This window comes from Salmo salar, chromosome 25 (assembly GCF_965601325.2).
Source record: "Salmo salar chromosome 25, fSalSal1, whole genome shotgun sequence".
In the NCBI taxonomy this organism is placed as follows: domain Eukaryota; kingdom Metazoa; phylum Chordata; class Actinopteri; order Salmoniformes; family Salmonidae; genus Salmo; species Salmo salar.
This window is the reverse complement of record NC_138315.1, coordinates 32,685,826-32,965,651: the sequence shown is the minus strand read 5'-3', so window position 1 is coordinate 32,965,651 and position 279,826 is coordinate 32,685,826. Positions and strand designations below refer to the sequence as shown.

The following is a 279,826-nucleotide window of genomic DNA, read 5'->3' as shown; positions in this document are numbered from 1 at the left end:
AAATCACACACAGGCAAGCTCCGAGTATGCCTCGACCCAAGAGACTTGAACAAGGCTATCAAACGGCTCCATTACCCTTTACCGACGCTAGATGGTATCACGCACAAGCTAGCGGGAGCACACTACTTCAGTGTCATGGACGCTAGATCAGGCTACTGGGCTATCAAGCTCACAGAAGAGTCATCTAAGCTCACAACATTCAACACACCGTTTGGACGCTACAGGTTCCGTCGCCTGCCTTTTGGGATTATCTCAGCCCAAGACGAGTTTCAGCGAAAGATCGACGAAGTGTACGAAGGCCTCGACAGAGTTGTGGCAATTGTGGATGACATCCTTGTCTATGGTCGAACCAAAGAGGAGCACGACCGAAACCTCCGCGCGATGCTGCAAAGATCCTGCGAGAGAGGAGTCCGGCTCAACCCAGAGAAGAGCACAGTCGGCGCTACAGAGGTCAGCTACTATGGACATCTTCTCACAGCGAATGGAATCAAGCCAGATCCACAGAAGATCTCAGCCATAAAAGAAATGGAGCCACCAAAAGACCGTGCAGAGCTGGAAACAGTGCTTGGCATGGTCAACTACTTATCCAAGTTCGCAACCAGCCTCTCCAATGCTAATGCACCCCTGCGTCAACTGCTAAAGCAGTCCAGTGAGTTTCTCTGGGACAAGCAACACGACATTGCTTTCCAGAATGTGAAAGACTTGATCACGAGAGAACCAGGACCAATCCTTGCCTACTACGACCCCAACAAAGAGCTCAGACTCCAAGTGGACGCGTCGAAGTATGGACTAGGTGCAGTGCTACTGCAAGAAGGAAAGCCCATCGGCTACGCTTCCAAATCTCTCACAGACTGTGAAATCAACTACGCTCAAATCGAAAAGGAGCTCTATGCCATTCTGTTCGGATGTAAACGTTTCCATCAGTACGTATATGGACGACAAGTCATTGTGGAATCCGACCACAAGCCCCTTGAGTCAATCATGAGGAAACCACTAGCTGCAGCCCCGCCAAGGCTACAGAGAATGATCCTTCAACTACAAAAATACGACTTCACAATCACTCACCGTCCAGGCAAAGACATCCCTGTTGCAGACACACTCTCCAGGAAGTTTCTTACCTACAAGGACAGCAGCCTCAGTGAGGGCATGGACATGCAAGTGCACACTGTGTACAGCAACTTACCAGTTAGTGACACGAAACTGAAGGAGATCCAAGCAGAAACAGACAAGGACTCACAACTCACACAGCTGAGGAAAGTCATACAGGATGGATGGCCTGAGGAGAGGAGAAAATGCCCTCAGAGCGTCTCAGAATTCTGGAACCATCGTGATGAACTATCACAGATCAACGGAATCATTTTCAAAGGAGAGAAAATCATTATTCCTACCAGTCTCAGAGAAGAGATTTTGACAAAGATCCATGCTGGACACATGGGCATGGAAAAGTGCAAACAGAGAGCACGGGACATTTTGTTTTGGCCTGGAATGTGCAAACAAATAGAGGACATTGTTGGTAGATGCACCATCTGTCTTGAAAGATGCCCCTCAAACACCAAAGAGCCCATGTTACCTCACTGTATCCCAGACCGACTCTGGCAGGTCGTGGCAACCGATCTGTTCACCTGGAACAACGAGGACTACATCGTAACAGTGGACTACTACAGCAGATACTTCGAACTCGACAAGCTTCACAGCACCACATCTGCAGCTGTGATACACAAGCTGAAAGCAGCCTTTGCCAGGCATGGCATTGTAGAGACTTTAATATCTGACAATGGGCCCTGTTACAAATCAAATGAGTTTGAATCCTTCACAAAAGCATGGGAGTTCACACATGTCACCACAAGCCCACATTACCCTCAAAGTAATGGCCTTGCTGAAAAATCTGTGCAGATTGTTAAATCACTCATGGACAAAGCAAAAGCAGACAAGAGAGACCCCTACCTCAGTCTCCTTGAATACCGCAACACTCCAGTTGACAACTTCAAATCACCAGCCCAGCTGTTGATGAGCCGCAGACTTCGCTCAACCCTTCCCAGCACCAACCAGCAGCTGCAACCTGAGGTCGTCAGCTACAAGGAAATGCATGAAAAACGTGCACAGAGACAACAACAACAAAAGCGATACTACGGCAGGTCAGCTAGACCACTGCCACCACTGATCGACGGAGAGTCAGTTAGAATCCAGGAGCATGGCCTCTGGAAACCAGCAGTCGTCATCCACCCAGCTGACACTGAACGTTCATATCACGTCCGCACAGCAGAAGGAGCAGTGTACCGCCGCAATCGTCGTCACTTACTGAACACAAAAGAACAACACACTGATGAGATGAACTGTTCCCCTGAAAGAGAATGTGATGGACTAAACACACACACAGCACAACATACACCACACTTACCTGCAACACCACAAGAGCTGTTGACTGACACAGAAGCATGCTCAACATCATATCGCACAAGGTCAGGAAGAGAGGTCAAGCCCAGAGCTGTCCTCGACCTGTGAAATGTCAAAGGGTGTAGGCGGATCGCTGCCCTAAAAGAGTTCCAGACTGTAAACTTGTTATTGAAAGTTCACTTGACATGCTTTGGTATTGTATTTGTTTGAAATGTTAAGATGTCATTTCTACAGTGAAAGCTGAGTTGCTGAGAATCCCTTGTTTGAAAAGTAACAGTATGTTGGATCATTGTTTCAGAGTCTATGTTGATTCAGTTGGTGTATTATGCAATATAAATGGTTACTTACCTTTTGTTCAAACTACAGAGCATGTATTCAAAAGAAAAGCTTAGAATATGTAAAACATTTGTATTTTGTTTTAAAAGAAGGGGGATGTAATATTCATATGTGAATACATACCGAATTATAATTGGATGCATTTTACCGCCGTATCCTACTGTGCGGTGATTGGTTAAGACCACCCAGACGGTTAGGCCATGGTCAGTTGATCGTGGTTGGAGATAGGCGAACATGCAGTTGTAGCTAGTTAATTAATAAAGAGTTATGTTAAGAAACATCCTGTAGTTCTGCGTTTTATTATTTTGTACAAAGCGTACAAAACAAGACAAGTTGGAGGAGTATTTGAGGTGGGCCCGTTTCTTTCACAAGACGTCCTATGTGTTCACGCGCTTGCACGCATTTAGGCGGCTCATGAGTTTCAAGTTTGGGGAAGCTTACAATTTATCCTGCCATTTCTACCGATATTTATATATGCACATTTTCGTGGAAGTTTAATTTCAATAATAACGTTTTCGTTTCTCTAAATCATTGTCCTGTGGTTAATCATAAAAATCTGAAGTAAAATGATACAAATCTAAAAGTTCAAATTCAACTATGGCAGAGCACTAGCCCCTCGCGCTAGCTTGCGACTCAACGTCTTGTAATGAAACAGCAGGGAGCAGGTCTCGAACCCTTGACCTTCTAGCCCGAAGTCCAGCGCGCTATCGTCTGTGCCGCAAAAGCATGCTGGAGCGGCAGAGTCGATATCCACGCTTATAAACCCAGGGTCGTTACACTAGACACCAGTGTAATGAAACTGGCAGAGAGCAGGTCTCGAACCCTCAACCTTCTAGCCCGAAGTCCAGCGCGCTATCGACTGTGCCGCTCCAGCATGCTGGAGCGGCAGAGTCGATATCCACGCTTATAAACCCAAGGTCGTTACAGTCTTATAGGAACATGCTCACCGGCCAAGCATACGCACTGTCGTGGATGCAAGGTCCGATCCCACTTCTGACACCAATGTAATGAAACAGGGAGGGAGCAGGTCTCGAACCCTTGACCTTCTAGCCCGAAGTCCAGCGCGCTATCGACTGTGCCGCAAAAGCATGCTCAAGCGGCAGAGTCGATATCCGCGCTTATAAACCCAGGGTCGTTACAAACATTTGAAATTATACTCGAGACACATTATCTTCAAACATATTTTAGACACTTTTCACTGACAGCTGCCACACAATCAGCTAGACCTAAAAAAAAATAAAAAAAAATAAGCTAATGATTCTCTGTGGCTAAGTCATACTCCCTGGTGATGTATTTTGAAATATTTTATTTAGACAGGAACATCTATTTACTTTAGGGCAATCCACCTGCATCCTAACAGTTCACTGCGTTTCAAACTCATAAAAAAACACCCTCCTCCACTTACCCTCGCCTTATGCCTTTGGGGGAATCCAGCCATTTTTGTCGTCTGTCCAAATGATTAGCCAAGCAAGGGAAGTCGGCAACGTATGCACCTCAGCCCTGGTTTTTGAACGAGTTTGCGAGAGTACAATTATGTTAACTCCCCAGAAAGTGTGCTACTAATGTACATGACGGCTCAAACACTTATCATAAAAGTAATTCTGCTGTTGTTTGGTTAACTTTAGGAAATGTTCGCTTGCACATACTATCCCTTACATCACTCTTATACTTCGTACATTTCGATTTACCTGATATAGTCGGATGGCTAACATTCGATGTCTGCGGATTCGTTGTCTTCTAGCCAAGATATGAAATGCGATCAGAATTGACTGTAGCGCATATAAGACACATGCAACAGCTACCAGTTGTTCCATGAAGAATGAAGGACACATTTTCGGGTGAGAGCGTCCATTTCAAATTAATTCATCCTTCAACTCATCAGTGGTCATGATACGTCACCAGAAGAGTCCACTAAATGTGAGGGTTCAGTGGAGAGGGTGTGTCTTAAGTGTTTGGAATGCAGGCATTCCTTAACAATTCGTAAGAAGCTGAAACCAGATATCAGTAGGCTATTTAATGACGAGATGCCTTTGCCCTAACAATGGGAGTCTGTCCCAAAGGCGAGAAGGCAGGCTGCGACAAGTTTAGGTCTGAATATTATTCCAATAGAAACTCATTGGGCTTATAATGGACAGATTTTGGCGATAGTGAGCCTTCTCGCTTCGCCTCTTCCTCTCTGATGAAACTACTATATATTACAAGAGAAAGCACCCGAGCTAAGTTATTTTTCTTGCGCAAAATGATAATTATCTGGCTAATACCGGGGCCCAAAGAAAAAAATTGGACCGGTGAGGGGGTCTCAAGTTTTTTTTTTTAAATGGGACGGTGTGTTAGAAATGCCAAGTCCAATTTCTGGTCCCGGTCCGCCGCTGTTTACCATTCAGATAATTCTGTGCCAAAATAAATGAAACACAACCAAAACGAACTGCAAATGCATCCAACAAGTTTCTAGAGTCACACGCTTGATATAGTCATTGCGTGCTAAGAATATGGGATCAAATACTACACTTTTGACTACTTTCTAAATACACATTGATAAGAACTAATAATAATATCACATTGACCATTTCCTTCCTTCGAAATGGTATGATTGTGAAACAATCTTCTTTTCTAGCCGTTTTTTTAACTAGGCAAGTCAGTTATGAACAAATTCTTATTTTCAATGATGGCCTAGTCAGTTATGAACAAATTCTTATTTTCAATGACAGCCTAGGAACAGTGGGTTAACTGCCTTGTTCAGGGGCAGAACAACAGATTTTTACCTTGTCAGCTTGGGGATTTGATCTTGCAACCTTTTAGTTACTAGTCCAACGCTCTAACCACTAGGCTACCTGCCATTGTCTGGTGAGTGGTGGATTGAGTCAGAAATGCTGTGAATGTCTGCTTGAGAGAAATGCCAGCCTCCAGAGTGTTGTTCTGATACTTTTAATCTGAAACTTTATATAAAAAGCGCATTCAATGTAAATTGTCCAGTGGCGATTTTTATTAAATGTTCAGCAGTCTAATGGCTTGGGGTTAGAAGCTGTTGAGGAGCCTTTTGGTCCTAGACTTGGCGCTCCGGTACCGCTTGCCGTGCAGTAGCAGAGAAAACAGTCTATAACTTGGGTGATTGGAGTCTGTGACAATTTTATGGTCTTTCCTCTGACACACATTTTTATTAAATGTTCAGCAGTCTAATGGCTTGGGGTAAGAAGCTGTTGAGGAGCCTTTTGGTCCTAGACTTGGCGCTCCGGTACCGCTTGCCGTGCAGTAGCAGAGAAAACAGTCTATAACTTGGGTGACTGGAGTCTCTGACAATTTTATGGGCTTTCCTCTGACACAGCCTATTATTTAGGTCCTGGATATCAGGAAGCTTGGCCCCCCAGTGATGTACTGGGCCGTTCGCTCTACTCTCTATAGCGCCTTAAGGTCAGATGCCGAGCAGTTGCCATACCAGGCAGTGATTCAACCGGTCAGGATGCTCTCAATGGTGCAGCTGTAGAACCTTTTGAGGATATGGGGACCCATGCCAAATCTTTTCAGTATCTTGAAGGGGAAAAGGTTTTGTCGTGCCCTCTTCACGACTGTCTTGGTATGTTTGGAGCATGATAGTTCGTTGGCGATGTGGACACCAAGGGTCTTGAAAGTCTCAACCTACTCCACTACAGCTCCACTACAGTTCCATAGCAGATATTAAAACATTATGAAATCCAACATTTATTGCCGCTACAATTGAAGAAATAAACCGTAGCTTTGCTCTCAAAGTCCCAATGCTACGGCCCTTGATTTCTCAAAGTTTCACCTCCAAGTAGCCTAATGCCTAAAAGGCACCCTGCCTGAAACTGGTACTACTACAGTTACTGTCTCTGTAGTCCTGGCAAACTGCACTTTTTACCGGTAATATGCATAGCGCTTCATAATTATCTGAACTGGAATAAACTGTGCCTTATACAGATTTCAATGCCTTGCTCTAAACCTCAACAGGGGGCTTGAAATTATATTGATTTGGATGTTTCAGGAAACAATTTACACGAGCTATGACATGAGAAATGCGTGTGTTCCATGTGGACCAACAAGCACATCACAAGAGAACAACTGTGTTACTATGCCTGGTGTTAGCTTTACATCTGGTTGAATGCACAGTAGGCATGTCAGTGGTGAATCACTGCAAGTACACATGATGATCAAAAACTTCTACTTTGATCAGTGCTTATAACCTCTCCCAGCATGTCTACCTTATCATGTTCTGTCAGCTGTACAAAGGTGAGATCCTTGTTTGGATACATTAATGTGAAGACACTATACAGATCATTCCTTTCTTTCCTTGCTATGACAAACATCTGTTTAGGGGGCAGGCAAATGATGTCTGAGCTCACTGCAAATTCAACACTGGTCAAATCCTTATTCTCACTCTGATCAATGGCATGTAAGTACTTGGTAGCATCAGGACCTACAGTTGAAGTCGGAAGTTTACATACACTTAAGTTGGAGTCATTAAAACTCGTTTTTCAACCACTGCACAAATTTATTGTTAACAAACTATAGTTTTGGCAAGTCGGTTAGGACATCTACTTTGTGCATGACACAAGTCATTGTTCTAACAATTGTTTACAGACAGATTATTTCACAAATAATTCACTATCACAATTCCAGTGGGTCAGAAGTTTACATACACTAAGTTGACTGTGCCATTAAACAGCTTGGAAAATTCCCGAAAATTATGTCATGGCTTTAGAAGCTTCTGATAGGCTAGTTGACATAATTTGAGTCAATTGGAGGTGTACCTGTGGATGTATTTCAAGGCCTACCTTCAAACTCAGTGCCTCTTTGCTTGACATCATGGGAAAATCAAAAGAAATCAGCCAAGACCTCAGAAAAAAATTGTAGACCTCCACAAGTCTGGTTCATCCTTGGGAGCAATTTCCAAACGCCTGAAGGTACCACGTTCATCTGTACAAACAACAGTACGCAAGTATAAACACCATGGGACCACGCAGCCGTCATACCGCTCAGGAAGGAGACGCATTCTGTGTCCAAGACATGAACGTACTTTGGTGCGAAAAATGCAAATCAATCCCAGAACAACAGCAAAGGACCTTGTGAAGATACTGGAGGAAACAGGTACAAAAGTATCTATATCCACAGTAAAACAAGTCCTATATTGGCATAACCTGAAAGGCCACTCAGCAAGGAAGAAGCCACTGCTCCAAAACTGCCATAAAAAAAAGACAGACTTTGCAACTGCACATGGGGACAAAGATTGTACTTTTTGGAGAAATGTCCTCTGGTCTGATGAAACAAAAATAGAACTGTTTGGCCATGATGACCATCGTTATGTTTGGAGGAAAAAGGGGGAGGCTTGCAAGCCGAAGCACACCATCCCAACCGTGAAGCACGGGGGTGGCAGCATCATGTTGTGGGGGTGCTTTGCTGCAGGAGGGACTGGTGCATTTCACAAAATAGATGGCATCATGAGGGAGGGAAATTATGTGGATATATTGAAGCAACATCTCAAGACATCAGTCAGGAAGTTAAACTTGGTCACAAATGGGTCTTCCAAATGGACAATGACCCCAATCATACTTCCAAAGTTGTGGCAAAATGGCTTAAGGACAACAAAGTCAAGGTATTGGAGTGGCCATCACAAAGCCTTGACCTCAAGCCTATGGAAAATCTGTGGGCAGAACTTAAAAAGTGTGTGTGAGCAAGGAGGCCTACAAACCTGACTCAGTTACACCAGCTCTGTCAGAAGGAATGGGCCAAAATTCACCCAACTTATTGTGGAAGGCTACCCAAAACGTTTGACCCAAGTTAAACAATTTAAAGGCAATGCTACCAAAATGTAAATTATTGTATGTAAACTTCTGACCCACTGGGAATGTGATGAAAGAAATAAAAGCTGAAATAAATCCTTCTCTCTACTATAATTCTGACATTTCATATTCTTAAAATAAAGTGGTGATCCTAACTGACCTAAGACAGGGAATCTTTACTAGGATTAAATGTCAGGAATTGTGAAAACTGAGTTTAAATGTATTTGGCTATGGTGTATGTAAACTGTACATGTATGTCATCTCTCATGACCGCCTGGCCAGCATGCTCTCAACTTCTTGCGCACTGAGACTGAGATGCTGTGATTGTTGGTCTTCTGTTTACCTATGAAACCATTTTCTCGCTCTAATGGAAAGCACCAAAAACTATATACTGGACCATAGTTCAAGACACATTTCTTCAAGTGGCTATGGATATGCATATTTGGTGTGCAATACTGTTTTCCATAGAACATTGCAAAGCTCTCACAGAATTGTTGCGAATGGCGATGAGCCTCTCCAACTAGCTCCATTGTGATACATCTTGTACATAAGATGTGACAGGTTTTGACAAAATGGGTCCAGCAATCATAATAGTCCCTTAAGAGTGAATAAGGACTAAACGCATGTCAAATTGTTCCATTCTTGTGCATTGAAATTAGAAAAACATGATGAGATTTTAGCGGGTAGTTGGCCTATGTCTGTACGTGCTTTCAGTGCATCAACTTTAAGCTGAATATTTCATCATCCACCGCAGCAATAGTCTTCCAGATGGTAGAAAGGTGTTTTGCTGTCACAGTAAAAGATTGTGCATAGGGCCCACCAAAGCCATGACTATGGGCATGAAATATGGCTATTTAAATAGCTTAGAGAATCTGGCCTCAGTTTGTCTCTGTTCTCCTCTGTCTTGGTCTTCACCTGTGTCCACATACTCCCTTGCATTTTTTAACTTCATTCTGACGTTGTCCATCCAGTCCATGATGGAGTAATCTGCTTTTTCACCCCATTTCCAGGGAAATGTCTGTAAGCATTTGTTGCAGCTTGACCTGGATCTGTGTTGTTTAACATATAAATAGATGGTGGTGAAATCCCAAGTAGGCAACATGAAAGTTAAAAACATCACACTAACAAAAAAGTTTTCAAAAAAAGTTAAGAAATGAATGACATTGAAAATGAACAGGGGCCTGAAAAGCACACCAATAAAATAGAAAACTTTATAAATTGTTATAATATATCCCTATTACACTTGTAGTTGGACAATAGGCTGCTGGGGGATGAGATTATGAATGCTTTTAAAGAGACACGTGACTCTGTAATATTAAACACACACATACTATGTTCATCCTGCCAAAAATAACTCCTGGGTCTGTTCTTGCTGCAATGGCAATTCCTCTGGAAAAGTGGCTGTGTCTTGCTGTTCAACTCTCCATTGATGAGTGAATTTATCATAGAACTTAGCTCAGAGTTTATAGTTCACGGTCTTTCCCAAAAGTCTATGGCAGTGGCCACACTTTCATGGGCCAAATCCTGGGTTTGAGATAATTTGCCTTGCGCTTAGACATGATAGTGACACTAAATATATTCTTACAGCCAATAGTCAATAAATAATATGTGAGGCAGAGATTCTATAGAATGACCGATATAGTGTTCCACCCGTGTGGATTCTGGTGCATATAACCATTACTAATACACCACACTGACTCCTCAGATGCAAGTGCAAATCGGTATTGAACTGAGAGAGAGGCATAAGTCGTCGGACGCCCCAGACAGAGAGCAAAGGAACGGGACATAAAAAAGCAAAGGCGTCTCCAGAGACATATTATTTTATAAATGTAAACCAATCCATACATTTTTCAATACAGTACTGACTTTTGAAAAGTTGAGACTTGTTCCACAGATTTTAGTGTGTGCTTTCTTAGCTTTGCGATTCCAGTGTTGTTTACTGGCCAGAATAACATAAGTGCCAAGTACGTTTATGTAGGGAAAAAGCGCTGTCAGAATGAAAAACGAAGCAACCGTCCACTTCCACCACAGCCCTACCCAGTATATCTGCAATACACCACGGACACTCACCTAGACTATTTTCACTGACTCTTCACACCTGCTTCCCAAGATTATTTTTGCACCGACTCCCACTCACTCACCCACCACACACACAATTACCCTCTTCTTTGTACTACTTTTTATTATTGTTTTGATAAATGTCTTGATAGTGTATTTGTTTTATAAATGTGTATTGGACTGTTGTGGAGACGTTGCAATTTTTTTGTTATTTCATTACTTATTTGGCAATACATGTTTTACTTGTGTCTTATGTTGTACATTATTCTTATATATATATATATATATAAACATTTTCATTAGAGATATTGGATTTTATAATTTGTTTGACTTTTGAACATTCTTTTTTGGTGGCGTGGGGGGGCAACACAGTGCAATTGTATTTTTGGGGGTAGCCTATTTAATGTAACTTATGTCATTACTTCTTTTTGGAAGGGGGTTTGGGATTAGAGATGTTGTATTTTATAATTAGACGTTTTGAACAATTGTGCTTCTTTTTGACAAATAAAAGCATGTTTATATAGTAAGCACTTGGCCTTTCCTTGATTTGGTGACAGAATTAGCACCCATGTTACTTGGGCAGGTGGGACGCTACCATCCCACCCACGGTTCACACTATTCAACAGCCAGTGAAAAATCAGAGCGCCAAATTCAAAATGTCATAATTCAAAGTTCTAAAACATACAACTATTTTACACCATTTTAAAGGTACACTTCTCCTTAATGTAACCACAATGTCCGACTTCAAAAAGGCTTTACGACGAAAGCATAAAGTTAAATTATGTTAGGACAGGTACAACACAAGAAAAACCACACAGCCATTTTCCAAGCAGGAGAGGGGTCACAAATACCAGAAATTCAGCTAAAATTAAGCACTAACCTTTGACGATCTTCATCAGATGACACTCCCAGGACTCAATGTTAGACAATACATGTATGTTTTGTTCGATAAAGTTCATATTTATATCCAAAAACAGCATTTTACATTGGCGCGTGATGTTCAGAAAATATTTTGCTTCCAATACTGCCAGTGAATCAGCACAACAATTTACAAAATACTCATCATAAACGTTGATAAAATATTAAATTGTTATTCAAAGAATTATAGATAACCATCTCCTTTATGCAACCGCTGTGACAGATTTCAAAAAAGCTTCACGGGGAAAGCCCACTTTGCAATAATCTGAGTACGGCGCTCAGAAACATACACCAGGCAATACAGATACCCGCCATTTTGGAGTCATCTAAAGTCATAAATAGCATTATAAATATTCACTTACCTTTGATGATCTTCATCAGAAGGCACTTCCAGGAATCCCAGGTCCACAATAAATATTGTTTTGTTCGATAAAGTCCATAATTTATGTCCAAATACCTCCTTGTTGTTTGCACGTTCAGTAAGCTACTCCAAATGTAGGAACCACGCCCAAAATTTCACGACAAAGTTTAAAAAAAGTTATATTTACGTTCATTGAAACATGTCAAACGTTGTATAGTATCAATCTTTAGGGCCTTTTTAACATAAAACTTCAATAATTGTCCAACCGGACGATTCCAATGTCTTGAAAAACGTTTTGGAACACAGCTACCTCATCACGTGAACGTGCGCCAGAAAACTCATGTCATTTTCTGAGTCACCAACTTCCCGGCCTTCTTGTTCGCTCTCTGTTCACTGCAAAAGCCTGAAACTAGGTTCTAAAGACTGTTGACATCTAGTGGAAGCCTTAGGAAGTGCAAAATGAACCCTAAGTCACTGTGTGTTAGATAGGCAATGACTTGAAAAGACGACAAGCACCAGATTTCCCACTTCCTGGTTGGATTTTTCTCAGGTTTATGCCTGCCATATGAGTTCTGTTATCTGCCACCTCCCTCATGACCTGGTAAAATAGACTGACACTCGATATGTTATTGGCAGAAAAGGGCGGTGTAGGAAAATGATTGGGTTTCATTGCTGCACGTACATTCCTGATGAGTACCAGTGTTATAGATACAAGAATTGCACCGAGAACTTAGATGATTTTAAGGGTTGAAAGGTAATCGTTAATGTGACTGACTTAGGTTTAGAAGTACAGGAGAAAATTCAACCTCACAGCACCTATAACTGATGTAGGGTGGGCTAGTACCAGCAAAGGACGCATACGACAGAAATTACCAAAAAGGGTGGTTAGGAACTTGCTTTACCACTACATTATTTTGGTGGTTGACAATAAATACAAATTTGGATTGGATTAAAAGACAAACACCTGGCTCTGCCCATGTGTCAATATTACCGCATATCTAAACACTGTCTTTGGTAAGATTAGTCAATTATCCTTATGTCAGACCTTATCTTGTAGGATTGCCCCTTTCATTTTCCACATGTCCAATTCTTCCTGGGGCGTTCGTTCTTGGCTATCCTGTAATAATTCTCTGTCAAGTGTCTTATCTTCTTTAAGATGTATCTGTGCTGCTTTGTATGGTTATAAATGCCTATGTGCTTGTCTGTGTAAATAGTAATCTTTCTCTCCTTTCTTATTTCGCAGGCTCTAGTCAATGCTACTATTTCAGCCTGCTGTGCCGAATAATTTCTGGGCAATGGTTCAGTGTCTAACACCTTAGTTCCTGAAACCAACTAAGCTTTCATTCCCCTTTTAGTTAGGATAACAACTACTTTCAACAAAATCATCATATCTCTTTCTAGCGAATTTACTAAACATAAACTTTAAATAAAAACTAAAATACCTGCCTCTCCTCCTAACTTTTCATATTTTAATTTAAACCAATAGAGCCGATAGTCTCTCCATGAATTAATATCCTAAAGCTAAGCGAACCAAATTCTCTTCCCCTTTTATTCTTATTCTGTATTTTCTGCCTGTCAAGGTATTATTTCTGTCCCCCATTTCTCGGGAGAGCCTTACACTCTGCCATCTAATCCTGTTTATAATTTAACTACCGTAATTTCCGGACTATTGAGCGCACCTGAATATAAACCGCACCCACTGAATTTAAAAAAATAAAAATAAATAAGCCGCACATGTCTATAAGCCGCAGGTGCCTAACGGTACATTGAAACAAATTAACTTTACACAGGCTTTAACGAAACACGGCTTGTAACAAAAATAAATAGGCTTTAACGAAACACGGCTTGTAACAAAAATAAATAGGCTTTAACGAAACACGGCTTGTAACAAAAATAAATAGGCTTTAACGAAACACGGCTTGTAACAAAAAATAAATAGGCTTTAACGAAACACGGCTTGTAACAAAAAATAAATAGGCTTTAACGAAACACGGCTTGTCATCGACTCATTAAGACCAAGCTCCCGTGCAGCAGCTCTATTTCCTTTTCCAACAGCCAGATCAATCGCCTTCAACTTGAAGGCTGCATCATATGCATTTCTCCGTGTCTTTGCCATGATGAGGGTGACAAAATGACTACCGTAATCAGAATGGTGGGAAGTTTGAGAGCGCTCGATTTAATCTAAACAGTAAACAAAAAAGTTGTTTGACCTTAACCCGTTCAGCAATTTCATTGGTCTAATGAAAGCTTCATGCCGCCAAAAAACTGAGCACGTCACAGAATGTGTTTTTTTGGAGCAAAAAAATTTCAAAGCGGGAAAAATCCATATATTAGCCGCGTCATTGTTTAAGCCGCGAAGTTCAAAGCCTGGGAAAAAAGTTGCGGCTTATAGTCCGGAAATTACGGTATGCTGGTCTCCACTCAGTAACTGTTACCTAACCCTTCTGTGTCACTTCTATCTTTTCTTCCTGGTCCCCCTCCTCTCTTCCTACTACTCCCAAACCATCAAGGTCCCAGCAGTGCGGGGGAGGACTTCTCCGTCTGCCCTTCCTGCTATCTGTCTGTCGCTCTTTCTCATAACAGTCAGTGTCAAATATTGGTTCTGTTTCCACCTATTGACCAGCTGTCTCACTGTCTCCCTGTTGGCACTCCTGGATTTTAGAAAAATCAACATGTCTATGGTAGTAATTTCAAGATTAATGCATAGTTAAGTAAGTTTATCTGATACTCTCAATAATCCTGAATCACCACAGATGTCATATATACCTGTCCTGTTGGCTTAGAATATGTCCTAAATACTTAACCTAAGTCTTAACATTATTAAACTTATTCTTGCTACCTCTATAACCTTATTCAACTACAAAATATAATAATACTATTATGTCCATTTCACAGTCTTGTGTTAAATTTCTTACACTGCATACAACAACAGCTGACTACCTAAGGGAAAATAAACTTAGGTAGACAGTGTATAAAAATACCACTACTGGTCAAAAAATATTCAAATAACATAATCAGATCAAAATCACTAATCTGAACAACTCCACAAAGAAACATTATTGTACCCTTATGGCCACAGGAAGAGAGACTTAAGGACGTCTACACTTAGTCGGAAGGTTGTGGCCTATCTTACTTCTTATTTGTTAAAATTACAAATATGTCAAAACTATAAACTCCATCATAATTATCAATTGCACAAATTACTTTAAAATCACTATTACAAATTACCTTTAATTCATTATCCAAATGGCTTTTCAATGAGGCTGATCAGACCACAAAGGAAAGCCATGATAGAGGTCAAAAGTCATACCACCCTTTCAAAAAAAAAATTCTTACTACATTAGACAAATGAAGGAAAAACCATCACACATTTTCTACATGTTGGATCCCAGGTTCCCAGAACATTTCCCTTATCAAAAGAATTAACGTGTTTAATTAAAACTCAGAAAACAAAACTTCAACGATTCCATGTGTGTGTAACTTCTAAGATTCCATATGTGTGTATACCCCTTTAAGAAATTGTGGCTCTGGGAAACATTCCAAAGAGAGACAATGAAGCACTCCTTTTCCCCCAAAAAACAACCACTTGGTCAGCATTTCATTATACTACACCGATTCAGAAAACCAAACGTTGACTACCATCAAAACCTAATAATACTTATAATTCCATTGTACTCCTTTCAATCATTAGTTTTAAACTTCCTCAATGGTTATTTGTATTTAATTGAACATGCGCTACCCTTGGATACAATACTGTACTTCAAATCTATGAAACTCCCATACTTAATATACTACTTGACTAATTTGGGCCAAGCTTGCTTTACAACATTAAAACCCCTTCAGTCTGTCTGCAAACAGGCTCTCAAAGTGTTTGATAGGAATACCCTGCCATTAGACACACACAACTGTGATTAATGTGCACTGTCTCTGTAAAATAAAACTAACTCAACCTGCAATCCACTTTACTGACCTGACATTGTTCCACGTAATGGAAACAGATTATAATGTTAGAATACACTCACTTCCTAGTCAATTCACTGGTATTACTAAACAATCAAACCAAGAATCAATAACCAGAAACTATCACAAAACTTTTACGATTCAACTATCCAAACCTGAATCACTTAGTCAAATATAGCCCAGCGCACACATCGAAATCGCCTCGCTATTATTTTTAATGAATTAGTCTTTCAATTTAACCTAAACAAGCTATTAAAATGTTCAGTTTATATCTTAAACAAACACTAACGACCGTATCTTTCCAGGCAAAACATACCAATAGTTGAATTACAATCAGTAACTCAAATTTTAATCCACTGGTACATAGGCTGGGAAACAAACCCGGGTCAACTGCTTGGAAGGCAGCTATGCACACCACTATACCACCAAGGCTATTGAAATGACCGAGATTCCTCTCAAATAACCCTATTTATAATTGTCTGTAGTCGTAAAATCAGGCACGTACTACCGATACAATTTCCAGAAAATAGCCCTAATTTAAAGGTCCAAGCCTTTTTCCGGCGAAAACTCTCATTAATCTCGCTCTCGTTGTCTCTGCCTCTCTCTTTCTCTCCCGATTGTCGCGCCTGTCCCTCTCCTTATGTTTGCAATCTCGGTGATTATGTCCTACTCGGTCACAATGTTTACAGGGAACCTTACACTCCCTGGTGAAATGTCCTGTCTTATCGCAATTGAAACACTTTCTATCGTCTGGTTCTATGCATTTTCTTTTTCCTTCTCTCTTGAACACCATTAGCCCGATAGTTACTGCTAAATGCTCTGACTCCACCTTTTCTCTCTTTTTACAGTCTCGGTGATTATGGCCTGCTTTATTGCAGTGTTTACAAGGTGCCTCACAATCTCTAGCAAAATGACCCGGTTTGTGACAGTTAAAGCATCTATCTCCCCCTTTCTTTTGACTGTCTCTATCCACTTTCTCGACTTTCTCCCTTTCTCTACCTCTATCCACTTTCTCAATAAGGTTGCTAAATCCTGTCCTCCTTTCTGTGTCTCTTCCTCCCTCCCTCCCTCGGCTCCCCGAGGACCAGCATATGGTGGAGGGGGTAACGGGACGGGCGGCACCTGATTTGGCAGCCTCCGTTTCATTACCACCACCACGTCGTCTGGATTTTCCCTCCACCCCTGGTCTGCCAGGGAAGGGTATAATTTGGGTTTAGGTGGTGTCTCTGTCGGAGCCGTGGGAGTCCTCTCCATCTGAGAGGATTTACTACTCATGTTCATTCAATTACTGTCGTTGTTATTATGCTTCTTCTCACAATCTATGTGTACGTGCTATTAATCTCTATGTGTGTGCTTTCTACCGTTATTATCCTTAACCTATGTAGAAAAATACCTACCGTTAATCTTTCCTAGAATTTCAGAATAATTATTTGTATTAATCCTGATATATTATTTAGATCTCACATGTATACGACCATAAATTATACTTATTTTTATGTCGTTCCTTGCGACTTTTGACTGATCAATATATCTATCTCACACACAAATAATGATCTTCTTATTCTATGTGTGTGCTTTTAAAACTCTGATTCAATTACTTCTATGTGCATCTCTTACCTACTGTTAATTTCATCTAGGATCTTAGAATAATAATTTTTATGACTTTTGATAGATTATTAGGTCTCACATGGATACAACAATAAGCTATTTCCCAGAGGTTGTAAGGCCCTGGTTAACAGCCCATTTTTCCGTTGTTACTTATGGCTTTTGACTGATCAATATATCTATCTCACACGCAATTATCTTCTTACCCCCGTAGAAATTTCCCAATGTGTATTATCACAATCTATGTGTTGCTTTTTACCTTCTATGTGTATGTGCTTCTACTCTCTTACTCAATTGCTACCGTCTTTTTCTAATGTATATTCACAATCTGTGTGTGTGTTCTACTGTTATCATACTTAATCTCACTTGCTCCCGTTAGTCCTGGACTAACGTAACTTAATTGACTTTATTTCGCCATCTATATTACGTTTTCCGGCTACTGTACTTCAACCAGTTTTACTGTTAGGTCTTACTGTTAGATACTGTACTTCAACCAGTTTTACTTTTAGGTCTTACTGCAACCAGTTTTACTTTTAGGTCTTACTGTTAGATACTTCGAAATTTGTTACTTAGATCTGTGACCCAGTGCCGCCAACACTAACATAGATACTTTTGTATTAAACTTTCTCTACATTAGATTATATGGACGGTATACCCGATACAAATCTTACTTACTGTTAGTTTTACAGTTAAAATCCTCCCTCACATTTATCTTAACCAATGCTTTATAGGAATTTAATCCAGTCCATTCTAAGTACATTTTTTGTAAGTTTAGAATTTAACCCCAAACTAATGAATAAAGATTACTGACCTTATCTTGCAGCTGAGAATTCAATGTAGGTTGGATCTCGTCACCGTTTCTGTCACATACCAGTTCGCCACCGGCCTGTAAAGAACCCTCAGAAAGGGGCCAGGTCTTTAGTCTACGGATATTTCATCCTCCCGTGCACAGTTTCGGTGTCTCCCTGGACCGACCGAAGCAGGTATTGAGTTCCGGCTGTCGAAGGACCAAGCTGTCAGAGGAATTTTCTATCCCAATGATAATAATTAACAATCAATAAGCTTTGACTAATCCCCAAGGTTTGTAAGACACTGGGTTAAGAATAATTAGGCAAGGACTCAGCTTTCTGCAAAAGGTCTGTACGGTTTATTCAGAGAACGTTCTGAAGTCCATTATACAAAGACATTCATTTTATGCTCACTCCCTACTTACAAACATACTTCCACACAAACAGTAGATGTCCTACACACATACATACACACGAACAGTAGGTGAGTTGTATCCCTCCCCGGAGTTCTATCCCTCCCCGTTGTTCTCACCACTGTTAATCACTACCCAGCACTGTCTGTTCCTTTCCCCCGAGATTAGAGGAACCTTGAGAGTTACTCCCTTTCTTCTCTAAGTTTCTCAAAGTTCCTCGCTAGGTCGGGTCAATCACAGTCTAATTGTTCTCGCTATTTTCTTAGGCCCACTAATACACACACACACACATTTCTCTTCCTCCCGGACCTCTACTAGACCTTATGGGTCTCACGTTTAGTACTTTAATTATTCATTATACATGCTACATAACTACTAATTAGTTACATTTCAGGGTTGGATTCTTTAATCATTTATCTTTAAACATATTATTCCCTTATCAGGTCCCCTGTCAGAAATGATGTCAATAGGGATGCCATGTAGCCGCAACACATGGGATACCAGCAGGTCCGCAGACTCCCTGGAGGGAGGAAGCTTGGAGAGTGGAATGAAGTGAGCTGCTTTGGACAATCAGTCAATAATAGTAAGGATGACTGAGTTACCGTTAGATGGGGGAAGGCCAGTGACGAAGTCCAGAGCTATCTGTGACCAGGGGCGACTACTTTGGGAAGAGGGCGAAGTAGACCGGACCTAGGTTTGGTGGATGTTTTGTTCTGGGCACAGACCGAGCAGGCTGAGATGAATTCCCGAGCATCTTTCTCCATGGTGGGCCACCAAAATCACTGACGCAGGAAGGCGACAGTCCAGTTCATGCCAGGGTGCCAGGTGAGGTGAGTAGAATTGGCCCACTGAAGAACTTCAGAGCGAACTGAATCTGGCACAAACAGAGCCTTACTTGGACCGTTACCTGGGTCAGGTTGGTTCTGCTGGAAGCGTCCACCTCGAGGACAACTGGAGTTCTGGGTCTGGCTGGGTAAGGATTGGAGCGGCAGTGAAGCGGTGCTTGAGTTCCAGGAATGCTGCCTCTGCCTCGGGGGACCAGTGGAACGGAGTGGAGGTGGTGGTGAGAGGAGCTGACAAACAACTGTAGTCACAGATGAAACGGCACAGGCCACTCTGACTGCTCTAACCTTGGCAGGGTCCATTCGTAGCTGTCCTTGTGCAATAATGTAACCCAAAAAGGACACAGAGGAAACATGAAACTCACATTTCTCAGCCTTAACAAATAGCTGATTCTCCAACAGCCGTTGGAGGACTTGGTGAACGTGTTGCTTGTGAGCCTCCGGGTCCTTTGAAAAAAAAGAATGTTATCCACATAGACAAAAACAAAGCATCCAATAACATCCCTCAAAACATCATTAACCAGGCTCTGAAAAACAGCAGGGGCGTTAGTGAGACCAAACGGCATGACCAAATACTCAGTGTCCAAGTGGTGTGTTGAACGTCGTTTTCCACTCGTCCCCCTCTCTGATGCGAACAAGGTGGTAGGCATTCCGGAGGTCGAGTTTAGTGAACACCGTGGCACCATGGAGGGGGCCAAATGCATAACTGATGAGTGGCAAGGGATACTTGTTCCTGTAGGAATAGGCAATCACTTGAAAAAACTACAACCCTCAGATTTCCCACTTCCTGGTTGGAATTTTCTCAGGTTTTTGCCTGCCATATGAGTTCTGTTATACTCACAGACATCATTCAAACAGTTTTAGGAACTTCAGAGTGTTTTCTATCCAAATCTACTAATAATATGCATATCCTACCTTCTGAGCCTGAGTAGCAGGCAGTTTAATTTGGGCATGCCTTTCATCCGGACGTAAAAATACTGCCCCCTACCCTAGAGAAGTTAACGAGAGAATCACTGACAAGATGTCAGCTGGTCCTTTTGTGGCAGGGCTGAAATGCAGTGGAAATGTTTTTGGGGGATTCAGTTTATTTGCATGGCAAAGAGGGACTTTGCAATTAATTGCAATTCATCTGATCACTCTTCATAACATTCTTGAATATATGCAAATTGCCATCATACAAACTGAGGCAGCAGACTTCGTGAAAATGTATATTTGTGTCATTGTCCAAACTTTTGGCCACGACTGTATTCCTCCATAGCCTCTTACTCGGGGCGAGAGATGTTATACAACCTGCTACTGGGGAGAGGAGCTCCAGACTGAAGCTCACTAGCACAGTCGTATGGCCGATGAGGCGGCAGAGATGGGGTGTGGTGCTTACTGAACATAGGAGCAGATCTGGGGGATCTGGAATGGACTGGGATACAGACAAGAGGTGGAAGGGCAGAATGTAGACAATTGGAATGACAAAAGGTGCCCCAAGTAGTTACTCTCCCGGTAGTCCAGTCAATCTGTGGGTTGTGTAGTTTTAACCATGGATGGCCCAGAACCAGGGGAGAGTTGGGACTGTTGATTATGTGGAAACTGATCTTTTCCTGGTGATTAGCGCTCTGCACGTGAATCTACACCTTTTTCTCCATGAGTATTCATTACAACCTGCTTGCGCTGCCCCTTTAGTACTGTTTACACCATATTTACTTGAACAATAAAATTGTTGCTTGAGAGTCAATACTTTTAAACATACATCTTACTTCACAAGGGTGAAAATTCTACAGTTCAATGAATATCAAGTTTTGCCTTGCCATTGTCAACATGAAAAGTTTACGTGAGGTATAATATAAATAGCACAACGTTAATATCATTAGTAAATTTGATTTGTCACGCCCAATCTGAATATTTAAACCACAAGTTATGTTATTAATGATATACCCTTATTGTACCCATAGCGACCTGTGATGGAGACATTGTCCTTAAGATTACACAGTCATTCTTCTCCTAAAATAACACTGGTGTTCAAGAAACAGGTTAGAATTAGTAGTGTGCAACTAGGTTTCCGTGAATATGGTTTCTAACATAAGAGTGACAGAACTTCACTGAAGAGCAAATAAATTTGTTTTGTAATTATATTTACAGAATACATAATTGGCCATATGACTATGTAACACCTGCTTCCTACAGGGTACCTAAAATGGCAGAAATACCAGACTATGGCAGTTCCTATTTACTGAGGGTGAACAAAGATTGTTAGCGGAACTAATTACAGTGTATGTGTAGAGAGAACTTAAATTAAAGAATGCATCTAATAATCCAATCGTCTCACTTCGTCATTATGTCTGTCATTCTCGCTCTCACCATAAGGTCATATTAAAATGTTGATACTTTTGGTAACCTATTGCACATGCAAAAGTGGGATTTTATGTTATTCACTAAAGACTACAATTTTTGTTAAACATTTTTGACACCCTATTTTACTAATTTCTCTGCTTAAATCTCTATTTTAATGTATATACAAGAACCATGCCTCGAACAAAAGAGATCTCAGAAGACTTGCATAACGCTGGAAAGTGTTACAAAAGTATCTCTAAAAGTCTTGATGTCCATCGGTCCACGGTAAGACAAATTGCCTATAAATGGAGAAAGTTCAGCACTGTTGTTACTCTACCTAGGAGTGGCCGTCCTGCAAAGATGACTGCAAGAGCACAGCACAGATTGTTCAATGAGGTTAAGAAGAATCCTAGAGTGTCAGCTAAAGACTTACAGAAATCTCTGGAACATGCTAACATCTCTGTCTACGATAGGTAAAACACCAAATAAGAATAGTGTTCATGGGAGGACACCACTGAAGAAGCCCTTGCTGTCCAAAGAAACATATTGCTGCACATCTGAAGTTCGCAAAAGAGCACCTGGATGTTTCACAACACTACTGGAAAAATATTCTGTGGACAGATGAAACAAAAGTTGAGTTGTTTGGAAGGAACACAACACTGTGTGGAGAAAAAAGACAGACATTTTATGAGCAATTTATGCAAAAATCCATTTAATTCCAAAGGGTTCATTTACTTTTTCTTTCCACTGTAAGTGCATCGACTTATTACAGTGACCGTACGTACATATCACAACCAAAAGCCAAGGATTACAGGCAACATCTGCTAGAGCTGACGATTTCAAGGAGTGGTACACTAAGCCTTTCGACGAACCATCAAACAGGCAAAGAGTCAATACAGGACTAAGATCGAATCTTACTACACCGGCTCAGACGCTCGTTGGATGTGGCAGGGCTTGCAAACTATCATGGATCACAAAAGGAAATCCAGACGAGAGTTGCCCATTTACGCAAGCCTACCAGACAAGCTAAATGCCTTCTATGCTCGCTTCGAGGCAAGCAACACTGAACTATGCGTGAGAGCACCAGCTGTATAATCATGCTCTCCATAGCCTATGTGAGTAAGAGCTTTAAACAAGTTAACTTCTTTGGGATAGGGGGCAGTATTTTCACGGCTGGATAAAAAACGTACCCGATTTAATCTGGTTACTACTCCTGCCCAGTAACTAGAATATGCATATAATTATTGGCTTTGGATAGAAAACACTCCAAAGTTTCTAAAACTGTTTGAATGGTGTCTGTGAGTATAACAGAACTCAAATGGCAGGTCAAAACCTGAGAGATTCCTTTACAGGAAGTGGCCTGTCTGACCATTTCTTGAACTTCTTTGCCATCTCTATCTATTACAAAGGATCTCTGCTCTAACGTGACACTAACCACGTCTTCCATAGGCTCTCAGAGCCCGGGAAAAACCTGAATGTCGTCATTCCAGCCCCAGGCTGAAACACATTATCGCCTTTCTCAAGTGGCCGATCAAGGGACTGTGGGCTTAGGCGCGTGCACTGGCCGCCCCCGTCTTTGTGATTTTTCCTCTGTTTGCCGAAAAGGAGATTCCCGGTCGGAATATTATCGCTTTTTTACGAGATAAATTGCATAAAAATTGATTTTAAACAGTGGTTGACATGCTTCGAAGTACGGTAATGGAATATTTAGACATTTTTTGTCACGAATTGCGCCATTGCCCTGATTTACCATTTCGGATAGTTTCTGGAACGCATGAACAAAACGCCGCTATTCGGATATAACGATGGATTATTTGGGACCAAACCAACATTTGTTATTGAAGTAGCAGTCCTGGGAGTGCATTCTGACGAAGACAACAAAGGTAATAACATTTTTGTTATAGTAAATCTGATTTTGGTGAAGGCTAAACTTGCCGGGTGTCTAAATAGCTAGCCCGTGATGGCTGGGCTATGTACTTAGAATATTGCAAAATGTGCTTTCACCAAAAAGCTATTTTAAAATCGGACATATCGAGTGCATAGAGGAGTTCTGTATCTATAATTCTTAAAATAATTGTTATGCTTTTTGTGAACGTTTATCGTGAGTAATTTAGTAAATTGTTAGTAAATTCCCCGGAAGTTTGCGGGGGGTATGCTAGTTCTGAACGTCACATGCTAATGTAAAAAGCTGTTTTTTGATATAAATATGAACTTGATTGAACAAAACATGCATGTACTGTATAACATAATGTCCTAGGTGTGACATTATATGCTAGCTTGAAAAATGGGTGTCTGATTATTTCTGGCTGGGTACTCTGCTGACATAATCTAATGTTTTGCTTTCGCTGTAAAGCCTTTTTGAAATCGGACAGTGTGGTTAGATAAAGGAGAGTCTTGTCTTTAAAATGCTGTGAAATAGTCATATGTTTGAAAAATTGAAGTTTTTGTATTTTTGAGGAATTTGTAATTCGCGCCACGCCTATCATTGGATATTGGAGCAGGTGTTCCGCTAGCGGAACGTCTAGATGTAAGAGGTTAAAAGTTTATTTGTGGAATTTCTTTCCTTCTTAATGCGTTTGAGCCAATCAGTTGTGTTGTGACAAGGTAGGAGGGGTATACAGAAGATAGCCCTATTTGGTAAAAGACCAAGTCCATATTATGGCAAGAACAGCTCAAATAAGCAAAGAGAAACGACAGTCCTTCATTACTTTATGACATGAAGGTCAGTCAATATGGAACATTTCAAGAACTTTGAAAGTTTCTTCAAGTGCAGTCGCAAGAACCATCAAGCTCTATGATGAAATTGGCTCTCATGAGGACTGCCACAGAAATGGAAGACCAAGAGTTACCTCTGCTGCAGAGGATAAGTTCATTAGAGTTACCAGCCTCAGAAATTGCAGCCCAAATAAATGCTTCACAGAGTTCAAGTAACAGACACATCTCAACATCAACTGTTCAGACGAGACTGTGTGAATCAGGCCTTCATGGTCGAATTGCTGCGAAGAAGCCACTACTAAAGGACACCAATAAGAAGAAGAGACTTGCTTGACCCAAGAAACACGAGCAATGAATATTAGACGGGTGTAAATCTGTCCTTTGGTCTGGAGTCCAAATTTGAGATGTTTGGTTCCAACCGCCGTGTCTATTGTGAGACACGGTGTGGGTGAACGGATGATCTCTGCATGTGTATTTCCCACCGTAAAGCATGGAGGAAGAGGTGTTATGGTGTGGGGGTGCTTTGCTGGTGACACTGTCTGTGATTTATTTAGAATTCAAGGCACACTACCACAACATTCTGCAGCGATAGGCCATCCCATCTGGTTTGGGCTTAGTGGGACTATCATTTGTTTTTCAACAGGACAATGACCCAACATACCTCCAGGCTGTGTAAAGGCTATTCAACCAAGAAGGAGAGTGATGGAGTGCTGCATCAGATGAACTGGCCTCCACAATCCCCCGACCTCAACCAAATTGAGATGGTTTGGGATGAGTCGGACCGCAGAGTGAAGGAAAAGCAGCCAACAAGTGCTCAGCATATGTGGGAACTCCTTCAAGACTGTTGGAAAAGCATTCCAGGTGAAGCTGGTTGAGAGAATGCCAAGAAGGGTGGTTGATTAAGATGTGCTGTAATTTACAGCTGCTGCTATTGGAGAAGCTGAGCTGCAGCAGCCTATCACAGTAAGTGGGTGTGTTCATTGAGCTGTTCTGGGCAGAGGCCCTTGGTTGTCTGGACAACATCCTCAAGGTTCCATTGAACAGCCTCAGTCTCAACAATGTAAGTGAGATGTGGTTGGCTTTCACTGTTCATAATGCATTATATATTAACCTGTCTGTCTGTCTGTCTGTCTGTCTGTCTGTCTGTCTGTCTGTCTGTCTGTCTGTCTGTCTGTCTGTCTGTCTGTCTGTCTGTCTGTCTGTCTGTCTGTCTGTCTGTCTGTCTGTCTGTCTGTCTGTCTGTCTGTCTGTCTGTCTGTCTGTCTGTCGATATCTGAGTATTTGTGTTCACTAAAGCTGTGTTGTTGTTGTGTGTAGGTGAGCAGGGCTCAGAGGCTGCTGCTACAGGTCCAGAGGAGGCTGAGACAGTGAGAGGGGCCAGACACTGAGGTGGTCTCTCTGCCCCACAAAACTGATCTGTCCCAGCTCCCCGTCAACACCTAAACTTATCTCATCGCAGCTGGACCTCTGCCAGGTAACACAAACACACACACACCATGTTATTTTTTTGCAGAATGAACACTGCATAGGGTAGTGCTGCACTCTACCAACCAATTATTTACTTTCTGCCCTATATAAATATACCCTATATAAATAAACCCCTACCTATTTATTCTAAACTGTTTAAATAAATAAAGAGAAAAATGTGAGGAGGACATCTCTCTGTTCTCATTTTTGTTAAAGAAGAAGATGAAAATGAGTGAACACTGCGTGTTTAACATGAGTCTCTTTTGTAGTTAATCAGAGATGTGTTGAATGTGAGTGAGGTCAAGCTGAGAAGCCCTGCCCCTTCCTGTCTTGGGAAGTACTGCGCCCTGAGGTGCAGCATTGAAAGAGTTCCCCCTGGTCCTGAGTTTCTGTTGGTCACCGAACTGCTACAGGAAAGCTCAACGGAATAGAGTTGGGTCTCAGTTTTTATTACACATTGTCACGCCCTGACCTTAGAGAGCCTTTTTTATTCTCTATTTTTTTATGAACTAGATCTTTATATTTACCACTTGGGTTCTGGCTCAGTAATAATTAAATCAGACCTTCTTGTTGAGTATCTGATAATCTACCATTTTTATAGGAGTGGTTAAAACATGCTTATAACGGTCCTCTGAGTACGTCAAAAAGTTTTGGTATACCTCAACTGGTATCCCATCCAGCCCTGGAGTTTTCCTGGACAAAAAGGCTTTAATTGCATCAAGAAGTTCCTCCTCTGTAATTTTGCCTTGACATGAGTCTTTCTGTACAGCTGTTAATTTGACATTATTAATAGAAAAAAAATCCTACAATTAACTTCAGTTCGTGGAGATGGAGGAGACAAACAAAAACATATGCTTAAAGTACTTTGCTTCCTCTTTCAAAATATTGTTTGGTGAATCATTGGTCATTTGTAACAAGTTTCAGTAAAAAAAAATTGGTAGCATTTCTGTGTTAGATATTACTTGGTAGATATTGCTGCACTGTCGAAACTAGAAGCACAAGCATTTCGCTACACCCGCAATAACATCTGCTAAGCACGTGTATGTGACAAATAGAATTTGATTTAATGTTGAAGATTAAGAAATTATTTGGTGCATTTTCCCCACAATCCTTCCAGTTCGCTTTATTTTAAAATATATTACACTTGATCTTTCTTGAATAAGTTCCTCTATTTCTTTTTGTTTTTCCTCTGACTTATTCTGAGCCTCTTTGGTACAGTTTTTATTGCTTTCTATCTGTACTCTTAGTCCTTCTATTTCCTTTGTTAACAGGAACTCTTTTGACCTAAATTGCTTTTGTTTTAAAGATGTGCTAAAGGCACATTTAAAAGTGTCCCATACAATAAGGGGATCTGATGTACTCATGTTATGTCAGAAAAAGTAAGTTATAAATTATTCTGTCCTAGTTAAAAACAAGTTATCATCCAATAGGCTTTGATAAAAATGTCTAATATCCTCGCCCACGTGGAAATTCTGTAAGAGTAATGTATATGCCAATTATTTGATGGTCCGACCGCATTCTGTCCCGTATCAACACTTTTTTTTAAACTTTTGGTGCCTGCAAGAATGACATAAGCAAATAGTGAAGACAACTATCCACTAGTTCCAATATATCCATGATATTCATGATTTCCTTAAGTGAATGTGTGATATTTTGTAGTGTCATTTCCTTTATGGTCCATTGAGGTATTTAAAACCGTATTATAATCTCCCACCATAATAATAGAGTATTGTATTGCTTGTAGGCAAGATACAATTATAATCTACATTTTCAAAGAAGCGTGGATCATCATTATTTGGAACGTTGTGGATGATATTATAAAATAAATATCTGCTGGAATCCAAATCAAACCAAGATTCTTTATTTCTGAGTTCAGAGAGAATAACAGAGTTACACAAAGCAGTGTAGACTGTCGGAATTCTGAAGCATTGGGTGATAAGCATATATCTTTATAATTTTCTGTTCTTGGGCGGGACCCTCAGGGAACTGAGAGTCCCGCCCCAGAAACAAGAGCAAACTTGTTTGCAACAGAATTATACTCAGAAGAACAGGAGATTATAATAAAATCAAAATCAAATCAAATGTTATTTGTCACATACACATGGTTAGCAGGTGTTAATGCAAGTGTAGCGAAATGCTTGTGCTTCTAGTTCCGACCATGCAGTAATATCTAACAAGTAATATAACCTAACAATTTCACAACAACTACCTTATACACATAAGTGTAAAGGAATGAATACGAATATGTACATAAAAATATATAAATGAGTGATGGCCGAACGGCATAGGCAAGATGCAGTAGATAGTATAGAGTACAGTATATACATATGAGATGAGTAATGCAGGGTATGAAAACATTATATGAAGTAATAGGACAGTTTCACAAAGTTAGTCACAAACTCAGTTATGTGGACACATACAATTCAACATTTTCCATTACACTCCTCCCTATTGTTAATCACTTAACAATTATTTAATACATTTTAAATGTAGCAAGCTTCTAAAATGGACAATATCCTGTAATCCACCAACTCTTCCACGTAAATCTCATCCATTGTGAGACTGAGTTTAAAACCTTCGAACCTTCACACATCATATACAGTTCTAACTTGCCAGCTTCTGCTAATTAGATACAATTTTAATACAATAGTTTAAAGAAATTATTTTTCTTCAAGAGCAGAAGGATGAGTTGTTGGAGTCCAATTGGGCACTGGGTAAAGGTCCGGCCAGACATCACTGGATAGCTCAGCTAATCCTTCACAACTTGCATTTAACATTACATTTGGTCTTGCATTTATTACCAGTTTTAAACACATATTGCAGCAAAACTTCAACATGAGAACAAGCAACAGAATCAGTCCAATGACTAAAACAACGGTCAGACACAGTTGCATGATCCACCTTCCAAGCTGGTATTATCTGGCCTAGCAATCGACGGTGGGCCTGTGTGGTTGTATAATACAGAGAACATCATGGGGTCAGGGTTACATGGCATCTCCACTAAGAATTGTAAGTCCATTTGCATTGTCAGATTTACCCCTGAAGAATTGCTCCCACAAGCTGTAAACCTGCTCCTTCCTTAACTGGCCCCAACCCACACACCCAACACTCTTTTTGTCCAGATGTAACATTAGCAACCATTTCTGCTCTAGATAACAACAAATCGTCTTCATTGTTGTGAAGGCCCAGCAGGGCTCTCTTTCATACATAATGATGACCATCTACTTCTGGGCCTCTACTCCAGACCGGCATCTGTCCCTTTCGCTCAGGACTCCTTCTACGATGACCATCTACTTCTGGGCCACTACTCCGTGCCAGCATCAATCCCTTTGGCTCTGGACCTTCCTTCGTCACTAGCATCTTTAGGCCCAGGCAGAGTCTTTCTCAATTTATCAACATCAGTCTGTGGAGTGTGTCCTTCTTTTTTATTTAACTAGACAAGTCAGTTAAGAACAAATTCTTATTTTCAATGACGGCCTAAAAACAGTGGGTTGTTCAGGGGCAGAACAACAGATTTTGTACCTTGTCAGCTCGGGGATTCGATCTTGCAACCTTTCAGTTACTAGTCCAATGCTCTAACCACTAGGCTACGCTGCCACCCTATTGGCAGCTTACCAATAAGGAAACTGATAGTCACTGCTGAAAAGACACAGAAAATAAAACAGTGCTACACAGTGGCTTCCTCTTCTGGGTTTGAAACTCCAGGTATCTCTTATGGTGGCAAAAACTGATCTAGTGTATCTATGCATTTAACTAAAGTCTGCTATAATGTCTATCCAGTGTTTCGGTGCATTTAACTAAAGTCTGCTATAATGTCTATCCAGTGTTTCGGTGCATTTAACTAAAGTCATATAATCTACTAATGAGACTTGCTCCCTCTGCTTGAACACTTCCTCTTTGTCTACGTGACCGACTCATGGTTTTAGACTTACAGACAAAATGCTGTTATTCCACATCCTGTTATTTAGCAGTAGACTGAACTAAGCTGTGAGAGACGAGCAAGACAAATGGTTTCAGTTTCTTTTTAGAAACCCGAAACAATGATCATTGCCGAGACAATGATCATTGAGAAATGGCATGACATTTCTCAACAAGACCTCACCACAGGCCAACTGGAGTTTCTCAGTTCCATAGTCCTTTGACTGTACATTAGGGTCACCAACCAGTCCTTCCTCACGGCTATTGTTCTGTCTGTTTCACCACCCAAAGGGGGGTTGTACTTTTTCTTATAAAAACTGAGACCCAACTCTATTTCGTTGGGTTCTTAACTATCCACATTTTGAGTGATTGTTAACCGCTCCAGATTTGCAAATCTTGTTTTGAAGAATCTGCAGTCTCTCTTCCTTTCTGGTTAGAATTTCCACCACACGCTTTCTGATACTTTCACCGCAATCAAGGTAGTCAGCAACACCTGGTACGGGCCTCTCTACCCAGGGTATTTCCAGCTCTTTCTTCTGTATCGCCACACATTCTCCAGGGCGCAGACAATGCTCAGATTGTCCTGCTAGGTTGAGCATAGAAGCCTTCACCCGTGGGAAGAGAGTCTTAAGAACATTGTTAAGTGAGACACAGAATGCTACTGTGCATGTCAGGTATGCGTAAATGGCTGTAAGGGAGTCAGGTCAGGTGCAGAAGAGCAGATATTGGGTAGCCAACGGAGCCTTTTATTTAGGCGAACCAAAAGCACACGGCTATGTCAACACGAAATAACAATACGGGTTAACATAACCCAGCGCAACAGACTAACGTCCGCTTAACCTGTTGGGGATAGGGGGCAGTATTTGCACGGCCGGATAAAAAACGTACCCGATTTAATCTGGTTACTACTCCTGTCCAGTAACTAGAATATGCATATAATTATTGGCTTTGGATAGAAAACACCCTAAAGTTTCTAAAACTGTTTGAATGGTGTCTGTGAGTATAACAGAACTCATATGGCAGGCAAAAACCTGAGAAGATTCCTTACAGGAAGTACCCTCTCTGACCATACCTTGAGCTTCTTGACTCTGTTTATTGAAGACTGAGGATCTTTGCTGTAACGTGACACTTCCTACGGCTCCCATAGGCTCTCAGAAGGCGGGAAAAAGCTGAATGATGTAATTCCAGCCCCAGGCTGAAACACATTAGCGCTTTTGGCAAGTGCTCTATCAGAGGACAATGGGCTGAGGCGCGTGCACGAGTCGACCCCATGTTTTTATTTTCTATCGTCTTTGAACCTAAACACAGATTCCCGGTCGGAATATTATCGTTCTTTTACAAGAAAAATTGCATAAAAATTGATTTTAAACAGCGGTTGACATCCTTCGAAGTACGGTAATGGAATATTTAGACATTTTTTGTCACGAAATGCGTCGTGCGCGTCACCCTTCTTTACCATTCGGATAGTGTCTTGAACGCACGAACAAAACAGAGGATATTTGAACATAACTATGGATTATTTTGAACCAAACCAACATTTGTTATTGAAGTAGAAGTCCTGGGAGTGCATTCTGACGAAGATAGCAAAGGTAATAACATTTTTCTTATAGTAAATCTGATTTTGGTGAGTGCTAAACTTGGTGGGTGTCTAAATAGCTAGCCCTGTGATGCCGGGCTATCTACTGAGAACATTGCAAAATGTGCTTTCACCGAAAAGCTATTTTAAAATCGGACATAGCGAGTGCATAGAGGAGTTCTGTATCTATAATTCTTAAAATAATTGTTATGTTTTTTGTGAACGTTTATCGTGAGTAATTTAGTAAATTCACCGGAAGTTTGCGGGGGGTATGCTAGTTCTGAACGTCACATGCTAATATTAAAAGCTGGTTTTTGATATAAATATGAACTTGATTGAACAAAACATGCATGTATTGTATAACATAATGTCCTAGGGTTGTCATCTGATGAAGATCATCAAAGGTTAGTGCTGCATTTAGCTGTGGTTTGGGTTTATGTGACATTATATGCTAGCTTGAAAAATGGGTGTCTGATTATTTCTGGCTGGGTACTCTGCTGACATAATCTAATGTTTTGCTTTCGTTGTAAAGCCTTTTTGAAATCGGACAGTGTGGTTAGATTAACGAGAGTCTTGTCTTTAAAATGGTGTAAAATAGTCATATGTTTGAGAAATTGAAGTAATAGCATTTCTAAGGTATTTGAATAACACGCCACGGGATTCAACTGGCTGTTGAGTAGGTGGGACGATTTCGTCCCGCCGACGCTAGAGAGGTTAACATGAAACAGAATAAACAATACCACACAAAGACATTAGGGAAACAGAGGGTTAAATACACAACACGTAATGAGGGAAATGAGAACCAGGTATGTGGGAAAACAAGACAAGACAAATGGAAAATGAAAAATTGATCGGAGAGGCATGTCACGTCCTGACCATGGTAAGCTGTTATTTTCTATGGTAGAGTAGGTCAGGGCGTGACAGGGGGGTTTATTCTATGTGTTCTATTTCTATGTTCTCGGGTTCTAGTTTTTGTATTTCTATGTTGGTTTGTTTGGGATGATCTCCAATTAAAGGCAGCTGGTCCTCGTTGTCTCTAATTGGAGATCATACTTAAGTAGGGGTTTTTCTTCCTGGGTTTTGTGGGTGATTCTTTTTGAGTAGTGTTTGTTTCTCCTCTGCGTCACGGTTTGTTGTTTTGTCTATTCAGTTATTTGATGTATTGCATAGTTTCACAGAGTAAATAAAATGTGGAACTACACACATGCTGCACCTTGGTCCCCTCCTTTTGACAGCCGTGACAGAATCACCCACCAACAAAGGACCAAGCAGCGTGCCTGGGAGGAGATGGCATCCTGGTCGCTGGAGGAGTTGGAGGAAAGGATAGACTGGACTTGGGAGCAGGTATTGGAGAGATACAACAGCCTGCCGGGGAAGCAGGTGGAGGCAGCGAGGGAGTCACAGCAACGACGGAAGCCCGAGAGACAGCCCCCTAAGAATTTTTTTGGGGGGGGCACACGGGGAGTTTGGCAGAGTCAGGGTGGAGACCTGAGCCAACTCCCTGTGCTTACCATGGGGAGCGAGTGAAGAAGCAAGCACCGTGTTATGCGGTGATGCGCACTGTGTCGCCAGTGCGCATTCACAGCCCGGTGCGGTCTGTGCCCGCGCCCCGCATTTGCCGTGCTAGGTTGAGCATTCAGCCAGGAAGGGTGGTGCCAGCTCAGCGCTCCTGGTCTCCAGTTTGGCTTCTCGGTCCAGGATATCCTGCGACGGGTTGTGCCAGCTCTACGCTCGAGACCTCCAGTGTGCTTCCACGGTCTAGTATATCCTGTGCCTGCCCCACGTACCCGGCCTCCAGTGAGTCTATCCAGCCTGGTACGCCCTGTTCCTGCTCCCCGCACTTGCCATGAGGTGCATGTTACCAGTCTGGCGCCACCTAGGCCAGCCCCACGCATCAGGCCTCCACTGCGCCTGCCAAGTCCGGGGTGTTCTGTTCCTGCTCCCCGCACTCACCCTGAGGTGCGTGTTACCAGTCTGGCGCCACCTATGCCAGCCCCATGCATCAGGCCTTCAGAGTGCCTGCCCAGTCCGGGGTGTCCCATTCCTGCTCCCCACACTCGCCCTGAGGTGCGTGTTACTAGTCTGGCATCACCTGTGCCAGCCCCATGCATCAGGCCTCCGGCAACAGTTCCCAGTCCGGAGCTTCCGGCGACAGTTCCCAGTCCGGAGCTTCCGGCGACAGTTCCCAGTCCGGAGCTTCTGGCGACAGTTCCCAGCCGGAACCTCCTCAGATGGCCTGCAGCCCGGAACCTCCGGCGATGATCTACGGTCTGGTGGCACAGAAGCAGAGGGATCAATGGGCGGAGCAGGGGTTACGCCCCAAACCAGAGCCGCCTCCTCTACTGGAGGATGCGCTGGATGAGAAGGTTCTGGGTACTGCACCAGAGCCGCCATAGACACTGGTTACCCTCCCTTTTGTTTCTTTTGTTTTTAGTTGCATTCGGAGTCTGCACCTTTGGGGGGGGGGGATACTGTCACGTCCTGACCATGGTAAGCTGTTATTTTCTATGGTAGAGTAGGTCAGGGTGTGACAGGGGGGTTTATTCTATGTGTTCTATTTCTATGTTCTCAGGTTCTAGTTTTTGGATTTCTATGTTGGTTTGTTTGGGATGATCTCCAATTAGAGGCAGCTGGTCCTCGTTGTCTCTAATTGGAGATCATACTTAAGTAGGGGTTTTTCTTCCTGGGTTTTGTGGGTGATTATTTTTGAGTAGTGTTTGTTTCTCCTCTGCGTCACGGTTTGTTGTTTTGTCTATTCAGTTATTTGATGTATTGCATAGTTTCACAGAGTAAATAAAATGTGGAACTACACACACGCCGCACCTTGGTCCTCTCCTTTTGACAGCCGTGACAAGGCATCGACTTCGGCAGAAGTCGTGACAGTGCCATGTCTTCTTATCATTCAGGAGAAGCCTTGAGATTAGGCAGTGCACATTCTTGCAGCCTGCCGCAGTCCACTAGTTTCAGAGACAGGCCCCCTTTGTACTTTGTCTCTGGCCACAAGTACATTTGCACATAAAACAGTCCTTCTAACCCATAACACATGAATTACTACTGCTAGGGCCCTTATATAGTTGTAAACATACTAAAACGTGCTCAAGTCAATTAGTCCGTTTCCAACAGTCCTTCATCTGGAACAATGATCACTCACATGTTTCAAACGAACTAGAAACCATATTGATTTTCACAGGGAAGAGAGAAAACATGTTATAACTGTTTCACACCAACCTTTATAAGAACAAGATTGGGGAAAAGACCACAAAGCCCCTACTATCAATGACACCAATTATGGATAGCCCAAGCTACAATGCAGCAGGTTTACTGATAACTTCCCTCTCGAAAGACACGAAAAGATAAGGTTTCCCTGGGAGGAACCCTCCCTAGACTCACTGGATACTTACAAATATTGAATTAGTTTCAGAAACCACCCGCAGGATGAGCAGTGCACACTCCCCTCACTTTGTGCTCTCCTCAGAGTTTAGGGGCAGCTCTCTGTCTGACCTTCTCGCCTTTCCGAATCATAATTAGGCCTATTGATAAATTATCCAACCCAAATTTAGAATCACAGTCCTTAGTGCTTGATGTTGGTTCTCTCACTTGAATATGAAGACCCTCAACTTAGCACACACCAGTACTGGTAGAATATACATTTACATTGACACAGTATATTCATCTTCTTGACTCAATGCTCGCTTCACCTGGAAGCCAGCCGCACCACCAATGTGTCGGAGGAAACATCGTACACCTGGCGACCATGTCAGTGCGCATCCGCCCAGCCCACCACCGGAGTCACTAGAGCGCAATGGGACAAGGACCCTCACCCAGACGACGCTGGGCCAATTGTGCGCCGCCTCATGGGTCTCCCGGTTGCGGCTGGCTGCAACACAACCTGAGTTCGAACCAGGATCTGTAGTGACGTAGATGGCGCTGCAATGCGGCCTTATATTGCTGCACCACTCGAGAGGCTTCATCTTATATTTCTAGCATTAACTTTACTCATCATGGCCCCCATTTGTGGTAATGACAGATTGATATCTCAATGCATTCTTAGTCTAAATTACTATACATTTCACAGTGTGCAGACCTCCACAAGGAGATTGAGATTGAGGCAGCGAAGGCAGAACGGCGTTTCTGGGAGGATCGGCTGGCACAGCAAGTGGAGGCTGAGAGGCAGCCCCAAAAACATTTTGGGGGGGCACACGGGGAGATTGTCGAAGTCAGGCGTTAGACCTGAGCCAACTCCCCGTGCTTACCGGAAGCGGCGTGGTACTGGTCAGGCACCGTGTTATGCGGTAGAGCGCACGGTGTCTCCAGTGCGCGCTCATAGCCCGGTGCGCTACATCCCAGCCCCCCACAAGTGCCGTGCTAGAGTGGGCATCCAGCCAGGAAGGAGTATGCCTGCGCAGCACATCTGGCCACCAGTGCGTCTCCTAGGCCCAGGCTACCCTGCGCCTGCTCTACACACAGCAGCCATCAGTCCTCTGCACAGCCCAGTTCGCCCTGTGCCAGCACTCCGCCCGTGCAGGGCTACTGTTACAACCCAGCCAGGACGGGTTGTGCAGGCTGTGCGCTCCAGACCTCCAGTACGTCTTCGAGACCCGGTGAATCCGGTGCCTGCTCCCAGAGCCAGGCCTCCTGCATGTCTCCCCAGCCTGGTGAGTCCTGTGCCTGCGCCCAGAGCCAGGCCTACTGCAAGTCCCGCCAGTCCGGAGCCGCCAGAGCCGCCCGCCAGTCCGGAGCCGTCAGAGCCACTCGCCAGTCCAGAGCCGCCAGAGCCACCTGCCTGTCCGGCGCAGCCAGAGTCGCCCGCCTGTCCGGCGCAGCCAGAGTCGCCCGCCTGTCCGGCGCAGCCAGAGTCGCCCGCCTGTCCGGCGCAGCCAGAGTCGCCCGCCTGTCCGGCGTCGGAGGCGAGGGACCCCGCTCTAGAGGTGCCACCAAAGTGGGGTGAGCCAGTGGTGTAGCGGGGTCTGCGTCCCGCTCCTGAGCCACCTCCGTAGGGGGGAGGATTGGGAAGGGGGGGTGTAGCAGAAGAACCGTCGTTGACGGTGGCCACCCTCCCTTCCCTCCCTTTAGTTTGGGGTTATTATTTTGTGAGTTTTTGTTTCATGGTGCATTCGGGGTCTGCACCTTTGGGGGTGGGGGGGGTACTGTCACGTCCTGACCAGTAAAAGGGGTTATTTGTTATAGTAGTTTGGTCAGGGCATGGCAGGGGGTGTTTGTTTTGTGTGTTTTGGGGTTTTGATGTATGTTCTATATTTTATATTTCTATGTTCATTCTATGTTCCCTATCCTTGTTTTGTATTTCTGTGTTTTGGCCTGGTATGGCTCTCAATCAGGGACAGTTGTACTTCGTTGTCGCTGATTGGGAGCCATACTTAAGTAGCCTTTTTTCCACCTGTCTTTTGTGGGAAGTTGATTTTGCATAGATGTGAGTAGCCTGCAATACTGTTCGTTCGTTGTGTTTTGTTTATTGTTTTGCTGGTTCACATTAATTAAAATATGATGAACCCAACCCACGCTGCGCCTTGGTCTACTCCTTCAGACGGACGTTACATGGTGAAGGACAGGGCCATAGTGAACGCTATTTTCATTAGAGGGGGTGAGCTTCACACTGTTCCCGGACGAATTATCCCTTCCATGCATCTAGATACAATTTGTGGTCACCTTCACCATAACCTTGAGAGAGGACAGACCAGCACAACAGTTTAGTTTAGGGTATTTCTGATTCAATAAATCCAGACAAATGATTTACTGTATGACAAATGGCACATTATTCACTGTATGACAAATTATTACTACTACCAATATTCTCAATACAGATTTCTCAAGACAAATGTCAAACAGAATAACAATTTGCATATTTACCAAAGGGCCCCATAGGATTGGAAACTGCCCTTGGGACACATGACTCACATCGTGATTCATACGTCCAAAAAACAACGACAACACTGCCTGTTAAATCAAAATAACAAATACAATTTGAATTACAAACCTTGATAACTCCATCTCCATAATTGTATACCGTAAGGTAATTCAATTCAAGGAATGGTAAAATAGACTAGAGACAGGTGTTCCTCATTTAGGGGCAGCGCTCTCTCTCTGTCCTTCTCGTGGTCCTAATCACACAAAGGGCTATTGATACATTATAAACCTCTTCCTAATCATCAGTGTTTACATATTACATTTAAATCTCACCCAATGTCTATAGGCTCTCTAGTGAGGGTGATCAGGTCTAGTAAGAATGTGACCCAAATAGCTTTTTATACCTAAGGAATATTGCCAAGATGCGGACGTTTGTACCTCAGGCTAATACAGTGAGACTCATCCATGATTTTATTACAAGCAGGCTTGCCTACTGTCTGGTCTACCCCAAGACAGCAATTGGTCAACTGCCAAACATACAGAATGCTGCAGTACGGGTACTGACCAAGACCAGACGGAGAGCGCACATTACCACCGGTTTTAAGGTTTCTGCACTGGCTGCCTGTGAATTTTAGAATTCATTTAAAGATTCTTCTATTGGTTTTTAAATCAATCCAAGATTGTGCACCCCAATACATTTCAGAGATGCTTCTGAGTCATTTACCCAGTAGGTCCCTCAGGTCCTCTGGCACTGGCCTTTTAACTATCCCAAAACCTAGGACCAAGAGACATGAAGAGGCAGCCTTTAGTTACTATACCCCCAGACTCTGGAATAGCCTGCCAGAGAACCTGAGGGGAACCAAGAGGCATGAAGAGGCAGCCTTTAGTTACTATACCCCCAGACTCTGGAATAGCCTGCCAGAGAACCTGAGGGGAACCAAGAGGCATGAAGAGGCAGCCTTTAGTTACTATACCCCCAGACTCTGGAATAGCCTGCCAGAGAACCTGAGGGGGGCTGAAACTGTGGACATGCTGATTTTGAAGGAGATATTAAAACACACCTTTTTAGCTTTGCTTTTCCTTAGGGTACTTTTATTCATTCAGTTTTGATTGTTATTCTTTGGTTTTCTATCCTCTTATGTTCTGTAGTAAATATTTTTTGTTTGTTTGTTTTTTTCATAGTTTTTTATTTTAAAAAATCCTGTGAGGCACATTGTGTTGCATTCCATGTCTGAAATGTGCTGTATTAATAAAGCTGGATTGGATTTTATGTCAGTGACAGTGTTGTATCAAAAGAGGCCCAAGTTCAAAACTCACCGTGGGCGTGTTTATCCAACTGATTGATTCTTTGACGGTCTTTGAGTGATAGTTATGTTGATTCCTTGAATGTCTGTGAAAGAGTGTTGTAGTCCTGCAGATGGTCTGAACTGTGAGATGGAATTGCAGGAGTTTCCAAGGTTCAAAGGAGAAAATGTCTTGATCTCTTCTTGGTTGATGTGTTCAATTGTTGAGGCTCTCTTAAACGGTCAGATCTTGTCCAAGATCTGTGTAGTGACAAATCTGACTCAAGGAGCAGTGTCCATCCCTTTCCAGAATGTTCATCCCTTTTCATGACATACATACAGAACTGTGGTTGTGGGTTTACAATCGAGTTCATAGCTGCTGTAAATGACAAATGATGTATGTGGACTAAAATAACCCTGATGTAAAGACTTATCTATAACCCTAATGTAAAGACTTATCTATAACCCTGATGCAAACACTTACCTATCACCCTGATGTAAAGACTTACCTATAACCCTGATGTAAAGACTTACCTATAACCTTGATGTAAATACTTACCTAAACTCAGCAAAGAAATGTACGTCTTCTCACTGTCAACTGCGTTTATTTTCAGCAAACTTAACATGTGTAAATATTTGTATGAACAAAACAAGATTCAACAACTGATACATAAACTGAACAGTTCCACAGACATGTGACTAACAGAAATGGAATAATGTGTCCCTGAATAAAGGGGGGGGGGGTCAAGATTAAAAGTAACAGTCAGTATCTGGTGTGGCCACCAGCTGCATTAAGTACTGCAGTGCATCTCCTCCTCATGGACTGCACCAGATTTGCCCGTTCTTGCTGTGAAATGTTACCCCACTCTTCCACCAAGGCACCTGCAAGTTCCTGGACATTTCTGGGGGGAATGGCCCTAGCCCTCACCCCTTACTTTCTTGTGTGTTTTTGTTCTACCGTATGTTATTTTTAGAATTATGTTGTTATTAATTACTGCATTTATCAGGTATCAAAGTAAGACCCAGATGCAGACTGTCGAAGTAACAATATTTAATGTTCCAACAAGGACAAGCAGAAGACAGGTCAAGGCTGGCAGAGGTCGGTAATCCAGAGGAAGGCAGAGGTACAGGTCGGCGGGCAGGCTCAGGGTCGGGGGCAGGCAGTGTGGTCAGGCAGGCGGGCACAGAGTCCAGAAAACAGGCAAAGGTCAAAACTGGGAGGACTAGCAAAAGAGAAATAGAAAGCAGGAGCAAGGGAAAAACCCGCTGAAAACATACAAGACGAACAGGCACAGAGAGACAGGAAACACAGGGATAAATACACAGGGGAAACAAGCAACACCTGGAGGGGGTGGAGACAATCACAAGACAGGTGAAACAGATCAGGGCGTGACAGTACCCCCCATCTAGGGACGGGGGGCAATTCAAGCCCCCAGGAAGACGTCCCGGGGCAGGCAGAGCAGACTTCAGACAATGAGTGTGGCAGGACGGGCTCCAGCCCACGATGACACCAGTAGCCCAGTCAATGGAGGGATTGTATTGCTGGACCCAAGATAATCCCAATACCATGGGAACCTGCGGAGACTCAACCAGCAGGAAATGGATCGTCTCGCTGTCGTTCCCCAACAATCGTATGTTGACAGGTGTGGTCTGGTGGGTGACCCGACCTATAGAGCGCTCGTCTAGCCCTCTAACACCCATGGAAATGGGGAGGAGTTGAGTGGGGATGCCCAGCTCGGACGCCAGGGTAACGTCCATGAGACTCACATTGGCCCCCGAGTCGATGAGTACCTGGAGAGAGTTGGACTGGTCACCCCACAGCAGGGTGGCATGGAGAATGGGGCCAGTAAGGGGAGAAGAACCATTATCTTTAAGACCCACCAGATTACTCACTCCAACGAATGAGCTGGGTATCTTGAAGGGACAGGTAGACACATAATGACCGACAGTACCGCAATACAGACAACTCTGGGTGTTACGTCTGCGTGCGCATTCGGCTGAAGACAGCCTAGCCCTGCCCAGCTGCATCGGCTCGGGAAGAGGTGAATCGGCAATCTCCGGAGACCCTTGGAGGGACTCGGTTAGCTCGGATCCTCTCGGGGACGTAGACGCCGGACACTTCCGGAGTTCATCAGCTGCAAGGTGGGATCCCTGAGTGAGCGATTGGGACTGCAATCAGACCTCTTCTCCCTCCTACGTTACCGTAGCTGACCATCGATCCGGATGGTGAAAGAGATGAGTGAGTCGAGATCCGTCGGTAGTCCTCGGGATGCCAGCTCATCCTTTACCTGCTCTGATAATCCATGCAGGAACGTGTCGAACAGCGCTTCCGGGTTCCAGGTACCCTCCACTGCTGGCGTGCGGAACTCCACCGCATAGTCTGCCACACTGAGGGTGTCCTGCCGAAGCTGGAATAACTTCCGGGCATCCTCTCTCCCGGACACCGGAGCCTCGAACACCTTTCTCACCTCCGCCACGAATACCTCCAGACTGAGGCAGATGCCAGATTGTTGCTCCCACACTGCCGTGGCCCAGGCGAGTGCCCTCCTGGACATCAGCGTAATAATGTACGTTATCCTCGAGCGGTCCAAGGGGAACGAAGAAGGCTACAGCTCAAAAACAAGGGAGCACTAGGAGAGAAAATCCTGGCATGTTCTGGAATCTCCATCATAGCGCTCCGGGGGAGGTAAGCGGGGTTCTCAGGGAGCCGGAGTCGGCTGTACAAACTCACCACTAATAGGGGAAAAGTTACTGGGTGGTTGGGGGTTTTCGTGGTGTTGCATCAGGGAACGAAGCCCTTCCAAAAGGTCCCGGAGTAGCTCCTCATGCCTCCCAATGGTGGCTCCCTGTAGGGAGACAACGTGGCGGAGCTGGTCCAAGTCTGCTGGGTCTGTCATGGCCAGTTCGTACTATCAGATATCAAAGTAAGACCCAGATGCAGACTGTCGAAGTAACAATATTTAATGTTCCAACAGGGACAAACAGAAGACAGGTCAAGGCAGAGGTCGGTAATCCAGAGGAAGGCAGAGGTACAGGTCGGCGGGCAGGCTCAGGGTCGGGGGCAGGCAGAGTGGTCAGGCATGTGGGCACAGAGTCCAGAAAACAGGCAAAGATCAAAACCGGGAGGACTAGCAAAAGAGAAATAGAAAGCAGGAGCAAGGAAAAAACCCGCTGAAAACATACAAGACGAACAGGCACAGAGAGACAGGAAACACAGGGATAAATACACAGGGGAAACAAGCAACACCTGGAGGGGGTGGAGACAATCACAAGACAGGTGAAACAGATCAGGGCAAGACAGCATTGTTGGGTTTAGAGCTTGCAAGAAAGGCAGTTCACTGTACTTGTGCACGTGACATTTGAAGGGACCATTTCAGTAATGTGCATGCTGAGGAACTTGAAGCTTTTGACCCACTGCAGCCCCATCGATGTGGATGGGGTGTCACGGATAAGTAGGGCAGGAGGAAGGAGCAGAGTCAAATGCAGGATATGATTGTTCGGTAGGCCGAAGTTTATTGACACCCAACACACTAGGTGTATCAAAAGCACAGGGATCGCACAAAACCCCAAAAGGGAAACAGGTAATCCAATGAAGAGGAAAAAATACGCACGGGGCGCAGCCCGGCTAGAATCAATACTCCAATATAAAAACGCTGGAGAAAAAACACAACGTACAACCCCACTGCCCGCTGACAAACAAATAATCCCGCACAACACACAACCCCAAAGGAACAAACTAAATACCCCCCCACTAATGACAGAAAAGGAAACAGGTGAGGACCTAGACAGACAAAACACATCGAACACAGAAACATAGATCGGTGGCAGCTAGTAGACCGGCGACGACGACCGCCGAGCGCCGCCTGGCCGAGGAGGGGCACCATTTTCTGTGGATACTGTGACAGTACCCCTCCCCTGACGCGCGGCTCCCACAGCGCACCGACACCGGCCTCGGGGACGGCCCGGAGGGTCGAGGCGCCAGCCTGTCCGGACAGAGACGATGGAACTCCTGGAGCATAGTGTGATCCAAAATGTCCCCCACCGAAACCCAGCACCTCTCCTCCGGGCCTTACCCCTCCCAGTCCACGAGGTACTGCAGGCCCCCTACCCGACGTCGGGAGTCAAGGATGGCCCGGACTGTGTACGCCGGGGCCCCCCCGATGTCCAGGGGGGGCGGAGGGACCTCCCGCACCTCAGCGTCCTGCAGTGGACCAGCTACCACCGGCCTGAGGAGAGACACATGAAACGAGGGGTTAATACGGTAATATGAAGTGAGTTGTAACCTATAACACACCTCGTTTATTCTCCTCAGGACTTTGAACGGCCCCACAAATCGCGGACCCAGCTTCCGGCAGGGCAGGCGGAGGGGCAGGTTCCGGGTCGAGAGCCAGGCGGATTATACACGGGGGCCTCACTGCGGCGGCAGTCAGCGCTCTCCTTCTGTCGCCTGATAGCCCGCTTCAGGCACTCCTGGACAGCACTCCAGGTCTCCTGAGAGCGCTGTACCCATTCCTCCACCGCAGGAGTCTCCGTCTGGCTCTGCTGCCAGGGCACCAGGACCGGCTGATAACCTAATACAACCTGAAAAGGTGACAGGTTAGTAGAGGAGTGGCGTTGAGAGTTTTGGGCCATCTCGGCCCATGGCACGAACCTCGCCCACTCCCCTGGCCGGTCCTGGCAATACGACCGCAGAAACCTGCCCACATCCTGGTTGATGCGTTCTACCTGCCCATTACTTTCGGGGTGGAAACCCGAGGTCAGGCTGACCGAGACCCCCAGCCTCTCCATAAACGACCTCCACACTCTGGAAGTGAACTGGGGACCCCGATCAGATACGATGTCCTCGGGCACCCCGTAGTGCCGGAAGACATGGGTGAAAAGGGCCTCCGCGGTCTGTAGGGCCGTAGGAAGACCGGGCAATGGGAGCAGACGGCAGGACTTCGAGAACCGATCCACAACAACCAGGATCGTCGTGTTCCCCTGAGATGGCGGGAGATCCGTGAGGAAATCCACCGAGAGGTGAGACCAAGGTCGCTGTGGAACGGGGAGGGGCTGTAGTTTCCCTCGAGGCAGGTGCCTAGGAGCCTTGCACTGGGCGCACACCGAACAGGAAGAGACATAGTGTCTTACATCCTCAGCCAAGGTGGGCCACCAGTACTTCCCTTTCAGGCCTCGCACTGTCCGTTCCACCCCAGGATGACCCGAGGAGGGTAAAGTGTGGGCCCATCGGATCAGGCGATCACGAACACCAAGCGGAACGAACTTCAGACCCGCGGGACATTGAGGCGGAGTGGGTTCTGACTGCGTTACGTAGTAGTACCGCCCGCTCGATGCCCGCATCCACCTCCCATACCACCGGCGCCACTAGACAGGACGCAGGGAGTATGGGAGTGGGATCGATGGTCCTCTCCTCAGTGTCATAGAGACGCGACAGTGCGTCGGCCTTCCGGTTCCGAGTACCCGGAATGTATGAAAGGGTAAACTGGAACCTAGTAAAGAACATAGCCCACCTGGCTTGATGAAGATTCAGTCTCCTCGCTGCCCGGATGTACTCCAGGTTACGGTGGTCGGTCCAGATGAGAAAAGGGTGACGTGCCCCCTCAAGCCAATGTCTCCACACTGTCAAAGCCTTGACCACGGCTAACAACTCCCTGTCCCCCACATCGTAGTTGCGCTCCGCCGGGCTCAGCTTCCTAGAAAAGAAAGCGCAGGGGCGGAGCTTCGGAGGAGTGCCCGAACGCTGTGACAGAACTGCTCCTACCCCAGCCTCGGACACGTCCACCTCCACTACGAATGGCAAAGAGGGATCCGGATGCGCCAGCACCGGAGCGTCAGTAAACAGAACCTTCAGATGACGGAAGGCCCTGTCTGCCTCCGCCGACCACCGCAGCCGCACCAGACCCCCCTTCAGCAGTGAGGTAATGGGAGCTGCCACCTGACCAAAACCCCGGATAAACCTCCGGTAATAATTGGCGAACCCCAAAAACCGCTGCACCTCCTTCACCGTGGTAGGGGTCGGCCAATTACGCACAGCCGTAACGCGGTCACATTCCATCACCACACCTGTGGTGGAAATGCGATATCCTAGGAAAGAGACTGCTCGTTTGGAGAACTCACATTTCTCAGCCTTGACGTATAGGTTATGCTCCAGCAGCCGCCCAAGCACTCTGCGCACCAGAGCCACATGCGCGGCGCGTGTGGCGGAGTAGATCAGGATGTCATCGATGTACACCACCACACCCTGTCCGAGCATGTCTCGGAGAACCTCGTCCACAAAGGATTGGAAGACAGCGGGAGCATTTTTTAACCCATACGGCATGACGAGGTACTCATAATGGCCAGATGTGGTACTAAATGCGGTTTTCCACTCCTCTCCCCCTCGGATACGCACCAGATTATACACGCTCCTGAGATCTAGTTTGGTGAAGAAGCGCGCCCCGTGGAATGACTCCACTGCTGTAGCAATGAGAGGTAGTGGGTAACTGAACCCCACTGTGATAGAATTTAGACCTCTATAGTCAATGCACGGGCGCAGGCCTCCCTCCTTCTTCTTCACAAAAAAGAAGCTTGAGGAGACGAGTGATTTAGATGGCCGAATGTATCCCTGTCTCAAGGACTCAGTGACGTATGTCTCCATAGCCACTGTCTCCTCCTGAGACAGAGGATACACGTGACTCTTAGGAAGGACCGCGTTAGCGTGGAGGTTTATCGCACAATCTCCCTGTCGATGGGGTGGTAATTGAGTCGCCTTCGTTTTACTGAAGGCGATAGCCAAATCGGCATATTCAGAAGGAATGTGCACGGTAGAGACTTGGTCTGGACTCTCCACCGTAGTTGCACCGATGGAAACTCCTATACACCTACCTGAGCACTCCCTCGACCACCCCTTAAGAGCCCTCTGTCTCCACGAAATCTGAGGGTTGTGAGTGGCTAGCCAGGGGATTCCCAGTACCACCGGAAATGCCAGGGAGTCGATGAGGTATAGGCTGATACGTTCCACATGACCCCCCCACGTCGCCATAACCAGTGGCACAGTAACCTCCCCCACTTGGCCGGACCCTAGCGGTCGACTATCTAGGGTGTGCACAGGGAAGGGGTGGTCCAGCTGAACCAGGGGAATCCCTAACCTATTAGCGACCCCACGGTCCATAAAACTCCCAGCTGCACCTGAATCGACTAGTGCCTTATGCTGGGAGTGAGGGGGAAAATCGGAAAAACAAACGGAAGTGTACATGTGGTCGACAGGGGGCTCTGGGTGTGTCTGGTGCTGACTCACCTGGGGGGTCGATGTAGTGCTCTGCCTGCCCTCTGGACTCCCGGGTGGACCCCTCCAGCACCGGTCCGCAGTGTGTCCTCTGCGTCCACAGTGGGTGCAGGAGAGCCCCCCCCCCTCCGGTCTTCCTCGAAGCAGCTCCTCCTATCTCAATGGGCAGTGGAGCAGGAGGGCTGGGAGGTGGAATGAACAGACCCCGACTAGAACGTCCCCGGGTAGCCAGCAGGTGGTCCAGCCTGATGGACAAATCCACCAGCTGGTCGAGGGTGATGGCGTGGTCCCTACAAGCCAGCTCCCAGCGGACATCCTCATTGAGATTGCAGTGATAGTGATCCATCAGGGCCCGCTCACTCCACCCCGATCCCGCGGCGAGAGTCCGGAACTCCAGGGCGAAGTCCTGAGCGCTCCTCGTCCCCTGTCTCAAATGAAACAGCCGCTCACCCGCCGCCTTGCCCTCTGGGGGATGATCGAATACCGCCCGGAAGCGACAGCGTTGGCCCATTCCAGGGCTCTACCCGTAAGACAGGAGACGAGGACGCTCACATTCTCCTCGTCGGAGGGAGAGGGGCGGACGGTCGCCAGGTACAGTTCTATCTGGAGGAAAAACCCCTTACACCCAGCGGCCGTCCCATCAAATTCCCTCGGTGGCGTAATCCGGATCCCGCTCGAGCCCACTTCAGGGGGTGTCGGTAGGGGCGCCGGCTGAGCAACTGGAGCTGGTCTGGTGGGGGAGGTACCTCTCTCCCAGCTCTCCAGTCGGGCCAGCACTTGGTCCATCGCCGAACCCAGGCGGTGGAGGAGGCTGGCGTGCTGCGGCACCTGCTCAGCTACTGAAGGCGCTTCGGCTCCTGCTGACTCCATAATAGTTTTGTTGCGGGATTCTGTCACGGATATGTAGGGCAGGAGGAAGGAGCAGAGTCAAATGCAGGATACGATTGTTCGGTAGGCCGAAGTTTATTGACACCCAACACACTAGGTGTATCAAAAGCACAGGGATCGCACAAAACCCCAAAAGGGAAACAGGTAATCCAATGAAGAGGAAAAAATACGCACGGGGCGCAGCCCGGCTAGAATCAATACTCCAATATAAAAACGCTGGAGAAAAAGCACAACGTACAACCCCACTGCCCGCTGACAAACAAATAATCCCGCACAACACACAACCCCAAAGGAACAAACTAAATACCCCCCCCCCCCCCCCCTACTAATGACAGAAAAGGAAACAGGTGCAGACCTAGACAGACAAAACACAACGAACACAGAAACATAGATCGGTGGCAGCTAGTAGACCGGTGACGACGACCGCCGAGCGCCACCTGGCCGAGGAGGGGCACCATTTTCTGTGGATACTGTGACATGGGGATATGCGCTCTCTGCTGTCTCCTGCAATCCGCGATTAGCACCTTCGATTTGTTGACGTTGGGGGAGAGGTTATTTTCCTTGCACCCCTTTGCAAGGCACTCACCTTTGCCTTGTAGGCTGTCTCATCGTTGTTTGTAATCAGGCCTACCACTGTTGAGTCATCAGCAAACTTCATGATTGAGTTGGAGACATGCGTGGCCACGCAGTCCTGGGTGAACAGGGAGTACAGGAGGGGGCTGAGCACTCACCCCTGTTAGGCCCCTGTGTTGAGGATCAGTCAATGGCCTTAAGTCAAGTGAGTCTGATTATATTCCTGTTTCCTCCCTCTGGTCATAAATGTTCATGTAAAGTCAGTAAGCAGTGCACACATACACCTAAGTGACAATATTTACTCAAGGAGAGTCCCTCCCTTTCCTGAGTTCAGGGTTTGATATTGCATGAATGACATAAGTGGGTGTGGACAAGGCGAGACCCAAATGCGGACACAGGAGGCAGATGGTTGGAGTTTAAGATGTTTAATAAATCCAAAGGGAGGAGGCAAGAGAATGGGTGACGTATGGGTCCAGGACATACCAAAGGGCAGGCAGGCTCGAGGTCAGGGCAGGCAGAATGGTCAGGCAGGCGGGCATGGAGTCCAGAAAACAGGCAAGGGTCAGAACCGGGAGGACTAGCAAAAGGAGAATAGAAAAAGGAGTACTGGAAAAAACACGCTGGTTGACTTGATTAACAAATCGAGCAGTCAGGTGTCAATCACCTGGATGAAGGAGGTGCTAAGTGAGGTGGTGTACAAGTACGATAAAGGACCAGATATCACAGTCATAGTGTCACGCTGGTATAAAGGATTTGGAGACAGGCGCAGGAATACATCATCTGGGCTTCTAATACACCCAAAACAAACACATATACAAATCACTGGGATGTACCCAAACAAAAGAGCGATGGTAAACCTCGTAGAACGACACGGAACGAGACTTTTAATACACAATGCACAAAACACGCAGCACAGGCTGAGACAACGCATAGGTACTCATACGACCAACGGACATGTGTCACGACTTCCGCCAAATTTGGTCCCTCTCCTTGTTCGGGCGACGTTTGGTGGTCGATGTCACCGGATTTCTAGCCATCGCCGATCCATTTTTTATTTTCCATTTGTTTTGTCTTTGTTTTCTACACACCTGGTTTCTATTCCCCAATTACATGTTAATTGTTTAACCCTCTGTTTCCCCCATGTTTGTGTGCGTGTTTGTTTATAATGTTCAGGTCATTACTTGTTGGCTGGTATTGTTTGCCGGGTTCATTATTAAGCCCGTTATTTACGAGTGACCGGTAATTTCACGCACTTTTAGGATTTGTTTTATACTGGTGCTGTTCGTGGAATAAATTACCTTGTACACTCATCTCTGCTCTCCTGCGCCTGATTCCATGCACCAGTTACCCACAGCCTGACAGAAACACGCACCTCAAAAGGAGTCAGCAGGAGCAGTTACCCCGGTACCAGGGGTTGAGGAGCGCGTCCAGCAGCATGAGTCGATGCTACAACATCTCGGCACCGCCATGGATCGCGTCCTACAGACGATGGAGCGCTGGGAGAGAAGAGGAGTTCCTCCAGCGCCTCCACCAGCACCACCAAGGACACCACTGATCACCCCTCCTTCACCCGATTCCAGTGGGATTTGGCTCTCCCTTCCGAGGGAGTACGATGGGAAGGCAGCGGGATGTCAGGGTTTCCTACTCCAACTGGAGCTACCTGGCGACCGTGCACCCGGCTCCTTCGGGCCGCGAGAGCGTATCCGCCCTCGTCTCCTGTCTCTCAGGGAAAGCCTTGGATTGGGCCAACGCCGTATGGGAGGAAGGAGGAGCGGTGCTGGACAAATTTGAGGATTTCACCCACCACTTCAGGGCAGTCTTCGACCACCCGCCTGAGGGTAGAGCGGCGGGTGAACGTCTCATGCACCTGTGGCAGGGTACGAGGAGCGCACAGGAGTTCTCATTGGACTTCCGGACCCTGGCCGCAGGCGTGGGGTGGAACAACAGGGCCCTGATCGATCACTACTGTTGTAGTTTACGTGAGGACGTCCGTCAGGAGTTGGCCTGTAGGGACACAACTCTGACCTTCGACCAGCTGGTGGACATGTCCATAAGGTTGGATAACCTGCTGGCTACTCGCGGACTTCCAGATTGGGGTCTGTCGATTCCATCCCCCAGCACCATCGCTCCGACGCCCATGGAGCTGGGAGGTGCTGCAATTAGGGCGACTGGAGGAGGGGCCGATCCATGTGCCATCTGTGGCCGCAGAGGGCACACTGCCGGTCGGTGCTGGGGAGGTTCCTCTAGAAGTCGAGGCAGCAGGCAGGGCACTCTCGTGTCACCCCAGGTGAGACGGTACCAGGCTCACCCTGAGCCCCCTGTTGCTCACATGTTTTTCTTTATTAATTTTCCTGAGTTTTCCCCGCATTCCCAGCATAAGGCGCTTGTAGATTCAGGCGCAGCTGGGAATTTTATTGACAGATCATTTGCCCATAGTTTAGGGATCCCCATTGTTCCTGTGGATATGCCTTTCCCTGTGCACGCCCTAGATAGTCGACCATTAGGGTCAGGTCTAATTAGGGAGGCCACCGCTCCACTGGGCATGGTTAAGCAGGAGGGTCACAAGGAGAAAATCAGTCGCTTCCTTATTGATTCTCCTGCATTTCCCGTGGTACTGGGCCTACGCTGGTTAGCCTGTCATGACCCCACTATTTCGTGGCAACAGAGGGCTCTCACAGGGTGGTCACGAAAGTGCTCGGGGAGGTGTTTAGGGGTTTCCGTCGGTGCTACTATGGTGGAAAGTCCAGACCAGGTCTCCACTGTGCGCATCCACTCTGAATATGCAGATTTGGCTCTCACCTTCTGTAAAAAGAAGGTGGCTCAATTACTACCCCATCGACGGGGGAATTGTGCGATAAATCTCCTGGTAGACGCAGCACTTCCCAGGAGTCACGTGTATCCCCTGTCGCAAGAGGAGACGGCGGCTATGGAAACATATGTCTCCGAATCTCTGGGGCAGGGGTACATTTGGCCCTCCACTTCACCTGCCTCCTCGAGTTTCTTTTTTGTGAAAAAGAAGGATGGAGGTCTGCGCCCGTGTATTGACTATCGAGGCATCAACCAAATCACTGTGAGGTACAGTTACCCGCTGCCTCTCATCGCCAGTGCAATCGAGGCAATGCACAGGGTGTGCTTCTTCACAAAATTGGATCTCAGGAGCGCTTACAACCTGATGCGTATGCGGGAGGGGGACGAGTGGAAGACGGCATTCAGTACCACCTCAGGGCACTATGAGTACCTCGTCATGCCGTACGGGTTGATGAATGCTCCATCAGTCTTCCAGGCCTTTGTGGACAAGATATTCCGGGACCTGCATGGGCAGGGTGTAGTGGTGTATATTGACGACATTCTGATATACTCCGCTGATATACTCCGCCGAGTATGTGTCCCTGGTGCGCAAGGTGCTTGGTTGACTGTTGGAGCGTGACCTGTACGTCAAGGCTGAGAAATGCCAGTTTTTTCAACAGTCCGTCTCCTTCCTAGGGTACCGCATTTCCACATCAGGGGTGGAGATGGAGAGTGACCGCATTTCAGCCGTGCGTAATTGGCCGACTCCCACCACGGTAAAGGAGGTGCAGCAGTTTTTAGGGTTTGCCAACTACTACCGGAGGTTTATCCGGGGTTTTGGTCAGGTAGTGGCTCCCATTACCTCACTGCTGAAGGGGGGACAGGTGCGTTTGCAGTGGTTGGCTGAGGCGGACAGGGCTTTTGGTCACCTGAAGGCTCTGTTTACCTCGGCTCCGGTGATGGCTCATCCGGATCCCTCTTTGGTGTTCATAGTGGAGGTGGACACGTCCGAGGCTGGGATAGGAGCCGTGCTCTCTCAGCGCTCGGGTACGCCACCAAAGCTCCACCCCTGTGCCGTCTTTTCGAAGAAGCGAAACTATGACGTGGGGGACCGGGAGCGTTGGCTGTCGTCAAGGCTTTGAAGGCGTGGAGACATTGGCTTGAGGGGGCTAAACACCCTTTTCTCATCTGGACCGACCATCGCAATCTGGAGTACATCCGGGTGGCGAGGAGACTGAACCCTTGCCAGGCAAGGCGGGCCATGTTCATTACCTGTTTTGTCTTCACCCTGTCCTACAGACCAGGTTCCCAGAACGCTAAGGCAGACGCACTGTCCAGAATGTATGACACGGAGGAGCGGCCCATGGATCCCACTCCCATACTCCCGGCCTCTTGCCTGGTGGCACCGGTAGCGTGGGAGTTGGACGCGGACATCGAGCGGGCGTTACGTACAGAGCCCACTCCCCCCCCAGTGTTCAGCTGGGCGTCTGTACGTTCCGTCTGCTGTCCGCGACCGTTTGATCTACTGGGCCCATACGTCACCCTCCTCTGGTCATCCGGGCATCGGTCAGACAGTGCGCTGTCTTAGTGGGAAGTACTGGTGGTGTCACGCCCTGGCCATAGAGAGGGTTTTGTTCTCTGTTTTGGTTAGGCCAGGGTGTGACTAGGGTGGGCGTTCTATGTTCCTTTTTCTATGTTTTTGTATTTATTTGTTTTGGGCCGAGTATGGTTCCTAATCAGAGGCAGCTGTCTATCGTTGTCTCTGATTAGGAATCATACTTAGGCAGCCTTTTCCCACCTGTGCTTTGTGGGATCTTGTGTTTGTGTAGCTGCCTGTGAGCAGCCCAGAACGTCACGCTTCGTTTTCGTGTGTATTGTTTTGGTGAGTTTCAGATTTATTAAACATGTGGAACTCTAAGTACGCTGCGCCTTGGTCTACTCCTTTAGACGAACGTGACAGGTGGTCCACTTTAGCTAAGGACGTGAGGGTTTATGTCTCCTCCTGCTCGGTGTGCGCCCAGTGCAAGGCCACTAGGTACTTGCCCGTAGGGAAGTTACAACCCTTACCCGTTCCACAACGGCCGTGGTCGCACCTGTCGGTGGATTTCCTAACGGATCTTCCTCCATCACAGGGTAACACCACGATCCTGGTCATTGTGGATCGGTTTTCTAAGTCCTGTCGTCTCCTCCCTTTGCCCGGTCTCCCTACGGCCCTACAGACTGCGGAAGCCCTGTTTACGCACGTCTTCCGGCACTACGGGGTGCCTGAGGATATAGTGTCTGATCGGGCTCCCCAGTTCACGTCGAGGGTCTGGAGGGCGTTCATGAAACGTCTGGGGGTCTCGGTCAGCCTTACCTCGGATTTTCACCCTGAGAGTAACGGGCAGGTGGAGAGAGTGAACCAGGATGTGGGTGGGTTTCTGCGGTCGTATTGCCAGGACCGGCCGAGTGAGTGGGCGGCGTTCATACCCTGGGCAGAGATGGCCCAGAACTCGGCCCGCCACTCCTCCACTAACCTCTCCCCCTTCCAGTGTGTACTGGGGTACCAGCCGGTTCTGGCGCCGTGGCATCAGAGTCAGATCGAGGTTCCTGCGGTGGACTACTGGTTTAAGCGTTCGGAGGAGACATGGGACGCCGCTCATGTGCACCTTCAGCGGGCCGTGAGGCGTCAGAAAGTGAGCATAGACCGCCACCGCAGTGAGGCCCCGGTGTGCGTACTGGGGGACCGGGTCTGGCTCTCGACCCAAAACCTGCCCCTCCGCCTGCCCTGCCGGAAGCTGGGCCCGCGGTTTGTGGGGCCTTTCAAAGTCCTGAGGAGACTGAACGAGGTTTGCTACAGGTTACAGCTTCCCCCAGATTACCGTATTAATCCCTCGTTCCATGTGCCACTCCTCAAGCTGGTGGTGGCTGATCCACTCCAGGAGTCTGAGGTGCGGGAGGTTCCTCCGCCCCCTCTGGACATCGAGGGGGCCCCGGCGTATGCAGTTCGAGCCATACTGGACTCGAGTCGTCGGGCAAGGGGCCTTCAATACCTCGTGGAGTGGGAGGGGTAAGGTCCGGAGGAGAGATGCTGGGTGCCGGTGGAGGACGTATTGGACCCTTCGATGCTGCGGGATTTCCACCGTCTCCATCCGGATCGCCCTGCGCCTCGTCCTCCGGGTCGTCCCCGAGGTCGGTGTCGGCGTGCTGCTGGAGCCGCGCATCAAGGGGGGGGGGGGTACTGTCACGACTTCCGCCGAAGTCGGTCCCTCTCCTTGTTCGGGTGGCATTCAGTGGTCGACGTCACCGGCTTTCTAGCCATTGCCGATCCATTTTTCATTTTCTATTTGTTTTGTCTTTGTTTTCTACACACCTGGTTTCTATTCCCCAATTACATGTTCATTATTTAACCCTCTGTTTCCCCCATGTTAGTGTGCGTGGAGTATAGTGAAAGATGGGTTTCATAACCAATTAGTACTATCAGGCAAGGTGAAAGCGGATGGTCCAAACTCAGGAAGAGCCAGTCGACTGAAAGTGGGACATGACTGCTCTCTACATATCAGGCCATTACTTGTTGGCTGGTATTGTTTGCCCGGTTCGTTATTACGCCCGTTATTTATGAGTGACCGGTAATTTCACGAACTTTTAGTATTTGTTTTATACTGGTGCTATTCGTGGAATAAATTACCTTGTACACTCATCTCTGCTCTCCTGCGCCTGATTCCATGCACCAGTTACCCACAGCATGACAACATGGGAGCAATAATCAACAGCCCAATGGGGAAACAAAGGGCAAAATTATCCAAACCCAATCAGTGAAAAATTGGAACAAGGTGTGTGTAATGATACAGTTCAGTGCAGCCTAGATGGCCGGGGATGTCGATATTTTTATAACCGTTACTGAAAATATTATAGTGGAAGTATTCTGTTAGTTGTGTCAGGAAATGTTGAATATGATTAACGCCAGTCCTGAAGCTTTTGAAAAGACGAACATAAATGCGAATGATAGATAGTAGTAATAATAAATAATCCATATCTTCATAATGCACCATTATCTTATTGTAATTGGAAATACAACTTTTGAGCCTGACAATTCTTTCTTCATTAACATTTAAAAGGAAAAACTATGTATGGTTGAAATTGGCTATAGAAAAATCACCAACAAATACGTATTTTCAACGTCTGTAGAAGACGTCCTTTCAGCTTTTATTTAGAAATTGAAAATGAACTTGATTTCACATACTTTATGTAAAAGACATATTGTCAACAGCCATGAAATATGCATTTTTAATGTCTGGAAAACATGTATTTTCAACTTTCATTCAGAACCGAAAATGTACATAATTTCAACATCCAGAAAATACATATTTTCTACATCTTTTTAATATCATAATGGTCACTGGGCTAAGTCTTCAGGAACGTGTTGAATAAGATCAGACTGTTCTGTGAACAGTGACTCCTGATATTCATTTGACAAAAATAAATCAGAGTCTGAAATATCTTGCCATGAATTCCCAGGATCCCCTCTCCGGATGAACTGAAGGGGCCGAAGACAGATCCTCTCGGCCCTCTCTTTCGCAATTTCCTGCAGTTCATTCTTCAAATGATTGTTTACCTCCTCTGAAAGAATTTCTTCATACAACCTTTCATAATATGGTTGATCAAGATGGCAACTGTTGTTTGTTCTTTTGCGACAGGTGAAGAAGCATTCACACAAATGCCAGAAAACAAGGCCCCCTGTAACCAGAAGCAAGCCAATGACCTGGGAAAGAAAGTAGACATCATATAATTGTCAGTAGCAAGGTTTGCTTGCAATTGGCACATATTTCCCAGTGAATATTGTTACAGAGGTTAGATGGCTAGTTAGCTATAGTAGTTAGCTACTGCCATCAGCTGTGTTATCATACTTTGCCTATTACACCGTTTGTAGAATACATTCTGGCATTTGAATATAGCACTGGAATAGGGAATCCGGACACACTGTGGACATGGTAGTCACATTTAAATGTAGGTCTAGATGCATGACGCGTTCGGAATTCCATGACCAGAGCTCAATGATCAGAATACTAAAGCCTATCGTTCAAGGAACTTGATTTTATTTCACGGGCACCTGTTTATTTAAGCAATAAGGTCTGAGGCGGTGTGGTATATGGCCAATATACCGTGGCGAAGAGCTGTTCTTAGGCATGACATCTAAGAGTACCTGGATACAGCCCTTAGCCGTGGTATATTGACCATATACCACAAACCTTTCTGACTCCCGTCGTATTCGTTACAAGTAGGTTATAGGATGAGGGGTATGGATAATATAAATATAATTTTATTTGATAATTGGTAGCCAAGCATTCATCATGTCACCAGCTTTCAAATAAAACTCTAGGTACTTATTGTAAATTTGCATCAAGCTCATCACCGTCCATCACTTAGAGGTAGACTCAGCGATATGACATACTGTAGATGCGGAAGTAAACAGAATAGTGGGTCAATTTCTTCAACAACTATGCTGTTTTGGTACTGTGAACTGCGCGAAGCAAACCCGTGCACATGCGCGGATACTGCAGTGCTTCTTGTTGCAATGTCATTTTGCAGAGTCTACCTTTTAAAGCTGGAATCCTTAATAGTGAAACAGCCACGTTCATTTGCAATATTACAACAACAACAATTACTGCAAACAACAAACAAATTGTTTCTCCCTCGGACATCATTGCACGTGCGATAGAAGAGCACAATATGTAGCCTAGGTCAAATCAAATCAAATGTATTTATATAGCCCTTCTTACATCAGCTGATATCTCAAAGTGCTGTACAGAAACCCAGCCTAAAACCCCAACAGCAAGCAATGCAGGTGTAGAAGCATTTTTCCCCCTTTGCTGCACAATGCTCCTCAGCTTGACAATATAAACGGTGTTGAGGGCAACCAGTGGCCCTACTGCGGATTCCAACTTTAACCACCATGAAGTTAATCAAAACTAATTTAATCTGCCTATAAACTCTTAAAGTGACACTACAGTCTCCTTTTCACCTCATTTAACGCCTGCTTTTAGTGGTAGTACAATGTAGAATATCATCATGTGACTCCAAGTTTACTTAGAGATTGTTTATTATATCAATATTTGCTGCACATAAAGGACTTTCCACTGCAATTGTCACATAATTTATTATACAGACAAAATATTTCCCACCATGTCGAACGAAAAAACGAATTGTCTGACATGACATTTTTATAGACACTTTATGCTTCCATCACACCTGTCGTGATATTTGTTTTAGAATGCAAACATGACAATATAAACTGTGGATGAAAATGTGGTTATTGAAAAGATCTGATCCAAATCCCATATATTTTAAAATGACAGTTGGTTATATAGACACATCCATCCCTGGGCAGTCTAAATATTTACATTATCAAATTTTAGACCTTTAGAACACACATTCACATGCCTAATTAATGACAGGGTTATTTATTAGTATTAAATATATAATTTATCGCATCTATTTTGTGACGCATTTGTCAGTAACATTTTTACATTTGCTCAGCATTTAGCCCTTTTTGCATGATAAAAAAGTATAATTCTGAACATAATATAAACCATTACTTACAACTGAGTCAGTCTTGTAGTCAGTGATGACAAGTCTCTCGTCATAGGTCAGGTTTGTTCTACAGGGAAGTCCAACTTGTTTTGGATGGTTGTTGGTCTGATAGCACACATACCATTCTCCATCTATCAAAACAGCAGCTATCCAGTAGAGTCCTACAGACAGAAATGTGATCCCAAGTTTGGTAGATGAACAGAAGCAATTGCAGGGGCAGTCATTGCATATCTTGCGGCAAAACGTCTTCTGGTACATCTTATCAACTAGCATGATACCACAAGTTATTATCATGGGTGGACACAGCATGTAGATTATGCCATGATAGCCTATATGTAGTGGGCTCTCCCAAGCAGGCTTACAGAAGCACGGAAAGTTCAAGTTCAATATGTACTCCAGAATGAAGACAGCCAGGAAAACAAAAACACCTGTAGCTTTGGTCAGCAGGACGAGAAGTTTCTGAGGAACTTCAAAATTGTGAAGATTCGTCATGGTGTCTGAAAATTTAAAATAGCAGTTTTGGATTCTCTGAAGGTCTGATGGATAGTTATGTTGATTGCTTGACTGTCTGAGTATTGTTGTCCTGCAGATGTTCTGAGAAATAATTACTGGTTGCTGAGGTTCAAGGAGAAAATGTTCTCTTCAAAAAGAGAAAGTTAAATGGGGATTTCTTGTCCGAGAGCTTTTATGCAGTATAAAATAACCCAAGTTGTGACTTGATAGCACTCAAGTAGTTTGTCTCTACCTACTAAAGCTGTCATGCATTACAGGAAGTGGTGCTGCATCAATGTAGGCATAGACCACAACATCATCCTGTCCTGCGGCATCCGAGCCCCCTGCAGTCTCTGTAACAGCTCTGAACTGGTTCTCCTACTACCTCTACAATGACTATAGCAACGCTCTGTTCAGCCAAATGAACATCATAGGTTTGAACTTATCCAGAATAGTGCTGCCAGAGTCCTTACCAGGACCAAAAATTCAAACCACATCCCCCTATCCTCTCTGACCTCGACTGGCTACCTGTCGAGGTCAACTATAGGAGTGACTTTAAAACCCTCCTCCAACTGTTTAAACCATTGAACGGATTGTGCGGCACCTACATCAGTGACCTAATTTCTATCAACGAACCAGCACTTACCACTGCTTCAAGTCAAGACACGTCTCCATACTATTGAGGACTGAGCCTTAAATGTAGGCCTATAGCACCAAATATCAACATTTGAAGGAGATGTATCTTCTGTTTGGATAGTTCCATTTGTGTCAGTATTTTAGTCTGGCTTTAATTCCACATTGTCTACAAATTAATAATTGATATGGTGGATTTCTATCTCCATCTCAACCAAAAATCTAAGTCAAAGTGTAAGGCTCTGGGCGTAGTGGGTGCGAAGTCAGGCGCAGGAATCAGAGAGTACAGGGTAGTGCTTTAATGTTACACAACGGCAAACACAAGCCACCCCACGGAGATACAGGGAGCACACAAAAACAAAGTGCCCCAAACACTGGGGACTGAAACAGTCCAAGGAAACCCACGTTCAAGCACCTCAAACACGAACGTGCACAGAAGCAAAATACACAAAACAGTCCGCACACAGGGCAGGCGGGCCTACTGGCTAAAATAACCCAGCTAATCAGCCCAACACAAAACAGATGCAAACAATAAACAGAAAGGGGCAAAAAGGGAATCAGTGGCAGCTAGTAGGCCGGTGATGACGACCGCCGAGCACCACCCGAGCAGGAAGGGGAGCTACCTTCGGTAGGAGTTGTGACAGTACCCCCCCCCCGACGCGCGGCTCCCGCAGCGCGCCGACACCGGCCTCGAGGGCGACCTGGAGGGCTAGGCGCAGGGCGATCCAGGTGGAGGCAATGGAAATCCCTCAACAGTGACGGGTCCAAGACGTCCTCCACCGGTACCCAGCACCTCTCCTCCGGGCCGTACCCCTCCCAGTCCACGAGGTACTGCAAGCCCCTCACCCGGCGTCTCGAGTCCAGAATGGCCCATATAGTGTACGCCGGGGACCCCCCGATGTCCAGAGGGGGCGGAGGGACCTCCGGCACCTCACCTTCTTGCAGGGGACCAGCTACCACCGGCCTGAGGAGAGACACATAAAACAAGGGGTTAATATGGTAATAGGAAGGGAGTTGTAACCTATAACACACCTCGTTTATCCTCCTCAGGACTTTGAAGGGCCCCACACACTGCGGCCCCAGCTTCCGGCAGGGCAAGCGGAGGGCCAGGTTTCGGGTCGAGAGCCAGACCCTGTCACCTGGTATGAACACGGGGGCCTCACTGCGGTGGTGGTCAGCACTCCTCTTCTGCCATCCACCGGCTTGCTTGAGGGATTCCTGGACGGCTCTCCAGGTCTCCTTGGAGCGCTGCACCCACTCCTCCACCACAGGAGCCTCGGTCTGACTCTGGTGCCATGGTGCCAGGACCGGCTGGTAACCCAAAACACACTGAAAGGGTGACAGGTTAGTAGAGGAGTGACAGAGTGAGTTCTGGGCCAACTCCGCCCATGGAATGTACCTAGCCACTCCCCTGACCGGTCCTGGCAATACAACCGCAGAAACCTACCCACCTCCTGGTTCACTCTCTCCGCCTGCCCATTACTCTCGGGGTGATAACCGGAGGTCAAGCTGACCGAGACCCCCAGACGCTCCATAAACGCCTTCCATACACGGGATGTGAACTGGGGACCTCGATCAGAGACGATGTCCTCCGGCACCCTGTAGTGCCGGAAGACGTGGGTAAATAGCACCTCCGCAGTCTGTAGGGCTGTAGGGAGACCGGGCAATGGGAGGAGACGGCAGGACTTAGAAAACCGATCCACAACAACCAGGACAGTAGTGTTCCCCTGAGACGGGGGAAGATCGGTCAGGAAGTCCACTGACAGGTGAGACCATGGCCGTTGTGGAACGGGGAGGGGCTGTAGCTTCCCTCTAGGAAGGTGCCTAGGAGCCTTACTCTGGGCGCATACCGAACAGGAAGAGACGTAGAACCTAACGTCCTTAGCCAAGGTGGGCCACCAGTACTTCCCCCTGAGACCCCGCACTGTCCTCGCCACACCAGGATGACCCAAAGAGGGTAGTGTGTGAGCCCACCGAATCAATTGATCACGAACACCAAGCGGCACATACTTGCGACCCGTGGGACACTGTGGAGGCGCAGGTTCCACCCGTAACGCCCGCTCGATGTCCGAGTCCACCTCCCATACCACCGGTGCCACCAGCCTAGAGGCTGGAATAATGGGAGTAGGTCCTCCGTGTCATAGAGACGGGACAGCGCGTCGGCTTTCGTGTTCAGGGAGCCTGGTCTATAGGAAATGTTGAACCTGAATCGGGTGAAGAACATGGCCCACCTTGTCTGACGCGGATTCAGTCTCCCAGCTACCCGGATAGACTCCAGATTCTGGTGGTCGGTCCAGATGAGAAAAGGGTGCTTAGCCCCCTCAAGCCAGTGTCTCCACACCCTCAGGGCTTTTACCACCGCTAACAACTCCCGGTCCCCCACATCATAGTTACGCTCCGCCGGACCGAGCTTCTTCGAAAAGAAAGCGCAGGGGCGGAGTTTCAGTGACGTACCCGAGCGCTGTGATAGCACGGCACCCACCCCAGTCTTGGATGCGTCCACCTCCACTATGAATGCTAGAGAGGGCCCCCCCTTCAGCAGTGAGGCGGGGGGTCTTCAGTACCTCATGGACTGGGAGGGGTATGGTCCGGAGGAGAGATGCTGGGTTCCGGTGGAGGATGTGTTAGAGCCTTCCCTGCTGCGAGAGTTCCATCGTCTCCATCCGGATCGCCCTGCACCTCGTCCTCCAGGTCGTCACCGAGGTCGGTGTCGACGCGCGGCTGGAGGGAGGGGGGATACTGTCACGACTTCTGTCGAAGTCGATGCCCCTCCTTGCTCGGGTGGTGCTCGGCGGTCGACGTCACCGGTCTTCAAGCCATCATTGATCAGTTTTTAATTTTCCATTGGTTTTGTCTTGTCTTCCTACACACCTGTTTCCAATCCCATTAATTACATGTTGTGTATTTAACCCTCTGTTTCCCCTCTTGTCCTTGTCGGTGATTGTTTGTGATGTTGTATTACGTGTGTTTTTTGTAGGGTTATGTTTACCCATGTTATTTTGTACTTTGGTTTTGGAGTTTGTTTTGTCATTAAATACTCCAGTTTAACCAATTTGGTTTCTGCTGCGCCTGACTTCCCTGCCACCTACATACACTATTATGACAATCTAAATATTGCTCCCAGTGATGATCAAAGATCAGAATGCTTATACTCTTAAGTTGATTGAGTTCTAATTGCGCCTGCCTCTTTGTAAACAAGTGGAATCATGAACAGTGGTTTGAGCATTATGTTTGCCTGTGTCCCCCGGATTTTCCTTTTTAGCAGCACATTTACCACTCTCCCAAACAGCAAACTCCACCCTCTCCTTTTGGACTGGGGGCATTTCGGTGCGAGTGGGTGCACCCACTGATCAGAGCACCCACTGATGGGAGCGGCCATTTGTATTAAGTCAGGATTTGAATCAATATTTCTTTGGATATCACCAAACAAAACCTTAGAATGGATAAATTACATTTACTATAATCAACAATGATCCATTAACTATACCAACTCTGCATTGACAGCTTTGGGAGAACAAGTACATGCCACTAGCAAAATGACATGGCAGAACAGGCAGGCTTTGAATTAGCTCTTAGCAGAGAAAGGTGGAGTTTGCATAATGTTCAGAGAAGAATGTTGCACCTTCATTCCCAACAACACGGCCCCAGATGGATCACTTACGGAAGCTATGACCAAACTGAAGGAATTACGTCAAGAAGTAAAGGACAATTCTGGATTTGATACCGATGCTTGGGACTGGTTGGATTGAACTTTGGAAAAATGGGGAGCAATGTTTACAAAAATTGCTATCATGATAGGTGTTGCACTGGTGGTCATGGGAATAGTTTTTTGTTGTGTCTTACCATTGACAAAGTCTCTCCTGGTACAAACTGCAGTAAAACAAATCGCTGTGGGAACGGGTGTTTATGACCCACCTGTTGTAGTGAATCCTGTGCCTGATGCTCCTGGACAAAATAAGGACAGATATGGAAAACCATGCAATGCTAAAGGAGGACCATTGGACTATCCTTTTGGAAACCCAGAATGTCTATATGGAGTAAGACCAGGAGGGAGATGGGCTTTTCATGGCTATCAGGATCAACAAAGGTTGCTGAGCAATGGACTGGACAGAGATCTTCCTGACCTATACCCAGTCCCGGACTATGGTGGGGATGTACCTCCTCATGTACACAAACCATGCCCAAAAAGAGGGTTGTGCAAATGGTGTAAACTAGATGATCAGAGACTTGGTCATTTAATGTCATGTAATGTAAATGTAATGTAATGTCATTTTCATCATGCTGACCCAATTTTCTGTGCTATGTGTCAAAGGCGTGACTGCCTCTTATGTTGGGATAAGGAATGTGTTTAAAGGATACACATAGTATAAAATAATATAATCATGTATTCAGTGTTAAAGGGATACAACCATGTAATCAATGCTAAAAGCATATAACCATGTACTCAATATAACAGTTGCTAAAGGATAAAGGATGTCAGACCTGAATATTTTGTTCGCCTAGACATATGTATATGTTACATAGGGTTTTCCAGTTACAAGTGTTTACGGACCATGCCCTTAAAACTTCTTTGGGGTAGGGGGTAGTATTTTCACGTCCAGATGAAAAGCGTGCCCAGAGTAAACTGCCTGTTACTCAGGCCCAGAAGCTAGGATATGAATATTATTAGTAGATTGAGATAGAAAACACTCTGAAGTTTCTAAAACCGTTTGAATGATGTCTGTGAGTATAACAGAACTCATATGGCAGGCAAAAACCTGAGAAAAATCCAACCAGGAAGTGGGAAATCTGAGGTTTGTAGTTTTTCAAGTGATTGCCTATCCAATATACAGTGTCTGTGGGGTCATATTGCACTTCCTAAGGCTTCCACTAGATGTCAACAGTCTTTAGAATGTTGTTTCAGGCTTCTACTGTGAATGGGGAGAGAATAAGAGCTATTGGAATCAGGTGTCTGCAAAAATGGCATGAGCTCAGTCATGCGCGCGGCCGTGAGAGCGAGCTGAGTTCCTTTTCATTTCTGAAGACTCCCTGTAGCTCAGTTGGTAGAGCATGGTGTTTGCAACGCCAGGGTTGTGGATTCGATTTCCACGGGGGGCCAGCACCAAAAAAAAAATGTATGAAATGTATGCATTCACTACTATAAGTCGCTCTGAATAAGAGCGTCTGCTAAATGACAAAAATGTAAATGAAGATCATCAAAGGTAAGTAAATATTTATAATGCTATTTCTGACTTCTGTTGCCTCCACAACATGGCGGGTATCTGTATGGCTTGTTTTGGTGACTGAGCGATGTACTCAGATTATTGCAAAGTGTGCTTTCGCCGTAAAGCTTTTTTGAACACTATAGTACTAAAGTGTTTTAGTACTATATCTCTTGACACAATGATGAAAATAATCATGGCCTCTAAACTTTCAAGCTGCATACTGGACCCTATTTCAACTAAACTACTGAAAAAGCTGCTTTCTGTGCTTGGCCCTCATATGTTGAACATAATAAATGGCTCTCTATCCACCGGATGTGTACAAACTCACTAAAAGTGAAGACAAAGGAATTGTCCGGTTGGAATATTATTGTAGATTTATGATGAAAACATCCTAAAGATTGATTCTATACATCGTTTGACATGTTTCTACAAACTGTAATGCAACTTTTTGGACTTTTCATCTGGACTTAGTGCATGCGACTTCTGCATTTGGAATAGTGAACTGAACGCGCGAACAAAAAGGAGGTATTTGTACATAAATAAGGACTTTATCAAAACAAAACAAACATTTATTGTGGAACTGGGATTTCTGGGAGTGCATTAAGTCTTTACTGAAGACACATCTCTTCAGTAGGTCCTATGATTAAGTGTAGTCTGGCCCAGGGGTGTGAAGGTGAACGGAAAGGCTGGAGCAACGAACCGCCCTTGCTGTCTCTGCCTGGCCGGTTTCCCCTCTTTCCACTGGGATTCTCTGCCTCTACCCCTATTACGGGGGCTGAGTCACTGGCTTACTGGTGTTCTTCCATGCCGTCCCTGGGAGGGGTGCGTCACTTGAGTGGGTTGAGTCACTGACGTGGTCTTCCTGTCTGGGTTGGCGCCCCCCCCCCCCCCCCCCCTTGGGCTGTGCAGTGGCGGAGATCTTTGTGGGCTATACTCGGCCTTGTCCCGGGATGGTATGTTGGTGGTTGGAGATATCCCTCCAGTGGTGTGGAGGCTGTGCTTTGGCAAAGTGGGTGGGGTTATATCCTACCTGTTTGGCCCTGTCCGGGGGTTTCATCGGATGGGGCCACAGTGTCTCCTGACCCCTCCTGTCTCAGCCTCCAGTATTTATGCTGCAGTAGTTTATGTGTCGGGGGGCTAGGGTCAGTCTGGAGTATTTCTCTTGTCTTTTCCGGTGTCCTGTGTGAATTTAAATATGCTCTCTCTAATTCTCTCTTTCTCTATTTCTTTCTTTCTTTCTCTCGGAGGACCTGAGCCCTAGGACCATGCCTCAGGACTACCTGGCTTGATGACTCCTTGCTGTCCCCAGTTCACCTGGCCGTGCTGCTGCTCCAGTTCCAACTGTTCTGCCTGCAGCTATGGAACCCTGACCTGTTCACCGGGCGTGCTACCTGTCCCAGACCTGCTGTCCCAGACCTGCTGGAACCCTGACCTATGCACCGGACGTGCTACCTGTCCCAGACCTGCTGTTTTCAACTCTCTAGAGACAGCAGGAGCGGTAGAGATACTCTCAAAGATCGGCTATGAAAAAGCCAACTAACTCTTACTCTTGTGTTACTGACTTGTTGCACCCTCGACAACTACTATGATTATTATTATTTGACCATGCTGGTCATCTATGAACATTTGAACATCTAGGCCATGTGCTGTTATAATCTCCACCCGGCACAGCCAGAAGAGGACTGGCCACCCCTCATAGCCTGGTTCCTCTCTAGGTTTCTTCCTAGGTTTTGGCCTTTCTAGGGAGTTTTTCCTAGCCACCGTGCTTCTACACCTGCATTGCTTGCTGTTTGGGGTTTTAGGCTGGGTTTCTGTACAGCACTTTGAGATATCAGCTGATGTAAGAAGGGCTATATAAATAAATTTTATTTTATTTTATTTTATTTGAAATCTGACACAGCGGTTGCATTAAGGAGAAGTTTATCTTTAATTCTCTGCATAACAGTTGTATATTTTATCAACGTTTATGATGAGTATTTCTGTAAATTGATGTGCTCATTCACCGGATGTTTTGGAGGCAAAACATTTCTGAATGTACAATGTGGTTGCTTGTACAATGTGGTTTTTGGATATAAATATGAACTTTATCGAGCAAAACATACATGTATTGTGTAACATGAAGTCCTATGAGTGCCATCTGATGAAGATCATCAAAGGTTATTAATACATTTTAGCTTTATTTCTGGTATTTGTGACGCCTCTCCTTGCTTGGAAAATGGCTGTGTGGTTTTTCTTTTCTAGGTGCTGTCCTAACATAATCTAATGGCATGCTTTCGCCGTAAAGCCTTTTTGAAATCGGACACTGTGGTTGGATTAACGAGAAGTTTATCTTTAAAATGATGTATAATACTTGTATGTGTGAGAATTTGAATTATGAGATTCTTGTTGTTTTGACGCTAGCGTCCCACATACCCCAGAGTTATTATGACAAAACAGTTGTTAGCGAGGCGTCTGTGAGGGAGGGCTAGATGTTTAGGTGTCATATTGAGAATGATCTTATAAGGATTTATAAGGTTCCAGTTTATTGTCTTTCATGATTTTATTATTTTTGTTGTATTCTACATAACTGAGAACCTCGGGCAAGGCAAAGAAATGCATGCACATGCTTTTACACTACGTTAAAGAACAATTGACTTGAGGATGGATCTTTTACTTCTTTCTAGCTATATGTGAAAGGAGATGTTTGGTCCTGACTCCCCAGTATGCACGAGAAAGTAAAGCAAAGGTTGATAAGGTGAAAGGGAGGCAGATTGTCTCCTTAGCATCATAGAAGGTGTTCCCTTCTCACTTGTACTGGAACAAACTTTAAGATTTGGGACTTAGTAAGTCCCAGAGGAGGAATATATTGGGAATTTTCCAGGACATATGCGCACATTATACATCTTAGAGTAGTAAGCAGAATCAATACAAGCCATATGTGTCTGGGCCATTAGACGTGCACTCTGAATCCATTAATCAATAGGTCATTAGGTTAGGGGAAGGCATGTGTGTCTGGGTCATTAGGCTAAGGGAAACCAATAATCAATAGGCCATTAGGATAAGGGGAGCCATTACCTAGTCCCATGAGGTTCATTAGATGTGCATTAGGAGCATAGGTTTGTATTACTAAAAAGGGCCATTCGACATGCACCTACATTAGGAGTGTGAGTGTCTGTTTCTTTTTGCATCATTGCTATGGATACGCCATCAATAGAATCTATGCCCTAAAGTCTGTGCCAAACAAGAAAATGGAAACCAAGCTGAAATAAGTGCAAGGCAAAAAGATAATGGTGGCTGAATGCCCAAGGGGATGAATCATTAACTTAAAGAGGAGTGACAGTGTGTGACGTAAGGATGAAAACTGTATAAAAAGCGTGTGCCGAGGCTGGAAAGGCAGTTGATCCATGGACCAGCCCGGTTTGTTACTTTGTAATAATGTCTATTTGAATTCACAAGTTCCGGTATCTGAGAAATATTATTGAGCAAATATTTCTAAAACAAAATCAAGGCCAGGGTGGACTAACCAAATTTAGACTACTTTTCAATGTCCATAGACGACCGGTGCTCAGTGGGAGAAGAATAAAAGGATTTTATTCAACAAGCTACCTAGTCAGGTTCTTTTGGATAAGCCTTTTGTTGTGGTGCAATAACTATTCTGATTAAAACTAAACAAGTTATGTTTAAATAGCATGAATGAGATCAACTTTAATCAATACATTATTGTAAGAGTAAATACTGCCACCTAGAGGAGATAAATAACTAATGAATTAAGACAGGAAATGTTGGTACGGACAGTGGCGACCAGTCATTCAGGGCAGGTGGGGCAGAGCCCAACCAGTTTTGAGCCCCACATTTTAAGGCAAAAAAATAATACACTTTTTCTTTGGGGGGGGGGGGGGGGGCTTGTCTGTTTTAATTTGGCATTACGTGTCACTTATCAGTTTGCAAACTATGTCATGTTTTTATCTCATTGAGTTAATAAAGCCGCATACAAACATGGTCTCTTTTTTGTTTCCTTGAGTAAGGCAACTCCACAATGCAGGTGTTTCAGCCTTGCTCACTGCTTTCTGTGGTGGTGGGGCAAGCAAGCAGAAAATACGGAGCGTTGCACCGTGATTGGCTCAGTGTTCTGTCACTCATGGGGAAACTACGTCACCTCGAAGTCTAAGGGGAGACCTCAAATTCTAACCCTTTAGGTGCTGAAATAGAGTTATATTAGAAGTGCCCATCTAAGAAGGCTCAAGGTCATTGGCCACAGATAAAATGACGTCAAATCACGTTATATGTACAGTAGCTTTGATTGGACTGATCATGTCAACATACTTTACAAATCTTAGCTAGCAGTCATCATCATGAATTAAATCGACAATCTACTGGCAAATCCTTTGTAATTCTTGTCATATGAAGATAAATAATGAAGAGAAATTATAGATAAAACGTATCGGTGCTCATCAGCCATTGGACATAAACATTACACAACAAGTTGGAAATCGCAAATTCAACAATGAGTGGTTTGGAAGGAGGTGAGCACAGCACACCAATGTGAGTCCAAAAATGTATTGTATGCTGCTGCATAAATTATGTAATATGCCAGGGAGATATGTATACTGTAGCTATGTTGTGTAGTAAGCTGTTAGTAACCCATGTGCCTCACCCTAATAATTTGGTCCCTTTTCTCTTCATAATTTAGCCTACAGTTCTGACTTGTTGGTGCACATGTTGCCTATAGCCTGTTTTACAGAAATGTAATCATCAAATATTGTAAGAGCTTCATTGTCTGCTGATATTCCCCCGTTATTTATCCTATGGTTCTGACTTGGTGTACAGGGAGAATACTGTAAGAACAGCCCATCTTCTGAATTCTGTCACTGTACATTTCAAAAGTGCTGAACAAATAGTTATATTGACGTCCGTCCTAGCTTGTTCATTAATGTCTTAATCGAAATTTATGGACTGCCTGTTACGCTCGTCGTTTGAATGAGGAGACCAAGGTGCAGCGTAGTAAGCGTACATCTTTACTTTATTAGATGAACACCAACAAAACAACAAAATACAAAACCGAACGTAACGTTCTGCAGGGCTAGGGCTAATGCAGGGCTAATGCAAAAACCAGATCCCACAATCTCAGGTGGGAAAAAGGGCTGCCTAAGTATGATTCCCAATCAGAGACAATGATAAACAGCTGCCTCTGATTGGGAACCATACTAGGCCAACAAAGACATTTAAACATAGATTTGCCTGCCCTAGTCACACCCTGACCTAACCAAATAGAGAATAAAACAGACTCTCTAAGGTCAGGGCGTGACACTGCCTTTTATCCGCTTGTCGTTCTCTTATGCCATAGTTTGTACATCTCAATTATCATTAGAAACCACATTTGTTAAAACAAGCCAGCCATATCAGCTGTTTTTTAAAAAGGCAGTAAATGTAAAAAGGCTGAATTAACTGTTTTGCTGCCAGACAAGGCTCAGATGATACCCGAGGTGTACCAGTGTTAAGATGTTGGGACTCTGCTGTTGGGACAGCTTTATATAGGTCCTAACAGTTTGTGTGCACCGTTTGTCACTGTTAAAGTGCAATTATTTATTGTTTTGTTGTTTGCCCTTCCAAGATTGACATGCTAAAATCACCACTGGGTACGGATGTACCAAGTTCCAATTGTTTTTTTGTATATACACTACCGGTCAAAAGTTTTAGAACACCTACTCATTCAAGGGTTTTTCTTTATCTTTACTATTTTCTATATGTAGAATAATAGTGAAGACATCCACACTATGAAATAACACATATGGAATCAGGAAGTAACCAAAAAAGTGTTAAACAAATCAAAATATATTTTATATTTGAGATTCTTCAAATAGCCACCCTTTACCTTGATGACAGCTTTGCACACTTGGTATTCTCTCAACCAGCTTCACCTGGAATGCTTTTCCAACAGTCTTGAAGAAGTTCCCACATATGCTGAGCACTTGTTGGCTGCTTTTCCTTCACTCTGTGCACCGATTCATCCAAAACCATCTAAATTTGGTTGAGGTAGAGGGATTGTGGAGGCCAGGTCATCTGATGCAGCACTCCATCACTCTCCTTCTCTGTAATATTAGCGCTTACACAAGCTGGAGGTGTGTTGGGTCATTGTCCTGTTGAAAAACAAACGATAGTCCCACTAACCCCAACCAGATGGGATAGCGTATCGCTGCAGAATGCTGTGGTAGCCATGCTGGTTAAATGTGCCTTGAATTCTAAATAAATCACAGACAGTGTCACCAGCAAAGCACCCCACACCATAACACCTCCTCTTCCATGCTCCACAGTGGGAACCACACATACAGAGATCATCCATTCACCCACACCGCATCTCACAAAGACACGGCGGTTGGAACCATTTTGGACTCCAGACCAAAGCACAAATTTCCACTGGTCTAATGTCCATTGCTCGTGGTTCTTGACCCAAGCAAGTCTCTTCTTATTATTGGGGTTCTTTAGTAGTGGTTTCTTTGCAGAAATTCGACCACGAAGGCCTGATTCACACAGTCTCGTCTGAACAGTTGATGTTGAGATGTGTCTGTTACTTGAACTCTGTGAAGCATTTATTTGGGCTGCAATTTCTGAGGCTGGTAACTCTAATGAACTTATCCTCTGCAGCAGAGGTAACTCTGGGTCTTCCATTCCTGTGGCAGTCCTCATGAGAGCCAGTTTCATCATAGCGCTTGATAGTTTTTCCGACTGCACTTGAAGAAACGTTCAAAGATCTTGAAATGTTCCATACTGACTGATCTTCATGTCATAAAGTAATGAAGGACTGTCGTTTCTCTTTGAGCTGTTCTTACCATAATATGGACTTGGTCTTTTACCAAATAGGGCTATCTTCTGTGTACACCCCCTACCTTGTCACAACACAACTGATTGGTTCAAACGCATTAACAAGGAAAGAAATTCCACAAATGTACTTTTAATAAGGCACACCTGTTAATTGAAATGCATTCCAGGTAACTACCTCATGAACCTGGCTGAGAGAATGCCAAGAGTGTGCAAAGCTGTCATCAAAGCAAATGGTGGCTACTTTGAAGAATCTCAAATATAAAATATATTTGGATTTATTTAACACTTTTTTGGTAAGTACATGATTCCATATGAGTTATTTCATAGTTTTGATGTCTTCGCTATTATTCTATAATGTAGAAAATAGTACAAATAAAGAAAGAACCTGGAATGAGTAGGTGTTCTAAAACTTTTGACCGGTAGTGTGTGTGTGTATATATACAGTGGGGCAAAAAAGTATTTAGTCAGCCACCAATTGTGCAAGTTCTCCCACTTAAAAAGATGAGAGAGGCCTGTAATTTTCATCACTGGTACACTTCAACTATGACAAAATGACAAAATGAGAAAAAAAAATCCAGAAAATCACATTGTAGGATTTTTTATGAATTTATTTGCAAATTATGGTGGAAAATAAGTATTTGGTCAATAACAAAAGTTTATCTCAATACTTTGTTATATACCCTTTGTTGGCAATGACACAGGTCAAACGTTTTCTGTAAGTCTTCACAAGATCTTCACACACTATTGCTGGTATTTTGGCCCATTCCTCCATGCAGATCTCCTCTAGAGCAGTGATGTTTTGGGGCTGTCGCTGGGCAACACGGACTTTCAACTCCCTCCAAAGATTTTCTATGGGGTTGAGATCTGGAGACTGGCAAGGCCACTCCAGGACCTTGAAATGCTTCTTACGAAGTCACTCCTTCGTAAAATCTCACGATACATGGCCCCATTCATTCTTTCCTTACACGGATCAGTCGTCCTGGTCCCTTTGCAGAAAAACAGCCCCAAAGCATGATGTTTCCACCCCCATGCATCACAGTAGGTATGGTGTTCTTTGGATGCAACTCAGCATTCTTTGTCCTCCAAACACGACGAGTTGAGTTTTTACCAAAAAGTTATATTTTCGTTTCATCTGACCATATGACATTCTCCCAATCCTCTTCTGGATCATCCAAATGCTCTCTAGCAAACTTCAGACGGGCCTGGACATGTACTGGCTTAAGCAGGGGGACACGTCTGGCACTGCAGGATTTGAGTCCCTGGCGGCGTAGTGTGTTACTGATGGTAGGCTTTGTTACTTTGGTCCCAGCTCTCTGCAGGTCATTCACTAGGTCCCCCCGTGTGCTTCTGGGATTTTTGCTCACCGTTGTTGTGATTATTTTGACCCCACGGGGTGAGATCTTGCGTGGAGCCCCAGATCGAGGGAGATTATCAGTGGCCTTGTATGTCTTCCATTTCCTAATAATTGCTCCCACAGTTGATTTCTTCAAACCAAGCTGCTTACCTATTGCAGATTCAGTCTTCCCAGCCTGGTGCAGGTCTACAATTTTGTTTCTGGTGTCCTTTGACAGCTCTTTGGTCTTGGCCATAGTGGAGTTTGGAGTGTGACTGTTTGAGGTTGTGGACAGGTGTCTTTTATACTGATAACAAGTTCAAACAGGTGCCATTAATACAGGTAACGAGTGGAGGACAGAGGAGCCTCTTAACCTCTATGGGCTAGGTAAGACGCTTGCGTCCCACCTACTCAACAGCCAGTTGAATCCTGTGGCGCGTTATTCAAATAGCTTAGATATGCTATTACTTCAATTTTTCAAAAATATGACTATTTTACACCATTTTAAAGATAAGACTCTCGTTAATCTAACCACACTGTCCGATTTCAAAAAGGCTTTACAACGAAAGCAAAACATTAGATTATGTCAGCAGAGTACCCAGCCAGAAATAATCAGACACCCATTTTTCAAGCTAGCATATAATGTCACATAAACCCAAACCACAGCTAAATATAGCACTAACCTTTGATGATCTTCATCAGATGACAACCATAGGACATTATGTTATACAATACATGCATGTTTTGTTCAATCAAGTTCATATTTATATCAAAAACCAGCTTTTTACATTAGCATGTGACTAGCATGTGACTAGCGTGTAAATCAGCTAGAAAGATGTGTCGGCATCGATTAATTGTCTCTGGCCCCCTCCCAGTTAGGGGGAGTGATGAGCTCTACAGCAGAGTCTCACAACTCAATCGCTGGTTGAAAACTGTTTTCTGCCCCTCCCAAAAGATAGAATTTGTAGATAATTGGCCCTCTTTCTGGGACTCACCAACAAACAGGACCAAGCCTGGCCTGTTGAGGAGTGACGGACTCCATCCTAGCTGGAGGGGTGCTCTCATCTTATCTACGAACATAGACAGGGCTCTAACTCCTCTAGCTCCACAATGAAATAGGGTGCAGGCCAGGCAGCAGGCTGTTAGCCAGCCTGCCAGCTTAGTGGAGTCTGCCACTAGCACAGTCAGCGTAGTCAGCTCAGCTTTCCCCATTGAGACCGTGTCTGTGCCTCGATCTAGGTTGGGCAAAATTAAACATGGCGGTGTTCGCTTTAGCAATCTCACTAGTATAAAGACCTCCTCCATTCCTGCCATTATTGAAAGAGATTGTGATACCTCACATCTCAAAATTGGGTTACTTAATGTTAGATCCCTCACTTCCAAGGCAGTTATAGTCAATGAACTAATCACTGATAATAATCTTGATGTGATTGGCCTGACTGAAACATGGCTTAAGCCTGATGAATTTACTGTGTTAAATGAGGCCTCACCCCCTGGTTACACTAGTGACCATACCCCCCGTGCATCCGGCAAAGGCGGAGGTGTTGCTAACATTTACGATAGCAAATTTCAATTTACAAAAAAAAAAACAATGACGTTTTCGTCTTTTGAGCTTCTAGTCATGAAATCTATGCAGCCTACTCACTCACTTTTTATAGCTACTGTTTACAGGCCTCCTGGGCCATATGCAGTGTTCCTCACTGAGTTCCCTGAATTCCTATCGGATCTTGTAGTCATAGCAGATAATATTCTAATTTTTGGTGACTTTAACATTCACATGGAAAAGTCCACAGACCCACTCCAAAAGGCTTTCGGAGCCATCATCGACTCAATGGGTTTTGTCCAACGTCTCTGGACCTACTCACTGCCACAGTCATACTCTGGACCTAGTTTTGTCCCATGGAATAAATGTTGTGGATCTTAATGTTTTTCCTCATAATCCTGGACTATCGGACCACCATTTTATTACGTTTGCAATTGCAACAAATAATCTGCTCAGACCCCAACCAAGGAGCATTAAAAGTCGTGCTATAAATTCTCAGACAACCCAAAGATTCCTTGATGCCCTTCCAGACTGCCTCTGCCTACCCAAGGACGTCAGAGGACAAAAATCAGTTAACCACCTAACCGAGGAACTCAATTTAACCTTGCGCAATACCCAAGATGCAGTTGCACCCCTAAAAACTAAAAACATCTGTCATAAGAAACTAGCTCCCTGGTATACAGAAAATACACGAGCTCTGAAGCAAGCTTCCAGAAAATTGGAACGGAAATGGCGCCACACCAAACTGGAAGTCTTCCGACTAGCTTGGAAAGACAGTACCGCGCAGTATCGAAGAGCCCTCACTGCTGCTCGATCATCCTATTTTTCCAACGTAATTGAGGAAAATAAGAACAATCCGAAATTTCTTTTTGATACTGTCGCAACGCTAACTAAAAAGCAGCCTTCGCAAATGGAGGATGGCTTTCACTTCAGCAGTAATAAATTTATGAAATTCTTTGAGGAAAAGATCATGATCATTAGAAAGCAAATTACAGACTCCTCTTTAAATCTGGGTATTCCTCCAAAGCTCCATTGTCCTGAGTCTACACAACTCTGCCAGGACCTAGGATCAAGGGAGATACTAAAGTGTTTTAGTACTATATCTCTTGACACAATTATGAAAATAATCATGGCCTCCAAACCCTCAAGCTGCATACTGGACCCTATTCCAACTAAACTACTGAAAGAGCTGCTTCCTGTGCTTGGCCCTCCTATGTTGAACATAATAAACGGCTCTCTATCCACCGGATGTGTACCAAGCTCACTAAAAGTGGCAGTAATAAAGCCTCTCTTGAAAAAGCCGAATCTTGATCCAGAAATTATAAAAAACTATCGGCCTATATCAAATCTTCCATTCCTCTCAAAAATGTTTGAAAAAGCTGTTGCACAGCAACTCACTGCCTTCCCGAAGACAAACAATGTATACAAAACGCTTCAGTCTGGTTTTAGACCCCATCATAGCACTGAGACTGCACTTGTGAAGGTGGTAAATGACCTTTTAATGACGTCAGACCGAGGCTCTGCATCTGTCCTCGTGCTCCTAGATCTTAGTGCCGCTTTTGATACCATCGATCACCACATTCTTTTGGAGAGATTGGAAACCCAAATTGGTCTACATGGACAAGTTCTGGCCTGGTTTAGATCTTATCTGTCGGAAAGATATCAGTTTGTCTCTGTGAATGGTTTGTCCTCTGACAAATCAATTGTACATTTCGGTGTTCCTCAAGGTTCCGTTTTAGGACCACTATTGTTTTCACTATATATTTTACCTCTTGGGGATGTCATTCGAAAACATAATGTTAAATTTCACTGCTATGCGGACGACACACAGCTGTACATTTCAATGAAACATGGTGAAGCCCCAAAATTGCCCTCGCTAGAAGCCTGTGTTTCAGACATAAAGAAGTGGATGGCTGCAAACGTTCTACTTTTAAACTCGGACAAAACAGAGATGCTTGTTCTAGGTCCCAAGAAACAAAGAGATCTTCTGTTGAATCTGACAATTCATCTGGATGGTTGTACAGTCATCTCAAATAAAACTGTGAAGGACCTCGGCGTTACTCTGGACCCTGATCTCTCTTTTGAAGGACATATCAAGACTGTTTCAAGGACAGCTTTTTTCCATCTACGTAACATTGCAAAAATCAGAAACTTTCTGTCCAAAAATGACGCAGAAAAATTAATCCATGCTTTTGTTACTTCTAGGCTGGACTACTGCAATGCTCTACTTTCCGGCTACCCGGATAAAGCACTAAATAAACTTCAGTTAGTGCTATATACGGCTGCTAGAATCCTGACTAGAACCAAAAAATTTGATCATATTACTCCAGTGCTAGCCTCCCTACACTGGCTTCCTGTTAAGGCAAGGGCTGATTTCAAGGTTTTACTGCTAACCTACAAAGCATTACATGGGCTTGCTCCTACCTATCTTTCCGATTTGGTCCTGCCGTACATACCTACACGTACGCTACGGTCACAAGACGCAGGGCTCCTAATTGTCCCTAGAATTTCTAAGCAAACTGCTGGAGGTAGGGCTTTCTCCTATAGAGCTCCATTTTTATGGAATGGTCTGCCTACCAATGTGAGAGACGCAGACTCAGTCTCAACCTTTAAGTCTTTACTGAAGACTTATCTCTTCAGTAGGTCCTATGATTAAGTATAGTCTGGCCCAGGAGTGTGAAGGTGAACGGAAAGGCTGGAGCAACGAACCGCCCTTGCTGTCTCTGCCTTGCCGGTTCCCCTCTTTCCACTGGGATTCTCTGCCTCTAACCCTTTTACAGGGGCTGAGTCACTGGCTTACTGGTGTTCTTCCATGCCGTCCATGGGAGGGGTGCGTCACTTGAGTGGGTTGAGTCACTGACGTGGTCTTCCTGTCTGGGTTGGCGCCCCCCCTTGGGTTGTGCCATGGCGGAGATCGTTGTGGGCTATACTCGGCCTTGTCTTAGGACGGTAAGTTGGTGGTTGGAGACATCCCTCTAGTGGTGTGGGGGCTGTGCTTTGGCAAAGTGGGTGGGGTTATATCCTGCCTGTTTGGCCCTGTCCGGGGGTATCATCGGATGGGGCCACAGTGTCTTCTGACCCCTCCTGTCTCAGCCTCCAGTATTTATGATGCAGTAGTTTATGTGTCGGGGGGCTAGGCTCAGTCTGTTACATCTGGAGTATTTCTCTTGTCCTATCCGGTGTCCTGTGTGAATTTAAATATGCTCTCTCTAATTCTCTCTTTCTCTCTTTCTGTCTTTCTCTCGGAGGACCTGAGCCCTAGGACCATGCCTCAGGACTACCTGGTATGATGACTCCTTGCTGTCCCCAGTCCACCTGGCCGTGCTGCTGCTCCAGTTTCAACTGTTCTGCCTGCGGCTATGGAACCCTGACCTGTTCACCGGACGTGCTTGTTGCACCCTCGACAACTACTATGATTATTATTATTTGACCATGCTGGTCATTTATGAACATTTTAACATTTTAACATCTTGACCATGTTCTGTTGTAATATCCACCCTGCACAGCCAGAAGAGGACTGGCCACCCCTCATAGCCTGGTTCCTCTCTAGGTTTCTTCCTAGGTTTTTGGCCTTTCTAGGGAGTTTTTCCTAGGGAGTTTTTCCTAGCCACCGTGCTTCTTTCACATGCTTTGCTTGTTGTTTGGGGTTTTAGGCTGGGTTTCTGTACAGCACTTTGAGATATCAGCTGATGTACGAAGGGCTATATAAAAATAAATTTGATTTGATTTGATTTGACTAGCATTCCCACCGAACACTGCCGGTGAATTTACTAAATTACTCACGATAAACGTTCACAAAAAGCATAACAATTATTTTAAGAATTATAGATACAGAACTCCTCTATGCACTCGATATGTCCGATTTTAAAATAGCTTTTCGGTGAAAGCACATTTTGCAATATTCTCAGTAGATAGCCCGGCATCACAGGGCTAGCTATTTAGACACCCACCAAGTTTAGCACTCATCAAAGTCAGATTTACTATAAGAAAAATGTTATTACCTTTGTTGTCTTCGTCAGAATGCACTCCCAGGACTTCTACTTCAATAACAAATGTTGGTTTGGTCCAAAATAATCCATCGTTATATCCAAACAGCGGCGTTTTGTTCGTGCGTTCCAGACACTATCCTAAAGGGTAAATAAGGGTGGTGAGCATGGCGCAATTCGTGACAAAAAAATTCTAAATATTCCATTACCGTACTTCAAAGCATGTCAATCGCTGTTTAAAATCAATTTTTATGCCATTTTTCTCATAAAAAAGCGATAATATTCCGACCGGGAATCTGCTTTTAGGTAAACAGACAAAGGAAAAGAAAGCATTCGGTCGAAGCGGGCACGCGCCTAAGCCCATAGTACTCTGAGTGGCCACTTGCCAAAAGCGATAAAGTGTTTCAGCCAGAGCCTGCCTCGATATCGTTCAGCTTTTTCCCGGGCTCTGAGACCCTATGGAAGCCGTAGGAAGTGTCACGTTATTGCACAGATCCTGAGTCTTCAATAAAAAGAGCCAAGATGAAACACTACTTCTCAGACAGGCCACTTCCTGCTTGAAATCTTCTCAGGTTTTGGCCTGCCATATGAGTTCTGTTATACTCACAGACACCATTCAAACAGTTTTAGAAACTTTATGGTGTTTTCTATCCAAAGCCAATAATTATATGAATATTCTAGTTACTGGGCAGGAGTAGTAACCAGATTAAATCGGGTACGTTTTTTATCCAGCCGTGTCAATACTGCCCCCTAGCCCTAACAGGTTAAAGAAGAAGTTACAGGTCTGTGAGAGCCAGAAATCTTGCTTGTTTGTAGGTGACCAAATACTTATTTTCCACCATAATTTGCAAATAAATTAATAAAAAGTCCTACAATGTGATTTTCTGGATTTGTTTTCTCATTTTGTCTGTCATAGTTGACGTGTACCTATGATGAAAATTACAGGCCTCTCTCATCTTTTTAAGTGGGAGAACTTGCACAATTGGTGGCTGACTAAATACTTTTTTGCCCCACTGTATATATATATACACTGCTCAAAAAAATAAAGGGAACACTTAAACAACACAATGTAACTCCAAGTCAATCACACTTCTGTGAAATCAAACTGTCCACTTAGGAAGCAACACTGATTGACAATACATTTCACATGCTGTTGTGCAAATGGAATAGACAACAGGTGGAAATTATAGGCAATAAGCAAGACACCCCCAATAAAGGAGTGGTTCTGCAGGTGGAGACCACAGACCACTTCTCAGTTCCTATGCTTCCTGGCTGATGTTTTGGTCACTTTTGAATGCTGGCGGTGCTTTCACTCTAGTGGTAGCATGAGACGGAGTCTACAACCCACACAAGTGTCTCAGGTAGTGCAGCTCATCCAGGATGGCACATCAATGCGAGCTGTGGCAAGAAGGTTTGCTGTGTCTGTCAGGGTAGTGTCCAGAGCATGAAGGCGCTACCAGGAGACAGGCCAATACATCAGGAGACGTGGAGGAGGCCGTAGGAGGGCAACAACCCAGCAGCAGGACCGCTACCTCCGCCTTTGTGCAAGGAGGAGCAGGAGGAGCACTGCCAGAGCCCTGCAAAATGACCCCCAGCAGGCCACAAATGTGCATGTGTCTACTCAAACGGTCAGAAACAGACTCCATGAGGGTGGGATGAGGGTCCGACATCCACAGGTAGGGGTTGTGCTTACAGCCCAACACCGTGCAGGACTTTTGGCATTTGCCAGAGAACACCAAGATTGGCAAATTCGCCACTGGCGCCATGTGCTCTTCACAGATGAAAGCAGGTTCACACTGAGCACGTGAGAGACGTGACAGAGTCTGGAGATGCCGTGGAGAACGTTCTGCTGCCTGCAACATCCTCCAGCATGACCGGTTTGGCGGTGGGTCAGTCATGGTGTGGGGTGGCATTTCTTTGGGGGGCCGCACAGCCCTCCATGTGCTCTCCAGAGGTAGCCTGACTGCCATTAAGTACCGAGATGAGATCCTCAGACCCCTTGTGAGACCATATGCTGGTGCGGTTGGCCCTGGGTTCCTCCTAATGCAAGACAATGCTAGACCTCATGTGGCTGGAATGTGTCAGCAGTTCCTGCAAGAGGAAGGCATTGATGCTATGGACTGGCCCACCCGTTCCCCAGACCTGAATCCAATTGAGCACATCTGGGACATCATGTCTTGCTCCATCCACCAACGCCACGTTGCACCACAGACTGTCCAGGAGTTGGCGGATGCTTTAGTCCAGGTCTGGGAGGAGATCCCTCAGGAGATCATCCGCCACCTCATCAGGAGCATGCCCAGGCGTTGTAGGGAGGTCATACAGGCACGTGGAGGCCACACACACTATTGAGCCTCATTTTGACTTGTTTTAACCTCTCTAGGGCTAGGTGGGACGAAATCATCCCACCTACGTAACAGCCAGTGGAATCCTGTGGCGCGTTATTCAAATACCTTAGAAATGCTATTACTCAATTTCTCAAACATATGACTATTTTACACCATTTTAAAGACAAGACTCTCGTTAATCTAACCACACTGTCCGATTTCAAAAAGGCTTTACAACGAAAGCAAAACATTAGATTATGTCAGCAGAGTACCCAGCCAGAAATAATCAGACACCCATTTTTCAAGCTAGCATATAATGTCACATAAACCCAAAACACAGCTAAATGCAGCACTAACCTTTGATGATCTTCATCAGATGACAACCCTAGGACATTATGTTATACAATACATGCATGTTTTGTTCAATCAAGTTCATATTTATATCAAAAACCAGCTTTTTACATTAGCATGTGACGTTCAGAACTAGCATACCCTCCCGCAAACTTCCGGTGAATTTACTAAATTACTCACGATAAACGTTCACAAAAAACATAACAATTATTTTAAGAATTATAGATACAGACCTCCTCTATGCACTCGCTATGTCCGATTTTAAAATAGCTTTTCGGTGAAAGCACATTTTGCAATATTCTGAGTAGATAGCCCGGCATCACAGGGCTAGCTATTTAGACACCCACCAAGTTTAGCCCTGACCAAAGTCAGATTTACTATAAGAAAAATGTTATTACCTTTGCTGTTCTTCGTCAGAATGCACTCCCAGGACTTCTACTTCAATAACATATGTTGGTTTGGTTCAAAATAATCCATAGTTATGTCCAAATATCCTCTGTTTTGTTCGTGCGTTCAAGACACTATCCGAATGGTAAAGAAGGTTGACGCGCACGACACATTTCGTGACAAAAAAATTCTAAATATTCCATTACCGTACTTCGAAGCATGTCAACCGCTGTTTAAAATCAATTTTTATGCCATTATTCTCGTAAACAAGCGATAATATTCCGACCGGGAAAGCGTGTTTAGGTTCAAAGAGTGAGAAAATAAAAACATGGGGTCGCCTCGTGCACGCGCCTCCGTCCCATTGTCCTCTGATAGAGCACTTACCAAAAGCGCTAATGTTTTTCAGCCAGTGGCTGGAATTACATCATTCAGCTTTTTCCCGCCTTCTTAGAGCCTATGGGAGCCGTAGGAAGTGTCACGTTACAGCAAAGATCCAGTTTTCATTAAAGAGAGCCAAGAAGAACAAGAACTTGTCAGACAGGTCACTTCCTGTAAGGAATCTTCTCAGGTTTTTGCCTGCCATATGAGTTCTGTTATACTCACAGACACCATTCAAACAGTTTTAGAAACTTTAGGGTGTTTTCTATCCAAAGCCAATAATTATATACATATTCTAGTTTCTGGGCAGTAGTAATAACCAGATTAAATCGGGTACGTTTTTTATCCGGCCGTGCAAATACTGCCCCCTACCCCCAACAGGTTTTAAGGACATTACATCAAAGTTGGATCAGCCTGTAGTGTGGTTTTCCACTTTAATTATGTGTAGATTTTTTGTGTGTAGATTTTTTATATATATATATATATATAGAAATACACACACACTGCCGTTCAAAAGTTTGGTGTCACTTAGAAATGTCCTTGTTTTTGAAACAAAAGCTTTTTCTTTGTCCATTTATAATAACATTAAATTGATATACAGTGTAGACATTGTTAATGTTGTAAATGACTATTGTAGCTGGAAACGGCAGATTTTTTATGGAATATCTACATAGGCGTACAGAGGCCCATTATCAGCAACCATCACTCCGGTTTTCCAATGGCACGTTGTGTTAGATAATCCAAGTTTATAATTTTAAAAGTCTAATTTGTCATTAGGAAACCCTTTTGCAATTATGTTAGCAGAGCTGAAACTGTTGTTCTGATTAAAGAAGCAATAAATCTCGTCTTCTTTAGAGTAGTTGAGTATCTGAAGTATTAGAATTCATGGGTTCGATTACAGGCTCAAAATGGCAAGAAACAAAGAATTATCGAAACTCGTCAGTCTATTCTTGATCTGAGAAATGAAGGCTATTCAAATCAAATCAAATCAAATTTATTTATATAGCCCTTCTTACATCAGCTGATATCTCAAAGTGCTGTACAGAAACCCAGCCTAAAACCCCAAACAGCAAGCAATGCAGGTGTAGAAGCACGGTGGCTAGGAAAAACTCCCTAGAAAGGCCAAAACCTAGGAAGAAACCTAGAGAGGAACCAGGCTATGAGGGGTGGCCAGTCCTCTTCTGGCTGTGTCCCGGGTGGAGATTATAACAGCACATGGCCTAGATGTTCAAATGTTCATAAATGACCAGCATTGTCAAATAATAATAATCATAGTAGTTGTCGAGGGTGCAACAAGTCAGTAACACAAGAGTAAGTGTCAGTTGGCTTTTTCATAGCCGATCTTTGAGAGTATCTCTACCGCTCCTGCTGTCTCTAGAGAGTTGAAAACAGCAGGTCTGGGACAGGTAGCACGTCCGGTGAATAGGTCAGGGTTCCAGCAGGTCTGGGACAACAGGTCTGGGACAGGTAGCACGTCCGGTGAACAGGTCAGGGTTCCATAGCTGCAGGCAGAACAGTTGGAACTGGAGCAGCAGCACGGCCAGGTGAACTGGGGACAGCAAGGAGTCATCAAGCCAGGTAGTCCTGAGGCATGGTCCTAGGGCTCAGGTCCTCCGAGAGAGAGAAAGAAAGAAAGAGAAAGAGAGAGAGAATTAGAGAGAGCATATTTAAATTCCCACAGGACACCGGAAAAGACAAGAGAAATACTCCAGATGTGACAGACTGACCCTAGCCCCCCGACACATAAACTACTGCAGCATAAATACTGGAGGCTGAGACAGGAGGGGTCAGGAGACACTGTGGCCCCATCCGATGAAACCCCCGGACAGGGCCAAACAGGTAGGATATAACCCCACCCACTTTGCCAAAGCACAGCCTCCACACCACTGGAGGGATATCTCCAACCACCAACATACCATACCGGGACAAGGCCGAGTATAGCCCACAAAGATCTCTGCCATGGCACAGCCCAAGGGGGGGCACCAACCCAGACAGGAAGACCACGTCAGTGACTCAACCCACTCAAGTGACGCACCCCTCCCAGGGACGGCATGGAAGAACACCAGTAAGCCAGTGACTCAGCCCCCGTAATAGGGGTAGAGGCAGAGAATCCCAGTGGAAAGAGGGGAAACCGGCCAGGCAGAGACAGCAAGGGCGGTTCGTTGCTCCAGCCTTTCCGTTCACCTTCACACCCCTGGGCCAGACTACACTTAATCATAGGACCTACTGAAGAGATGTGTATTCAGTAAAGACTTAAAGGTTGAGACTGAGTCTGCGTCTCTCACATGGGTAGGCAGACTATTCCATAAAAATGGAGCTCTATAGGAGAAAGCCCTGCCTCCAGCTGTTTGCTTAGAAATTCTAGGAACAATTAGGAGGCCCGCGTCTTGTGACCGTAGCGTACGTGTAGGTATGTACGGCAGGACCAAATCGGAAAGATAGGTAGGAGCAAGCCCATGTAATGCTTTGTAGGTTAGCAGTAAAACCTTGAAATCAGCCCTTGCCTTAACAGGAAGCCAGTGTAGGGAGGCTAGCACTGGAGTAATATGATCAAATTTTTTGCTTCTAGTCAGGATTCTAGCAGCCGTATTTAGCACTAACTGAAGTTTATTTAGTGCTTTATCCGGGTAGCCGGAAAGTAGAGCATTGCAGTAGTCCAACCTAGAAGTAACAAAGGCATGGATTAATTTTTCTACGTCATTTTTGGACAGAAAGTTTCTGATTTTTGCAATGTTACGTAGATGGAAAAAAGCTGTCCTTGAAATCGTCTTGATATGTTCTTCAAAAGAGAGATCAGAGTCCAGAGTAACGCCGAGGTCCTTCACAGTTTTATTTGAGACGACTGTACAACCATCCAGATTAATTGTCAGATTCAACAGAAGATCTCTTTGTTTCTTGGGACCTAGAACATGTGAGAAATTGCCAAGAAACGGAAGAGCTCGTACAACGCTGTAGACTATTCCTTTCACAGAACAGCGCAAACTGGATCTAATCAGAATAGAAAGAGGATTCGGAGGCCCCGGTGCACAACTGAGCAAGAGGACAAGTACATTAGAGTGTCTACTTTGAGAAACAGACGCCTCACAAGTCCTCAACTGGTAGCTTCATTAAATAGTACCCGCAAAACACCAGTCTCAAGGTCAACAGTGAAGAGGCGACTGACTCCGGGATGCTGGCCTTCTAGGCAGAGTTGCAAATAAAAAGCCATATCTCAGACTGGCCAATAAAAAGAAAAGATTAAGATGGGCAAAAGAACACAGACACTGGACAGAGGAAGATTGGAAAAAGGTGTTATGGACAGACAAATCTAAGTTTGATGTGTTCGGATCACACAGAAGAACATTCGTGAGACGCAAAACAAATGAAAAGATGCTGGAGGAGTGCTTGACACCATCTGTCAATCATGGTGGAGGCAATGTGATGGTCTGAGGGTGCTTTGGTGGTGGTAAAGTGGATGATTTGTACAGGGTAAAAGGGATCTTGAAGAGGGAAGGCTATTCCTCTATTTTGCAACGCCATGCCATACCCTGTGGACGGCGCTTAATTGGAGCCAATTTCCTCCTACAACTGGACAATGACCCAAAGCACAGCTTCAAACTATGCAACAACTATTTAAGGAAGAAGCAGTCAGCTGGTATTCTGTCTTTAATGGACTGGCCAGCACAGTCACCGGATCTCAACCCTATTGCGTTGTTGTAGGAGCAGCTTGACCGTATGGTGCATAAGAGGTGCCCATCAAGCCAATCCAACTTGTGAGAGGTGCTTCAGGAAGCATGGGGTGAAATCTCTTCAGATTACCTCAACAAATTGACAACTAGAATGCCAAAGGTCTGCCAGGCTGGAATTGCTGCAAGTGGAGGATTCTTTGACAAAAGCAAAGTTTGAAGGACACAATTATTATTTCAATTAAAAATAATTATTTATAACCTTGTCAACGTCTTGACTATATTTCCTATTCATTTTGCAACTAATTTCATGTATGTTTTCATGGAAAACAAGGACATTTCTAAGTGACCGCAAACTTTTGAATGGTAGTGTATATATTTTTTTTATTGCAGAAACACCATACAAGAACAATAAACAGACAATGATAACATATCAAGAAATTACAGATTATACAAAGACCTTGATTGATTTTATTGATCGTTTTAACAGCTTTCTTATTAGAAGAATGTAGAATGGTCTTAATGTAATGTACTGCTCGAATTCCTTATAGAAAACATAGATTGTTTTTTTTGTGAATTTCCGTTTATGAATATGACATTTTTCTATTAGCACAATTAGATTGAGGTAAAATTGTTTTTTTACTTTACACTTATTATAGTTAAGGAAACCGAGCAGCACATTCTCCCATAAAAAAACATAAGTCATCAAGAATATTAACAATTATGAATATCTTGCCATTATTTCGTGTATACAATGCCAAAATAAATGCAAAACTGTTTCTGGATGCTCAACACAAAAAGTACAGTTAATGTTAATGTCTTTTTTCGTTTCTTTCGGTAATGATTCGCAGGGTAATACTTATTATTCTGAAAGAGACCCATTTGACCTTGTTAACAAGCAGGTATATTTTGTGTGGGGAATTTGTTCTTTCAACCTGCATGACCAATAGCATGCTGCACTGTTTATTCTGCTGTTCTGCTTATTCACTGATGATCATTTCAAAGATCTCAATGACATTACATTTAGACAACACTGATATGAAACCTACTTGATATGTACTTTGGAAATGACTTTGTTGTATCATAACCCTACACTTTTATCCAGTAATTACATTCACATGCTTTGACAAACCATAATGTCTTGTTTTTGTATTGCTTTAATACTGCTGAGCCAAAAATACAATTGCAATAAGGGTTTTGTGAAATCTTTCATTACATTACAAAGGGAGGTAAAGAATCTTAATAGACATAAATTACATTTTAGTAAGGCCTTAGAGATGGAAAGAATATTTGTGCCATTATGGCTTCTATGACATCTTAATTTGATGTAGTCAATTTTCTTCTTCTTTTGTGTTTGAAAAAAAGTGTCAAGCTAGTTATTGGTGATTTACCGCCACCTGCAGTGCTGGAGTCCTGAACCAAATTTGGTCAATTTATTGTGGCCACTAGATGGCAATGATATAGCTTTCAAACCATTTACAAACCATAGCAACCTATTTGAAGAAGAAAATGCTCTGATCATTAGCTGATCACTCCCAACCCATAGGAATCCCCACCCAGTTGACTAATGGTGGAAGCCCTCAATTGAAATGTCCATGCTAATACAAGTTATTTCTATGTTGAGTCCTCAACTATCTCTACGAGCAAGGCCATCTCAGTATAATTGAAGGCACACTTACCCAGTATACACACACACCTCCTGTCCAAAGAACATCCCCAAAAATATCATAAATTGAGGAGTATCAATACATTTTTAGAAATTGAGCATTCATATTGTTATTTTCTTTTCAGGTGAACATAAATCAACCCATGAAAAGCACATTTTTCGAATTACAAAACGTATTTGAATACAAATGATGAAGCGAAAAGGTTACCAGTACAGAATAGTACCTAAAGTGCGTAACAAGCAAAAGAGTAAAAGCAATACCTGCAGTTGCATATACTGGTGGTCATACACCTTTCTGACATTGAGGGTGTCATTTGGCCCTCACTCCCCCTGTAGTCCCTAGGAGGATGAGGGAGAGAGGGGGTGTGGGAGGTCAATGCCCAGAAGCTGGCGTGTGGACGACTCCCAGTCCCATCCAAACTCCAGCCTGCTGCACACACACGGGTACTCCCTGTCTGCCCAACACACCCAGTCCACCGCCCTCCTCACCGCCTCCCAGCGCTCACCCCTGGGAGAACACACACATAAACACATTTAGTAAAGTACACACAGAAATACATAGAGAAATGCTACAAAGAAAACTAAGCATAGACACCCTTATCCCAAGAAAAACAGGCACATGAATCATATTAACTTTCTCAAGTTCTAATTTAGACTGTGAACCAGAGAGACCAAGAGCCATCTATATGTGGTGGACCAGAGACCAAGAGCCATCTATATGTGGTGGACCAGAGACCTAGAGTCATCTATATGTGGTGGACCAGAGACCTAGAACCATCTATATGTGGTGGACCAGAGACCTAGAGCCATCTATATGTGGTGGACCAGAGACCTAGAGCCATCTATATGTGGTGGACCAGAGACCTAGAGTCATCTATATGTGGTGGACCAGAGACCTAGAGTCATCTATATGTGGTGGACCAGAGACCTAGAGTCATCTATATGTGGTGGACCAGAGACCTAAAGCCATCTATATGTGGTGGACCAGAGACCTAGAGCCATCTATATGTGGTGGACCAGAGACCTAGAGCCATCTATATGTGGTGGACCAGAGACCTAGAGCCATCTATATGTGGTGGACCAGAGACCTAGAGCCATCTATATGTGGTGGACCAGAGACCTAGAGACATCTATATGTGGTGGACCAGAGACCTATAACCATCTATATGTGGTGGACCAGAGACCTAGAACCATCTATATGTGGTGGACCAGAGACCTAGAACCATCTATATGTGGTGGACCAGAGACCTAGAGCCATCTATATGTGGTGGACCAGAGACCTAGAGCCATCTATATGTGGTGGACCAGAGACCTAGAGCCATCTATATGTGGTGGACCAGAGACCTAGAGCCATCTATATGTGGTGGACCAGAGACCTAGAGCCATCTATATGTGGTGGACCAGAGACCTAGAACCATCTATATGTGGTGGACCAGAGACCTAGAACCATCTATATGTGGTGGACCAGAGACCTAGAACCATCTATATGTGGTGGACCAGAGACCTAGAACCATCTATATGTGGTGGACCAGAGACCTAGAACCATCTATATGTGGTGGACCAGAGACCTAGAGCCATCTATATGTGGTGGACCAGAGACCTAGAGCCATCTATATGTGGTGGACCAGAGACCTAGAGTCATCTATATGTGGTGGACCAGAGACCTAGAGCCATCTATATGTGGTGGACCAGAGACCTAGAGCCATCTATATGTGGTGGAACAGAGACCTAGAGCCATCTATATGTGGTGGACCAGAGACCTAGAGCCATCTATATGTGGTGGACCAGAGACCTAGAGCCATCTATATGTGGTGGACCAGAGACCTAGAACCATCTATATGTGGTGGACCAGAGACCTAGAACCATCTATATGTGGTGGACCAGAGACCTAGAGCCATCTATATGTGGTGGACCAGAGACCTAGAGCCATCTATATGTGGTGGACCAGAGACCTAGAGCCATCTATATGTGGTGGACCAGAGACCTAGAGTCATCTATATGTGGTGGACCAGAGACCTAGAGCCATCTATATGTGGTGGACCAGAGACCTAGAGCCATCTATATGTGGTGGACCAGAGACCTAGAACCATCTATATGTGGTGGACCAGAGACCTAGAACCATCTATATGTGGTGGACCAGAGACCTAGAGCCATCTATATGTGGTGGACCAGAGACCTAGAGCCATCTATATGTGGTGGACCAGAGACCTAGAGCCATCTATATGTGGTGGACCAGAGACCTAGAGTCATCTATATGTGGTGGACCAGAGACCTAGAGCCATCTATATGTGGTGGACCAGAGACCTAGAGTCATCTATATGTGGTGGACCAGAGACCTAGAACCATCTATATGTGGTGGACCAGAGACCTAGAGCCATCTATATGTGGTGGACCAGAGACCTAGTCATCTATATGTGGTGGACCAGAGACCTAGAGCCATCTATATGTGGTGGACCAGAGAGATGTACCTGGGCTAAGGAGGAGCGTGGTCCAGGTCCAGACGGAACAGGCTGAGTAGCAGCTTCCCGTCCTCCAGCCTCCTCACCCTCATCAGCTGCAGCACCAGCAGATTGGCCACCAGCCTCAGGATGTCAGCATGGGCCCTCACACCTGGCACACACACAATATTTTTGAAAATGTTATTACTGCTCAAAAACACCCCAGAGAACCCCAAACATGTGGTCTTTATAAACTGCCAGACAAATAGAACTCTAGTATCAGTCTCTACTGTATCATACCTAGAGCTGATGCAAAGTAGTCCACATCCACACTGAGGAAACCCAGGCTCACAGAACACTCCCAGTAACCTTCCTCGAACAAACAAACAAAACAACAAAATGCACTATTCCCCTCTCTAAGGTTATGCCTTTTTGGCACAAAATGTCTGCCATTGGTGCCACACATTGGAAGTGGATGAAGTGAGTTTCCTTCCCCATATCATGTACAATGCTTAGAGTATGTAGAATGAATTCAGAAAGACATTTTCCAATGTCCTGCACTGTGTTATTAATAAACAATGGAATGGATATACGTAGATATGATTAGCTAACTGTTTTCTATCACTTATAGAGTTATTTTTATACAGATGAGGCAGGCTTTGAGAAAAGGGAATGGTTACTGTACTAGAGGGCAAAAATCTCTGTCCATTTCACTAATACCAAGAATATTCTTCCTCAATTCAAAACCACCCCTCCTGAAATCAAAAACACCTCACGATACCACAAAGATAGACGTAACGACAACAACCTCTCCCTCAACGTGATCAAGACAAAGGAGATGATTGTGGACTACAGGAAAAGGAAGACCAAGCATGCCCCCATTCTCATCGATGAGGCTGTAGTGGAGCAGGTTGAGAGCTTCAGGCTCCTTGGTGTCCACATCACCAACAAATTATCATGGTCCAAACACACTAAGACAATCGTGAAGAGGGCACAACAAAGCCTATTCCCACTCAGGAGACTGAAAAGATTTGGCATGGGTCCTCAGATCCTCAAAAGGTTCTACAGCTGCACCATCGAGAGCATCCTGACTGGTTGCATCACTACCTGGTATGGCAACTGCTTGGCCTCTGACCGCAGAGGGTAGTGCACGGCCCAGTACATCACTGGGGCCAAGCTTCCTGCCATCCAAGACCTCTGTACCAGGCGGTGTCAGAGGAAGGCCCTAAAAATTGTCAGACTCCAGCCACCCCAGTCATAGACTGTTCTCTCTGCTACCACACGGCAAGCGGTAGCGGAGCGCCAAGTCTAGGTCCAAAAGACCTCTACCCCCAAGCCACAAGGCTCCTGAACAGCCAATCAAATGGCCACCCAGACCCCTCTTTTACGCTGCTGGTACTCTCTGTTTTTTATCTATGCATAGTAGCTTTAACTCTACCTAGATGTACATATTACCTCAATTACCTCAACTAACCGGTGGCCCCGCACATTGACACTGTACCGGTACCCCTGTATATAGCTTCACTATTGTTATCTTACTTCTGCTGTTTAATTATTGTTATTTTTCCTTTATTTTTTTCTTAAAACTTCTTAAAGCATTGTTGGTTAAGGGCTTGTAGGTAAGCATTTCACTGTAAGGTCTACACCTGTTGTATTCGGCACATGTGACAAATACAATTTGTTTTGATTTGATTTGAGTTACCGCTGCTGCGGAAGATAAGTTAGAGTTACCAGCCTTCTGCAGCGATACGCCTTCCTATCTAGTTGTCACGTCCTGAACATAGTAAGATGTGATTTTCTATGGTAGAGTAGGTCAGGGCGTGACACGGGGTGTTTTGTGTTTTTCTATGTTTTCTATTTCTATGTTCTTAGGTTCTAGTTTTTGTATTTCTATGTTGGCTTGTTTGGGATGATCTCCAATTGGAGGCAGCTGGTCCTCGTTGTCTCTAATTGGAGATCATATTTAAGTAGGGGTTTTTCTTACTGGGTTTTGTGGGTGATTATATTTTGAGTAGTGTTTGTTTCTCGCTGCGTCACGGTTTGTTGTTTTGTCATATTCAGTTATTTGTGTATTGCAAAGGTTCACGGATTTAATAAAATGTGGAACTACAACCACGCTGCACTTTGGTCCGCTTGTTTCGACAGCCTTGACACTAGTTTGCGCTTAGTGAGACTATCATTTCTTTTTCAATAGTACAATGGCCCAACACCCCTCCAGGCTGTGTAAGGGCTATTTGGCCAAAAAGGAGAGTGATGGAGTGCTGCATCAGATGACCTGGCCTCCACAATCACCCAACCTCAGCCCAATTGAGATGGTTTGGTATGAGTTGGACCGCAGAGTGAAGGAAAAGCAGCCAACAAGTGCTCAACATATGTGGGAACTCCTTCAAGACTGTTCAAAAAGCATTCCAGGTGAAGCTGGTTGAGAGAATACCAAGAGTGTGCAAAGCTGTCATCAAGGCAAAGGATGGCTACTTTGAAGAATCTAAAATATTGGTTACTACATGATTCCATATGTGTTATTTCATAGTTTGATGTCTTTACTATTATTCTACAATGTAGAAATTGTAAAAATAAAGAAAAACCCTTGAATGAGTAAGTCTGTCCAAACCTTTGACTGATACCGTGTATTTCGCCCCCACCAGTCCTTTTCCTCACAATTTCATAAAAGAAATGGATTGAGTTTCCTGTAAACAACAGATATTATACTCCTCTTTTAACTAGCTAAATACTGATAGTCTTTTCTTATCTGCTAAGCCATTACAATTATAACTGGCTGTACTTATTTTACCATAATGAGACACAAGTTTCAATTCTGTTTATCAGAATATGTTTGTAAACATACCATTAAAAAGTACCATAGTGATTGAGTGTCCATACACTGTAGCTGTACCATGACATCTGCACTGCTGCTGAGTAAACCTCCAATTGTTCTCCAATATTCCACCCACTAAAACGTCCCCCATTCCCAAGTTGGGTTGTTGTCCCAGTGACTGGCAGACCACCCCTGTCCCCCTGGATCCTGGAGCCTTTGAGAGATTGGGAACCATCCTTTAAATATAGCACACAGTGCCACACACAGAACAGAAGCAGATCAACCACCAAAATAATTTTTAACGCTCTCACCTCGATTGTATTATATACAGTTATTTCAAAAAGATATATACAGTGCATTCAGAAAATATTCAGACCCCTTGACTTTTTACACATTTTCTTACATTACAGGCTTATTGTAAAATTGATTAAATTGTTTTTCTTCCCTCATCAATCTACACACAATATCCCATTATGACAAAGTAAAAATAGGTTTTTAGACATTTTTTCAAATGTATTGAAAATAAAACACTGAAATATGACATTTACATAAGTATTCAGACACTTTACTCAGTACTTTGTTGAAGCACCATTGGCAGCGATTACAGCCTCGAGTTTTCTTGGGTATGACGCTACAAGCTCGGCACACCTGTATTTGGGGAGTTTCTCCCATTCTTCTCTGCAGATCCTTTCAAGCTCTGTCAGGTTGGATGGGGAGCGTCGCTGTGTGCTTATGGTCGTTGTCCTGTTGGAAGGTGAACCCTCACGCCAGTCTGAGGTCCTGAGCGCTCTGGTGAAAAACGCAGAAAAACATCCTCACAGCATGATGCTGCTTTACAGTAGGGATGGTGCCAGGTTTCATCCAGATGTGACGCTTGGCATTCAGGCCCAAGAGTTCAATCTTGGTTTCATCAGACCAGAGAATATTGTTTCTCATGGTCTGAGTCCTTTTGGTGCCTTTTGGCAAACTCCAAGCGGGCTGTCATTTGCCTTTAACTGAGGAGTGGCTTCTGTTTGGCCACTCTACCAGAAAGGTCTGACTGGTGGAGTGCTGCAGAGATGGTTGTCCTTCTGGAAGGTTCTCCAATCTCCACAGAGGAACTCTGGAGCCAGTACAGAGTAGCAGGACTGACGAGACGTGGCCCCGGAGACAGGGACCAGAGTGGGCAGAACTGTAGCGGAGAGGAAAACAGCGTCAGGCAAGGGAAAACAGGCATAACACAAAAACAGGATCTAAGCAGGAACTAATGGCTAAAAAACACAGACTGACTGAGCAGAGATTATGATCTGGCAGCATGGAAGTGGCAGGGCTGAGTATTTGTAGAGGTCTTGATTATGGAACAGGTTGCTCTGTCACACACACACACACACACACAGGAGAGAGCACTGGGGGAGTGGCGGCAGGTTAGGGAGACACAGGATGAGCAATAGAGGGGGCTGGCAGGCGCAGATGTGACAGTACCCCCCGCCACTTGGCACCCGACCAGGCTTATCTGAGTGTGAGGTATAGAAAGCATGTAAGAGGGAGGGGTCCAGAATATGATGGTGGGAAACCCAGCAGCGCTCCTCAGGCCCGTATCCCTCCCAGTCCACCAGGTACTGCCAGCCACGGTCCCGACGGCGCACGTCCAGAAGCTGCCGGACGGAATAGGGGGTGGAGGAGCTGAGGGGGTGGAGGAGCTGCTGCAGGAGGAGACAGAAACTGACAGGTTTAATCATGGATAAGTGGAAGTTAGGGTGGATTGAGAGAGGCTGGGAGTTTCAGGTGCACAGCAGAGGGGTTAATGATAGGGTCAATTTCAAAGGGACTAATGAATCGGGGGGAAAGTTTCTCGATGAGAGCCATACCTTCTGGCCTGGAGTGTAGACTGGGGCTGAGGCAAGGCGACAGTTAGCTTGGGACTGGGTCCTGGCAGAGGCACAAAGAAGGGTAGCCCGGGCCTTCCTCCAGGTGCGATGACAACGGCGCATATGGTCATGGACTGAGGGAACCGCCACCTCGACCTCTTGGGCGGGGAATAAGGGAGGTTGATAATCCAGAGCACACTCGAAGGGTGACATACCTGATGAGGCGTTGGTGAGGGATTTGTGGTCATATTCCACCCAGGGTAGCTGAACACTCCAGGAGGAAGGGTTAGCAGAAGTCATGCAGCATAGGGCAGTCTCCATCTCCTGGTTGGCCAGTTCAGTCTGGCCATTGGTCTGAGGGTGATATCCAGATGAAAGACTGACATTGATTCCCAGTGCTGAACAGAAGGATCTCCATACTCGGGATGTGATCTGGGGTCCCCTGTCAGAAACGATGTCAGTAGGAAGGCCATGCAGATGAAACACATGGAACACCAGCAGGTCCACAGTCTCCCTGGAGGACGGAAGCTTGGACAGGGGAATGAAGTGAGCCACTTTGGAAAATCTGTCAATTATGGTGAGGATGACTGAGTAACTGTTGGCTGGGGGAAGACCAGTGACGAAGTTCAGAGCTATGTGTGACCAGGGGCGACTGGGTATCGGAAGAGGGCAAAGCAGACGTGGGTTTAGTGGAGGTCTTGTTCCGGGCACAGACCGAGCAGGCTGAGACAAACTCCCAGACATCTCTCTCCAAGGTGGACCACCAAAAGTGCTGCCACAGGAAGACGAGGGTCCGATTCATACCTGGGTGACAGGTGAGGTAAGTAGAATGGGCCCACTGAAGAACATCAGAGTGAACTGAATCTAGAACAAACAGACCATTTCTAGGACCGTTACCAGAGTCAGGCTGGTTTTGCTGAGCCTGGACTCGATCTCCCAGGAGATGGCGGCAACGATGCAGGCACAATGGCTTCTGGCTCGGAACCAGTGTTGTCGACAGTGAACTGGCTGGAGAGGGCGTCAGGCTTGGTATTCCTAGGATCGGGGCGATAAGTGAGTGTGAAGTAGAATCTCCCGAAGAACAATGCCCACCTGGCTTGCCGGGAATTCAGACGCTTGGTGGTCTGGATGTAGGACAGGTTTTTGTAGTCCATCCAAACGATGAAGAGGAGAATAGAACCCTCCAGCCAGTGACGCCATTCTTCAAGAGCTAGCTTCACTGCCAGGAGTTCCCGGTTACCAATGTAAAAATGTCTCTCTGCAGGTGAGCGCTTATGGTAAAAGAATGCACATGGGTGGAGCTTCTGATTAGAGGGGGAACGTTGGGACAGAACAGCACTGACCACGGTGTCGGAGGCATCCATATCCACGATGAACTTGAGTTCTGGGTCTGGCTGAGTGAGGACTGGAGCGGAAGTGAAGCAACGCTTGAGTTCCAGGAACGCTGCCTCTGCTTCAGGGGTGCAGTGGAACGGAGTGGAGGTGGAGGTGAGAGTGGTGCTGCCAGACAGCTGTAGTTGCGGATGAAACATGTGTAAAAATGTGCAAACCCCAGGAAACGCTGTAGCTGCTTCAGGTTTGAGGGCGCAGGCCACTCTGTGACTGCCCTGACCTTGTCGGGATCCATATGTAACTGTCCCTGTGCAATAATATAACCCTGGAAAGACACAGAGGAAGCTTTAACAAAAGGCTTAATCTCCAACAGCCATTGGAGAACTTGGCGAACGTGTTGCTGGTGAGCCTCAGAGTCCTTTGAAAAAAATCTGAATGTCATCCACATAGACAAAAATTAAGTGTCCAATCACATCTCTCAGTACATTGTTGACTAGGCTCTGGAAAACAGCAGGGGCGTTAGTGAGACCAAAAGGCATGATCAAGTACTTAAAGTGTCCAAGTGGTGTGTTGAATGTCGTTTTCCACTCGTCCCCCTCTCTGATGCAGACCAGATGGTAGGCATCCAGAGGTTGAGCTTGGTGAACACTGTGGCACCATGGAGGGTGGCAAAAGCAGAACTGATGAGTGGCAATGGTTACTTGTTCTTCACAGCGATGTTATTCAAATCCTACTGTAACGTGGAGCGGAGTAGGTGAACCCAAGAGCAGACTCAGACGAGGAGACTGGGATGAGGTAACTAAGGTATTTATTGAAGCACAGGGGGAAGATGGGGTGTAGGCCAGGGGAAGCTCGGGCGGGTTGCAGGAAGCCAGGATCGGAGGCTGAGGCTGGAGCGAGGGGAGTTGGGACTAGGTAAGCAGGTCCAGAGAGGAATCCAAGGAAGCAGTGGGTCCAGGACAGAGTAGCAGGACTGACGAGACGTGGCCCTGGAGACAGGGACCAGAGTCAGAGTGGGCAGAACTGTAGCGGAGAGGAAAACAGCGTCAGGCAAGGGAAAACAGACATAACACAAAAACAGGATCTAAGCAGGAACTAATGGCTAAAAAACACAGACTGACTGAGCAGAGATTATGATCTGGCAGCGTGGAAGTGACAGGGCTGAGTATTTGTAGAAGTCTTGATTATAGAACAGGTTCCATGCAGCTGGTGGGGATCTACTCTGCCTCCAGCACACCTGTCTCTACCCACACAATCACACACACCTTGTACTCTTAGATTTAAGTGCTGCATTCTACACCTTTGACCATGATGTCCTTCTGGACAGACTGGAGAGTTGAGTTGGCCTCTCCAGTCCAGTTCTAAATTGGTTTAGGACCAACTGGTCGAGAGTTTTTTGTCACCGTTGGTGAACATAACTCAGAGAAAATGCATATCACGTGTCCGGTATTGTTAAGTTTATATATGTTACTCCTTGGCAGCGTTATCAGAAAGCACAGAATTGATTTTCACTGCTACGCAGACGACACAACTTTGTATTTCGTGTCATCAGAGGATTTTAGCTCAATGTATAAATTATTAAACTGTATTAGTGATTTAAATTCTTGGATGTCTCACAACTTCCTTCAACTAAATCAAGACAAGACGGAGGTACGAATTGTTGGAGCCAAAGCACAGAGAGAATCTGGCCACATGTTTTAATTCACGGCCAATAAAGATAAAACGCCAGGTAAAAAATCAAGGTGTCATTTTAGATTCTGAACTCAATTCCGGATCACACATATTAGGAATGTGACCAAAATAGATTTTTATACCTGAGGAATATTGCCAAGGTGCAGACATTTCTTCCTCAGGCTAATACAGAGAGACTCATCCATGCTTTTATAACAAGCAGGCTTGACTACTGTCTGGTCTACCCAAGAAAGCCATTGGTCAACTGCATTAGAATATATTTTAAGATTCTTCTATTGGTTTTTAAATCAATCCACGATTATGCATCACAATACATTTCAGACCTGCTTTTGAGTTATGTACCCTGTAGGTCCCTCAGGTCTTCTGGCACTGGCCTTCTAACTATCCCAAAACCTAGGACCAAGAGGCATGAAGAGGCAGCCTTTAGTTACGATACCCCCAGACTCTTGAATAGCCTGCCAGAGAACCTGAGGGGAACCAAGAGGCATGAAGAGGCAGCCTTTAGTTACGATACCCCCAGACTCTGGAATAGCCTGCCAGAGAACCTGAGGGGAACCAAGAGGCATGAAGAGGCAGCCTTTAGTTACTATACCCCCAGACTCTGGAATAGCCTGCCAGAGAACCTGAGGGGAACCAAGAGGCATGAAGAGGCAGCCTTTAGTTACTATACCCCCAGACTCTGGAATAGCCTGCCAGAGAACCTGAGGGGGGCTGAAACTGTGGACATGCTGATTTTAAACGAGATATTAAAACACACTTTTCTAGCTTTACTTTCTCTTAGGGTGCTTTTTAGTTGTTCAGTTTTGAGTGTTATTCTTAGTTTTTTTTAATCCTCTTATGTTGTGTAGTAAATATTGAAGTTTTTATTGACTCTTTTCATTCTTTTTTATATGCTTTTCCATGTGAAGCACATTGTGTTAAATACCTAGTCTTAAATGTGCTGTATAAATAAATCTGGATTTGTGTGTCAGTGACAGTGTTGCATCACAAGAGGTCCAAGTTCAAAACTCACCGTGGGCGTGTTTATCCAACTGAATGATTCTTTGAAGGTCTGAGTGATAGTTATGTTGATTCCTTGAATGTTGTAGTTCTGTAGATTGTCTGTGAGAAGGAATTGCAAAGGTTCAAAGGAGAAAATGTCTTCATCTCTTCTTGATTGATGTGTTCATTTGATGAGGCTCTCTTAAAATGGTGATATCTTGTCCAAGAGCTGTGTAAGACAACCCAGTGCACGAACACCTCAGTGACAAATCTGACTCAAGGAGCAGTGTCCATCCCGTTCATGAATGTTCCTCCCTTTTCATGAACTGTGGTTGTGGGTTTACAATCGAGTTCATAGCTGATGTACATGACATATGATGTATGTGCACTAAAAGGAGCAGTTGGACCTATAACCCTGATGTAAAGACTTACCTACAACCCTGACGTAAAGACCAGGAACTGATTTGACGTCATCCTTTACAAAAGAACAGTAACTGTAATCCGTTACGTTACCAGCTAAAATATTGTAATCAGATTACCGATACTTTTGAAAAACTAGATGATTACTTCAAGGATTGCGATTCAATTCAGAAATGTTTGCGAAACAATCTTTGACACTTCTCTGTTTTCTCACTGACATTCAAATCAAAGTTGAAAAAAGGCGCAAGTTTAAGTTTGTTCCACCTGAGCGAGTCTGACCACAAGTCAGAGACCACTATGATGACTCACCAAATGTGTTTGATCGATTGCGGAAAAAGAGCAGGAATAGGCTTTTTGTAGGCTACAGTCCAAGCTATGTCTTCCAATGGTGCGACTGTTGTCGGCATCTAAAGATTATCCAACTTGAATAAACGCTTGGAGGTAAGGATGACAGTAGTGGTGTAGTCTACGGCGATACGGATATCACTTATTATTGATATTGACGTAGCGTATTGATGTGAATCACACTGCTGCTCTCTCATTTAGCTATTTGCAGTTTACAGATTGTGGTTGCTGTGAATGGCTGTTCACAAATCTTAATGTGTATTTGAACCCAATGACAGTTGAACCCAAGAAGTTAAAGCTGCCTATCAATGATTGTTTTTTAAACCAGTGGACAGTCAGTGAAAAATGCGCTCTTGCAACAGCTGCATAGTGCGGATCCAAGCCAATGGAATAAAAGTGGGGCTTTTATTGCTCAATGTAATTCATGCTGAAAAAATAAATAAATCCATAGGCCTAATGGACACAAGCTCAAACTCACACACTTTTGAAAGACTTAAAGGGGCAATCTGTAGTTGCTACATCCATTTTTGGACTTATAAAATATGCAGTTGTAGTCGCAAGTTTACATACACCTAGGTTGGAGTCATTAAAACTAGTTTTTCAACCACTCCACACATTTCTTGTCAACAAACTATAGTTTTGGCAAGTCGGTTAGGACATCAACTTTGTGCATGACACAAGTCATTTTTCCAACATTTGTTTACAGATTATTTCACTGTATCACAATTCCAGTGGGTCAGAAGTTGACATATAATAAGTTGACTGTGCCTTTAAACAGCTTGGAAAATTCCAGAAAATGATGTCATGGCTTTCGAAGCTTCTAATGGGCTAATTGACATCATTTGAGTCAATTGGAGGTGTACCTGTGGATGTATTTCAAGGCCTACCTTCAAACTCAGTGCCTCTTTGCTTGACATCATGGGAAAATCAAAAGTAATCAGCCAAGACCTCAGAAAAAAATTGTAGAACTCCACAAGTCCGGTTCATCCTTGGGAGCAATTTCCAAATGCCTGAAGGTACCACGTTCATCTGTACAAACAATAGTACGTAAGTATAAACACCACGGGACCACGCAACCGTCATACCGCTCAGGAAGGAGACGCGTTCTGTCTCCTGGAGATGAATGTACTTTGTTGCAAAAAGTGCAAATCTATCCCAAAACAACAGCAAAGGACCTTGTGAAGATGCTGGAGGAAAGAGGTACAAAAGTATCTATATCCACAGTAAAACAAGTCCTATATCGACATAACCTGAAAGGCCGCTCAGCAAGGAAGAAGACACTGCTCCAAAACCCGCCATAAAAAAGCCAGACTACGGTTTGCAACTGCACATGGGTACAAAGATCGTACTTTTTAGAGAAATATCCTCTGGTCTGATGAAACAAAAATATAACTTTTTGGCCATGATGACCATCGTTATGTTTGGAGGAAAAAGGGGGAGGCTTGCAAGCCGAAGAACACCATCCCAATCGTGAAGCACGGGGGTGGCAGCATCATGTTGTGGGGGTGCTTTGCTGCAGGAGGGACAGGTGCACTTCACAAAATAGATGGGATCTTGAGGAAGCAAAATTAGGTGGATATATTGAAGCAACATCTCAAGACATCAGTCAGGAAGTTAAAGCTTGGTCGCAAATGGGTCTTCCAAATGGACAATGACCCCAAGCATACTTCCAAAGTTGTGGCAAAATGGCTTAAGGACAGCAAAGTCAAGGTATTGGAGTGGCCATCACAAAGCCCTGACCTCAATCCCATCGAAAATCTGTGGGCAGAACTGAAAAAGCGTGTGCAAGCAAGGAGGCATACAAACCTGACTCAGTTACACCAGCTCTGTCAGGACGAATGGGACAAAATTCACCCAATTTATTGTGGGAAGCTTGTGGAAGGCTATCCGAAACGTTTGACCCAAGTTAAACAATTTGAAGGCAATGCTACCAAATACTAATTGAGTGTATGTGAACTTCTGACCCACTGGGAATGTGATGAAAGAAATAAAAGCTGAAATAAATCATTCTCTCTACTATTATTCTGACATTTCACTTTCTTAAAATAAAGTGGTGATCCTAACTGACCTAAGAATTGTGAAAAACTGAGTTTAAATGTATTTGGTTAAGGTGTATGTAAACGTCCGACTTCAACTGTATATATACTGTAAGTAGTTCCAGCTGACTAGCCGGCAAGACAGGTAGGTCCGGCCGGACAGATAGGTTTTTTGGTGACGTGATTATATTTTATATAGTTTTATCTAAAAATAATGACTTTTTAAATGTTGTAAAATGTTAATGAAAATTAAAAGGGTTTTTTAATGCTGAATCTTTTTTTTATTTTTTTAACAATCCATAGACCTAATGGACATGCTCAAACTCGCACACTTTTGATTGACTTAAAGGGAAAATCTGTAGTTGCTACATCCATTTTTTGACTTAAACACACACATATACACACATATATATATATATATATACACACACACATACAGTGGTGTAAAAAAGTATTTGATCCCCTGCTGATTTTGTACGTTTGCCCACTGACAAAGGAATGATCAGTCTATAATTTTAATGGTAGGTTTATTTGAACAGTGAGAGACAGAATAACAACAAAAATATCAAGAAAACCGCATGTCAGAAATGTTATAAATTGATTTGCATTTTAATGAGGGAAATAAGTATTTGACCCCCTCTCAATCAGAAAGATTTCTGGCTCCCAGGTGTCTTTTATACAGGTAACGAGCTGAGAATAGGAGCACACTCTTAAAGGGAGTGCTCCTAACCGCAGCTTGTTACCTGTAAAAAAGACACCTGTCCACAGAAGCAATCAATCAATCAGATTCCAAACTCTCCACCATGGCCAAGACCAAAGAGCTCTCCAAGGATGTCAGGGACAAGATTGTAGACCTACACAAGGCTGGAATGGGCTACAAGACCATCGCCAAGCAGCTTGGTGAGAAGGTGACAACATTTGGTGCGATTATTCGCAAATGGAAGAAACACAAAAGAACTGTCAATATCCCTTGGCCTGGGGCACCATGCAAGATCTCACCTCGTGGAGTTGCAATGATCATGAGAACGGTGAGGAATCAGCCCAGAACTACACGGGAGGATCTTGTTAATGATCTTAAGGCAGCTGGGACCATAGTCCCCAAGAAAACAATTGGTAACACACTACGCCGTGAAGGACTGAAATCCTGCAGCGCCCGCAAGGTCCCCTGCTCAAGAATACATATACATGCCTGTCTGAAGTTTGCCAATGAACATCTGAATGACTCAGAGGACAACTGGTGAAAGTGTTGTGGTCAGATGAGACCAAAATGGAGCTCTTTGACATCAACTCAACTCGCCGTGTTTGGAGGAGGAGGAATGCTGCCTATGACCCCAAGAACACCATCTCCACCGTCAAACATGGAGGTGGAAACATTATGCTTTGGGGGTGTTTTTCTGCTAAGGGGACAGGACAACTTCACCGCATCAAAGGGACGATGGACGGGGCCATGTACCGTCAAATCTTGGGTGAGAACCTCCATCCCTCAGCCAGGGCATTGAAAATGGGTCGTGGATGGGTATTCCAGCATGACAATGACCCAAAACACATGGCAAAGGCAACAAAGGAGTGGCTCAAGAAGAAGCACATTAAGGTCCTGGAGTGGCCTAGCCAGTCTCCAGACCTTAATCCCATAGAAAATCTGTGGAGGGAGCTGAAGGTTCGAGTTGCCAAACGTCAGCTTCGAAACCTTAATGACTTGGAGAAGATCTGCAAAGAGGAGTGGGACAAAATCCCTCCTGAGATGTGTGCAAACCTTGTGGCCAACTACAAGAAACGTCTGACCTCTGTGATTGCCAACAAGGGTTTTGCCACCAAGTACTAAGTCATGTTTTGCAGAGGGGTCAAATACTTATTTCCCTCATTAAAATGCAAATCATTTTATAACATTTTTGACATGCATTTTTCTGGATTTTTTTGTTTTTATTCTGTCTCTCACTGTTCAAATAAACCTACTATTAAAATTATAGACTGATCATTTCTTTGTAAGTGGGCAAACGTACAAAATCAGCAGGGGATCAAATACTTTTTTCCCCCACTGTACATACATAGATACATACATACCTACATACATACATACATACATACATACATACATACATACATACATACATACATACATACATATCCATTGAAGAATATAACTTATAAATGCCTCATCAGCTTAGTTCAACTGTCACACTCCATGAGAACCCAAAATATAAGCTTGTTTTTCTCCAATGTTTGTAAATGTTGTAAATGTAAACCAACACTGTATAGCCTCATAACATGGTTAAAACAATCATTTTGATATCATGGATGGTCAGTCCTTGCATCCATAGCTCTTTCTATTAATCTGGTTACATTTATTCAGGCCCATCCCTCAGCTTTTTATCAAAACAGAGGCGGGGCGAAGATTTTGTTATTGTTTAATCTGTGGATTTGCACTTTAAACAGCTGCATATTATCAAGATATCAATGTGTCACCAACAAAAAGGTCAACAACAGGCCTATAGCAAATGCAGCATAAGGCATTTAGATTTCACATGTAAATAGCACTTTCAGTAGCTCTCAAAGCATGCCATTCCATGAGCGCAGCATTTATTTTTCAACTCGAATCAATGACCCCAATCAGTCCTCCATGACAATGAAATCATAAACAATAGAGTAGGTCTGACTAATAAAACCTTTGTTTTACCTGAGCATAACCACAAAACTATTTGGCTAATCTATACTTCCATATTTCCAAGTCATATTCTTGAAGATCAAGGGGTATAACATTTGACTGGAATTCTGATAGACTAGTTTTTAATGTAAAGATATAATTTAATTGTATTATTATATATAGTAGAAAGCGATGGGTTCGAAGAAGCCTACATAACCAACCCATAAAGTAACATTTAACATCCATATATGTTCAGCAATGTAAATTTTAACACTGATTTATCCTGCAATAGATGTCATTCAATTGGTAACATACGTTGTTGTCTTCTTCTAATGCCTCTTAAGGGGAAAGTAATCTAAAGGTAACTGAATGTAATCAGATTACATTACTGAGTTTGGGTAATCCAAAATTGTTACTGATTACTATTTTGCACAGGTAACTAGTAACAGAATACATTTAGAAAATAACCTACCCAGCCCTGTCCCTTTGTCTCAGTGATATAATGAAAAACTTCACAAAAACCTTATTGCAATTTTATTTTTGACTAAGCAACCTTAAAATCAATAAAAACACATTATGGTTTGTCAAACATTTGGTATGTATTTACTGGATAAAATTGTAGGATTATGATGACACAAAGTAATTTCCAAAGTACATACAGTGGCAAGAAAAAGTATGTGAACCCTTTGGAATTACCTGGATTTCTGCATAAATTGGTCATAAAATGTATCTGATCTTCATCGAAATCACAACAATAGACAAACACAGTTTTCTTAAACTAATAACACACAAACAATTATACGTTTTCATGTGTTTAATAAAGACGCCATGTAAACATTCATAGTGCAGGGTAGGAAAAGCATGTGATTTAATTGGATTTAATATCAGGTTGACCCTCCTTTGACAGTAATAACTTCAACCAAAAGTTTTCTGTAGTTGCGGAACAGACCTGCACAACGATCAGGAGGAATTTTGGACTGTTTCTCTGTACAATACTGTTTCAGTTCAGCAATATTCTTGGGATGTCTGGTGTGAACCGCTCGAGGTCATGCCACAGCATCTCAATCGGGTTGAGGTCAGGACTCTGACTGGGCCACTCCAGGAGGCGTATTTTCTTCTGTTGAAGCCATTCTGTTGTTGATTTACTTCTGTGTTTTGGGTTGTTGTCCTGTTGCATCACCCAACTTCTGTTGAGTTTCAATTGGCAGACAGATAGCCTTACATTCTCCTACAAAATGTCTTGATAAAAATATATTCCCAAGTTTCCGTTGATGATAGCAATTTAAACAGGCCCTGAGGCAGCAAAGCAGCCCCAGACCATGATGCTCCCTCCACCATACTTTACATAGTGTTGTGTGTTCCTTAAAAACAACTCAACCAGAGTTTCATCTGTCCACAGAATATTTTGCCAGTATCGCTGTGGAACATCCAGGTGCTCTTTTGCGAACTTCAGATGTGCAGCAATGTTTTTTTTGGACAGCAGTGGCTTCTTCCGTGGTGTCCTCCCATGAACACCATTCTTGTTTAGTGTTTTACGTATCATAAACTCGTCAGAGATGTTAGTATGTTCCAGAGATTTCTGTAAGTCTTTAGCTGACACTCTAGGATTCTTCTTAACCTAATTGAGCATTCTGCGCTGTACTCTTGCAGTCATCTTTGCAGGACGGCCACTCCTAGGGAGAGTAGCAACAGTGCTGAACTTCCTCCATTTATAGGCAATTTGTCTTACCCTGCACTGGGCTTTTAGAGATACTTTTGTAACCCTTTCCAGCTTCATGCAAGTCAACAATTCTTAATCTTAGGAGTTCTGAGATCTCTTTTGTGTTCGAGGCATGGTTCACATCAGGCAATGCTTCTTGTGAATAGCAAACTCAAATTTTGTGAGTGTTTTTTTATAGGGCAGGGCATCTCTTACCAACATCTCCAATCTCATTTCATTGATTGGACTCCAGGTTATCTGACTCCTGACTCCAATTAGCTTTTGGAGAAGTCATTAGCCTAGCGGTTAACATACTTTTTCCAACCTACACTGTGAATGTTTAAATTCTGTATTCAATATAGACAAGAAAAATACAATAATTTGTGTGTTAATAGTTTAAGCACACTGTTTTTCTATTGTTGTGACTTAGACAAAGATCAGATCGAATTTTATGACAAATTTATGCAGAAATCCAGGTAATTCCAACTTGTTCACATACTTTTTCTAGCCAGTAGGTTTTACATTAGTGACAGTGTTGTCTAAATTTAATGTCATTGAGATCTTTGAAATAATCCCCAGTGGTTAATAAGCAGAGCAGCAGAATAAGCAGAGTAGCATGCTACAGTATTGGTCATATAACAATTTTCCCACACACCTTGAGAGCCTTTCTAATATTATATAATACTGTTAGTGTGTCACATGAATAAAGACGGATAGCAACACTTGAACTTGGCACTTCTGTTCCTACATTACCTGTTGTAACACATTAGCTATTTATCTCCTCTAAGTGGCAGTATTTACTCTTACAATTATGTATTGATTAAAGTTTCTCTCTTTAATGCTATATAAACATAGTTTGTTAAGCTTGAATCAGAATGGTTACTGCAGCACAAGAAAAGCTAATCCAGAAGAACCTGAGTAAGTATCTTTTTGAATAAAACCCTTACGCTCTTCTCCCACTAAGCACCAACCGATGCCAGACGTCCACGGACGTTGAAAAGTAGTTGGAATTTGGTTGTTCCACCCTGGCCTTGATTTCAACGTTCACAGACATATTTTTGTTCTGGTCAGGACCGGCCTTGATTTGGCCCATTTTCGGTTCAGATTTGGTCTGGTCCAGACTGGCTTTTATTTAGCCAAAACATAGAGGTCTATGATTGGTTCATATTTGGTCCAGTCTGGACCGGCCTTGATTTGTCCCAAACATAGATGTTTATGATTGGTTATGATTTGCTCTAGATCTGAACCATTAATAGACTTCCATTTCACAGGTTTGGACAGCACAGCACAGTACAGCAGAGCACAGTACATAACATTATCAATCATAGACATATGTTTCACAAGTGTGGACAGTGCAGTACATTAAAGTAAAGTAGAGTATAGTTAAGTAGAGTAGTGTACAGTACAGTATGGTAAAGTAGAGCACAGTATAATGTACTGTATTGTGCTATACTGGTCTGTGCTGTCCAAACTTGTGAAACATAGATGTCTATAACCCTTTTTCCATAACGTTACTGAGTGAAGTAAGAAGGAAAGTTTATGTAACTTGTAGCAACGTAAGAAGTAAACACTGGAATAGGCTACTGAGGATGGGGTCGCAATCACAAGTGTTAATTTCTACATTTAGGTAATTCAGCAGACATTCTTATCCAGAGTCAGTGCATTCAACCACATATCAGAATCATAGCAAGCAAAACGTTTTTGTAACTGTTACTGAGAATGTTGTGGTAGTTGATGTTCTGTTGGTTGTGTCAGGAAATGTTGAATATGATTACTTTCAGTCCTGAAGCTTTTGAAAAGACTAACATAAGTGGGAGTGATAAATGTGAATAATAATCTATACTGCAATCTTCATTATGTAATTGAAAATAAAACTTTTGAGCGTGACAATGCTTTCTTCAGTATAATTTAATGGAAAAACCATGTACAGTTGAAATTTGGCTATAGAAAAATTACTCAACAAATATGTATTTTCAACGTCTGTAGAAGACATCCTGTCACAGCTGTTTAAAGGATCGGACCAAAGCACAGAATGGTTGTAGTTCCACATATTTATTATTACCGTGAAACGTTGCAATACACCAAATACTTGAAACAACAAAACCGTGACGCAGAGAGAAATACACACTACTCAAAAATGAACAACCCACAAACACAAGTGGAAAAACCCCCTATTTAAATATGATCTCCAATTAGAGACAACGAGGACCGGCTGCCTCAAATTGGAGATCATCCAACAACCCCACATAGAAATAGAAACCTAGAAAAACCACATAGAAACAGATAAGAAAACCAATCAAAAACACCCCCTGTCACACCCTGACTTACTCTACTATAGAAAATGACATCTTACAAGGGTCAGGACGTGACACGTCCTTTCAAGTTTCATTTAGAACTGAAAATGAATGTTATTCCATGTATGTAAAAGACATTTTCAACATCTGGAAAATGTGCATTTTCAACTTTCATTCAGAACCGAAAAATGTACATAATTTCAACATCCGGAAAATGACATTTTTTCTAAATATCTTTTTAAAATCATAACGCTCACTGGGCTGAGTCTTCAGTAAACGTGTTGAATGAGATCGACTCTTCTGTGCCCACTGACTCCTGATATTGGTCTGACAAAAAGAAATCAGAGTTTGAAATATCTTGCCATGAATTCCCAGGATCCCCTCTCCGGATGAACTGAAGGGGCCGAAGACAGATCCTCTCGGCCCTCTCTTTCGCAATTTCCTGCAGTTCATTCTTCAAATGATTGTTTACCTCCTCTGAAAGAATTTCTTCATACAACCTTTCATAATATGGTTGATCAAGATGGCAACGGTTGTTTGTTCTTTTGAAACAGGTGAAGAAGCATTCACACATGTGCCAGAAAACAAGGCCCAAGGTAACCAGAGGCAAGCCAATGACCTGGGAAAGAAAGAAGACAAAAGTTGAAGAACATACGCACATCCAGGTACTTTCCGCAGGTGCTGGAGTTGTAGGCAAACAGAAAGGAAACGCCACACACTGCTGCTCATGCTCCCAAGTGATATTTATTTACAACGTTTCGACCCTTAGGTCTTCATCAGGCATCCAGGTCCTATATATAGGGGGCAGTACTCAGTGACATCACTTCCTGAAACAGGAGGTAAAAGTGTATAACAATTTCACAATATTAACATTCAATGTATCAAAATATGTGATCAATATTTATAGTTATACATACAATATTCAAATTAGGATTAAAAAATACAATTTAGAATTATTGAAACTAAAAACAGTTTCAAGTCAATGCCTGATGAAGACCAAAGGGTCGAAACATTGTAAATAAATATCACCTGGGAGCATGAGCAGCAGTGAACAGCATTTTCCTTTATGTTTTCAAAGAATGTAGATCACAACTGACAAATTTGACTAGGTTTGCATCCAATTGGCACATATTTCCAAGTGAATATTGCTAGAGGTTAGATGGCTAGTTATCACCGCTGATGGCAGTAGCCATCATATTTAGCCTATTCCACCGTTTGTAGAATGCATACTGGTATTTGAATATAGCGGGGAATAGGGACACGTTAGACACATTTAAATGTAGGTCTAGATGCATGACACATTCGGAATTCCATGATCAGAGTTCGATGATCAGACTACTAAAGCATACCACACAGTTTATAATATAGGATAAACACATGTGGTTTCGCTGCACCAATCAAAGCAAGACTTGGTCAAAACAATTTATCTCAGGGTAACGGTAATATATATTTTTTTATACAGACTAGCCAAAAGTATAAATTGTTAATGTTCTGGTAAAGAAAAAAAGCACAAGTTTGCACCCCTTATTTTAATTTGATCCACGTCTAGGCTAACGCGAAAAACTATTTGACTCAGTCGCAACTCAAGAAGAGGAATAACTTTGCAGATGTTTCTGATCAATAAACAATGGCATGCTGGTGGGTGGTAACATTCCAATAAAACCGAGCCCTGAAAAGAGAGAGTGAAAACTATTAGCACGTCATATCGTTAAGGGAAACAGTCTTGACTTCAACCCAAATATGGCATTCTTTACTTAAACAATGACTCAATCGTTTTTGCAACATCGTGGGTAAGCTCTGGGCATTGTCTTTCAGTTGAAATAAAAATGAATTTCTGCTCATGGTACTTTAGGTTTCCATGTAGGCCTACCGAATAAAAATCAGAAGTTCAAACCGTTTCCATCCAACGGTTTTGACACAAAAACTATTGCAATTAATACAAAACTTGCCCAATCAAGTTGTGGTGCATTTTAAGAAAACAGTTCGCTGATAAACCATTATTAGGTACACCTAGACTTCATCACTACCCCAATTACTCCCCCTTTATTTAGCCCTCAGTTCTTAAGTGTTATTGTTTTCTCTTATGTTTCTGTTCCTTTGCATCAGTTCATTATTAAATTCACATTCTGCACATAATTTCTGACTCCCGGCGTATTCGTTACAGGTAGGTTATAGGATGAGGGGTATGGATAATAGCAATATCATTTTTATTTGATAATTGGCAGCCAAGCATTCATGTCACCAGCTTTCAAATAAAACTAGATATTTATTGGAAATTTGCATCAAGCTCATCACCGTCCATCACTTAAAGGTCGACTCAGCGATATGACATACTGTAGATGCAGAAAGTAAACAGCAACAACTACGCTGTTTTGGTTCCCTGCCGTGGAGGCGGAACCCAAACCGGCTGCGCGCGTGCGCCATCGTGCTACATTTATTTTGTCCCCCCTACACCAAACGCGATCCGACACGCAGCTTAAAATATCAAAACAAACTCTGAACCAATTATATTAATTTGGGGACAGTTCGAAAAGCATTAAACATTTATGCCAATTTAGCAGGTTAGCTTGCACTTGCTAGCTAATTTGTCCTATTTAGCTAGCTAATTTGTCCTGGGATAAAAACATTGAGTTGTTATTTTACCTGAAATGCTACTCCGCCAATTAACCCACATAAAACGGCCAACCAAATCGTTTGTGGTTATCTCTCTTCCTTCCAGGCTTTTTCTTCTAACCAATACCAATGAGGAGATGGCACGTGGGTACCTGCTTCTATAAACCAATGAGGAGATGGGAGAGGCAGGATTTGCAGCGCGATCTGCGTCAGAAATAGAAATAACTTCTATTTTCACACTGTGAACTGCAGGAAGCGAACCCGTGCACATGTGCGGATACTGCGGTGCTGCTCGTGGCAACGTCATTTCTCCGAGTCTACCTTTAAAGCTGGAATCCTTAGTGGTGAAACAGCCACGTCCATTTGCAATATTACAACAACAAAGAAGTTACTGCAAACAAGGCCCCCTCGGACATCATTGCAGGTGCCATAGAAGAGCACAATATGTAGCCTAGGTCTACTGCACTTTTTTTTTTTACCTTGCTGCACAATGCTCCTCACAGGGGCGGAAATCCCGGGGGGGACACGACCCCCCCATCCTGGGAAAAATATGATTTGTCCCCCCCAATATATCACTGAAACATAACTATGTAATTTAAATAATATTAATAATATGCAATGAAAGCAATTGTGCTGATTATAGACACTTAATAGCGCGTTTTTAAGTTTCAAAAGATTGCGACCCCCCCGCCCTTTGCCTCACAATGGTTTGATCCACTGCCAGTTCCTTAGCTTGCTACGTAACTGCCGTGAGGTTCATCCAGTCAATCGCGCACACACACACTAGCTGAATATGCAGAGCTAGCGCGCAAATATTAACTATTAAGCTAGCTAGTACCTATTCCATTTATGTGGCGTCGTCAAAGATGGAATCAGCATGCAGATGATGTAAGTTAGTGCTTCAAAGTCCCTGTGATAAGGTTAGCGATAAACTGAAGTCCAAATTGAACAGAACTACACTCTCATCTACCATTGTCTTAAATATATTTAATGGTCTCGTTGCAAAAGCTAAATTGTCGTAAGGGAACTTTTATTTATTTATTTTATTTCACCTTTATTTAACCCGGGTAGCAAAGATTATAGCAAACACCACTGAAACTGAATTGGTGCTCGCTAGCTTTGCAAATTCAGCTATTGTTGGAAGCCAGCCAATATGAAACAAACTATTAAAATTACAAAAGGTTGCAGCATATGTTGTGTAAATGGTGAACTCATACAGCTGTCAACTCTTGTCATTTTAATCCGTTTCACATTTGCTAGCTACCTTTTAGATCGAAGCCCATATAGAATGATTGAAGATGATAGAAGCCCATCTCCTACTGTAAATAACCTACACACTGTGTGTGTAGCCAGCCAGGTAGAAAAATGGCAGAAAAATAAAAGACGGACATCAGAGTATTTTTCAATACACCAAAACGCATAGTAAGAACCCTAGTAGCCTAATATCTCAAAGACTAGTTGATAAAATGTTCATAAGAAAGAAATGAAATTCTAATGGAAATGTTTCACAATGATGTCATTAGGCAGAGCAGGCAACAGATGGCACACAGACAGCAGAGTTGGGGACAGATATGCAGGGACAGACTGGCAGAGACAGGGAGTCTCAGGTAAGTTTGTTGAGTCTTTGTTTGGCAACATTATGAAAGGTTCTCAATTTTTTTGACTTGTAAAATAGGAACATAATTGGAAAATGCCATGGATACCCCCACTCTCAACTTAAACTGGTGACTGAACTAAGATTTGTTAAAGGCAATGGTATTGCTGTTGTGATTAGTTGTGTAGTTTTGGGTACCGGTAGTTAGGAGTACGGCAAACACCTTATTTCTTTGGTTCCTCAATATACATTTACCATATTACAATGTAGGCTATGTGTTACAGCACTACTTTTGGTGTCCCCCTCAGGAATTGCTCTTGAGAAAATTTCATGTAATTGTCCCCTGCAAAGTGGATATCAGATTTTCGCCCCTGGCTCCTCAGCTTGGCAATATAAACGGTGGTGAGGACAACCAGTGGCCCTACCGCAGATTCCAACTTTAACCAATGTGAAGTTTATCAAAACTAATTTAATCTGCCTATAAACTCTTATTAAAGTGACACTCCAGTCTCCAGTTCACCTTATTTAACACCTGCTTTTCCACGTTGTAGTGGTAGTACAATGTAGAATATCATCAAATTACTTTTCTTAGAGATGATTGTTTATTATATCAATATTTGCTCCGCATAAAGGACTTTCCACTGCAATTGTCACATTCTGAATTTTAGAGACAAAAAAAATATTTCCCACAATGTCGAACGAAAAAACAAATAGTTGACATGACATTTGTTCAGACATTTCATGTTTTCATCACACCTGTCGTGATATTTGTTTTATAAGGCAAACATGACAATATAAACTGTGGATGAAAATGTGGTAAGTGAAAAAATCTGATCAAATCCCATATATTTTAAAATGACAGTTGGTTATATAGACACATCCATCCCTGGGCAGTCTAAATATTTACATTATCAAATTTTAAACCTAAACACACATGCCTAATTAATGGCAGGGATATTTATTAGAATTAAGTTATCAATGTTCTTAAACCGAACTTCAATTAAACTACTCAGTCTGCCCCCCCCCCCCCCCCCCCCCCAGAGTGTGTAAGATTCTGGTTGAATGAAGCAGACGGATAGCCAGCCTACAAGGGTCAAAACGTTTATTTATGAGAGCTATGAAATCCGTACACTGTACAAAGCCTTTTATATTAACACACACACACACACCCAAATGAACTCGCATCAGTAGAGAACTCCACCCCGCTTTAGGCGACTGTATTTTTCCACAGTACACATACATTCCTTATCAAACCTTCCCACCTGTCTTCTAATCTCCTGCCAACTAAGCCGTTCCCAGGCCGTTGTTTCTCTCCCTAACTTAGGGAGGCTTCTTCTCCTGTTCCTTTCCCAAGGTCGTCTTATCAACTCTGCCCTGCTCATTTTGAAGTGGTAACAGTGTCTTAGGTAACCCATCTACTCACACATAGTATTCGATTATAGTTTTTTAACATATTATTATAGCCTTATAATTTCCTAATACATTTCAACAGGTTATATGGTTTCTGAGTGAAATCATTCAGTCAAACCTTTAATCATATAATTTCCATTACAATTTGTCAGTAACATTTTTACATTTGCTCAGCATTTAGCCTTTTTTGCATGATAATTAGTTTTTCATTCTGAACATAATATAAACTGTTACTTACAACTGAGTCAGTCTTGTAATCAGTGATGACAAGTCTCTCGTCATAGGTCAGGTTTTCCGTTTCTTTACAGGGAAGTCCAACTTGTTTTGGATGGTTGTTGGTCTGATAGCACACATACCATTCTCCATCTATGAAAACAGCAGCTATCCAGTAGAATACTATAGACAGAAATGTGATTCCAAGTTTGGTAAGTGAAAAGAAGCAATTGCAGCAGTTATAATTCGTGCAGCACCCACTGCATCTCTTGTTGGAAAACGTCTTCTGGTACATTTTATCAACTAGCATGATAGCACAAGTTATTATAGTTGGTGGGCACAGTATGTACAGTAGGCCATGAGGGCCTGTATGTAGTGGGCTCTCCCATGCAGGCTTACAGAAGCACGGAAAGTTCAAGTTCAATATGTACTCCAGAATGAAGACAGCCAGGAGAACAAAAACACCTGCAGCTTTGGTCAGCACGGAGAGAAGTCTCTGAGGAACGTCAAAACTGTGGAGATTTGCCATGGTGGCTTACCAAATGTAAAAATGCCACAAGGAAGTTATTAAAATTGCGGATTCTTATTCTATTAAGGCCTGAGGGGCAGTTATGTTCATTTCTTGAATGTCTGATAAATAATATTGTATTCCAGCATGTGGTCTGAGACGGAATTCCTGGAGTTACCGAGATTCAAAAGGAGAAAATGTCCTTGATCTCTTCAAAAAGTCAAAACAGTTAAATGGTGATATCTTGTCCGAGAGCTTTTATTCAGTATACATTAACCCAAGTTCCCTCTGGAAAGCACACACATTGTTTCACTTCACCTTCTAGAGCTGTCATATTACATTATAGGAACTGCATCAGCATCTGAAGCTGGGAAATGTTTTTTTATTTTTTATTTCTGTCACGGATTCATGAAAACAATGGTCTACTATCATTATTTGAATTTACATGGTGGTATGGTACCATTAGTTTCTAATACATTTCTGTGACCCTTTGGTCAACTGGTACTGTTAGCTAACAAAAAAACAAGTGACAAGTGAAAATATTGACTCAATATTGACTCAAGGATCAGTGTCCATGTCTTTCTTTGAGTGTTCCTCTCTTTCCGTCAATACTGTATTTATATTTATTAAGGATCCCCATTAGCTGCTTCCAAGGCAACAGCTACTCTTCCTGGGGTCCAGCAACATTAAAGCAGTTACAGTATATACAATTTCAAATATTACATGACGTTACATTTCATAACACTTTTCACAACACATTGAGTTTTTATCTGATTCTACTGCTTGCATCAGTTACCTGATGTGGAATAGAGTTCCATATAGCCAAGGCTCTATGAGTCTATGTAGTACTGTGCGCCTCCCATAGTCTGTTCTTGACTTGGGGATTGTGAAGAGACCTCTGGTGACATGTCTTGTGGGGTATGCATGGGAGTCCGAGTTGTGTGCTAGTAGTTTAAACAGACACCTCGGTGTATTCAGCATGTCATGTAATGTGCTTATGGATCAACAATTGATGATTATACTGTTGGTGACACATAACAAAAAAAAGATGGCACCGAAGACCATGGCTGACGTTTTACATTCTCCCAACCAATTGTGCAATTTTGTTATTTCTTTTGCGTTTCGTGTAACTTATTTTTTAACTTATTGTGTACACAATGTTGCTGCTACTGTCTCTTATGACCGAAAATAACTTCTGGACTTCAGAAAAGCGATTACTCACCGCGGACTGGAAGAAACTTTTTCCTTTAACAAGTCCGACAAGAAGGCTATGCTGCTTTCACTGGAACAGGCCCGGATTCACGACTTTTGTGTGAAGAAAGACGCCGGGAAAGGGGACAAAGATCGGGGATCCTTCTGAGAATCCGGAGGCGAGCGAGTAAACTCCCAATGCCTTCCTGTCACAGGCGTCGAAAGGATTAGACCAAGGCGCAGCGTGTATAGTGCTCATCTTCATTTATTTTGAGAGAACACTTAAACAAAATAACCAAACGACAAACAGTTCCGTAAGGTACACAGACTATACGGAAAACAACCACCCACAAAACCCAAAGAAAAACAGGCTGCCTAAGTATGGCTTCCAATCAGAGACAACGAAAGACACCTGCCTCTGATTGGAAACCATACTCGGCCAAACCTGGAAAACGAACCATAGAAAATGAAAACTAGAACACATTCCCCTAGAAACAAACAAACCCCAAAACACACAAAACAACCCCCCTGCCACGCCCTGACCATTCTACTATGGCAAATGACCCTTTTCACTGGTCAGGGCGTGACAGTACCCCCCCCCCCCCCCCCCCGAAGATGCAGACCCCGACTGCACCTCAAACAAAAACCCCACAAAAACAACCCCAAACCTAAAGGGAGGGAAGGGAGGGTGGCCACCGTCTACGACGGATCCTGTGCTACACCCAACCCTTCTGCCAATCCTCCAGCTACGGAGGTGGCTCTGGCTCCGGGCGTAGCTCCCGTTCTGCGCTGCCGACCCCCGCCGGAGGCTCTGGGCTGCAGACCGTTACCGAAGGCTCTGGGCTGCCGACCCCCACCGGAGGCTCCGGGCTGCAGACCGTCGCTGGAAGCCCCGGGCTGAGGGGCGTCGCTGGAGGCTCCGGGCTGAGGAGCGTCGCTGGAGGCTCCGGGCTGAGGGGCGTCGCTGGAGGCCCCGGGCTGAGGGGCGTCGCTGGAGGCCCCGGGCTGAGAGGCGTCGCTGGAGGCCCCGGGCTGAGGGACGTCGCTGGAGGCTCTGGGCTGAGGGGCGTCGCAGGAGGCTCCGGGCTGAGGGGCGTCGCTGGAGGCCCCGGGCTGAGAGGCATCGCTGGAGGCCCCAGGCTGAGGAGCGTTGCTGGAGGCTCCGGACTGAGGAGCGTCGCTGGAGGCTCCGGGCTGAAGAGCGTCGCTGTAGGTTCCGTGCCATGGATCATCACTACTGGTTCCGCGCCATGGATCATCACTGGAGGCTTTGTGCCATGGATCATCACTGGAGGCTCCGGGCCATGGGTTATCACTGGAGGCTTTGTGCTGTGGATCATCCCTACAGGCTCCGGGCCATGGATCATCACTGGAGGCTTCGTGCCATGGATCATCCCTACAGGCTCCGGGCCATGGATCATCACTGGAGGCTTCGTGCCATGGATCAACCCTACAGGCTCCAGGCCATGGATCAACACTGGAGGCTTCATGCCATGGATTATCGCTGTAGGCTTCAGACTGTTGATCATTACTGGAGGCTTCCTACGGGGAGCTGGAACCGGTCTCACCAGACTGGGGAGACGCACAGTTGACTGGGTCCGCAGAGCAGGCACAGGGCACACTGGGCCGTGGAGGTGCACCGGAGGTCTGGAGCTCAGGGCTGGCACACCCCGTCCTGGCTGGATGGTCACTGTAGCCCGGCACGGGCGGAGCACTGGCACAGGGCGAACTGGGCTGTGCTGGGGAATGAGGGCTGCTGTGCATAGAGCAGGCGCAGGATAAACTGGGCCGAGGAGACGCTCTGGCGGCCAGATGCGTTGAGCCGGCGCACTTCTTCCTGGCTGCCGGCCAATTCTCGCCTGGCAACGCTGCGGAGCCCGTACCGACCGCACCGGACTGTGCGTGCGGATGGGCGAGATAGTGAGCATTACCCCGTAATGCATTTCTCGCCCCTCTGCACGCCCGCTCCGCAGTGCCCTTTCCGCTAGCACCATTTCCCGGAATCTCGCGTCGAACTCAGCGCATGACTCCTTTCTTGGCTCCGGTTTGCTCCACGGCTCTCTCCTATATGCCCGGGAAGTTAGGTCAGGGCTCCCCCTGACCTAGCCAAACTACCCGTATGCCACACCAATTTTTTTGGGGGGGCTGCCTCTCAGCCTCCTCTTGCCGCTCCAGCCATTCCTCCCAGTATCACTGTTCCGCCTTCGCTGCCTCTATCTCTTCCGGCGGGCGGCGATACTCTCCTGGCCTTGTCCACGGTCCTGCCCCACCCAGGATTTCCTCCCAGGTCCATGACTCCAAGCCATAGTGCTCGGTCCTGCTCCTCCTCCCACGCTGCTTGGTCTTCTTTTGGTGGGTAGTTCTGTCACAGGCGTCGAAAGGATTAGACCAAGGCGCAGCGTGTATAGTGCTCATCTTCATTTATTTTGAGAGAACACAAACAAAATAACCAAACGACAAACAGTTCCGTAAGGTACAAAGACTATATGGAAAACAACCATCCACAAAACCCAAAGGAAAACAGTCTGCCTTAGTATGGCTTCCAATCAGAGACAACGAAAGACACCTGCCTCTGATTGGAAACCATACTCGGCCAAACTTGGAAAACGAAACATAGAAAATGAAAACTAGAACACATTCCCCTAGAGACAAACAAACCCCAACACTCACAAAACAACCCCCCTGCCACGCCCTGACCATTCTTCTATAGCAAATGATCCTTTTCACTGGTCAGGACGTGACACTTCCATTCTTCTTGCTAACGTGCAATCGTTAGAAAATAAAATTGATGACCTAATATTAAGATTATCCTACCAACGGGACATTAAAAACTGCAACAACTTATGTTTCACCGAGACGTGGCTGAACGAAGAAACAAACAATATAGAGCTGGCGGGATTTTCCATGCACCGGCAGAATATAGACGCTACCTCTGGTAAGACGAGGGGTCGGGGTGTGTGTCTTTTTGTCAATAACAGCTGGTGCGCGATGTCTAATATTAAAGAAGTCTCGAGGTATTCCTCTCCTTAGGTAGAGTACCTTATGATAAGCTGTCAACCGCACTATCTACCAAGAGAGTTCTCATCTGTATTATTCGTAGCCGTCTATTTACCACCACAAAGCGGAGCTGGCACTAGCGCATGTGGCAAATAAAGTTTGATTTGATTTGATAAGAAGGTAGACTCTGGTAAAAGGAGCAACTAGACCTATCCATAACCCTGCTAAGAAAGACACAGCAACCAAGAAACTATGGCTTCATGTGGAAAGGTCATCTTCTGGAGGTGAGACCTCTGTTCAATGTGTTTTTACCTGGATAAATAGGGTGGTTGTTGTTCAAGGTCAGCGATCACCAACAAGGGTGTGGTATCATTTGATTATCATTAGAAATTGTGATGCCCAATTGACTTGGAAAGTTCTAAATTGATTTTGATTTAAAAAAATACATCTTCATTTGCAGCACTATCGTCCTTATCATAGTAATAACTGGACTCATCTTCATCTTTTTGCTACGGATCACAGGAGGAAATGTTTTGATTATAGGTTGATGTGTGCAACTGTTGAGGCTCTCTAGGAGAACGTGTTGGGTAGATGTTATCCCTATTTTCTACCCAAATTGTGTTCCCCTCTGGTCAAATGTTACTGTTTAGTCAATAAGCGGTGCAGACACTTACGTGTAAATATTGACCCAAGGAGAGTCCCTCTCTCTCCTGAGTTGCATGAATGGCATAGTGTGGGTTACCTACCAAGAAACCATGGCTTCACATAAAAAAGTAATCTGCTAGAGGTAAAGCAATAGCTACGATATTGTTTTTCCAGGAAAAATATTGTGGTTGCTATTCGAGGCCAGCGATAGCTGTGCTTCCAAGTGCATAGTGAGATGAACTTGATATTGTGATGCTCAAATGACTTGGATTTTTATTTATTTTTATTTATTTGCAGCATGATCGTCCTTACTTTCTTGTTATCATTGTGGTGCTGAGGTTCAGAGGTCAACATGTCTGGATTATGGGTTTCTGTGTTCAACTGTTGAGACTCTCTAAATAACATGGTCATATTTCAGTTCCCTCTGGAAAGCACCTAAGTTGTTTCAAAAGCTGTCATGTGATCATGGTTTGCACCCCATCCTCTACCAAAATAAAAACTGGGTGAGGTCTGTGACTCCACAATTAACTATTGTCTTTGTAATTTTTTAGATTGCACCAGTGATGAAGATAGCATGATGTTAGCAGGAATGCACTGACACATCAAAATCAACATTCTACTAGAATACCGAAGTGTGGCAATAATGGCATTAAAGGGAAGTGGAGCTCACAGTAAAAGGGAAGTGGAGCTCATTAAAGGCATTTCATAATGGAACCAAACATTGTGCCACTTCTAAAATGTTTTAATATAAATCTGTAGATCTATTAAATCACAGTGTCAATTTCTGTAATAGATTCATGGAGGACATGGTGCATAAATGATATCCAGGGTTGGGGTCAATACCATTCCAATTCAGTTAATTGAGGAAGTAAACTGAAACTCCGATTCCAAATACTTGAGGAAGCATTGAGGAAAATTGGAATTGGAATTTAAGTTAAGACTACATCCTGAATTGAAGAACTGGACATCTTAAATGTGAAACAGGTGATGTTGTATGGATCAGAAACATGAAGATCAACCAAACAGATGTCAACTGTACTACGCCACCTCAATAACAAAGATGTCGAACCGAGTCCACTGAATGAGAACTGGACGGGAACCCATTGAACTACAAATAGAAAGAAGAAAGTGGAGTTGGATTGGACACACCCTACGAAAACCGGCCTCCAACACCCTGAAATGGAAGCCCCATGGGGAAGAGGAGTTGCAGAAACACTTGGAGAGATGTCCAGGCAGAGATGGCAGAGAGCAGCCTCAATTGGAAAAACTTTCCCTGAACCAAGTCAGCTGGAGGACATTCGTCAAATCAAATCGGTCGCGTACACACTTAAGTTAATGTTATTGTCACGCCCTGATCTGTTTCACCTGTCCTTGTGCTTGTCTCCACCCCCACCAGGTGTCGCTCATGATCCCTGGTGTATTTATACCTGTGTTTGTCTCTTTGTGCCAGTTTGTCTTGTTTGCCAAGTCAACCAGCATTTATGTCCTAGCTCCAATTTTTCCCAGTCTCCGTTTTTCCTAGTCCTGTTTTTGACCCTTGCCTGTCCTGACACCGAACCCGCCTGCCTGACCATTCTTCCTGCTCTGACCTCGAGCCTGCCTAATGCCAAAAACATAAAATTTGGACTCATCAGACCAAAGGACAGATTTCCACCTGTCTAATGTCCATTGCTCGTGTTTCTTGGCAAAAAGCAAGTCTCGTCTTATTGGTGTCCTTCAGTGGTTACTTTGCAGCAATTTGACCATGAATGCCTGATTCACGCAGTCTCCTCTGCACAGTTGATGTTGAGATGTCTGTTACTTGAACTCTGAAGCATTTATTTGGGCTGCAATCTGAGGTGCAGTTAACTAATGAACTTATCCTCTGCAGCAGAGGTAACTCTGACTAACTTTCCAGTGGCGTTCCTCATGAGAACCTGTTCCATCATAGTGCTTGATGGTTTTTACGACTGCACTTGAAGAAACTTTCAAAGTTCTTGACATTTAAGATTGACTGACCTTCGTGTCTTAAAGTAATGAACTGTCGTTTCTCTTTGCTTATTTGAGCTGTTCTTACCATAATATGGACTTGGTCTTTCACCAAATAGGGCTATTTTCTCTATACCACCCCTATCCTGTCACAACTGAAACGCATTAAGGAAAGAAATTCCACAAATTAACTTAAGGTACACCTGTTAATTGAAATGCATTCCAGATGACTACCTCGTGAATGTGGTTGAGAGAATGCCAAGAGTGTGCAAAGCTGTCATCATGGCAAAGGGTGGATATTTTGATTTGTTTAACACTTTTGCTTAGATGATTCCATATGTGTTATTTCATTGTTTTGATGTCTTCTATTATTCTACAATGTAGAATAGTAAAAATCAAGAAAAACCCTGGAATGAGTACTGTAGGGGGTCCTTTTGACTGGTACAGTATATTAGAGTGAGCTATGTCAAGAATTCAGTGTATGACTAAATATGCAGTGTTTATAAACAGTCACTAAAATGCTATGTACAGTAGTAGAAATATTAGAATGACCTATGTTGAGAATACAGAATATAAATACACAGCACAAAACCCCATATCAAAATGGAATTGCAGGAAATTAGTTTCCAGACCCGAGTCCGGAATCTAAATGGTGTGTAAAAACAGTATGGACAGTATGTGAATAGAAAATGTGTGTATACCAGTAGTTATATAGGATGAGTCATGACTAGAATACAGTATATACAGTGGCAAGAAAAAGTATGTGAACCCTCTGGAATTACCTGGATTTCTGCATAAATTGGTCATCAAATTTGATCTGATCTTCATCTAAGTCACAATAGACAGTGTGCTTAAACTAAATACAAACAAATTGTTTGTATTATTGAATACATAATTTAAACACTCACAGTGTAGGTTGTAAAAAATTATGTGAACCCCTAGGCTAATAACTTCAGTAAGGACTCAACTAACCTGGAGTCCAATCAATGAGACGAGATTGGAGATTTTGGTTAGAGCTGCCCTGTCCCATAAAAACTCACAAAATGTGAGTTTGCTATTCACAAGAACCATTGCCTGATGTGAACCATGCCTGGAACAAAACAGATCTCAGAAGACCTAAGATTAAGAATTGTTGCCTTGCATGAAGCTGGAAAGGGTTACAAAAGTATCTCAAAGTCAGGCCACGGAAAGACAAATTGTCTATAAATGAAGAAATTTCAGCACTGTTGCTTCTCACCCTAGGAGTGGCTGTCCTGCAAAGATGACTGCAAGAGCACAGCACAGAATGCTTAATGAGGTTAAGAAGAATCCTAGCGTGTCAGCTAAAGACTTGCATAAATCTCTGGAAGATGCTAACGTCGCTGTTGACGAGTCTACAATACATAAAACACTATGGAAGAAGCCACTGCTGTCCAAAAAAAAAAAACATTGCTGCACATCTGAAGTTAGCAAAAGAGCACCTGGATGTTCCACAGCAATACTGGCAAAATATTCTGTGACAGATGAAACTCCAGTTGAGTTGTTCAGAAGGAATAATGTAGAAAAAAAAGGCACAGCACACCAACATCAAAACCTCATCCCAACTGTAAACTATGGTGGAGGGATCATTGTCACGCTTGTGTAAAGGATTCTGAGACAGGCGCAGAAATACAGCTGAGTTTTTAATACACCCAAAACAACACTAATACAAAACACTGGGATGTACCCAAACAAAAGAGCAAGGGTAAATCTCGTAGAACGACACGAGACCCATAATACACAAAACACACAGCACAGGCTGAGACACTGCATAGGTACTCACACGACCAATGGACATGGGAACAATAATCGACAGCCCAATGGGGAAACAAAGGGCATATTTATACAAACACAATCAGTGAGGAATTGGAACCAGGTGTGCGTAATGACACAGTTTTGCTGCCTCAGGGCCTGGACAGCTTGCTATCATCGACAGAAAAATGTATTCCCAAGTTTATCAAGACATTTTGCAAGAGAATGTAAGGCCATCTGTCCGCCAATTGAAACTCAACAGAAGTTAGGTGATGCAACAGGACAACAACCCAAAAGACAGAAGTAATTCAACAACAGAATGGCTTCAACAGAAGAAAATACGCCTTCTGGAGTGGCCCAGTCAGTCCTGACCTCAACCCGATTGAGATGCTGTGGCATGACCTCAAGAGAGCAGTTCACCCCAAGAATATTGCTGAACTGATACAGTTTTGTAAAGAGAAATGGTCCAAAATTCCTCCTGACCATTGCGCAGGTCTGATCCGCAACTACAGAAAACGTTTGGTGGAGGTTATTGCTGCCAAAGGAGGGTCAACCTGTTATTAAATCCAAGGGTTCACATACTTTTTCCAACCTGCACTGTGTATTCAGTACTGCACTGTGTATTCAATATACAGTGTATTCAATACAGACATGAAACATTATAATTGTTTGTGTGTTATTAGTTTAATTAAGCAGACTGTGTTTGTCTATTGTTGTGACTTAGATGAAGATCAGATAAAATGTTATGACCAATTTATGCAGAAATCCAAGTAATTCTAAAGAGTTCACATACTTTTTCTTCCCACTGTTTAAAAAATATATATATATTATTTAACCTTTATTTAACCAGGTAGGCTAGTTGAGAACAAGTTCTCATTTGCAACTGCAACCTGGCCAAGATAAAGCATAGCAATTTGACACATACAGCAACACAGAGTTACACATGGATTAAACAAAACATACAGTCAATAATACAGTAGAACAAAAGAAAACAAAAAGTCTATATACAGTGAGTGCAAATGAGATAAGACTGTTTAGGATAGGGGGCAGTATTTTCACGGCCGGATAAAAAACGTACCCGATTTAATCTGGTTATTACTCCTGCCCAGAAACTAGGATATGCAAATAATTATTTGATTTGGATAGAAAACACCCTAAAGTTTCTAAAACTGTTTGAATGGTGTCTGTGAGTACAACAGAACTCATATGGCAGGCCAAAACCTGTGAAGATTCTATATGGGAAGTGCCCTGTCTGACCATTTCTTGTCCTTCTATAGCCTCTTTATCGAAAATAGAGGATCTCTGCTGTAACGTGACATTTTCTAAGGCTCCCATAGGCTCTCAGAAGGCGCCAGAACGGGGAATGATGACTCTGCAGTCCCTGGGCGAAAAACAGTAGGGGTTTTGGAAAGTGGTCGTTCTGAGAACAATGACACTGGCGCGCGCATGCATGTGAAGACTCCATTTTCTATTTTCAGTATTTTCAGTGTGTCTCCCGGTCTGAATATTATCGCTATTTTAAGAGAAAAATCGCATAAAAATTGATTTTAAACAGCGTTTGACATGCTTCGAAGTACGGTAATGGAATATTTTGAAATTCTTTGTCACGATACGCGCCGGCGCGTCACCCTTCGGATAGTGTCTTGAACGCAAGAACAAAATGCAGCTATTTGGATATAACTATGGATTATTTGGAACCAAAACAACATTGGGTGTTGAAGTAGAAGTCCTGGGAGTGCATTCTGACGAAGAACAGCAAAGGTAATCCAATTTTTCTTATAGTAAATCTGAGTTTGGTGAGGGCCAAACTTGGTGGGTGTCAAAATAGCTAGCCCGTGATGGCGAGCTATCTACTCAGAATATTGCAAAATGTGCTTTCACCGAAAAGCTATTTTAAAATCGGACACCGCGATTGCATAAAGGAGTTCTGTATCTATAATTCTTAAAATAATTGTTATGTTTTTTGTGAACGTTTATCGTGAGTAATTTAGTAAATTCACCGGAAGAGTTCGGTGGGTATGCTAGTTCAGAACGTCACATGCTAATGTAAAAAGCTGGATTTTGATATAAATGTGAACTTGATTGAACAAAACATGCATGTATTGTATAACATAATGTCCTAGGAGTGTCATCTGATGAAGATCATCAAAGGTTAGTGCTGCATTTAGCTGTGGTTTTGGTTTTTGTGACATTATATGCTAGCTTGAAAAATGGGTGTGTGATTATTTCTGGCTGGGTACTCTCCTGACATAATCTAATGTTTTGCTTTCGTTGTAAAGCCTTTTTGAAATCGGACAATGTGGTTAGATAAAGGAGAGTCTTGTCTTTAAAATGGTGTAAAATAGTCATATGTTTGAAAAAAGGAAGTTTTGGGATTTTTGAGGTGTTTGTAATTCGCGCCACGCTCTATCACTGGAAATTGGTGAGGCGTTCCGCTAGCGGAACATCTAGATGTAAGAGGTTTTAAGGCAATAAATAGGCCATGGTGGCGAAGTAATTACAATATAGCAATTAAACATACAGTTGAAGTCGGAAGTTTACATACACTTAGGTTGGAGTCACTAAAACTAATTTTCAACCCCTCCACAAATTTCTTGTTAACAAACTGTAGTTTTGGCAAGTCGGTTAGGACATCTACTTTGTGCATGACACAAGTAATGTTTCCAACAATTGTTTACAGACAGATTATTTCACTTATGATTTCAGTGGGTCAGAAGTTTACGAATTGCTAAGTTGACTATGCCTTTAAACAGCTTGGAAAATTCCATAAAATGATGTCATGGCTTTCGAAGCTTCTGATAGGCTAATTGACATAATTTGAGTCAATTGGAGGTGTACCTGTGGATGTATTTCAAGGCCTACCTTCAAACTCAGTGCCTCTTTGCTTGATATAAAAAAATCAGCCAAGACCTCAGAAAAAAAATTGTAGACCTCCACAAGTCTGGTTCATCCTTGGGAGCAATTTCCAAACACCTGAAGGTACCATGTTGTAACGCCCTGGCCATAGAGAGGGGTTTTTGTTCTTTATTTTGGTTAGGCCAGGTTGTTACAGTGGGTGGGCGTTCTATGTTCATTTTTCTATGTTTTTGTATTTCTTTGTTTTGGGCCGTGTGTGGCTCCCAATCAGGCACAGCTGTAGTTCGTTGTTGCTGATTGGGAGTCACACATAAGTAGCCTGTTTCCTTAGGGTTTTTGTGGGTGATTGTTTCTGTCTAGTGTTTTCTGTGTAGAGTTAATCCTGACAGGACTGTTTTGCTGTCGTCTTTTGTTTATTTTTGTAGTGTTCTCTTTTTCAATTAAAATTCTAATGATGAACACATCCTCCGCTGCACCTTGGTCTAATTCTGACGACGGCCGTTACAGAATCCTCCACCAACAACGGACCAAGCAGCGGAGGAAGGAGCAGCACCAGGAGGGGATGAATCAGCGTGCTCGGGAGGTAATGGCATCCTGGTTGCAGGAGGTTTTGGAGTCAAGGATTGACTGGACATGGGATCAATTATTTGACCACTGCAACAACCTGCCGAGGGAGCGCGACGGACACGAGAGGCAGCCCCAAAAAAAAAATTTGGGGGGGGGCACACGGGGAGATTGGCGGAGTCAGGCGTTAGACCTGAGCCAACTCCCCGTGCTTACCGGAAGCAGTGTGGTACTGGTAAGGCACCGTGTTATGCTGTGAAACGCACGGTGTCTCCAGTGCGCGTTCATAGCCCGGTGCGCTATAGGCCAGCCCCCCGCAAGTGCCATGCGAGTGCAGGTATCGAGCCAGGACGGATTGTGCCAGCTCAGCGTGTCTGGTCTCCAGTGCGCCTTTTCGGTCCAGGTTATCCTGCACCGGCTCTGCGCACTGTGTCTCCAGGGCGCTGGGAGGGCCCAGTTCGCCCAATGCCTACGCTCCGCCCGTGCCGGGCCAAAGTGGGCATTCAGCCTGGAGTGTGGGTAAAGAGCCTACGTACCAGAACTCCAGTGCTCCCCCACAGCCCGGTTTATCCTGTGCCTCCTCCTCGGACCAGGCCTCCAGTGGGTCTCCCCGTCCTGGTCAGTCCTGTGCCTCCTCCACGGACCAGGCCTCCGGTGGGTCTCCCCAGCCTGGTGAGTCCAGTGCCTGCGCCCAGAGCCAGGCCTCCTTCATGTCTCCCCAGCCTGGTGAGTCCTGGGCCAGAGCCGCCCGCCAGTCCGGAGCCGCCAGAGCCGCCCGCCAGTCCGGAGCCACCAGAGCCGCCCGCCAGTCCGGAGCCGCCAGAGCCGTATATATAAGTATATATATCCATAGTAAAATTAGTCCTATATCGAAATAACCTGAAAGGCCGCTCAGCAAGAAAGAAGCCACTGCTCCAAAACCGCCATAAAAAAACAGACTACAGTTTGCAACTGCACATGGGGACAAAGATCGTACTTTTTGGAGAAATGTCCTCTGGTCTGATGAAACAAAAATAGAACTGTTTGGCCATAATGACCATCATTATGTTTGGAGGAAAATGGGGGACGCTTGAAAGCCAAAGAACACCATCCCAACCGTGAAGCACGGGGGTGGCAGCATCATGTTGTGGGGGTGCTCTGCTGCAGGAAGGACTGGTGCATTTCACAAAATAGATGGCATCATGAGGAAGCAAAATTAGGTGCATATATTGAAGCATCATCTCAAGACGTCAGTCAGGAAGTTAAAGCTTGCTTGCAAATGGGTCTTCCAAATGGACAATGACCCCAGGCATACTTCCAAAGTTGTTGCAAAATGGCTTAAGGACAGCAAAATCAAGGTATTGGAGTGGCCATCACAAAGCCCTGACCTCTATCCTATAGAAAATGTGTGGGCAGAACTGAAAAAGTGTGTGCGAGCAAGGAGGCCTACAAACCTGACTCAGTTACACCAGCTCTGTCAGGAGGAATGGGACAAAATTCACCCAACTTATTGTGGGAAGCTTGTGGAAGGCTAACCAAAACGTTTGACCCAAGTTAAACAATTTGAAGGCAATGCTATAAAATACTAATTGAGTGTATGTAAACTTCTGACCAACTGGGAATGTGGTGAAAGAAATAAAAGCTGAAATAAATGATTCTCTCTACTATTATTTTGAAATTTCACATTCTTAAAATAAAGTGGTGATCCTAACTGACCTAAGAAAGGGAATTTTTACTAGGATTAAATGTCAGGAATTGTGAAAAACTGAGTTTAAATGTATTTGGCTGAGGTGTATGTAAACTTCAGATTTCAACTGTAGGTCAGCGATCTCTAAGACATAGGGTAGTGTAGAGGATGATAGCGGCTTGTGACAGTGTCTGAGGTTCAGGGCAGGGTACTGGGTGGAGGACGGCTAGTGGTGGCTGTTTAACAGTTTGATGGCCTGCAGATACACTATAAGCTGTTTATCAGTCTCTCTGCCCCAGCTTTGATGCACCTGTACTGCCTCCTCCTTATAGATGTCGTGGAGGGCAGGCAGTGTGCCCCCGATGAGGCGTTGGGCTGACCACACCACCCTCTGGAGAGCCCTGCAATTGCAATTGCCGTACCAGGTGATGATACAGCCCGACAGGATGCTCTCAATGGGGCATCTGTAGAATTTTGTGAGGGTCTTAGGGGCAAAGCCAAACGTCTTCAGCCTCCTCAAGTCTGTGACCAACAGGCTCCTCAAACCATAAGACTGCTAAATAGCTAAACAAATGGCTACACAGACTATCTGAGTTGACTATTTTATTTGTGACCTGTCTCTATGCACACTCAAACACACTCACACACACTGGCACTCCAACACACACAAACACTCACTTCATAATTTGCTCACACACACATAATATGCACATACATTTATACTGACTCTACACACACGCACACCCACTCACATACAATCATCATATACGCTGCCGCAACTCTGTTTATCATATTTATCATATATCCTTATGCCTTGTCACCTTACCCCTATACATATCTACCTCTATCACTTCAGTATCCCTGCACATTGTAAATATGGTACAGGAACTTACTTTCTTGTGTGTTTTTGTTCTACCGTATGTTATTTTTAATATTATGTTGTTATTAATTACTGTATTGTTGGGTTTAGCGATTGCAAGAAAGGCATTTCACTGTACTTGTGCACATGACATTAAAACTTGAAGAGACCATTTTAGTTCCTCAGTAATGTGCACGCTGCGGAAGCTTTTGAAGCTTTTGACCCTCTCCACTGCGGCCCTGTCAATGTGGATGGGGGCTTGCTCTCTCTGCTGTCTCCTGCAGTCTATGATCAGCACCTTCGATTTGTTGACATTGAGGGAGAGGTTCTTTTCCTGGCACCACTCCACCAAGGCACTCATCTCTGCCCTGTAGGCTGTCTTGTCGTTGTTGGTAATCAGGCCTACCACTGTTGTGTCGTCAGCAAACTTCGTGATTGAGTTGGAGACGTGCGTGGCCACGAAGTCCTGGGTGAACATGGAGTACAGGAGGGGGCTGAGCACGCACCCCAGTGGGGCCCCCGTGTTGAGGATCAGTCAATGGTCTATGCTCCTATGGAGCCAAGGGCTTAAGTCAAGTAAGTCTGATTATATCCCTATTTCTTCCCTCTGGTCAAAAATGTTAATGGAAAGTCAGTAAGCAGTGCACACACACCTAAGTGACAATATTGACTCAAGGAGAGTCCCTCGCTTTCCTGAGTACAGGGTTTGATATTACATGAATGACATACAGTAAGGTGTGGACTCCACATGTGGAGCTACAGTCGATCTCATACAGTATGTAGCTGCTGTAGACGACACATCACATGGATACTGTATGTGGACTCTGGTAAAGGGAGCAGCTGGAACTACCATAACCCTGCTAAAAAAGAGCCAGCTACCATTGAGGAGCCATGGCCTCATTTGGACAGATAATCTTCTGGTGGTGAGGCCTCTATTCAATGTGTTTTAAAAAATATATATATGGTTGTTGTTGTTTGAGGCCCAGCAACAGCTGTGCTTTTTATCACCAACAAATGCATACTGAGATTAATGAATCATTGGATATTGTGATGTTCAATTGACTTGGAAAGTTCTTGATATTTTCACCCCCATTTCCATTTGCAGCTTGATAGTCAGTATCTTCGTAACTGCTGGACTCATCATTCTCATCTTGTCTGTGTCATTGTCAGGTATGTAGTGAGCATATATATTGACTTGTGTCACCATCATTGTCAATATTCATGTAATGTCTCTGTTAACATGTAACATGTATTTGAACATATGTGAGATTGCATGTGTACCTGTGTGCGTTTGCCTGTGTGTGTGTGTGTAACTATAGTCCATACGAACTGCACACATCTCTATGTATAGAAATGAAGCCTCCTGTATGTTGTGTTCTGCTGTGTGCTGTCCTCCAGGTCAGGGTTTGGGGGGTTCCAAGGGCACTGTGGATAGCATTGACAAGTGGCCCATCGGGAACTTGGGGGAGGATGTCATCTTGAGCTGCAAGTTCAAGACTTCCACTCACAGCAGGGAATCGACCAGTCAGGTGTCAATCACCTGGACGAAGGAGGGGCTAAGTGAAGTTGTGTACAAGTACGATAAAGGAGCAGTCCAGCTGACGAAGCAAAACCCCCAGTTTAAAAATAGAACCCTGCTGTTCTCAGATGCCATAGGTGGAGGCAATGCCTCCCTGTTGCTGAGGGACGTAAAAGTGGGAGACAATGGGGTGTACTACTGCAGTGTGAGCACTCCTAGTTGCTCGGGAACTGCCAGTGTTAACCTCAGAGTTGCAGGTAAGGAGCCAACTTGTTTGGCATTCTCAATATTTCACACTGAATATTGAGAATGAATATAACTGCACACAAAGTAGCCTACTCTGAAAATATGCTTCACTTCAGCTTTCTCAGCCCCTAAATTCAAGCGGGTAAACACTACCCTAACGGCAGAGGCAGAGAGATGGTTCCCCAAACCAAACGTCACCTGGTTGGACGTCAATGACAACGTCCTGAACGAGAGTGAAACTAGCTTCTTCAACAACTCCGCCGGGATAACTCGATTCATCAGCTCCCTTCAGCCAATCAAATTGTATGGCAGCTACACCTGCATCATCCAAAGCCCTCTGGTGAAGGCTGTCTCCCAGGCAACCGTCAAAGGTCCAGTAAACACCTTTCAGAGAAAATACAATTTTATACTGAGAAAATACCTGGATGAGAACTGCATGTTAGACAACTCTCACCCAGTTTAAAAACACTTACACAAGTTAAGTCACTCACTCAGAGGACACCTACACCCTCTTCAGTCTATTTCACCACGACAACCCGGCCAAACATGACAACTAAACAAAAAATAAAGATGCAATTAAAGTGGCGTTTAACCCTACCAATGACTGGGAGCTCTCTAGGACTTAACTAACATAAGTAATTGAGTATACAAAACATTAAAAACACCTGCTCTTTCCATGACATAGACTGACCAGGTGAATCCAGGTGAAAGTTATCATCCCATATTGATGTCACTTTAAAGGATTTTTAAGCCTTTAAGACATGGCTTGTGTATGTGTGCCATTCAGAGGGCGAATGGGCAGGACAAAACTTTTAAGTGCCTTTGAATGGGGTATGGTAACAGGTGCCAGGCACACCTGTTTGTGTCAAGAAACGCTGCTGCCGGGTTTTTCACGGTCAACAGTTTCCCGTGTGTATCAAGAATTGTCCACCACCCAAAGGACATGCAGCCAATTTGACACAACTGTGGGAAGCATCAGGAGTCAACATGGGCCAGCATCCCTATGGAATGATTTCGACACCTTGTAGAGTCCATGCCCTGATGTATTTAGGCTGTTCTGGGGGGGGGGGGGGGGGGGTCCTAATGTTTGGTATACTCAGTGTATGTTTGGCAGTGTACATACAGCATCTTTTTTTATTACAGATACAGAGATATCAGCAAGGACTTTCTTCTCCTTCAATACTTCAGCTGCACCACCCATACTACTACCTCAATGGCACGTTCTCGCAGCTACGGCCAGTGTTTTTCTCTGGATCTACCAGCTAACCTGATAAACACACAGACACCAACTGCTCCTCATAGCCTACAGACAAGGTTACTAAAAGTACTGTGGTAAAGTGAACAAGTCTGGCACTAACCACTAGCCTTGGGCTGCCTGGAGTCTGATGGAATTTATGTTGGATATAACAAGTGGAGATACTGTGTGTGTGTGTGTGTGTGTGTGTGTGTGTGTGTGTGTGTGTGTGTGTGTGTGTGTGTGTGTGTGTGTGTGTGTGTGTGTGTGTGTGTGTGTGTGTGTGTGTGTGTGTGTGTGTGTGTGTGCGCGCGCGCGGCTATAGGTTATCTAATAAGTGGTGAAATTATAGGTACATACAGCAGCAATACTGTAATTACATAATAATAACAATTACTTTTTGTTTCTATGGGATTCCCTGTGGCAATCAGTCTACTGGGCTATCAGTGTAACACATGAATCTATAGGACTATAGTTTCTTTTTTACAATAAAAATGTAAATTATTTTAAATGGTTTGATTTTGGTGCTTGTTGAAGTTCATTCTGTGATAGCTGCATGGGCCATGCATGGTCTTTCAGACCAGTAGATGGGGCCTGCGGGAAGGATATTCTGTCTCTGCTGAGTTGAGGGGCCTGGGACGTCTTTTAGTTCTCTGCTTCAGATCGGGTTCAACTTCAAACCACGCCTGGGGGTGCAAAGGCTGTTTTTCATTGGACTGGAGAAGAGGGTTTCATGTTTCAAGGAAGAGAGAACGTACCTAGTGTGGAGTTTTACGGAAGAAAAGTTGAGGGTGTAGGAAACAGTGTAACAATAGTTATAGGCCTATATAGTCCTACACTGAATGTTATTTTGGGGTTACGGTATGTATGCTGGGGTTTTATGTTGCCTACTAACGTTAACTGTAACCTAGGCTGCTGATATAGTTGCAAATTGGTAGCCTAGGTCGATTTCTGACACCTGTATTTTTTATTCTTAAACAAAATCCGGCAACAAATTGTTTTGAAAGAAACGAGACAATACTATAAAACACAATGTCACACTGTGACCAAATTTTGGAAAAAGATGTGGATTCCTCGCCAACCGCGACCACAAACTCGAGCTCTAAAAACGGAGATAATGGGGACGTCGTGGTCAATGCGAGGGCAGTGTGCCGCGTTTGTAAATGTTTATATCGCGAGCCTAAAATTATGCAGTGTTTACACACCTTCTGCGCAGACTGCGTTCGTCAACTGGAACCATTTTCGGTGTCTTCGGGAGTACACAATGGTAAAGCGGTCCCTCTGGAAGGCGAGCCGCTCTCCTCTGCTGTCACTGTTCTCTGTCCGGAGTGTGACTCCGAGGTGGACATCCCGCTGTCCGGAGTGGACGGGCTGACCACTGACCACTTGGCCCTGGACGAAGTGTTTCTGGAGACGCTGATGAGCAAGAACTCTGTGGTATGCGACCTGTGCAGCGACGGGGACGCAGAGAAGCGTTGTGAGGTGTGCAGTGTCAACCTCTGTGAGTTTTGTATTCAAGCACACAGGTGAGTGCAAAAAAATATATTCATAACTCATGTTCAATGTTTCAACATTGTTGCAAGTTAATTTTAACTAGTCTAGGATTATGGTTGGTTCCCGACTTCCATTTAAGCTTTGAGATAGCCTATGAGCTGGCCAGTTGCCTTTTATTACATGATAGCTGTAGGCAGGTAGGCTACATGCAATTACAGTGTAATAAAGTGGAACCTATGAGTTCACAATCTCCACCTTCTTTCCTCCCCAGGAGACAGAAGAGGACGTCGTCTCACACCGTCCAGTGTCTGGAGGACCTGAAGACCAAGGGTTGTCTCTCTCGGCCCGTCCTGTGCTCCCTCCACCCTGGCCAGGAGCTGCGTCTCTTCTGTGAGCCCTGTGACCTACCTGTCTGCCTGGAGTGTGCTGCCACCTTCCACCGCGACCACCGCTGCCTCCCCACACGTGATGTCATCGATCGCCATGGGGGCCGTATCCGGGATTTGGTTACCGGGCGCCTGCGGCCACGGCTGGACCAGCTGGAGGAGTCACTTCGGAAGGTGGACCTATCCCAGGAGGCCTTGCAGACCAGGGTGGATGCGGCGGTGGACGAGGTGCGTTCATTTGCACGAGGCTACGCTAGCGCTGTGGAGTCGCACTGCCTGTTGCTGCTACGGCGCTTAGAGGAGCTGGGTCTGCAGCGCAGGAGTCATCTCCATCTGCAGAGGGCGCAGCTGCAGCAGGCCCTGTCGGACACCCGCGGGGGGGTGGAGTTCGCCGAGCGGCTGCTGACGTGCGGGTCGGACGCAGAAATCCTCAGTGCTAAGGACGTGACCCTCCGCAGGCTGGCTGTCCTGATGGAGACGGGCTACAACCCCCCCCCAGCAACCGTCTGCCCCGATGACGGGAGCAGTATCTGCTTCCTGCCACGGGAGAGTGCAGGCGACGTGGCGGGATACCCGATGGTGGGGGTGATCCACACCAAGACCCTGGAGCTCAGCAGGTGCACCATTGAAGGGGAAGGTGAGACCCCAACCAAGGTCCCGTCCAGAAACAACCCTTAGCCCCTATGCCCTATTTCCCCTAGCCCCTACTTCTGAGGCAGTTCTCCTGTCCCACTTTTAACAACCCTGAAGGCAACCTCTTTAACTATGTTTAGGGGATGCTCTTTTACAACAGACCTACATACGCACGCATGCATGCACACACACACACACACACACACACACACACACACACACACACACACACACACACATATGCATGCACACACACACACACACACACACACACACACACACACACACACACACACACACACACACACACACACACACACACACACACACACACACACACACACACACACTCAAACAGAGCCCTAGGCAATTATACAGTATGTAAAGGATAAGCAGTGGATGACATTCCTGGTCTTTATGGAAACATTTCAAGTGGCAGGTATTTGAGATATACCCCTCTCTTTTGTTGTGTGATACACACACACACTCACACACACACCGCTCTGTTGCAGCATGCCCACTGTGATAGTACAAAGAGCTATTCCCTGCTGTGGCTGATGTTTGCCTGTTGAGCTGAGCTGGAGATGCATGGCTTCAGCAAATAGAGACTCTCTCTGTGTCAAAGTCAACTGCCACAAGTCGTATTCATTTAAATGTAGTGACAGATGTCAATCCATAAAGCAGGTGTGTGTGTTTTGTCTGTGTCTACTACAGGGCCTTGGAGTGTTTGTGATAAGAGTTGAAAAAGAGAACCTGCAGCCCATGTCACTGTTTCTTTACTTCCCCAGTTTCTGGGCTTAAGGATAAGGATGTTATAGAATTAGTGCCCATGTTTGGCGTTTATAAACAAAGCTGTAGATTACACAAGGCTGTAGTATCTACACATCAGGAAATACAGGCTTAAGCCACTCTTATCAATCATACAGTATTTACAAATGTGTGCCCATGTTAAAACCAGACAGGCTCTGTGATAAAAGATTGAAGTCAGGGGTTTGGTCCACTGTAGTGTAGGACATGTCAAGCAGTAAATTGTGTGTTAAGAGCAACAGCTGCTGGTGCAGTGTGACAGGGTGCATGGCTGTCACCAGAACACACACACAAAGCCACACCACCAGTGTCTAGATCAGAGTGGCTTTATGTGCTTATGTATAGACAGAGCCTTCTACTCAAGTGCTATCCTAAAAGGTCTTTCAGGGGGAAACAACCTTTGTCAGCGCTGAGAGGGAAGAAACACGTACGTGTGTGTGTGTCTCTGTTTGTGTGTGTGTGAAAGAGAGACTGACCTTTAACCTGTCCCTGCCCCCAGGTCTGCAGCGTGGCAGGGAAGGCCAGAGAGGGGAGTTCACCCTGGTGTGTAGAGACTCTGCTGGGGAGCAGATGGGTCATGGAGGGGAAGCTGTCCTGGTCAGTATGGTCCACAAGGAGAAGAAAGACTGGTGAGGAACCAGATGATCTGCAGCACACACATCTACCACGTTCTCTGTACTACTGGGTGTGCCGGGTTTCTGATCTGATTGAGCTAATCTTGATGATCATTTGTTATTTAGTCCGGATCATTATGAGATGATGCTCTTATAAAGGGGTCATACATGCTTTTTAAGTTGTACCATGCATTATAAGTACATCATCAAATATATCTGCTGCTGTTAATTACTTGTGTCCTCTGCAGCAGAGTGGAGGCGGCGGTGGTGGATAACAGTGATGGCTCCTATTCTGTCTCCTACACCCCCATGGAGCCAGGGCCCTACTCTGTGTGGGTGTGTGTCAAGGCCCTACACGTTAAGGTACTGTACAGTATTTGATAATGATAATGACGGTAATCGTGACAATCAGGATTTAGTAATAATACTAGTAAGCATGCTTACTTAATGACCCTGGCAATCCCTTCACCCTCCAGGGTTCCCCCTTTGTCCTGAATGTGAGGAGACAGGTCCGGTGGCACCGTGGAACATTCCACTGCTGTTCCTTCTGCTCCAGTGGGGGTTCTAAAGAGGCCCGTTGTGGCTGCACGGGAACCATGCCAGGTAGGTACAGCAGACTACAGGGTACTTGGCTAGGTATGTTTAAAATGGGATATATAGCTACGCTGAATAGGAAATATACACTTATCTGCAGAACTCAATGGCAAGGCCAGATCTAGTACTGGTGCAGGGATAATGCTAGGTATGTCCTCTAGGGGCAGTATGCCAAGTATGTGCAGCAGAGTAAAGGCTACTGAAGGACCGGTACGCTAAGTATGTGCAGAATGGGAAATGTCACATCAGGTAACAGTAACTCTTTACGGCTCTGTGTCTGTCGTTATGTCCCCCATGACATTATGCACCAGCCAGATTTACTAAGCGTTTGCAGATGTGCACCTGCTATTTTCCAAAGTGAATAAAACACAGACGGTCACGGTAGCTTTGCTTTTCATCTCTTACTCTGAAAATATCAGGTACAAACTATGAATAGTACTCTCGCTTTTTGTGTGTGTGCGCAGGAGGGTTCCAGGGCTGTGGTCACGGCCATAAGGGTCACCCCGGTAAGCCCCACTGGTCGTGCTGTGGCAGTACGGTGGAGGCCTCAGAGTGCCTGCCACAGAGTGTCATAACGGCAGTGGGGGGAACAATAACAGCAGTGGGGGGGACAGGCTCGCCCCGGGGCCAACTCAGGACAGTGGAGCTCTGAGGGACAGGGCCAGGACACCTCTACCCCCACCAGACATCATGGGTCTACGAATCAACCCTTTCAGATGATGAACGAAATACTGGGAAAGAAGTGGGACAGTGTGGATAAATGTGAGAAGAAATGAATTAAGGAAAAGTCAACTAGATAGGCCGCAGCATTACTTATGAATATCTATTCATTTCTATTTTCAAGCTGTAGATTTTATACACACTACACAAAACAATATTTGTTGTGATCCGCTACTGTAGCTAACTATTTTGTCGTTTCTATTGTTTTGCATGTGCATGTTACATCACAAAACTGACTTTGTGCCTTTCATGTATTTGAAAGACCATTATTTTTATTCTGAAATAAATAACACTGGAATAACTTAATGTCTCGTACAATATTAACAACCGTTATGAGGTTTCTATCCTGAATACAAAGCATAACGTACAGTTGACGTCGGAAGTTTACATACACCTCAGCCAATACATTTAAACTCAGTTTTTCACAATTCCTGACATTTAATCCTAGTAAAATTCCCTGTTTTGGGTCAGTTAGGATCACCACTTTATTTTAAGAATGTGAAATGTCAGAAAGCTGTTTAAAGGCACAGTCAACTTATTGTATGTAAACTTCTGACCCTCACTGTGATACAGTGAATTATAAGTGAAATAATCTGTTTGTAAACAATTGTTGGAAAAATGACTTGTGTCATGCACAAAGTAGATGTCCTAACCGACTTGCCAAAACTATAGTTTGTTAACAAGTCATTTGTAGAGTGGTTGAAAAACAAGTTTTAATGACTCCAACCTAAGTGTATGCAAACTTCCGACTTCAACTGTATATACTTCCTAATACATTTAGTCATTGTTTAGAATACACAACAGGGTGATATTTAGTTGTCACTGCGATTCTTCTCTCTGCCACTGTATGGCAGTAGTGGGCTATTCACTCCTACTTCAGCCCATCATACCATCTCAGTAATGGAAATATTCCATTAAATACGAGCTACTTGGAGAATCCCTATTAGTGGGGACAGTGCCTAATCAAGTGCAATACCTATTTAATTACGCTATATTGTAATTGAGTAATAGTGCACTGACTGTTCTCACCAGATGTCATCATGTTTAGCTGGTTGTACAGTTGTTGTTGTTGCTGCCTACGTAGAAGCTGTACCACTGCATGTTGGTTGAAACGCTGTTTGACTACTGGTGTTAGACTTAACAAAATGCACTCTCACCCTCCCTGAGGGAGCTGAACCTCCTCTGTACAGTTGTTTAGTGGGGGCAGGGAGGGGTTAAAGATCATTAGAGATGATGATGATGATGAAGGGTTGGATCAAAAACAGACTTCTGCTACCTGATCTCTCTGAACAACTGCCCCCACCTCTTACATAAGAACACATACACACCAAGTGTTGAAACCACATTACAGTGGACCAGTGGTGTTAAGTACTGAAGTAAAAATACTTTAAAGTACTACTTAAGTCGTTTTTTGGGGTATCTGTACTTTACTATTTTTATTTTTGACTACTTTTACTTTTACTCCACTACATTCCTAAAGAAAATAATGTAATTTTTACTCCATACATTTTCCTTGACAACCAAAAGTCCTCGTTACATTTTGAATGCTTAGCAAGACAGGAAAATGGTCCGAGTGTTGAAGTGTGCCCCTGGCTATCCCTAAATGTAAAAAACAAGAAAATCGTGCCATCTGGTTTGCCTAATATAAGGAATTTGAAATTATTTATACTTTTACTTTTGATACTTAAGTATATATTAGCAATTACATTGACTTTTGATACTTAAGTATTTTAAAAACCAAGTAGTGGACTTTTACTTGAGTCATTTTCTATTAAGGTATCTTTACTTTTACTCAAGTATGACAATTGGGTACTTTTTCCACCACTGCAGTGGACTATTAAAACATAGTTTTAGGACCGCAAAGTGGACCCAGGAGAGAAGAGGTTTATGTCATCCCACATTAAACTCTTTAACCCCATGATTGAGAACTGAAGTAACGTGTCTTGTAAGCTTAAGAACCTCTTGTAACACAACATAACAGAAAAATGTGATGGAAAATAACCCTTAGTCCCTTATTCCTCTCCCCTCCCTCTCTGTCTTTCTCCCTGAATTTGTATTCCTTCTCTCACAAGGAACCTACCTGTTTCATTCACTGACTCTCTCTCTCCCTTTCTCTTGGCGTGTTCAGCTGAGCTGATCATCATACTCCTGTCTTTCTCATCACTCCTGTGTGTGTGTGCGTTTCTGAGGTGATGACTTCATCTTTATCCCTCTCCTGTCAAGAGCTCGCCAAGTCACATCACCACGACAACCATGTTATGACACTGTCTGACATCCCACTCTGATAGGCTCTTCATCTCAGGGCTCCAAGAGATGAGCCACAATGTTCTTCATCATTGCAGAGGTTGAAATAGAGGTAATTTAAAAGAACATGAACCCAGAGCAGTTTGTAATTATAAATGTACAGTGATGGAATGCCAATGCCTTGTAGAGTCTGACCATGCTGAACTTTGAATAATTTAGTTTAATTCGTTTATATTAGTTCAACCTCAATTATTCATGTGCATCGCAGGATCCACTTTCTAGGCCAAAATGCGTAATATATTATTAGTCAATTCCCTTTGGACTAGATAGATACAGCACGCAGTACAGATAGAATGAACCGAGCAGGAGGAATCCACTGCACTGTAGCTACTGCTCCATGGTGCAGTGAGCAGAGTTAGAGATGATTTTCTGTGTGTTTGTGACACATAAAGATTCCGACAATGGGTCACTCTGATCACAGTGTAACCTGATTTCACACAGGGGCCAGAGCCATAGCCATCACACTAATGTAGTTGCATAGCTCTAAATGGACCCTACATCACACAGGAGAGTGGAGTGCCCAATGGTTATCTCCAGGCAATAATGTGAACGTGGCCATACAGGACTTAACGTACAGAAATCTTGGGCCTAAAAGATGTGTGTATACAGAGTTCATGAATACTACACAGTTTAATTACCCCCACAAACACTGTTCTGACTGACTGAGTCTCCATCAGCATATTTTCTGCCGCAGCGTGGGAGCTCATCCTCTTACCCTTGTCCTGGCCCAGATCCCCAGGGTGGTATGATGGTACTCTACGCTGTTGACTGGGTTTAAACTGTCGTAATTCACCCTCTCGTTCACATGGCGCTCCAAAGACAGATGCTGTTTCATTATGTTTACCTGCTGGATGTTGGCGTTTCATTTGCTGCACCAAGGCCTCATCTTTCTAAATCTTTATCTCCCTCACCATTTGTTCTCTCTTTGTTTCTTTTTCCCTCTCCACTCTTTTTTTCCTCTCTTGAAGTGTTTGTAATGAGCACTTTGTCTTTGCTGCATTGTTTTATTGGGCTTGAAGTTCACCATGAATCCTCTCCAGGCCAATGATCCATAGCCCTCTGACATTGATAACCAGAGATGCAGTGAAGCAAACGGTCCCCCTCCCTCCGGAATTTGACTCAGCTTTAAAAAAGCATCAGTCCTTTTGTGTTTTAGGCAGATTGTCACCTGCACAGTGTTTTAAATGTACAGTTTTTGAGCAAGCGTTCGTGACTCACATGATCCGTCTCCAAAGAGGACTCTACATTGATTATGGCACATTCTGTGGAAAAAGTACCCAATTGTCATATGGCACCACACCACTAATTCACTCAGTGAGGGGTGTCACATAAATCAGCCCAGTGGCCCTGTGGTGTGGACTGCAGAGTTGGGCCCGAGCTAATGGCAGCTCAAGGACTCACTGACGGACTCGGGCTCCCCTGACTCAGCAGGACGTGACCGCATTTCAAGATGGATTGACTTCATGTGTCAAGAAATGCTTACTCCGGCCCCCTCATCGACATACTGTAAAATAAGCAGACATAACAACACTAATGACAACACAACCATTATCACAACTTATACTGCCACTAGACACAGTGTGAATAGATAGTTTCAGACTTGGTAGAAACAGTGAGCAGAAAACACATTTTGTCTGGTAGTCGGGACAAAAGTTGCACTCTGTAAACTGACAAATGATTAGGCTAATTGCACGCTTTGTTAGACAAAGAAGAGTGCATTGTATAGGGTCATTGATCTTGTTTCCACACAAAATGTATTTCTATAAAATTAAAATGTAAAAAAAAAACATCCACTTTCCCATAATTCTTCCTAGGCCTAAATGCTCCCGTACCTTAATTTAAGACCTTGCAAAGTAGTCTCGGAAATCACAGACCTAGGCCAATATTGTTTGTGTTCCCCTGCTCAGAATTTGCATGCATCAACCAATGGTTGCATGCCACATCATCGACTGGGCGGTCAGGTACCAAATTACTATACCATATGATGTGGTTAGCTGATACGTAAAATACCTATCCAGGCGTTGTAAGATCTGGCATACGTCAGCAAAGTATGAGCAGGGAAACACGACCATTGTTAACATTGTAAGAGGCAGCCCTTCTACCTAGTGTAGTGAGACTACTAAAGCAATAATTGCTGGATCCATACACTGAGTGTAGAATACATTAAGAACACCCGCTCTTTCCATGACCAGGTGAAAGCTTGAATCCTTTATTGATGTCACTTGTTAAATCCACTTCAATCAGTGTAGATGAATGGGAGGAGATAGGGTAAAGAAGGATTGTTAAGCCTTGAGACAAAAAAGCCTTGGTTTCATGCATGTTAACATCAGAAGCCTCCTCCCTAAGTTTGTTTTACTCACTGCTTGAGCACACTCCGCCAACCCTGATCTCCTTGCCGTGTCTGAATCCTGATTTAGGAAGGCCACCAAAAATTCTGAGATTTCCATCCCCAACTACAACATTTTCCGTCAAGATAGAACTGCCAAAGGGGGAGGAGTTGCAATCTACTGCAGAGATAGCCTGCAAAGTTCTGTCATACTTTCCAGGTCTATGCCCAATCAGTTCGAGCTTCTAATTTTAAAAATGAATCTCTCCAGAAAGAAGTCTCTCACTGTTGTCGCCTGTTATAGACCCCCCTCAGCTCCCAGCTGTGCACTGGACACCATATGTGAATTGATTGCCCCCCATCTATCTTCAGAGTTCGTTCTGTTAGGTGACCTAAACTGGGATATGATTAACACCCCGGCAGTCCTACAATCTAAGCTAGATGCCCTCAATCTCACACAAATTATCAAGGAACCCACCAGGTACAACCCTAAATCCGTAAACATGGGCACCCTCATAGATATTATCCTGACCAACTTGCCCTCCAAATACACCTCTACGGTTTTCATTCAGGATCTCAGCGATCACTGCCTCATTGACCTGCATCCGCAATGGGTCCGTGATCAAACGACCAGCCCTCATCACTGTCAAACGCTCCCTAAAACAATTCTGCGAGCAGGCCTTTCTAATCGACCTGGCTCGGGTATCCTGGAAGGATATTGACCTCCCGTCAGTCGGGGATGCCTGGTCGTTCTTTAAAAATAATTTCCTCACCATCTTAAATAAGCATGCCCCTTTCAAAAAATGTAGAACTTAGAACAGATATAGCCCTTGGTTCACTCCAGACCTGACTGCCCTCAACCAGCACAAAAACGTCCTGTGGCGGACTGCACTAGCATCGAATAGTCCCCGCGATATGCAACTTTTCAGGGAAGTCAGGAACCAATACACGCAGTCAGTCAGGAAAGCAAAAGCTAGCTTTTTCAAACAGAAATTTGCATCCTGTAGCTCTAACTCCAAAAAGTTTTGGGACACTGTAAAGTCCATGGAGAATAAGAGCACCTCCTCCCTGCTGCCCACTGCACTGAGGCTAGGTAACACTGTCACCACTGATAAATCCACGATAATCGATAATTTCAATAAGCATTTCTCTACGGCTGGCCATGCTTTCCTCCTGGCTACCCCAACCCCGGCCAACAGCTCCGCACCCCCCGCAGCAACTTGCCCAAGCCTCCCCAGCTTCTCCTTCACCCAAATCCAGATAGCAGATGTTCTGAAAGAGCTGCAAAACCTGGACCCGTACAAATCAGTCTGGCTAGACTATCTGGACCCTCTCTTTCTAAAATGATCTGCCGCCATTGTTGAAACCCCTATTTACCAGTCTGTTCAACCTCTCTTTTGTATCATTCGAGATCCCTAAAGATTGGAAAGCTGCCGCGGTCATCCCCCTCTTCGAAGGGGGTGACACTCTAGACCCAAACTGTTATATACCTATATCCATCCTGCCCTGCCTTTCTAAAGTCTTCGAAAGCCAAGTTAACAAACAGATCACTGACCATTTCGAATCCCACCGTACCTTCTCCGCTATGCAATCCGGTTTCCGAGCTGGTCACGGGTGCACCTCAGCCACGCTCAAGGTACTAAACGATATCATAACCGCCATCGATAAAATACAGTACTGTGCAGCCGTCTTCATCAACCTGGCCAAGGCGTTCGACTCTGTCAATCACCGTATTCTTATCGGCAGTCTCAACAGCCTTGGTTTCTCAAATGACTGCCTCGCCTGGTTCATCAACTACTTCTCAGATAGAGTTCAGTGTGAAATCGGAGGTCCTGTTGTCCAGACCTCTGGCAGTCTCTATGGGGGTACCACAGGGTTCAATTCTCGGGCCGACTCTTTTCTCTGCATATATATCAACGATGTCGCTCTTGCTGCGCGATATTCCCTGATCCACCTCTACGCAGACGACACCATTCTGTATACTTCTGGCCCTTCTTTGGACACTGTGTTAACAAACCTCCAAACGAGCTTCAATGCCATACAACACTCCTTCTGTGGCCTCCAACTGCTCTTAAACGCTAGTAAAACTAAATGCATGCTTTTCAACCATTCGCTGCCAGCACCCGACCGCTCGACTAGCATCACTACTCTGGACGGTTCTGACTTAGAATATGTGGACAACTATAAATACCTAGGTGTCTGGCTAGACTGTAAACTCTCCTTCCAGACTCTTATTAAACATCTCCAATCCAAAATTAAATCTAGAATCGGCTTCCTATTTTGCAACAAAGCCTCCTTCACTCACGCCGCCAAACATACCCTCGTAAAACTGACTATCCTACCGATCCTCGACTTTGGTGATGTCATTTACAAAATAGCCTCAAACACTCTACTCAGCATACTGGATGCAGTCTATCACAGTGCCATCCGTTTTGGCACCAAAGCCACCCACCACTGCGACCTGTATGCTCTAGTTGGCTGGCCCTCGCTACATATTCGTCGCCAGACCCACTGGCTCCAGGTCATCTATAAGTCTTTGCTAGGTAAAGCTCCGCCTTATCTCAGCTCACTGGTCACGATAACAGCACCCACCCGTAGCACACGCTCCAGCAGGTATATCTCCTTTCCTTCCAGTTCTCTGCTGCCAATGACTGGAACGAATTGCAAAAATCGCTGAAGCCTTATATTTCCCTCACTAACTTTAAACATCAGCTATCTGAGCAGCTAACCGATCGCTGCAGCTGTTCATAGCCCATCTGTAAATAGCCCATCCAATCTACCTACCTCATCCCCATATTGTTTTTACTTACTTTTCTGCTCTTTTGCACACCAGTATTTCTACTTGCACATCATCATCTGCACATCTATCACTCCAGTGTTAATTTGCTAAATTGTAATTACTTCGCTACTATGGCCTATTTATTGCCTTACCTCTTCACACCATTTGCACACTGTATATAGACTTTTTTTTTATATTGTGTTATTGACTGTACGCTTGTTTATTCCATGTGTAACTCTGTGTTGTTGTTTGTGTCGCACTGCTTTGCTTTATCTTGGCCAGGTCGCAGTTGTAAATGAGAACTTGTTCTCAACTAGCCTACCTGGTTAAATAAAGGTGAAATAAAAATAAAATAAAAAATAGATTGTGTGTTTGTGCCATTCAGAGGGTGAATGGTCAAGACAAAATATGTAAGTTCCAGGTATGTGTCAAGAACTGCAACGCTGCTGTTTTTTTCACGCTCAACAGTTTCCGTGTGTCTCAATACTGTTCCACCATCCGGCCAATTTGACACAACTGTGTGAAGCATTGAAGTCAGCCTTGGCCAGCATCCCTGTGAAATGCATTCTTTTTGACCAATGACATCTGATCTGATTATCAAAACACCTATTAGTGTAAAAATATCAGATATGCCAGAACACTGCTAATTTACACAGATAAGCACGTTGCAAATAGCCTTTCGAAATTGATAGACGCTCCCTAAATTTACCAGGCTGAGATTGAGGGGAGGAGCCTTCGTTCTTTGCAGCAGTGTCAACATGCCTGAACATAGACAGGGCCAGTTATCCACAACGAAAGAAGCAAAGTGGAAAGCAAAACTCCTAAAGGAAATCATAACTAGCTACCTGAAGACATGAGCACATTTCTTAAAGCGGCTATTTGGAAACTGTGGACTAGGATGCTTTTCTGTCACCGATTTCCTCAAAGGCATTATTGAGGTGATGCAGCAGCAGCAGCAGCGAAACAATCGTAACGGACCGCCTCTGATAGCTAGCTAGCTTACAGTAGCTAGCTAGGTAGATGCCTTTACAGAAAAAGGCGCAGTCTTTTGGCCAAGTCGTTTTACAAACCTCAACATATCCGAAAGAAAAGTTGCTAATATTACAATATAATATTGCGGGTGCACATGTATGTGTTTAATCAGCTAATGGTAGATAGTCAGTTTCTCCTTTAGCTAGCTAGCCATCTAGCTGTGCTAGCCAAGCCTGTCAATTCAGCGGATGAACTTGGTATTCTGTGGAGACGCCGACATCAGACGTAGGGCAGTGTGAGGAAGCTGAGAAAATATTGGGAGTATTCAACTAGCTAGCAAGACGTGGTTGATTTTAAAGGGAACATAACATTTTACCTGCGCATTTGTTTATGAAATGGTAATGGGGGAGTTTCTCGGTAATTTAACTATTAAGGCTTCATTCTTGTCGATGATGCGACAATCGCTCGGATGTTAATTTCTCACTGTTTGAAAGCTATGTATCCTGCTCAATTAGTTTACAACATTTAGTTAGTTAGGTATTAAACAATTGCTTAACTGTATTAATAGTTGTCGTTCGGTTTGATTCGTTTTTTTGTTATCCAGTTCACAACGTTAGCGTCACAACCAAACAACATGGATCAGAATGACAAAAGGATTTGCACGGTAAGATTGGTTTCTCCATGCTGATGAACTAAATATTCTTAAGTGCTACTTTGAATTATATTACAGTAACATTATTTTTAAACAATGTGTCGTCTCGCACTACATTTGTTATATCATAACTGACTAAACTCCACGGTGAAGAAGTGGAGTTTAATACCCTAGGTATATCGCTGAAGGGTGGTGGTTTTGATGGTATCACGCGCTCACGCAGGTGTTTCTGCGATCTACGTAGCTATTTTATGTAACATCTGCTAGCCTGCATACCTAGAAATATCTTTCCCTTTTCAAACCGGTTTGACACATTTATTTGCCGACACTCCTGGGGAAGTGCTTTCAATGCACTGTGCGTTCTGTATGACTTATCCTTATGGACAAACTAAGATTGTGTGCTTCATAAATATAGTACAGTTCACCCTAGTCAGAAGCATGTGCTCATGTTTTCGTAAATGTAATGACTTTTAAAAGCCTCCAGTGTATTCTGTGTGACCTTTTTTTTATGCTATTTGTCTGACTGTAAGACAGGCAGTTTTCAGGCTAATCAACCATACGATAATATCGGAGTAATGTAGCTACCTGCTATTTCCTCATTACTCTCTCCTTCAATTTCAGAATCAAACCCATACATTTACTGGTGACCAGTCACTTCACTGAGGGACCACGACACTTGATTTCTGGACACGTACTCGCCGCCACAATGAGATAATACAGCAGCAGATAATACAGCCGTGACATTTGTCCACCCTGAGTTAAATTCCACAGTCCAACATGACCACACCAGCTCTACTGCCACTGTCGGGCCGCAGGATACCCACCCTGTCACCCGGCGCCGCCTCTTTCCCACACCACAGAGCCACTCTGAGGCTCTCAGAGAAGTTTATCCTTCTCCTCATCCTCAGTGCCTTCATCACTTTATGCTTTGGAGCTTTCTTCTTCCTCCCGGACAACTCAAAACACAAGCGCTTCGACCTGGGCTTGGAAGACGTGCTGATTCCGCACATCGAGGCGCCCAAAGGAGCTAAGCATCCTGGTGGACAGGTGGTCATACATGGACAGGGGGACCATGATGAACACAGACACAGGTAAGAGATGCTGAGGACTGCGCACCTGTTGCTCCCTAAACTTTACACATGTCAGTGTGAATTAAAATGCACTACAAAAGTGCAATCTCTAAAGCAACTCCAACTAGGCTACAATTATTAGACACTGCTTTTATTTAAAAACATTTTTTAAATCTAACCTTTATTTAACTAGGCATATCAGTTAAGAACAAAATCTTATTTTCGATGATGGCCAAACCCGGATGACGCTGGGCCAATTGTGCGCCGCCCTATGACGGCTTTGAAAAAAGAGGAGCAGAGAAATCATCTATGTAGAACTCAACCGCTTATTGGGCCATCAGTAGGATTTACATAAAATAACACTGTCTGTCTGGTCCGTATCTCCAGCAAATTGTGTGACCACAGATCTTATTCAAGAGCTACCGGAGTACAGTCACATGACTCTAAAAAGCCAGGTGGGAAAGGAAAGGGAGATACCTAGTGAGTTGTGCAACTGAATGTATTCAACTGAAATGTGTCTTCTGCATTTCATACCTAGGGGTGAGGGATGGCCACTGAAACCAACACAATAAGAACTCCTGTAGCATTTATGCATCTGGGTTACTCTCAACCTTGTTCACACAGGCAGTTTAAAGCAATTCAAATCATATTTTTTTGCGTATTCAAATATGTTATTTTTCATGCAGTCTGAACAGTCAAAAAGCACATGGAATCGGATGTTTCAATGCACATTTCAAGCCACCAAAGAAGGTGGTTTGAAATCAGATACAAATCTGATTCCTGTCCATGCGACTTGTCTGAAAGGTCAAATTAGATTTATTTGACCAAGTCGTTTTTAGATTATTTGGCATATCTCGTTGCTTGCTAGCTACTCTGAATTTGACAAGAACATGTGGTAGCTGCCTAAATGACTACTGCCCCGTAGCACTCACATTGGTAGCCATGAAGTGCTTTGAAAGGTTGGTCATGGCTCACAACAGCATCCTCCCGGATACCCTAGACCCACTCCAATTCGCATACCGCCCGAACAGATCCACAGATGACGCAATCTCAGTCGCACTCTACTGTACACTGCCCTTTCCCACCTGGACAAAAGGAACACCTATGTGAGAATGCTGTTCATTGACTGCAGCTCAGAGTTCAACACCATAGTGCCCACAAAGCTCATCACTAAGCTAAGGACTCTGGGACTAAACACTTCCCTCTGCAACTGGATCCTGGACTTCCTGATGGGCCACTCCCGGTGGTAAGGGTAGGCAACAACGCATCTGCTACGCTGCTCCTCAACACTGGGGCCCCTCAGGGCTGTGCTTCGTCCCCTTCTGTACTCCCTGTTCACCCACAACTGCGTGGCCAAACACGACTCCAACACCGTCATTAAGTTTGCTGACGACACAACAGTGCTAGGCCTGATCACCGACAACGATGAGACGGCCTATAGGGAGGAGGTCAGAGACCTGGCCGTATGGTGACAGCAACCTCTTCCTCAATGTGAGCAAGACAAAGGAGCTGATCGTGGACTACAGGAAAAGGCGGGCCAAACAGGCCCCCATTAACATCGACGGGGCTGTAGTGGAGCGGGTCGAGAGTTTCATGTTCCTTAGTTCGTTGGTGATGTGGACACCATCATGGTCCAAGACAGTCGTGAAGAGTGCACGAGAACACCTTTTCCTCCTCAGAAGACTGAAAAGATTTGGCATGGGTCCCCAGTTCCTCAAATAGTTCTACAGCTGCACCATTGAGAGCATCCTAACCGGTTGCATCACAGCCTGGTATGGTAACTGCTCGGCATCTGACCGTAAGGCGCTACAGAGGGTAGTGCGAAAGGCCCAGTACATCACTGGGGCCAAGCTTCCTGCCATCCAGGACCTATATAATAGGCGGTGTCAGAGGAAAGCCCATAAAATTGTCAGACTCCAGTCATATAGACAGTTTTTTTCTCTTCTACCGCACGGAAAGCGGTACCGGAACGCCAAGTCTAGGACCAAAAGGCTCCTTAACAGCTTCTACCCCCAAGCCATAAGACTGCTGAACAATTAACCAAATGGCCACTGGATTATTTACATTGACACCCATTTGTTTTTTACACTGCTGCTACTCGCTGTTTATTATCTATCCATAGTCACTTCACCCCTACCTACATGTACACATTACCTCGACTAACCTGTACCCTCGCACATTGACTCGGTACCGTTATTGTTATTTTTTTTCTGTTACTTTTTATAATTTTTTACTTAGTTCATTTGGTAAATATTTTGTTAACCAACAGTGCAGTTCAATAATAGTTAAGGGCTTGTAAGTAAGCATTTCTCTGTAAGATCTACACATGTATTCGGCGCATGTGGCAAATAAAGTTTGATTTGAAGCTTGTTAATTGTTTACAAAAAAATGAGTGAATGTGCTGGAATGCTAAATGGCTACCTAACTAGTTGACTGCTGTAGCTAGACATAAAGGACTTGTTTTAAAAGTTTGATCATCATTTTGAGGCTTTGAGTTCTTACACTATGATTTTGAACATTCAAAGCAACTGGGACATGTCCATGGCGTGCACCGTCACTTTGGTGGTGCACTCAGACGTTATGTCGCAAACTAATCAGCCTACACTGCTTACACATTCGTCTTTACTATGACAACTAGCATTGCCATGTCAACAAATGACTGCTGTTTGAACACACCACATCTGATTTGGTCACTTGTAACTTGCTGTTTGGACAGCCAGTATTCCAAAACGGATTTGAAAAATAACTTATTTGAGCATTAAGGCCTGCAAGGCTTTAGATTCTAACACCTAGCTTTTGGTTAATTTCTTTGTGTGCAGGTTATGTAAGACTGAACTTGTAGTTCAGCTGATGTGTTCCTGATTGGAAGACAAACCTGGCAAAAAGAGGTTGCAATCACCATTGACAGACATTTGTCTCTACTGACTGTTCATTCACCAGTTCAATGAGTTGAACACACACACACTTTCTGCTGGAGTTGACAAGTGCTTCACAAAGAATGAAAGTAGGGCACTACTAGCACTATAGTATTTTAGTAACTAGCATGCCCCTTATTTTTCCCCAAATGTTTTAACCTACTGTAACGTTTAGATTTACCTGTAAATTATTTATCACAAAAATCAGGGCCCCTGTTTACTGTAGGTTGCTTTTTGCTTGCATGTGAGAGGTGGGTAAGGTGGAGTTGTCCCGACAGGTGTGTTGTGGGCATTTGTGAAGCAGTCGTTAGATGTAGAGAGCAGTAAGTGTTAAAAGCTTTTTCTCTACTGCTCGCTCTGCAGGGACCTCTGTCACCACCTCCTCTGAGGCGTGTTTTTATTTTTCTATTTGTCAGAGACCTTGCCATAGCTTACGTTGATGTGGCCTGCCCAAAATAAAATATTTATTGCTGTTTGATGCCTGGGAAGAGATGAGGTCGGGATCAGAAATAAGTGGTAGGCTTCATGTCAGTGTGAACAACACTGCAGTAGTCACTATTGTATTGCTGAAGTAAAGAGGGTTTTGCTATGTTTCAGTTGCTCACTGTAGATGGGGTTTAGTTTTCATTGAAAGAAGGTGTTGGTGGCACCCTCAGACAATGGCATCACTGCCAACTGAAATTGGCTGAACCGGTGGGGTTTGAGGGGGTGGGATATGGTTAGTGTTTAGTTCATCTACATGACGAATTTTGAACGAGCACTCTGCGTTTAACCTCCCAGAACCATTAATTAGTTTGTTTTAGTTTTTTTCTTCTTTTTTGGCTGTGTTTTTGTCGCTCACAGCTTATGGAAATGTATTCGGCTTTGCATTTTTGTTTTTACAGCTGACTCAGCGATTAGCAAAACATCGTCATCGTGTGTTAGTGAGGACAGTGTTCAAACGGGCCCTGAATGAGTACAAGGAGGATTTAAAAAAATCCCCTCAGGAAATATGTTCTAGGAGAATAACTAGAGTCCAGATAATTATTACATTGTACCATGGGTTTTCTTCTTTTGTTCCTGTATATGTTTCAGATATGAAAGTTGGTTTTAAGTGCATGTTTAGCTCCACGTCTGGTTGGTGCTCTCCCTGTACTGTCCTCTGTTGCATCGGCCCATTTTTGCCGAAGGTGGTGTGATTTCTTGGCAGTGACATTAAATTGTAAAGGATTGAATCCTTGGCTCACGTGCTTTTAACTCCCAGCTTGAACTGAGTTCAGTATACTCTCGTAAACATGACTAGATTTTTTTTTTACAGTGTGCTGTGTTCCTGATTTATTTATGCCTATGGTTAAGTTGAACGTTAAGCTTGAGGGTGAGTTGAGAAATCCATTAGGAATTACTGACAGATCTGAAGTTGTTTTAGATATTTCTTACCTGTTTTCGGTCAGTTTGTTTTGAATCCTATCAACACATCTAGTTATCTGACGGGTTCAGCCAGTGTTCACCAAACAGATTTTGGGAAAGGACACATGCATTCATAGGCATCACTAATGTTATTGTCCATGAAAGAGCACAATTAATTGTGTGTGTATACATACATACACGCGTAACAGTATAGCTTCCGTCCCTCTCCTCGCCCCTACCTGGGCTCGAACCAGGGACGTTCTGCACACTTCAACAACAGTCACCCTCAAAGCATCGTTACCCATCGCTCCACAAAAGCCGCGGCCCTTGCAGGGCAAGGGGAACGACTACTTCAAGGTCTCAGAGCGAGTGACGTCACAGATTGAAACGCTATTAGTGCGCACCCCGCTAACTAGCTAGCCATTTCACATCGGTTACACACACACACACACACACACACACACACACACACACACACACACAGTGTACTAGTCAAAAGTGTGAACACATCTACTCATTCCAGGATAAAAATTAAAAAAAATGTCTACCTTGTAGAATAATAGTGAAGACATCAAAACTAGCGAATAACATACATGGAATCATGTAGTAAACAAAGTGTTAAACAAGTAAAAAATATATTTGAGATTCTTTAAATAGCCACCCTTTACCTTGACAGCTTTGCACACTCTTGGCATTCTCTCAACCAGCTTCGAGGTAGTCACCTGGAATGCATTTTAATTAACAGGTGTGCCTTGTTAAAAGTTAATTTGTGGAATTTCTTTCCTTAATGCGTTTGAGCCAATCAGTTGTTGTGACAAGGTAGGCGTGGTACACAGAAGATAGCCCTATTTGCTAAAATACCAAGTCTATATTATGGCAAGAACAGTTCAAATAAGCAAGAGAAATGACAGTCCATCATTACTATAACACATGCAGGACAGTCAATCCAGAAAATGTAAAGAACTTTGAACGTTTATTCAAGTGCAGTCACAAAAACCATCAAGCGCTATTGATGAAACTGGCTCTCATGAGGACCGCCACAGGAAAGGACGACCCAGAGTTACCTCTGCTGCAGAGGATAAGTTAATTAGAGTTACCAGCCTGAGAAATTGCAGCCCAAATAAATGCTTCACAGAGTTCAAGTTACAGACACATCAACATCAACTGTTCAGAGGAGACTGCGTGAATCAGGCCTTCATGGTCGAATTGCTGCAAAGAAACCACTAATAAAGGACACCAGTAAGAGACTTGCTTGAGCTACAAAACACGAGCAATGGATGTTAGACCGGTGGAAATCTGTCCTTTGGTCTAATGAGTCCAAATTTGAGATTCTTGGTTCCAACCGCCATGTCTTTGTGAGACGCAGGGTAGGTGAATGGATAATCTCCGCATGTGTGGTTTCCCCCCCCCCCCCCCCCCCCCCCCCGAAGCATGGAGGAGGTGTGATGGTGCTTTTCTGGTGACACTGTCAGGGATTTATTTAGAATTCAAGGCACACTTAACCAGCATGGCTACCACAGCATTCTGCAGCGATACGCCATCCCATCTGGTTAGTGCTTAGTGGGACTATCATTTGTTTTTCAACAGGACAATGACCCAACACACCTCCAGGCTGTGTACGGGGTATTTGACCAAGAAGGAGAGTGATGGAGTGCTGCATCAGATGACTTGGCCTCCACAATCACCTGACTTCAACCCAATTGAGATGGTTTGGGATGAGTCGGACCGCAGAGTGAGGGGAAAGCAGCCAACAAGTGCTCAGCATATGTTGGTATTCCTTCAAGACTGTTGAAAAAGTATTCCAGGTATAGCTGGTTTGGAGAATGCCTAGTATGCAAAGGGTTGCTACTTTGAAGAACCTCAAATATAAAATATATTTTGATTTGTAATATTTTTGGGGGTTACTACATGAATTCATATGTGTACTTTCAAAGTTTTGATGTCTTCACTATTATTCTACAATGTAGAAAATAGTAAAAATGAAGAAAAACCCTTGCATGAGTAGGTCTGTCCAAACTTTTGACTGGTACTGTGTATTTTTTTAAACATCTCTGTCTGCCAAGTCGGTAAGAGATTGACCTGGTCCCTTGAAGGAACAATTTGCCCAACCAGTGTCATCATGCCAGAGCCAGCCTTAGCAAGGTTGGGATCAATTCATGAATAAAAAAATAGCCTACTTGCAGAGTCTGTGTGCTCGTCTTCCGTAGTAGGTGCATCCGTCTCTGCCAGAGGAAACCCGATGCCAGAGCTGTGGTTGCACTGAGCCACAGGTAAATGTAATTACATAAACCTCACAATGCATCTCTAATAATCAGGTTTATTTCCATGGCTGTAGCTAGGTAACCCCTTCACCTCTTGGCTTGTCATTTACTGTTAGTGTGTTGGCATGTATACAGCAGCTGTGGCCTTTCCCTCCCATTCATCTACATGTAGCATTGCAGGCAAGCACCTCTGGGTCATAGTTCGGCCTGACACCCCAGCCTGCTGATTTATCATAATTGGTGTGATCTTAGGAATCATACCTCTGTTCTTTGCTTCATTCTCTCCATGTCAGACACAAACAGCATGACTAGATTCATCTGCAGCTCTGTGTGTGTGAGCATTGCACTGAACCATTGCTAATAATACTCACATTTACACGTGCGCACACCTCTCCCATCTCGGTGCAGAGGAGCTTATGAAACAAAGCGTATTGGATTGCAGATCTGGTGAAACCAGTGACAGGCAGCCCTTCACACTGAGAAGGAAGCATGTGTGTGTGACTGCACTTCTAAAATGGGTTCCTGATCCACTGTCTCTCAGAATATAGCTGAACACCTCCAGGTCACAATGGGTACTGTCATCTCATCATACATGATTAGGCCTACTACCAATATATGCTGCTTCTTCAGTGGGGGGGGGGGGGGGGGGTTTAAATCATGTGAAATCGGTGTAACCATGCAGAGCAATGGGGAGGCTTTGGTTTTCTCATTTTCTTTTATTAACATGCTGTTTTTTTTATCAGCCCCCCCCCCCCAAAAAAAAAACAGAATAACTTGCAGAACACCAACAAACAGTAACAAGGTTGTCATACACTATTTCAACTGAGACGCATGCGACAGGCTTTAGACTGTTGGAAAGCTGGCATTACGGCTTGTTGCGCTAGGGGAACTCATTCACTGGGTTGAATCCATGGTGAAATACTGTCATGTCGCAGGGATTTCTCTCTGTGAATACACTACCTGGGTCAGCGTTGCTGGCTGTTCATGAATAATGTATTATGTTTGGGAACAGCTGGGCATCTGCTTTCACTTATGACCCATGGAGAGGATCTCCTCTCAGGGCTCCTCAGGCTCTGGAGCCAAACATGAGCTCTGTGTCTCTTCTCCCCCCCCCCCACCCACCTACCAGTTTCTGCCATCCATGAAATGGCTAGGCAACTTAATGGCCCTAGATCTGGGATTCTCATGCCTGTGCTTTAGATGGTTTGTCTTTCTGATGATCCCAGAATGTACTCAAGCTGTAAACGGTGTGTGTGTGTGTGTGTGTGTGTGTGTGTGTGTGTGTGTGTGTGTGTGTGTGTGTGGGGGGGGGGAAGATGAGGGGTAGAGATGGGCAGACTGGTCTGAGAAGGTGCAACACAAACAAAACCCCAGAGACACAAGACTAACGTGACTGGGAGATCTATGCTACATGGCTATTGAAAGACAACCATAGAGAAATGTGGTTGAACTAGAGTACAAAACATTAGGAACACCTTACTAATATTGAGAATTTGTTAGGGCATGGACTCTACGCGATGTCAAGTGTTCCACAGGGATGCTGTGTTGACTCCCATGTTGACTCCAATGCTTCCCACAGTGGTGTCAAGTTGGCTGGATGTCCTTTGGGTGGTGGACCATTTTTGATAACTGAGTGTGGAAAAACCCAGCAGCATTGCAGTTCTTGACCCAAACCGGTGTGCCTGGCACCTACTAAAATACCCCGTTCAAAGGCACTTAAATATTTTGTCTTGTCCATTCACCCTCTGAATGGCACACATACACAATCCATGTCTCAAGGCTTCAAAATCCTTCTTTAACCAGTCTCCTCCCCTTCATCTACTCTGGCTGAAGTAGATTTAGCAGGTGACATCAAGGGATCATAGCTTTGGTATTCACCCAGTCTGTCATGGAAAGAGCAAGTGTTCCTAAGGTTTTGTACACTCGGTGTATGACTAGACTAATAGAAGCCCATCAAGATAAACATGGCTGTACACATTTCTAGAGAAAGACACATCTGAAACCCAAGGGTCCATAAATACAGAGCACATTGCTGAAAAGCCAATCAATTCAGTAACACACACACAGTTTCCATGCTGCAGCAGTCAGCTCAGCTGTAAGTGAACTGCAGGGCCCATGACTAAAACAGTATTCATCATGGACTTAGTGCTCTGTCACAAAGCTCTGATCAGCCCAGACCCCCTAAGGGAGGGGAGAGACCAATGGAGAAGGCTCTCCCAGGATCCTGCACATTACTCAGGGATGACAGAGTGTCAGCCAGCCATGGTGCCAGCCCCTGCCTGAGCAGAGCAGTGTGTTTGACTCGTCATCGCCTGTTGGAGTGTGTCTCACTTTGCCTCCATTTGTCTGCTCCTGCTCGCTAATGGTGACGATGAGCTGCCTTGAGAGAGAGACTTGTTTGTGTGTCTGACTGTAACACAATGCTCTCTAAAACACAATGGCTGGCAGGGACAGCACTTAAGCCGAGTGGCATCGCTTGCCAGCCAACCGACCGGAGCTGCCGTCTACATTCCATTATGACTCCTGTCAATTCAGGAAATGAGTTCAAACAGAGGCCCAGTGAATTAGAAAGCGTATCCAATCTCTATGGCCTTCAATCTCCAAGGTCCTGAATCGAAGTGGAATTGACCCCAGCGGTTGTTGGCAACTGGTGTGATAATTACTACATGCTGATTAGTACATTTAAATTGGGGCTCCAGCAGAGGTTTATGATTCAGCACCTTATCTAAAACCCACAATTTCCCATTTTGTTTTTCAGTTGACTGGTCTTGCTGTGTAGAGCACCATTTTGTAGCAACCCACACTATCGTCATCTAGCCTCAAGCTTGATAATTGAATCATGAGTTTTACTACTTCTGGGCTAGAGTAATTGTACAGCCCTGTTGGTCCCCAGGATTGTAGCGCTGAGGAACACAGTTAAGAGGCATTAGTCACACAGGGATATAAGTCATGATACTGTGATGAGGCCATACAGCCAGGGGCTCAGGTGACCAGCTGGAACAATGGCTGAGCAGCCAGGGAAAGTATGTCATTGCACACCCCCTGAATGCCGAGCTTGGAGTGCTATCGTCCGTTACACCACCGCTCGCTTTCAGGCATGCCAAGTGGGTCATGGGAAGTCTGGGACGGGAAGTCTACAGGCAGCAGCGGCTTATATGAACACAAGACAAAGGAGGAGAAGGTGGAGGAGGAAGACGGAACAATTGTACTCTGCATGTATTTTATTCACTATCTGTCAGACCTCTCCACTTAAAGGTGAAGTAAAGCTAGACTTGTGTGCATCACTCGATCGATACCATGAGGCTATTGTTCCTAGGAGAGCCCTTCTCTCTGAGAGCAGTTTTGATACAGAGCAAACAAATGCACAGACTTGCCTCTTAGGCCTATGTCAATGGGTTTCACCAGAGAGAGACTGCTTTCACTGACTACAGAGATGGGACATTTTAGCTGTCAACTTCGGTTGAGGGTTTTTGTTCAATTCTGTGCTCCTGATTTAAAAACCCATTATGTTCTCTTGTTTGAGACACTGAAGTGGACTTGATAACCTTGAACAGTGGACATTATCCGTTCTGCAGTGCGTCTCTTGGTATTTAGCACACACTTCTTCCACCTGCTTGGCATTCATTTATTCCTCTTAAAGAGGGGAAACAATTCCAAATGAGCAGAGCACAGGTGTGATTTTCCCAAGCAAATGACTGATTCTCAAAGTAAACACTATCAGTAACCAGCGATGATGGCTGCACTATGAAGACCCTGGCGTAATGAGAGGGGGAGATGGAGGGAGAGACGCTGTGAATCAGCCATCAAACCCTCCAAGCCACCAGACGTAATTAATTCTGTGGAGCGGGAGGTTTTAAGCGGAGCAGGAGATCAATGGATGAAGTAATTTCCGTGGGTGAGACACCTGTGTGCAGGGGAAGCGTTTCATTGCATTACATTATTCATGTCAACCCCCAAAACAGCATCTCTGCATTTGCAAATCCTCTACCGTCTTTCGCTCTCTACTTCCCGCTCTCCCTCTGTTGCTTTCTGGTTCTAGTGTCAATTCTAGGTAGCTAATCCAGTACTCTGCTGTTCCTTAAATCCCTGGTGTTAATTCTCTTTCCGCTACCTTGTAAATAGTCAGGAGGAAAATGGAGGTAAAAAAAGCAAAGCCTTACTCATTCCTCCCTAATCCTAATTTTAAAGAGCATATGCCTGGGCCAGGACTGGAGATGAGTAACTCTAAACCCACTGTCCATCCGGGCTGATGTCATCAGGGCCCACACAGATGGAAGGATGGAACACGACCAAACAGATTCCTGTGGGAGGATGGCAGAAAGCAGGAGAGACAGTTTTATATGAAGGCTGTATTGTTTCATGTGTTCATTTAATCTTGCAGGCTACACATTCACAGCTAAAAGCTGAATTGCAGTATAGGCCTATTGATAAAGAGAAAAATCAAACTAGACATGACAATTAGGTAGATTTAACAAAACAATGACATTTATGGTGATGAAGCCAGCTTTGGACAGCTTCTTCACAATGAGACTGGTGCTTTTGGCAACCCAGTGGAGCTAGATGATTTGATGATAGTGATGCAGTTGGTTTGCTGGCCCTGATGTCCTCAGCCTCTCTGTAGCCTGCCTGTGATGCCAGGTGATAGCGTTCGCTTGCTAGCCCTGACGTCGTCCTCAGCTCAACCTCTCTGTAACCTGTACTTAGTAGTCCTCCACAACTAATGTGTAGCACACATCAGTCCGTAGCATTAGTCATCCTCGCTACAAGCTCTTTGCCATTTCCACAATGCAGTCAGGTGTCATTGATCAAGGAGCCAGTGCATCTTTTTAAATGCTAACATTAGCAATCAGCTAGGTATCTAGCTAGCCAAACCAAACAAGCAGACTTGCCATCAGTTTTTCAGCTCTATGGATAAAAACAACCAAACATATCAAAACCAACACTTCATGACTTATTAAAAAGAAAAAAGCTAATTTAAACACTTAATCATCTAAAATATGTGCAGAGTTCTTTTGTTTAGGCTGACTTGCGGCGCCATGGCAGTTATTATTAGGGTTGCCAAATGTCCCGTATTAGCCGGGATGTCTCTTTTATATTGGGCTAAATTGGTTTGTCCCATACGGGACCTCCCTTGTCCCGTATATTCATCCAATCACAGTATAGTGTAAATGCGCCAATTCCTGCAAAGTAATTTCTGTTCTGTCAGTTTGGCATATCAAGGAAATATGGACAAGCATGCATCCACAGAAATGCACAAGGCCACGCTAGCTAAAGGTGCAAGCAATATCGGTGAATTCATCGTGACGTCTTTCCTTCGGGAAAATGACAAAATCGCGGCAAATGAAGACTCGTATGTGTACCATAGGGTTAAACATGGACTCAGCTACAACAGCACCGACTGTCTTGTTAAGCTCAAAGGTGCCTTGTTTCATGACTCAAATGTTGTGAAGAAGATGCACTTGGGAAGAACGAAAGCTGAGATGATTCCAACGAATGTTTTAGGACCAAATACCGTGCGGGATATTTTGGATGACCTCTCCCTGACCGACGGTGAGCCCTTGTATTTCTCAGTTGCCAGTGACGCCTCAAGCAAGGGAAATAGAAAAATGTTTCCAGTGTGCGTGAGATATTTCTGTGTCTGATGCAGTGCAAGTTACTTGACGTTTAGGAAGACAGTGATGAAACTGCAAATGGCATACATCAAGCTCTGATGAACTGTCTGGAAAAGCATGAACTAGATATTAGACACATCGCAGCAGATAATACCAATGTTAACTTTGGAAAACACCTCTCTGTTTACCAGTTATTGAGCACAGTGCCAACAATTGCATTCTGAAAGCTAATTGCCCAGCTCACATAGCTCATAATGCCTGCAAGCACGCCTGAGATTAGCTGTCAGTGGATATTGAGACAATTGTTTTAAAGATCAACAGCCACTTCTCAGTATCTGCTTCCCGAAGAGAGGAACTGCGTGCATTTTTTTCCTTTGACATTGAATGGAGTGAAATTCTGTGACATCTTTGCACACAATGGCGCTCTCTTCATACAACTGTCGATCCTCTCCTGCAAAGCTGGCCAGCTCTTACTTCGTACTTCAGGTCCCTTGGAGACTTGTCCTGTGGCACTGAAGAGTATTTTTGAGTATGAAGAAAAAAAGGAAGCTACTGAGATTTTTCTGTGCTTTTTCCACAACGTGGGGTGTGTTTTTGACCAACTCTTAAAAAAGCTGGAGGAAACAACGCTCTGCATCACAGATGTTTACGAGGAAGTCCAAAATTTGAAAATGAAGATTCTTCAGCGGAAACAGAACAGCTTTTTTGGATACCAGACCAAGCAGCTGATGGACAAACAATTGTCAGCACAAAGGTCCAAGCAGCAACAGGACTTTGAGGCTCTATGACACTGTCATTACATACATTGACAAGTGGTTTGATTTCTCACCAGAAAATGTAATGGTGAAACTGATTGGCCTCTATGAGGAGCTCTCCTTCACTGACCTGGAGCAGGTGGGGGTTGCCCTCAAAATGACAGTCATTATGGACCAACTCTATGAAGAGTTTTGTACTAGCCGGGAAGAAATACAGAAAGCCAGACAGGATACCACAAAATCCACCAGTGAGAAGTGGGTGGCAGTTTTCCAAAACCTAGGGAAAGCCAACTTGATCAACATGTTCAGGATTGTCTCATTTGTCCTCAGTGTGCCAGGCTCAAATGCCTTTGTGGAGAGGACTTTCTCTCTGATGACCATTAAATGGCAGGATATGGGGATTGAGGTATGGAGTCGGACACATTGTTATATTGGATACTGTTTTCTTTGTCTAGTCGTGCAAAGTTTTCACAGCATTGCTAAATTGCTTTTTGGGACACACAGCATCAATGGCAGGGAATGGTAGCTAGAGACTTCCATCAACTTGAGTACCTTAAATATTTTTAATTGTACTCGTAACTTTTTGTGTGCCTATATTCTTCAACTTCGGTGCACATGTGCTCCTTGTACTTACATTTTTTTTTTAAAGTCGGCATAGAGCCCTGCCCAGGTTCTCATCTCCAGCTCCTCTGCTAAACATGAAACCTCAGCCTCCCAAGATAAAACCTCTCTTCCCCTGGCTGTATTTCTTATCCCTGAGAATGAGCTCTGATCTAAACCTCATGGCCATTCTGCATAGTGCCGTGGTGGAGGCTGTCTCTGTGGGGAAGCTAAGGCAGTCTGCTGCTCTCCACAGTGAGCCATTCTGCCCCGAGTGCCTGGACCAAAAGCCTCGGGATAGGCAGAGAGTGCCAGGGAGCACCGGGGAATGAAGCGTCCCTCTGAAAAAGGGTTTGATCCTTGTACCTCAGATGTAGCCACCGCGTCTGCTCCTATATTTTAGATGAGTGTGTGTGTGTCAGGGTTTTCATTTGGCAACATTTTTATTTACCGGAAATTTGAGAAATTTAACGGACCCATATGCTTTGAGTGTGAAACCTGATTAGTGTGTCAACCCACAGTGCTCAGAATGACAAATCACGTTTAGAATATGGCAATTCATATTAACGAATTCAGATGTGCACTTTTGAACATGTTAGATAACTGTCCACATTTACTTTTCCTCAGCCAAGAAGATAAGTAACGAACGTGTAAATCACTAGTTTATGTCAATTTACTATGGTAGAAAAGTTTAGGCTACCTATTCTGTTCGTCATCTTGTCGAGAAAGAAATAGCCTATTCCATAGATCTCAAATTCATACAACCAGTAGGCCTAGGCTACATTTAAAAAAAGAGTGATGCAACAGACGTTTAGCTTAAAAAGCTGATAAACTATTATTTCTTAATTAGTGCAGCAATGTGCACAACACTGTAGGCTACGGCAAATGTTCGTTCCATAATGCAATTAGCAAGAAAACGCCTTTGTCAAAAGTGCACTGCACATGCGAGCGGTTCCATGTGACAGAGATTACATTTAGAAAGAGATTTAATAGGCTACTTTGAAGCAAGTTAAGACATACCTCGTATTAAACATAAAGGTTTCAAACAATTAAGTATATGTTTTCAAAATCCAAACTGCCTTCAGCTCATTGCACAGTGGTGTGACATGCTGACGAACCCTTTCTTCCGTTGCCGTTTGATGCCACGTTCAAGTGAACTGGGGGGGAAAAACGAGCTCCGACTGGGAGAAATCGTTTTGAACGGTCATCTAACTCGAACTCAGCCCTTTATCTAGAGCTCCGACTTTCAGACCTGAAGATCACTGACGTCATGATTTGACCTTGAATTTTTCTGCGTTCCCAGTTGTCTTAAAACTTCTTTGGGATAGGGGGCGGTATTTTGACACCCGGATGAAAAGCGTGCCCAAAGTAAACTGCCTGCTACTCAGGCCCAGAAGCTAGGATATGCATATAATTGGTAGATTTGCATAGAAAACACTCTAAAGTTTCTAAAATTGTTAAAATAATGTCTGTGAGTATAACAGAACTGAAATGGCAGGCGAAACCCCGAGGACAAACCATAAAAAAAATCAGGATACCACTGATTTCAATGCCTGGCACTTTTATAATAGGGCGATTGCCCGATTGCAGTTCCTAGGGCTTCCACTAGATGTCAAGTCTTTAGAAAGAGTTTCAGGCTGGTGTTTGTAAAAATGAGGGAAAAGTTGTAGTTTTTCTAGTGGCTCCCATTTTGGCTGTAGTGTTTCCAAGCGCATGGCCGAGAGGGCACGTTCTTTTTCTTTATCTCCGGTAAAGACTAACGATTCTCCGTCTTAAATGTTATTGTTTATTTGTGTATTAGGGTACCTATGGATTGATCATAAACGTTGATTGACTTGTTTGGATAAGTTTATTGGAAACGTTTGGGATTCATTTTGAAGGAAGGAAACCGAGTGGATTATTGACTGAAGCGCGCCAGCTGAACCTAGTTTTTATGGATATAAAGAAGGAATTTATCGAACAAAATGATAATTTGTAATGTAACTGGGACATTTTGGAGTGCCAACAGAAGAAGATCTTCAAAGGTAAGGCATATATTATATCGCTATTTCTGACTTTCATGTCGCAACTCCCTGGTTGAATATGATTTGTTATGCATTTGTGTGCTGGGCGCTGTCCTCAGATAATCGCATGGTTTGCTTTCGCTGTAAAGCTTTTTTGAAATCTGACACCTTGGCTGGATTAACAACAAGTTAAGCTGTATTTTGATAAATTGCACTTGTGATTTCATGAAAGTTTTTTTTATATTTATAGTAATTTAATTTGAATTTGGCGCTCTGCAATTTTACCGGCTGTTGGCCAGGTGGGACGCTAATGTCCCACTTATCCCAAAGAAGTTAAAAGCACCACAAGATGCTGCAGCCGCTCTTGCGTTGTCTGACAGATTTTCCACTTCAGGGCTCTACCTGTATGCTGTACACGTGTGGTAAATAAGCTGCATAACGAATATACTGTACACGGGCCAATTAAATTTCCACTAAATTATGCAAGTGAACCTATAGACCAATAAACCTGACCAGTCATGCATTTCTATCAACTGGTATTTCCATCAATGAATAGGTAAACCAATTCATATTCTCCTGGAGCCGGTGCCAATTTTATTTGACAAAAAATGTGTCTCCCTGTTTTACTATACTTCTGAGTACTAGAAGTCCTCACGAATAATAAAGCAAGGAAAATGCTAACAGGTGAGTACTTTTTGCCAGTCATCACAAGGTAAACGGATATTTTAGGCTTAGCTTTTAGAGTTAGAATTAAGGTTAGGGAAAATAGGCTTTTGAATGGGAATCAATTGGTCCTTACAAGTACTGTGTGTGTGTGTGAGAGAGGGAGAAAGCAGCAGTAGGTTAGGGGATGACAACATCTGAGATCAACAATAGTGGTTTTCTTAGGCCATCGTTAGTTGATTCTCTGAAGCTGTGTGAAAAAGGCACGTCCTGGTATCCACAAATTGCACAGTGACTGACTGCCCTCTTTTTCCCCAGCATTATTGGACAAATGGGTAATTACTAGGGTTGGGAGGTATCCAGATTTCCATACCTTAATACTGTGCCTGTGCCATCCCGGGATATATATGCTATTACCGGTAGTGTAAACAAGGGGCGCTGTTTGTTTTTTCAAATGTAATAAAATCCCCAAAAACATCCCTTACCAAAATGCTAACAAGTACCAAGGACTTCTCATAGCTGAGGCTAGGTAAATGCTAATTTACTACTAGGACAGACAACCCAGCTCATAAAGTTGTGCAAGTATCTCAAAACGCAGTTTTCAGCACGCACAAAACAAATATTAGGCAGCAGGGATCTTGTCTCTGCTGCTGTTACCAAGAAGCTTGATCTTGCTAGCTTAATAGTTAGTTTATGTTACAGTGGTGTAAAGTACTTAAGTAAAAATACCTCAAACTACTTTCGTACTTTAAAGTATCTGTACTTTACTATTTATATTTGACAACTTTCACTTCACTACATTCCTAAAGAAAATAATGTATTTTTTTACTCCATACATTTTCCCTGACACCCAAAAGTACTCTTTACATTTTGAATGCTTAGCAGGACAGAAAAATTGTCCAATTCACGCACTTATCAAGAGAACATCCCTGGTTATCCCTACTGCCTCTGATCTTACAGACTCGCTAAGCACATGCTTTGTTTGTAAATTATGTCTGAGTGTACCCCTGTCTATCCGTAAAAATTACAAATGTTGCCGTCTGGTTTGCTTAATATAAGGAATTTGAAATTATTTTTGCTTTTGTTACTTAAATATTTAAAACCAAATACTTTTTGACTTCTACTCAAGTAGTATTTTACTGGGTGACTTGAACCATTTTCTATTAAGGTGTCTTTTACTTAAGTATGACAATTGACTGCTTTTTCCACATATGTTAGTACCAGTCAAGTTTGGCCACACCTACTCGTTGAGTTTATTTCTTTTTTACTATTTTCTACATTGTAGAAGATCAACTATGAAATAACACATATGGAATCATGTAGTAACCAAAAAAGTGTTAAACAAATCAAAATATATTTGAGATTCTTCAAAGTAGCCGCCCTTCGCCTTGATGGCAGCTTTGCGCACTTTTGGCATTCTCTACCATCTTCACCTGGAATGCTTTTCCAACAGTCTTGAAGGAGTTCCCACATATGCTGTTGGCTGCTTTTCCTTCTCTCTGCAGTCCAGCTCATCCCAAACCTTTTCAATTTGGTTGAGGTCGGGGGATGTTGGAGGCCAGGTCATCTGACGCAGCTCTCCTTCTTGGTCAAAAGCTCTTTCACAGCCTGGAGGAGTGTTTTGGGTCGTTGTTCTGTTGAAAAACAAATGATAGTCCCACTAAGCGCTAACCAGATGAGATGGTGTATCGCTGCAGAATGCTGTGGTTGCCATGCTGGTTAAGTGTGCCTTGAATTCTAAATACATCACTGACAGTATCACCAGCAAAGCACCATCACACCACCACCTCCATGTTTTGGGGGGGGGAAACCACACATGCGGAGATCATCCGTTCACCTACTCTGCGTCCCACAAAGACATGGCGGTTGGAACCAAAAATCTAAATTTTGGACTCATCAGACCAAAGGACAGATTTCCACCGGTCTAATGTCCATTGCTTGTGTTTCTTGCCCCAAGCAAGTCTCTTCTTCTTATTGGTGTCCTTTAGTAGTGGTTTCTTTGCAGCAGTTCAACCATAAATGCCTGATTTCACGCAGCCTCTGTTACTTGAACTCTGAACCATTTATTTGGGCAGCAATCTGAGGGGCAGTTAACTCTAACTTATCCTCTGCAGCAGAGGTTACTCTGCAACTTCCTTTCCTGTGGCGGTCCTCAGAGCCAGTTTCATCATAGCACTTGATGGTTTTTGCGACCACTTGAAGAAATGTTCAAAGTTCTTTAAGTGTTCATTATTGACTGACCTTCATGTCTTAAAGTAAGGATGGACTGTCATCTGTTTGCTTATTTGAGCTGTTCTTGCCATAATATGGACTTAGCCCTATTTGGAAAAAACCATCTTCTGTATACCAACCCTACCTTGTCACAACACAGCTGATTGCCTCAAACACATTAAGAAGGAAAGAAATTTGTGGAATTAACTTTTAACAAGGCACACCTGTTAATTGAATTGCATTCCAGGTGACCAGCTGGTTGAGAGAATGCAAAGAGTGTGCAAAGCTGTCAAGGCAAAGGGTGGTTACTTTGAAGCATCTCAAATATAAAATCTATTTTAATTTAACACTTTTGCTTACTACATGATTTCATAGTTGTGATGTCTTCGCTATTATTCTACAAGGTAGAAAATTGTAAAAATAAAGAACACCCTTGAATGAGTAGGTGCCAACTTTTGACTGGTATTGTGTGTAGCTGGCAAACATTACTTTGTGAATTTCATGCAAGTGTAACTTGATCACCTCACTTAAATTGCGCTGCAGGAGTGACCTACGTCACGACGCTCCCATTTTGCTCGTTATGCTTCTTTGTAAACAAACACACATGACTGGCTCAAACTGCTGTTTTGGGCAACTCGTACCGGTAAGCTTCATAAGGAAAAAGCTGAAAAATGATCATCAGCCGCCTCAGAGCACAACTGGTCCTTGTTTGGGAACACACACACCAAAGCACGCAACAGGCTGACCAATACAAGGGTTGAAAAGTTGGTGGCCATCTGGGCAAATTTGAGGCTTTTTGAGCCTGACAACGAGCCATCCTCAACAAGGTTGGAAAGTGACAGTGAAGATGAGGCCTCAGTCTGATGTTCAAGAGGTGGACATTGAGGTCCAGGGAGAAGACATGGAAGCCTGAGAGGAAGACAACCAAAGCTTTAGTTTCTAGACTATATCATTTTACAGATGTATGTTGAAAACGTTTCTGGGAGACGCGATGGATCATTGGGGATCATTCAATATTCCCTTTTGTTGTTCAGTAAAATCATCCCATGTGAAGAGTCAACTCATTTAATTAAAGTTCAATTTGAAACTATTTTTTAAAATTTTATTTCTATTGGAAGGATTAATAATTTACAGGTTCATGTTTCTGTCTCCATATGATATGGTAAATATATCCAATGCAAAAAACAGCTACATTTAAATGGTATTAATATTGCGCATATTCCCGGTAATTCCCATTTTTTTACCCACGGAAACTTTCCTCTGAATATTCCCCAAAATGTGCAACCCTCCTGGGGACTAACAAACTACATAATAATGTGACAGATGAAATTAGCTTAATGTTCTTTATATCCTAACATATTTCTCAAGTTCACTGCAGGTATTTACTTCAACGTTGCTACAACTATTCAAATGTATAAAAAAGAATAATTGAAAGAGAAATAGTTGACGGTATTGAAAAACCATCCCATGGCTTTTTCTAAATACCCCAGTGAACTATATACATCTGAAGCATAATAGTAATTACATCGTGGTGCAGTCTTGACAATCTTTTCTCGTAGACCGGCTGCAAGTATTCTAGCATTACCATGGTTACACCCTGCTGCCTCCGTTATGCCAGTCATTGTTTCCATGGTTAATATTATTTTCCTAGATATGGCTAGTGTTCTGCCTTTACAATTGCTGATGATGATAGCTTTTGTCAGACAGAGCACCAAATGTTCCTGTAACAATAGAAGATGAGATGCCATTGGAAGAGGCTAATGAAAGCAGGAAGTGACTATGACAATGCACATGACTGCAGGCACTAATCAGGAAGGTGGATGCGGTTTCTCTTGTCTGCTGAGGGGAACAGGAACGTTAGAAGGGGCAGGCTTGATTGCTGGGGCCTGGGCTCATGTCTTCGTCACCATAATTGAGTCAGATGTTGACTCCGCCCATTAGGCCCGGGGTTGTATAGTAATGCCGTATTATTGGTATTTCATGTCTTCATTCTGGCCTTTCCGTCTCACTAGGAGCCGTTATATTTACATTACATTTAAGTCATTTAGCAGACGCTCTTATCCAGAGCGACTTACAAAATGGTGCATTCACCTTATGATATCCAGTGGAACAACCACTTTACAATAGTGCATCTAAATCTTTTAAGGGGGGGGGGGGGTTAGAAGGATTACTTTATCCTATCCTAGGTATTCCTTAAAAAGGTGGGGTTTCAGGTGTCTCCGGAAGGTGGTGATTGACTCCGCTGTCCTGGCGTCATAGCAAGGTGTGGGCTGAAAACACCCTCTCATTACACGCTGCCGTTCCACCCACACACACACCACACACACACACACACGTAAACACACATGACCGCTAAGCGCTTTAGTAAGTCAGTCTGAACATTATAACCCACTAAATATTATCATATTTCAATGTATGTTTGCAAGGGCATACTTATCGATGCATATGACTCCAGCCCTCTGGTGGGTTAGAAATGCCAGTACAGTGTGCCTATCCGGACTGAGTCAGTTCTAAACACACACAAACCTCATCACTGTGTAAACCCATTTCCTATCAATTAGTATGGAGACCGACACGCACATCGACATGCATGTTCTGAGGCCCGGGTTAATGTAAGTAGTGTGGCGCTGTTATTTTGGCCCTGGGGTGTGGATAGGCCCACATCAGGGAACTGTATGGTTATGAAATAAAACAGAGGATCACTGTCTATGCTGGGAGCCAGTCCACTTTAAATGAATGAATGAAGGGTAATTCATCTAAAATGCCTGTCTGTCTTGGTGAGTTAAAGGCGCTGCATGGTCAATCCCATGTCTGCATGGGCCGTGCAACGTTTATGGTGATACGGCCTCTGCAGAAGTCAGGGCATTCATACTTCTTGGCTTCGCAGAGCTGTTGTGAAGGAAGATGTCAAGGAAGTGAGTGTGTTTTTATACAGGACCTCCAGCCCCCACCTACCGTCAACCAATCATGTCACTGCGGAGCTATACGGAGCCCTCCGCATTATAACATTTGGGAGGCGCATGGTGATGCGGTAAGGAGCTCAATTTGGCCTCTGGAGGCTCCACAATTGCGTCATATCCTCCAAATGGAGCCTCAGACCACTTTTTCGGATCAAGCATGAATTGGCTTTTAATGTTTTAATGGCCGCGATGAAATGCCTCCTGTCTGTGCTACAGTAAGGCTTTCGATTCCTTTGTATTTATTTTTTCACAGTAGGCTGAATATGGCCTTAGGGAATAAGCCTTGCCCATGTGGCCAAGATCTTTACTTTGTTATACAATGTTAGGCCTATATGTAATATTTCAATCTGTTTGGTTTGATGTCATTTACTTCCTGGTTGAGTTGTAACCTGTGAGCTGACTTCCTGTCCCTCTTTAGGGAGGAGGAGGAGAGCCTGCGGGATAAGATCCGAGCGGACCACGAGCGGGCGTTGCAGGAAGCCAAGGAGAAGCTGAGCAAGTCCCGGGACGAGCTGCGGGCTGAGATCCAGACGGAGAAGAGCAAGGTGCTAGAGGACCTGAAGAAGGAGGGGCCCAAGCCGTTACCGCCGGTCCCCATGCCCAAGGTGGTGGGGGTCAACGATGGAGACCCTGGGGAGCCCGACATCAAGGAGAAACGAGACAAGATCAGAGAGGTGAGAGTCTAGGGGTGGTAACTAAGAGTCTCTGCGACGTCGTTGTGTCTTTTACCTGCCCCTGTTTTTCAGCTATGTCCTGTGTCTCGATCTCATCGTGCAGTTGCTATTTCTGAGGTGCTAAGTGGAGACAGACAGAGACAACCTGAGACCGCTTTCCTTTCCCCCATCCATCCATTCTCCAAGATAATTACCTTGTTTAATCCCTTTCTGAACATTTACTGCGGCACAGGGCCAGCCCATTCACTCTAAACCTGCCTTTGTCTTCCAACCTGCCTTTTGTTCCCACATAATTATCATTCAAAGTATGCTGCCATAAACTCCCAAATGAGGAGCGCTAATAGCTATACGGTGGCCACCTGATTGCTTTGTGACTGTGAGCACAAGTCATATCTCTATAGAACATGGGCCGACTGTCATCAACGATAATGTTTTAATCACGAGGATGGCTATTTGTGTCGCGCTGTTGTAAAATGTTGTACTTTTTTTTACTTGCATGTTTTGCAGTCACGCCTTGTTTAACTTGTTTAATAGAATGAAAATGAGGCACACCATCTGTCCAACCAATAACATCACTGAATACTGTACGTCCCTGCTCTGTGTTTACTTGGTAGTGTAGCGAGCCACTAGCCAGGTCAGTGCCCTGTGATCACCGACAACCTATAGGGAGGACGTCAACAACCTCTCCCTCATTGTGAGCAAGACGAGGGAGCTGATCGTGGACTACAGGAAAAGGCGGGCCGAACAGGCCCCCATTAACATCGACTGGGCTGTAGTGGTGTGGGTTGAGAGTTTCATTTTCCTTGGTGTCCTAATCACCAACGAACTAACGTGGTCCAAACACACCAAGACAGTCGTGAAGAGTGCACAACAACTCCTTTTCCCCCTCAGGATACTGAAAAGATTTGGCATGGGTCCCCAGATCCTCAAAATGTTCTACAGCTGCACCATCGAGAGCATCCTGACTGGTTGCATCACCGCCTGGTATGGCAACTGCTCGGCATCTGACCGTAAGGCGCTACCAAAGGTAGTGCGTACTGCCCAGTACATCACTGGGGCCAAGCTTCCTGCCATCCAGGACCTATATAATAGGCGGTGTCAGAGGAAAGCCCATAAAATTGTCAGAGACTCCAGTCCCCCAAGTCATAGTCTGTTTTCTCTTCTACCGTACGGCAAACGGCACCGGAACGCCAAGTCTAGGACCAAAAGGCTCCTCAACAGCTTCTTGCCCCCAAGCTGAACAATTAATAAAATGTCCACCGGATTATTTATTTCATGTATAAGTTATCTCGACTAACCTGTACCCCCGCATATTGACCCTGTATTTAGCCTCGTTATTGTTATTTTATTCTGTTACTTTTTATAATTTTAAACTTATTTTATTGGGTAAATATTTTCTTAACTCTTGAACTGCACTGTTGGTTAAGTAAGCATTTCAGTTAGGTCTACACCTGTTGTATTCGGCGCATGTGACACTTTGATTTTTGATCTGTGGAGACACAGGGATCACTTATGGGTTCATGTAACTACTCCTCAAAGTAGGGCGGCGATCATGCTAATGTCATGTCACTTGGCTACTGCAAAATTCTGGTAAAGTACGCAAAATTCCCTGGTTTTCCAGAAATTCTATTTGAATGATTCCTGGATTTCCTGCTTAGTCCTCGTAATTCCAGGGATCTTCCAACCAGGATTTCTGGAGAACTGGGACTTTTCCAAAAGTCAACAGATTTTTTTTTCAACCCTATGTCACTCAGCCTGTCCCGAGAAATAGAACCCTCTTCAAAGTTCAGGTTCCCACCAAATACCAAATCACCACCACCATATTCATATTTCCTATAGGGACCAGAGCTGACATGCAGCCGTTATGCTTTTGTCATGAGGAAGATTAAGGGGAGGAAAAAGACGGTACATTTTTTGGGGTGGGGGGTTATTTGATACTGAGGAAAATGGTGGTCTTTGGTTGGTTTGGATTATAGCATTGTGGTGTTTTTAGAAAAAAAATGGGAGATGACGTGTTGTACTGCATTTATTAGAATTTGTTTGCGTGAATGATTTTGTTACATAAATAATTTCTTGACCATAAATTATTCAATTATCACAGTTGAGTGAGTGGCTATAGTTATCAAATTTCTGCTTGTGTGTTTTAGAGCTCGACCGATTATGGGATTTTTGGATCTATTTTTAGAGTGGAACTATTCACCGATAACTGATATCTGCTGATGATAATTATAATAATAGCTGGAATATAAAAATATATATTTTTTTATTCTTTATGTATTGTGCTTAAAACAGCCTACAAAAATACTCAAAGCAGATTTCTTAAATTTAAGGAAGAAACATTTAATGGATTTGGAAGCTGAGCATTTTTGATAAATGGTTAACTTATTTTTGACAAATGAGGGCATTGCTGTTTTCTTATGGTCATTTGGTTTATTCCAAAAGTAGATCACACCTGTACAGTATGAATGAAACATGATATATGGAAGTGGATAATTAAATGATAACAGTAGGCAAAAACAACATACAGTTTGCAGAATAATTCAAATTATTAGGCAAGCTTTGAATTTGTGAACTAAAAGGTTAGGAGCACCACAAAATGTAGGAGCACCAGAAAGCCTAGATTTTCTAATGGTAAAACTTACTCTAGTGAAAGGACGATAAACTGCACTGATCCCAGCAAAAATAAATTCCTAGACTCTGAAGACTGAGCTGCCTCATGCTAGAAAACAACGACAGGACACATTTTCAATGTATTAATATTTAGCTATGCTTTCATTGTTTGCAGGGCTGTAGCCACTGAAATATGGCAGTTGTCACTTGAAAGGAAAAACATATCACAAAATTTGCTGTTCTGCCTCTAGTGCCAAGCGTTACCTCAGTGAACGGTCCTTGCTATACGGGATCCTTAATGTCCCTACCCCATTGAAGTAAACATTTAAAATGGTTATGTTCAGGTTCGGCTTAGGTAAGGGTTATGGTTAGGGTAGGGGTTAAGTTTAGGATTTATGGAGGTGTCCCAAGGATTCCAGATGGCACTAATCCTCAAGTACTCTCACACAGCTAGTTCGCCGAGCACTTTACATGGAAATGGAGAGGCGTAAAGTGACAACCCATACATCAAAACGTAGCTGCGATGTGCTACTTTTGAACATGCTGTTATTTTTGTCTCTGAAAACATATGAATAACAGGAGTAACCTTCGCAAACAGCAAATATAACACCACATTTTGCAGGTTTCACTAAAATGTTAACGTTACCACAGAGTTGAAAGTGCTTAACACCCGACCATGGCACTTCATGTAACAGTCCATGGACAGTGCACATTTTATTGAGCGGTCAAGCTTCTATATACTCTGCACTCATAGAAACAGCACCATAGTAACAGTTCAGTAGTTAACTCTCCTCTCTGACTAGTGTAACTGCGTTGGGTGATCGTGTCCAGTCTTGCTGTAGCATGCCAAGGCAAGATGCGCTAGGGCCATGTAAAGAGCGCCCTCTTCATCACAAATATTATCTCTCCTTTTCAGTGGATTAAACGGTGATACAGATACTTCCATAAACGGCTAATATCGGCCGACTATATCGGTCAGCCGATAAATCGGTCGGGCTCTAGTGTTATTCCCCATGGCGCTGGGTACTGGGACTGTAAAAGCCCAGATAAATCAATAGCTTAAGTAGGCCTTTTTTTTTTAAACGGGATCTAAATGCTGCCTGTACAGAGAAGTATGGGCCCATAAAGATAGCACTCAGATGGAGATGTGGAATCAGCGGAGAACTGTTTCCTGAAGCATTCTGCCCTGTTGTGAAAGAACTCCCTGGGTTTACCATCATGCTGTGAATGTTTGGTCAGGATGTGTTGTTTTGAGACTCGTTACGAAGCACTTCCCCGCATCAAACATTGTGGGCGCTGCTTGTTATTTCTCAAAGTTTGTATGAAAGAGAAACTCATCGCTGTATTTGCGTTTCATGATGCTTGAGCTCAGTCAGAACTTGTGGCTAGCATGAGTCCGTTTGACAGCGGTGAGTGATGGCATGTGGGAATGACAGTGGCTGACAGCATATCATCTGTTGCTGAACGACAGTGCTGCAGCGTGTGTCGCGGGGGGATCTTCAAGAGAACTGCACAAAAAAGATCAGGTAAACCGCGAAGCACACGGGCATCTCCCACTCGCGCAGCTGCCAAACTCAGCAGAGACCGCTGCTAAGCGGAGAGCGCACTGAACCGAGAGCACAGTTGCACTTGGCCAAATCAATTCCAGTAATGAAATAATTACACGTTGCGACCCACCATTAACAGGTTGCGACACACACTTTAAGGCTGCTGTAGACCATCTACAGTAAGACTATCCAAATAACGTGTTACCCAACATTCCTATAGATTGAGAGCCATTATTTTGTTAACACTAATACAGTATATGCATTATGTTGATTCCTGCTATGAAAGTATCTGCCTGTTCCGCTGCTGGCTTCCACTCCCTCTAACCACTGTGTGCATAGAGGAGGGAGAGATGCATTCTGAAAAGCACAAGCATGTGACCGTTGATCAAAATGCAACTACTGTTCTAGTTAGAGTAGAGTCACAGCTTTCTGTGAGAATGTAATGTATTTGTCACCTCTTAATATTGAGTTCATGGCACCAATTGTGTATTACGGTTTTGATGCACCTGTGGAGCATGCCTTTTGCAGTGAATAGGCCACATTGATGGGGGAAGGGGCCACAAAAAAAAGTTGAACTTATCATGAGGGGCCACAGTGGCTCATTTTGTCATGAAGATTTGCGTACCCATATCCATAATCACACATGCAGTCAGAGCTGGCCATAGCCAATTGGGGGCCCTAAATTAAATTGAGGATTTTAGTCCCCCTCAGCGAAGTGTGTGTGTGTGTTAGGTTCTAATTTTCAGAGTAAAAACTCAACGGACATTTATATATTACTTCCAATTTAGGCACTCCTCCTCCTCTCCAATCCTTACATCTGTTATGGTCCGACAGGAAGATGAAGTGATAGGATAATAAACCATTGTTTCTCACTTTTTGGGATTTGACCTGACCTCAACCCTCTTGAGGCCTAATCCAAAGACCTCCACCTGTCTCCCCTAAGACATTCCAAAGCCATCTGGCTCCTACAGATAACCATTAACTTCTGATGTAAAAACCAGTCTCTTTCACTCCTTATATACTATAATTCTGAGCCTAACAATGTTCCAAGTTTAACCCAGAATCAATCTAATCAATCTATCTACACATGCCATGGAACATAGAGAAATGTTGGATTTTTAAATTAAGTTTGCTGCAATTCTACACATTTTGCGTTGAAAATTTGGAAATTGTATAACTCATTTAATTACATTTTACACATTGGGGATATAAGGACCATTTGTGGTTTACAGTGGGGGGGAAAAGTATTTGATCCCCTGCCGATTTTGTACGTTTGCCCATTGATAAAGAAAGGATCAGCCTATAATTTTAATGGTAGGTTTATTTGAAATATCCAGAAAAAAGGCATGTCAAAAATGTTATAAATTGATTTGCATTTTAATGAGGGAAATAAGTATTTGACACCATCTCAATCAGAAAGATTTCTGGCTCCCAGGTGTCTTTTATACAGGTAACGAGCTGAGATTAGGAGCACACTCTTAAAGGGAGTGCTCCTAACCGCAGCTTGTTACCTGTAAAAAAAGACACCTGTCCACAGAAGCAATCAATCAATCAGATTCCAAACTCTCCACCATGGCCAAGACCAAAGAGCTCTCCAAGGATGTCAGGGACAAGATTGTAGACCTACACAAGGCTGGAATGGGCTACAAGACCATCGCCAAGCAGCTTGGTGAGAAGGTGACAACATTTGGTGCGATTATTCGCAAATGGAAGAAACACAAAAGAACTGTCAATATCCCTCGGCCTGGGGCTCCATGCAAGATCTCACCTCGTGGGGTTGCAGTGAGGAATCAGCCCAGAACTACACAGGAGGATATTGTCAATGATCTCAAGGCAGCTGGGACCATAGTCACCAAGAAAACAATTGGTAACACACTACGCCGTGAAGGACTGAAATCCTGCAGTGCCCGCAAGGTCCCCCTGCCCAAGAATACATATACATGCCCGTCTGAAGTTTGCCAATGAACATCTGAATGATTCAGAGGACAACTGGGTGAAAGTGTTGTGGTCAGATGAGACCAAAATGGAGCTCTTTGGCATCAACTCAACTCGCCGTGTTTGGAGGAGGAGGAATGCTGCCTATGACCCCAAGAACATCATCTCCACCGTCAAACATGGAGGTGGAAACATTATGCTTTGGGGGTGTTTTTCTGCTTAGGGGACAGGACAACTTCACTGCATCAAAGGGACGATGGACGGGGCCCATGTACCGTCAAATATTGGGTGAGAACCTCCTTCCCTCAGCCAGGGCATTGAAAATGAGTGTTTCAAGAAGAAGCACATTAAGGTCCTGGAGTGGCCTAGACAGTCTCCAGACCTTAATCCCATAGAAAATCTGTGGAGGGAGCTGAAGGTTAGAGTGGCCAAACGTCAGCCTCGAAACCTTAATGACTTGGAGAAGATCTGCAAAGAGGAGTGGGACAAAATCCCTCCTGAGATGTGTGCAAACCTGGTGGCCAACTACAAGAAACGTCTGACCTCTGTGATTGCCAACAAGGGTTTTGCCACCAAGTACTAAGTCATGTTTTGCAGAGGGGTCAAAAACGTATTTCCCTCATTAAAATGCAAATCAATTTATAACATTTTTGACGTGTTTTTCTGGATTTTTTGTTGTTGTTGTTCTGTCTCTCACTGTTCAAATAAACGTACCATTAAAATTATAGACTGATAATTTCTTTGTCAGTGGGCAAACGTACAAAATCAGCAGGGGATCAAATACTTTTTTCCCTCACTGTATATGCATATCCTAGCTTCTGGGCCTGAGTAGCAGGCAGTTTACTTGGGGCATGCTTTTTGTCCGGATGTGAAAATACTGCCCCCTAGCCCAAAGAGGTTAAAGAAAAATCTTTGTCGTTGTATTTATCTAGCAAAATAGTTACATTTAATGCATTATGACTTTTTGCGTGTGTCCATGAATATCACACGTCTCCTCTAGGGCATCGTAAAGCTCTCTCGCTCTCTGAAGTCTGCTTCCAGCATGGCCATCTGCCATACACTCATTCTAACGACACTTATTTCTCATAGGGTTTACATCCAAAGCTTTAGTCTAGTTCAACTGATATGTATCTGTTTTTAAGGATTAACCTTTCTCGTCACCATTTGATACTATTTGTGAAACTGCAAAATAAGCATCTATAGAGTAAATGAGAAAATAAGATCCATTGGCCGCAGCACTATGCTATAATCCCCTTTCCACATCTAACACGACTCATCTCAGAGAGCCAATCTAGGTTTCTGCTCTGTGTGATACACACTGTCGAAAGCTATGCCCATCCTATACAGCCCTATATCCCCGGAAGAGAAACACTACCCGGTGACCAGAATCCATGATTCATGAGAATTTAGACCTCAATATATTATGTATAGATGTCGTGGATCTATATTTCAACAGTATCCTCTCTGCTAGAACACACCTCTGAATATGTATGAGTTGGTAAGTAGGGCTGGCATGGTTACTGTATAATCATGTAACTGACAGTTATAGATGACTACCATCAAACTTTTTATTTAAACTTTTTTTTTTTTTATAACAATACCTTTTTGGGGGGAACGAACAGCTGACTGAAGGTGGGCCGGCCGGGCATTCGTGCAATTGAGTCCGATTCTGCTGTAACATGGACTGTACAACATGATTAAACTTTGTTCCTGGTCTTTTTTCGTATTCAAACAGTTATTACGGTGGCAGTGGTCCCTTGACCGTCACTGCCCTATCGGTAAGTGTGGATGTGTTTGGCAACATGATTCCATAACTGTTTTGCTGTCGTTTAGCACTTCTCTTACATGGAAAGATGGTGAAAAGACATGTCTGTATTTCAGGCAAACCACAGCAGCTAAATGCTAAGTATAGGCCTAACGAGTAGCATGGTGATGGGCTGATGAGTGTGTATATAGAAACATGAAGAGGACAAGACAGACCCACGATGCCACTCACCTCAGGACTGTTGCCACAGTAGCTCATATTAGCGTTGTCCTTCCTCGGTGTGCACTGTCGCTGTGACCTTTTCCATCTTTTCCAGCTGTGCATGTAACATTTCACGTAAACCCTGTTTGTTGTCTACATCGAAGTAGCGGCCCTTGTATCTAACATCGAGCATGGTGGCGACCCAGTAGAGGCTCAGACAGAATGCCACGACTCGCTCGTTCACAGCCTCTAGTAGAGTACTTTTCCACGTTAACCCGACTTTCTGTCGGCATTTTTGTTGAGCAGGACTTTCAATGTCATGACAGGGTATCACCTCTGCTGCGAACTTATTTCTGAAGTCAGTTGTTTGAATGGAACTGTGAGTGTTCATGTTTCAAACATGTTCTCAATGCCACTGAAATGGCAGCAGCGGTATGAGAACCAGCACATTCTTGAGCATGTAATACGGCTTTCCTCAGTAGGAAATCCTCGTGGACCCCCTGTGCTGTCAGACTCCTAATGGTCATGGGGCTGACATCGCTGGTCCAAATGTCAGTCGGGAAGCTAATAGCAGTGATACTCATGGATGTGAGTTTCAACAATACTGTGTAACTCCGGTAGGGCAACATCTGAAAAATGGCGCCTAATTGGTAGTGGTGCTCGACCAGTCGGCGAAAGCCAACATCATCCACGACAGAGAACGGTTGATTGTCAAGGGCAATGAATTCCATTATCTAGGCATGCCTTTGCGTTGTCCCGCTGAAATGTTCCTACTCTTTCAAATGACTGCTCGACTTGATGACTGCTCGAGCCGCTATATTTTTCATGGCATCATTACGTCATCTACCTACGTTATATAGGTATTCACATCAGCTCTGACATTGGTTTTGCGCATCGGCGTTAAACAAGACATCGGGCCGATGCCAATGTTGGTATTTTTAGATAATATCGGACAATTCCGATGCTTACCGTTTTATATTGTGCATCCATAGTTTGAACAGATTAAACAGAAGCAGGGAAAATAATTGATCCTTCCTGAATTAGCAGGAGAGCAAGGAGAGGGGTAGAAAGGGAGAGGTTTTGTCTTCCATGTCGTGATCCTTCTGCCTGCATGTGTCGAGGGATTTGACTGCTTCACTATTGTTTTTCTAATTCTAACTGTGATACTGAGCCGTGTGTGTTTGAGAAGAGGCAGGAGGCTGAACGCAAGAGAGCACCTTGGTTTCACATATGTTTACTGGTTTATTTCTGCTGCCCCATAAAATGTAATGTTCTCCCCGTTGTATAGTATTTCTACTTCCCTGACCCGGGCAATCTCGTCATTATGATGTAATATTCCATTTTAGTATCCTTTCAACTCAAACAATCAGCTGTACTTGGGAATGGATTGTGATGTCCATACCCTCTCTGTGTATGCATGCCTTTTGAAACTCTCAATGACAGGAGAACTCTCCAGTTCTGTGATTTGAACTATAGTCTTGTCAGGGAGCGTCTGTAAACGGACAGCCTGTGATCCATGGTCCCCTCACCCTTCCGTTAGGGACCGTCTTAGCAGGCAGGGCGAGGAGAGTGGAGTGTCTTTGTTCAGTGTTGGCACGGCTCTCTGGGATCGATAGAGGTCGGGGGTGGGGTGTTTTGGCCTGGGATACTGGGAGCCCTGGGGGGAGAGGACTGGGAAGCACAGGGACCAGTTCAGTGCCATGATCATCATGGCTGAGCATATGCCCAGTATAGGGAGTGAGAAAGAAGGGGCGAGGGAGGGGGCATAGTGGTGCACACGGAAGTACTCAAGGTCAGAGCGACTGGGAGAGAGAGGCAGAATACCAGTTAATATTATCCCAAAGAACAGTCACAGCAAGGTCAGGAGAATGTGCCAGAGGGAATGGGCCCAGTGAGTTTTCATTTGAAGGCAAAAGCTTCTCAACAAAGTGGTGACTCTCTAATATTGTACTACTACCCAAACGTGTTCACCTGACTGCCCTGTTTACTGGCTGTGATTGCTATTCTGACAAGGGTGTAATTCCTGAACCCACCACTTGTTGTGCTTCCACATTCATTCATTGTGACTGGGTCTGAAACCACGAGTGTTCTAGGTGGCTAGATCGGTGTGAGAGCACCATATGTTACAATGGAGAAGCAGCTGTATTATCTTCTTATTTGTTAGGACCCAATGCTAAGAGCTGTTTAAGGGGCCTATCTGAGCTACTTTACTGTCTCCTTTTAAAATCAATTTGTCACCCTGGGTGTCATGAATGTATTTACAGTGGAGTGCAGATCTGTCACATTTTCACTGCCCTTGTGTATCTTGTGAAGGGCTGTCCTTTAGAGCAGATAGGATCCTTTCCAGGGGGGAGAATGGATGGAGGTTTTTAAATCAATCAGGGTGACTCGGTTATCCAGGGCAGCACATTCATAACTCCAGACGCAGCTTCCCAAACCTCCAAAGCACTGCAGCTCCCCTCGCCTCTCAAGCTAAGCTGATTTTTAAACAATGGCAGCAGCCTAGAAGAAATGGTCCTGCTCCCTCAGCAGCACCGTGACTCCCATGGATTTATGAATATTTGGCAGCAGGTGTGACTTACAGGGCATGGTGCGGTGGTGGGGGGTAGCTTCTGCTGTATGAATCACCCGGTGGTGATGGTTGAGGGCAGGCTGTGTCCTGACAGACCCGGGCGGGATGCGGGACATAGGTGCCTGGTAGGCCAGAGTTTGGCTGTCATTGTGAAGGTCAGAGCAGAGCTCCTAATGGGCAATGTTTCCCAGAACGGGAGAGAGAGCACTGGCCAGCCGCACTGCGGACCTCTCAGTTTATAGGCTGTCCACCCACGTCCCTGTCCTCCTCCCCTGGCCTGAGTTATGCAGGAACAGGAAATAGTCCAGTAAACAACCGCTTCTGGTCTAACCTGTGGGTGGGGGTGCAACTCAGATTGTTAGACATCATTCAACTGGATCAAGGTAGGTCCTGTTCCGTCACACTGAGTCATACCCCCATCACCCTATCTATACCTGCTCTTGTCTTTTTCTGTTTCCGTCTGTCTTGCTCTTGCAATCCCCCCTCATTCTATCCCTCTTCCTTTCTTTCTCTGCTTTATCTGCTTGGATACTCTTTCTGTAGTGCTCTTTTTGCGTGCTTCTCTCTTTCGGTCTCCCTCATCTCTCCCTTCCCTCTTTCTGTGCTTTGCGCCAGTCCTGGCCTTGCTTCTCCAAGAAGTGGTCCACTCTAAAAGGATGTCACCCTCAACATTCTCTGCAATGTTGCGCTGTGGAAAAGGGATCAGCCGGGGAAATAATGTCTTCATGCAACGCGCCCAAGAGCTCAGCCCACAACAGGTAAAACATCAGATATTTAGAAAAAAATCATATTACCAGAGTTCTCCGACTTGAAATGACAAGGTGACGTGTCCTTTAAGGCACAGATGATGAAATCCACCTTTCCTTCCACATCAGTGTGTACATGTATCAGAACTGGTTGTGAATCTGTCAGACATTCTCTAGAAATCTTAATAGTAAAATCTGCTGTTTTCATCAGCTCCAAGAGCTGGATAGATATACACTTCTCAGTGATGATGGACGGACAGAGAGGGTGGAGTCCGTTCCAAGCCAAGGTCGAAGGTGGCATAGAAGATGGCGTGATTAATACGTCTTCAGAGGTGATATCTGCACCGCTCCATATTAATCGACAAACTGCACTGATACAATATCAAGCCAAATCCTCTCTGGGCAGAGGGAGATGAGCTTATATTAACCTCCTCCTTGGTACTAAAGGCAGACGTTGGTCCACACCATGATAGATAGTGGGTAGAAATGACTACGTAATTATCCTGGTGTGGATATGAACATTGTCAACATAAGCAATGTCAGTGCAAGACAAAGACCACATAACCTCTGCTAGACAGACCAAGATAATGATGGTTATTAAATGGATGCTTTTATCCGTTGTGTCTTAGCCTGTGTTAACTATGTCCAGTATACACCGAGTGTACCAAACATTAGGATCACCTTCCTAATATTGAATTGCACCCCGTTTTGCCCTCAGAACAGCCTCAATTTGTCCGGGCATGGACTCCAAGGTGTCGAAAGCGGTCCACAGGGATGCTGGCCCATGTTGACGCAATACTTCCCACAGTTTTGTCAAGTTGGCTGGCTGTCCTTTGGGTGGTGGACCATTCTTGATACACACAGGAAACTGTTGAGTGAAAACCCCAGCAGCGTTGCAGTTCTTGACACTCTCAAACCTGTGCGTGTGGCACCTACTACCATACCCCGTTCAAAGGCACTTAAATATTTTGTCTTGCCCATTCACCCTCTGAATGGCACACATACACAATCCATGTCTCAAGGCTTAAAAATCTTTCTTTAAACCCTGTGCGGACATCCAGCGAAAAATCATATCGCCATTAGCATAACAAAATTTAATAATAAAAAAAAATTAAAAAATTCAAATTATATTTTATAGATACACCTCTCCTGAATCGAACCACGTTGTCCGATTTTCAAAAAGACTTTACAGCAAAAGCAAAACATTAGATTATGTTAGAGGAGTATATCGTAAAAGTAGCCACATAGCCATTTTCAGACCAACCACATGCATCACAAATAACCAAAAAACAGCTAAATGCAGCACTAACCTTTGACAATCTTCATCAGATGACACACCTAGGACATCATGTTACACAATACATGCATTCTTTTGTTCGATAAAGTTCATATTTATATATAAAAACAGCATTTTACATCGGTGCGTAACGTTGACTAACTATTTTCCCACAAATGCATCCGATGAAACAGAGCTACAATTTACTAAATTACTAATCGAAAACATTTTTAAAATGTAATATTGTCATTCTAAGATTTATAGATGAATATCTCTTGAAAGCACCTGTAATGCCAGATTTAAAATTAACTTTACTGGGTAATCATACTTTGCGATGAAAGGGGATGCGATACTCTGAAAAATAGGCTAACGTTACAGGTCAGCGCCATCTTGGAACAATCGCATATCACATCTAGTCTTGTATACTATTGTCAATAATCCCTTACCTTTGGTTGTCTTCATCAGAAAGCACTTCCAGGAATCCCAGGTCCACAACATTGTGTTTTCGTTCGAAAAAAATACTCCTTTATGTTCCAAGAGCTTGTTCTTGTTAGCGCGTCTGAAGGCTGCTCCAAAACTTCCGTCGGCCACGGGACAGCCATTTCGAGAAAATGCATTTTTTTGCCATTTAGGTTCGTTCAAACATGTCAAATGTTGTATAACATAAATCTTCAGGGCGTTTTTCAACAAGAGAGCCAATAAGATTCGAGGGGGACGATTGCATTGTGTTTCCGCGAAAGGGGAGGGTACCAGGGCCGTCGGCGTCATAATGGTGATAGCCCTCTCCGTGTGACCACGTTCCACAGCGTCTCATTCATTCAGTTTTAACAGTAGGAGACTCAAACCACTTTGTAAAGACTGGGGACATCTAGTGGAAGCAATAGGAAGTGCTCAATGAACCATAGCTCACGGTGTGATTAATAGGCAACGTGATGAAGTTGAGTTCGCAATTCAGAATTCCACTTCCTGTTTCGATCTGTCTCGGGGTTTTGACTGCCATATGAGTTCTGTTATACTCAGACACCATTCAAACAGTTTTAGAAAATTTAGGGTGTTTTCTATCCACAGGTATTAATTATATGCATATCCTAGCTTCTGAGTTTGAGTAGGGGCCGTGGGCCTACCCGCGCCCCCCCGGGGAACGCCAAGAGGTTAACCTGTCTCCTCCCCCTCATCTACACTGATTGAAGTGAATTTAACAAGTGACATCAATAAGGGATCATAGCTTTCACCTGGTCAGGCAACGTCATGGAAAGGGCAAGTGTTCCTAATGTTTTGTACACTTAGTGTATGTGGCCTTTGTGTGAATCAAACCCACAAAGTTGGTGTTGAAAGTTACCATTTTTAAAACCAACATAGCCAGAACCACAAGGTTGGTTATACAGTTTGTGTGCTTGTCTTCATAATCTCTGTGGCGCGTGGGTTTCAGTTAACAGACACTGAGCACCCCACCGCAAGCTGTCATTTATTTCCCTATGCTCCCCTCACCAAGCCCAGAGTTAGGCAGGCGGGATGGCTGCTAACCGAGAAGCAGAACGCCTCCAACAGTCACTGGGAATAAAAGCCAAGAGTAGAGAAGTCCAATGGAGCACAAAATGAACATCAGGAGGATAAGGCAGGCACTGACAGAGGGAGACTGAGGGATCTCAATGTGGTCTGTTTAGCTACTAGACTGTTGGAGGGTGGCACTACCCAGGATAGCTTTTATAGTGTGATGGTGGGAGAGATATGGGATGGGGCTAGATAGAAGTTGAATGTTTGAAGAAATTCTAATGTAAAAGGGCAGAGTTTGATTTTTAATTTTCAATGCCACACATGAGGACGCCAGCGCGATTGATGCCGCTTCACACGCCAACTGAAGCTTGATTTGTTTTTTTGTTTATTAGACGCTTGTTTTATTAGCAGTTTTTCTAAGTTGAAATTGCCAGCAAGCTGAAAAACGTAATGTGTCGAAATATACATGTAAGATTCCATTGCTGATCACCTGCTAATTTCCTACCTGGCGTTCTCTCCACCTCGCTCCACTGTCTACCTGGATCCATCTCTGATGCCTAATTCCCAGGCTGAGCTCTGCTGAGACCGCAATAAATCAACTTGGCATTGGGCCTGGACACTACAGCTATCGAGCTAGCTATGTGGATTACAATTATATCGGCACTTGTGTACCTGTGGACGAGTTTATCCTCTCCCCACTCCGTGCCAATATCTTTCTCTACTCTGCTGCCATGGCTCTGCCTTATACGCTCCCTGAGCGCTGCAAACTTCACAGCCTCTGCAGCGCAGTTTATGCACAAATACAGGACTCTGGCTTCTGCGCCCCTCGACAAAGTCATAAATCTGTCTCGCACTGCCATCAGAATGGAATTCCCTCAGTCTGGTCTAACCGATCTAAAGCCTCCACTCGCCGTCGAGGGGCAAATCTGTCAAACCTGCGCTCTTTCCCTTGCTGTGATAATACTGCTCCCGCTCCTCCTCAGTGTTTCAAAGCCGCACTGTTCAACACCCAATCTCCAATAAAACATTAATTGTCAATTACTTTATTTGTGAAAACAGCTTGGACTTCCTATGTTTAACTGAGACATGGCACAGGGAAGGAGGAAAAAAGCCTGTTAAACAAAGCTGCTCCCCGGGGCTACACGTACATTGATCAGGCACGTACAGATGGCCGCAGGGGAGGAGCAGCCTGAAAATTACTCTACTTCCTCTTTCTGATTTACACGTCGTTGGGCATTGCCCACCACAGCCTCAGTATCCTAGTCATGTATTACACCCTGACAATATATCCTTCATTAATTCATGACTTTTCTGAACTGTTTACTTCACTTTGCCAGTTTCTACCCAAGATGTTGATTTTAACATCTGTGTTGATAACCCACAGTGGCCCCTTGTTGTCTACTTTTGTAACCTCCTGGACTGCCTGAATTTAGAACAACATGTTGATGTTTCTTCCCACCCACAACCATGCCCATGCATTAGATCTTGTCATCACATACAAGCTTGCCATCTCTGACCTCACTGTGCTTTAAATGGGGTGTTACAGAACACAAAACTGTGAAATGGCCTTGTCCATCCCAAATCCTCCCCCCAGAATGGAAAAACATCCGGTCCATCAACAAGGAAGTCATCCCCTGGAGTCCGTTAGAGGTTGACACGAGTGAAAATTCATTCCTGTCTTGTCCTGTTTTTTTTTTCTGTATTGTGCTGATCCCGCAACAGTTCTATAACCCCGTAACTTTTCTTTCTCTTCCTGATAATCATTCCCCTCCCGTGCTCATTTTTGCGTGTAGAAATATGTAGGCTTATTGTGTTTAAGAACTATTGAAATGTATTTCAGTAATGCAATTTGCGACTGTGGTAGTCTTCCCTATTTTAGTTAAATGCACAGTGTAGGCCTAAATCACTCTGGATAAGAGCATATTCTAAATGACCTAAATGTACAGTGCATCCAAAGTATTCAGACCCCTTGACTTTTGCCACATTTTGTAACGTAACAGCCTTATTTAAACATTTATTTATAAAAAAAGACTTCCTTGTGTGTAGGTTAGACCTACACACAATACCCCATAATGACAAAGCAAAAACAGGTTTTAGACATTTTTGCAAATGTAGTTCAAATAAAATACGGAAATCACATTTATGTAAGTATTCAGACCCTTTACTCAGTACTTTATTGAAACACCTTTGGCAATGATTACAGCCTCGAGTCTTCTTGGGTATGACGCTATAAGCTTGGCACGTGTATTTGAGGAGTTTCTCCCATTCTTCTCTTCACATCCTCACAAGTTTTGCCAGGTTGGATGGGGAGCGTCGCTGCACAGCTATTTTCAGGCCTCTTGAGATGTTCAAGTCCGGGCTCTGGCTTGGCCACTCAAGGACATTCAGAGACTTGTCCTGAAGCCACTCCTGCTCTGTCTTGGCTGTGTGCTTAGGGTCGTTGTCCTGTTGGAAGGTGAACCTTCGCCCCAGGTCCTGAGTGGCTTCCGTCTGGCCACTCTAGCATAAAGGCCTGATTTGGTGGAGTATTGCAAAGATGGTTGTCCTTCTGGAAGGTTCTCCCATCTCCACAGAGGCACACATGTGTGCGGGCGGGTGTGTGTGTGTGTGGGTTGGTGTGTGGGTAGTCCTGTGTGTGCGCGGGCGTGTAGTCGTGCGTGTGTGCAGTTGCGGGTACTCCTCGGTGTGTAGTCACGCGCGTCTGTCCTGGAGGACTCTTTGGCTTGGGTGCCAGGGGTCTTTATCTGACACTGCCTGGTATAGAGGATCTGGTTGGCAGGGAGCTCGGCCCCAGTGATGTACTGGACCGTCCGCACTATCCTCTGTAACGCCTTGCAGTCGGATGCCAAGCAGTCATACCAAGTGGTGGTGATGCTCGTGAAGATGCTCTCAGTGGTGCAGCTGTAGAACTTTTTGAGGATCAGAGGGGCCCATGCCAAAATTTTTCAGCCTCCTGAGGGGGAAGAGGCGTTGTCGTGTCTTCACGACTGTTGGGTGTGTGTACACCATGTTAATTCTTTATTGACATGGACACCGAGGAACTTTAAGCTCTCGACCCGCTCCGCTACAGCCAGTCAGACTCCTCGCAGTCCAAAAGACACGCCTAAAAGCAATGGGTGCCCAAGCATTCTGCTGTCTCGGCTCCCGGCTCTGGAACGAGCTCCCTCCCCACCTCCGCATGCCCCAGACCACTAGAAATTATACTTAGGGTATAAATATCAAGTGTCTCACGTTGTGTACTTTGAGAGAGTATCAAGTCTCTTAACGCAGCGATGTCCCTTCCCCACTAGTGCTAGACTGACATGAGGAACCACTGAGTCCAGGCTGCATCCCCACTTATGCTGGACAGAAGTGAACACAATAGAATAATGCCACACGGCATGTAGAAATTTTGAAATTGCTCATTACTGTTCCCAAAACAATGAAGTACAGGCTAGAACACTACAATGCAAGAAGATACTGTTGGAGGCTAACCTTCCTTGCTAGCGTACAGCAGAAGTCAACATCAATTCACTACCCTAGTACCTTGTTTTTGATAATATGCAAACCATAACGCAAAATATTGCTGAGTACAAAGCTGCTTTGTCACCAAAAACTGTTCATTCACTTCATCTCCCCCACCTCACGTCTATCCCAGTCAAGATCATCTTTGCTCAATCCTCGAACCGACTTTGTGTGCATGACGTCAGTGGTCTTAAATAGACAGCGCACACTTTTATAAAACTTGACATTGCTTAATCTTTGCAAATGTTGTTGACCTTCACAATAAAATAAGTCCCAAATGGAAGTTAAGCAGATAGCTTATTTCATGAGGCTAGAGATGAAAAACTAATAACTCACTGCATGCACACAACTATTGAATATGCATTCACCTGTATTTTTTTTACCAGGTAAGTTGACTGAGAACACATTCTTGTTTACAGCAACGACCTGGGGAATAGTATGAATGAGCCAATTGTAAGCTGGGGATGATTAGGTTACCGTGATGGTATGAGGGCCAGATTGGGAATTTAGCCAGGACACAGGGTTAACACCCCTACGATAAGTGCAATGGAATCTTTAATGACCTCAGAGAGTCAGGACACCCGTTTAACATCCCATCTGAAAGACTGCACCCTACACAGGGCAGTGTTCCCAATCACAGCCCTAGGGCATTGGGATGTTTTTTAGACCCGAGGAAAGAGTGCCTCCTATTGGCCCTCCAACACCACTTCCAGCAGCATCTGGTCTCCCATCCAGGGACTGACCAGGACCAACCCTGCTTAGCTTCAGAAGCAAGCCAGCAGTGGGATGCAGGGTGGTATGCTGCTGGTATTGTGAATAGGCCTTGATTTTACCCAGTTTATCAATAGAGATTTACAGTTCAAATAAATAAGTTATGTATACTAAATATAAACGCAACATCCAACAATTTCAAAGATTTTGCTGAGTTACTGTTCATATAAGGAAATCAGTCAATTGAAATAAATGAGGCCCTAACCTATGGATTTCACATGACTAGGCAGGGGCACAGCCATGGGTGGGATTGGTATGGGCACAGGCCCACCGAATTGGGAGCCAGGCCCACAAAAGGGCTTTATTACAGACAGATACTCCTCAGCACAGATTCACAGGTGAAGAAGCCGGATGTGGAGGTCCTGGGCTGGCACAGTTACACGTGGTCTGATGTTGTGAGACAGGTTGGACATACTGCCAAATTCTCTGGCAACAGCTCTGGTGGACATTCCTGTAGTCAACATGCCAATTGCATGCTCCCTCAACTTGCCATCTGTGGCATTGTGTTCTGACACAAGTGCACATTTTAAAGTGGCCTTATATTGTCCCCAGCACAAGGTGCTCCTGTGTAATGATCCTGCTCTCTAATCAGCTTCTTGATATGCCACACCTGTCAGGATTATCATGACAAAGGATAAAGTGCTCGCTAACAGTGATGCAAACAAATTTGTGCACAAAATGAGAGAAATAATATTTTTGTGTGTATGGAATATTTCTGGGATCTTTTATTTCAGCTCATGAAACATGGGACCAGCACTTTACATGTTACGTTTATATTTTTGTTCAGTCTAGTTAGATTTGTTAAAAAAATTGTCAAATTGATTGTCTAATTGATTCAATTAATGCATACATTCAAAAATGTCAAAAGAACTCAAAAGATCTGTCTGGATGAAGTGCCATTATGGGTCTTTGGCTATGATGGATTCTGGGTACTAACTTCTCAACTTGGGATAGGGTTAATTATCAGGTATCCTATTGAAATATTGAGTGCCTAGGTTTAGAGGGTCTACACCAGAAGTTAATGGTTATCTGTAGGAGAAAGGTATATGGTGTGTGCAATTAAGCTTGGAATGTACTGCATTGATAACGGGAGGGAGCCATGGATTAGTGATGAAGGGGGTCGAGGTCAGGTCACTTTAAGGGAGAAAAAAGTTTATGGCCGTATCACATAGTGTCCTGCCTAGCAGTAAAGATACAATGTTTGTTCAGATGTGTAGGTGGAGACAGCATAGGAGAAAGGCTTAAATATCAGTGCTTGTGTGAACAATGTCTTTGTCTAATGCAGCTGTATTGACCCTCTGGGAAGAATAAACTTGGTTGAGTTTTTACTCTGAAAATTAGAACCTAACAACTAATACGCCCTTTTTTGCCCTGTTATCAATTTGGTATCAAGTATCGTGATTCTAAACCTGGTGTGGGTATCGAATTCATAATTCTGGTATCATGACACCACTAGTTAGTAGAAGAGAAGAATCCGCGAATACAAGTTAATTTATTGTGTTATTGTTTAAGCCTGATGAGACATAGTTATAGTTTAAACCTTGTCATACTTAACACAGCTGGGAGCATAGCTAGCACTGTATTATTGCAGAGTGCAGAATCTCCCTCTGTTTGCTGATGAGCATTATTCCTCTCGCTCATGTTGTGATTTGTGAATCCCTCAGTACTCCCATGGTCTCCGTGAAGAAGCTGAGGCATAGCTAAGCTGGTGAAGAATGTGGACGTGTGAGAGCTGAAACCAGACAGAAACGGAGCCAACCAAAACCCTGTCAAATATAAATACTTGCCATGCCACATAAGTTAACGCATTACTCTCCTGTCCTGCATCCTAAATGGCACCCTTTACGGTGCACTACTTTTGACCTGGGCTCATAGGGTCCACTATATAGGGAATAGGGAGCCATATCTGTAGGTCTTCAGTGAACCTGACATTCAGTATGTGCTTTGGGAGGTAACCTAACCTGTAGGCGCAACGTCTGTCAGAACGTACCATACATTCACACATGAAGAGAGAATTTTTCATTGGCTATTGGATTTTCGATCCGACTCCGTACTACAGAAGTGACGACAGTCAATTAATGACTGGGATTTTAGGCTTTGAAGCGAGTGTCATGATCATGAAATGTCTCAGTGTAGAATTTGAATATTCTGTTTTTGTAAGTCCAAAATTCCTCAACAGATGGGCCAATCATCATTTGATAAACCGGCCAATTGGATGTCTACCTGGTCATCGGGTTAAGTGGCTTTGTCCTGGTGTGTAAATGTGATTTATAATCTCCTGCGTGTGGAGACGGCGTGCGTCATGGAACGCCACCAAGCCAAGAACACAACATTCCCGGTTTTGTTGGCTTTGCTCCCTCCCTCGCCCTAGTCTTGCTGTGAGGAGAGGAGAGCTGGCTATGGCTCGTACAGGAGGAAAAGCTGTCCTGGTTTTTAGACTGCTGCCATGACCAGGTGACGAAATGCTCTCCTCTGGGATAGCTGATCCCATCAGACTAGGGTGATGATTAATAAAACAAAGGGAAATTGGAAGTAGTGAGAATGCAGTAGAGCTTTGGGAAAGCGTGACTCTCTCTGCCAGTCAGTAGTGTTGTATTCACAGTTTCCCTTGGATGTGCATCTCTCGTCAGCATCACTGTCTCCCATGTCAAAACTTGTCTCACGATTCTGTCTCTTTCTCTCTCTTATCATGCTCGCCCTCTTTATTCTCTGTTTATTCTCAGTCCAGCTCTTACGGCTCCTCTTTAAAGGTCATGTTAAGAATAAAACAGTGTTTTTATCCACCAAGTCTAGTCAGTGCCTCCAGACAGCCAAGGGAAACAAAGCTTAGAGAGAGACGGAGCCCCACGGCTACAATTTAACAATGTCTGAAGAGGAGTTACACGGCCCGCATAAACACACATGCACACACAGTGTCGTGTCCTGTCCACCCAGCCTTGTGGTGAGGGACCTAGCAACTGAGTGACAGAACAACAGACAGGGTTAAGGCCACACCAGGGGCTGGGGCTCGGGGCTGGCGCTCGGGGGGGGGGGGGGGGTGTACTGGCTGAAGGGGCACAGGGATGTCTCTCTTAGTAGCATCATTGCCCAGAACAAAGGGCTAGGTATTGTGCCGCCCTTTCTCCTGGCGAGGCTGCAATGGTGGTGAAAAAAAGCTAAAGAATTGTGTGTGTGCATGCTAATCTCTGTTTTTTGTTCTATCATGAGTCATTTATTTGACTGTGATAAGCCTGTTGGAATGGTCTCTTCAACTGCTGGTATTAACTCCACTCCATAGTTCAAGATGGGTTACTGTTTTTGTGTACCAGATGTTTTGTCTAAACCAGGCTGCTCGTGTGTGTGTTGTAGATGATGAAGCATGCGTGGGACAGCTACAGACAGTACGGATGGGGACACAACGAGCTGAAACCTCTCGCCAAGAAAGGACATTCTACCAATATCTTTGGTAAGTGCCATGTCGCTATTCACTACTACACGTACAGTACACACACACATTCACATTTCCTGTCCTTATACTCTGGTGTTTGGATGCATCATCCATGACCAGTGGATCCCACCAAACCCAGTTTCTGCCTGGGTTGTTGCTGCTGTTACTGTTCAGCTCTGCAGCTGCCTACTGCGGTAAAGCAGATCAGACAACTGCGGCTCATTTGTTTGCGTGTGTACTGTGTATGTATGTGTGAGCGTGTTCTGTGTGGAAAGTTTTAATATTCAGTGGATCAAATTGTTTATAAGCTCTTGTGGTATTTGATGAGCTGCTGTTTAATAGTAGATGAGCTGCAGTACTGTGGTCTGTCTCCTGGTTCTCTGAATTCCTAAATTCCTGTGAAATTCCTTCTATGCTCGCTTTGAGGCAAGCAACAGTGAACCATGCATGAGAGAACCAGCTGTTCCAGACGACTGTGATCTCGCTCTCCATAGCCGATGTGAGTAAGGTCTTTAAACAGGGTAACAAGACCGCAGGGACAGGTGGCAAAGGGGGAATACCTAGTCAGTTGTACAACTGAAATGTGCCTTCCGTGTTTAAACCAACCCCTCTGAATCATTGATGACCATGACGAACACTCAAAGCATGCGCTGACCAGCAGGCAGTTGTCTTCACTGACATTTTCAACCTCTCCCTGACCCAGTCTGTAATACCTACATATTTCAAGCAGACCACCATATTCCCTGTGACAAAGAACAACAAGGTAACCTGTCTAAATGACTATCTCCCCATAGCACTCACATCTGTAGCCATGAAATGCTTTGAAAGACTGGTCATGGCTCACATCAACACCATCGTAGACATCCTGGACTCACTCCAATTCGTATACCGCCCCAACAGATCCACAGATGATGCAACCTCTATTGCACTCCACAATGCCCTCTCCCACCTGAACAAGAGGAACACCTATGTGAGAATGCTGTTCATTGGCTATACCTCAGCGTTCAACACCATAGTGCCCTCAAAGCTCATCACTAAGCTAAGGATCCTGGGACTAAACACCTTCCTCTGCAACTGGATCCTGATGGGACACCCCCAGGTGGTGAGGGTAGGCAACACATCCGCTATGCTGACCCTTAACACGGGGGTCTCTCAGGGGTGTGTGTTTATTCCCCTCTTGTATTCCCTGTTCACTCACGACTCCAATGCCATCATTACGTTTGCTGATGACACACGGGTTGAGAGCTTAAAGCTCCTCTGTGTCCACATCACTAAGAGATTATCATGATCCACACACACCAACACAGTCGTTAAGAAAGCACGGCAACGCCTCTACTCCTCAGGAGGCTGAAAAGATTTGGCATGTGCCCTCAGATCCTCAAATGTCTATAGCTGCACCATTGAGAGCATCTTGACTGGCAGCATCACCACTTGGTATGGCAACTGCTTGGCATCCGACCGCAAGGTGCTACAGAGGGTAGTGTGTACAGCCCAGTACATCACTGGAGTTGAGCTCTCTGCCATCCAGGACCTCTACAGTATGCGGTGTCAGAGGAAGGCCCAAAAAATGCTCACTCCAGCCACCCAAGTCAGACTGTTTGCTCATCTGCCGCAAGGCAAGTGGTACCGATGCACCAAGTCTGGAGCCAATAGGACCCTGAACAGCTTCTATCCCCCAAGCCATGAGACTGCTAAATAGTTAGTCTGGGTAATTATGGGTTAAAGACCCTGAACAGTCATTCTGAAAACAACTTTTTCTCTCATGGCTAACTACCAGCAAGTTTGAGAAGACCGGCTGAGTCGCCTGGACTGACAGCTCTTTGGAACGCCTATGTTAAGCAACTTGGATGCAGTGCTGCAGTAAAATCTCAATGAAATTGGGTGATTCACAAAGAAACTCAAACAACATTGTAATTGCATCAGTGATATTAATTCATTTTTATACATCTCCCGTTTGGCATGTCTCTTCTCATGCAGTTCAATGCAGCACTGACGGATGTTGACTTGACAACTGCGTCAGATTTCTATGCCCCCCGCCTTTGTTCCATGCTAGCTGAGGACCTAGCTAGACAAGTATTTTTGCCATAGATTAATTAGGTAAACTTGTAATTATATTTGCTGACACCCTACGGTAAAATCTTGGCACCAGTAGAGTAGCTATAAACCACTGCCCTCTGCAAATACACCTTCTCCGATGTTGGTAACAAGGCGGTACTTATTTAAATTAGGTAAGAGAATATGTTACCATTGGTGTATTAATCCCCTAGAGTCGATTCTAACTAACATAATACAAAAGTCTGTCATAAAAAAAAAAAAAATAACCCATCAGTTTAAGCCAGAGAGCTGTTTTTTGCATTGGATGTGTCTCAATCCACCGCTGTCGCACCTAAGATTCTCTGGTCTGATGAAACAAAGATTGAACTCTTTGGCCTGCATCCCAACTGTCACGTCTGGAGGAAACCTGGCACCATCCCTACGGTGAAAGCATGGTGGCAGGATCATGCTGTGGGGTTGTTTTTCAGTGGCAGGGACTGGGAGACTAGTTTCGATCGAGGTAAAGATGAACGAAGAAAAGTACAGATATCCTTGATGAAAACCTGCTCAGGACCTCAGACTGCTCAGGACCTCAGACTGGGGGCGAAGGTTCACCTTGAACCCGATCAAACATCTCTGGAGTGACCTAAAAATAGCTGTGCAGCAACTCTCCCCATCCATCCTGACAGAGCTGGAGCGGATCTGCCGAGAAGAATGGGACAAACTACAGGTGTGCCAGATTGTAGCATCATATCCAAGCAGACTCTAGGTTGTAATCGCTGCCAAAAGTGCTTCCCGAGTGCTCCCAAGTGGAGCAGCGGTCTAAGGCACTGCATCTCAGTGCAGGAGGCAGCACTACAGTCCCTGGTTCGATTCCAGGCTGTATCACATCGGCCGTGATTGGGAGTCCCATAGGGCGGTGCACAATTGTAAATAAGAATTTGTTCTTAACTGACCTGCCTAGTTAAATAAAGGTTATATTTAACTTTTTTGTTAAGTACTGAGTAAAGGGTCTGAATACTTAAGTAAAATATATTTTATTTATATTTTTTATAAATTACAAAAATTGTAAGCCTGTTTTTGCTTTGTCATTATGGGGTATTGTGTGTAGATTGATTTTAGAATAAGGATGCAACGTAACAAAATGTGGAAAAAGTCAAGGGGTCTTAATATTTTCTGAAAGCACGGTATATGTATTCAATGACCTCGTACCCTTGCACGTCGACTCGGTACTGGTACCCCGTGTATATAGCCAAGTTATCGTTACTCATTGTGGATTTATTCCACGTGTTATTTTTCTATTTCAATTGATTTATTTTTTTTGCTCTCAAGGCGTCTGAATACTTTCCCAATGCACTGTATGCTAACGTGGGATGCAGTCCAGCAGCAGAACTGCAGTCCTTGGACTATGGTCCTATGACACACAACCAGGACGCCTTCAGCAGGACAGTATGGGCAGGTTTCCCGGACACAAGGTTATTCCTTGACTAAAAAGCTATTTCAACAGAGATTCTCCATTTGAGCATGCTTTTTAGTCCAAGACTATGATTAATCTTTGTCTTGGAAACCGGCCCTAGACAGTCCCGTGTATGGTCTTTCTGTGGGCATATTACTTACCTTGTGGTGGATGATGTGGTTTAACCTACCTGTGGGTGGCTAACTGACTGCTTTTAGGAGCCGTGTCATCTCTTTGTGGTCAGTCCATAGTCATATCCCTAACTGTCTGGCCCACTCACTCACATAACGGGATCATAGTCTGTCAGTCCCATCAACCTGAGCATGGATTCAGTTGGAAAGCGTTTGACCTGTAATTGTGGTCATCCATCGGTCACAGAGAGAAGAGCAGCGAAAGAGGGTCGTTCTGTTTACTGTGGATGGGTGGAGAGCAGACTGACAAGGCTCTGATCTTTAAACACACTGACGGACTCTGGTGTTTACAGGAAACTGCTTTCTGGGGAGCACAGGGTCGGGTTACATTGATCCGCACTGTAAACTGGACTGAAAGCCACACCACTGGCCAAGTAGTCCCACGGCAGGGCCAAGCCAGGCAGACAATACACACAATGTCAATAACCACCTCAGGTTTATCAACATTAACGGCATTGATGTGGTCGGATAAAGATATGTTATTTTTTTTTATCAAGTGACGTTTATGATGACATTTGACTCCAATTGGTTTGGGAGTGTTTTCAGTGCACTTAGGATATCCTTGCTCATCTATGCAGTCCTTATGCAGTGTTTTTGTAAAAGCGTGTCTGCTTGCATTGCCTGGATGTTGATGGTTCTATGACCAAGCCCGGAGATCCCACTCCTGAGGATATTATGCAACCAGGGCTGGATCTCATTCCAATAAGTTGCTCCCTCCCTTCGCTCTTCGTTCACTTCCCTTTACAAATAGGCTGATGCATAGTGACATCACAAAGAACTGTACTCTTGGTATGCACTGTCTAAAGGCCTGCTGAATTGTGGGATAGGATGAGACATGATATGGACACCTGCCTGTCCTTAGTACAACCCCAGACAGCATAGCAGGGCTCACTTTGTATCACCCTCACACAGTAGAATCCAGGTTGTCTTCCAGAAAGGATCTCTCCCTCCAGCCCCACCCTCTGGCTCCCTACTCTGCTCAGCTCAGTAGCAGTTGCCATAGCGATTAAAGGGCCAGCTGAGTTTAGGTTTGTTTGGACGCCTGGTCTTCCCCAGAGAGGCAGAGGCGAAGCGAGAGGAATAACTGGGCCCAGAATCTGTCTTCTCCAGCAGGTTTTCGCTCACCAAGCAAGGAATTTTTGTATGGAGGTCAATGAGCAAGTGTCAAATTTGGTTAACAAAAAAACCGAAAGGCTTATTTGCTCAAATAGAAGTTTCATAATGCTTACGAGTGCAATGATATAAATAGGACACGTGACATCCCAGCAAGTTTGAGAATAAACACTTTTTATGTTGGAGTTGTGCCCGTTATTACACTCGTTTCTGCCCTCATTGCCTAGAATGGTTCCACCTGATCTTGCCTCCTCCCGACTGCCTTCCATGTTTTTTAAGAAATGCGTTTTCATTGTTAGAGCGGCCAATGAACTATCTGGTCAATATAATGGATTATCTGTGTCGTCCCTCAGACCCCAATATGCAGATTAAACAGGCTTTGAGCCCCAGGCCTGCTAATCAATTGGCACTCTACTGACCTGCTAGCCTTCAGTGCTTTGTTTCTCTGTAATACACTACAGACCTGCTAGCCTAGCTATTAGCACTTTGCTTTCCACTCAACAGTCCTGCAGGGGAGGATGAATTAATTGATTAGGTAATATTAGTTGTTATTACAGATTTATTAGATAATAGGATCATACATTTGGAGCCATCCCGTGGTCGACACCCCTTCTTCCTTCCTCAGTTTGCAGGCCGTTAATCAGTTAGTCAGTTGGTTGTTTTTTAGCATGTAGGTCATGTCTTCATATGATCGTTTCCCAGGGCAGAATAGCACATTGGAGCATTCTGGGAAGGGCTGTGAAACGGCGCCATGGCAACGCGCCCGTGGGAGAGTTCTGATTAACGCACGTTGGGCGGAGGGGAGGAGATGTGGAGAAACCTAGCAGTGGATGTCTGATAATGGGATGAAGAACCAAATAGGATCATTCAGAACCCAGATGTCTGAGACCCACTGAGAGAATACACATACCATCTCTGTCCAGAGGGTAGGGTGAGGAGAGGAGAGAACAGGGGGAAAAAGAGGGAGAGAGAAGAGGGAGGTGCTGAGTTAAAGCAGTTGAGGGAGATGGAGAGAAACATGAAGGGGAAGATGAGTAGAGAGCGATGTGGAGGAAATATGCAGCAATACGAGGCTAGAGGAGAGGGAGGTGTGTATGTCAGTTTGTGTTCACGGGTGACAAGATCAGAGTAGAATTCACAAGTGCTAATGTATGGAACACCTCTGGAAAATACACAGGGAGGATTCATAAGAAGCAACCTGAGAAAAGAATGCACTCCAGTTAGGTCCAAAGTAAGGATGGTTGAGGGAGGGATCACAGAGCAACATAGGATGTAATATCACTTTGGCGTTCTAAATGATTCCTTCAGTGGCTCTAAACATGAGCAGCTATAGAAAGCAGTGTTTTTGTAGGCATTAACTACGCAATGGCTCATTGGCCAAAGCCAATGGGGAAATAAATGTATCTGTATTTAAATAAATGCCAAAAAGGTCTGTTGTAAACACAGGCTTAGGAGATCTTATACGTTTTGTGCTATGAGATAATCATCATCAGCTAATTTCACTTTTTGTGAATTTTAAAGCATTTTATCTCATTGAACAAAATATGTAAGATCTCCTAAGCCTGTGTTCACCTCAGACCTTATTTTTGGCGTTTATCCCAAAACCCCATTCTTTCCCCCATATGAATGGCTGAACGAACCAGAGGTAACTTATTTCTGTTTTTTAGGACTGCAAGCTGGGGAGCTCTATTATGACAGAGATGGATTCCTCCAATCACGCCTCGGGGGACGTAGGATTGACGAGACTAAGTCCCTCCCCCAGGGTTATATCCTCATCTCTCCTCAATATTTATAAGCTCATTACAATATTCCCATTCCCATTAGCCCCCCTGTCGGAGCTCTGATAACATCTCCAATTACACACACACTCTTCTGCTGGTTGTCGAACTGTGCTCCCCGGGTGGCTAATATCCTCCTAATGAACAGTCATTTCCTTGTTGGACGACCGTGTTGGAGAGAGTGCGATGGAACGTTTCGCTGCTCTTGTGGAAAATGATACAGCAGTCTTAAAGCTTCCCAGGCCGGCTGGGCTGGGATTGTGCTGTGGGATCACTGGGATGGATGCTTTAACTGTGGTAGTGGATGAATCCTGAGTGGGGAGGGATGATGTGGTGGTGATGACTTTATAATGACAGCTGGAGGGGCCAGAGACACTGATTTCAGCTTGAGGGAGTGCGGGAGAAAGAAAGATGGAGAGATGAGTAAGGAGGGATTGGGCTCAGCCTAGTGAGTCAGGTTAGAGTCAGCCTGTATCTCGTTTTCTATAAGTGCTGAGAAGCTCCCCAGTCAATACCCGACACTCTGAAATGAGCGAACACCTCCAATAAGCCAGCACAACATCTCTAGTCTCCAGTGTTGGTTTGTTTGCATATTTGTGTGTTTGTGTGTTTGTGATATTTCTTATCAATCCATATGCATTAGTGCAGCAGAGAGTACTGTGCCAGTAGTAAACCTCTCTGTTTGCACATATGTTCTGTAGCGTACAGTGTGTTTCTAGGGGTGTGTGTTACATGGTCTCTGTCCTTGGTGTAGTCTAAATCCTCCTGGCCCTCAGAGAGGATGTTTAGGGAGGAATTGTTGCATGTCGCCCTGATTTAATAACCAGTTGCTTTATAGTATTTCTTTATTTCTCTCAGTGCTGAAGTTGAGGTTGGCCTGGACCTGCTGGCAGCGTTAGAGATCCAGTGAGACGAGAGACTGCGTCCAAAATGGCCCACTATTCCCTATATAGTGCACTACTGGTTTGCCCTATGAGCTCTGGTCAAAAGTAGTACACTATATAGGGGCTAGGGAGCAATTTGAGAGACCGCAGAGACTGAAGCTAGCTCCGGGTCCCTCCCAACAGGATGTTGTCACATTTCCCTTTCAGCTGCTCCAGCTCTCCCCTTTTCCCATATTCCCAGCGTTACACTCTGATTCAAATTTTAACAGGCAGGCTGGTGCCAAATTGGACGGCAGGCAGGAAAGCAAACTGATTTGCCCTCTTCTGAGTCTGTTAGGAATGCGTATAAGCCCCTCAAACACAAGAGGAAAAAGGGATAAGGAGAAAGTTAGAACTCTTTTGAACAATCCACTTTAATGACAGCCTAAAAAGGAGCACAAAAATTAAACCACACATCTTCTATAAATATTAATATTTGTACTAATGGCTAGAAGGGGGAAATGCCTAATAATGGTACAGGACGTCACGTTGAGAAGACCCATCATGTAGAGTGAGACCATGGGGAGGAGAAAGGAAGAACATCTGCTGCTCACCACAGTGTAGGTGTCCCTAAAACGAGGCCTCGCTCACATTCACTGCTCCAGCATTTCATCAAAGTGCTGTAGCTCAGTAAATATTCATCAGGCCGTATATAGTGACTGGCAGAGCACACAGCCTCATCACACAGTCCCTCTGGAGATGGGCCATGGTGGAGGGAGAGATGGAGGAGAGAGAAATCTGGAAAGATGGAGACATTGAGAAGAGAAGCTCAACATTTCTCCATAGAAATCAAAAAGCCAAGCTGTTTTAGGCAGGCGCCAACCGAGCTAGGAAGGGGGAGCCCGTCTCCTTTGTAATGAAAGGAATGTTGACGTGTCCTAGGTCGGAGATAAATGTTCTCCTCAATTCTGAGTGGTTGCATCTTCTGCAGGTTTAGTTATCACCCAGGCTAGAAGCCTACGCTGAGAGACTGGATGTGAGAATGGATGTTCTCCAGGTGTAAAAAGTCTGTCAGCAGCTGCGCACATACACACTTCCATTCTCTCCCACGCGCACACACACACACACACACTTCCATTCTCTCCCACGCACGCACACACACACACACACACACACACACTTCCATTCTCTCCCACACACACACACGTGCACACACATCATTTAAAATCAAGAATCTCAGCCCACACACTTCATTGAGTTCAGGGTTAACCCCAGTGCGTGTAAGTACTAGGTTCAACTGAAAAGATGAAAGCGTGTCAGAAATCCTTTTCCCATCTTACTATGTCAAGGGTTTTGGTGCCTACAGCCCTACATAGATGTATAAGAAGTTTTGCCAACTCAAAGTACATGCCTAGTCTTCCTGCTTCAGTGAATGGATTAGCCTATATCAAAACATGACAAAAAAAATTGCTGAAGGGTTCATTGTACCCGTTACTAATAAAACAGCAACAGACCTAAAATAGCTGTAGAATACAGGTAGGTAACTGCCAAAATAAAGGAAACATTTGAACGAGGTATACAAAGTATATTAAAAACAGATGTTTCCACACAGGTGTAGTTCCCAGGCAATTCCTAAGTAATTAAAGAAGTGGGGTTTCAGGTGTCTACGGAAGGTGGTGATTGACTCCGCTGTCCTGGTGTCGTGAGGGAGCTTGTTCCACCATTTGGGGTGCCAGAGCAGCGAACAGTTTTGACTGGGCTGAGCGGGAACTGTGCTTCCGCAGAGGTAGGGGGGCCAGCAGGCCAGAGGTGGATGAACACAGTGCCCTTGTTTGGGTGTAGGGCCTGATCAGAGCCCGAAGGTACGGAGGTGCCGTTCCCCTCACAGCTCCGTAGGCAAGAACACGGTTTCCACAGCACTGACAGCTGTTTTGTTGACGTAACTTCCCAAATCTTTGAATGGATCATGTGACAAAAGCATTAGTGTTGATTGGCTGTTGCTTGCAACTAGTTGAAAAGTTGAACAGTTTCAATTGGATGCAATCAAGTTGTTTATTAGTTGCAGGCGGGGGGTTTCATGGAGCAATCAAGAAATAACTCTGTTCCAAGCAACTAAAATCTTGTCATTGTTGTTATCTTGACTCTCCAGTTAACCTCTCTGGGGTATGTGGGACGTGACCGTCCCACCTGCGGGACACACTATTCAACAGCCAGTGAAATAGCAGGGTGCCAAATTCAAAACAACAAAATCTCATAATTCAAATTTCTCAAACATACAACTATTATATCCCATTTTAAAGATACACTTCTCGTTAATCCAACCACATTGTCCGATTTCAAAAAGGCTTTACGGCGAAAGCATAGCATTAGATTATGTTAGGACATCACCTTGACAAGAAAAACCACACAGCCATTTTCCAAGCAAGGAGAGGCGTCACAAAAACCAGAAATACAGCTAAAATTAATCACTAACCTTTGATCTTCATTAGATGGCACTCATAGGACTTCATGTTACACAATACATGTATGTTTTGCTCGATAAAGTTCATATTTATATCCAAAACCCCATTTTACATTGGCGTGTAATGTTCAGAAATGTTTTGCCTCCCAAAACTTCCAGTGAATGAGCACATCAATTTACAGAAATACTCATCATAAACGTTGATAAAATATTAAACTGTAATTCAAAGAATTATAGATACACTTCTCCTTATTAATGCAACCGCTGTGTCAGATTTCAAAAAAACTTTACAGCGAAAGCACACGTTGCAATAATCTGAGTACAGCGTTCAGACACGAAACCAAACCCGCCATTTTGTGGAGTCAATAAAACTCAGAAATAATATTCTAAATATTCACTTACCTTTGATGATCTTCATCAGAATGCACTCCCAGGAATCCCAGGTCCACAATAAATGTTTGTTTTGTTCGATAAAGTCAATCATTTATGTCCAAATACCTCCTTTTTGTTCGCGCGTTCAGTCCACTACTCCAAATGCAGGAAGCGCGCGAAAATGTCATGACGAAAAGTCAAAATAAGTTATATTTACGTTACTAGAAATTATGTTAAACGATGTATAGCATCAATCTTTAGGATGTTTTTAACATAAATCTTCAGTAATATTCCAACTGGACAATTCCAATGTCTTCAGAAAAGAAAAGGAACACAGCTCACACTCACGTGAGTGCGCGCCTCTGCGCTCATGTCATTTCCTCACTCATCTGACTCCAGGCCCTCTTGTTCGCTCCATATTCACAGTAGTAGCATGAAACAATGTTCTAAAGACTGTTGACATCTAGTGGAAGCCTTAGGAAGTGCAAAAGGAACCCGAAGTCACTGTGTACTGGATAGGGAATCACTTGGAAAAACTACAAGCCTCAGATTTCCACACTTCCTGGTTGGATTTTTCTCAAGTTTTTGCCTGCCATATGAGTTCTGTTATACTCACAGACATCATTCAAACCGTTTTAGAAACTTCACAGTGTGTTCTATTCAAATCTACTAATACTATGCATATCCTACCTTCTGAGCCTGAGTAGCAGGCAGTTTAATTTGGGCACGCCTTTCATCCGGACATCAAAATACTGCCCCCTACCCTAGAGAAGTTAACAGTAAATAGACAATCAGAAAAAACTGACTGACTGTCATCTCAAACACAGTGGCAAGCAAGACTCCGATCAAGCCCTCTGTGTTGTTAACAGACCCAGTGTGTTCTGTTTACAGTCTCTGGTGTTGTAGTCCTGTGGAGCTAACAGCAAACCCTTTAGTAAGAGAGATATGACTTACAGCTTCAATCCAGTCATTAGTATATAACCAGTTGTGTTCTTAGTGGGAGGGAGCCTGAATTGTCTCTGGCTTGGCCAGCGCCTTGGTGGTGATGGTGTGGAGCCTACTGTAACCTCCCAGTCAATCTGTGTATGTAGGGTCATGTCCTCAGTGGAAGGCCCAGTCAGAGATGCTCATAGGAGCCGGCCAATGGACAGATGGTCCTTTGTAGCACAGGTGGTAGAGCTTAGTGCTTGTAACGCCAGGGTAGCGGGTTCGATTCCCAGAACCACCCATATGTAAAATGTACGCATAACTAAGTTGCTTTTGGTAAAAGTATCTGCTAAATGACATATATATATATATATATATATGGTAGGGGGCAGCTCCTTCCGCCCACCACCAGTCATTTGGTGGTGGGCGGAAGGAGCAGAGCATGGTCTGAGTTGGCCATGAGGAGATTGGCTTCCCTTTCTCCACACTGATCATTAAGCCAGACCCACATGCTGTTTACTCAGGAGGAACAGAGAGGGTGAGCTGTTGGAGGGATGCAAGAGAGGTGAGGAAGGGGTTAGGGAGAATGCAAAATGTGTAGAGGGGAACGTCAAAGAGTAGAGTGGGAGAGATTGCTAGATAGAGGGGGCTGAGAGGAGGCTTTGGCATGGACTCGGTCTCAGCTTCAGCGCCGTAGCTGTCTGGTTCTCCCTCAAAACTCCCTCTGCACTGGGCCCCAGGGTCTGGTCTGTCTGAGTGGAGCGCTCCCTCCCCCTCCATTCCCCCCTTTGTCACACACACACACACACACACACACCCACCAGTTTATTAGACTGAGAAAATGAGTCTGAATAATGAAACCATCACGTTCCGTGCCATGTGTGGATTCATACTGGAGCGCTAGAAAATCTGTCACCCAATGAAATTGGCAGAGGAGAGGGTAGGGAGGAAGAAAGTAGCTGTTATGATTATTCCCCAAATAAACCTTATCCAGGACAATTTGTTTCAGATTAACAATGTCTGGCATCTTTAAATACTTCCAGGTATAAATGCCAATCCAGCTTCATTTGATATGATTGGCCCAATTTGAAAGGTTGTAAGTGGATGTTGATAAGACTGATGAAGTGACAAGTACAGAAGGATGATGGGAGGCATGGAGGACAGATGGAGGGAGGGATTAGATGGATTAAGATGTTGAGATGAAAACGATGTAAACCATACATCATGGCCGTCTCAGATCTCAACCCAATTGAACTCTTTTGTGAGATTCTTGAGTGACGCCTGTGACAGCGTTTTCCACCACCGGCAACAAAAACACCAAATGATGGACCACCCGAGTGGCACAGTGGTCTAAGGCACTGCATCTCAGTGCTAGAGGCGTCACTGCAGACCCGGGTTCGATCCCAACGGCTGTGACTGGGAGTCCCATAGGGTTGCACACAATTGACCCAGCATTGTCCGGGTTAAGGGAGGGTTTGGCCGGGGGGGCTTTACTTGGCTCATTGTGCCCTAGCGACTCCTTGTGGTGGGCAGGTGAATGGTGTTTCCTCCGACACATTGGTGCGGCTGGCTTCTGGGTTAAGCGGGCGGGTGTTAAGAAGGGCAGTTTGGCGGGTCATGTTTCGGGGGACGCATGAATCAACCTTCGCCTCCCGAGACCGCTGGGGAGTTGCAGCGATGAGACAAGATCAAAATTGGGGAGAAAAAAGGGCATTTAGTCTGTTCTGCTTCCAGGAGGGCCAATCTGTCCAGACCCCAGGCAGGCCAGAGTCTCAGCCAGCCAGCCCGGTGGGTGTATTTTTAGAGTGATTTAGGACTGCTGTCAGTAGTGATAACACTGCAGCTCCAGCAGAACTACAGCCTGGCTGGTTCTCTCCTCATTAGGGGTTCACCAGCAAAGCCACATACACAGTTAACAGCATGTATTAAAGGTGCAGTGAAATACTTGCTGCAGTGAAATGCATGCAGAGATGTAGGTATAGTACTAGAAATGTATCAAAAAGAGCAACAGTATTACAGCTGTACCATCAAACTGAGCTGCAGTATTAGAGCTTTGTGATAGAGCTTTGCTGTTAGTTAAAGTGAATTATAATGACCCACACTCACCATCCTGGGCAGACTGCATCACTCCCTTGGCCTGTGGTCACATTGAGAGAGGGGAGGAGTGTGAGTGGTTTGGCTGTCAGTTGTGTTTTAATGAAGATTCCTGCTAGCCATAATGGCGTCTCTCTCGCTCTCTTTATTGAAGGTGAGCTAGTGATTACCCTAGACTCCAGAGAGGAGAGGGCTGCTCTGCTCTCCCTCTCACTCATTCAGCCTTCACAGTGACAGGGGTAGGTGGGTCGTAGTGGTAATTGTAAAGTCAAGGTGCATCCTAGGGATTTATAAACCATAGGCAACCCAATTTGAAGAAGGCGATACTCTGATCATTGGCTGATCGCTCCTTAATGTCCATGCTAAAATGGGATCTCCATCTATCTCTGGTGCATGGGCCCAAAGTCACGCCCGCTGTAGTGGCACAACACCTCCTCCTTTTAGGGGGACAATGCCTCCTCCTTTTAGGGGGACAATGCCTCCTCCTTTTAGGGGGACAATGCCTCCTCCTTTTAGGGGGACAATGCCTCCTCCTTTTAGGGGGACAATGCCTCCTCCTTTTAGGGGGACAATGCCTCCTCCTTTTAGGGGGACAAAGCCTCCTCCTTTTAGGGGGACAATGCCGCCTCCTTTTAGGGGGACAATGCCTCCTCCTTTTAGGGGGACAATGCCTCCTCCTTTTAGGGGGACAATGCCTCCTCCTTTTAGGGGGACAATGCCTCCTCCTTTTAGGGGGACAATGCCTCCTCCTTTTAGGGGGACAATGCCTCCTCCTTTTAGGGGGACAATGCCTCCTCCTTTTAGGGGGACAACGCCTCCTCCTTTTAGGGGGACAACACCTCCTACTGTTAAGGAAACAGCACCTCCTATTCTAAGGGGGACGTTATACAACAAACCAGGAGTGTTCCCTGACCATGTGACCTGACAAGGAAAAACTCTTGGCCCAGGAGTTCGCCCCAAAGAATGTAAGAGGGGCGCTGGACCCCCTTGTCGACTGGCTGCGCCACTATTTAAAACATTTATTTGTTATCATTTAAGGCCAGGCACCACACCCTAATACAGTGGTTCCCAAACTGTGGGGCGCGCCCCCGTACTCTTGACAGTTGTTGTAGTAGAATGCACAAGCGGCAATTTCGGAATTGGGTAGTGCATCATGAGTTTTCCTCTTGTCATGTCAGTCATTGCGTACCTTAGAGAATTATTTATAACTTCATGTTTTTTTAGCTAGGTTTTTTTGCCCATAGAATTTGTTGTAATGTTTGAGTCACTCAAATATCACATGAATACACATTAGACTTGGCAAAATGTATACAATGGCAAGAAAATGAGCTTTAAAACTGAAACGAGGGGTATGAACAGTGCTTGGGGGTGTTCCCCAATGCTGGAAGGGGGGGCGCGGGGTGTTCCCCAATGCTGGAAGGGGAGCGCGGGGTGTTCCCCAATGCTGGAAGGGGAGCGCGGGGTGTTCCCCAATGCTGGAAGGGGGGGCGCGGGGTGTTCCACAATGCTGGAAGGGGGGGCGCGGGGTGTTCCACAATGCTGGAAGGGGGGGCGCGGGGTGTTCCACAATGTTGGAAGGGGGGGGAGCGGGGTGTTCCACAATGTTGGAAGGGGGGGAGCGGGAGGTTCCACAATGCTGGAAGGGGGGGCGCGGGGTGTTCCACAATGCTGGAAGGGGGGGCGCGGGGTGTTCCACAATGTTGGAAGGGGGGGGAGCGGGGTGTTCCACAATGTTGGAAGGGGGGGAGCGGGAGGTTCCCAATGTTGGAAGGGGGGGAGCGCGGGGTGTTCCCCAATGCTGGAAGGGGGGGAGCGCGGGGTGTTCCCCAATGCTGGAAGGGGGGGGCGGGGTGTTCCACAATGTTGGAAGGGGGGGGAGCGGGGTGTTCCACAATTTTTGGAAGGGGGGGGAGCGGGGTGTTCCACAATTTTGGAAGGGGGGGAGCGGGATGTTCCCCAATGTTGGAAGGGGGGGAGCGAGAGGTTCCCCAATGCTGGAAGGGGGGGAGCGCGGGAAGTTCCCCAATGCTGGAAGGGGGGAGCGCGGGGTGTTCCCCAATGTTGGAAGGGGGGTGCGCGGGGTGTTCCCCAATGTTGGAAGGGGGGGGGCGTGGGGTGTTCCCCAATGCTGGAAGGGGGGGCGCGGGGTGTTCCCCAATGCTGGAAGGGGGGGAGCGGGGTGTTCCCCAATGCTGGAAGGGGGGGAGCGGGGTGTTCCCCAATGCTGGAAGGGGGGGCAGCGGGGTGTTCCCCAATGCTGGAAGGGGGGGCAGCGGGGTGTTCCCCAATGCTGGAAGGGGGGGCAGCGGGGTGTTCCCCAATGTTGGAAGGGGGGGGGGGGCGCGGGGTGTTCCCCAATGTTGGAAGGGGGGGGGGGGCGCGGGGTGTTCCCCAATGCTGGAAGGGGGGGAGCGGGTTGTTCCACAATGCTGGAAGGGGGGGAAGGGGTGTTCCCCAATGTTGGAAGGGGGTGTTCCCCAATGTTGGAAGGGGGGGCGCTCCCCAATGTTGGAAGGGGGGGCGCGGGGTGTTCCCCAATGCTGGAAGGGGGGGAGCGGAGGGTGTTCCCCAATGCTGGAAGTGGAGCTCGGGGTGTTCCCCAATGCTGGAAGTGGAGCTCGGGGTGTTCCCCAATGCTGGAAGGGGGGGCGCAGGGTGTTCCCCAATGCTGGAAGGGGAGCTCGGGGTGTTCCCCAATGCTGGAAGGGGGGGAGCGCGGGGTGTTCCCCAATGCTGGAAGGGGGGGAGCGCGGGGTGTTCCCCAATGCTGGAAGGGGGGCGCGGGGTGTTCCCAAATGCTGGAAGGGGGGCGCGGGGTGTTCCCCAATGCTGGAAGGGGGGGCAGCGGGGTGTTCCCCAATGCTGGAAGGGGGGCGGCGGGGTGTTCCCCAATGTTGGAAGAGGGGGGGGCGCGGGGTGTTCCCCAATGTTGGAAGAGGGGGGGGCGCGGGGTGTTCCCCAATGCTGGAAGGGGGGGAGCGGGTTGTTCCACAATGCTGGAAGGGGAGCGTGGGGTGTTCCACAATGCAGGAAGGGGGGGAAGGGGTGTTCCCCAATGTTGGAAGGGGGGGGGGGGGGAGCGGGGTGTTCCCCAATGTTGGAAAGGGGGGCGCGGGGTGTTCCCCAATGCTGGAAGGGGGGGAGCGGGGTGTTCCCCAATGTTGGAAGGGGGGGGGGGAGTGGGGTGTTCCCCAATGCTGGAAGGGGGGGCGCGGGGTGTTCCCCAATGCTGGAAGGGGGGAGCGGGGTGTTCCCCAATGCTGGAAGGGGGGGCGCGGGGTGTTCCCCAATGTTGGAAGGGGGGGAGCGGGGTGTGTTCCCCAATGATGGAACGGGGGGGGGGCGCGGGGTGTTCCCCAATGCTGGAAGGGGGGGCAGCGGAGTGTTCCCCAATGCTGGAAGGGGGGGCAGCGGAGTGTTCCCCAATGCTGGAAGGGGGGGCACGGGGTGTTCCCCAATACTGGAAGGGGGGTCAGCGGGGTGTTCCCCAATGCTGGAAGGGGGGTCAGCGGGGTGTTCCCCAATGCTGGAAGGGGGGGCACGGGGTGTTCCCCAATGCTGGAAGGGGGGGCAGCGGGGTGTTCCCCAATGTTGGAAGAGGGGGGGGGGGGGGCGCGGGGTATTCCCCAATGTTGGAAGAGGGGGGGGCGCGGGGTGTTCCCCAATGTTGGAAGAGGGGGGGGGGCGCGGGGTGTTCCCCAATGCTGGAAGGGGGGGAGCGGGTTGTTCCACAATGCTGGAAGGGGAGCGTGGGGTGTTCCACAATGCTGGAAGGGGGGGGAAGGGGTGTTCCCCAATGTTGGAAGGGGGGGGGGGAGCGGGGTGCTCCCCAATGTTGGAAGGGGGGGCGCGGGGTGTTCCCCAATGCTGGAAGGGGGGGAGCGGGGTGTTCCCCAATGTTGGAAGGGGGGGGGGAGCGGGGTGTTCCCCAATGCTGGAAGGGGGGGCGCGGGGTGTTCCCCAATGCTGGAAGGGGGGAGCGGGTTGTTCCCCAATGCTGGAAGGGGGGGCGCGGGGTGTTCCCCAATGATGGAATGGGGGGGGCGCGGGGTGTTCCCCAATGCTGGAAGGGGGGTCAGCGGGGTGTTCCCCAATGCTGGAAGGGGGGTCAGCGGGGTGTTCCCCAATGCTGGAAGGGGGGGCGCGGGGTGTTCCCCAATGTTGGAAGGGGGGGAGCGGGGTGTGTTCCCCAATGATGGAACGGGGGGGGGCGCGGGGTGTTCCCCAATGCTGGAAGGGGGGGCGCGGGGTGTTCCCCAATGCTGGAAGGGGGGAGCGGGGTGTTCCCCAATGCTGGAAGGGGGGACGCGGGGTGTTCCCCAATGTTGGAAGGGGGGGAGCGGGGTGTGTTCCCCAATGATGGAACGGGGGGGGGCGCGGGGTGTTCCCCAATGCTGGAAGGGGGGTCAGCGGGGTGTTCCCCAATGCTGGAAGCGGGGTCAGCGGGGTGTTCCCCAATGCTGGAAGGGGGGACACGGGGTGTTCCCCAATGCTGGAAGGGGGGGCAGCGGGGTGTTCCCCAATGCTGGAAGGGGGGGCAGCGGGGTGTTCCCCAATGTTGGAAGAGGGGGGGGACACGGGGTGTTCCCCAATGCTGGAAGGGGAGCGCGGGGTGTTCCCCAATGCTGGAAGGGGGGGAGCGGGTTGTTCCACAATGCTGGAAGGGGGGGAAGGGGTGTTCCCCAATGTTGGAAGGGGGCGGGGGGGGGGAGCGGGGTGTTCCCCAATGTTGGAAGGGGGGGCGCGGGGTGTTCCCCAATGCTGGAAGGGGGGGAGCGGGGTGTTCCCCAATGCTGGAAGGGGGGTAGCGGAGGGTGTTCCCCAATGCTGGAAGTGGAGCTCGGGGTGTTCCCCAATGCTGGAAGTGGAGCTCGGGGTGTTCCCCAATGCTGGAAGTGGAGCTCGGGGTGTTCCCCAATGCTGGAAGTGGAGCTCGGGGTGTTCCCCAATGCTGGAAGGGGGGGCGCAGGGTGTTCCCCAATGCTGGAAGGGGAGCTCGGGGTGTTCCCCAATGCTGGAAGGGGGGGCGCGGTGTTCCCCAATGCTGGAAGTGGAGAGCGGGGTGTTCCCCAATGCTGGAAGTGGTGGGAGCGGGGTGTTCCCCAATGCTGGAAGTTGGGGGAGCGGGGTGTTCCCCAATGCTGGAAGTTGGGGGAGCGGGGTGTTCCCCAATGCTGGAAGTGGGGGGAGCGGGGTGTTCCCCTATGCTGGAAGGGGAGCTCGGGGTGTTCCCCAATGTTGGAAGGGGGGGAGCGGAGTGTTCCCCAATGCTGGAAGGGGAGCGCGGGGTGTTCCCCAATGCTGGAAGGGGAGCGCGGGGTGTTCCCCAATGCTGGAAGTTGGGGGAGCGGGGTGTTCCCCAATGCTGGAAGTTGGGGGAGCGGGGTGTTCCCCAATGCTGGAAGTGGTGGGAGCGGGGTGTTCCCCTATGCTGGAAGGGGAGCTCGGGGTGTTCCCCAATGTTGGAAGGGGGGGAGCGGAGTGTTCCCCAATGCTGGAAGGGGAGCGCGGGGTGTTCCCCAATGCTGGAAGGGGAGCGCGGGGTGTTCCCCAATGCTGGAAGGGGGGCGCGGGGTGTTCCCCAATGCTGGAAGGGGGGGCGCGGGGTGTTCCCCAATGTTGGAGCGGGGGGAGCGGGGTGTTCCCCAATGCTGGAGGGGGGGGCGCGGGGTATTCCCCAATGCTGGAAGGGGGGAGCGGGGTGTTCCCCAATGCTGGAAGGGGGGCGCGGGGTGTTCCCCAATGTTGGAAGGGGGGGCGCGGGGTGTTCCCCAATGTTGGAAGGGGGGAGCGGGGTGTTCCCCAATGTTGGAAGGGGAGCGCGGGGTGTTCCCCAATGCTGGAAGGGGAGCGCGGGTGTTCCCCAATGTTGGAAGGGGGGGAACGGGGTGTTCCCCAATGCTGGAAGGGGGGCGCGGGGTGTTCCCCAATGCTGGAAGGGGGGCGCGGGGTGTTCCCCAACGCTGGAAGGGGAGCGCGGGGTGTTCCCCAACGCTGGAAAGGGGGGCGCGGGGTGTTCCCCAATGCTGGAAGGGGAGCGCGGAGTGTTCCCCAATGCTGGAAGGGGAGCGCGGGGTGTTTCCCAATGCTGGAAGGGGGGCTCGGGGTGTTCCCCAATGCTGGAAGTGGAGCTCGGGGTGTTCCCCAATGCTGGAAGTGGAGCTCGGGGTGTTCCCCAATGCTGGAAGTGGAGCTCGGGGTGTTCCCCAATGCTGGAAGGGGGGGCGCAGGGTGTTCACCAATGCTGCAAGGGGAGCTCGGGGTGTTCCCCAATGCTGGAAGGGGGGGCGCGGTGTTCCCCAATGCTGGAAGTGGAGAGCGGGGTGTTCCCCAATGCTGGAAGTGGTGGGAGCGGGGTGTTCCCCAATGCTGGAAGTGGGGGGAGCGGGGTGTTCCCCAATGCTGGAAGTGGGGGGAGATGGGTGTTCCCCTATGCTGGAAGGGGAGCTCGGGGTGTTCCCCTATGCTGGAAGGGGAGCTCGGGGTGTTCCCCAATGCTGGAAGGGGGGCTCGGGGTGTTCCCCAATGCTGGAAGGGGGGGCGCGGGGTGTTCCCATATGTTGGAAGGGGGGGAGCGGAGTGTTCCCCAATGCTGGAAGGGGAGCGCGGGGTGTTCCCCAATGCTGGAAGGGGAGCGCGGGGTGTTCCCCAATGCTGGAAGGGGAGCGCGGGGTGTTCCCCAATGCTGGAAGGGGAGCGCGGGGTGTTCCCCAATGCTGGAGGGGGGGCGCGGGGTGTTCCCCAATGCTGGAAGGGGGGGCGCGGGGTGTTCCCCAATGCTGGAAGGGGGGCGCGGGGTGTTCCCCAATGCTGGAAGGGGGGGCGCGGGGTGTTCCCCAATGCTGGAGGGGGGGCGCGGGGTGTTCCCCAATGTTGGAAGGGGGGAGCGGGGTGTTCCCCAATGCTGGAAGGGGGGCGCGGGGTGTTCCCCAATGTTGGAAGGGGGGGCGCGGGGTGTTCCCCAATGTTGGAAGGGGGGAGCGGGGTGTTCCCCAATGTTGGAAGGGGAGCGCGGGGTGTTCCCCAATGCTGGAAGGGGAGCGCAGGTGTTCCCCAATGTTGGAAGGGGGGGAGCGGGGTGTTCCCCAACGCTGGAAGGGGGGCGCGGGGTGTTCCCCAACGCTGGAAGTGGAGCGCGGGGTGTTCCCCAATGCTGGAAGGGGAGCGCTGGGTGTTCCCCAATGTTGGAGGGGGTGGAGCGTGGTGTTCCCCAATGCTGGAGATGGGGGCGTGGGGTGTTCCCCAATGCTGGAAGGGGAGCGCTGGGTGTTCCCCAATGTTGGAGGGGTTGGAGCGTGGTGTTCCCCAATGCTGGAGACGGGGGCGTGGGGTGTTCCCCAATGTTGGAGGGGGGGAGTGGGATGTTCCCCAATGCTGGAAGGGGGGAGCGGGGTGTTCCCCAATGTTGGAAGGGGGGGGGCACGGGGTGTTCCCCAATGCTGGAAGGGGGGGCAGCGGGTGTTCCCCAATGCTGGAAGGGGGGGCAGCGTGGTGTTCCCCAATGCTGGAAGGGGGGGCGCGGTGTGTTCCCCAATGCTGGAAGGGGAGCGTGGGGTGTTCCCCAATGCTGGAAGGGGAGCGCGGGGTGTTCCCCAATGCTGGAAGGGGAGCGCGGGGTGTTCCCCAATGCTGGAAGGGGAGCGCGGGGTGTTCCCCAATGCTGGAAGGGGAGCGCGGGGTGTTCCCCAATGCTTGAAGGGGAGCGCGGGGTGTTCCCCAATGCTGGAGGGGGGCGCGGGGTGTTCCCCAATGCTGGAGGGGGGGGGCGCGGGGTGTTCCCCAATGTTGGAGGGGGGGTCGCGGGGTGTTCCCCAATGCTGGAAGTGGGGTAGCGGAGTGTTCCACAATGCTGGAAGGGGAGCGCGGGGTGTTCCCCAATGCTGGAAGGGGGGGCGCGGGGTGTTCCCCATTGTTGGAAGGGGGGAGCGGGGTGTTCCCCAATGCTGGAAGGGGGGCGCGGGGTGTTCCCCAATGTTGGAAGGGGAGCGCGGGGTGTTCCCCAATGCTGGAAGGGGAGCGCGGGGTGTTCCCCAATGTTGGAAGGGGGGGAGCGGGGGGTTCCCCAATGCTGGAAGGGGGGGCGCGGGGTGTTCCCCAATGTTGGAGGGGGGAGCGGGGTGTTCCCCAATGCTGGAGGGGGGGGGCGCAGGGTGTTCCCCAATGCTGGAGGGGGGGGGCGCGGGGTGTTCCCCAATGCTGGAGGGGGGGAGTGGGATGTTCCCCAATGCTGGAAGGGGGGAGCGGGTTGTTCCCCAAAGCTGGAAGGGGGGGCAGCGGGGTGTTCCCCAATGCTGGAAGGGGGGGCGCGGGGTGTTCCCCAATGCTGGAAGGGGAGCGCGGGGTGTTCCCCAATGCTGGAAGGGGAGCGCGGGGTGTTCCCCAATGCTGGAAGGGGAGCGCGGGGTGTTCCCCAATGCTTGAAGGGGAGCGCGGGGTGTTCCCCAATGCTGGAGGGGGGCGCGGGGTGTTCCCCAATGCTGGAAGGGGGGGCGCGGGGTGTTCCCCAATGTTGGAGGGGGGGGAGTGGGGTGTTCCCCAATGCTGGAGGGGGGGTCGCGGGGTGTTCCCCAATGCTGGAAGTGGGGTAGCGGAGTGTTCCACAATGCTGGAAGGGGAGCGCGGGGTGTTCCCCAATGCTGGAAGGGGGGTGCGGGGTGTTCCCCATTGTTGGAAGGGGGGAGCGGGGTGTTCCCCAATGCTGGAAGGGGGGCTCGGGGTGTTCCCCAATGTTGGAAGGGGAGCGCGGGGTGTTCCCCAATGCTGGAAGGGGAGCGCGGGGTGTTCCCCAATGTTGGAAGGGGGGGAGCGGGGGGTTCCCCAATGCTGGAAGGGGGGGCGCGGGGTGTTCCCCAATGTTGGAGGGGGGGAGCGGGGTGTTCCCCAATGCTGGAGGGGGGGGCGCAGGGTGTTCCCCAATGCTGGAGGGGGGGGGGGCGCGGGGTGTTCCCCAATGCTGGAAGGGGGGGGGGGCACGGGTTGTTCCCCAATGCTGGAAGGGGGGGCAGCGGGGTGTTCCCCAATGCTGGAAGGGGGGGCAGCGGGGTGTTCCCCAATGCTGGAAGGGGAGCGCGGGGTGTTCCCCAATGCTGGAAGGGGAGCGCGGGGTGTTCCCCAATGCTTGAAGGGGAGCGCGGGGTGTTCCCCAATGCTGGAGGGGGGGCGCGGGGTGTTCCCCAATGCTGGAAGGGGGGGCGCGGGGTGTTCCCCAATGCTGGAAGGGGAGCGCGGGGTGTTCCCCAATGCTTGAAGGAAAGCGCGGGGTGTTCCCCAATGCTGGAGGGGGGGTGCGGGGTGTTCCCCAATGCTGGAAGGGGGGGCGCGGGGTGTTCCCCAATGTTGGAGGGGGGGGAGCGGGTTGTTCCCCAATGCTGGAGGGGGGGGCGCGGGGTGTTCCCCAATGCTGGAAGTGGGGGAGCGGAGTGTTCCACAATGCTAGAAGGGGGGCCAGCGGGGTGTTCCCCAATGCTGGAAGGGGGGGCGCGGGGTGTTCCCCAATGTTGGAAGGTGGGAGCGGGGTGTTCCCCAATGCTGGAAGGGGGGCGCGGGGTGTTCCCCAATGCTGGAAGGGGAGCGCGGGGTGTTCCCCAATGCTGGAAGGGGAGCGCGGGGTGTTCCCCAATGTTGGAAGGGGGGGAGCGGGGGGTTCCCCAATGCTGGAAAGGGGGGCGCGGGGTGTTCCCCAATGCTGGAAGGGGGGGTCGCGGGGTGTTCCCCAATGTTGGAGGGGGGGAGCGGGGTGTTCCCCAATGCTGGAGGGGGGGGCGCAGGGTGTTCCCCAATGCTGGAAGGGGGGGCAGCGGGGTGTTCCCCAATGCTGGAAGGGGGGGCAGCGGGGTGTTCCCCAATGCTGGAATGGGGGGCAGCGGGGTGTTCCCCAATGTTGGAAGGGGGGGGGGGGGCGCGGGGTGTTCCCCAATGCTGGAAGGGGAGCGCGGGGTGTTCCCCAATGCTGGAATGGGGGGAGCGGGTTGTTCCACAATGCTGGAAGGGGGGGAAGGGGTGTTCCCCAATGTTGGAGGGGGGGGGAGCGGGGTGTTCCCCAATGTTGGAAGGGGGGGCGCGGGGTGTTCTCCAATGCTGGATTTGGAGCTCGGGGTGTTCCCCAATGCTGGAAGTGGGGGCAGCGGAGTGTTCCCCAATGCTGGAAGGGGGGGCAGCGGAGTGTTCCCCAATGCTGGAAGGGGAGCTCGGGGTGTTCCCCAATGCTGGAAGGGGGGGAGCGCGGGGTGTTCCCCAATGCTGGAAGGGGGACGCGGGGTGTTCCCCAATGCTGGAAGGGGGAGCAGCGGGGTGTTCCCCAATGTTGGAAGGGGTGGGCGCGCGGTGTTCCCCAATGTTGAAAGGGGGGGAGTGGGGTGTTCCCCAATGCTGGAAGGGGGGGAGCGCGGGGTGTTCCCCAATGCTGGAAGGGGGGGAGCGCGGGGTGTTCCCCAATGCTGGAAGGGGGGGCACGGGGTGTTCCCCAATGCTGGAAGGGGGGTCAGCGGGGTGTTCCCCAATGCTGGAAGGGGGGCGCGGGGTGTTCCCCAATGCTGGAAGGGGGGGCATAGGGTGTTCCCCAATGCTGGAAGGGGGGTCAGCGGGGTGTTCCCCAATGCTGGAAGGGGGGTCAGCGGGGTGTTCCCCAATGCTGGAAGGGGGGTCAGCGGGGTGTTCCCCAATGCTGGAAGGGGGGGCACGGGGTGTTCCCCAATGTTGGAAGGGGGGGCGCGGGGTGTTCCCCAATGTTGGAAGGGGGGAGCGGGGTGTTCCCCAATGTTGGAAGGGGAGCGCGGGGTGTTCCCCAATGCTGGAAGGGGAGCGCGGGTGTTCCCCAATGTTGGAAGGGGGGGAGCGGGGTGTTCCCCAATGCTTGAAGGGGGGCGCGGGGTGTTCCCCAACGCTGGAAGGGGAGCGCGGGGTGTTCCCCAATGCTGGAAGGGGAGGCGCGGGGTGTTCCCCAATGCTGGAAGGGGAGCACGGAGTGTTCCCCAATGCTGGAAGGGGAGCGCGGTGTGTTCCCCAATGCTGGAAGGGGGGGCGCGGGGTGTTCCCCAATGCTGGAGGGGGGGGAGCGGGGTGTTCCCCAATGCTGGAGGGGGGGCGCGGGGTGTTCCCCAATGCTGGAAGGGGAGCGCTGGGTGTTCCCCAATGCTGGAGGGGGGGCGCGGGGTGTTCCCCAATGCTGGAAGGGGAGCGCTGGGCGTTCCCCAATGTTGGAGGGGGTGGAGCGTGGTGTTCCCCAATGCTGGAGACGGGGGCGTGGGGTGTTCCCCAATGTTGGAGGGGGGGAAGGGGTGTTCCCCAATGTTGGAAGGGGGGGGGCACGGGGTGTTCCCCAATGCTGGAAGGGGGGGCAGCGGGTGTTCCCCAATGCTGGAAGGGGGGGCAGCGGGTTGTTCCCCAATGCTGGAAGGGGGGGCAGCGGGTTGTTCCCCAATGCTGGAAGGGGGGGCGCGGGGTGTTCGCCAATGCTGGAAGGGGGGGCAGCGGGGTGTTCCCCAATGTTGGAAGGGGGGGGGGGGCGGGGGGTTCCCCAATGCTGGAAGGGGGGGCGCGGGGTGTTCCCCAATGCTGGAAGGGGGGGATGCGGGGTGTTCCCCAATGTTGGAGGGGGGGATCGGGGTGTTCCCCAATGCTGGATGGGGGGGGGGGGGCGCAGGGTGTTCCCCAATGCTGGAGGGGGGGGGCGCGGGGTGTTCCCCAATGCTGGAAGGGGGGGCAGCGGGGTGTTCCCCAATGCTGGAAGGGGGGGCAGCGGGTGTTCCCCAATGCTGGAAGGGGGGGCAGCGGGGTGTTCCCCAATGCTGGAAGGGGGGGTGCGGGGTGTTCCCCAATGCTGGAAGGGGGGGCGCGGGGTGTTCGCCAATGCTGGAAGGGGGGGCAGCGGGGTGTTCCCCAATGTTGGAAGGGGGGGGGGGGCACGGGAGGTTCCCCAATGCTGGAAGGGGGGGCAGCGGGGTTTTCCCCAATGCTGGAAGGGGGGGCGCGGGGTGTTCCCCAATGCTGGAAGGGGAGCGCGGGGTGTTCCCCAATGCTGGAAGGGGAGCGCTGGGTGTTCCCCAATGCTGTAAGGGGGGGAGCGGGCGGTTCCCCAATGTTGGAATGTGGGGCGCGGGGTGTTCGCCAATGCTGGAAGGGGGGGCAGCGGGGTGTTCCCCAATGTTGGAAGGGGGGGGGGGGGGGCGCGCGGGGTGTTCCCCAATGTTGGAAGGGGGTCGCGGGGTGTTCCCCAATGCTGGAAGGGGGGGAGCGGAGTGTTCCACAATGCTGGAAGGGGGGGCGCGGGGTGTTCCCCAATGCTGGAAGGGGGGGCGCGGGGTGTTCCCCAATGTTGGAAGGGGGGGGAGCGGGGTGTTCCCCAATGTTGGAAGGGGGGGAGCTGGATGTTCCCCAATGCTGGAAGGGGGGGAGCTGGATGTTCCCCAATGTTGGAAGGGGGGGCGCGGGGTGTTCCCCGATGTTGGAAGGGGGGGGAGCGGGGTGTTCCCCAATGTTGGAAGGGGGGGGAGCGGGGTGTTCCCCAATGTTGGAAGGGGGGGAGCTGGATGTTCCCCAATGCTGGAAGGGGGGGCGCGGGGTGTTCCCCAATGTTGGAAGGGGAGCGCGGGGTGTTCCCCAATGCTGGAAGGGGAGCGCGGGGTGTTCCCCAATGCTGTAAGGGGGGGCGCGGGGTGTTCCCCAATGCTGGAAGGGGGGGCGCGGGGTGTTCCCCAACGTTGGAAGGGGAGTGCGGGGTGTTCCCCAATGCTGGAAGGGGTGCGCGGGGTGTTCCCCAATGCTGGAAGGGGAGCGCGGGGTGTTCCCCAATGCTGGAAGGGGAGCGCGGGGTGTTCCCCAATGCTGGAAGGGGGGGCGCGGGGTGTTCCCCAACGTTGGAAGGGGAGTGCGGGGTGTTCCCCAATGCTGGAAGGGGTGCGCGGGGTGTTCCCCAATGCTGGAAGGGGGGGAGCGGGGTGTTCCCCAATGTTGGAGGGGGGGGAGCGGGGTGTTCCCCAATGCTGGAAGGGGGGGTGCGGGGTGTTCCCCAATGTTGGAGTGGGGGGAGCGGGGTGTTCCCCAATGCTGGAGGGGGGGGGGGGCGCGGGGTGTTCCCCAATGTTGGAGGGGGGGCGCGGGGTGTTCCCCAATGTTGGAGGGGGGGGGCGCGGTGTGTTCCCCAATGCTGGAAGGGGGGGGCGCGGGGTGTTCCCCAATGCTGGAAGGGGGGGCAGCGGGGTGTTCCCCAATGTTGGAAGGGGGGGGGGGGCGCGGGGTGTTCCCCAATGCTGGAAGGGGGGGAGCGGGGTGTTCCCCAATGTTGGAAGGGGGGGCGCGGGGTGTTCCCCAATGCTGGAAGGGGGGGAGCGGAGTGTTCCACAATGCTGGAAGGGGAGCGCGGGGTGTTCCCCAATGCTGGAAGGGGGGGCGCGGGGTGTTCCCCAATGTTGGAAGGGGGGCAGCGGGGTGTTCCCCAATGCTGGAAGGGGAGCGCGGGGTGTTCCCCAATGCTGGAAGGGGGGGCGCGGGGTGTTCCCCAATGCTGGAGGGGGGGGGAGCGGGGTGTTCCCCAATGCTGGAGGGGGGGGCGCGGGGTGTTCCCCAATGTTGGAGGGGGGGGAGCGGGGTGTTCCCCAATGCTGGAAGGGGGGCGCGGGGTGTTCCCCAATGCTGGAAGGGGGGGCGCGGGGTGTTCCCCAATGCTGGAAGGGGGGGCGCGGGGTGTTCCCCAATGCTGGAAGGGGGGGAGCGGGGTGTTCCCCAATGCTGGAAGGGGGGGGAGCGGGGTGTTCCCCAATGCTGGAAGGGGGGTGAGGGGTGTTCCCCAATGCTGGAGGGGGGGGGGGGGGGGGGGGGGGCGGGGTGTTCCCCAATGCTGGAAGGGGGGTGCGGGGTGTTCCCCAATGCTGGAAGGGGGGCCTGAAAGTTGGGAACCCTGCCCTAATAGTTTTTTTGCTCTAGATTGCAGGAATTGGGGGAGATCTTCCACGTTCCAGGCCTCTGACTTTCACGGGACTCTGCAGCACCACCTTGTTAAAAAATCCTGGGGAGAACCCTGTGTGGGTTTCATTCATTTGACATGGGCCACACATACTGTGTGTATCAGGGTTGGGGTCAATTCCATTTTAAATTCCAGTCAATTCAGAAAATTCTACATTTTCCTTATTGATAAGAATTGGAATTTCACTGTACTACCTGAATTGACTGGAATTTAGATGGAATTGACCCCTATCCCTGATGTATATGGTAATAAGGACCTTTGGTTACATTATTTATTGTTACATGAGAGCCTAACCCTGTGTATGTCCTCTGTCCAGGTAATTCCCAGATGGGGGCCACCATAGTGGACGCCTTAGACAGCCTGTACATGATGGGACTTCACGACGAGTTCAAGGACGGACAAGAGTGGATAGAGCAGAACCTGGACTTTAGTGTGGTGAGTAGAGCACAAAGCCTTTACATTTCTGTACTTCAGTAGTGAAAACACTGTACTTTGCCACCTTCTGGCTTGTAGTCTTCAGTGCCATATAAGCATATGGTAGAACCTTCAGAGAACCTACAACCAACAATAACAACTTGCTTGATGCCACTTCTACCTTAATCAGATCTACTAACAACCACACAGACGGGGCGCTAGAGAGTCCGCCAAGCTACGGACAGAGGGCTCTGGTTTTTAGTCCCTGTCCAGTAGTGAAGCCTTTTGAGACATGAGGAAAGGAGCGTCTAGCGTTGCTGTGATGGAGGGATAACTGGACACGCTGGTAGGAGTCATGGAAACGATGTGGGCAGGGAGAGTGTTTCAGACCACATAAAGGGCCAATGGACTGCAATCAGTACACCCCTGACTGAGACGCCTGTCTGTTTCTCTGCCATCTCCCCCTCTGTCTTGATTCTCTGTTTTACCAGTCTCTCTCCCTCAACCTCTCTCGCTCTCTCTCAGGCTAGGGTTATTAAAGCCCTGCGGATGTGATGACAGCACAGGTGGTGTGTGAGTGTTTGACAGGCTGACACTGTGGAATGTAAATAACCTCTGGACTGCTCCGGTCAGCTCTGGGGTAGAGGGAGAGAAGGAAAAGGAAGATGGAGAGCGATGGGAGATGGATGAGAGAGACAGAGGGGAGGGTGAGAGAAAAAGAGAGGGAGGATGTTAGTGATCTATATGTTTACGTCAGGGATGGGCCTTTTGAAGGCCCTCGGATCAACCTCAGTCGGGGTCTCAATTTACTGTTGCAAGTTAGAATAGTATATTACACAAGGTGCTATTTAGAAATGTGTACGCACGCATGACTGCTACTTTGGATTAAAGCATCTGCTAAATGGCATATACAGTGCATTTGGAAAGTTTTCAAAGTATTTTACAGCCTTACTCTAAAATTGATTAAATAGTTTTTCCCCTCATTAATCTACACACAATACCTTATAATGACAAAGCAAAAACTGGTTTTTAGACATTTTTGCAAGTTTATAAAAAAATTAAAAAAAATGCTATCACATTTACATAAGTATTCAGACCCTTTACTCAGTACTTTGTTGAAGCACCTTTGGCAGTGATTATAGCCTCGAGTCTTCTTGGGTTTGAGACTACAACTTTGGTACACCTGTATTTGGGGAGTTTCTCCCATTCTTCTCTGCAGATCCTTTCAAGCTCTGTCAGGTTGGATGGGGAGCGTCGCTGCACAGCTATTTTCAGGTCTCTCGAGCTGTTCGATAAGGTTCAAGTCCGGGCTCTGGCTAGGCCACTCAAGGACATTCAGAGACTTGTCTAGAAGCCACTCCTGCATTGTTGGCTGTGTACTTAGGGTCGTTGTCCTGTTGGAAGGTGAACCTTCACCCCAGTCTGATGTCCTGACCCCTCTGGAGCAGGTTTTCATCCAGGATCTCTGTGTACTTGGCTCCGTAAATTTTTCCCTCGATCCTGCCTAGTCTCCCAGTCCCTGCCGCTGAAAAATATCCCCACAATATGATGCTGTCACCACCATGCTTCACCGTAGGGATGGTGCCATGTTTCGTCCAGACGTGACGCTTGACATTCAGGGCAAATAGTTCAATCTTGGTTTCATCAGACCAGAGAATCTTGATTTCTGTGGAAATGTATATAGACAGGTCTGTGCCTATCCCTAATCATGTCCACTGGTGTACTCCAATCAAGTTGTAGAAACATCAAGACTGATCAATGGAAACAGGATGCACCTGAACTCATTTTCGAGTCTCATAGCAAAAGGTCTGAATACTTACGTAAATAAGGGATTTCCGATTTTATTTGCAAACATTTCTAAACCTATTTTTGCTTTGTCATTATGGGCTATTGTGTGTAGATTGATGAATTTGTATGTAATCAATTTTAGAATAAGGCTGTAATGTAACAAAAAGTGTAATAAGTCAAGGGGTCTGAATACTTTACGAATGCACTGTATATTATATTGTTATTAGTATTATTGACGCTGCGGCAGCAGAAATTCCAGTGCAGAGCCAGATAAGTTGAGTAATTTGGTGGTAGGCCTGGGAGTCTGGAGCGGAGCGTGGGCTGAGTTAGCCACGCAGGGGATTGGCTGCCCGGACATCTCACTGATCATTAAGCCAGACCCTTGCGCTGTTTACCCAGGAGAAACAGAGAAGGTGAGATATAGAAGGCATGCAAGAGAGGGGGATGAGGGAGAAGGCAAAATATTCTCATTGGAGATGCAAAGAGGAGAGGGAGAGATTGCTTGAGAGGAGGCTTTGGCTGTCTGTCTGTCTGGTTCTCGCTTATAAACTCCCTCACCAGACCACATAAACGGCCAATGGACTACAATCAGTACACCCCTGACTGAGACATGTCTGTTTCTCTGCCTGAGCATCTCCCCCTCTGTCTTGATTCTCTGTTTTACCAGTCTCTCTCCCTCAACCTCTCTCGCTCTCTCTCAGGCTAGGGTTATTAAAGCCCTGCCGAGGTAATGACAGCACAGGTGGTGTGTGTTTATGACAGGCTGACGCTGTGGAATGTAATTTACCTCTGGACTGCTCCGGTCAGCTCTGAGGGAGAGGGACAGGAGGATAAAAAAGAATATATATATATATATCTATCACACACACACACACACAACCGTTCAAAAGTTTGGGGTCATTTAGAAATGTCCTTGTTTTTAAAGAAAAGCTAAAAAAAATTCCCAATAAAATATCAACTTGATCAGATACAGTGTAGACTTTGTTAATTTTGTAAATGACGATTGTAGCTGGAAATGGCTGGTTTTTAATGGAATATCTACATACAGTTGAAGTCGGAAGTTTACATACACTTAGGTTGGAGTCATCAAAACACGTTTTTTTCAACCTTTAAACAGCTTGGAAAATTCCAGAAAATTATGTCATGGCTTTAGAAGCTTCTGATAGGCTAATTGACATAATTTGAGTCAATTGGAAGTGTACCTGTGGATGTATTTGTAGACCTCCACAAGTCTGGTTCATCCTTGGGAGCAATTTCCAAACGCCTGAAGGTACCACGTTCATGTGTACAAACAATAGTACACAAGTATAAACACACGCGTTCTGTCTCCTAGAGATGAACGTACTTTGGTGCGAAAAGTGCAAATCAATCCCAGAACAACAGCAAAGGACCTTGTGAAGATGCTGGAGGAAACAGGTACAAAAGTGTCTATATCCACAGTAAAACGAGTCCTATATCGACATAACCTGAAAGGCCGCTCAGCAAGGAAGAAGCCACTGCTCCAAAACCGCCATAAAAAAGCCAGACTACGGCTTGCAACTGCACATGGGGACAAAGATCATCATTTTTGGAGAAATGTCCTCTGGTCTGATGAAACAAAATAGAACTGTTTGGCCATAATGACCATTGTTATGTTTGGAGGAAAAATGGGGTGGCTTACAAGCCGAAGAACACCATCCCAACCGTGAAGCACGGGGGTGGCAGCATCGTGTTGTGGGGGTGCTATGCTACAGGAGGGACTGGTGCACTTCACAAAATAGATGGCATCATGAGGAGGAAACCTGTGGATATATTGAAGCAACATCTCAAGACATCAGTCAGGAAGTTAAAGCTTGGTCGCAAATGGGTCTTCCAAATGAACAATGACCCCAAGCATACTTCCAAAGTTGTGGCAAAATGGCTTAAGGACAACAAAGTCAAGGTATTGGAGTGGCCATCACAAAGCCCTGACCTCAATCCTATAGAAAATTTGTGGGTGGAACTGAAAAAGTGTGTGCGAGCAAGGAGGCCTACCAACCTGACTCAGTTACACCAGCTCTGTTAGGAGGAATGGGCTAAAATTATCCCAACGTATTGTGGGAGGCTACACGAAACGGTTCACCCAAGTTAAACAATTTAAAGGCAATGCTACCAAATACCGATTGAGTGTATGTAAACTTCTGACCTACTGGGAATGTGATGAAAGAAATAAAAGCTGAAATAAATCACTCTCTACTATTATTCTGATATTTCACATTCTTAAAATAAAGTGGTGATCCTAACTGACCTAAGACAGGGAATTTTTACTAGGATTAAATGTCAGGATTGTGAAAAACTGAGTTTAAATGTATTTGGCTAAGGTGTATGTAAACTTTTGACTTCAACTGTAGGTGTACGGAGGCCCATTATCAGCAACCATCGCTCCTGTGTTCCAATGGCACGTTGTGTTAGCTAAGTGTGTGTGTCCGCGCGCTCGCAACGTGTGTAACGTGTGTGTGTTTAAAGGAAAATTCGGACATTTTAAATGTTTCATGCAAGATTCGTTTGAATATGAAAAGCCACATTGTATATCAAAGGAGTTGAAACACTGCAGGGGTGAGGAAAGAACATTTCTGACTTCTCACGTCTACTTTGTATAAAGTCTTTCAGTATTCACATTCTTACACATTGTGTTTACAGGAGTCACATGAATGACATGAATTGAGACACCTGAATGACTGTATGATTGTTACGTTTCTGATTGTTTGTCTGCATAACTGGAATGACTTATAGTTACTGCGTTGAGGTTTTCAGTCACCTGAATGACACTTCTCTTTTGTGTGTGTGTGTGTGTGTGTGTGTGTGTGTGTGTGTGTGTGCGCGCGCGCGCGCATCACCCATATGGCAGCTTTCATATTTTGTGTTGTGCAGTAGTGTGCATAACCTGACCAACCGCAGGCTTTCTAACACAGGATGTTTTACGACGGCGCTCTGCACCTGGCTCCTAAATGTCATTGGAAACGGGTAGCAGAGCTGACGGAAGGTGGAGTCTGACAGGGCTGCCTCCCCCTCCACCTCTTTCTCTAATCTCCCAGGGTGACAGTTGGATTTACAGCCCATTCAGGTTGTTAGAGAGAGAACGTTGAGGGTATTACACAGGGAACAAGTTTGTATTTGTGGTAGTACTTGGAAAGGTACATTTCTTATTTTTATTAATCTGACATATGAATTTGGTGTTGGTGTTGGTCTGAATTTCGGAATGTGTGCCATTACACACTGGCGTTAGTGTTACTGTGCAGTATGTAGGATGTGGTTTTGGTGCAAGGCTGCTCTGGCAGTACTGTGCTCTGTCTCTGATTGATCCCCCTCTCCTCTGTTTCCTCAGAACGCAGAGGTGTCTGTCTTCGAGGTCAACATCCGCTTCATTGGAGGACTGCTTGCCGCCTATTACCTCTCAGGACAGGAGGTAACTATTCACCTGGGATTAGTTTACACTGTGTGTGTGTGTGTGTGTGTGTGTGTGTGTGTGTGTGTGTGTGTGTGTGTGTGTGTGTGTGTGTGTGTGTGTGTGTGTGTGTGTGTGTGTGTGTGGGTGTGTGTGTGTGTGTGTGTGTCTGCAAAGGGGGGAGTCTTTGCTGTGTGTGTCAATTGTGGGAGGCGGAGGAGGGTTTACTTTGTGTGTGTGGGGGTATTTGACAGGCTGTTGATGAAGCACCAGACTTTGTTCAGTTGAACAGAATGCAAAAGAGGTAGAGAAGCAGAGGCAGGGGAGAGCAAAATGAAAAATAGGCTCAGATTAGGAACGCAAAGGGAGTGAAAGCAAGGAGAGAGGAAGAGAAAGGGGGATAGAGTGATCACAGCTTCGTCTTTCATTAGCCATCTGGGGAGTGATGGAGGCCCACAGGTTAGAGATGGTCGCCTGGGAAATAACACTTCAGGTGCACCATGTTAATGAACACACACCTCCCAACATTCTTATCTGCCCTCTAGCTCTAATGAAAATCACCACAAATCCTCCTCCTGCCCTCCCCTCTCACTCTCTCCCCCCGTCTCTCTCCCCTGCGGTATCGGTCATCCCCCTCTCCCTGCTCCTGTTAGAGGAATGCGAGTGGTGGAATTGAGCTCCAGCCATGCGTTTCGGCCTCTCTGCCGGCCCCACGCGCCTTGTCTAACAGGAGCAGATTTCTGGCCGCGCTCCATGTACCCTCTTAATTCTCATCTCTCCTCCCCTCTTTTCCTTCACTCGCTTGCTTAACTTTCACTGTCCTCTTCTCATTCACTCTCTGACGTTACTCTCACCTCTCCCTCTTTCACCCTCTGAATAAATGGTGATAATTCGGCAGAGGCTGGAGGAGTGGTGTGGTAAGGAATCAGAGAGATGTTGAGGCTGGGTGTGGTAGGGAATCAGAGAGATGTTGAGGCTGGGTGTAGTAGGGAATCAGAGATGTTGAGGCTGGGTGTGGTAAGGAATCAGAGAGATGTTGAGGCTGGGTGTGGTAGGGAATCGGAGAGATGTTGAGGCTGGGTGTGGTAGGGAATCAGAGAGATGTTGAGGCTGGGTGTGGTAGGGAATCAGAGAGATGTTGAGGCTGGGTGTGGTAGGGAATCAGAGAGATGTTGAGGCTGGGTGTGGTAGGGAATCAGAGAGATGTTGAGGCTGGGTGTGGTAGGGAATCAGAGATGTTGAGGCTGGGTGTGGTAGGGAATCAGAGATGTTGAGGCTGGGTGTGGTAGGGAATCAGAGAGATGTTGAGGCTGGGTGTGGTAGGGAATCAGAGATGTTGAGGCTGGGTGTGGTAGGGAATCAGAGAGATGTTGAGGCTGGGTGTGGTAGGGAATCAGAGAGATGTTGAGGCTGGGTGTGGTAGGGAATCAGAGAGATGTTGAGGCTGGGTGTGGTAGGGAATCAGAGAGATGTTGAGGCTGGGTGTGGTAGGGAATCAGAGAGATGTTGAGGCTGAGTCCTTTATTCCATGTGTGTGTGCATGCCAGAGAACTAGCCCTGCCATGCAGTGATGGATGATGTTTACTCCTCTGCTCTCCCCCTCTCTCCTCTTCTTTCCCTTCTCTTTCTCCATTCTGCCAGTTTCATCACTTTATTTTTTCTATCACAAACTCCTTCACACTGCCCCTCTCCTTCTTTTTCTCCTGAAAGGTGCTTGGTCCTCTGGGATATGTAGTTTAGGTGAAAGGTGCTAGCGCCTCTGGTAGGGCTGGGCAATATTGAATGAATTTCATTTAATAGAATATATGTTTTGGTGCGATATTCGAAATGCCTGTACCGCAAGAACTGTTTATTGTATTGTTTTCATGGCAATTTACAGTGGTTCTTCCTTTAAAAGTTGCGTCGTACTGCAGCACAGCTTGCGGGCTGCCGCAAAATTCTTTGGCACGTTATTTAAGTGTCAGCCATTGTTGCCATTAATGGTAGTTAGTACTAGTTTGCCCACCAGAGGGCATCTTTGAGAAGCTAAGTTATTGAAATGACATGGAGCTGGAGGCCTCAGTCAAAGGGAGCCTTGAATAGAACAGACTATGTGGGATTGATTTTTAGAAATGTATCTTAATTAATTTGAATACTGTTTTTTTTCTATTCCAAGAAAAATGTAAATGTATTTCTTACTGTAGCTGTGGTACTGTAGGCCTACGGGTTTCCTTTAGGAAGATATGGCACTGGACAACGTGTTTCTATTCCAAGAAAACAAAAATGCATTTGTTACTGTAGCTGTTTTAGCGTAACTTACTTATTGGCATAAAGGCCTGCTTAAATATACAGTACATCAATCAATCACTCATTTGTGCATGTCATCACACAGCATACAAGTCATCCATGTCTTTAATTACAGTCAAGCATTTTAGTTATAAAACTAAATAATAAAGGGAGCCTTGATTTAACTTTACTATCACGGCTAAAGCGATTTAATTGAGGTTTTCAGATGGGAAAAGATGGCGCTGTACAACGTGACCGGTCGGGTGTAGGCCTAGGCTACTAAGTGACTGCGAGTGAAGAGCAAATTAACCTTTACATTTCCACATAAAAATCTGATTTATAAAGACCAGTCCCCATGCTCTGTCATTCAGTGATATTTATTCCCATTGTAATTTGTTATGGATCCATCCAGATGTGGTTAGAAAACAGTGCATTTGGTGGACTATGCAAAAGATATGGGATAGGTGGCATGCCTCGCAAACATCCATTAATACTGTACATTTAAAGTCCCTAAACTCTGCTAGAGTCTGTCTTACTGATAGCCCATCAAGGGTGGATGGCTTCTAGCCCATCAAGGACACATTGTTTGCAGAGTTCACAAACAGGAGGTGGAGTTCCACATTTACACATAAAAATCTGATTGATATGTCAAGACCAGTCCCCATGCTCTGTCATTCAGTGATACGTATTCCCTATTGACCTGCTGATAGCTGAAATAAACATCTGCATTTTGAAAGAGTATTTTTATCATTATTTTATTAACGAAAGCATAAATATGTTGATGCGCAAATACTGTACAATATATTCTTGATCCAACATTTTGCAGTTGCATGAGGTTTTGCGGTTGCATTGCAAGTTGGGGGGATTTTTTTTCACACCTACAGTAGCCGAGCTATTAGACTAGACTTCAACCTTTATAAAAGGATATTGTCTTGCTAATAGCCCATCCATGGGAACCTTGTTTGCAGAATTCACAGCTTACTACGCTTGTGAAAAACAAAATGCCTCCAGCTGTCCATCACTACTGTAAATAAAAACACAGCATCTACAGTGCTACAAATATATTATTGAATTCGATAAAAAAATTCAAACGCACATAATTTTCCATTTTATATTAACAAGTGGTTGCCATGGTGAATAATCCAATAATAATTGGTATGGCACGGCTCTCGGAACTCATTAAGAGGTGGCTTCTGAATGAAAATACTTGCAGATCAATAAAATGTCCCTGTAGATCTAATTAAGGATTCTAAAGTAATATCTAAGGGGCATTTTTCGTTATGGCAAATCTGGTCTGTGATATTAATTTAGAAATGTAAAACCTTACAAAATATCTAAGGGGCTTTTATATAATTACAATGATCCCCCTCCCCTCCTTGGCAAATGTATTGTCCTGCTAATAGTCCATCATGGGTGGATGGCTTTTTTTGTATTCCAATGTATTGAATTAATTAATTAATTAGTAATTTACCATTCTCCGAGTGGAAACGTTGTTTGCAGAGTTCACAATCTCATTTTCAAGTCCTCTGGTGGTTACAGTCGTAACCCTGGAATGGGTAGCTGGCTTGATGAGAACTATGTCTGTTTTCTTTGGTCGCAATGTCTTTTTTTTTAATAAATAGCTTGTTTTTGAATGGGAACTGTGTTAACTTCTTTGGGATAAGGGGCGGTATTTTGACATCCAGATGAAAAGCGTGCCCAAAGTAAACTGCCTGCTACTCAGGCCCAGAAGCTAGGATATGCATATAATTGGTAGATTTGCATAGAAAACACTCTAAAGTTTCTAAAACTGTTAAAATAATGTCTGTGAGTATAACAGAACTGAAATGGCAGGCGAAACCCCGAGGACAAACCAACCCCCAAAACAATATTTCATCCTACCACTGATTTCAATGGCTGGCACTTTTATAATAGGGTGAAATCGTGCCCGATTGCAGTTCCTAGGGCTTCCACTAGATGTCAACAGTCTTTAGAAAGAGTTTCAGGCTGGTTTTTGGAAAAAGGAGCCAGAAATTGTAGTTTTTCTAGGTGGCTCCCATTTTGGCTGTAGTGTTTCCAAACACGTGAATGAGAACGCGTTCTTTGGCATTTTTCTGCGGTAAAGACAAAAACGATTATCCGTCTTAAATTTTATCGTTTATTTGTGTATTAGGGTAGCCGAGGTTTGATTATAAACGTTGATTTACTTGTTTGGATAAGTTTATTGGTAACGTTTGGGATTCATTTTGTATGCATTTTGAAGGAGGAAAACCGAGTGGATTATTGACTGAAGCGCGCCAGCTAAACTGAGTTTTTATGGATATAAAGGACTTTATCGAACAAAAGGACCAGTTGTAATGTAACTGGGACCTTTTGGAGTGCCAACAGAAGAAGATCTTCAAAGGTAAGGCATATATTATATCACTATTTCTGACATTCGTGTCGCAACTCCCTGGTTGAAAATGATTTGTTATGCATTTGTGTGCTGGGCGCTGTCCTCAGATAATCACATGGTTTGCTTTCTCCGTAAAGCCTTTTTGAAATCTGACATGGCGGCTGGATTAACGACAAGTTAAGCTTTATTTTGATGTATTGCACTTGTGATTTCATGAAAGTTTAATATTTATAGTAATTTAATTTGAATGTGGCGCTCTGCAATTTCACGCTAGCGTCCCATGGATCCGCAAGAAGTTAATTGGGGAGTTTGGGGTGGGGTGAGGAGTACTTGAAAGGTGTGACTCCAGGTTACAATAAGCCATTGTATACAGCAGATTGCCGATTGTCCTCACTTTGATGCTATAACAACATACTGTAGGACCATGACCAGGATCTCTGTTCATTTAAGTGAGCAGATTAAGACTTTCAGGAGGAACGGAAAATTATCTGTCAGTTCATAAACCATGTGCCATAGAATCGGTACATCTCAAATCTCTTCCCAACTATTTTGCAATCTGTATGGCACAGCTGTAATTTTTTTGGTCCTTTAATGAAACTGGTATATTTTTATTTATCACAATTTTCTTTAACCAATTTTGGTCTTTAATGCATGGCAGACAGACAAGTTCCTTACTTTCCCCCCTTCCACTTGATAAAGGTTCCAATTAATAACGTTTTTTTTTATCAATTAGTATATTTGAGTTTAACCACACTATTTGTTGTATTATTTCTTTTGTCTTTTCTGGTGATTTAAACTGACATCGCAACCAACTTTCTATGGCTTGTTTAAAAAATAACGATATCTTCATCAGTAAAGAAGGGCTTTCTATAGAGGGGCTATCAGTCTTTCACACTGTGGTAAATAAAAACAGTTCGTTAATTAGAATTATTTATTTCTGTTTTTAGAGGGAGAGAAACCAAAAGCCCACCATACCTATTTTTCAAAAATCGTCATTCCACATGTCAAGTGTAATTCCCCCATTGTATTTACCCAAGTTCTCTCTTAACTCCAGGACCACCGACAGTTTGTTGTTGTTGCCTGATGCACAACTCTAGTGCCAGAGAAGAGACTCTTAGACTGAAACCGCCTCCGTTCATTTATGAAAAGATAGTCAATTTGTGCCACAATTTAGACTACTGATAGATCAGCGTTATTACTCCCCCTTGTGGTATTGTGGTGCAATGACAGAATGCCACCATCTACCACTAATGGTTGGGGCAAGCTTGAAACTTTTAAAGGAAGAACCACTGTATGTCTGCTTGTTCATGTCTTTTTTGTCTCATCCCCTTTCGCTCCTTTCTTCGCTGTGTGCACCTTCCCATTTATACACGCACCAAGCCCCTCCCCCAAGATGAGAGATCACTTCCTCCTCTCTGACAAGTGGTTTCAACTCACTATTTGTATTTGAGTTTTTGGTCCAACAGAATGGGTCATATGGAGACCGAAATGCATTGAGACATTATTTTACTGTAATAGAGGAGAAGTTAACCTTTCTAATGATTTAGATTGAGCGCAAAGCAGACAATACTAAAACGAGAGTATCAATGAATAATGATTCTGGAAAATGACTGCTCAGTTTGTTGTGTGCAATATTGCAGTACAATGTACCACAAGTAGCATTTTAGCCAAAGACTTTTATACTAGCTGTCTAGTCTGCGTTTTATAAATGTGCACTAAGCATAATACACAATTATATAAGGAATTGGCAACTCGTTCTCATTGAGAAATAAGGTAGGCCACGTGATTTCAACTTCTAAACAAAGTGGACAGGCTGGCATGCTGTATAAACAGAGATCCCAGTTGGCTAAACTTGAAATTAAAGATGAGCTGGCTACTCACAAGCGTGTGTGCTTGAGAGATTGTTTATGAGACCTGTGTTCTATAATGCCTGCTACAAGAGGTTAGTCATTATTATTGAATGACCGTTATGCATGGTTCAGGTTAAATTTGTAACAAAGGGCATTTTCATAGAACGACTTGAAAGCCATATCAGTGATTGCAAAAAAGCAGATTCAACTCTTTGGATAAAATAATGACATTATTAGTGGTTCTTATGGTTATGGGGGGCTTATATTTAACCTAGGTATAATTTCACAAGCCCTGAATTCATTTGATTATTGCTGACTTTGAAATGCAGTGAATTCTATATTTTAATTGTATAACAAAGCTTATTTGAAGAAACATTTTTAAAAGATCAATGTGTATATATTGTGAATCGACCATAAGAATAAGAAATTATAATAAAATAAATAAAAAATATCCTAGCGTCTGGGATATGTAGATTAGGTGAAAGGTGCTATTGCCTCTGGGATATGTAGTTTCGGTGAAAGCTGCTGGTGCTCTACTGTTGAGACCAGGAGGACAACAGCTAACAGCCTGTACAGAGTAATAACCTCACAGCAGAGAGAGAGACAATGGGGGGTGGGGGGGGAGCGAGAGACTGGGGCAGGAAACACAGAGAGCAAGCTGATTGCAGAGAGAAAACAGGAGAAGAGAGCAGGTCTTGTAATGTAAGATAATGAGCTGGGACACTGACGCACTGCAGCTAGACAGCTGTCTCTGCAATACATATTTTTCCTTCCTTTCTCCCTCCCTCCCTCCATCTCGCTCGCTCTCCCTGGTTTATCATGTATGCTGTGCTCTACTTTGCAATGTCTTTCAGTTTGGTGCTGAGGCTGTGTCTGTCTCGCTGGGGAGCGCTTGACTCACTTTCATATTGTCAAACATGGAGCCCATCAAATGCAGAACACCGCTCCCTCTGTCACACTGGCCGGCTGCCACTGCGCCGAGGGAGGGACTGCATATGAATAGTATGAATGTGAGAGAATCAGCTAGGTCTTACAGGCCATATAGAAGATAATCATGCAATTTAATTGGTTAAGTTGGAGGGCCTACAATTAGAGGTCGACGGATTAATCGGAATGGCCGATTTAATTAGGGCCGATTTCAAGTTTTCATTACAATCTGACATCGGTATTTTTGGACACCGATTTGGCCGATTTTATTTGTATTTTTTTACACCTTTATTTAACTAGGCAAGTCAGTTAAGAACACATTCTTATTTTCAATGACGGCCTAGGAACGGTGGGTTAACTGCCTTGTTCGGGGGCAGAACGACAGATTTTTACCTTGTCAGCTCGGGGATTCAATCTTGCAAACTTACGGTTAACTTGTCAAACGCTCTAACCACCTGCCTTACATTGCACTCCACGAGGAGCCTGCCTGTTACGCAAATGCAGTTGCTAGCTAGCATTAAAGTTATCTTATAAAAAACAATCAATCAATCATAATCACTAGTTAAGTACACATGGTTGATGATATTACTAGTTTAACGAGCGTGTCCTGCATTGCATATAATCGATGCGGTGTGCATTCGCGAAAAAGGACTGTCGTTGCTCCAAGGTGTACCTAACCATAAACATCAATGCCTTTCTTAAAATCAATATATATTTTTAAACCTGTATATTTAGCTAAAAGAAATCCAGATTAGCAGGCTATATTAACCAGGTGAAATTGTGTCACTTCTCTTGCATTCATTGCACGCAGAGTCAGTGTATGTGCAACACTTTGGGCCGCCTGGCTCGTTGCGAAATAATTTGCCAGAATTTTACGTAATTATGACATAACATTGAAGGTTGTGCAATGTAACAGGAATATTTAGACTTATGGATGCCACCCGTTAGCTAAAAAGAATAAACGTTTTTTCGAAATGATAGTTTCCGGATTTTACCATATTAATGACCTAAGGCTCATATTTCTGTGTGTTATTATGTTATAATTAAGTCTATGATTTGATAGAGCAGTCTGACTGAGCGATGGTAGGCACCAGCAGGCTCGTCAGCATTCATTCAAACAGCACTTTCGTGCGTTTTGCCAGCAGCTCTTCGCAATGCTTCAAGCATTGTGCTGTTTATGACTTCAAGCCTATCAACTCCCAAGATTAGGCTGGTGTAACCGATGTGAAATGGCTAGCTAGTTAGCGGGTGCGCGCTAATAGCGTTTCAAACGTCACTCGCTCTGAGACTTGGAGTAGTTGTTCCCCTTGCTCTGCATGGGTAACACTGCTTCGAGGGTGGCTGTTGTCGATGTGTTCCTTGTTCGAGCCCAGGTAGGAGCGAGGAGAGGGACGGGAGCTATACTGTTACACTGGCAATACTAAAGTGCCTATAAGAACATCTAATAGTCAAAGGTATATGAAATACAAATCATATAGAGAGAAATAGTCCTATAATTCCTATAATAACTACAACCTAAAACTTCTTACCAGGAAATATTGAAGACTCATGTTAAAAGGAACTACAAGCTTTCATATGTTCTCATGTTCTGAGCAAGGAACTTAAACATTAGCTTTCTTACATGGCACATATTGCACTTTTACTTGCTTCTCCAACACTTTGTTTTTGCATTATTTAAACCAAATTGAACATGTTTCATTATTTATTTGAGGCTAAATTGATTTATTGATGTATTATATTAAGTTAAAATGTGTTCATTCAGTGCTGTTGTAATTGTCATTATTACAAATAAAATAAATAAAAAAGAAGAAATCGGCATCGGCTTTTTTGGTCCTCCAATAATCGGTATCGGTATCAGCGTTGAAAAATCATAATCGGTTGACCTCTACCTACAATCTTGATTGGCTAGAATGGCTTGAGCTCAGGTTAAACCGCAGCTCAATTGCTTGATTAGTAAATTCAGTCACGCAGTTGTGGATAAATTCCCAAGAACACAGTCCCATGGTTTTTCAAGCTTGTTTCTGAGGCCTGATATCATAGAATATAGTATATGACAAATAATAAAGGAATGACAAAGGATTCAGTTAAACAATAACTAGCCAAGTAATAAATGGTGTAAACCCCATAGACAGACGTAGAATCGTGAGTTTACCTAATCCTGTCTCTCCCTGGAGCCTTTGAGGGCTTTCTTCCTAAACAGGCTCATTCACCAGATTTCACAGTATACCTTCTGATCATTTTATGGGACTCCATTACATGTACACAGTGGCATACTCCCCCAGAGAGCGAGATGACAGAGTGTTTGTGTGCCTCTGTATGTGTGTTAGGGCTGCACAATTAATCTAATTCACATCGAAATCAAAATATTGACATGTGCAGAGATCCAAATTGCATGAGGTATTATGAAACGCATTTTAGCCAGGCGTAATGTTCGTTTTTATAGTTAACTCAGTTTTTTTCTCCTTTTGCGGCTGCTTCACATACACCAACGCCATGCCACTCAAGTACTGCAGTTCCTCCTCCTCACTGTTAGATTCACTATGTTTGCGTGCTGTTCTGTTAGGTGAAATGCAAACACGAACAATGCTACTTTCCACTTTTGCTTCTTATTATAAATAATTATATTTCTATGATTCCAACGAGTGGTTTGATCTGTATTGCACGTGAAATCGCATGTACTTTTTTTGCCTATATCGTGCAGCCCTTATGTGTTTGTGTTTTTATTTTTTATAGTGTGTGTGTGTGTGTGTGTGTGTGTGTGTGTGTGTGTGTGTGTGTGTGTGTGTGTGTGTGTGTGTGTGTGTGTGTGTGTGTGTGTGTGTGTGTGTGTGTGTGTGTGTGTGTGTGTGTGCGCTCCCTGGCAGGCTGAGGGGTCCTGCGGGTCTATCCCAGTGAGACCTGGGCTCATATACTCATATGTGTAATAACAGGATCAGCTCCTAAGTTAGAGGATCGGTGGGAGCAGCAGATTAGAGTCAGCACTACGACCAGCCAGAGCCAGAGTTCCAAATCTGCAATCTGACCCGACCGACCCGGCCTGCCAACCTGGCCTCACAGCTAATCCTGATAGAGTGATGGAGAGAGGGAGAGCTTGTTAACCAATGAGAGTCGAAGCCGGGGGGTGGGGGTCTTCTAAACTGTATGGAATAGTTTTTCATATTGAAATTCATAGTAAGGATTATTAAACTATTTGATTTAATGTAGCTATTTGACCCCTGAAGTTCACTATATGTACCAAACTATGTGGACACCCCTTCAAATGAGTGGATTCGGCTTTTTGAGCCACACCTGTTGCTGACAGGTATATAAAATTGAGCACACAGCCATGCAATCTCCATAGACAAACATTCGCAGTAGAATAGCCTTACTGAAGAGCTCAGTGACTTTCAACGTGGCACCATCATAGGATTCAACCTTTCCAACAAGTTAGTTTGTACAATTTCTGCACTGCTAGAGCTGCCCCGGTCAACTGTAAGTGCTGTTATTGTGAAGTAGAAATGTCTAGGAGCAACAACAACTCAGCCGCAACGTGGTAGTCCCCACAACTCACAGAACAGGACCGCCGAGTGCTGAAGCGAGTAAAAATTGTCTGTCCTCGGTTGCAACACTCACTACTGAGTTCCAAACTGCCTCTGGAAGCAACGTCAGCACAAGAACTGTTCATCGCAGGCATCATAAAATGGGTTTCCATGGCCAGGCAGCTGCACTTAACCCTAAGATCACCATGCGCAATGCCAAGCATCAGCTGGAGTGGTGTAAAGCTCGCCGTCATTGGACTCTGGAGCAGTGGAAACGCGTTCTCTGCAGTGATGAATCACACTTCACCACCTGGCAGTCCGACAGACAAATCTGGGTTTGGTGGATGCCAGAAAAATGCTAAATGCATAGTGCTAACTGTGAAGTTTGGTGGATGAGGAAAAATGGTCTGGGCTGTTTTTCATGGTTTGGGCTAGGCCCGTTAGTTCCAGTGACGGGAAATCTTAACGCTACAGCATACAATGAAACTCTAGATGATTCTGTGCATCCATCTTTGTGGCAACAGTTTGGGGAAGGCCCTTTCCTGTTTCAGCATGACAATCCCCCCCGTGCACAAAGCGAGGCCCATACAGAAATGGTTTGTCTCGATTGGTGTGGAAGAACTTGACTGACCTGCAGAGAGCCCTGACCTCAATCCCATTGAACACCTTTGGGATGAATTGGAACGCTGACTGCGAGCCAGACCTATCGCCCGACCTCACTAATGTCCCCGCAACAATATTCCAACATCTAGTGGAAAGCCTTCCCAGATGAGTGGAGGCTGTTATAGCTGCAAAGGGGACCAACTCCATATTAATGCCCGTGATTTTGGAATGAGATGTTTGACGAGCATGTAGTGTAGTTGTGAATTCTTGCGTGTGTGAGTGTCCTGTTATTCCAGTGGTCTCTGAGGAGAGTTCTGAGCCTCCTGTAAACCAGCTCAGATGCTTTGTGATGTTTCTTGTCCCATGTAAACTCTTGCTGTATTGTTACGTCTCATGTAAGTATGTTTCCTCTCTTTCTGAAGCTTTTTCTCAACTTTTCCTAGAAAACTTTAATTCGCCCTCTCTGTCTCTAGGTGTTTAAGGTGAAGGCGGTTCAGTTGGCTGAGAAGCTGCTCCCAGCCTTCAACACTCCCACAGGCATCCCCTGGGCCATGGTCAACCTCAAGAGGTCAGTCTCGGATCACAACGCAACCCTAGATCTACGTCCGCAACTGCAACAATTTCATTTCAGCAGGATTCTCTATTTAATGATTCAAAGTGTGTCCGTTCTCCCTCTCCCTGTGTTTAGTGGTGTGGGTCGTAACTGGGGCTGGGCGTCAGCAGGCAGTAGTATCCTAGCAGAGTTTGGAACACTCCACATGGAGTTTGTCCACCTCACTTACCTCACCGGGAACCCTGCTTACTATCAGAAGGTGAGACACCTCCTTAGTACTGGTGTGGGTGTCTGGTAGCCTGAGCAGCCGCCAGTGGGCTTTATAGATCTCCACTATCATCTGGGCTTGATGTAATGCACTTGTTTCCCCATGTGACCAGTTTGTACATTAAACATTCTCCGTTCAGGCTGCAAAGGCTTTGTTTTCCTCGACTAGATTTAATGGCGAGAAAGTGGAAAAAACTGGGGGAAAATAAAATTGTATTTGTCATATGCGCGGAATACAATAGGTGTAAACCTTAGCGTGAAATGCTTACTTACAAGCCCTTAACCAACATTGCAATTTTAAGAAAATAGAGTAAATAAAATATTTACTTACTTTTATTTTTCATTTTTTACTTTATTTAGTAACACAGTAAAATAACAATGATGAGGTTATGTACAGGGGATACCGGTTAGTCGAGGTAATTTGTACATGTAGGTAGGGGTAAAGGGACTATGCATAGATAATAAACAGCGAGTAGCAGCAGTGTAAAAACAAAGAGGGGCGGTCAATTCAAATAGTCCAGGTGGCTATTTTATAAATTGTTCAGCAGTCTTATGGCTTGGGGGTAGAAGCTGTTAAGGAGCCTTTTGGATCTAGACTTGGTGCTACGGTACCGCTTGCCGTGCAGTAGCAAAGAGAACAGTCTATGACTTGGGTGACTGGAGCCTTTGACCATTTTTATGGGCTTTCCTTGACACTGCTTAGTATATAGGTCCTGGATGGTAGGAAGCTTGCCTCAAGTGATGTACTGAGCTGTACGCACTATGCTCTAGCCGAGCCGTTGCCATACCAGGCGGTGATGCAACCTGTCAGGATGCTCTCAATGGTGCAGCTGTAGAACTTTGAGGATCTGGGGAACCATGCCAAATCTTTTCAGTCACCTGAGGGGGGAAAGGTTTTGTCGTGCCCTCTTCACGACTGTCTTAGTGTGTTTTGGACCATGATAGTTTGTTGGTGATGTGGACACCAAGGAACTTTAAACTCTCGACCTGCTCCACTACAGCCCCGTCGATGTGAATAGGGGCGTGTTTGGCCCTTATTTTTCAATAGTCCACGATCATCTCCTTTGTCTTGCTGACGGGCGGCCCGTCAGGAAGTACAGGATCCAGTTGCAGAGGGAGGTGTTTAGTCTCAGGGTCCTTAGCTTAGTGAGGAGCTTTGTGAGCACTATGGTGTTGAACGCTGAGCTGTAGACAATGACTAGCATACTCACATAGGTGTTCCTTTTGTCCAGGTGGGAAAGGGCAGTGTGGAGTGCGACTGAGATTGTCATCTGTGGATCTGTTGGGTCGGTATGCAAATTGGAGTGGGTTTAGGGTATCCAGGATGATGGTGTTGATGTGAGCCATGACCAGCCTTTCAAAGCACTTCATGGCTACAGACGTGAGAGCTACGGGCGGTAATCATTTAGGCAGGTTACCTTCGCTTTCTTGGGCACAGGGACTATGGTGGTCTGTTTGAAACATGTAGGTATTACAGACTCTGTCAGGGAGAGGTTGAAAATGTCAGTGAAGAAACCACTTTCCACCACCATGCTAGAGTGGCTAATGCCTAGTAATGCTAGTCCCGGATGTTGTATACCATGTTCTCGCTATTAAAAGTAGTTCAGGAGGAAATCAAAGCCTTTGGAGCCTGAAGGGATAAAAAATAATCATGAATGAACCGGTCGCCGAGGGACACGAGTGTATTACCGACTGTACAGTCGTGGCCAAAAGTTTTGAGAATGACACAAATAATAATTGCCACAAAGTTTGCTGCTTCAGTGTCTTTAGATATTTTTGTCAGATGTTACTATGGAATACTGAAGTATAATTACAAGCATTTCATAAGTCTCCAAGGCTTTTATTGACAAGAAGTTGATGCAAAGAGTCAAAATTTGCAGTGTTGACCCTTCTTTTTCAAGACCTCCGCAATCCGCCCTGGCATGCTGTCAATAACTTCTGGGCCACATCCTGACTGATGGCAGCCCATTCTTGCATAATCAATGCTTGGAGTTTGTCAGAATTTGTGGGATTTTGTTTGTCCATCTGCCTCTTGAGGATTGACCACAAGTTCTCAATGGGATTAAGGTCTGGGGAGTTTCCTGGCCATGGACCCAAAATATCGATGTTTTGTTCCCCAAGCCACTTAGTTATCAATTTTGCCTTATGGCAAGGTGCCCCATCATGCTGGAAAAGGCATTGTTCATCACCAAACTGTTCCTGGATGGTTGGGAGAAGTTGCTCTCGGAGGATGTGTTGGTACCATTCTTTATTCATGGCTGTGTTCTTAGGCAAAATTGTGAGTGAGCCCATTCCCTTGGCTGAGAAGCAACCCCACCAATGAATGGTCTCAGGATGCTTTACTGTAGGCATGACACATGACTGATGGTAGCGCTCACCTTGTCTTCTCCGGACAAGCTTTTGTCCGGATGCCCCAAACAATCGGAAAGGGGATTCATCAGAGAAAATGACTTTACCCCAGTCCTCAGCAGTCCAATCCCTGTACCTTTTGCAGAATATCAGTCTGTCCCTGATGTTTTTCCTGGAGAGAAGTGGCTTCTTTGCTGCCCTTCTTGACACCAGGCCATCCTCCAAAAGTCTTCGCCTCACTGTGCGTGCAGATGCACTCACACCTGCCTGCTGCCATTCCTGAGCAAACTCTGTACTGGTGGTGCCCCGATCCCGCAGCTGAATCAACTTTAGGAGACGGTCCTGGCGCTTGCTGGACTTTCTTGGGCACCCTGAAGCCTTCTTCACAACAACTGAACCGCTCTCCTTGAAGTTCTTGATGATCCGATAAATGGTTGATTTAGGTGCAATCTTACTAGCAGCAATATCCTTGCCTGTGAAGCCCTTTTTGCGCAAAGCAATGATGACGGCACGCGTTTCCTTGCAGGCAACCATGGTTGACAGAGGAAGAACAATGATTCCATGCACCACCCTCCTTTTGAAGCTTCCAGTCTGTTATTCAAACTCAATCAGCATGACAGAGTGATCTCCAGCCTTGTCCTCGCCAACACTCACACCTGTGTTAACGAGAGAATCACTGATATGATGTCAGCTGGTCCTTTTGTGGCAGGGTTGAAATGCAGTGGAAATGTTTTTTGGGATTCAGTTCATTTGCATGGCAAAGAGGGACTTTGCAATTCATCTGATTACTCTTCATAACATTCTGGAGTATATGCAAATTGCCATCATACAAACTGAGGCAGCAGACTTTGTAAATTAATATTTGTGTTCTCTCAACTTTTGGCCTGTACACATCAAGCCCAGACGATGGTGGAGATCTATAAAGCCCACTCAGGCTCAGTGTCTGTGTGTCTCTGTGTCAGTGTGTTCTCCTGGGTAAGAGAGATTCATGTCTCCTCTAACCCTGTCAGGTGATGCACATACGGAAGCTGCTGGCCAAAATGGACCGACCCAACGGGCTATACCCAAACTATCTGAACCCTCGTACTGGCCGCTGGGGCCAACGTAAGTACCTGTTGTCTCTCGCTTCATCAGAAAATAATACTGACAGGTGTGTGTGCCTGTGCTCACCACTGTGGGCCGCTAGGCTGTGTAAATGACTGTGTGAGTACTGGGTGTTTTTGGAGCTTTAATAAATATGTATAATTTGAAGCTGTTGGCGGGAGGCATCTTAACTAATTGTTAATTACCCTGACTTAGACAGCGCTGTTTAATTACTGTTTCTACTTCTTACTGCTCAACCTGACCACGCACCCACACACACTCACACGCCAGGGTTTCCATTGTGGCACCGGAAAACATGACCGGGAAGATTATAATTTACCGGCCATTTCAGAAATGTATCGGACCCATAAGCATTGGATGTATAACCCATTAGGGCATCAACCCACGGTGCTCAGAATGACAGAAATCACATTTAGATTATGGTAATTCATCTTAACACAACATGCAACTCATGTAATGAAGCAGCCAATAAAACATAATTTTCAAACATTTGCCAAAGTGCAATTTCCCGGAAAAAAAAAAACATTCTAAACAGCGTACCTGATAGCATTCCATATGTCACCGAGATTAAAATCTATTTTAGGAACTTAGTTAGAATCTACAGATACAACAACTTGATGGGTTGCTAATACAGTGCATTCAGAAAATATTTCGACCCTTTGACGTTTTCCACGTTTTGTTACTTTACAGCGTTTATTCTAAAATTGATGTAAAAAAATCTCCCTCATCAATCTACACACAATAACCCATAATGACAAAGCAAAAACAGGTAAAACATATTTTTTTATAACAAATATGAAATTTACATAGGTATTCAGACCTTTTACTCAGTTCTTTATTAAAGCACCTTTTGTCAGCGCTTACAGCCTCGAGTCTTTTTGGGTATGACGCTACAAGCTTGGCACACCTGTATTTGCGGAGTTTCTCCCATTCTTCTCTGCAGATCCTCTCAAGCTCGGTCAGGTTGGATGGGGAGCGTCGCTGCACAGCTATTTTCAGGTCTCCAGAGATGTTCATTCGGGTTCAAGTCCGGGCTCTGGCTGGGCCACTCAAGGACATTCAGAGACTTGTTCCGAAGCCACCACTACGTTGTCTTGGCTGTGTGCTTAGGGCGTTGTTCTGTAGGAAGGTGAACCTTCGCCCCAGGTCCTGAGGGCTCTGGAGCAGGTTTTCATCAAGGATCTTTCTGTACTTTGCTCCGTTCATCTTTCCCTCGATCCTGACTAGTCTCCCAGTCCCTGTGGCTGAAAAACATACCCACTCCATGATGCTGCCACCACCAAGCTTCACCGTAGGGATGGTGCCAGGTTTCCTCCAGACGTGACGCTTTGCGTTCAGGCCAAAGAGTTCAATCTTTGTTTCATCAGAGCAGAGAATCTGCTTTCTCATGGTCTGAGAGTCCTTTAGGTGCCTTTTGGAAAACACCAAGCGGACTGTCATGTGCCTTTTTAATGAGGAGTCGCTTCCGTCTGGCCACTCTACCATAAGGGCCTGATTAGTGAAGTGCTACAGAGATGGTTGTTCTTCTGGAAGGTTCACCTATCTCCACAGAGGAGCTCTGTCAGTGACCATCGGGTTCTTGGTCACTTCCCTGACCAAGGCCCTTCTCCCCCGATTGCTCAGTTTGGCCTGGCGGCCAGCTCTAGGAAGAGTCTTGGTGGTTACAAACTTAAATGGTTCCATTTAAGAATGATGGAGGCCACTGTGTTCTTGGGGACCTTCAATGCTGCAGAAATATTTTCAAACCCTTCCCCAGATCTGTACACGATCCTGTCTCGGAGGTCCACAGACAATTCCTTCGACCTTATGGCTTGGTTTTTCCTCTGACATGCACTGTCAACTGTGGGACCTTATATAGACAGGTGTGTGCCTTTCCAAATCATGTCCATTCAATTGAATTTACCTTCGGTAGACTCCAAGTTTTAGAAACAACTCAGATGATCAATGGAAACAAGATGCACCTAAGCTCAATTTCAAGTCTCATAGCAAAGGGTCTGAATACTTATGTAAATAAGGTTTTCTAAAAACCTGTTTTCGCTTTGTTATGGGGTATTGTCTGTAGATTGATGAGGGGAAAAATGTATTGAATCCATTTTAGAATAAAGCTGTAAAGTAACAAAGGGGAAGGGGTCTGAGTACTTTCCGAATGCACTGTATGACTAGGCATGTGCCTTTGGCTTCTGGACAACGAAAGAAGGTTGATATGAAAACCAGTAGAACAGGAGACAAATGGTGTAGCGGTGGGTCCAATAGGGAAGTAAATGGAAATAAAGTTGCGAAGATTATTTAATTACTCCTGTCTATACAGAAAGAAATAAAATACTACAGAAAGCATGACTTGGCCACAGAGGAAACAAGGATCATTAACTAAAAAATAAAATAGCTCGTAGTCAAGATCATCTGTCTTGAGTGTGTCCTTATGGCAGTGACTGGTGATCTCGCATTAGTTGACTTTTAACAGTATTTTTTTTACATTTAAATTCATATTTTTATGAATAACAAAGTGACAATGATTTGAGAAATTGAAACTGTTCCACGGAAATGTGCATGTGAAAATCAATTTGTAGTCTTCCCCAAACTTGAAACTCTCGCGCCACCTATGAAGTCTTTATAAAATAATTGCCTAAACATTTCCATGGTCACATTTAGCCTATACAGTGGTTCCTCCTTTAACTTCTTAAAGTGTAGGGGGCAGTATTTTCACGGCCGGATGAAAAACGTACCCAAATTAAACTGGTTACTATTCTGGCCCAGAAACTAGAATATGCATATTATTAGTAGATTTGGATAGAAAACACTCTGACGTTTCTAAAACTGTCTGAATGATGTCTGTGAGTATAACAGAACACGTATGGAAGGCAAAAACCTGAGAAAAATCCAACCAGGAAGTGGGAGATCTGAGAATTGTAGTTCTTCTTTTGAATCCCTTTCGAAACTACAGTGTCTTTGGGGTCACGTTGCACTTCCTAAGGCTTCCATTGGCTGTCAAAAGCCTTCAGAAAGTTTTTTCATCATTCTCCTGTAACCGGGCAGAGATTAGGAGCTCAGTCAATGAGTGGACTGCCTGGGACCAGTGAGTTGTTTACTGCGCGGGCACGTATGACTCGCCCCTTCTTCTTTTTCTCCTGGAATGAATACGCTATTGTCCGGTTGGAAAATTATTGCATTTTTACGTTAAATACCATAAAGATTCATTGTAAACAACGTTTGACATGCTTCTACTAACGGTAATGGAACATTTTGACTTTTCGTGTCTCGAATTACGCTCGCGCATTATGCCTTTGGATAGTGACCTGAACGCACGAACAAAACTGAGGTATTTGGACATAAATATGGATTATTTCAAAGAAAGAAAAAAAAAACATTTCTTGTGGAAGTAGCAGTCCTGGGAGTGCATTCTGACGAAGATCAGCAAAGGTAAGAAAATATTTATAATACTAATTCTGAGTTTAGGTGACCCCAGAACTTGGCGGGTGTCTGTATAGCTTGCTTTGATGGCGAGCTATGTACTCAGAATATTAAAAAATGTGCTTTCGCCGAAAAGCTATTTTAAAATCTGACACAGCGGTTGCATCAAGGAGTACTGTATCTATAATTTTTAAAATTATTGTTCTGTAATTTGTCAATGTTTGAGTATTTTTGTAAATTGATGTGGTCATTCACCGGAAGTTTTTGGTGGGAATACATTTTCTGAACATCATGCGCCAATGTAAAATGCTGTTTTTGGATATAAATATGAACTTTATCGAACAAAACATACATGTATTGTGTAAGATGATGTCCTAGGAGTGTCATCTGATGAAGATCGTCAAAGGTTAGTGCTTCATTTAGCTGTGTTTTGGGTTTTTGTGACATATATCCTTGCTTGGAAAATGGCTGTGTGGTTATTTTTGTCTATGTACTCTCCTAACATAATCTAATGTTTTGCTTTCGCTGTAAAGACTTTTTGAAATCGGACAATGTGGTTACATTAAGGAGAAGTGTATCTTTAAAATGGTGTAAAATAGTCGTATGTTTGAGAAATTGAAATTATGATATTTTTGCTGTTTTTTATTTCACGCCATGCTATTTCACTGGCTGTTGAATAGTTGCCCAGGGAAGTTAAAAGTTGCGAGCTTACCGCACAGGACTTAGGTACCCAGCGTCACGGCTCCAGACCACCACTAGGGGGAGTTAGAGCACTCATTATGCATTTGGGTCCCAAGGTTTTTATATAACCAGTGACGAATTTGACGCAAGCCACCAGTCCCTGGTGACTTTCTTCAGCAAAGATGGCTGACAAAACATTACGGTGGAAGCAAATGTAAGTAATTATAACATAACGAGTCAAGCAAAAAATGTACAATTGAGAGGAATATGTTAGTTAATGTAGAGAAGCAATTTTTTGTCATAAAGTTAATTTTTTTCAGTCATATCCAATACCAGGTGTATCAAACTCCATTCTTTGAATGATGCTGTGTCTGCATGTATGTATTACAATTGTACACTTCAACAGTGTTTACTACTCCTGCTCCTGGGACATGAATGATTCCACATTGTAACTATGCAATAGAGTTGAAACACAATTTAAGTAAAGGCTGATTTGTAATTCATATATACAGAAAAAAAATATTACACTACAATTCTTATGCATATCTAACTCCCTTCATCTGCATTAATCTGAAAAGTTTCTCCCAGCCATGTGGATGATTGAAAACAGGGCAGCAAAGTTTGTTTGTCACCAGAGCGGTTTAGAGCATATTACTGTTTGCCTGTGAATAACCAGACCTTCATACACTACTTGCTATGCTGAATTGTTGACGCACAACCAAAGATTCTGCCATATCCTGCCAGCGAGCCACTCAGGCGGAGAATGACGTGTGGAAAAGGGCTTAGAACGAGATGGGAGTAACAATCCAGGCTATTTGCTCTGAGACCGGCATAATAATGTAATGAAACAAGCAGGGAGCAGGTTTCGAACTCTCAACATTCTAGCCCGAAGTCCAGCACGCTATCGATTGTGCCCAAATATATTAATTGAAGTTGTGGCCGATTGTGGCTAAAAACACTATCAATTGGAATCTTTAACATGTGGAAAGGGGGAAAATATTATTAGTTTTTCACAAGCGTAGCAGGATGGGCTATTAGCTGAAGAATAGAATATTCAACCTTTACTAAAGAATTGTCTAATAGTGGAGCTAGGTGTGAACCCCCCTCCAACTTACATCAAATAATTTCTATCTACACACAGTTCGGATAAAATAAAAATATATATACACACACAGTTGAAGTCGGAAGTTTACATACACTTAGGTTGGAGTCATTAAAACACGGTTTTCAACCACTCCACAGATTATTTAACTTATAATTCACTGTATCACAATTCCAGTGGGTCAGAAGTTTACATACACTAAGTTGACTGTGCCTTTAAACAGCTTGGAAAATTCCAGAAAATTATGTTATGGCTTTAGAAGCTTCTGATAGGCTAATTGACATCATTTGAGTCAATTGGAGGTGTACCTGTGGATGTATTTCAAGGCCTACCTTCAAACTCAGTGCCTCTTTGTTTGACATCATGGGAAAATCAAAAGAAATCTGCCAAGACCTCAGAATTTTTTTTAGCCCTCCACAAGTCTGGTTCATCGTTGGGAGCAATTTGCCTGAAGGTACCACGTTCATCTGTACAAACAATAGTACGCTATTATAAACACCATGGGACCACGTAGCCGTCATACCGCTCAGGAAGGAGACACGTTCTGTCTCCTGGAGATGAACGTACCTTGGTGTGAAAAGTGCAAATCAATCCCAGAACAACTGCTTGTGAAGATGCTGGAGGAAACGTGTACAAAAGTGTCAATATCCACAAGAAAACGAGTCGTTAATTGACATAACCTGAAAGGCCGCTCAGCAAGGAAGAAGCCACTGCTCCAAAACCGCCATAAAAAAGCTAGACTATGGTTTGCGACTGCACATGCGGACAAAGATCGTACTTTTTGGAGAAATGTCCTCTGGTCTGATGAAACAGAAATAGAACTGTTAGAATATAATCGTTATGTTTGGAGGAAAAGGGGGGAGGCTTGCAAGCCGAAGAACACCATCCCAACAGTGAAGCACGGGGGTGGCAGCATCATGTTGTGGGGGTGCTCTGCTGCAGGAGGGACTGGTGCACTTCACAAAATAGATGGCATCATGAAGGAAAAGTATGTGGATATATTGAAGCAACATCTCAAGACATCAGTCAGGAAGTTAAAGCTTGGTCGCAAATGGGTCTTCCAAATTAATAATGACCCCAAGCATACTTCCAAAGTTGTGGCAAAATGGCTTAAGGACCTCAAAGTCAAGGTATTGGAGTGGCCATCACAAAGCCCTGACCTCAATCCTATAGAAAATTTGTGGGCAGAACTGAAAAAGCGTGTGCGAGCAAGGAGGCCTACCAACCTGGCTCAGTTACACCAGCTCGGTCAGGAGGAATGGGCCAAAATTCACCCAACTTATTGTGGGAAGCTTATGGAAGGCTACGCGACACGTTTGACCCAAGTTAAACAATTTAAAGGCAATGCTACCAAACACTAATTGAGTGTATGTAAACTTCTGACCCACTGGGAATGTGATGAAAGAAATAAGAGCTGAAATGAATCAAATAATATCTATTATTCTGACACTTCACATTCTTAAAATAAAGTGGTGAACCTAACTGACTAAGACAGGGAATTTTTACTAGGATTAAATGTCAGAAAAACTGAGTTTAAATGTATTTGGCTAAGGTGTATGTTAACTTCTGATTTCAACTGTATATTGGTCATGGCTCCCGAGTGGCGCAGCAGTCTAAGGCACTGCATCTCGGTGCAAGAGGCTTTACTACAGTCCTTGGTTCGAATACAGGCTGTATCACATCCAACCGTGATTGGGAGTGCCATAGGGCAGCACACAATTGGCCAGGGTAAGCCGTCATTGTAAATAAGAATTTGTTCTTACCTGACTTGCCTTGTTAATTAAAGGTTAAATTAAAACATATTTTTTCTTTATTAGGCCTACTTAAAATTGTGGCATCCTACATAAAACAATAATTTAAAGATTAAAAAGTGTTTTAGTTCGAATGTGCAATGTAACTAATAATGAAAAGCGCACATTTGTAAATACCGAACCCTAAAAGTAATTGGAAAGGTAGAGACATTGTGGTTACAATAAAGAATGTAAACAAGATGCTGTGTTTTTATTTACAGTAGTGATGGACAACTGGAGGCATTTTGGGAGAAAAAAATTCAAACACTTGTTTTTCACATGTACAGTAACAGGTGTAGCCCATCATGCAAATCTTTCCTGTTAGCAGGACAATAGACTTGTTCTAGCTAGTTGTGAAAATTCCTCAACTTGCAATGTATTTGATGCTTAAGTAGTCTAAAGTGTTTCATTTCTATCTGAAAACAGCAGTACAGTATTTCTTCATCAACATGTTTATGCTTTTGTTAATAAAATAACGAGAAAAAAGACATTGAAATGAGGATGTTTATTTAAACTACATTTTTCCCATGCTTGTTCAATGAACCATAAACAATTAATGAACATGCACCTGTGGAACGGACGTTAAGACACTAACAGCTTATAGACGGTTGGCAATTAAGGTCACAGTTATGAAAACTTACAACACTAAAGAGACCTTTCTACCGACCCTCCATCAGTGCTCAGACTGTCCTCAATAGGCTGAGAGATGCTGGACTGAGGGTTTGTAGGCTTGTTGTAAGGCAGGTCCTCACCAGACATCACCGGCAACAATGTCGCTTATGGGCACAAACCCACTGTCGCTGGACCTTCACTGACGAGTCGAGGTTTTGTCTCACCAGGGGTAATGGTCGGATTCACGTTTATCGTCAAAGGAATGAGCGTTACACCGAGGCCTGTACTCTGGAGCGGGATTGATTTGGAGGTGGAGGGTCCGTCATGGTCTGGGTCGGTGTGTCACAGCATCATCGGACTGAGCTTGTTGTCATTGCAGGCACTCTCAACGCTGTGCGTTACAGGGAAGTCATCCTCCTCCCTCATGTGGTACCCTTCCTGCAGGCTCATCCTGACATGACCGTCCAGCATGAAAATTTCCACCAGCCATACTGCTCATTCTGTGCGTGATTTCCTGCACGACAGGAATATTAGTGTTCTGCCATGGCCAGGGAAGAGCCCAGATCTCAATCCCATTGAGCACGTCTGGGACCTGTTGGATCGGAGGGTGAGGGCTAAGGCCATTCCCCCCAGAAATGTCCAGAAACTTGCAGGTGCCTTGGTGGAAGAGTGGGGTAACATCTCACAGCAAGAACTGGCAAATCTGGTGCAGTCCATGAGGAGGAGATACACTGCAGTACTTAATGCAGCTGGTGGCCACACCAGATACTGACTGTTACTTTTGATTTTGACCACCTCCCCCCTTTGTTCAGGGACACATTATTCCATTTCTGTTAGTCACATGTCTGTGGAACTGTTCAGTTTGTCTAAGTTGTTGAATCTTGTCATGGTCATACAAATATTTACAGATGTTAAGTTTGCTGAAAATAAACACAGTTGACAGTGAGAGGACGTTTCTTTTTTTGCTGAGTGTACATGTAACTAGGCCTAAACGTAACAAAATATTGCTATAATCCTACCTTGAAAGGCTTGATGGCTTGAATAGTCACGCTGGAAATCAAATACAATGTAAAAATGTGCAGCATACAGTAAAGACTAGCAGTCGATTTATTTAAGCTTTATTTTTAGCATTATTAGGCCTACTTTACAGTATTGTCGCCTACTGTACCTGTTCATGGTCTTTCGAGTTGTGGCGAGTCAGGCGGCACTAGTGTTGAGTAATGTGCTGTTAAAAGTGCTGTAGGTCTTATTTATTTAAAGAGCATATTGAAGTTAGAAGCAAAAGCCTCCAACTATTTTAGCACCGTTTCGCACTGCTCTGAGACAAGCATGGGGACTGGTCTTGATAAATCACAGAGATTTTTTATTTTCACTTAATCTCCGTTTGGGTATTGGTTAGACTAGAATTAGGAAATTAGGGTGCAGAAATATTATGCTCTTAGTGTAACCTTTAACTAAGCAAGTCAGTTAAGAACATATTCTTATTTACAACACAGCCTACTCATTCCTCCCCGTTGGGGAATTGAACCCCGGTCTCCCATGTGCCCGCATTCTGTAGTACAGACATGGCCTGCTCTCCCTTATGTAAGGAATTAGGCACTTTCCCATGTTTATTACAGTATGTATTGTAGGCTATGTGTACTTGTCAGACTGCACAGTAGCCCAATAAACAAATGCAGGTGGCTTCTCTCTTCAAAATGCTTTAACCTCTATGGGCTAGGTGGCGCTTGCATATATATATATGTATATATATATATATATGTATATATATATGTATATATATATATATGTATATATATATATATAACACTGCTACTCCTACTGCTCTCTCCTCGTCTGACTACGTGTTCTCGCATACCCCTAGAGCATCGAGCCAGCGGGGTGGTGGCACTGGAATCCTCATCTCTCCCAAGTGGACATTCTCTCTTTCTCCCCTGACCCATCTGTCTATCTCCTCATTTGAATTCCATGCTGTCACAGTTACCAGCCCTTTCAAGCTTAACATCCTTATCATTTATCGCCCTCCAGGTTCCCTTGGAGAGTTCATCAATGAGCTTGAGCCTTGATAAGTTCCTTTCCTGAGGATGGCTCACCTCTCACAGTTCTGGGTGACTTTAACCTCCCCACGTCTAACTTTGACTCATTCCTCTCTGCCTCCTTCTTTCCACTCCTCTCCTCTTTTGCCCTCACCCTCTCACCTTCCCCCCCGACTCACAAGGCAGGCAATACGCTTGACCTCAGCGGAGGACTAGATGCTGTTCTTCCACTAATCTCATTGCAACTCCCCTCCAAATCTCCGACCACTACCTTGTATCCTTTTCCCTCTTGCTCTCATCCAACACTTCTCACTCTGCCCCTACTCGGATGGTATTGCGCCGTTTCCGGAGACCTTCTCCCCTTCCTCACCTCGCTCATCAACTCATCCTTGACCGCTGGCTACGTCCCTTCCGTCTTCAAGAGAGCGAGAGTTGCACCCCTTCTGAAAAAACCTACACTCGATCCCTCCGATGTCAACAACTACAGACCAGTATCCCTTCTTTCTTTTCTCTCCAAAACTCTTGGAATGTGCCGTCCTTGGCCAGCTCTCCTGCTATCTCTCTCAGAATGACCTTCTTGATCCTAATCAGTCGGGTTTCAAGACTGGGCATTCAACTGAGACTGCTCTTCTCTGTGTCACGGAGGCTCTCCGCACTGCTAAAGCTAACTCTCTCTACTCTGCTCTCATCCTTCTAGACCTATCTGCTGCCTTTGATACTGTGAACCATCAGATCCTCCTCTCCACCCTCTCCGAGTTGGGCATCTCCGGCGCGGCCCACGCTTGGATTGCGTCCTACCTGACAGGTCGCTCCTACCAGGTGGCGTGGCGAGAATCTGTCTCCGCACCATGCGCTCTCACCACTGGTGTCCCCCAGGGCTCTGTTCTAGGCCCTCTCCTATTCTCGCTATACACCAAGTCACTTGGCTCTGTCATATCCTCACATGGTCTCTCCTATCATTGCTATGCAGACGACACACAATTAATCTTCTCCTTTCCCCCTTCTGATAACCAGGCGGCGAATCGCATCTCTGCATGTCTGTCAGACATATCAGTGTGGATGACGGATCACCACCTCAAGCTGAACCTCGGCAAGACGGAGCTGCTCTTCCTCCCGGGGAAGGACTGCCCGTTCCATGATCTCGCCATCACGGTTGACAACTCCCTTGTGTCCTCCTCCCAGAGTGCTAAGAACCTTGGCGTGATCCTGGACAACACCCTGTCGTTCTCCACTAACATCAAGTCGGTGACCCGATCCTGTAGGTTCATGCTCTACAACATTCGCAGAGTACGACCCTGCCTCACACAGGAAGCGGCGCAGGTCCTAATCCAGGCACTTGTCATCTCCCGTCTGGATTACTGCAACTCGCTGTTGGCTGGGCTCCCTGCCTGTGCCATTAAACCCCTACAACTCATCCAGAACGCCGCAGCCCGTCTGGTGTTAAACCTTCCCAAGTTCTCTCACGTCACCCCGCTCCTCCGCACACTCCACTGGCTTCCAATTGAAGCTCGCATCCGCTACAAGACCATGGTGATTGCCTACGGAGCTGTGAAGGGAACGGCACCTCCATACCTTCAGGCTCTGATCAGGCCCTACACCCAAACAAGGGCACTGCGTTCATCCACCTCTGGCCTGCTGGCCCCCCTACCTCTGAGGAAGCACAGTTCCCGCTCAGCCCAGTCAAAACTGTTCGCTGCTCTGGCACCCCAATGGTGGAACAAGCTCCCTCACGACGCCAGGACAGCGGAGTCAATCACCACCTTCCGGAGACACCTGAAACCCCACCTCTTTAAGGAATACCTAGGATAGGATAAAGTAATCCTTCTAACCCCCCCCCTTAAAAGATTTAGATGCACTATTGTAAAGTGGTTGTTCCACTGGATATCATAAGGTGAATGCACCAATTTGTAAGTCGCTCTGGATAAGAGCGTCTGCTAAATAACTTAAATGTAAATATATATATAAATATATATATATATATATATATATATATATTTATATTTACATTTAAGTTATTTAGCAGACGCTCTTATCCAGACGCTCTTATATATATATATATATATATATATATATATATATATATATATATATATATATAAACATTCAAACACTTGGATCCCCTGCAATACCTCTGTTGACCCCAGTTTGAAAACCCCTACGCAATCCACTAATCTCCCTCACAAATATACTTGTTCAAGCACCCACAAATGTATGGTTACACTAGGGGTTCCTAAAATTTGAGGGCCGCGACCCCAAAAACTTTTGGGGATATCAAAAATGTTTTGTGACACGACCCATGTGAGAGAAAAAAAAGTGTAATCAACTGTCGATGTTGACTTTTTAAATTTGAGTTTTTGACAGTGTTTCAATCTTTAGACCATATGATTTGATGTGACTGAAATGCATCAGAAAGGTATTGGGAAGCTCAGAAGATCATCAGGCAATAATTTTGAATGATCTTCTGTGTAGAAAAGAACATAATTGATGGTCTTGTCCACTCAGTTCTAATGATTTATGGGCATAGTAGAGAAACATACATGTTCCTGAGTCTTATCTTTCAGTGATGGGGTCCTAATTATTTGGAGCTTAAACCATTTAAAAGATAGAGCCTCATTCGAAGGAAGAAAACAGAAACTGCTCTGTTTATTACAACCTCCTCTAGCGGCTACCGGAGGTTACTGACGTAATCCCGGTTCTTTGAACCAAGAGCAAATTTTCTAGTTTGGGGAAACCCTGGGTTACGCGTATGCACTTGCACACACACAAACACACTGTGCCCTCTACAGTGTATACCTCTTTCCAAGGTTGTTTGCATTTGGCATTTCTCTCTTTTTCTCTCAATCTCTGACCCTCCATATGAGAATGAATTATTCATTGCAAATTTCCTGTTCTCTTCATTTTGCCAGGGGCACACCAATCCCCCACAGCCATTTGCGTAGAAAACACATTTTACTTTGTGTCTGTGAGTCTCTTCAGCTCCTCTCTCGCTCTCACTCTGTCTCTCGCTCTCCTCTGGGCCAGTGGTGTAAAGTACTTTTTAGGGTATCTGTACTTTACAATTTACAGTTGAAGTCGGAAGTTTACATACACCTTAGCCAAATACATTTATACTCAGTTTTTCAAAATTCCTGACATTTAATACTCGTAAAAATTCCCTGTCTTAGGTCAGTTAGGATCACCACTTTATTTTAAGAATGTGAAATGTCAGAATAATAGTAGAGAGAATGATTTATTGCTTTCATCACATTCCCAGAGGGTCAGAAGTTTACATACACTCAGTATTTGGTAGCATTGCCTTTAAATTGTTTAACTTGGGTCAAACATTTTGCATAGGCTACCACAAGCTTCCCACAATAAGTTAGGTACATTTTGGCCCATTCCTCCTGACAGAGCTGGTGTAACTGAGTCGGGTTTGTTGGCCTCCTTGCTCGCACACGCTTTTCAGTTCTGCCCACACATTTACCTTGGGATTCAGGTCAGGGCTTTGTGATGGCCACTCCAATACCTTGACTTGGTTGTCCTTGGTTGCCATTTTGCGACAACTTTGGAAGTATGCTTGGGGTCATTGTTCAGTTGGAAGACCCATTTGCGACCAAGCTTTAACTTCCTGACTGATGTTTTGAGATGTTGCTTCAATATATCCACCTAATTTTGCTTCCTCATGATGCCATCTATTTTGTGAAGTGCACCAGTCCCTCCTGCAGCAGAGCACCCCCACAACGTGCTTCACGGTTGGGATGGTGTTCTTCGGCTTTTAAGCGTCCCCCTTTTCCTCCAAACATAACGATGGTCATTATGGCCCAACAGTTCTATTTTTGTTTCATCAGACCAGAGGACATTTCTCCAAAAAGTACGATCTTTGTCCCCATGTGCAGTTGCAAACCGTAGTCTGGCTTTTTTTATGGCGGTTTTGGAGCAGTGGCTTCTTCCTTGCTGAGCGGCCTTTCAGGTTATGTTGATATAGGACTTGTTTTACTGTGGATATATATACTTTTGTACCTGTTTCCTCCAGCATCTTCACAAGGTCCTTTGCCGTTGTTCTGGGATTGATTTATTTGCACTTTTCGCACCAAGTACGTTCATCTCTAGGAGACAGAATGTGTCTCCTTCCTGAGCGGTATGACGGCTGCGTGGTCCCATGGTGTTTATACTTGTGTACTATTGTTTGTACAGATGAACGTTGTACCTTCAGGCGTTTGGAAATTTCTCCCAAGGATGAACCAGACTTGTGGAGGTCTACAATTTCTTCTCTGAGGTCTTGGCTGATTTCTTTTGATTTTCCCATGATGTCACGCAAAGAGGCACTGAGTTTGAAGGTAGGCCTTGAAATGCATCCACAGGTACACCTCCAATTGACTCAAATGATGTCAATTAGCCTATCAGAATCTTCTAAAGCCATTACATAATTTTATGGAATTTTCCAAGCTGTTTAACTTATGGCTCAAATCCCGTTAACGGGATCGATTTGACAACATCCGGTGAAATGGCAGAGCACCATATTAAAATTCAATTACTATAAATATTAAACTTTCATGAAATCACACATGCAATACACCAAATTAAAGCTACACTTGTTGTTAATCCAGCCAACGTGTCAGATTTCAAAAAGGCTTTACGGCAAAAGCAAACCATGCTATTATCTGAGGATAGCACCCCACTAAACAAACATAGACAATCATAATTCACCCTGCCAGGCACGACACGAAACTCAGAAATAACGATATAATTCATGCCTTACCTTTGACGAGCTTCTTCTGTTGGCACTCCAATATGTCCCATAAACATCACAAATGGTCCTTTTGTTCGATTAATTCCGTCGTTATATATCCAAAATGTCCATCTATTTGGCGTGTTTGAGCCAGAAAAACACCGGTTCCAACTCGCGCAAAATGACTACAAAATATCTCATAAGTTACCTGTAATCTTTGTACAAACATTTCAAACAACTTTCCTAATACAACTTTAGGTATTTTTTTACGTAAATAATCGATCAAATTTAAAACGGGATAAACTGTGTTCAATACCGGAGGAAAACAAAGTGGAGCGTGCTTTCAGGTCACACACCTCAACCACAACAGTACACTTCACTCGACCCTCGTTCTGAACAGGGCTACTTCTTCATTACACAAAGGAAAAACATCAACCAATTTCTAAAGACTGACATCCAGTGGAAGTGATAGGCACTGCAAGCAACTGCCTTAGAATTCTCGATTCCCATTGAAACCCCATTGAAAAGAGTGACCTCAAATTATTTTTCCTGGATGGTTTGTCCTCGAGGTTTCGCCTGCCAAATAAGTTCTGTTATACTCACAGACATCATTCAAACAGAAACGACTAATAATATGCATATCCTAGCTTCTGGGCCTGAGTAGCAGGCCGTTTACTTTGGGCACGCTTTTCATCCAGATGTAAAAATACCGCCCCCTAGCCTAGAGAAGTTAACGGCACAGTCAACTTAGTGTATGTAAACTTCTGATACAATGAATTATAAGTGAAATAATCTGTCTGTAAACAATTGTTGGAAAAATTACTTGTCATGCACAAAGTAGATGTCCTAACCGACTTGTTAACAAGAAATTTGTGGAGTGGTTGAAAAATGAGTTTTCATGACTCCAACCTAAGTGTATGTAAACTTCCGACTTCAACTGTATATAGATGGATGTACTGCGTATACAAAATATGAGTCAGGCCTCATGGAGAACATACTCTTTGAGTGTTTTGGCTCTGCTACTTAAACTACCACATTGTTTAATACTGCAGAATCATGGCTCGGGGTAGTCTGTGACAGATTGAGAAAATGCATGTGGGTGTGTGTGTGTATATGCGTGCGTGCGTGTGCCTACCCATCTGTGTCCTCTTGCTGAGTGAGATTTGGCACATTCTCCTCCTCACTGTAATGCGTCTCTTTTTTAGGCCAGCTAGAAAGTCTGAATCAATTTTTACTACGACACGGGGGTCATTAAGTAGTACATCAGGGAGAAAGTAAACAACCCAAATCATCTAGTCTCTGCCATCATACTGTAAAACGGGCAAATAATCTCCATAGCTGTTTTGTTGCTGTAATTTAAAACCCCTACTGAAGAATAGTGTTGGCTCTGGTTGGGGTTTTTAAGAAAACATCATCCAATGAATAATTCTCTTTTTGACTACCTCCATCTTTTCTTCTTTCTCTCTCGCTTTGTCCCTTTCCCCACCCACTTATCTTTCTCCCATCCCTCCCTCTCTTCTTGTTCTTCTCTCTCTCTCTGCCCCTCCCTCCCCCTGTAGACCATACATCAGTTGGAGGTCTGGGGGACAGTTTCTATGAGTACCTGCTGAAGGCCTGGCTCATGTCAGACAAGACCGACACAGAGGCACGCAAGACCTACGACGACGCTATCGAGGTACGCACCATACCTTTACCTGGTCTCCATGGAGACTAGCTTCCCTTACCTGGTCTCCATGGAGATGGCTTTGATTGGCAAACACACAGCTGTGTTTCAACTCCATCTAGCCTACTCTGAAATAGCAACTACCTTGCTCTATATCCTTCAGGCCAGATAGTTAGGATTGTCCCTCAACTCCTCAAAGTCCTTTAACTGCAGGGTCAACTGGGTTCCATGTTTGCCTTTTATTCAGTGTGTGATTTAGTTAACAGTAAGCAGATGCCTGGACTTTATGGCCAGTTATTGATGTTGATTGATCAGGTACAGTAGGTGCCAGGGAGAGGAGAACAGCAGATTCTGCTGCTGCTCTCAAGGACTGGAGCAGAGGACACTTAGACAACATTGTTCCTGTTTCCGCCACTGTGCCAGGGACTAAGTACCTGTCCTTTATCTCTCTCTCTCCTTCATACACACACCTACCCCTTCTACCATCACCACCCACACACCCTCCTCCCTAAACACACACCTTGCTCTCCTACCACCACCCACACCCTTTCCCCACCTCCCTCCAGGCCATCGAGCGTCACCTGATCCGTAAGTCCAACGGCGGCCTGACGTTCATCGGGGAGTGGAAGAACGGCCACCTGGAGAGGAAGATGGGTCACCTGACGTGCTTTGCCGGGGGGATGTTCGCTCTGGGGGCCGACGGCTCACCTGACGACAAGGCTGGACACTACCTACAGCTGGGGGCTGAGATCGCACACACCTGCCACGAGTCCTACGACCGCACCGGTGAGACACATCTAAACATATAGGGAAATCAAAGAAAGTTTAGGTATAAATGGTAACTTGTAATGGGGTGGTCTGGGTACTATGGATTTGAGATGTTCCCAGATGTTGAGTCAGATTTAGTGTGAGCTCAGGATAATGTGTTGTTTTTTTAAAACGTGAGGTTACCATTAGAACTGGCTGAACTTCCTGGAAGTAAGGTTTGACTGATGTTATTTCGTAGTTTTATCCAGCATTGGGTTGCACATTTTGGGGAATATTCAGAGGTGGAAACTTAACAGGAATATATGGGAATTAACAAAAATATATGCAAATTCATATTAATACCATTTAAATGTAGATGTTTTTTGCATTGGATATATTTACCATATCATATGGAGACAAACATAAACCTTTTACCTTATCATAAGTAGACATAATTGCAAATGATTAAATCCTTCCAATAGAGAAAAAAAAACGTTGTTTCGAATTGAACTTCAATTAAATGAGTTGACTCTTCACATGGGATGATTTTATGGAACAACAAAAGAAAGGGAATATTGAATGATCCCCAATGATCCATCGCGTCTCCCAGAAACGTTTTCAACATACATCTGTAAAATTATAGTCTAGAAACTAAAGCTTTGGTTGTCTTCCTCTCAGGCTTCCATGTCTTCTCCCTGGACCTCTTCAATGTCCACCTCTTGAACATCAGACTGAGGCCTCATCTTCACTGTCACTTTCCAACCTTGTTGAGGATGGTTCGTTGTCAGGCTCAAAAAGCCTCAAATTTGCCCGGATGGCCACCAATGTTTCAACCATTGTATTGGTCAGCCTGTTGTGAGCTTTGGTGTGTGTTCCCAAACAAAGACCAGTTGTGCTCTGAGGCAGCTGATGTTGCTGGGATTTGGAGGATGATGTAGGCAACAGGGGAAAGATCCTCAGATCCACAAAGTCCCTTCCACCAGGTGGCTGATGAGATATGTTGGCACGACTGCCATATTGCATCTTCATCCCAAAGCCCTTGCTTGGAAATGTACTTCGCCAGACTGCCAAGAACCTCGCCCTCATCCAGGCCAAGGTGGCGAGACACGGTAGTGATGACACCATAGGCCTTGTTGATCTCTACACCAGACAGGATGCTCTTGCCAGTGTACTTGGGGTCCAACATGTACACTGCGGTGTGTATGGGCTTCAGGCAGAAGTCTTCACGCTTTTTGATATACACTGCTCAAAAAAATTAAGGGAACACTTAAACAACACATCCTAGATCTGAATGAAATAAATAATCTTATTAAATACTTTTTTCTTTACATAGTTGAATGTGCTGACAACAAAATCACACAAAAAGAATCAATGGAAATCCAATTTATCAACCCATGGAGTACTGGATTTGGAGTCACACTCAAAATTAAAGTGGAAAACCACACTACAGGCTGATCCAACTTTGATGTAATGACCTTAAAACAAGTCAAAATGAGGCTCAGTAGTGTGTGTGGCCTCCACGTGCCTGTATGACCTCCCTACAACGCCTTGGCATGCTCCTGATGAGGTGGCGGACTCCTGGACACTCCTGGACAGTCTGTGGTGCAACGTGGTGTTGGTGGATGGAGCGAGACATGATGTGCTCAATTGGATTCAGGTCTGGGGAACGGGCGGGCCAGTCCATAGCATCAATGCCTTCCTCTTGCAGGAACTGCTGACACACTCCAGCCACATGAGGTCTAGCATTGTCTTGCATTAGGAGGAACCCAGGGCCAACCGCACCAGCATATGGTCTCACAAGGGGTCTGAGGATCTCATCTCGGTACCTAATGGCAGTCAGGCTACCTCTGGCGAGCACATGGAGGGCTGTGCGGCCCCCCAAAGAAATGCCACCCCACACCATGACTGACCCACCGCCAAATCGGTCATGCTGGAGGATGTTGCAGGCAGCAGAACGTTCTCCACGGCGTCTCCAGACTCTGTCACGTCTGTCACGTGCTCAGTGTGAACCTGCTTTCATCTGTGAAGAGCACAGGGCGCCAGTGGCGAATTTGCCAATCTTGGTGTTCTCTGGCAAATGCCAAACGTCCTGCACGGTGTTAGGCTGTCAGCACAACCCCCACCTGTGGACGTCGGGCCCTCATACCACCCTCATGGAGTCTGTTTCTGACCGTTTGAGCAGACACATGCACATTTGTGGCCTGCTGGAGGTCATTTTGCATGGCTCTGGCAGTGCTTCTCCTGCTCCTCCTTGCACAAAGGCGGAGGTAGCGGTCCTGCTGCTGGGTTGTTGCCCTCCTACGGCCTCCTCCACGTCTCCTGATGTACTGGCCTGTCTCCTGGTAGCCCCTCCATGCTCTGGACACTACGCTGACAGACACAGCAAACCTTCTTGCCACAGCTCGCATTAGTGCAGCTCATCCAGGATGGCACATCATCTGAGCCACTTGTGTGGGTTGTAGACTCTGTCTCATGCTACCACTAGAGTGAAAGCACTGCCAGCATTCAAAAGTGACCAAAACATCAGCCAGGAAGCATAGGAACTGAGAAGTGGTCTGTGATCTCCACCTGCAGAACCACTCCTTTATTGGGGGTGTCTTGCTTATTGCCTATAATTTCCACCTGTTGGCTATTCCATTTGCACAACAGCATGTGAAATATATTGTCAATCAGTGTTGCTTCCTAAGTGGACAGTTTGATTTCACAGAAGTGTGATTGACTTGGAGTTACATTGTGTTGTTTAAGTGTTCCCTTTATTTTTTTTAGCAGTATATTTCAGAACTGCAGTTTCGGTATGGATTTCTTCTCTTACATCTGCAAGCAGAGTCTGAACATCAGACAGGATGGCATTGTCTCCCTCAAGCCGTGCAATGGCTACTGCTATAGGTTTCAGGAGTTTCAGGCTGCTTACCACTCTCTCCCAAAATACATCATCCAGGAGGATCCTCTTGATGGGGCTGTCCATATCGGCAGCCTGTGATATGGCCATTTCTTGGAGAGACTCCTTTCCCTCCAGGAGATGTCAAACATGATGACAACACCACCCCAACGGGTGTTGCTGGGCAGCTTCAATGTGGTGCTCTTGTTCTTCTCACTTTGCTTGGTGAGGTAGATTGCTGCTATAACTTGATGACCCTTCATACCTAACCATTTCCTTGGCTCTCTTGTGGAGTGTATCCATTGTTCAGTGCCATGATGTCCTTGAGGAGCAGATTCAATGCATGAACAGCACAGCCAATGGGTGTGATGTGAGGCTAGGACTCCTCCTTTAGACCAAGCAGCCTTCATGTTCGCAGCATTGTCTGTCACCAGTGCAAATACCTCCTGTGGTCCAAGGTCATTGATGACTGCCTTCAGCTCATCTGCAATGTAGAGACCGGTGTGTCTGTTGTCCCTTATGTCTGTGCTCTTGTAGAATACTGGTTGAGGGGTGGAGATGATGGAGTTAATTATTCTTTGACAAACAACATTTGACCACCCATCAGAGATGATTGCAATACAGTCTACTTTCTCTATTATTTGCTTGACCGTCACTTGAACTCTGTTGAACTCTGCATCCAGCAAATGAGTAGATCAAGCATGTCTTGTTGGAGGGGTGTATGCTGGGCGAAGAACATTCAGAAATCTCTTCCAATACACTCTGCCTGTGAGCATCAGAGGTGAACCAGTTGTATACACATTAATCAGCATTTCTCTGACTACGTTCCTCCATTGAGTCAAAAACGTCTGATTCCAGGAGGACCGTGAGTTGTTGCTATCGATAAGGTGTCTGATTCATAATTTTCACCTCGAATAGAAGTAGACAGACTTTTGTCAGAGGTTGCTTGTTGTGAGAGCTGAGGGAACTTTATGCACTTGGCCAGATGATTCTGCATCTTTGTTGCATTCTTCACATATGATTTGGCACAGTATTTGCAAATGTACACAGCTTTTCCTTCTACATTAGCTGCAGTGAAATGTCTCCACACATCAGATGGTGCCCGTGGCATTTTCCTGTGACGATTAGGGAAAAAATTAATAAAAAAATAAAAAAATGCAATTCCACGCTAGTTAAGCAGTTAGATTAAACAACTCCTTTGTAAGATACATGTTTTAAAATGAAACATGTATGGAAACATGTGAATTAACACTCCTCAGTTAGCAGGCTCAAGCAAGCTAAACCCCACATGGTAGCAAAAACAAACTATCAGAAGTTGTGAACAAGTTAGAAATGATTTAAACACACTTTGCTGTAGGCTTGTATATACTAGTTAATAAAAAATCATGTATGTCCTATAAAATATATTCACCCCACCCAGTATTGTAATCAAAACTTACCAGAAAGCATGTAGTCCTTGGCTCAGACAGTGTAGTAGTGTGGGCTCAATAGCATCTCATTAGTGTGCAAGATATTGAGAATCAGCTGTACATGTGATGGAAGAGTGCACTGTGCATGCAGAGGGTTGCAATTCCATTGAATTGGGGATAGTTTAACCAATATATGAATTGAAATAGAATTGCCTTATGTCTATCCCACAAAAAAGGTTAACTGTTATAAGCTAACGTTTTTTGATGAATTTAACCTCTAGGGGACCCCTTCCTGTTCTTATCCCGTTAACGGGGTTGATTTTGACAACAGCCAGTGGAAAATCAGAGGGCCAAATTCAAAACAGCTAAAATCTCATAATTCCATTTTCTCAAACAATCAACTATTTTACACCATTTTAAAGATAAACTTCTCGTAAATCCAACTACATTGTCCGATTTCAAAAAGGCTTTACGGCGAAAGCATAAAATTAGATTGTTAGGAGAGTAAATTGACAAAAATAATTACACAGCCATTTTCCAAGCAACTAGATGCATCACAAAAACCCAAAACACAGCTAAATGATGCACTAACCTTTGACGATCTTCATCAGATGACACTCCTAGAACATTATGTTACACAATACATGTATGTTTTGCTCGATAAAGTTCATATTTATATCCAAAAACAGCATTTTACATTGGCGCGTAATGTTGAGAAATGTTTTCCCTCCAAACCTACCGGTGAATCGGCACAATGAGCACACATATTACAGAAATACTCATCAAAATGTTTGCTCAATATAGAAGTGTTATGCACAGAATTATAGATACACTTCTCCTAAATGTAATCGCTTTGTCATATTTCAAAAAAGGTTCACGGCGAAAGCACAATTTGCAATAATCTGAGTACAACCCAGAAGACACCAGTAACAAGCAAACAGAAACCCGCCATCTTGGAGTCAATAAAACTAAGAAATTACATATAAATATTCACTTACCTTTGATTATCTTCATCAGAAGGCACTCCCAGGAACCCCAGCTCCACAATAAATGTTCGATAAAGTTCATATATATGTCCAAATAATCCATTTTGTTCACGCGTTAGGTTCACTATCCAAATCCACAACGCTTACTTAGTCCAGACGAAAAGTCAAAAAAGTTATACTACAGTTTGTAGAAACATGTCAAACGATGTATAGAATCAATCTTTAGGTTGCTTTTATCATATATCTTGAATAAAATTCCAATCGGACCTATACGTTCTCTTTAGCAGTGAATATGAACTCAGCTCGCTCCCAAGTCATTGCGCGTGACTGAGCCCATGCCTTATAATGGGACACCTACTTCCTTGTGCTGTAATTCCCATCAAATTCACCATAGAATCTTCAAACACCGTTCTAAAGACTGCTGACATCTAGTGGAAGCTTAGGAAGTAGGAAGTGTAAAATGAACCCTAAGTCACTGTATACAGTCAAGGCAATCACTTGAAAAAACTACAACCTCAGATTTTCAACTTCCTGCTTGACTTTTTCTCAGGTTTTTGCCTGCCATATGAGTTCTGTTATACTCACAGACACCATTCAAACAGTTTTAGAAACTTCAGAGTGTTTTCTATCTAAATCTACTAATAATATGCATATTCTAGTTTCTGGGCCAGAGTAGTAACCTGTTCAAATTGGGTACGTTTTTCATCCGGCCGTGAAAATACTGCCCCCTAGCGAAGCAAAATTCCCAAAATGTACCGGAAAGTTTCCAACCCTTTGCAACCTGAATCCAGTGGTCTCTGGCTTCCATCCACAGTGACAAGGCGTGCAGAACAAATCTGTCAAAAGTCTCCTGGCTGCTACTTGATCACTGTAATCTGCTCCTATTACTCTAAATGTTTAATTGGCAGGAAATATGTTGTGTACTTATGCTAAACCAGGAAAATGAATGGATATTGAATATCTCTCCCTCCCTCTCTCTGTAGTGTTGAAGCTGGGTCCGGAGGCCTTTAAGTTCGACAGTGGTCTGGAGGCAGTGGCAGTACGTCAGAATGAGAAGTACTACATCCTGAGGCCAGAGGTCATCGAGACCTACTGGTACATGTGGAGGTTCACCCACGACCCCAAGTACAGGCAATGGGGCTGGGAAGCAGCACAGGTGAGCCACTGGAAAATCACTCCAAACTATTACTACTATGATATTGCCCTTGTGCTTTTACTGATCGATCATGCCCAATCCCCTATCACCTCCTGACCCCTAGCAGTACCTTCTCTGTACCAGTGTACAGCTGAAAGAATTGGATAAGTGCATTGACCCTTTGTAACTTAAAAAAGAGAGCGGATCAGTGTCAACACACAAGACTAATACTACTTGAGAACAGAGAACTCCTTTTTCTCATTTATGCTCTCCAGTTATAATCCTCTTTTTTCAATCTCTGTTCCCTCTTAAGGCATTTATTTTCAAAGGTCAAAGTGAAACACTCTTCTGCCTCTGCTTTCTCTTCATCCTCCTCTCAATCACTCTGCTCTCATTTTTCGCTTCCTTTCTCAATCACTCCTCCTCTCCTCCTTCTCGCCACCATTCACCTGTCTTATCTCCCTCTGTCGCTCTATTCGCCTCTCCCTCTTCCCCCCCCTCCTCGCTTATCTCCTCTCCTGTTTCCCCTCTCTCGATCTGTTCCTGTGTGTTTGTGATGGTGCTCTTAAGAGCTGTTGTGGGTCTGAATGCAGCCTCCCTCAGCCTGAGTGACTGAGTGGAGATGAGGGAGTTCTCTTCTTTGTTCTAACCTCGACTGCTCCTCTGCACGATGCACATCTCTCTCCTTTCCTCTCCTCCTCTCTTACGCTCCCTCCTTTCCTCTTACGCTCTCTCCTTTCCTCTTACGCTCTCTCCTTTCCTCTTACGCTCTCTCTCCTTTCCTCTTACCCTCTCTCTCCTCTCCTCTTACCCTCTCTCCTTTCCTCTCCTCTTACGCTCTCTCCTTTCCTCTCCTCTCTCTTACGCTCTTTCCTCTCCTCTCTCTTACTCTCTCTCCTTTCCTCTCCTCTCTCTTACTCTCTCTCATTTCCTCTCCTCCTCTCTTACGCTCTCTCATTTCCTCTCCTCTCTTACGCTCTCTCATTTCCTCTCCTCCTCTCTTACGCTCTCTCCTTTCCTCTCCTCTCTCTTACGCGCTCTCCTTTCCTCTCCTCTTACGCTCTCTCCTTTCCTCTCCTCTTACGCTCTCTCCTTTCCTCTCCTCTCTCTTACGCTCTCTCCTTTCCTCTCCTCTCTCTTACGCTCTCTCCTTTCCTCTCCTCCTCTTACTTTCCTCTTACGCTCTCTCATTTCCTCTCCTCCTCTCTCTTACGCTCTCTCCTTTCCTCTCCTCCTCTTACTCCCTCTCCTCCCCTCTTACGCTCTCTCCTTTTCTCTCCTCCCCTCTCTTACGCTCTCTCCTTTCCTCTCCTCTTACTCTCTCCTTTCCTCTCCTCTTACTCTCTCCTTTCCTCTCCTCTTACTCTCTCCTTTCCTCTCCTCTTACTCTCTCCTTTCTTCTCCTCCCCTCTCTCACTCTCTCCTTTCCTCTCTTCCTCTTACGCTCTCTCCTGTCCTCTCCTCCTCTTACTCTCTCCTCTCCTCCTCTTACTCCCTCTCCTTTTCTCTCCTCCCCTCTCTTACGCTCTTTCCTCTCCTCTTACTCTCTCCTTTCCTTTCCTCTCCTCTTACTCTCTCCTTTCCTTTCCTCTCCTCTTACTCTCTCCTTTCTTCTCCTCCCCTCGCTTACTCTCTCCTTTCATCTCCTCCCCTCTCTTACGCTCTCTCCTTTCCTCTCTCTTGCTCTCTCCTTTCCTCTCTTACTCTCTCACGCTCTCTCCTTTCCTCTCTTCCCCTCTCTTTCTCTCTCCTTTCCTCTCTTCCCCTTTCTAACTCTCTCTCCATTCCTCCCTTTCCCCTCCTCCTCTCTCACGCTCTCTCGTTTCCCCTCCTCCTCTCTCTTACTCTCTCCTTTCCTCTCCTCCCCTCTCTTACTCTCTCCTTTCCTCTCCTCCCCTCTCTTACTCTCTCCTTTCCTCTCCTCCCCTCTCTTACTCTCTCCTTTCCTCTCTTACTCTCTCCTTTCCTCTCTTACTCTCTCCTTTCCTCCCCTCTCTCACGCGCTCTCCTTTCCTCCCCTCCTCTCTCACGCGCTCTCCTTTCCTCTCCTCCTCTCTTACGCTCTCTCCTTTCCTCTCCTCTCTTACGCTCTCTCCTTTCCTCTCCTCCTTTCCTCTCCTCCTCTCTCTTACGCTCTTTCCTCTCCTACTCTCTCTTACGCTCTTTCCTCTCCTCCTCTCTCTTACGCTCTTTCCTCTCCTCCTCTCTCTTACGCTCCTTTTCTCTCCTCCTCTCTCTTACGCTCTCTCCTTTTCTCTCCTCCCCTCTTACGCTCTCTCCTTTCCTTTCCTTTCCTTTCCTCTTACTCTCTCCTTTCCTCTCCTCTTACTCTCTCCTTTCCTCTCATTTTACTCTCTCCTTTCCTCTCCTTTCCTCTCTCTTACTCTCTCCTTTCCCCTCCTCCTCTCTCACGCTCTCTCCTTTCCTCTCTTTCTCTCTCCTTTCCTCTCTTCCCCTTTCTAACTCTCTCTCCATTCCTCCCTTTCCCCTCCCCCTCTCTCACGTGCTCTCCTTTCCTCCCCTCCTCTCTCACGCTCTCTCCTTTCCTCTCCTCCTCTCTCTTACTCTCTCCTTTCCTCTCCTCCTCTCTTACTCTCCTTTCCTCTCCTCCTCTCTCTTACTCTCTCCTTTCCTCTCCTCCTCTCTCACGCTCTCTCCTTTCCTCTCTTCCCCTCTCACGCTCTCTCATTTCCTCTCCTCCCTTCTCTTACTCTCTCCTTTCCCCTCCTCTCTCACGCTCTCTCCTTTCCTCTTCTCCTCTTACGCTCTCTCCTTTCCTCTCCTCCTCTCACTCTCTCTCCTTTCCTCTCCTCCTCTTACTCTCTCTCCTTTCCTCTCCTCCTCTTACGCTCTTCCTTTCCTCTCCTCCTCTTACTCTCTCTCCTTTCCTCTCCTCTTACACTCTCTCCTTTCCTCTCCTCCCTTCTCTTACTCTCTCCTTTCCCCTCCTCTCTCACGCTCTCTCCTTTCCTCTTCTCCTCTTACGCTCTCTCCTCCTCTTACTCTCTCCTTTCCTCTCTTACGCGCTCCCCTTTCCTCCTTCTCTCACGCGCTCTCCTTTCCACTCCTTCTCTCACGCTCTTCCTTTCCTCTCCTCCTCTCACTCTCTCTCCTTTCCTCTCCTCTTACTCTCTCTCCTTTCCTCACCTCCTCTTACTCTCTCTCCTTTCACGCTCTTCCTTTCCTCTCCTCCTCTTACTCTCTCTCCTTTCCTCTCCTCTTACTCTCTCTCCTTTCCTCTCCTCCCCTCTCTTACCCCTCCCTGCTTCCCTCCCTCTACCTCTTTCTGCCCCGTCTCGTACTCTCTTTCTCCTGTTGTGATGAAAATCACCTGACAGTTCTATACAGTTTGATCCCCCTACCTGTCTCTAGTGCTCCTACACCGTCACATCAGCTCACGTTTGATCTCACACACACACACACACACACACACACACACACACACACACACACACACACACACACACACACTCCTACTATTTTACCTGAGGCTCTGTGTAGTAGGCAGCTTACCTTCCTAAGTCCTAAGCTTGACCATTAGTGAGAACATCTAAGATCAATGTCTAGGGGCAACTTCATCCTACTTCGTCTAAGCGTGTGCGAGTCATGTGTGTTGAGGTTTGTCGGCCCAGCTGTTGTAGTGCACGGCCCTGTGAAATGAGCCCAGTAGAGAGCAGCTGTACACACACACACCCTTCTCCTCCAGATAGAAGAGAAACAGACTCACACACTTTATTAACCCAGATGGTATTAGGACTGGATTCTAGTTCAGGTGTGCGTGTGGCTGGGTAGTTGTGATGTGCGTATGTGGTTGTGCCCAGGCCTGAAGTAGAGAGGCAGTCTAGGACGGTGTGTGTGTGTGTGTGTGTGTGTGTGTGTGTGTGTGTGTGTGTGTGTGTGTGTGTGTGTGTGTGTGTGTGTGTGTGTGTGTGTGTGTGTGTGTGTGTGTGTGTGTGTGTGTGTGTGTGTGTGTGTGTGTGTGTACTGACTAATAGAGGGACATTAAGAGAGAACAAGACAAGTACCGATAGAGGGAGAGAGACACAAACTCATCTTACTGTGTCAATTAACAGATCCACCATCTTTACCCTCCCTTGAATTACACCTGATGCGGTGCAGAGGAGGGAAGAAGAGATTTTAAAAAGAAAACTGATCAACTCTGTCTGGACACTTCAGAAAAGAAATACCCTGTGCATTGTAAAATCACAGCTCCAACACTTTGACTGAGGTCACAGACGGAGACATTCCCTTCAAATCTCAATTAAAACAAAGTGATTTTAAATCAAATGTTATTCATCACATACCCTGTTTAGACTAGAGTGGTGATGGATAGAATGTCTCCTCCTTAAACAGTGTTTTAATGGGATAAAAGTCTACCCATCTCCTGATTAAATTGTAAATGACTGTAATGTGAATGACTGTAATGTGAATGACTGTAATGTGAATGACTGTAATGTGAATGACTGTAATGTGAATGTGTGGTAATGAAGTGCTGCTCTCGGTCTCCCCCTCCAGGCCATTGATAAGTACTGCAGGGTCAGCGGTGGGTTCTCTGGGGTCAAGGACGTCTACTCGTCCAACCCAACCTACGACGATGTTCAGCAGAGCTTCTTCCTGGCCGAGACGCTCAAGTAAGTCTTCCGGCATTTGCTGCTCCTCAGTCTTCCTCTATTTGCTCCTCCTTTACTGCTCCTCTGTGTACTGTTCATTCACATCCAGTTGGTATGAGATGGGAATGTCCTGGCAGCCCCCAGAATGCACTGGAACTGTGTGCTCTGCTCCCCCCCGCTGGTCGCTCTGCTTGTTGCTGTTCACAAACACTACTACAGCACTGATGAACAGAATATAGCAGCTGAATATTGTCTGCTCTCCCTCCTCTTTCCCCCTCCCTCTCTCTTCTCCAGGTATCTGTACCTGTTGTTCTCCAGTGATGACCTGATGCCTTTGGAGAGCTGGGTGTTCAACACGGAGGCCCACCCCCTGCCGGTACTGCACCTTGCCAACCTCACCCTCCCAGGGAGCCAGGGCCAGCGGTAGAGACCAGGGGGCCTCCAGACCTCCAGGGGGCCACAGCGGCCCTGCCTGCCTCCATCTCTCCCTCTCACTGCTACAGACTGCAGAAGGAGAGAGCTCAGACCACTGCAGAGTGGAGGGCACTGAAACAATAGCCTTTCTCGCTCGCTCTTCTTTAATTCTCTGGCTCGTACTCTTTCTATAGCTCTCTCTGCTTATCGTCAGGACGGAGGGTGCGTTCCACTTTTGTGATTGACTGGGAAGTCCTCCTATTCGGCGTTACTTTTTTGTTGAAACACAGAGCCACAATCAGGAAGCTTGATTTGTTTTGGCCAAACTGTCTCATAATGGACGCACATAGGAGCAAGACAGTGTGTACGAACAGACAGACAGATGGACCTTCCTCTGAAGGGATGTGTATGTTCAGACAGACTGATTAGACAGACTGACAGTCAAACCGAAGACTATGGAATCTATGGGGTTTGTTTTCTTTTGTCATTCTGTGTCCTGGACGCTGATTGGCGGGGACACGACAGACTGCGACCGTCCTAGTCCTTCTGCCATTTCCTGTTTACTGTCTTACTCTGAACTTTGACCTGGAACTGTATCAGTGTCACTTTGTGGACGGGAGCAACGGCTTCATGCCTACCCTTCTGGAACCTTTGAAAAGTGGACTGGTGATATGGAACTATTTTCCATAGCATTCTCTGCTACATTCTGCCGTTTCTGTATACCTTCTCCTCTTTCTGGTCTTTTGTCTCTTTCTGTCACACACTCTCTATCTCCCTCTCCTTCCATCTCTTATGATTAGCAGGTGACGTAGCTTAGCCTGGCCTCATATTGTTGCTGCTATTCAACCGATTCTGCATCTCTACCTTGTCTTATCACACCATTCCAACTCCCTCCATCTTCTCTTTCTTATCATTCTTCTTCACTTCTCCAATCACGCCTTTCTGATCTGGTAAACTTCCGTTCCTGTCTTTTCCATAAATCACTACCACTCCACAGACAGATTGGGACAAGGCTTGTTTTGGCAGTGTTTTCTGTCTGCTGATTAAATGGCCCCTATAGATAAATTGTTATGCACTTTGTTGTTTATATTACTAAGAGGGAAAAGAGTTAGACCACTGTCGGAGCTGAAGACACAAAGCCCTCCATTTATAATCTGTGTCTTTGACATGGACCCATAGTGTTGCACTGCCACTGATGGGTAGGGCCTGGAGTTCTTACTCTTCAGGAACAACTCCTCACCCTGCTGATAGGATTCTACCCAAACTGTTTCTTGTTCTTATTCTAATCACAATTTGCTAATTAGGACTTGGCCTCAGTCACCTGTGCAATGAGTGCATGTTGAATGTTATGGCATTCATTCTCTATGGACTTGTGTGTTCTAAATGGATCTATTGTGTTTTGTGTGAATGTGGTTTCTGCAACAGTAGATGGAACGCAAGGAAGTCTGCTGTGTTCAGTGATGAATCTGTGATTGGTGTGTTGATGGGGAGGGGGATACTTTAGGTTTAGGGGGCTGAAGGTAACACTAGGAAATAGAAGGGTACCCTGAAATAAATAACATTTTTGTTGGACCTATACATTATTTTAAAGCCTTATCAAGTGTTACTATGTGATGCCTTTCGCCAATACTGTGCTTTTTCATTATCATTTTTTTACAAAAAGTTATTCATACACCAGTTCCTTTTCTATGAGCCACCCTGCTGTCCCTCTAGCACAGCCACCCTGCTGTCCCACTAGCACAGCCACCCTGCTGTCCCTCTAGCACAGCCACCCTGCTGTCCCACTAGCACAGCCACCCTGCTGTCCCTCTAGCAGAGCCACCCTGCTGTCCCTCTAGCACAGCCACCCTGCTGTCCCTCTAGCAGAGCCACCCTGCTGTCCCTCTAGCACAGCCACCCTGCTGTCCCTCTAGCAGAGCCACCCTGCTGTCCCTCTAGCACAGCCACCCTGCTGTCCCTCTAGCACAGCCACCCTGCTGTCCCTCTAGCACAGCCACCCTGCTGTCCCACTAGCAGAGCCACCCTGCTGTCCCTCTAGCACAGCCACCCTGCTGTCCCTCTAGCACAGCCACCCTGCTGTCCCTCTAGCACAGCCACCCTGCTGTCCCTCTAGCACAGCCACCCTGCTGTCCCTCTAGCACAGCCACCCTGCTGTCCCTCTAGCACAGCCACCCTGCTGTCCCACTAGCACAGCCACCCTGCTGTCCCTCTAGCAGAGCCACCCTGCTGTCCCTCTAGCACAGCCACCCTGCTGTCCCTCTAGCAGAGCCACCCTGCTGTCCCTCTAGCACAGCCACCCTGCTGTCCCTCTAGCACAGCCACCCTGCTGTCCCACTAGCACAGCCACCCTGCTGTCCCTCTAGCACAGCCACCCTGCTGTCCCTCTAGCACAGCCACCCTGCTGTCCCTCTAGCAGAGCCACCCTGCTGTCCCTCTAGCACAGCCACCCTGCTGTCCCTCTAGCACAGCCACCCTGCTGTCCCTCTAGCAGAGCCACCCTGCTGTCCCACTAGCACAGCCACCCTGCTGTCCCACTAGCACAGCCACCCTGCTGTCCCTCTAGCAGAGCCACCCTGCTGTCCCACTAGCACAGCCACCCTGCTGTCCCTCTAGCACAGCCACCCTGCTGTCCCACTAGCACAGCCACCCTGCTGTTCCACTAGCAGAGCCACCCTGCTGTCCCTCTAGCAGAGCCACCCTGCTGTCCCTCTAGCAGAGCCACCCTGCTGTCCCTCTAGCACAGCCACCCTGCTGTCCCTCTAGCAGAGCCACCCTGCTGTCCCACTAGCAGAGCCACCCTGCTGTCCCTCTAGCACAGCCACCCTGCTGTCCCTCTAGCACAGCCACCCTGCTGTCCCTCTAGCACAGCCACCCTGCTGTCCCTCTAGCACAGCCACCCTGCTGTCCCTCTAGCACAGCCACAATGATGATGATGGGCTGATTACAGAACCACTCACCTTGCCAATCAATAAAGCCATACAATGTGTGTCTCTTTTTAGCTAATTGGTTGGTTTCTGTCACTCATTACCCATGTGTTAACTGAGTACCACCTGGCTGCACCTATATAACACCTGTCCCACCATCTCACCATTCCTTTTTCCTCTACCTCTTTTTACTCTGTCACACCCTTTCTACTCCTTCATATCCCTACAATTTTCTATTTGTCTCTTTCTCCCCAGCTATCCCTCCCCCTGTCCCCATCTGTCGGCAGCTCAGTGTCTCCCTCTAGTGGTGGAGGCAGTAGCAGCAGCCTACTGGTGTAGAACGTTATGAAGTATATGTATCACTGTTTGCCCACCCTGCCCCCACCTTCCTCTCTGACATTACTGCTTTCTGTCTGGGGAGGAAGCCCAGGCCTCCTTTGGCGCTGTCAGTCGCCGTGAGGATGTTGATTTTGAGAAAAAAAAGTGTTCTGTATTTTTACTGAACAAAAAAAGACATGTAAATATGTTTAAATGAGACACAAATTCAATAAAGATGTTATGAAAAGTGAACAGAATAACTAAAACGGTGTATTGGTGATGTTAGTTACCTGTTGTTCATTCTGTTCCCTTATCTAATGACGTTTACATGCAGGTGTTAGCTTGCGGTGTTCAGCACCTTTTTACTGTACCTCTTTATAGAAGGTGAAGTCTTCTCTTTCAGCTCCTGTCCTGAGGGGGCAGTCTTGGTTAACGAAACATAAATTCAACAACTAATGCTTAACAATAACGTTTCATTGATTTCACAGATTTTAAGAAACTATTTCAGATGTTCAAAACCTTGATCTGATGCTCGGCAGAGATCACTGGTTGGTGTTATAATTCCAGTCCCAAAAGATGAGCACACCTGTGTTCTGTCTCGTGGTGCTGCCAGGGACACAGAGTTCCACAGTTCAATTCTTTATAAGAGAACTCCTGCACACATCATCTCTACACGTTTAGTGTATTGTCTGATGACGTTGGGTTCTGGGACCTTTTTGCCCCAGTCTTTTTGCCCTGCTCTCCACGTTATCTTAGTAGGAAGACCTACAGTTACAGGGAACAGGTATGTCACAGCCCTGGCATGCAGCCTCTGCCTACAAAACCACCGCATGTCACACTGCCCCCTCTCTTCCCCCCCACTTTCTGACGGATGTCTGCTTGGCGCCACTACACTCAACAACCCCTGTTCAAAGCCTAGATTAAGTAATCATGACATGACCGATGTCATGACAACTGGTGTCGATGGAAGACAAGTGATTATACTATTTAAATTAGTCATAAAATGTCAGTGCAGAGAATCTTTCCCAATGTAATGTTCGTTTCTGTTCAGATTAGTAATTTTAGCAGTTCAGTAATGTTTCCTACAATGATTTTGTTCAGCCTCTGTCCAGATTGGGATGGCGGACTCTCCTGCTCTCATCCACCCCTCATTTATCAGTCTCATCAGTTTTAGTGACAGGCCAGGATGGATAGACAGAGCAGGGCCTGACCGCCTAACATTTATCTGACCTGAGGAGAACCCTTGTGTCATACAGTTTACAGATTAGGACTTTCAGACACGCAGGCTGCATCTCAATGGTCTAAAATGGCTTCCACTCTTCATCTGCACTGATCTGAAAGGACAGGTGGAAGCACTATGGCGGTTTAAACTGGTGCTTCGCTTCACCTGTCCAGTAGAAGAAACAAAGCCACTTAAAACTATTGAGATGCACCCACTACAGACATACCGGTACCATCACTGCATTTACAAATGACCAGAAAGAGGACTGGCAATAATACAGCATAGCAAAACACGAGTAAATCAACTATACACCTTGTCTTTGTTCCTGGAAAGCATTTCCATTATGTTCTAAGGATCTGTTGGACTGATGTGCTCCTGAAGAAGGGAGTAGTCGGATGTGGGTAATAAAAGAGCATGTGAAAATATTTGGACATTGATTTCTATCGCTGGTTATTTGCCCACTGAATGTCATAGGTTTATTTCAAATATTTGTGTTGTCCATGTCCTGCTCCTCTAGGCTGCTTCATCTGCACACATCCTGGAGTGGAAGTGTGTGTGTGTGTGTGTGTGTGTGGAGGAACAGGACAGGTGTGTCGAGAATGGGACTCTGCCAAGGTTACAGTGATCTGAATCGGTAAATAAACTTGTCCCAAGCAAACAACCCTATTTCACTCTTCACATCATACATACAGTAGTTCACCCCGTGCTCTCATTTTCACACAAGTGAGATTTTGTAGGGGTTCGATTTTGCGGGGGTTAGAAGGATTACTTTATCCTATCCCAGGTATTCCTTAAAGAGGTGGGGTATATTAACATCTGCTAACCATGTGTATGTGACCAATAAAATTGTATTTGATTTAGAGCTCCAAGACAGGATTGTGTCAAGACACAGATCTGGGGAAGGGTACCAAAAAATTCCTGCAGCATTGAAGGTCCACAAGAACACAGTGGCCTCCATCATTCTTAAATGGAAGAAGTTTGGAACCACCAACACTCTTCCTAGAGCTGGCCGCCCAGCCAAACTGAGCAATCAGGGGAGACGGTCCTTGGTCAGGGAGGTGACCAAGAACCCAATGGTCACTCTGACAGAGCTTTAGAGTTCCTCTGTGGAGATTGGAGAACCTTCTAGGACATCTCTGCAGCACCAATCAGGCCATTATTGTAGAGTGGCCAGATGGAAGCCACTCCTCAGTAAAAGGCACGTGACAGCTCAATTGGAGGTTACAAAAAGGCACCTAAAGGACTCTCAGACCATGAGAAACAAGATTCTCTGGTCTGATGAAACCAAGATTGAACTCTTTGGCCTGAATGACAAGCATCAAGTCTGAAGTAAACCTGGCACCATCCCTACGGTGAAGCATGGTGGTTGCAGCATCATGTTGTGGGGAAGTTTTTCAGTGGCAGGGACTGGGAGACTAGTCAGGATCGAGGGAAAGATGAACGGAGCAAAGTACAGAGATCTTTGATGAAAACCTGCTCCAGAGCGCTCAGAACCTCAGACTGGGGTGAAGGTTCACCTTCCAATGGGACAACAACCCTAAGCACACAGCCAACACAACGCAGGAGTGGCTTCGGGACAAGTCTCTGAATGTCCTTGAGTGGCCCAGCCAGAGCCCGGACTTGCACTCGATCCAACATCTTTGGAGAGACTTGAAAATAGCTGTGCAGCGACGCTCCCCATCCAACCTGACAGAGCTTAAGAGGATCAGCAGAGAACAATGGGAGAAACTCCCCAAATACAGGTGTACCCAAGAAGACTCAAGGCTGTAATCGCTGCCAAAGGTGCTTCAACAAAGTACTGAGTAAAGGGTCTGAATATTATGGAAATGTCATATTTCCGTTTTTTATTTGTAATAAATTTGCAAACATTTCTAAAAATGTGTTTTTGATTTGTTATTATGGGGTATTGTGTGTAGACTGATGAGAGAAAAATAATCTATTTAATCCATTTAGAATAAGGCTGAAACGTTTTTGTTGAAAAAGTCAAGGGGTCTGAATACTTTCAGAATGCACTGTATAAAGTACACACTAAAACACACTAAACCTTTTTTTTCAGCTTACAATTTTGTTTCTTTGTTTAATTTCTAAAGCATTGTCTGGATTTCTGTTTTGCAATGTGTATTACACTTAAAAATATGTTGATAATTTGAAAATACTTAGTGCACCTGTTTAGAAAAAAGAAATGGAAATTGTATAAACATTTAATGGGCATAACAAGTCATTTATTCCTTCTTTTCTTTACACAAAATACAGCCTCACAGTATTACGTCATTACCATCACTGAACAAAATGATAAATTCTAGTATTTTACACATCAAGTCACACAAGAACTGGGTAGTGGCAGTGGAGAACAAGGATATGACATGGAGAGTGTATGATATTATATCTCCACCTTCAAGAAAAGTCACTTTTAATATGTCAAGATAATATTATTTGTCATTACCTATAACTAGATCTATATTGTCTTCTATTTTAAAGAATAGATCTCATTATGTGGTTGAAATGTATCATATGATAGCTGATCATATTAACCATGTAAACCTTATGGCCTGGCAGTTAAATCCCCAAAATTTGCTAATTGTCTTTACAACCACAAAATGTGGTTAAATCCATGTATTGTCAAATAAAATGGTCACAGCCAATACCAGTTTCTGTTAAAGTATTTCTGTTGATAAAAGTTTTTTTCAAGAAACGTAATTAAAAAAAAAAGAAATGCCAAAAGTGCCGGTAGTTGCAAAATACCCACATACATTTCCTCCACATTGAGAAAGACTTGTTCATATTTTTGAAGATCACATTGACTATCACCTGTTTCACTCTATGCAACGCCCCAGCTTGGTCAGAGGAGGGAGCATAGTGCTACTCTCTGTTGCAATACCACTGAATTAAAACGTAGTATACTGCTATATGATGGACAATTACCAAGCTGATTTGTCAATACCAGTTCTTGGCTCTGGTTTGCAAGGGCCACATAGGATATCAAAAGTTCAGTAAGGATTTGTTCTTCTGCTGCACCAATACTGTATAGATGTGTATACAATTAATATTATGAATGCCCAGTCATGTCTTCCACCCCTAACATGTGGGCTGAAACATATTTAGTGTATTACAGTTTTTCTCAATCACGGACAAGCATTTTTTTGGAGTCCACAAGACACAGAACTCACTGGCCTTTTACAAAACAATACATTTATTTTCAAAACATAAGGGTCGTTCCATGAAATGAGTACCTTTTAGGTAGTGTAACTTAGTCAAAACAAACATTTTATTTCACCTAATTTTAACCATCACACTACCACCACCATGCTTGACTGTTGGTATGAGGTTCTTACTGTGGAATGCAGTGTTTGGTTTTCGCCAGACATAATGGGACCCATCTGGTCCAAAAAGTTGACTGAAGTTTTCCAAAAAGCACCAGGAAGCACCTGGATGATCATCAAGACTTGGACAGTGGCGGTTCAAGCTTGTATGGCTCTTTGGGCAACCCCCCATAAAAAGTAATAATAAAAAGTAACACAATAAGAATAACGAGGCTATATACAGGGGGCACCGGTACCGAGTCAGTGTGCAGGGGTTAGTTGAGGTAAGATCAGTCACTAAATGATGATCAAATGGAAGTACAACTATCCAAAGATGCAGAATTATGGGCAATTACTCTCCTTTTATGCATATTCCACCAAAAAATGTCATACACATCAAATCAGGTATTTTTGTATATTCTTTTTGTTATATTAAATAACTGTTGACATTGTGTGCAGGATTCCTTCATCAATATCATCACAATCCAATTCCATGTAATCAATACAAAGGCTGGTTTACTCAAATTTTATTATACTTTCCATTGGTGCACAGAAAAACAATCCACAATAGAAAAAAGGAAAGGTGAATTCAATGGAGGAACACAACTGATATGACTGAACATGCATAGGCCTCAATCCACACCAAAGCAAAGCTCTATGATGGAAGGTCACATGTTGGAGATGATGACTGAGGAATAACCCATCTTCCATCTGCATGTCCGCAATATCGTAAAAAATCATACCAATTTGTCTCCATTGCCTAGATCTTTCCATATATAGTATTGTACATGGTATGACACTGATGGGGTGATTGGTGCAGTGATTGATGGAAACAGTGAACACAATTGCACACATTTCTCTTCTGATGAAAACAATGGGTTCCAATTTTGCAGTCACTGATTACATCTGCATTTAAAGTTTTGCAAAAGGTGGTCTAAGATATGCAAGTCGGGTACTATGGCAAGAAAATTATCAGAAGTTCTGTAAATGTATTTGATCATTGCTGTTCTGCCATAGCTATGTTTCAATACAGATCCCCAAAAATGTTCACAATTGACAAAAACTGTAGTGAGTGTGGGAGATATTTGGGAGACATCCTCCCTGATGGATTGGGCTTGTGGTTCCTGCTGTGTTTATGTTATTAGTCATCCTAGTATTTTATCTGGCTCAGTCTCCGCTCTGTATGTTAAGAGAGGGGGGATCAACAAATTGGTGAGGGAATGAGAGCAGGAGGGAGAGAAAGAGCAGGGATAAGAGGGAAGGAAAAGAGAGGGAGAAATAGTCAAAGGGTATAGGCGCAGCAGTCTAAGGCACTGCATCTCAGTGCAAGAGGCGTCACTGCAGTCCCTGGTTCGAATCCGGACGGCATCACATCCGGCCGTGATTGGGAGTCCCATAGGGCGGCACACAATTGGCCCAGCGTCGTCAAGGTTGGCCGGGTAGGCCGTCATTGTAAATAAGAATTTGTTCTTAACTGACTTGCCTAGTTAAATAAAAGTTAAAATTAAAAAAAATAACATTTGAAAAAAATAAACATATAAAATAGGGGAGAAAGAAAGGGAAGGATGGAGAATCTTTCTCATGAGGAAAAACTGACCCCTTTCTCGCTCTCTCTCAGACAGCTTGGAGTGAGGTTACTGGAAAAAGTGACAGTGAATATGAGTTAATGCAACAGGTCTGGTAACACAGACCGCGTCCCCATAAAGCTGGCAAAACGCAAACAGAGTCCACATAAGGCGACAGTTTATGGGACTAATATTCCTCTGTGATTATCATTTAGAAAGTGTCAACTCTCCCAAATGAATGGTCGGAACTGGGGACTGATCCCTTTTGGGTTGCGGCTTAATTTAAGTTCAGTTAAAACAGGGGTTTTGCTAGAAAGACTAATTTTGTCTACCTCATTGATCAGAAAAATTACTTCAAAATATTTACATGGGTGCCTCCCCGTGAAAGGGGGATTGAAAATTGCTGTCATTGCAGAAAAATGTGCATTGAGGCTCAAGTTAGACAAGGTGACTTTTGACATTAGTGACAACAAGAGGCAACATTCTCACCCAAACGAACCCACCTCTTTAGGCTCAGCCCCCTCACAACAGGCCAATGAACCTCTTTCAGCTCAGCCCCCTCACAACAGGCCAATGCACCTCTTTCCGCTCAGCCCCCTCACAACAGGCCAATGCACCTCTTTCAGCTCAGCCCCCTCACAACAGGCCAATGCACCTCTTTCAGCTCAGCCCCCTCACAACAGGCCAATGCACCTCTTTCAGCTCAGCCCCCTAACAACAGGCCAATGCACCTCTTTCAGCTCAGCCCCCTAACAACAGGCCAATGCACCTCTTTCAGCTCAGCCCCCTAACAACAGGCCAATGCACCTCTTTCAAATCAGCAACCTCATACTTTATTTACCTATTTTTAAGTCTGTTAAGAACAAATTCTTTTTTACAATGACGGCCTACAGAACAGACCAATGCACCTCTTTCAACTCAGCCCTCTGACTTTCATTCAACACCCCATTAAGTTCAGTTCAAGGGGAAGCCTTGTAGCCTATACTCAGCTCAGCGCCGCAATTAGAGCCAAAGCTGTTTCACAGCAATGTAAGTATGTTTACCCCTGGATTACCTCATGGCTCTGTAACCTCAGCCTCTGCACTTTCTTAACGTGGCTCTGTCTTCATGGAGAGTGACAGCCACATTTATTTTCAGCTGTGCTCTATTAAACAATTGCTGAGCAAGGAAAGGGCCAATAGCAGTCAGAAGGCATTACAGCGGGGCCTGATTCTTTATGCGTCACAATGACAGAAATAAACATCTCTCTGGGAAGAAGAAGGGCAGGGGTGTATGCTTCATGATTAATGGTGTAATCGTAACAACATACAGGAAGTCAAGTTCTTTTGTTCACCTGACCTAGAATTCCTTACAATCAAATGCCGACCATATTCTCGTCAGTTATTATCACAGCCGTGTATATCCCTCCTCAAGCCGATACCACGACGGCCCTCAAGGAACTTCACTGGACTCTATGCAAACGAAACCATACATCCTGAGGCTGCATTCATTGTAGCTGGGGATTTTAACAAAGCAAATTTGAGAGCAAGGCTACCTAAACTCTATCAGCATATTGATTGTAGCACTCGTGCGGGCAATAGGTGTCTTTCTTTTTCCCAATGCAGTTAAGCCAAAACCACACAACGTTATTCAGAGGGGCGTTTTACAACGCTTTGAGGGCTCTCCAAGTCTCCAAGTCCGGAAGTGAATATCATGTAGTGTGGCATTTCAGTCACTGATTAATAACATTTGCCCTTGTATTTCAAGATTGAAAAATATAATAACATAATGTCGTGGACCAAACTAGCCATTAACATCCCTTAATGCTCAAAGACAGATTCAATGGTTGTAGCATAGAGTATTCGACTGAATGATTAGCTAATAAATATTTGAGAAATTATGAATAATAAGCATATGCTTTTACCTGATAATAGACTACTAATGATAATAAAACAACTTCAAATACCGAGCTAGTAACGTTAAAACTTCTTATGGCTTGAATCCTGTTAGCGGGATCGATATGACAACAGCCAGTGAAAGTGCAGGGCGCCAAATTCAAAACAACAAAAATCTCATAATTAAAATTCCTCAAACATACAAGTATTATACACCATTTTAAAGCTTTACTTCTTGTTAATCCAGCCAGAGTGTCTGATTTCAAAAAGGCTTTACGGCGAAAGCAAACCATATGATTATGTTAGGTCAGCGCCTATACACAAAAAAACACAGCCATTTTCCAGCCTAAGAGAGGAGTCCCAAAAAGCAGAAATAGAGATAAAATGAATCACTAACCTTTGATGATCTTCATCAGATGACACTCATAGGACTTCATGTTACACAATACATGTATGTTTTGTTCGATAAAGTTCATATTTATATCCAAAAATCTCAGTTTACATTGGCGCGTTATGTTCAGTAATATTTTGCCTCCAAAACCTCCGGTGATTTTGCAGAGAGCCACATCAATTTACAGAAATACTCATCATAAATGTTGATGAAAATACAAGTGTTATGCATGGAACTTTAGATAAACCTCTCCTTAATGCAACCGCTGTGTCAGATTTCAAAAAAGCCTTCCCGAAAAAGCACACCATGCAATAATCTGAGTACGGCGCTCAGACACAAAAACATGCCATACAATATATCCGCCATGTTGGAGTCAACAATAGTCAGAAATAGCATTATAAATATTCACTTAGCTTTGATGATCTTCATCCCAGGAATCCCAGGTCCACAATAAATGTTTGTTTTGTTCGTTAAAGTCCATCCTTGTCACGTCCTGACCAGCAGAGGGCGTTTTGCTTAGTCTTGGTCAGGATGTGGCAGGGGGTTTGTTTGCTAAATGTTGGGTTGATGATTGGGACTTCCAATTGAAGGCAGGTGTGTATAGTTGCCTTTGATTGGAAGTCCTATATAGGTGTGTGTGTTTGTCTTTGGGGTTGTGGGGAATTGTTTTTGCACTGCGTTTCATAGCCTGCAGAACTGTTGTAAGTTGTGAGTACCGTTCATTGTTTTTGTTTTCCCTGTGGATGCTTTTTTTCATTTACCAATTAAAAGAATGAGTGTCCACACTTCCGCTGCGCCTTGGTCCTTCTCTCTCCTGTCTGACATTTTCGCCGAAGAGTACAACTTATTTTGTGACAATCCTTTATGTCCAAATACCTCCTTTTTGTTCGCACCTTCAGTTCACAAATCCAAATTCACGACGCGCAGGTCAGACGAAAACTCAAAAATTTCCATTACAGTTCGTAGAAACACGTCAAACGATGTATAGAATCAATCTTTAGGATGTTTTTATCATAAATCCACAATAAAGCTCAACCGGAGAAATCCTTTGTCTTCAGAAATGCAATGGAACTGAGCTACCTCTCACGTGAGCGCGCATGGCTGAGGCTCATGCCCTGCTAGCAGTCCTCTCACTCAATGAGCTCTTATTCATCCCCACTTCACAGTAGAAGCCTCAAACAAGGTTCTAAAGACTGTTGACATCTAGTGGAAGCCTTAGGAAGTGCAAAATGACCCCACAGACACTGTAGTTTGGATAGGCAATTGCTTGAAAAACTACAACCACTTCCTGTTTGGATTGTTTCTCAGGTTTTTGCCTGCCATATGAGTTCTGTTATACTCACAGACATCATTCAAACAGTTTTAGAAACTTCAGAGTGTTTTCTATCCAAATCTACTAATAATATGCATATCTTCGTTTCTGTGCATGAGTAGCAGGCAGTTTACTCTGGGCCCGTCAGTCATCCAAGCTACTCAATACTGCCACCATCCATAAGAAGTTAAGTAGCCTAGGTTAACTTAGCTGACCTTCAATTGAAGGAAATCAGCAGAGTTCTCTGAGACATTTTTACCAGTCATTGAAACTCTAAAAATAAATACATGGGGAAATTTTACCAAGCATGATAATAGTAGGTCTGCATTACGATAGGCAGCTAATTGTTAAATTTACACTTTCCATCCTTACCTTGGAAGGTCACTGTCTCTGCACTGATCGCCTGTGAGTGAGACAATGCTAGCTAGCCAATGGGAGCATAGGAGAACGCCCCTCTGAATAACGGGGCGTGGTTTTGGCTTGCAAGGCCCTCCCCCGCCCTCCCATCGGCAAATCTGACCATGACTCCATTATAGGCAGAAACTCAAACAGGATGTACCCGTGACTAGAACTATCCAACACTGGTCTGAGCAATTGTAATCCACCCTTCAAGATTGTTTTGATCACGTAGACTGGGAAATGTTCTGGGCAGCTTCAGAGAATAACATCGATTTATATGCTAACTCTGAGTTTATAAGGAAGTGTCACGTATGCTCCCTCTCCGGCCTCTAGGTCACCAGGCTGCTCGTTATGGCGCACACTTGTCACCATCGTTACGAGCATCACACATTATGACACTCACCTGGACTCCATCACCTCCTTGATTACCTGCCCTATACAGTGAGGGAAAAAAATATTTGATCCCCTGCTGATTTTGTACATTTGCACACTGACAAAGAAATGATCAGTCTATAATTTTAATGATAGGTTTATTTGAACAGTGAGAGACAGAATAACAACAACAAAAATCCATGTCAAAAATGTTATAAATTGA

General features: G+C 45.2%; 3 protein-coding genes and 1 long non-coding RNA gene across 6 annotated transcripts; 3 read left to right on the top strand and 1 right to left on the bottom strand.

Annotated features, from left to right (window-relative positions):
- Window positions 1–54,271: 54,271 nt before the first annotated feature.
- Window positions 54,272–57,438, bottom strand: LOC123730538 (uncharacterized). Its single transcript, XR_006762003.2, has 2 exons — window positions 56,702–57,438; window positions 54,272–54,863 (listed from the first exon to the last, which is right to left on the bottom strand). It is a non-coding gene; the product is annotated as an uncharacterized LOC123730538 (long non-coding RNA).
- A 70,131-nt stretch (window positions 57,439–127,569) lies between these two features.
- vtcn1 (V-set domain containing T cell activation inhibitor 1) lies at window positions 127,570–130,356 on the top strand. Its single transcript, XM_014173998.3, has 5 exons — window positions 127,570–127,769; window positions 127,952–128,016; window positions 128,245–128,622; window positions 128,728–128,982; window positions 129,755–130,356. Exons 1-5 carry the CDS (start codon window positions 127,738–127,740, stop codon window positions 129,880–129,882), a joined length of 858 nt encoding a protein of 285 aa, XP_014029473.1. The 5' UTR covers window positions 127,570–127,737; the 3' UTR covers window positions 129,883–130,356.
- Window positions 130,357–130,594: 238 nt separating this feature from the next.
- On the top strand, window positions 130,595–135,394 carry LOC106586608 (E3 ubiquitin-protein ligase TRIM45). Of its 2 annotated transcripts, XR_006761980.1 has the most exons (7): window positions 130,595–131,371; window positions 131,611–132,362; window positions 133,665–133,794; window positions 134,028–134,142; window positions 134,256–134,382; window positions 134,535–134,622; window positions 134,838–135,394. XR_006761980.1 is itself a non-coding variant. In XM_014174074.3 (6 exons), exons 1-6 carry the CDS (start codon window positions 130,878–130,880, stop codon window positions 135,023–135,025), a joined length of 1,806 nt encoding a protein of 601 aa, XP_014029549.1. In that variant the 5' UTR covers window positions 130,598–130,877; the 3' UTR covers window positions 135,026–135,394. The 2 variants fall into 2 exon arrangements, 1 of the variants encoding a protein (XP_014029549.1); XM_014174074.3 differs by lacking the exon at window positions 134,535–134,622 and having other exon boundaries at window positions 130,598–131,371.
- Window positions 135,395–143,231: 7,837 nt separating this feature from the next.
- man1a2 (mannosidase, alpha, class 1A, member 2) lies at window positions 143,232–270,740 on the top strand. 2 transcript variants are annotated; one of them, XM_014174073.3, is made up of 15 exons: window positions 143,232–143,440; window positions 144,079–144,138; window positions 144,748–145,217; window positions 166,981–167,236; window positions 189,006–189,102; window positions 216,650–216,768; window positions 221,879–221,959; window positions 233,949–234,043; window positions 234,164–234,287; window positions 237,655–237,748; window positions 253,645–253,760; window positions 254,315–254,534; window positions 260,752–260,924; window positions 265,419–265,534; window positions 265,808–270,740. In XM_014174073.3, the coding sequence occupies exons 3-15, from the start codon at window positions 144,904–144,906 to the stop codon at window positions 265,938–265,940; spliced, it is 1,938 nt and encodes a 645-aa protein (XP_014029548.1). In that variant the 5' UTR covers window positions 143,232–143,440; window positions 144,079–144,138; window positions 144,748–144,903; the 3' UTR covers window positions 265,941–270,740. The 2 variants fall into 2 exon arrangements, with proteins under 2 accessions (XP_014029548.1, XP_014029547.1); XM_014174072.3 differs by having other exon boundaries at window positions 143,232–144,138.
- The last annotated feature ends 9,086 nt before the right edge of the window (window positions 270,741–279,826 follow it).

Bases quoted from the DNA above. Each gene is read 5' to 3' on its own strand.
- LOC106586608 (XM_014174074.3), top strand. From the start codon at position 130,878: ATGTCACACTGTGACCAAATTTTGGAAAAAGATGTGGATTCCTCGCCA. The intron at 132,363-133,664 runs GTGAGACCCCAA...CCCTGCCCCCAG, and splicing joins GTGCACCATTGAAGGGGAAG to GTCTGCAGCGTGGCAGGGAA. The intron at 133,795-134,027 runs GTGAGGAACCAG...TGTCCTCTGCAG, and splicing joins CACAAGGAGAAGAAAGACTG to CAGAGTGGAGGCGGCGGTGG.
- vtcn1 (XM_014173998.3), top strand. From the start codon at position 127,738: ATGGCCTCATTTGGACAGATAATCTTCTGGTG. The intron at 127,770-127,951 runs GTGAGGCCTCTA...TTCCATTTGCAG, and splicing joins GGACAGATAATCTTCTGGTG to CTTGATAGTCAGTATCTTCG. The intron at 128,017-128,244 runs GTATGTAGTGAG...GCTGTCCTCCAG, and splicing joins CTTGTCTGTGTCATTGTCAG to GTCAGGGTTTGGGGGGTTCC.
- man1a2 (XM_014174073.3), top strand. From the start codon at position 144,904: ATGACCACACCAGCTCTACTGCCACTGTCGGGCCGCAGGATACCCACC. The intron at 234,288-237,654 runs GTGAGACACCTC...TAACCCTGTCAG, and splicing joins ACCCTGCTTACTATCAGAAG to GTGATGCACATACGGAAGCT. The intron at 265,535-265,807 runs GTAAGTCTTCCG...TCTCTTCTCCAG, and splicing joins TTCCTGGCCGAGACGCTCAA to GTATCTGTACCTGTTGTTCT.